General features: G+C 38.8%; 26 protein-coding genes across 37 annotated transcripts; 13 read left to right on the top strand and 13 right to left on the bottom strand.

Annotated features, from left to right (window-relative positions):
* Nucleotides 1–16,828: 16,828 nt before the first annotated feature.
* On the bottom strand, nt 16,829–22,852 carry RB195_013204 (uncharacterized protein; the record flags this gene model as incomplete). Of its 3 annotated transcripts, XM_064202907.1 has the most annotated exons (8): nt 16,829–16,835; nt 16,900–16,968; nt 19,973–20,013; nt 20,484–20,608; nt 20,676–20,837; nt 22,130–22,201; nt 22,302–22,362; nt 22,847–22,852. In XM_064202907.1, the coding sequence occupies 8 exons, from the start codon at nt 22,850–22,852 to the stop codon at nt 16,829–16,831; spliced, it is 543 nt and encodes a 180-aa protein (XP_064058787.1). The 3 variants fall into 3 exon arrangements, with proteins under 3 accessions (XP_064058787.1, XP_064058788.1, XP_064058789.1); XM_064202908.1 differs by lacking the exons at nt 16,829–16,835; nt 16,900–16,968 and adding an exon at nt 19,229–19,316; XM_064202906.1 differs by lacking the exons at nt 16,829–16,835; nt 16,900–16,968; nt 19,973–20,013; nt 22,847–22,852 and having other exon boundaries at nt 20,433–20,608; nt 22,302–22,395.
* Nucleotides 22,853–27,462: 4,610 nt separating this feature from the next.
* On the bottom strand, nt 27,463–29,074 carry RB195_013203 (uncharacterized protein; the record flags this gene model as incomplete). 2 transcript variants are annotated; one of them, XM_013442568.2, is made up of 3 exons in its annotated part: nt 27,463–27,689; nt 27,766–28,285; nt 28,913–29,074. In XM_013442568.2, the coding sequence occupies 3 exons, from the start codon at nt 29,072–29,074 to the stop codon at nt 27,463–27,465; spliced, it is 909 nt and encodes a 302-aa protein (XP_013298022.1). The 2 variants fall into 2 exon arrangements, with proteins under 2 accessions (XP_013298022.1, XP_064058786.1); XM_064202905.1 differs by lacking the exon at nt 28,913–29,074 and having other exon boundaries at nt 27,766–28,249.
* Nucleotides 29,075–37,178: 8,104 nt separating this feature from the next.
* Nucleotides 37,179–40,019, bottom strand: RB195_013202 (uncharacterized protein; the record flags this gene model as incomplete). Its single annotated transcript, XM_064202904.1, has 1 exon — nt 37,179–40,019. The coding sequence occupies one exon, from the start codon at nt 40,017–40,019 to the stop codon at nt 37,179–37,181; it is 2,841 nt and encodes a 946-aa protein (XP_064058785.1).
* Nucleotides 40,020–67,517: 27,498 nt separating this feature from the next.
* Nucleotides 67,518–72,802, top strand: RB195_013201 (uncharacterized protein; the record flags this gene model as incomplete). Its single annotated transcript, XM_064202903.1, has 3 exons — nt 67,518–67,557; nt 71,960–72,043; nt 72,723–72,802. 3 exons carry the CDS (start codon nt 67,518–67,520, stop codon nt 72,800–72,802), a joined length of 204 nt encoding a protein of 67 aa, XP_064058784.1.
* Nucleotides 72,803–74,238: 1,436 nt separating this feature from the next.
* On the top strand, nt 74,239–76,734 carry RB195_013200 (uncharacterized protein; the record flags this gene model as incomplete). Of its 2 annotated transcripts, none has more annotated exons than XM_064202902.1 (3): nt 74,239–74,260; nt 74,330–74,455; nt 76,670–76,734. In XM_064202902.1, the coding sequence occupies 3 exons, from the start codon at nt 74,239–74,241 to the stop codon at nt 76,732–76,734; spliced, it is 213 nt and encodes a 70-aa protein (XP_064058782.1). The 2 variants fall into 2 exon arrangements, with proteins under 2 accessions (XP_064058782.1, XP_064058783.1); XM_064202901.1 differs by having other exon boundaries at nt 74,324–74,455.
* An 859-nt stretch (nt 76,735–77,593) lies between these two features.
* On the bottom strand, nt 77,594–89,922 carry RB195_013199 (uncharacterized protein; the record flags this gene model as incomplete). The annotated part of the gene is made up of 11 exons (XM_013442567.2): nt 77,594–77,674; nt 77,761–77,881; nt 77,950–78,000; nt 78,263–78,398; nt 78,453–78,531; nt 79,097–79,245; nt 79,568–79,634; nt 79,728–79,885; nt 81,441–81,554; nt 82,495–82,588; nt 89,842–89,922. 11 exons carry the CDS (start codon nt 89,920–89,922, stop codon nt 77,594–77,596), a joined length of 1,131 nt encoding a protein of 376 aa, XP_013298021.2.
* Nucleotides 89,923–101,793: 11,871 nt separating this feature from the next.
* Nucleotides 101,794–102,342, top strand: RB195_013198 (uncharacterized protein; the record flags this gene model as incomplete). Its single annotated transcript, XM_064202900.1, has 1 exon — nt 101,794–102,342. The coding sequence occupies one exon, from the start codon at nt 101,794–101,796 to the stop codon at nt 102,340–102,342; it is 549 nt and encodes a 182-aa protein (XP_064058781.1).
* Nucleotides 102,343–116,947: 14,605 nt separating this feature from the next.
* RB195_013197 (uncharacterized protein) lies at nt 116,948–141,893 on the bottom strand (the record flags this gene model as incomplete). 3 transcript variants are annotated; one of them, XM_064202898.1, is made up of 19 exons in its annotated part: nt 116,948–117,059; nt 118,494–118,575; nt 118,640–118,745; nt 120,016–120,099; nt 120,169–120,259; nt 121,686–121,867; nt 121,924–122,017; nt 123,415–123,509; nt 123,917–124,061; nt 124,141–124,307; nt 124,371–124,464; nt 124,580–124,734; nt 126,250–126,368; nt 135,158–135,251; nt 137,065–137,120; nt 141,396–141,438; nt 141,505–141,594; nt 141,763–141,805; nt 141,853–141,893. In XM_064202898.1, 19 exons carry the CDS (start codon nt 141,891–141,893, stop codon nt 116,948–116,950), a joined length of 1,893 nt encoding a protein of 630 aa, XP_064058778.1. The 3 variants fall into 3 exon arrangements, with proteins under 3 accessions (XP_064058778.1, XP_064058779.1, XP_064058780.1); XM_064202897.1 differs by lacking the exons at nt 135,158–135,251; nt 137,065–137,120; nt 141,396–141,438; ... (1 more) ...; nt 141,763–141,805; nt 141,853–141,893 and adding an exon at nt 127,561–127,621; XM_064202899.1 differs by lacking the exons at nt 135,158–135,251; nt 137,065–137,120; nt 141,396–141,438; ... (1 more) ...; nt 141,763–141,805; nt 141,853–141,893 and having other exon boundaries at nt 126,250–126,363.
* A 1,617-nt stretch (nt 141,894–143,510) lies between these two features.
* On the bottom strand, nt 143,511–144,239 carry RB195_013196 (uncharacterized protein; the record flags this gene model as incomplete). The annotated part of the gene is made up of 1 exon (XM_064202896.1): nt 143,511–144,239. One exon carries the CDS (start codon nt 144,237–144,239, stop codon nt 143,511–143,513), a length of 729 nt encoding a protein of 242 aa, XP_064058777.1.
* Nucleotides 144,240–150,116: 5,877 nt separating this feature from the next.
* On the top strand, nt 150,117–171,962 carry RB195_013194 (uncharacterized protein; the record flags this gene model as incomplete). Its single annotated transcript, XM_064202894.1, has 4 exons — nt 150,117–150,188; nt 152,447–152,558; nt 171,768–171,832; nt 171,891–171,962. 4 exons carry the CDS (start codon nt 150,117–150,119, stop codon nt 171,960–171,962), a joined length of 321 nt encoding a protein of 106 aa, XP_064058775.1.
* On the bottom strand, nt 162,984–163,283 carry RB195_013195 (uncharacterized protein; the record flags this gene model as incomplete). Its single annotated transcript, XM_064202895.1, has 1 exon — nt 162,984–163,283. The coding sequence occupies one exon, from the start codon at nt 163,281–163,283 to the stop codon at nt 162,984–162,986; it is 300 nt and encodes a 99-aa protein (XP_064058776.1).
* Nucleotides 171,963–174,487: 2,525 nt separating the features above from the next.
* On the top strand, nt 174,488–174,856 carry RB195_013193 (uncharacterized protein; the record flags this gene model as incomplete). The annotated part of the gene is made up of 1 exon (XM_064202893.1): nt 174,488–174,856. The coding sequence occupies one exon, from the start codon at nt 174,488–174,490 to the stop codon at nt 174,854–174,856; it is 369 nt and encodes a 122-aa protein (XP_064058774.1).
* Nucleotides 174,857–179,663: 4,807 nt separating this feature from the next.
* On the top strand, nt 179,664–193,047 carry RB195_013192 (uncharacterized protein; the record flags this gene model as incomplete). 2 transcript variants are annotated; one of them, XM_064202891.1, is made up of 10 exons in its annotated part: nt 179,664–179,675; nt 179,817–179,864; nt 181,769–181,819; nt 189,533–189,662; nt 189,739–189,838; nt 189,915–190,041; nt 190,149–190,226; nt 190,288–190,415; nt 191,669–191,833; nt 193,011–193,047. In XM_064202891.1, 10 exons carry the CDS (start codon nt 179,664–179,666, stop codon nt 193,045–193,047), a joined length of 876 nt encoding a protein of 291 aa, XP_064058773.1. The 2 variants fall into 2 exon arrangements, with proteins under 2 accessions (XP_064058773.1, XP_064058772.1); XM_064202892.1 differs by lacking the exon at nt 181,769–181,819.
* Nucleotides 193,048–194,858: 1,811 nt separating this feature from the next.
* RB195_013191 (uncharacterized protein) lies at nt 194,859–195,744 on the top strand (the record flags this gene model as incomplete). The annotated part of the gene is made up of 2 exons (XM_064202890.1): nt 194,859–194,935; nt 195,549–195,744. The coding sequence occupies 2 exons, from the start codon at nt 194,859–194,861 to the stop codon at nt 195,742–195,744; spliced, it is 273 nt and encodes a 90-aa protein (XP_064058771.1).
* A 1,302-nt stretch (nt 195,745–197,046) lies between these two features.
* Nucleotides 197,047–202,128, bottom strand: RB195_013190 (uncharacterized protein; the record flags this gene model as incomplete). The annotated part of the gene is made up of 8 exons (XM_013451958.2): nt 197,047–197,083; nt 197,137–197,304; nt 197,399–197,529; nt 198,356–198,433; nt 198,519–198,645; nt 200,445–200,571; nt 201,851–201,983; nt 202,069–202,128. 8 exons carry the CDS (start codon nt 202,126–202,128, stop codon nt 197,047–197,049), a joined length of 861 nt encoding a protein of 286 aa, XP_013307412.1.
* A 3,004-nt stretch (nt 202,129–205,132) lies between these two features.
* RB195_013189 (uncharacterized protein) lies at nt 205,133–208,180 on the top strand (the record flags this gene model as incomplete). Of its 2 annotated transcripts, XM_064202889.1 has the most annotated exons (7): nt 205,133–205,152; nt 205,817–205,867; nt 206,008–206,064; nt 207,042–207,178; nt 207,670–207,809; nt 207,861–207,977; nt 208,040–208,180. In XM_064202889.1, the coding sequence occupies 7 exons, from the start codon at nt 205,133–205,135 to the stop codon at nt 208,178–208,180; spliced, it is 663 nt and encodes a 220-aa protein (XP_064058769.1). The 2 variants fall into 2 exon arrangements, with proteins under 2 accessions (XP_064058769.1, XP_064058770.1); XM_064202888.1 differs by lacking the exons at nt 205,133–205,152; nt 205,817–205,867; nt 206,008–206,064 and having other exon boundaries at nt 207,049–207,178.
* A 3,181-nt stretch (nt 208,181–211,361) lies between these two features.
* On the top strand, nt 211,362–219,740 carry RB195_013188 (uncharacterized protein; the record flags this gene model as incomplete). Of its 2 annotated transcripts, none has more annotated exons than XM_064202886.1 (12): nt 211,362–211,578; nt 211,852–211,928; nt 212,875–212,956; nt 213,600–213,738; nt 214,398–214,452; nt 214,959–215,051; nt 216,316–216,429; nt 216,499–216,660; nt 217,354–217,511; nt 217,999–218,089; nt 218,718–218,831; nt 219,552–219,740. In XM_064202886.1, the coding sequence occupies 12 exons, from the start codon at nt 211,362–211,364 to the stop codon at nt 219,738–219,740; spliced, it is 1,491 nt and encodes a 496-aa protein (XP_064058767.1). The 2 variants fall into 2 exon arrangements, with proteins under 2 accessions (XP_064058767.1, XP_064058768.1); XM_064202887.1 differs by having other exon boundaries at nt 211,431–211,578.
* A 952-nt stretch (nt 219,741–220,692) lies between these two features.
* Nucleotides 220,693–223,270, bottom strand: RB195_013187 (uncharacterized protein; the record flags this gene model as incomplete). Of its 2 annotated transcripts, XM_064202885.1 has the most annotated exons (6): nt 220,693–220,788; nt 220,866–220,952; nt 221,684–221,788; nt 221,860–221,918; nt 222,001–222,030; nt 223,126–223,270. In XM_064202885.1, 6 exons carry the CDS (start codon nt 223,268–223,270, stop codon nt 220,693–220,695), a joined length of 522 nt encoding a protein of 173 aa, XP_064058765.1. The 2 variants fall into 2 exon arrangements, with proteins under 2 accessions (XP_064058765.1, XP_064058766.1); XM_064202884.1 differs by lacking the exons at nt 222,001–222,030; nt 223,126–223,270 and having other exon boundaries at nt 221,860–221,982.
* A 1,892-nt stretch (nt 223,271–225,162) lies between these two features.
* Nucleotides 225,163–228,249, bottom strand: RB195_013186 (uncharacterized protein; the record flags this gene model as incomplete). Its single annotated transcript, XM_064202883.1, has 9 exons — nt 225,163–225,216; nt 225,270–225,389; nt 225,510–225,701; nt 226,423–226,549; nt 226,616–226,710; nt 226,786–226,861; nt 227,854–227,948; nt 228,015–228,161; nt 228,214–228,249. The coding sequence occupies 9 exons, from the start codon at nt 228,247–228,249 to the stop codon at nt 225,163–225,165; spliced, it is 942 nt and encodes a 313-aa protein (XP_064058764.1).
* A 16,969-nt stretch (nt 228,250–245,218) lies between these two features.
* RB195_013185 (uncharacterized protein) lies at nt 245,219–246,291 on the top strand (the record flags this gene model as incomplete). The annotated part of the gene is made up of 2 exons (XM_064202882.1): nt 245,219–245,397; nt 246,270–246,291. The coding sequence occupies 2 exons, from the start codon at nt 245,219–245,221 to the stop codon at nt 246,289–246,291; spliced, it is 201 nt and encodes a 66-aa protein (XP_064058763.1).
* A 632-nt stretch (nt 246,292–246,923) lies between these two features.
* Nucleotides 246,924–253,649, top strand: RB195_013184 (uncharacterized protein; the record flags this gene model as incomplete). The annotated part of the gene is made up of 19 exons (XM_013448924.2): nt 246,924–246,996; nt 247,869–247,972; nt 248,128–248,295; nt 248,366–248,493; nt 248,560–248,637; nt 248,748–248,837; nt 249,251–249,410; nt 249,515–249,652; nt 250,016–250,120; nt 250,191–250,357; nt 251,030–251,120; nt 251,178–251,278; nt 251,417–251,576; nt 251,664–251,842; nt 251,946–252,092; nt 252,898–253,009; nt 253,112–253,272; nt 253,404–253,478; nt 253,535–253,649. The coding sequence occupies 19 exons, from the start codon at nt 246,924–246,926 to the stop codon at nt 253,647–253,649; spliced, it is 2,352 nt and encodes a 783-aa protein (XP_013304378.2).
* A 2,350-nt stretch (nt 253,650–255,999) lies between these two features.
* On the bottom strand, nt 256,000–256,497 carry RB195_013183 (uncharacterized protein; the record flags this gene model as incomplete). 2 transcript variants are annotated; one of them, XM_064202881.1, is made up of 1 exon in its annotated part: nt 256,000–256,497. In XM_064202881.1, one exon carries the CDS (start codon nt 256,495–256,497, stop codon nt 256,000–256,002), a length of 498 nt encoding a protein of 165 aa, XP_064058761.1. The 2 variants fall into 2 exon arrangements, with proteins under 2 accessions (XP_064058761.1, XP_064058762.1); XM_064202880.1 differs by having other exon boundaries at nt 256,000–256,416.
* A 12-nt stretch (nt 256,498–256,509) lies between these two features.
* On the bottom strand, nt 256,510–257,052 carry RB195_013182 (uncharacterized protein; the record flags this gene model as incomplete). Its single annotated transcript, XM_064202879.1, has 1 exon — nt 256,510–257,052. The coding sequence occupies one exon, from the start codon at nt 257,050–257,052 to the stop codon at nt 256,510–256,512; it is 543 nt and encodes a 180-aa protein (XP_064058760.1).
* A 2,569-nt stretch (nt 257,053–259,621) lies between these two features.
* RB195_013181 (uncharacterized protein) lies at nt 259,622–260,050 on the top strand (the record flags this gene model as incomplete). The annotated part of the gene is made up of 1 exon (XM_064202878.1): nt 259,622–260,050. One exon carries the CDS (start codon nt 259,622–259,624, stop codon nt 260,048–260,050), a length of 429 nt encoding a protein of 142 aa, XP_064058759.1.
* A 2,964-nt stretch (nt 260,051–263,014) lies between these two features.
* RB195_013180 (uncharacterized protein) lies at nt 263,015–273,136 on the top strand (the record flags this gene model as incomplete). Its single annotated transcript, XM_064202877.1, has 28 exons — nt 263,015–263,173; nt 264,232–264,314; nt 264,515–264,657; nt 264,869–264,960; nt 265,071–265,246; nt 265,348–265,499; nt 265,843–265,946; nt 266,070–266,246; nt 266,307–266,390; nt 266,470–266,542; nt 266,633–266,668; nt 266,723–266,844; nt 266,908–266,994; nt 267,083–267,187; nt 267,278–267,333; nt 267,461–267,647; nt 267,700–267,861; nt 267,915–268,019; nt 268,106–268,197; nt 268,342–268,405; nt 268,565–268,618; nt 268,777–268,890; nt 270,446–270,546; nt 270,757–270,904; nt 271,043–271,113; nt 271,203–271,342; nt 272,374–272,450; nt 272,945–273,136. The coding sequence occupies 28 exons, from the start codon at nt 263,015–263,017 to the stop codon at nt 273,134–273,136; spliced, it is 3,156 nt and encodes a 1,051-aa protein (XP_064058758.1).
* A 2,760-nt stretch (nt 273,137–275,896) lies between these two features.
* On the bottom strand, nt 275,897–287,953 carry RB195_013179 (uncharacterized protein; the record flags this gene model as incomplete). Its single annotated transcript, XM_064202876.1, has 19 exons — nt 275,897–276,124; nt 276,202–276,343; nt 276,829–276,948; nt 277,127–277,191; nt 277,938–278,070; nt 278,254–278,440; nt 280,304–280,409; nt 280,704–280,864; nt 280,925–281,075; nt 281,886–282,017; nt 282,643–282,711; nt 283,365–283,454; nt 283,518–283,623; nt 283,693–283,877; nt 285,631–285,714; nt 286,535–286,629; nt 286,733–286,810; nt 286,865–287,008; nt 287,899–287,953. The coding sequence occupies 19 exons, from the start codon at nt 287,951–287,953 to the stop codon at nt 275,897–275,899; spliced, it is 2,331 nt and encodes a 776-aa protein (XP_064058757.1).
* Between the last annotated feature and the right edge of the window lie 405 nt (nt 287,954–288,358).

The following is a 288,358-nucleotide window of genomic DNA, read 5'->3' as shown; positions in this document are numbered from 1 at the left end:
AAACGATTCTGAATTGAAGTGAACGTGGGGGCGCATCCCAAGCGGATTGATTAACGCCAGAAACTTTATCCTTTATCCTTTTATAGATGAAGAAACAACAACTGACTTTGTGGTATCATCAACCCCTATGATCGTAAAGGTGGTATGAAATGTGCTTATGGAGAGGGGGTGATTCCGTCCATTTCTTCCTAATTGTCGTAAAAAACGGCCCGGAAGATACGGCTTCGAGCGTTCCGACGCGCTGTTTTCTACGAGTTCGATTGGAGCGCGCTAGCCTCAAGCACGCGCCGCATCTCCCGGGCGGTTTTTTACGGCAATTAGGAAGAAATGGACGGAATCACCCTCTTCTTCATAATCTACAATCCCGTATAGGAACTCTCCACCTGAAATCCGTACTATCCCAGATTCGTGGGTGGTACGGATTTCAGGTGGAGAGTTCCTGATGCCTTTGAATAAAACTGCCCAATGTAACGTGTTTACAACAGACTGCAAAAAGAACGTTCATAATTTTCTTTTTCACAAACAGACAATATGTAAACACACTATGATATTAATGATGTGGTGCAAATATGCATGAAAGATAAACACGCTCCGCAATTTGCCGAAGTTCCTCGAAAACAGAACAATATTTCTAAATTGTTTTGGTTTTGTTGTCAGCAAGAGCGCGGAGAGTAACTACTTCAAGAAATCTCAGATTCCAAGCAGAAGTCCATCAGGGGATGCAATTCCCATTTTTTCGCTCTTGAACAAGAAAAAATCGCAAGATTCCATCACTTCGCAGTCATGAGAAAATACTACATAGTACGTTATTTTCTTGGGACTATAGAAAACCTAGGGTTTTATCGTCGCACATGCGGTTACTCGCATACATATAGTCGGAACCGGTGCTCTTTACGTTTGGACGGTTGCCGAAGAGATGCTCATCACTTGAGTTGCATCCCATCAGCTATGTAGACCTTTTTAACGTGAGGAGGGTGCGGATCATTGCTATCACAGCTGTGGTTACTCGTGATAGGAAAATTAATGAGAGCTTCACAACGTTCTAAAACTTTGATCGTCATAAAATTATTCGAAAACGTATGAATTTTTTGGTCCAATATGGACCTTTTTACTCAAGCGTGCTATTGTTGATTCCAGACTCTCATATTCTACCACTCTTACAAAATTCTGGAGAGGTTCTCGAGTTACTGCAGCACCGCAAAGGTATTTCTCAAATGAATGATGAGAGGCATAGGTGAAACATAGAGGAGCCGGATCCTCCTAAGGTTGGAGGTGCTCTGGTTCTTGGGATGCGGCTCAGGTGATAAGGATCCCGCTCAAAAGTATTAGATAATTAAATTAATTGCTGAATTAATAAATTATAAAGTCATCTGAAGAAGTAGATGCTCTAAATTGCATCGGAGAAGGAAGAAGATGAAGGAAAATCAGAATCCAGTCTTACTTTTCAAACTGTCAATTTTTCATTAACCATTTCGTTCTGAAGTGAAGAGAATGATTATTGTTTTATGCAAGTCTACCGCAAATATCCTATTTATATCTTCATCGTTAGGAACATGTTGACTTATCTTGATGAATCAAGAAAAAATCCAAAATAGTAAAAAAGCTGAGCCTGTGCGTTGCTTTTGGGAGGGGGACTAAGCTCGGAGGTTACGCAAAAAAAAACAATAGACATTGAATCACTGGAATGAACCACTTTCAACTAGATTTAAATCGCCCTACACATTTTTGGTTTGGAAGATTCAAGTGATTGGAGAAAAATCCATAGTAGTCAAACCCACAGGACCCGATCATAAGTAACTGATGATCATATCTTGCGGGTCTGATCATACTACATACGACACCAGATACCCCATCTAGAAATAGACTGTTCACCTTAAAGGCAGAGAGTATCACGAAATTCACGTGATCTCGAAACTCCCGGGAAGAACGTAGAGTTCAAGTTTTAGATTAGCTCCGCTCATCTTCTCCTAATCGTCCTACAAAAACTGCGTAGAAAACGGCTCTGCTTCACACGAAATCAGTTGCAAGGCGCCACACTTATGCACTCGCCGCGTTCACGGTGAGCGGTTGAAGATCAGTGATGTCTTCTCAGCAGCTTATTCAAGTAAATAGTTGGTGAATAGGCTCCCGAGGGGACCGAAGCGTGTACAAGGGTGCGCGTTCTAATGCACTTCGTAGGAACTGGTTCCCACGCTGTTTTTTTTTAGGACGACTAGGTGAATTAAGTCAGGCCACACTCGTTTTCGTAATCTACAAACCAAGCCCCACGTTTTTCTTAGGGTTTCATCATTACATCAACTGCGTGATACGCTGCTTTTACGTTCATCCAAAATCGACAACACTTGGTCCAACGATTTAAGATTGTCTTAACCATCGCTAGATCACCGATAAGGCAACACTTTTTCGCTAACAGAGCTAGGTCGTACTACAGGGCGCGGGAGCTAAGTGTTTTGAAACTACAGTAAAATCATAAGTTTTTGTTTTAAACGAAATTTATTGACAAAACAGCAGTAAGGTCAAAACCATAGGTGTGATAGGGAGGAGCCGGACCCTCCTCGAAGGAAGAGGTCTACCTCATGGGTTGCAGCGTCCAAAAGTTAATGGGGAGCTTTGCCAACCATTCAAAAGGGAAGGGGTCCCTTTGCCAACCGTCCAGAAGTGAAGGGGGTCCCTTTGCCAACCGTCCAGAAGTGAAGGGGGTCGGAGCACCCGCTCCGACTATCGCATGTATAGTCGAAACGACATGAAGCATGGACAGTTGCGATAGAGGTGGGACCATAGCGAACTGCAGAGATGGGTGGCGGTAGCGAGGATCCTTACACGATCCGAACCGCTACGCTCCGTCGCGCTGCTCCGAGCGCAGCCGCTTGCGCAACTGTCCCTGGTTCATGTCGTTTTGACCCAACTATAAGAACATAGCATTCTAATAATTCATGAACGGAAAATTAAATCCTGCATCTGACATTCTGCTCATAAAGAAAAAAACATTTGTTGTGCAAAATTTAATCATTGGGGATAATCCCTTTCATCCAACTCGTGCTCTTTTGCAATTTTGTGTGGGTGAAAATGTAATTCGATGTGCAAAGTTCGCCCTCTAGAACGACGACGGATTCGAAATTCAGCTGTATGGCGCAGAACAGAGTGGCGTAGGCTTCGTAGTATCTCTTGTGTGATCCTCTCATCTTTCTCGGCAGTAGGAACAGTACATTGAGGGTCAGGGTTTTTTGTTCATATTGACCCCTCTGTCTTAAGATTATTGACCCAACGTAAGATAGTGCCACGCGAGGGAACGAAGTCATTTCGATTAATCTTGATTTTCCGGCGGAATTCACGCCGAAATATCAAACTACCGACTTGCCCCTTCTAAGAACATACGAGAAGACGCGTTACTCCAGCGTCTACGGCGCCATTACAGCAATTAAAAGTGAAATGCAGTTGGACGGAAATGAAGTATAACACGGCCGCATGCTCCTCCTGTTCTAATCCTTAAATAATAGCCATGTCAAAAAAAACGTGATTTCGCACCCTGTACTCCCTCATGAGCGGAAGGTTTCCCACTCCCACGAAGCCTTCAGTATTTAAAAAAAAAACTGTTATAGGCTTCCTCACGCAAACAAGTAATTAGCGGGCATTTTTCTTGTATTGAATAACTTACTGCTACCTATCTTTCAAGTCCTTTAGTATCATTCCAATGCCCACTGGTACATTTGTATCATTTCTTCCTTATACGTTCGCTCTATACATCATCATGCTATATAATAACGCGCTTAGTCCGTGTGTGTGTGTGTGTGTGTGTGTGTGTGTGTGTGTGTGTGTGTGTGTGTGTGTGTGTGTGTGTGTGTGTGTGTGTGTGTGTGTGTGTGTGTGTGTGTGTGTGTGTGTGTGTGTGTGTGTGTGTGTGTGTGTGTGTGTGTGTGTGTGTGTTTGTCTGTGTGTCAGGAAAATACATATATAATCACGTAATGAATGAATAAATAAATAAATAAAATGAGGACAAACATTTGTTGCTTACGGTTAGTGGATAATGAGAGACTTCGAGACGAACATAATGATTAAGAAACGCTTTACTCATTGGAACCACGAGATCACAGACAAAAAAGTGTGACTTACTGGAAAAAAGGAGAAACGGAAATCATAAATAGTGAACCTTAATCTGAGAGAAAATGAAAGATTAGATATCTAAGAGATAAACTTGCAAACGGTGAGCTTAGAAGAGAAGAATTTGCAAACTCTCTTTGTACTTTGTTTATTTAATCCCTGAAGATTTCTTCTCCTTATGAGAAGTCTGGAAATAGGGACATCAAAGCCTTTAAGATTACGAAAAATTCTCCTCAAAAGAAATTCTAGAGAGAGTGTACGACTTATATTGTGCGATTTAAGAGTTCTAGAGAGGGAAGAATATGGCGTTGTTCCGGCAGAAAACCGGCACTGCTGTTCATTTGTTCCGAACAATATTAATATCAATCGATTGGTTCAAGTCCAGAACAACAGAGTAGTGAGTTTTCAGTAAAAAAAAAATGCAGCAGAATGATCTTTGCAGTACTTTTAAAAAGACATAAAAAGTAAGTACAAGACATAAAAAGTAAGCACAAGACAAAAAGTAGTGGAGCGGAGCTTTTCATGCTGTGCTCTATCCAGCAGTAGTTGTTGTTCGTGATGTGGTTTGCTAGTATCACAGCAGAAACCCAAACATTACCTACGGAACCAAAAAACAGAAGAATCTCGTGCAGCGGACTAACCAATTTTCCTGATGAAGCAACTCTTCACAACCACTGAACTAAAAGAACGAAAGTACGTAATGTGAATTTCATCAGTTATACATACAAATGCAGAGAGATTCTTTATCGAGTACCTTTACTTCCAAAAGTTCAGGTGTCGTGTCTTGGAACCTCCTCAACGAGTCCCCACGAGGCAACCACAAATGCATGCTACTAGCGGCGGCACATCACATGAAACCTTACCTAATTTCAATGCACACGGGTTCTGTTTTCACTAGCTTGAACAATTATCGAAGCGCTGACCGAAGGTAGTGCGGCAACTGGCAGAATAAAGGTATGACTCTTCCAATCCACCACCATTAAGAAGTCTGAATATGGCAAAAAGCCGAAACTTCAGGCTAAAAAAAGGGAAAAAGGTTGCGTCTATAGAGTGGGTGCTAGAGAATTAGGGTTTTCTATATCTTATCTGAACAGACCGAGAAGGTGATCCAATACAATACAAACAGAGATAGGTGCAAAGTATATGAAGGAAGTAATGAGTGGGCGGAGCGTTATCTGCCGCACTCGTGGACGATACAAGCGGTTGAGCCATTAAAGGCATCACCCCACGAATGTGAGGTGGTGCAGATTTCAGGTGGAGTATTCTTATAAGGGATAGTAGATTATGGAGAGGAGGGTGATTCCTTCCATTTCTTCCTAATTGCCGCAAAAAAAAAACGGCCCGGAAGATGCGGCGCCACACAAGGCTGGCGCGCTCCAATCGAACTCCTTGTAGAAAATAGTGCGCCAGAACGCCCGAAGCTGTATCTTCCGGGCCGTTTTCAATTAGGAAGAAATGGACGGAATCACCCCCTCTCCATAATCTACTATCCCGTATACGAATACTCTACCTGAAATCCGTACCACCTCAGATTCGGGGAGTGATGCCTTTAAATAACTGTAACAGCGAAGCACATTTTATACCACCTTTACGATCATCGGGGTCGATGATACCGCCCGAGAACCTGCAGTAGAAAACATTTCTAAGCCATTCTAAGAAGTTCAAGTCAAGCAAACGCAAGAGTGTTAACAGACATTGTGAGCACGTGCCGTTTGGAGCACAGCCGCCTACGCAACTGCACTGAGCTTCCGTTCGTTCTGACCCGACCATACACAGTCACTTTCACGTCATCCTCATCGATCGAGTGAGTTGCATCCTTCGACAAGATGGATTCTGACGATCACCTTCTGGTAACCCATGCGCATTCGCACTTCTACTATGTGTGCTGCGCGCACTACGAAAATGCACACTATAGTAGGGTCGAAAAGAAAGAAAGCACGGTGCAATTGCGTACGCGGCTTCTCTCGAGGGGATGCGGTGGAGAGTACCGGTTAGGTGCGTACTGGAACCCTTACTGGCACCACACATCGCTGCAGTTTGCGATTGTCCCACTTCGGTTCCAACTGCTGCATCCACCACGCCGTTTCGAACGTAGACGCAAATGCACTGTGCTTCATGTCGTTTTAATCTGACTGTACCTGACAAGCTTTGTTCGCAAGAAATGTCAAATGAGACCGCAATGTAGGAATGATTTGCTCTTGGAACATATCCTAGATCCCAACGTCGCAAGTTTCTGCTAACAGTGCCTTCAAGGATGTGAGTCCAGTATTTTTTAGTGGTACGACCCGAGAAGAAAAGGACGGTGTTGAAAGAATCCTTTCACAGAGCACTTTATCAATATACATACCGCACATATGTGTTATTGGACAGAGAAGAACACCGTGCTACTATTCAAAAATTATGTGTACAGGGCAATTACATAAATTAGCTGTACTTGTCTTGCTATAAAGGGGAAGCCAGTATCTGATAGATCTCTAGGATCACCTCAACATTGTTGCGGTGATGACTCCTACTCCGTAGACGCTGAGGCACCTTGTTGAGTGATGAAAAGATCTATGTAACTAAGTGTATGCGTAACGAACACCTTACATTTACACATAAGAGAACAAATAAAAGAGAAGAAATAAAAAATAAAAACGAAACGAAGGAACGAAACGGTTAAAAGCGGAAATGGAGTAGCTCCAGCAAAGCTATTCCATCTCCAAGAATATAGAAGAACTTACACGAATTCAATTATTCTCAAACACAAAACAGAACAACATGTAGAGCTGGAATATGAGAGGAAGTTTTTTCATTACATATGGTACCTTTAATGCCATATCTCGTCACACTATAGATTGTGTACGGTGTACGTATCCGTCTTTTTTTTTCGAGACATTAGGACAACGAAATACGAGAATCGTCAAGTGATGGAGAAGTGGTGTGGGCAAGTTTATTCAAATAACGCTTTTTTTTCAAATCTTGACGGGTCACGTAGGCAAGTGTTCGGAAAACTGATGATGATAAACTAAAGAAATAGGGACTTATCGCGAGAAAAATCACGTACTATTGATGATTTTGTAGTTAGTGTGCGAATTACGACTAATTCCAAATGATTTCTTCATAAACAAAAACGAAAACATCAAGTTAAACAGAGAACGGGAAAGAGACCTCCACTGTAAGAGGAACCAAGGCAGTTCTGTTCGGGACTCCGGACACAAATGGGTTTGACGAAATATGAGCTCTAGCGGACCGTATGCTCAGGTCCCGAAGTTGACGAACTTCGAGCATCGCTGAGCTTCTTTCCTTGCTGCCAACGTAAAGAAGTTTGTGTCAGTTCCTGAATGTGCGTAGCATAGGAAATATTTGAAAAATTCCCTATGAAATCAGCTGATTTTTTTCGTGGGCTTTATGAATTCCAATTCGACACCGTTCCTTTGTTGTTTGCAGCCCTGTCCCAGCCCCTTAGGATAATCCTCTATGAAGCATCCATTAATGTTTATAGACGCAGTATGTTCATGACGTGAGTGGTTTTTTTGATTTGGACTTGACCTTTGGGAAAGATTGAGGAACGAAAGTTCAAAACTGTTATATATCAGGGTTTTCTCTAGAGATAGAGGCGCATAGTCTTAGAAAAAAAATACCAAAAACAAATGCCAATAACACTAACATTGCACAAGTACAAAGGAAAGTGCAAAAAAATGCGCACGAGATCAAAAATATAGAAAAAAAATACCAAAAAGAAATGCCAAGATCACCAACAATGCACTAATACAAAGGAAAAAAGCAAAAAAAGACGCGCACGAGATCAAAAATCTATCAAATCTAACTCCTTAATAAGATTCTTAGCTTATCAGAAATAGAAAATATTTGAAGACCTCATCAACAAAACATCTGATCTTCAACGGCCAAAAATCATCGTGACGAATGTTAGAGAGGACAAAATGACACTATAAAGAACAACTAGAAGTAATGAGACGGACATTTCTTGGAGTAGTTTTTCTTGTAGTTTCGTCAACATCCTGAAAGGTTTGTAAACAAACCTCAAGAAATATGACAACTAGAACTATCACTTTAGATAGAAGAAAAGGATCTTACGATCTCTTTGACAAAACTAGAAAAAACTTGCATTCAAACACTGATCGCAATTGCTTCGTAAAAGAGAAGAAAAGGAAGTGCTGGCTCGATTAGCGAAACTTGGAAAAGCGCCCCGAGAAATCTAACCGTGTACAAATTGCGCCAGGAGCTAACCTTACGTCTACGAGTTAAGACCGACCGCAACTTACATCTAAGAAAAAAACTGAGACAAAACAGGCGGTGAAGTCCAAGAACACGGTATTATAGTCGATGGAAATTCGGGTCAGCTGCGAACGACTGCGCTCGAAGTGGCGCGGTGGAGGTAACGGTTGGTATCGAGGCGGGACCAACCCCATCCTCCGTCGAACAGCAGCGACGAGTGGTGCTAACGAGGTCCCGCCTCGATTCCATCCGCTACGCTTCACCGCTCCGCTACGAACCCAGCCGTTTATACAACCGCAACTGCAATGAGCCGTCAGCTGACCCAACTATACAGAGGATGGAAGGTCTTAGAAATAAAAGTTAGAACAGTAATACTCCAGCACAATCCAAAATGTATCCCCGTACCTCAAAAAATCTAACATAGTAGCATGAAAGTCCTTAACAATGAGAGGGTAAAGAGTAGGAACTCAATTTAATAGATAAAATTATCGTCTTAAAACTAATTGTGATCCTCTCCTTTCCACTATTCTTTTTTATGGTGACAAGAACTGTCAATGAGGCACTTTACCAAAGAAACATGACGAATACAAAATTTTGCAAGCCGGCAGCGTCTAACATTTCTTTCCAAAACACATCTAAACCGATGTGTTGCGAGCTGTTTGTTGGATATCGCAAACGGTTCAGTTCGACGAACCAGTAATTTGTTAACTCTGTTGTTTTCTATGCTCTGGATATAATATTAGGTGAAGTAAAAAGTTCCAAACGTTTTTTTTCGCTTTATTTCGACGTGTCAAGTCATAGGGGGCCCATCCTATTCTTGATGAGTTCGGGGAGTTCAAACATATATTATAATTATTTATTGTTACATGTTTAAGACATCAAAAGTGAGGAGGGGAAAGAGGTTTTCTCACCAGCCGGGTGGCATGACCGAGAAAACGAGACTGCTGTCTCGTTGGCAGACTGCCTCTGACAAGACCTGATGCATGTCAGTAGTCAGCGGCTGCATCCCGACATCTCCATTCCTTCAGTAAGCTCGTCCTCGAGCTGTATAAGACACGATGTAGAGAAGTAGTTGTTTCGACGAGTTGTACGAAGGCATTTCGTAAGTAATCGCATTTGACGTAGTAGACATCGGTGAACATGATCTTTAAATGAGTAAATGAGCTGACATGCTCCAGGGAGAGGATCCAGTGAACTTGGGTTAGTTTCGGCTGTCACCGTCCCAGAATAATGGGATAGTTCGTCCTCGAGCTGTAGCAAATACGAAATTAGAGTAGGAGATGTGTGTATGTGAGAAATAGCTTTGTGACGACTCTCAAATGCGGGATGAGGCTGGTGGACGTATTCTGGTACGTTCGTATAGGTTGTCAGAGAGAACAAAAGATGGTAGCGTAGACGTCTGTTGATCGTTATTACATAAGGTGGGTTCAACAAAAAAATACAGCGATAAAACGTGTGATTATATCTTCCTAATAAAATGATTTCTTGAAGGATCAATTCTAATTTTCGGAATTGATGCAATAATATGTGATAAAATTTAACATGCTAACATTTTGACAGTGAAGTAGGCGAAAAAAAAGTTCCGTGTATAACAAAATTTTATGTGATGTTTATAAAATACAAGCGAGTAGGTCATATGTTGAACTATTGCACAGCAAACAGGATTGCGTTCAACATAAGGGCGTAATTTGGAAGGTGTGAGTGCTTTGTTTTTTAAGAAGATTTTTTTTTCTTTTTTTGAAACGCCTGTTCAAAGAAATCATGTAGAAGGTGTGACGCATAGGAGCGGCGGTAAATAGAAGAAAAGTGAAACTTACGGTAGGGAATTTGCAACTACTACTAATGGTAGCTGTTTCTTTTTTTTATTTCTCCTGCTGGGAAGGGTGGGTGCTGAAAGATTTACGTTCAAAGTAGAGACGGTGCGATCGTCGTAAGTTATGTTCTAAATCATCTGATGTTTCCTTTTGGGTATTTGTTGGTGAATGTAGTATTTGTTTAGAGGTGGAAAGATTAGCGGACGAGGAAAAAGAAAGAAAGAAAAGAAAGAAAAGAACGAGGAAAATAGATTTTCAATCTATTAATATGAACAAGTTGTCGTTTCTGTCGACCGATCAGATTGGCGATGGTGACATTAGGACGAGAAATTTGTTCAACTACGAAAGGGCCTTTCCATTGGTGAGTGAATTTGGGACGAATGGCATCGTCACGTAATAGAACAAGATCTCCAATGGAAATGTCCTTAAGGAAAACTTTGTTGTGAAAGTGGTAACCCGATTTGTATTTTGCTGTTTGTTTGGTAATTTGGTCTCCGACTTCGATTATTGTGGTTTGCAGGGCAGTGCTAAATAGGTCTGCAAAGCTATCGGTGGCGTAAGACATGGTGGTTGGCAGTTGGTGGACGATATCACTCCACGTGATTGAATGTCTTCCATATGCAACGAAAAATGGGCTGTATCCTGTAGTGTCGTTTATGTTTGTGTTATAGGCAAAGACGATAGATTGGAGAAAGTCTGACCACAGATCTTTAGCATCTGAACAATATGCGGTGAGAGAATCTGTGATTACTTTTACCATTCTTTCGACTTGCCCATTTGCTTTGTGGTTGTAACTTGTTGTTAATTTGTTAGATATTCCTAAGATCTTGTTAATCTGTGAGAGTACCTCACTTGTATAATTAGAACCACGGTCAGATACAATTTTGTTAGGAATGCCGTGCTTGGCTATGACATCGTTGATTAGTGTTTTCACCACAATATCTGTAGTTTGGTTAGGAATTGGAGTGCAGATTGCTAGTTTGCTAAATGCACAGACTGTTATGGAAATAAATTTGTTTCCATTAATACATTGAGGAAGAGGTCCAATGATATCCGTGTGGATAGGTTCGAAAGGTCGTAAAGGAATTGGGAAGGGTCCTAATTCTTCACGTATAATGTGACCTGAAGGGGTTTTGATTTTCTGGCAGATTGGACAACAACGTACAAATTTGGTTACTGATTTCCACATTTGTGGCCAAAAATATTTTGCTGAGATTGATTTATACGTTTTTCTAATTCCAAAATGGGATCCAATAAATAATAAGTTGATTTTCGTGAAAAGTATGAATGATTTTAGTTTGTAAATTTAGATCAGGAATGATTAGTTGAGGTGTTGTATTGAATGTGTAATATAAACAATCTTTGAAAAGGGAATATTTATCCAATTTGTCCTGAAATTCGTTGGGGGATTCCTCTAAATTTCCTTTGAGAAATTGAATTAAGTCATTATATTTAGAAAGGACTTGGGATTGTTGTATTTTTTCAAGGAAAGGGAACGAATTCAGCTGTACGGAGTTCGTTTGTGTTACTGGATATCAGCTAATAAAATCACATAGAGTGTTGTGTTTTCCTGCACGATAATCAATTTTAATATCGTACGCCTGCATTGTTATTTGGTATTTAGCAAGTCGTCCTACAAGGTCTGATCGATGCATTAAGGATTTTAATGGAACATGATCGGTAACTAGAGTGATTTTCGCGTCAGCTATGTATGGATAAAAGTGCTTGAGAGCGAATACTATAGCTAGTGCTTCAAGTTCAATCACTGCATAGTTTTTCTCATATTTTGTAAGTGGGCGGCTGCAATATGCAATTGGGTGTTCTTTGCAAGTGTCGCGACTAACTTGCAAAAGACAGGCGCCTATACCTATGGTGGATGCGTCGGTATGAATGAGATAAGGGTGTCCTAGTTTAGGTGGTAGTAGAACTGGTGTTTCAACTAAAGCATTTTTTAGGGTAAAAAACGCTTGTTCCTGCTCATCTGTCCGTGAGAAAGAAGCATTTTTGATTAGGAGGTTGTTGAGTGAAGTGGCGATAATGGAAAATCTTGGAATAAAGCGGCGAAAATAGGATGCGGCGCCTTAATATGATTTGACAGACTTATTGTCTGTTGGACGCGGGATATTTACGATGCTTGCAACTTTGTCTGAGTTAGGTCGAGTGCCGTTTTTGCTAATTAGTACGCCAAAGTATTTTACTTCTGATTGGAAAAAGGAACATAGTTGTTCACGCAGTGCTCAAGTGCGGAGATACTATAGGTACCGTATTTTGATTGGCCGGCCATTTGCGAACAAGTCCAGAAGAGGAAGTATAAACTATGTAGAAATGAGAACAAATTAAACAGATAACAATTAATAAACTGCCATCTGGAAGCAATTGAAATGTTATATTATCTATTTTCGCGCATATATTACCTAAACTAACATATAAACTTGGACTTACAGTTGGAAGACATGTAAACAGTTATATATATATATATATATATATATATATATATATATATATATATATATATATATAGTTATATATTATATATATATATATATATATATATATTATATATAGGCGTAAAAGTAACCGGTTATATATACTATATATATATATATATATATATATATCATAAGGCTTAAGAATTTTGAAGAAACATAAATATGAATATAGTGCATATACTAACATATATATCTGGGATTACAGTGCATTCGCAAAACATGTAACCAGTTACATGTTGCAGCACTAGACTTATAAGCTATGGAGGAACAGGAATAGACAAATTATGTAGTAATTTAGCGCGACAAAGAGCGAATAATCTTGCTCAAAATTATTGAACATTAACATTTGTAAAAGGAGCATCTCAATCTAATATTGCTAGCGTTCACGGCAGCAAGTAAAAGTACTAGTAAAAAAAACGCAAGGTTCAGGAACTTGTTCGCATGGACTGTTTTGTATATGTTTTCCTAGGTTATTATTACTTTTCTATATATTTATATAGATATTTTTTTTGTTGACAACATCTGATATTTTAATAATAAAAGGATTAAAGGAAATACTCACGTTTCGTTCGTTGTAGCGTCGCAGAAGGATATAACAGATGAAGGAATGAGTAAGGTAATCTTTTTTTTTTTGGAAATTGTTCCCATTTAAAAGAAGATTTAACATTTTTAGAATCTACCCGGGACATCCATGTCAAGATAATAGGGGGCCCATCCTATTCTTGATGTGTTCGGGGAGTTCAAACATATATTATAATTATTTATTGTTACATGTTTAAGACATCAAAAGTGGGGAGGCGAAAGAGGGGCTCGCACCAGCCGGGTGGCATGGCCGAGAAGACGAGACTGCTGTCTCGTTGGCGGACTGCCTCTGACAACACCTGATGCATGTCAGTAGTCAGCGGCTGCATCCCGACAGACGATGTACTTAGTAGTTAGTTAGGACTATCCTATTTAGATGAGATATGCGCCGTTTTGTTTAATAACTTTTGTCCATTTTGATGGGAACTTCGCGATTCCCGAGAAGTGGATGATTCCCTTTCAATCTCATTAAAAAGCAAAACCTCGTTGGCCCTTAATCCGGGTTTGACGATCGTTTGGATCGGCTCAACGCGAATGGACCACGATCTTTTTCAGTTTTTGTTTTCGTAATGTCACCTTGAAATCCCTGTATAGTATGACCCGAACTGATGTTCACATAATCAGATATGGGTCACCAAAGAGATCAAGCGAAAATGCTCAGAGTTTCATCAAATACCTTGTATATAACTTGCACAGTTTTAAGACGGAAATTTCGGCCAGACCCAGACACGTGAGGTGAGGCAAGTTATATGTGTAGTTTGGAGGCAAGAATATATATATATATATATAGAGCAGCATCAATTAGAACAAAATATATTAAGCAAATAGAAATAGAAATATAAGATTTACAGAATAGGAAAGGTGCTGCATATACAAGTCTGACTGCTACCTGCTAGCGTTGGCCCTGCTTGTATTAGGGGTATTCGTAAGTAATCAATTATTATCAGTGTGGAGTACGTGCTTCAGTCTAATTCAGAGCGTGAATGCATAAAGACGTGTTTTATAATACTGGAACATAGTACTAGAACTCGTGGCCTTGACATTTATTGACATTTGTGACAATTAAATTCAAACGTTTTTATTACATCGTTGTAAAATGGCGAACAATCAACCAACTGAAGAACACTTACGTCATAGCATGTTCTTTCATTTTCGGTCGGGTTTTAAGGTGACGATTGGAACAAAAAAAATTGATGTATATGGAGACATATTGAAAACCAAAAAGTGCCAATACTGGTTTAGAAAAATTTCCAGCGGTGATTTTGACTCGCCTGATAGCGATCGAAATGGACGCTCTGTTGAGCTTAATAATGACGCTTTAAAATCACTGGTGAAAGCTGATCCCAAAGTGAGTAGTCAGGAAATACCAAACCTCTTCAGGCTACTTGGTGAACAGGCCAGCGACATCTTCAAGAAATTGGGAACGTTTAGCCTGGGTATATAGGTTTCGCATCTAATACTCGAGCAAGACAATCCCAGGTCGCACGCAGCAAGATTAACCCGGGAAAAAAAGTAATGCAGCTAGGCTAGGAGGTTTTACCACATCCTCCATATTCTACAGACACAGCACTATCTGATTTTCATCTGTTCCGATCGATGGAACATTCCTTAGAGAATAAAAATTCTAAAAGTGTCGACGAAGTGCGAGCTCACCTAGATTCATATTTTTCTTCAAACGTAACGAAATTTCATGAGCAGTGGTTGAAGCTCTACCAGCAAAGGCATGGCAAAGGGTGCTGGGTAACGACGAAGATTACATAATCGACCAAGAATAAGATTGAATATAAGTTCTTTTTTTTTGTTGCCACTGAAATAGTTGATTACTTTTGGAAACCCCTAACACTAAATGGAATCAGTGATTCAAGTTTACCTTACTTTCAGTTTAGTTTACAGTTGACGAAAGTTACTATAACAGTGCAAAAAGTACCGTTATCCAACACGCTGCCAAAAGCACAACCCAAAAACGTCCGACACCTAGTGGAGGCGTGGAATCTTTAATAAAAACTCTCCGTTTCGTTACGCTTCAGCCATTGTCGATCTAAAGTACTCAGGGTCACTCGGTGTTGATAGACAGTCCGAAAGGACAAGACTCGCAGGCCACGGAACAGTGACGAATGCTTGGATTCTGTACGGGCTGCAGACGAAGAAGGTTTTGTAGAGCTACGTTCAAGAATAACATCTCTCAGCGAAGATGCGAGCAACTGCCTCAGCCAATAATACCAGCCCCTCGATTAAGTCAAGTGAGTCAAGTCTTTCCTCTGTAATATTTGTCATTCTAGATTCTGCCACTTCCACACATAATACATAGTGCAACAGTGGAGTTCTGTCTATATAGTTCTGAGTGATAAATAAGCAGAAGGAAACTGATACATAAGCGCATTTTTTTTTCAGAACAGAATGGGACTTTGTATTATGAAAATTGATATCTCCAATCTTTTTCTTCCAGTTTTTGACCTCACACTAATGGGCAAGGGTGTGTAGACGACAAAAAAAACGATGGCAAACAAGTAACGTTCCCGTGGGATATTCACGAAATCTCGAAAATCATTTTAAGTTGGTACGTGGCTTTTTTAAGCGGGAAAAAGGCTGCAGTCGACTTGAAGTGGCTGTGCATTGCATTAGTGACATCATTTACCCATTGACCTATAGTTGGGTCAAAACGAGATGAAGAACAGTATAATCGCATAATCGCATAAGCGATCAAAAAACGGCGTTGCCCCATACTGTTCGTGCAATTGCACCGTGCTTCATGTCGTTTTGACCCGACTATATGTAATCCCATCTAATTCAAGTGTAAAATTACTACTAGCACCATCCAGAAGAAAATGGTATACTGCTAAAAATTCCCTTGCTGCTAGTGATGTTCACTTCGAAAAAAAAAGAAGCAGTCTATAATGATCCCGTATGAAGAAAATGGGAACGATACCAAAGAAACACGTCGGGTGCTATTTGTAACTTCTCCGAACGCCGTACCGAAGACAATTCATAAAGAATGTTAAGCAGAGAGAACAGAACAAATTACGTTTGCATTATTATTATTTTCTAGTAAGTTAAAAAGACAACCCTATCCCTATCGATCGAGCTAAATACCAAATTCATGGATCATATGACAGTTATAGTACGGTCAAAACAATGTGAAGCACGATGCAGATGCGTAAGCGGTTGTGCCCGAAGTGGTGCGGTCGAGAAAGCGGTTTGGAATTGAGGTACGAAATGGAACAAAAAAAATGGTGCTAGCAAGGGTTGTCCCTCAATCCTAACCATTACGCTCCACTTCGAGCGTAACCGCTTATGCACCGTAAACGCAATTGCACCGAGTTTCATGTAGTTTTGACCCTACCCTATATCAATTTATGCCCGTTAATGAATCGATGAATAAGGTGAATGTCCGCGAACAGATCACTCAGGCTGACTAACGGACGTGCCCATAAACAACTAGAATTTTGACAACTATCAAAAAGAAGGAAAAAACATGAATTTAACTATTTTCTAGGTGGACTGAATGAGTATGGAAGCAACAGTGAAATGAATTGAAAAGAATAGACGTACAGTGTTGAATTGAAGAAATGCAATTCGGTTGGTGATTCGATGCCAATCAATCGATCATTCGCGAACAGTAGGAGTTGGTCACGATCTAAACATATAAAAGATATACCCAAAAGAGAAAAATTGGCAAGAAGGATCTGTGAGAAACAAACCTGAGTGTTGTCATCACGAGCATGTCTTCCTGAAGGATTACTGGACATAACAGCGACCATAAAATGGCACTAAATGTTCGTAAAGAGCAATTAATAAATAAGAAAAGTTCGTATTTATTCAATTTACTGAATACATCGCTCAAGAATGTCACAATTAACTGAAATAGAGAATAGGTAACAAGCTAACTAGATGCGATAGGCGGTCCCGCTGATCCAACCCCTGCAGTTTTGGACGGTTGACAAAGGGATCTTGATCACTCAAGCTGCACTCCTAGAGCTATACCTCCCTCACCTGAGGAGGGTTCGGCTCCTCCCTATCGCATCTATGCTGACAATCAAGAAGAAAGAAGAAAAAATGAAAAAGAAGAAGAAACCCCTTATCCGGTTTCTTCCATTTTCACGGTAGAACATTGGTCCGATGGAAGTTATCTAATTATGTAGGAAATAGTCTTCATCAGTTGAGTCAAATGAGGTTAATCCAAAGAACGTTGCGAATCGAAAAAAGTTAATTGCACTGTCAATAGATCAAATTGCCCGTTCGACTTACTGGTAAAGCGGGGGCATAGTGAATCATTCAATTGTTTCAGATGTATGTAAACAGTTGATAGTCAGCAAAGGAACTTTCTGTACTGAATTATTCGTGACCTATCACTTGTCAGCAGGACTCGTAGTGATCAACAAACCTTAGAAAGAGTTCTAAGAAGCAAGTTCAAGGAAGCATCAGCATGTGTACGTATAGTAGGGTCAAAACGACATGAAGCACGGAGCATTCGCTCAAGGCGCTTCGGTGGAGCGTGGCGGTTAGAAGCGTTATGAAACCCTTGCTGACACCACTCATCGCTGCAGTTTGCGACGGTCCCAACTCGGTTCCAAATGCTGCCTCCATCGCGCCGTTTCGAGCACGTACGCAAATGCACCATACTTCATGTCGTTTTGATCCGATTATATGTTACTGAGGTAGTGACAAGTAGAACGAACGTCATGCGAAGGTTCTAACCGAAACAATTAATTCACTGAAAATTCTCTTCAGTAATCGATTTGCTTATATTGTACAATACACATAATTTTAGATGGTTTACAAAGGCCTCTCTTTTAAAGGAGCTGAAAGGCTGATGATGATCACTTCGCAAACCGTCCAAAAGTTAATGGGGAGCTTTGCCAACCATTCAAAAGTGAAGGGGGTCCCTTCGCCAACCGTCCAGAAGTGCAGAGGCGCTTCGCCAACTGCCCAGAAATGAAGGGGGTTGTAGCACTCGCTCCGACTATCGCATGTATAGTCGAAACAGTTGCGATCGAGGTGGGACCATGGCGAACTGCAGAGATGGGTGGCAGTAGCGAGGATCCTTACACGATCCCAAACGCTACGCTTCATCGCGCTGCTTCGAGCGCAGCCGCTTGCGCAATTGTCCGTGTTTCATGTCGTTTTGACCCAACTATAAGAACATAGCATTCTAATAATTCATGAACGGAAAATTAAATCCTGCATCTGGCATCTGACATTCTGCTCACAAAGAAAAAACATTTGTTGTGCAAAATTTAATCATTGAGGATAATCCCTTTCATCCAACGCAATTTTGTGTAGGTGAAAATGTAATTCGCCGTGCAAAGTTCGCCCTCTAGAACGACCACGGATTCGAAACTCAGCTACATGGCGGCGAACAGAGTGGCGTGGGCTTCGTAGTATCAACTGCGTGATCCTCTCATCTTTTTCTGCAGTAGGAACAGTACATTGAGGGCGAGGGGTTTTTTTCACATTGAACCCTCTGTCTTAAACGCATCACCCCACAAATCTGGGATGGTGCGGGTATTAGGTGGATCATATAAAGATTCGGAGATTATGGAGAAAAGGGTGATTCCGTCTATTAATTTCTAATCGGCCCGAAAAAAAAACGGCCTGGAAGATGCAGCGTGTGCACAAGGCTGGCGCGCTCCAATAGAATTCGTTGTAGAAAATAGCGCTACGGAACGCTTGAAGCCGCATCTTCCGGGCCGTTTTTACGGCAAGTAGGAAGAAATGGACGGAATCACCCTCATCTCCATAATCTACTATCCCGTATAGAATACACCTAAAATCCGTACCACCTCAGATTCGTGGGGTGATGCCTTTAATGCGCTTACTGGTCCAGAAAAAAAAAGACTAAAAAAAGAAAAAAGGGAAAGAAAGCAAACAGCGTTAGCTGCGCTGGATTCCCTAGGAGGCCACTTAATACGCGATAGATCACAAACAATTCCGTTTTAGAACGTTTCCAAACCCATTAATGTAAATAAAATAAGCAGAAGTTTCGAAACCTGCACAGTTGTAGACGAGTTGCGGATTGTCATCGTTCTATTACCCATAATTAGCTGCGTCGTTGGCAACATCGGGGAAAATGTAGTTAGGGTAGGGAGCACTTACTGTCGCCCTGTCGCCCTTATTTCTGGAAGTAAATAACTAAATCAATCGGAGCCCTAAGACCTAAGCATTAGTCTTAGAGGATCTATGGTATGTAAGCTAAGCTGCAGCTACTAAGAGAAAAAAAAAGTAAGATAGAGCGTGCAGAAATAAGGGCGCCAGTGAGTCCCCACCTCCCCCACTTCCCCCAAACAAGGCTGTTCCACACCTTTCTTTGATTATTAGTTGGAAGTGAGTGTGATCACGCTCATATTCGCAGACTTCACCACCTACCTTCATCTATTCTTGGCAAAATCCCATCATCGTCAGTTTCGTTATATGATTTGTATTCATAGGAGCCAATTAGGTAAGTTGGCTGTCAGATAACCGCAGTCAGTCACCGCAGATTACATCCTAGTGACTCATTTGACAGTAATGAAAGATTTTTAAGATCCAAAAATCAATTCAGCCAAAAGAACAAATCTATAACAGCTAAAAAAATAAGGTTTTCATTCATTTCATTTGATAGGTATACTGTCTTGATGTGAGAGATGACAAGATAACTCTGGAATTGTTTAGGTCTGAGCGAGAGTAGAATTGTAATCAAAGGCTGGATTGGAACAACCCAACGAAGAAAACGATTAATACAATCCTTAAACTCTCCACAAAGATAACGATTGATAAAATCCTTACAAATCTTACCTTTTATGGATGAGAATAGAGAAGAGATCACGGACGTCCGCCTATGAATTCGTGTCTGAAGCGAATTGAGGTGGTGGGCTTAGGGCGACCATTCAAGATTGCCGCCATTCGTGGGACAGAGTCGCGAAGCCGCGGTGCGGCTTTGGCCGATCTGTTGTTTCGGTCTATGTGTTCTGCTTGTTAACTTAATTAGAATTAGAATTAAACAGTGTCGACCCTTCGCGGATCCGGATACGAGCGCGCCACCAATGCATCATGTGCCTCAAATCCGAAAATACCAATAATTATATGCTGTTCCTAAGGTTCTTTTTATATCGTCGTGTCAGTCTGTGCAGGAACCACGACGGTATTCTTGAGAAAGCTACAAAAAATGGCAAAAAAAACCCACAGAACAATTATTTATACTCTATACATACGTAATTGCACATTTGTACGTAAAAACACAAAATTACAACCATATTTACGAAACTTTCAGCACTTTCACAAAGGAGTTCTTCAATTTCCTCAGTACCGATGCTTTTCCGAATTTCACTGATCCGCATTCAATCAATAACAACTGCAATTTCTTAGTAATCAATTCGTATTGAAGTGGACAGTCGACTGCTAATGTACGAAGACGATGATCGACCATACATACTGTAAAAGAACGTTGTTAATAACCTTTTAGCAACGTAATGATTCTACCAAAGTGTGCAATTCTTACTGAATAGTTGCAAATTATGTTCGAAATGTAATTTGGCTTCATTCTCAGTGAGATCAATATGGGTTTTGATGTCCAGGATTCGTTGTAAACGCTTCTGGAGGCGAATTATACAATTGAGAGAATCACTATGAAGTCGACTAACCAATCCTATAATTGTCTGACCTGAAATAAATGATTGTTAGATGCTTGCCGTGAAAAATGCAAGTAAAAGGAAAATAACAAAAAAAAAAACAGAAATAGAGAACAGCTCGATAAGTGGAAGAATATGAATATAGTGGAATTTCAACGAAGCAAACATAATCGTTTCTTGCATTTTTTTATCTCAACATATTAAAGAAACAACATGAAAATATATGCTATGCATCAGCAAGCGAGCGGGAAGTCAGTCGACTGCTGACTCTGTCTCGCCAGGTCGCTGGCGGACGGGCGCCTATAGCTGCGATCGCGTGCGTGACGCGTCGTTTGGTGCCTCGTAAGAGAATTCGATCAACAAGGACCTTTCCCATGCTTTTTTGTAGGAGAATTAGGAGAAATTGAGCGTGATCGTACTCATAATCGTCATCTACACCCTAATCTTATCATTTTGCGGTGAGATCCCAACATAATCACTTTCGTGGTATCCTTATTCAAACACGTAACTCGGTGAGGCGAACGAGGAGCTGCTATGCAGATAAAAAAGAAGGAACTCTCATCTTCCAGCGTTTAGAGGAAAATTAACTTTCACTGCTAATAAAGCATCGCTTTGAAAGCATACAATTTCCTCTTCCTTCAATTTTTTTTTGTTTGAGATAAACTTTATCAAAACGAAGTTGTAGAAATGGAGATTCTTCAAGGAAACCTCGACAAACAATAAAGTTCTGGAGTCTATTGCTATAAAATTAGGGCGTTAGTGACTCGTTTAGTCCCAAAAAGCTGTTAGAAGCGTTAACATTTTTGTATCTGTCTATAAAGTGCTCCTTTGTGCTTTACGTAGCCCCTAGCTATGCATGTGCCGACCATTAAGTTAGATATTTATTGATCTAAACAAAGGAAAAACGCTGAGAATGGATAAGAAGTTTCTTTTTTCTGCAAGTATTATAATTTCAGGCCAAAAATATTCCGCCGTTCCGCCACATTCCGCCAAAAATATAATATAAATACATATAAATATTATGTATATATATTCCACCCACTTTCTGGACTACTACAAAATGATTTTTTTGAAGAATGTTGTGTTTTCGATGAAAAGTTAGCAAATCATAAATAAATAAGTACTGCTGGTTTGCGGAGACAACCGCGAAACACTCCTTTTGAGTCCGGAAAAACTGGAATAATAAAAGATGAAAAATTGAGGCGTTCTATGTGCCACATTTAACATCTCTCTGTGAGGTAAAGGAAGTAATAATTAAACATTAAGTAATTAATTAAACAACAGTTAAACACTCTTGGAGACCATGGGAAAGGAGTTCACTTACAGTAGAGTCGTATTTGTCGATCCCTTGTCGATAGTGTGTCAGGGCTGAGTAGTGACGGAGTTCTGGAGCGATCTGAAAAATTTCAAACTTATGCCCTGGACCTCCCTTCAATTATGCTAATTTTAATCGAAAAAAGTGCGATGCGCCAAAAAAAATCAAGTTCACCACTTACCTTCAACATATAACTGAGGAAGAGTATAAGAGCTGGTGGTGCTGAAGAGCATTTCGAGTTTCTGCAAATTACCGTATCTCAGAAAGTCAATCATATATAAAAGGAGCACTGTATTAGGACGATGTGTGAGTTCAGGCTTTTTTGAGTTTAAACTCGCGCAGCACAGGAAAAAAAGAGTTTTACTGTATCTATCAAATTCTTTGGAAGACCACCGCTTTGTCTATGGGACAGTGTTTTTTGTTTTTATGCTAATTTTACTTTTGTCAATTTTGAATCAATATTGTTATTCGGCAATGATGAGCAAGTAAAAATGTTCATTGTGGATAATTTTTTTGAAGAGGACAGATTCCCTATGATCCCATGGTGATCTCCGAGTGTGATCAGTGTAATCGACCTGAGAAGATCAAAAGAAATCAATCGTAAACGATCAAAAAATCACTTCTGGAACAGTAGAAAGCAGGGGAAAAATGTCACTCAAGGAGTGGTGTGGTCCCATTTAGGAACTACCTCCTATAACGGTATAAATCACTTGAGAGTGAACGTACATGCATGGATGTTTGTCAGAATGTGGGCGGGAAGCAGAGCTCGGCAGTTCTTTGCCATGTGGTAGCCTCCTCCAATAACCTCAAGTGATTTGAAAGCGATAACACTAAACTATATCTGTTGAGAAATCATAAAATACACACTGGCGGGCTTGATACCAATTATTTATCACTTGCGGTTACAAAAAGGGTTAACAAAAAGGTAGATAGGAGAAAAGATAAGGGTCCTGAGATTGGATGCCAAAGGGAAAATAATCGTGAAAGGTCAACCGCTGAAGATCACTTATTTTTTCTGGAGGAAAGTATACTCATGCAGATTTTCAGGTTCAGATTCAGATTTGAATCTCCCAAAATCACCCTTTATTAGAAATAAAAGAAGGGAACTAAAATTAAAATAATAAATAAATAACTAGAGATATTTTAATCCTAAGTATTAATAATAATATGAATAAAAATTAGATTTTTTGTTAATTTTTGTAAGTTCAAAAGTCCTTAGAGAAAAAAACTTACGCTTTCAAATGAGAACAGCAAAACCTTGAGACAAACTATGAGAAATGAGCCATATGTTTGAAGGAGGCGGTGACGTTGGGAACAGGTGCAGTCAAGGACTTATTTGAACCCGACTGTCAGCAATGTTGCGAGAAAAACGATCCGAGGGTCGTTGTGCTAATACGACCCTCTTTTTTTAGGAAAAGTTAAGAAAAAAGAAAGATCAATCATTTTCTCAGAATTAGTACAATTGATATATTGATTTTCAGGAAATTCAAGATAGAAGAAAACCTATGGAACAACCTAATAAGAAAGTAAAATAGTAAAGTAGAGTGGTGCTAAACGGCGAGAAAAATTGATCCATTAGTGAAATTAGAGAAAAATGGGGAGCCATCATAAGGAATTCGTTAAGATGAATGAAGCTAAATTCAGAACGAGTGTTAGTAATCGAAAAAAAGAAAAGGCAGAAAAAAGGATGAAAAAAAATGAGCTGTAAGTTTTGTAGTAGGAAAAACCTTGTCTTTTTCTCTCTATTTTTTTAGTAAGTGGTTCTAATGGAAAGGTTTTCCATGGATGTGCGCAAAAGACATAATATGTGGAAAAATTGGAAAGTTCGTCATGAAAATTAACTAAAACATAGCGCCGAATCACTCATTTGCTGCGTGGCCCCACAGGTTCTTTTCCCAGTGATCAAGATTTTTAATCCATATTCACCTGAGTTCTAGATCAAATGAATCGACACCTTAACCGGTCACAACTACTGAATACCTTGGCGATTACATTTTCTCGTCATTTTCTGTTAGTTAATTTTGGAATATTTATCGAGCTGAATGAAAAAATTAAACTATCAAAAATATGAAAGGAAATCTGTGAGATAACCTAATAAGGGAGTGAACGGTACTAAGGCGAAGTAAAAAAAAAAGAAGTGAAATGATGACTTATCCCCGAAAAGGAAAAGATCTGAAAGTGCTGCAGATTCTTAAAGAAACTGGATGCTAAATAGATGGAGGAAGAACAGGAACGTAAAAGAGGAACCGAACTGAAAGATAAATAAAAATCTGAGAATGAATTGATCAAAATAGGGAGACGCGAAGAAAGTTTACAGAAGGCTGCGAAAATAAAAAATAACAATAAAAATCGGAAAGAATAAAAAGGCCAAGGAGAAGTACATAGAAGTTTAGAGCAACGTAAAGGATAGGAGAAAATTTTGAAAAGAAAAAGTCCGAAAAAAATTAAGACATTGAGGAGTAGGAATTCATAAAAGAGAGTATTATAAAGAGATATAGTCAGAAAGAGAGAGAGAGAGAAAGAAAGAGAAAGAGAGAAAATGTGTTTCTGGGAACATTCCTGTAGTGGAAATCACAAAAAAAAAATCGGCTGCACAATTTTATTTTACTGTGAAAATGGGATGAAAATAGAGAGAGAAAGAGAAAGAGAGAAAAAATGTGTTCCTGGGAACATTTCTGTAGTGCATATCACAAAAAATTGGCTGCACAATTTTATTTTACTGTGAAAATGGGATGAAAATAGAAAGAGAGAGAAGCAAGTATGACCACTATATACATACGTACCTCACGTTGAGGTATACACATAAGACATGACGCAATTGCCCGAGCTGGACCACCCGCTGAACTGTGAAGTTTGTCTTATCGTTAATTACCATTGTTGTGATGACATTAGTTGTGCCCCCTTACATCTCAGACGTTAAGGACAACTCGCTGTGCTTTGTGGATTCACTAGACATCCAGTAGTGTAGACGTAGTAATTGTTTCTACATATTTATGTATTTGTTTACTTATTTGTGCACGCCAGGTGCTTTATAGCACTTGGATTGAACAAGTAAGAAAAAAACAAGGCAAAAAAGAGGAAAATCCATCTAAGATTTTAGACAGAAGCTTAGCAACCAACGATGAGAAGGAAATAGTTTGTGTATTAAAGCCCACATTTTTCATATCAGAACTTTCGCATGTAAAAATCTTCAGAAAAAGGATTTTTGGGTATAGAAACACTAAAATTCGTACTACAAGCTAATAAGGTTCAAGATTGGAAAAATTTTAAGTTCACTTCAATTTATAAGTATTATTCTAGAGCAATATGTCCCATAAGCGTGGCAGAAAATGAAAAAAAAATCTTCTTTATAGCGTTAAAAAAACTCCAAACTGTTTGAAAACTATCACATGATCAGGTTGAAACCAGATTATTGTGTTTTTTTAATATTGTAACCATATACTGGGGCGGGTGTAGTGTAGCGGTTAGAGGTTCCGCTTTTTGCACGATTGATCGGAGGTTCGAATCCGCCCTAGTGCTCACCAAGCCTTTCATCACTCCGGAGTCGACAAATTGGTACCAGATGTGTCTGGAAGAATAAAAACACCGGCTAGCCCCTTTCAAGTCATTCTAAAGGCCAGTTACACGTTCGTAAACCTCAAACGATTCTGAATTGAAGTGAACGTGGGGGCGCATTCGAAGCGGATTGACTAACGCCAGACTCGTAACTTTATCCTTTATCCTTTTAAACATATACTTGTACAGTAACAAGTATTAAAGAGTAGATATAATTATTATCGAGCAAGAATTTGCAGTAGTCAAGTAAAATCTCATTTCCGATAACTCGTAGAACTTTAATTATTCCGCAACTGAATCCCGTGAGAGGGGACTGGTGTAGCGCAGTTAGTAAAAGGTTGCGCTGACGCTGTACGGTCGATGGTTCGAAACCGCTCGAGTGGTAACCAAGACCATCATCCAAAAACACTGGCGTAATACAATGGCTAGTTCCCGGAAGCCATTGTTATGGGCTGCACACGAGTTCATAAATCCAGAAAATGTTTCTGAGTTGAAGTCGAACAGGTTGGTGGATCCGAAGCAGATTGATTGACAGCAAGTACTGTATCCTTAGTCCATTTTACTTCCATATACTCGTGTTCAATTCGTCAAAGTGAGTAAAAATTCTTCTCTGCATTTGATAAGAAGACTTAACTTCGCAGACAACAGGATTTCGCATCCTTGGGGTCATCCAGATCCATAGGAGGTCAGAACGGATGAGACACAAAGGAAGAAAACAGGATCATAAACGGAATATGCGTAGTTCACCCCTTTAAAAACTATTCATTATTTATTCGATTTCTTGGTAACTAGTAATATTACTGTCGTGTTTTCAAGGACAAATTCCCCCTCGCTCTCGCCCCCCGAAAAAAAAGCACTTCCTTTTCATGTCAATGAATTCGCGAGCGATTTCAAGCGTTTTTTTTTGTTGCTTCCGGTGAAATTTGAAAAACGATGACCCCATAAAAGTTCCGAGGTAGCTTATGCATGCCAGCGGAAGATTCACTTTTTAGCCATTCCCATAACACTTTCCCCCTCTCTTTAACCTAATTTCGCACGTTGTTCGTGATTTATCCGTGAATAATTCATGCATTTAAACTTGTTCATCGGTTCGGTTCACTCTTTTATCCAATGACACCATTTAGTGAATGTCCGTGTATCGGTCCTTGTGACAGATAACATCCATCAATAGGTGACGACGAGTGTCCGAGACGCCGGCCGCATCTGCGGATCTCGGACATCGAAACTTGCTAAGGGGAATCTTGATGCGCTCGTCAGCTCAGCTCAACTCATCTTACGCCTATATCACAACCCGTGACCTCAGCACAGATGTTCAGAGATTGAGTTAATCTCAAACTTTATTAGTCACTTCTTATGACCACTACAATAAACGCACAGTAACAGTATAAGGATTACTGTGTAGATGAACGGAATAAACGAACATCTCTATATATACAATTTTTCTTTAGAGTATAGAAAAAAACGCTTAAAAAAATACGCTCGCGTTTCTTTTTTTTTCTCGACGGAAACCTTAACAACACATATGCATGTGCATTGATCAATACATAGATCAATATATGAATTTTCTTCGTTTCTGGAACGTACACTATCCAGAATGAACAAGGAAGCTAAGGAAACGAGATTTTATTAAGGACTCAGGTAGATTGATTGCACCGAAATGAGCATTGATGATGAGAATGGAGATGATGAGGATGTAATGGCAGTAGACACCGATGAAGTCGTGACGCCAGCGTCGTGACATCATCTGGCGAGCGACAGCACTTTTATAGAGTAGTAATGGCTGACGATTAACGCCTTGTTCCATCCTCGAAGAACACTCCACCGTCGATTGCACAATATTTGGGACAGATACCCTTCTCGCCAGGAGTTCCAGCTGGTCCAGGTGGTCCAGGAGGTCCTGCTTGGCCGTCGACTCCGGGTGGTCCGTCTGGTCCAGGGGCTCCTTTCGGTCCGGCTGGTCCTGGTGCTCCATCGTTTCCAGGTGCTCCTGGAGGTCCGGGGGGTCCGGCTGGTCCTGAAAATAAGAAGTTAAACTGAAGGAAGGATGAGATCGAAATTTAAGCAATGGAAATATTCTTCTCAATCAGTACCGGGATCTCCAGGTTCTCCGGGCGCTCCGGGTGTGAGAGGTTCGCTCTGTGCAGGTGTTCCAGGATCTCCCTGAGGTCCAGGCTGTCCAGGTTCTCCAGCAGGTCCAGGAGGTCCACGAGGTCCGGGTTGTCCGTTTGGTGCGTCGGTTCCAGGGCGTCCAGGAGTACCAGCCTCTCCTGGGTCTCCAGGTGGTCCGGGGGGTCCTGGAGGTCCGGGAGGACCCTGTGGGCAAGGTTTGCATGGTGGAGGAGTTGTAGGCTCACATGGTGCAGTGGGTGGCTTTCCAGGAACTCCTGGTGTTCCTGGAGCTCCAGGTCGGCCAGGTCTTCCAGGTTTTCCAGGTGCACCAGCCGGTCCGGGTGGTCCGGGTAAGCAGCATCCTTCGCACTGGAGATTTGGAGCAGGGTTAACCTCAGGAGTACCGTAGCCAGACTGACGAGTAGTACGGTTTCGTGGTGCTGCGGGACCAGTGTGAGCTTTCATGAAGTTGACCTCAGCGAAGATGTCTTTGGCGGATCCCTTAAAGCAAATTTCATATTAAGTGAGCAATAATTCACGTAAACTTTTATCGTGGGAGATTGAGAAATACCAAGACATATATTGTAGTGGCGAAGTAAAATACTTCTTAAGTAGTGTTCTGTTTGTTTTTAGCCGACTATTGAGGAAAAATCACATTGAGTTCACAGCAGCTCGCGTTGATAGAGAGGCATTGCCGAGGACTGTCTTTCCCCCGTCCGCTGTTTAACTTCAAGAAAATGGATTTGTAACAATACGACAGCTACTTTTTTGTACTGGATGCATGCAAAATCTCTAAATAAAAGCCTTTCCCAGCTATATCAAAAAAGAACATTATTAAAATGGATTTATCGCATAGATAACTAGTGTTTGTTAGGAGTTAAGGTCCCATTTTAAAGGAGGAATCAGAGCTGTTTCCACTTTTAGAACGAAGTCGAACTGTACACGGAGAAAATAAGACAGTTTAATATAGATATTCACAAGAAATAAATGACCTACAGAAATTAGAACATCCTAAGATTTCCACTAAATTCTTGTTACCAGAAACCTGAGGGAATTTTACCATTAAGACCCAAGAGATATAAAAAAAAATATAAAAGAAATTTTGTGATGATTCGTAAAGGCGCTTACCTTGCAGAAGGAGATTTCATGTTGCATTTGTCGTCGTACATGATTCACGTAATTATACACCATTGGTAGTGTTAGTACTACGGACAGTACGGCGACAATCGAAAACGACACCGCTGCATAGGCGACGAACTTATAGGCCTTAGTACGGCCGTCGGACTCCATCGCAGTAGATGTGAGTGGAGTGAGGTGGCGATGCGATACGATTCTCATCGCAGCCCTTTTGTACTTAGACCGTACGGGGGCCCCGCCCGTAGCCGCCCCCCATGCGCTAACGTCGGAACCGGAGCCGCGACGGCGACAAACGTCGCAGCGAGTAGCTAGTAGCGACTGTAGCAAAATTCAAAACACTGGTGAAATTGCCGCGATTCAACGCTGTTACAGTTCTCCATTGTTAGATATTCAGCTTTAGTGCCCTTATGGACCATTGAGGCCCGACCAGAAACATCTTAAAGATACTCAACGATCCGTTACTGTTCAATTACCCGACGATAGTATTACTTAATGAAAAATAGTAGCCTTAGAATAATAAGTACTGACATCAAATAACCGTTAGTCTACCATCTTGAAGGCATCGTTCGCGGATAATTTCAAGGATGCGATCTCTCCACCAGAAACTCGGGCGAAGTTCAAAAGTGACAATTGACAATTCTCTCACGAATTTAAGATGTAAAGATATCAGTAGCATTAAATCCATAGGTTCACTCAACCTCTACAAAAACTCTTCGAAGTGCTCTCACAAGATGAGGGCTCCTATTACATTGTGTAGGGCAGCTTAACGTCCTCTCAACTGGTTAAAGGTTCCGTTTAAGGGGATTTTCCTAATTTTGCGAGAGTGCATCAATTATTTTTGTCTGACATATTTACCTACAAATATGAGCTATGTTCCGCTCCCTACATAAGCATCTTACAGCGGAAAGATCTCCACCTCAACAATTAAAAATTAAATTTTGAAATTTCCCTGAATACTACCTTAAATGTCTGCTTGCTCATCCGCCTATCGTTGATCAGCATTCAAAATGTTCGAAAATTATATCAGAAACTGATAACTTGAAAGGGTGTGTGTGGGACTCGAAGGTTCTTTTTTCGTTTTTACATTACTGTAAAACTGCACCAAGCTTCCTTTGAAAACGTATCAGACAGTTTACCAGCAGGGTCGGTTTTTTTTTAAAGAATAAGTTCTGACGTTTAATGATTGTCAAAGAAGTGTTCTGCTCCCATACATATATCATAAATATTAAACTATTGAGAAGAATGTTTAAAAAAAAACAACATGATTCTGAATTTAACTCTAAAGCTAATTATAACAGAATTGCAGATAATTTTGATGTGATGTTCTCATCCGAAAATTCTTGAAGTTTTTTGACCACAAATTTCGTTCCAGATTTTAAGTGCAGGTGTCGTATTTAGCACAACCGGTAAGAAATCCGGCTGTGAAGAATTCACGATCGATGGTTCGAAATACTTGTCTAGTACTTGTACCAGCCAGGGCTTCCATCCTTACGGGGTCGATAAAATGGTGCCAGACTTCTGGGAGCCGAAAAATACCCACTTGACACATCAGTTGGCGTCTGCAAGCTGTTGTATAGGCCAACACGCGTTTTCTTTTTTTCTTTTTTCGTCTCGTTCCTCTTGTAAATCACACACATTTTTTATAAAACCATTTTTCATAAAACCTCAATGATTCCCTAAAGCACGTTGGCACATCCCAAGTAGATTGACAGACAGAAGCCTTTATCCTTGCATCGCTTTATTCTCCGTCCCATTCAGCCACTGACTACATCTTTAATTTATGGAGACATTAAAATCGTCTTTTTTGTCTCGTTCCTCTTGTAGATCACACACACACACACATTTTTTAAAACCAAACAACAATAACCGTTGCCAATGAAGTGGTGGCATCAGAATCCTCTCTGGCCAAAGTGAAAATCTCATGTAGCGACGCGACGAAAACGACATCGCATAAATTACTCTTGTCTACTTGTTTTCGTTGATTGTGATACGGCGATAACCTGACCAAGTTCCCGACTGAATGATCGACTAGATTAAGGACTCGACTGCAGAAGGAGAAGTTAGGAACTGGTATCGCGTCTAATCAAGTCACTATGCTGATCGTCGTTGTCAATCTCGTCCCGCTTTCACTTCGACGGTTCTTATCGGTCATCTACGGACTCAGCTGTCTGTCTGTCTCGTGGCTACACCACCAAAATCTAACAGCGGTGCGGTGCTTAAGGTAATGCGCTCTGGTTAGAAATATGTGAATTCGATATGGTTAGAGTAGATTTTCTTGAAAAAAGAAATCTAAAACAGGTAAACTTTGCAAAATTTGAATTGGGGCAGGAAAGTCCAATATTGCCATTTTTTCAAAGTCAAACGCAGCAAGACTGTAAGCACAGTATTCTCCAACCAAATTAACAAAAATATCTCGTCGCTAAACGGGAACAAATCTCCTAAGAAATTTTTTATTTCTCGATAGCTCATGTTCGTTTCTGCAGCTATTTTCTAGTCACTATCCCACTACTCGAGGATCAAAACATTCAAATACACTTTCCAAAATGAAAACATTCCCAGATTAACCCTTATTAGGACAAAATTTATGTAATTTTAATTTAATAAGTTAATTTTAATTTTTTAATTTTATGCTATCATCATAGCAACGGAAAAACAAGAAGGATAAGAATAAAAGCGATGAAACAGAAAAAAACCCGGCAACTTACCCGTTACATCAATCGTAACCCCACATTTTCGTTGTTTTTGGATCATTTTAGTTGAATTGCGATTATCCAATGAGGTCGTAGACGAAGTTTCCAGATCTCATGTTCTTTTTCCATCTCTTTCTAGAAAAAAAACGAAGTATCGAATCTCAGCAATGTCGTCTCATTGTTTCGACAAAACCCATACATCGCATGTCATTGTAAAAAGTGTTGAGAACGATTTTGACAAGTACCTGCAGACTTTTCAGATAATCCAAGACAAAAGTGGGTTTGATGAGAATCAGTTCTTGTGTTTTAAATACTTTTTTTCTTGAACCTGTGTGTGATTTGAATCTTGAGTTCTTTTTGAAGAATTTTTGAGTTTCGCTGGTTAAATTAAGCGAACAATCAAGTCTCCAAAACTATTCAAAAATTGTGCCCACATCAAAGTTCATAGTACATATTTGCAATATTTTCAATAGAAAATTGTGCACATCTCGAAGTTCAGAGTAATTATATTGGTAATAATAGTTTATAGTAACAACTGTCCCGGGGTTAAATGACATTTTCGTACTTCACAAAGAAATTGCCGCCAAAAAAGGTTTTTTTCTTTCTTTTCCTCTCGTATTGCACGTTTTCAAAGTACAATTACAATACGCATTGCGCTATTCCGGAAGTTTACGAGGATTTGGGAAACTATGCTTGTTTTCAGGCCACACATTTGTCAAAGCTAAATTCCTGAAGTATATTTGAAATGAGCAGCTTAAATGGTGTTTTCAAAATTTTATTTCGCCTACACCCAAGAATTCCGACGGTTTGCGACGGATTAATCCGATCGCGACGTATTTTGGGACACAAATTAGTAGCGGCGGTGAACATCTCATCTTTGAGAATGTTAAAAGAAAAAACAGCAACACAACGCTTAGGTAGTAGGATTAAGGTCTCCGATAGGACATACTTATTCTTCTAAGTCATATTTATCTCCAGAGCTCATCCAGAGTTTTCAATTATGGTCGGAAATAAATGGATAGGAATGGTTTCTGGTGTAATCTGGTGCAAGTATTTTCTTTTTGCATAAGGGCACATTAGAACGTCCACCGTCAGAGCAAAAGAGTTAAGAAGTCGATGGTAACACTTCTTAAAAAGCATTTTTGTACGAAATAGTGAAATTGCACAGTAAAGTGTGAAGAAAGTAACTTAATTTTCTGCAGTAAGGCTTTTATAAAACTTCTCTTCCATAGGAACTATGTTTTCTGAACATACTGCGTTCGAGTTCATTTTCGACTTTTTCAAGATTTTACTTTCTACAAAAAATTCTAGGATATCCGTGCTATCGGGCCTTCAGGGAAGTTTTACAAAAATTGCTCTTTTAGCGCTGTGACATCGCATGTCGAATACATGGGAATTCGTCACATGAGCTTCAATTCGATTTCGCCGGTTCGGACTGGGGGATATGTAGGAATTGCATCATATTTAAGCACATTTTTGCCTTTTTTAGTGCAAAAAGAATATTTCCATGTGCTAGCGAAATCATGAGATTCTGGAATAGAAGAAGAGGCATGAAAAACCATATCAATCTCTTAAAATCCTAAATGAAATGATTCATTCTGATGTAGAGTGCATTAGGTCGATCTGATGGTCGTTGCTGGGGGATACCATATTGCCCCAGTATCTCGTCAACTTCGACTTTCGATTTCAAGTTCAGGTGAAATGCGATCGGCCTGGTCGGTCGATCCTAACCGCCCCGCATGCAGTTTATTCTACTTAAATTGTAGCGCGAATGAACTGGTGAAAGTGAACTGGACGAGAAACTGCGTACTGCACACATCAACTACACATTTTCAAAATGCTACGAGAAGGACTTCGATAAGCTGAACGAAGACACGTTCCAGTGAAGTAAAATATAGCTTTCATTGCTCTGAGATAGATTTTTTAGTTTTATTTTAAAACCACAACTAGAACGATAGATTCGTATACCGGTAAAGTAAACGGACGTTAATTGTGAATTAATTGATTGAGAATTGAGTGATTGAGTGCACGGACGTTGATAAAGGAAAAAAAAATGAAAGAAAAAGAAGCGCAACAAATAAAATAACGAAATTCAAAGACATTCTCATAAAATTTTAAAGAATAAAAGAAAAACGAGTCAGAACGAAAACGAAGAACTTTGTGACCGCGTAGAATGATGTTTTTGTATGCGCAAGAACTTTCTAATGATGTTTTTAGTGTATGAAACACTATAAATTCCATTGAAATACCAGAATTAGATATTCGTTGGATAATACAACTTCAAATATTGGAATTTTTGAGTTGTCGACACTGCAAGACCGCAAATTATCCAAACATTCAAATTTTCGAACGAAAGATACCTCAAAAAAAATCTGAGCGCAATCCAGCACTTTTCCGAGATTTTTTTCTTGAATAAAAATACTCAGTAAAAATTCAACACTACATATATGTATATTTTAATGTTATATATAATTATATTAATATTCAATTCAATAAAAATATGGTTATAGTGGCCAAAAATTAATTTCGAAAAGCTAGAGAGAAGATCTGTTAAAGTGTAGACTAGATAATTTAAGAATAGGATAATTCAGGATATTTAGGGATTCAGAATAATTTAGGATAAGATAAGTAAGTTAAAGCTAGAGAAATATGTAGTAGAAGAAGCTAAGTCAAAACAAGAGGGAAGGAGTAGAAGAGCAGTGCCGGCTGTGCCTGCCAAAGTCAAATTAATTCGAAATTCCGAAGAAATTAAAGTATCTACAGAAAACGTTCCACTACAATCCTAAAGTATTCTTTCTGACTTCATTTTTCCACAATTCTTAGAAATTCTTTTCTTCGCTCTTTTCTCTTTCTTGAAAATTTCCCGTTTTCTTCTGGGAAGTTGCTAGGATGTGATAAAGAGAATCACTTCTGTAAGTACAAGAAAGGTGGTTGGATTAAGGTTAGATATGTGGTTGGTGAGTTGAGTCAGTTTACAAGAACATTAATTGCGAGTCTCTTGTTTTCACTGAGGAGGAGAGGCCTTGTTCAGTTCTAATGCTGTGAAGAAAAAAAAGTGAAGAAAGAAGTGAGTCTTGAGATCTAGACATTTATGCAAGTCTCGCAATGTCACCGTTTTTAACATTATTCTCTGAGACCAAACGCGAAAATCGAATTCATTCCAGAGAAAAAAATATCCGCGAAAGGACAATTTGACCGAGACGATAGTGCATGTGGAGAATGTGATCGTCTCTAATGCTACGAAAGGGATTTTCCGGGGATCTGTTGAAGAATTAAGAAACAAACTGATTGACGAAGTGAAAAGAGATTGACAAAGTGACAAAAAAAATGTAGGAAGTGCATGGATGAATGTGTATGGATGCAAATGAGAATGAGTGGAAAAATCTTCAGATGTAGAATAGTTAATGAAGGAAAGCAGGTTAGGATGATTAAACTCCACAAAAAGAGGTTTTTCCTTAAAACTTCCTTCACTTCTACTACAATACGTGCTTTTCAGAAAACTAGGGATTTTCCGGGATTTCTCTGAAATCATTTAAGACTAGTACACGAGTCCTAGTGCCCGAAATGTACGAATTACACATTGGAAAAAAAGCCGTTTCAGACCAAGTAGAGAGAAAATGGGGGTTTGTTTTTCACTTCCAGGATATTTGCTCTACAGATCAGTCTACATACATGTATTTATATTTTCAAGAAGATATTCAAAAAATCATCCTGGGTGAGTAAACTCCTTACATTGCAGAAATACTACCGTTTTGTTAAGCCTTTCATTTGTTCCTTAAAAAAATAAGCGTAAAATTCCTAATGCAGTCAAGTTGCGTTAGATCTCCACCTAAAACCGATCATTGATAGATCAATATAATTTCAAAATAAATGCATACTCACTTAAAAGAACTCATATTTTAAAGGCATCAGCCCACGAATCTGGAGTGTTACGGGTTTCAGGTGGGTTATGCCTATACGGGGTCGTAGATTGCGAAGAGAAGGATGATTCCGTCCATTTCTTCTTAATCGCCGTAAAAAACGGTCCAGAAGATGCGGCTTCGAGCGTTCCGAGGCGCTGTCGTCTACGAAGAGTTGTATTGGAGCGCGCCAGCCCTATGCACGCGCCGCTTCTTCCGGGCCGTTTTTTACGGCAGTTAAGAAGTGATGAACGGAATCACTCTTTTCCCCACAATCTACGACCCCGCATAGGCATAACCCACCTGAAACCCGTACCACCCCAGATTCGTGAGGTGATGCCTTCAAGAAACAAAGATCTTACATTCTCTCCCCTCTGAAGATTGGGAATAAGTAACATTTAACAACGGGACTGTTTTAGAAATGGTTTTTCTCATTACCACAGAAAAATGAATATTACACCGACGGCGCCGCCTCACAGACTGTTAAAAAAAAAAAAAAAAAAAAAAAAAAAAAATTTTTTTCATTATTTTATAAACTTTTTGTTGTTTAAGGAGTGATGGCATAGTATAGTATCGACAGACTTTTTATGCATGAATTTTGATCCGAACCTCCAAGTAGTTGTTCACATACATACTGTAGTGTTGGTTTTTTTTATGAGCTGTACACAAGGTTGTTAAATTACTAATTTATTGGCTAACGTTTCATTAAAGGCATCACCCCACGAATGTGAGGTGGTACAGATTTCAGGTGGACTATTCCTATACGGGATAGTAGATTATGGAAAGGGGTGATTTCGTCCATTTCTTCCAAATTGTCGTAAAAAAACGACCGGGAAGATGTGGTGCAGAAGGCGCTCCAATCGAACTCGTTGTAGAAAATAGCGCGCCGGATCGCTCGAAGCGAATACTCCACCTGAAATCCGTGCCACCTCAGATTCGTGGGGTGATGCCTTTAAATCGCCTTCTTCAGAGCCTGGAATTGGAGATACGATTCGCAATCTAAACGAACAAATCTGTCCACAACTAGAAAGATAAACTATAAGCTTACTTTTTCAACTACTAATGTAGCGAATGCACTAAATACTCACCATTGATTGAAGAAACCTAATGTTGACCGCTGTCTGATCGATTATGAGAGCGAATGATTCGGACGTCTCATTCGGATCAGAAGAGCCATCCGAGGTATGGCGCTAGTTCTCGTATAATCCAGAAACAGCTACCGTTGCTACTCATTCTAAGGTTTTTGGGGGCGCATCCAAAATGCCTCCAGCGATTTTTGAGCCAACGTTTTAGATTCGTGCGGCAAAATTTGAGACCTGATTCCAAATTTGTGTCTATCGTGTTTTTGTGTTCTATGAGCGACCACATGGGTCCCTGACCGATTCTTTCCCTCTACATGCTCTATGATGCGAAAAATATCGGTCTCACCGTTTCAATAAAATTTTCGTTGCCTCGTGAAAGAAATCAGGTAGGTTACATCGGATCTCAAGCAGTCTCCTTCTCTACATACAATCCAAAATGACGAACGAGTTTCATTACCTCATCCCCTTCGCTGGAATTGTTATGAACTTTAGTTCTTGTACGGGCTTACGGAAACAGTCAACAGTTCCAAAAGGGGTAGTGTTCAGAGATCCTATAAGTTAGAGATCGTTCACTTGATCACCTTGATCACCTTGACTCCCGTTGATCTTCGAACTGGTCGAGCGGGCGCCAGTAATTCTTCCATTTGTCCCGATCGCGTGCCAGAGTAGCCCAGTGGTTCCTCCTTTCGCGTGGGACACGAAGAGCATCATATTTTTCTTTCAAGGACTTCGTGAAGAAATCTGACCATCGGGTCGGCGGTCTTCCTGTAGTGCGCTTAATATCGCGGGGAACCCAGTCGCTCACGGCTCTGGTCCAACGGTTGTCATTAAAGCGCATCACGTGTCCGGCCCACCTTATTTTACTTTCCTTGGCAAACGCGGCAGCGTCTCTAATCTTCGATCGCTGACGTAGGAGAGAACTTCGAATCCCGTCCCTCACTTGCGTGAAACGGGATACTCCTAGCATCACTCTCTCAATTGCGCGTTCAATGACGCTCACCGCGTTTTCTTCCTGCTTGCGAAATGCCCAGGTTTCCGAAGCATAGGTCAAAGCAGGAAGTACGGTGGTGTTGAAGAGGTGAGCACGGAGCCGGGTGTTCCTGGTCTTCTTCACTACATCCTCGATGCTCTTGTACGCTCCCCAAGCCGCTCGTCTCCTCCTGCCCAGCTCGGGGGTCAGGTCGTTCATCATGTTCAGTTCCCGACCCAGATAAACGTAGCTGGTGCATTCGGATATGTTCGTTCCGTTGAGCGTGAATGGGGCATCCGAGACCCATCCGTTCCGCATGAACATCGTCTTTTGTAGATTCAGCTGAAGACCGATGCATCCACATGTTTCGTCGAATTCGGTCAGCATTCGTTCCGCTTGGCTGATGCTAGGTGTTACCAGTACGATGTCATCAGCAAAGCGCAAATGGTGTAGCTGCCGACCATCAACCTTCACTCCCATGTCGTCCCATTCCAACTTTCGCATTGCGTTCTCGAGGGTGGCTGTGAATATTTTGGGTGAAATTGTATCACCCTGTCGGACCCCCCTCTTCACGTCAATGACGATGTTCTTGTAGAATGGCGAAATTCCGGTCGTGAAGTTACTGTACAACTCTCGAAGTACCTTTATATATTGAGTAGGGACGCCTTGGTTGTCCAAGGCTTCCACGACCGCTTCCGTCTCAACCGAGTCGAAAGCCTTCTTTAAGTCGATGAAGGTGAGACAGAGCGGCATCTTGTACTCTCGTGATACCTCGATGAGTTTCGAAACAGTGTGAATGTGGTCAATCGTGCTGAATCCTTTTCGAAACCCTGCTTGCTCGCATGGCTGTCCTTCATCCAAGACTTTTTCAATCCTATTAAGGATTACTCTTGTAAAGAGCTTGTAGATGACGGACAGTAGGCAGATTGGGCGATAGTTGCCGATGTCATGTGGATCTCCCTTTTTATACAACAACACGGTCTTGCTGGTCTTCCACTGTTTAGGAACCTTGCATTCCGACAGATAACGTGTAAAGAGCCTCGCCAGGGTGTTGATGAGTACTGGCGGAAGGCTCTTCAGGTGTTCTGGTCTTATTCTGTCGGGACCGGGTGCCGTACGATTTCTTACCGACATGATAGCATGTCGTATTTCGGACGGGAGAACCTCTGGAATGACTTGTCCATCTTCCCTCAGATGGTGAGGAGGCAAGTGGACATGGCTGTCGAAGAGATCAGAGTAGAAGTCGTAGATGATTTTCTCCATCCCCCTTCTCGATGCAATGGCTGTTCCCTTTGGGTTCCGGAGAGCAGTCATCCTCGTCTTGCGACTGGCGAAGTCTCGACGGGCATAGCGGATGCTTTTCCCCGCCTCTGCAGCTTCAGCCAGCACTTCTGCTCTTCTCTCTTTAAGGTCTTCCTTTATCGCCTCTCGGCAAAGCCTTGCGAGCTCGGACGTGAGTTCTTGGTTCCCTGCGGCTCGTGCTGCTCCACGCTGGCGTATCAGCTCAAGAGTTTCAAGAGACAGGCGCCTCTTGGTGGTTTTAAAACTCTCAGCCTTCTTCGCGCAGTCGTGAAGGTGTTCGACAAGCCGGTCATATTCCTCGTCGATGTTGTCCATTGCAGAATCTTCCCAAAAGCCGGCTAGCGTAGCGAAGAGATCCCAGTTGATGGTAGTCCTGGGATTTCTCTCTCTGAACTTGGCGGCTTTCTCTGCTCTCCTTGTGAAGGAAAATCTTCCTCGGAGGAGGCGATGGTCCGATCCCGTATAGAACTTTGGTACAACACCGACGTCCGTCAGGCAGAACCTTTTATTGACGATGATGTGGTCTATTTCATTACGGTACCCTCCACCGGGTGACTCCCACGTCCAGCGTAAAGAAGAGGGCTTCTGAAATTGCGAGTTCCCATGGATGGTCTTAGTCGTCATGATGAACTCGGAGAGCCTCTCTCCCTGGTCATTCCATTGTAGGCCGTGGGTCCCGATGTGAAGTTCCTCCGGCGTTCTTCTTGGGCCAACCTTAGCGTTGAAATCGCCAACTATGACCTTGTAGAAGGCATGATCTTCTTGGTAGAACTTCTCCAGGTCCATATAGAAAGCTTCGACTTCTTCTTCTTCGTAGCTTGATGTTGGAGCGTAAACGACGAAGATAGTCAAAGCTGGTATTGGGCCACATCTTCTCATCCGCAGACGTCCGATTCGGGTCGTAAGTTGTTCAAAAGAGTCGATGTTCTTTGCCATACTCGTGTTGACGAGGACGCCAACTCCACCAACACCTCTACTGTCGCATGTTCCTAAGAACAGTTCTTCTCCAGTTTCATATACGGCGTTGAGAGGGTGACGTCGTCTCGTCTCGGTCAGTCCGATGACGTCGTACTTGATCTTCTTGGCTTGCATCATCAGATCTTCGATGGCCGCTTCCGATGCAAGCGTACGTGCGTTATAAGTACAGATCGCCATCCTAGTCCTTTTCCGTTTTGGTAGCCTACATGACTCCTGCAACCCCGTCCTACCTGGCGCTACCGTACCAGGCTTTCCTCCGGAATCAGGAGACTCTTTTCTATTACTGTGTTTTGCTTAAAATTTTAAAACCCATGGGCAGGTTGCAAGCCTCTAGTCCCATGAGTTTCTGGGAGAACTTTCGTTCTCCCGGTGTGGACATGTGGAGCTTATTTGTTGGAGGCGACTCCAAACCGCCTCCCTTGCACCTCCCAGTCACTTGATTGCAGGCTTTTGGCCGGACCGACGTGGGATACAAGGATGTCATGAGTCAGTCCTGGCTCAGCAGAAACAGGGAGTCCATCCCCTGAATCCACCTGCGTCTCTGGGCAAGCGCAAGGTCGCTTTTGGTCCGCGTTTAGCCCCCTATCCGCCACCCGGGGACGCGCCACGTAGCCTCGCGACTAACCGGCTGTGATCCCTCTAGTGAGGGAGATCCGTTCACTTGCTCATGGTTAACCTTTGTGTACGCGTCTGCGCCAATGTAGCGGTTGAGTTTCTATCCACTTCAAGAGTTCTAGCAGCCAACTGATCACATTATGTATATCCTTCTAAAAGCCAGAGAAAAAATTGAACTAAAGGATGTTTGATTTCTCGCTGAGATTCTGCTGAGAAGTTTCCACTGCGCTCCCAAAACTTGGATATCTTTGAAGGCACCACCCCCACGAATCTGAGGTGGTACGAATTTCAGGTGGAGTATTCGTATACGGGATCGTAGATTTTGAAGAGGTGGGCAATTCCGTTCATTTCTTCCTAATTGTCGTAGAAAATGGCCCGAAAGATACGGCTTCGAGCGTCCGGCGCACAATTTTCTACAAGGAGTTCGATTGGAGCGCTCCAGAACGTTCGAAGCCGTATCATCCGGGCCATTTTCTACGACAATTAGGAAGAAATGAACGGAATCACCCCTCTCCATAATCTAAAATCCCGTATACGAATACTTCACCGGAAATCCGTACCACTCCAGACTCGTGGTGTGATGCCTTTAAACAAATGTAGCATTTCCCCAATGCGATGTGGATTTGAATTTTTATTTTTAATTAAAAAAAAAAAAAAAAATTTTTTTTTTTTTTTAAAATTAAAAAAATAAAATTAAAAAAAAAAAAAATTTTTTTTTTTTTTTTAAGCATCAAAAAAATTATTCACCTTATTTTTTCTTTTTTAAAAAATTTTTTACAAAAATAAAAAAAAAAAAATAAAAAATAAACTTCATCACACACCTAGATGTAAATAGTTCCACTTTGACCTAAACAGATCACAAATTTAAACCCAAGCACTCATAGAGAGATACGAAATGCCAGAAGAGGTAATGACGGTTTGAATTTAAAAAGAAAGAAAAAAAGATTGAGGTTGAGAGAGAAAGAGATTGAGGTTTGAGGAAGAGGTTGAGAAAGCAAGGCGATGCACAGAAGGTCAAAACAGCTGAACAGAGAAAATGAAGGCATAAAATCAACAGTCAGATAATATAACAAACTAACGTGGAAATAAATAACGTGGTGAAAATATCTTGCAGCGTTCCTACAACTGTTAATTGGAAGATGATGATAACGGCTGAGAATACAGTAAACGACGTTAATAATGTTTAGGCAGAAGCGAGCAAATGTGCTTTAAAAAATACAACATTGAACATAAAATAGTCAGGCAAACAAAATGCGAACTATCAGCGAGTTATGTATCATCTTTTTGTCAGGGAGCGACATAAAGAAGCGCTAGCATAAGTTTAAACATGAAGTTTAAACATGAGGGAATACCGCAAAATTCGCAAGAAGCAATATTTCTCTCCAGAACTTCGACCTTGACGCTGAGGTGACACGCTCGACTCACAAGATACCTCACAAGATTCAGTGTAAGCAATAAGAAGTTTCAAGGTTTCTACGCGCTTCTCACTTACAGTCGCAGGCACTCATGTTTAGTCCATTGACCGCGACGCAGCAACTCACGCTCCTGTCGTACTTGCTTGACGTACACTTTAGCCGATCTCTGGGTCCAATTAAATGCAGATCTTTCAAAAATAAGCGATTTCTGATTTGATCGTAACAATGCGTCTCGAAAAAGAGGAGAAAGTGAAGACAATTCTACGTTGACGATTTTTTCTCTTTCCGCAAACCAGTTGAAAATTTTTGAAAAGTTCCTTTTCGCTCAAAATTACAACAGATTTGCGCTACGTTCAAACGCAAACCAGGGCCATCTCCAGGTTTAGTTGCCAAATATTGGAAAGGCACATGTGATCGCTCCAAGGGAGACAGTGACTGCAACTTTTCGATTCCCTATTTTTAAAAATTTGACTTTTTCAAAAACAAACAACATGAATGCATACTTACAGTACGATAAACATATGTTCGCTCTAGATTTTCACCAAAAACACAAAGAAAAATTTTCTAAGGATATTTTTTTTCTAGGGGTATACGATAGAAAACAATCAAAAAAAGTTCTTATGACTGCAACGCTTAATACGGCTTTTTTCTCTCCTTGGTACCATTGAACGGTTTCGGGGTTATTTTCGAAAAGTTCTCCGTTTATAAAACGTTATCGTTAAATTTTCGCTGAAGGAATAGTTCTTTTTTTCTGGAATTAGTTTCAATAAGCACTTATTTTACATTTCTCTTGTGTTATATTAATAATATACATAAAAAAAAGTCCATTTTATGGATCCGTGGGATCCATGAAGAATCAATTCTTGTTTAGGCTTTTCCTAGAGACACTATTTTTCTCCCAAAATTGGTTGTTCACAGATTGTTCTTTTGTATCTAGCTTTTTTATTGAATGCAAAACTGCCGAAATAATTTGATCCCACCGAAAATTTCTAGCATTATCTTCAGCATAGCTGACTGAGGTGGATGCGACTGTTTGGTCTGAAACGGAATTCTCTTCCGCATCGAATTCAATTTGCCGCCAGTCCCCAGTAGGCTGTTTGCGTGGTCGCCAAGGGTGGCCTCTTCAGTTTCTGTTTTTGCAGTTCACTGACCGTCCTATGAAGCACGTCTTTGACTTTTTTACATCTTTCACAGCGCTTACAGTGCGAATTTTATTCTAGATGAAATGTTCCTTCGCTTCTATATTCGGTGGAATAACATGCTTTATAATGGCACTTTATTTAATTAATTTAATTGCGCATTTCATGGTATTTCATGGCGAAAACAACTTCCTGATAGATTCTACTGTTGTGGGTATATAACAAATGCTGAAAATGTCGGTTACGCTTAGCTGGAAAACTTTCCCAATGCTTTTTTTCCCTTTTTTTCAAAGTTATGTTTGGAAACACTCACGTGTAACCCTCAGCATTTGTTGAGGGTTACACGTGAGTGTTTCCAAACATAACTTTGTAAAGAAACAAAACAAACAAGAAACTTTTTTTTTGTAAACAAGAAACGCTCAGCAGTTGCGTCTCAGACGAATCCCTGAACTTTTCTTACCCTTGACTTTTACACAAGGTTTGAGAGAAAAAATACTTCAAAACAAAAAGAAGATAGACTGCGCAATTGTTCTCCAGTCTTCTATCCGAAGAAGCAGACATAAAGTTATAGTAACCAGTTCTAGTAATGTTGTCATTTAAACTCAGCTTTCCATAGATAGCCAGAAAGTTCATTGCTTTGGAATTAACGAAAGGCAGCATCCCACGAATCTGAGGTACGGATTTCAGGTGGAGCATTCGTATTCCATTTCTTGCTAGTTGGCATAAAAAAAACCCGGAAAAAAAAAGAGGGGGGGGGCCCACAATATAAATTTTTTTTTAAAAAAATTTGGGGCCCTATTTTTTTTTATTTTTTAATTATATTTTTTTTTTTTTTTTTTTTTTTTTTTTTTTTTTTTTTTTTTTTTTATTTTTTTTTTTTTTTTTTTTTTTTTTTTTTTTTTTTTTTTTTTATTAATGTTTGTGGGGTGGTGTGGTTGGTGTGGGGGGTTTTGTTTTGGGGGGGGGGGGGGGGGGGGGGGGGGGGGTTTTTTTTTTTTTTTTTTTTTTTTCTAAAAAAAAGGGCCGGGGGGGGGGGGCCGCCCCAGACGGGGGGCGCCCCCCCCCCTTTTTTTTTTTATATTGTTGTTGAAATAAAAAGGGGGTTTTTTTTGTGCGTTTTTTTTGTTTTATTTAAAAAAAAGGGATGGGAAGGCCCCCCCCTCCTTTTTTTTCTCTCCCTTTTTTTATTATTCTCCTTCAAATTTTTTCCCCCCTAGATTCGTGGGGTGATGCCTTTAACAACCACGTGTGCAGCTCATATGAAAATCAATACGACATCATACAATGCCGAGGTCCACTGGAAGTCGAACTTTTGAATGGCCTCTTCAACATTTCCCCCTCGCTTTATGTGTGATCGTGAAGTTAAAAAAAGTCTCTTAAAGAATTAGTACGCTTTAATTGTTAGAGTGCTTATTAAATTTTAAGACTTACTGATTTGCACTGGATCATAGGACTAAAAAAAGGAAGGAAGGGAAGGCTTTTTTGTTCAGCATCGATTGCAATCCAGTATTTTATATTAACATTTTGCTAGTTAAAGGCAGCATACCACGAATCTGAGGTGGTGCAGATTTGAGGTGGAGTATTTCTACACGGATAGTAAATTATGGAAAGGAGGTGATTCCGTCCATTTCATCCTAATTGCTGTAAAAAAACGACTCGGAAGATGCGGCGCGTGCACACGGTTGGCGCGCTCCAATCGAACTTCCTGTAGAACATAGCGCCCGAAACGCTCGAATCTCCCTTCTCTCAATAATCTACGACCATGTATACGAATACTCCACCGGAAATCCGCACCATTCCAGACTCGTGGGATGATACATTTAAACAAGCATTATTAGCTTTTCAGTCTCTGAGTACTTTCGTACCTATAGCCTCGGGTGGTAGAGTCATCGCCAAGTCACAAACTAGTGCCTTCAACCGCCTCATTCTGTGCATTACTTCTACCTTAGAAATAAAACTTTCAAACACTCCCGCTTCAAAAACCAACAATTGCTTTCTGGGCCGTAGACGTTGACCTTTTCATCTTGTTTGGCCTTCATCCATCTGATAAATTGTTATGTTGGGGAAACCAAATTGGTATTCGACTAGAATATACTATGCTATTTGATTTTTTGCTAATGTTCCGTTGGAATAAATAGAGTTTTCTACGTGGGTATCTCTTAAATTTCTTAGATTCCTTAAAAATGGCTACTGAATTGTTCTATTTTTGATTATTTGTTTGCAACTGATTTTGGTTCACTGATAGCCGGTGATGGCGATCTACATATGTGTGTATATTAAATTTTTCCCATCATTTTTCGTAACCGTGGCTTAAACCATGTTGAAGAAAATTGACACGGAAGAATATATGTATATGGTCAAAAATTCGAGTACTGTGTTGCCATTCCAAATTAAAACATCTTTTCGCACTATCTTGGTGCTGCAAAAATCCCTCAAAAATTATTACTGTCGTTTATTTAATGTAACCAGCCCAGTCAAGTCCACCTAAACTGAGATCAAAAATGATTCTATTCAGTGAAATGGCCGCATGAGTGCCAAGATTCAGAGTCTCAAAACCTTGGAGAAGAAAGTAATCCTAGGCACTGCTCTTAGTGAAAAAAAAACACTAGTTGAGTTGTTAGGTTATAGTAAACCCACAATTGTTGAATTTATCTATTTTTCTTCTTCTCATTCCTAGAGTTTCCAGATCAGAAAAACATCCAATTTGCATAGGATAATTTGCAATCATATAATTTATCGAGTTTCATATAATTATAACGATCAAACTAACTTCTCATCGTTTTCATGCAGGCAAGGTTATACCACCATTTGCAAGCGTCGGTGAGGGAATTTACTGAAGGGCACCAGCTTGTTCAATGCAACAATTGGGCGATTCTCTTCGAAACGTTTCTCATGATGGAATAGGTCTGGAGAAGAGTTTTTCAATTGGACCCAATAAAACGAGAACAGATATTCTCATGGATATCTGAATCCTTTAATGTCAGTATCTTGTACTCGTGTACATGAAATGTTGTTTCCTTACTTGTTGTATGCTTTTGATTTAGTTGTTTCATGATGTTGCCTTTTCGTTTTCATTTCAATTTAAATTGTAATGAGCAGTTACGCGCACACCACCCACGCGCGCACCACCCACGTGCGCGCGAGCCACGTGATATCGCGCGGAAAACCCTTATAGAGTCCGTCGATTTTAGCGCAGTGTCACACCTCGTTACGGAGAGCAGAGGTTCGACTGCGAGTGTTTCAACATGCATTCCATCTGAAAGAAAGGGCTAAGGCACTGTTACGGTGCTAGTTCCGATACAGTTCCGATATACAGGCTAGTTCCTACGATGTTCGTTAGTGTTCGCCACGCTAGTACACGCGGGACGGCCACCAAGCGGCCGAAAGTCGAAGAGGTTTCGTCAACAGCTTAAAGGCATCACCCCACGAATCTGAGGTGGTACGGATTTCAGGTGGAGTATTCGTATACTGGATGGGAGACTACGGAGAGGGGGATGATTCCCTCCATTTCTTCCCAATTGCCGTAAAAAACGGCCGGAAGATACGGCTTCAGGCGTTTTGGCGCACTATTTTGTATAGGGAGTTCGATTGGAGCGCGCCAGCCTTGTGCGGCGCCGCATCTTCCGGGCGGTTTTTTGCAGCAATTAGGAAGAAATGGACGGAATCACCCCCCTCTCCATAGTCTCCCATCCCGTATACGAATACTCCACCTAAAATCTGCACCACCTCAGATTCGTGGGGGGATGCCTTAAAACATTGGTTTTACTTGACTACGGTCATTAAGAGAATTGTTAAGTGATTTTTGACCACTCTTCGTGGACAGGATACGTGCGCAATGCTTTTCACCTACCTTAGGGAACAAACGCCGTTTTGCACGCCGTTTTTCAGGACGATTGATGAAATTGAGCACGGGGCATGCGCATACTCGTAATTCCCACCCCAAACTCTATATTTCCCCACAGAGACCACAACATTGGCAATTTCGTGATGCTGGTGCCTTTAATATTCCAATTCGTCTAGCTTATTTCAATACTCAACTCAATTTTCTCACGAGAAGAATTACCCATTTCAATATTGTATTCAATTTTCTCTCGAAAAGCGGGTTCGAGACAAGCATCGTGTCCTTTCCAAGCATATCACATTCTTTCCCAGCATGATACTTTTCCAAGTCCCGACTTTCATAACGTGCATCATATGGGAACTGCTCCAAATTCTTCCCGAACTTAAGATTATGTTTTGTTTTTCGGATTAGAAAAATCACAAGAATGTTTTGATCGTCTAAGTGCTTGAAATATTCAAATTTTAATTTAACCTATCGCTTTGTCATAATTTATGTCTTCCAATATTAGCAACAGTGAACTCTTTTGACGATTTTTGTTCCTATCTACCATACCATTCGAGAAAAAGCATGAACTCTCATTTCTTTCCTTTTTTCTAGCAGACAAAACAAACGCCAGTCAGTGTCACTCAGTTTCTTACTGAGGGACAAAACAGAAGCCAGACAATTTCACATATCTATGTTTTCTTGTTATGCCAAAGAGGTTTTAAGTGAAACTTTGAACAATTTCACACATCGTCCCACAAAACAAAGCGTTGACTATTTTTTTCTAATTTTGTTTTCTAAATGAACATTAACATTTGAGCGTTGAATCTAACCAACCAATCCACAAGACCAGCATGGAAATCAGTGGAACAAGAAAAAAATATTGCCTCTGATAAGTCCTTCCTTTGGATACTAGGAGCTACGACTATTTCATTGTCGTATTTCCGTGAGCATAAGCAAATCCCTCGCTTGAGTGACGTTTAGGATATTGAACCCGAATAGTTCTCTTGCTGAGTGCTTACGAGGTTGTTGGGCGCTAAGCAACAGCTCGGATCTCAGTAATCTCTCGGGAGAGATTGACTCCGACTTCAATTCAATGGCGAACAAGAGCCGTCTTTTCGAAATGTCTATTTCACGATGGTCCCTATTCCATCGCTAAACTATTTATCCGCTTTTTTAGAAATAACGTGAGGCGGGCTAGTAGCTGATTTTAATAACGGATACGATGGACAATCAGTCCGTTAATGTTCCTAGAATTAAGGATTTCGGACTAAAAATATTTCTCCTCCAATAAAAAAATCATTAAAGGGCACAGATTTTCTTCGCGAGTCCCCTATCGGCAATAGCGACGTATGAGGCAATGTGACAATGAAGTCGTAAAGGTTTCCGACAAATGGCTGTTTAATAGGCTGACATGAATAATCGCCGTTAGACCTGCACCAGTCACAAGAAAATCGTACAAAAAGGCCGCGGCTAAGAAATCGAACAACTACTGAGATAGAGCAAATTGATTTTTCCAGAAAAAAAATTTCCCAACTCCAGTTACATACTGAGCAGTGACGGTGACGCCAAATAATTTACTTATATTGTACGAATTTGCTCAAATTTTAAATTTAGTAAAATTTACTCATTTAATTAATAATAATAATAATAATAATAATAATAATAGTATTATAGTTCGTTTAATTTTCCAAATTTAGTAAAAATGAGTGTTGTTTGCCTCTCTTGTTTAAATTTGACAACGGATACGAAATATGGTTGAGGAATGCGGAGCTGTCATTCACGAGGATCAAGATTGTGCGCAAAGAAGCATGTTGTCCCATAAAATAAAAAAAAGAACACCATAAAATTTTGCTTCTTTCAGTCGTTTTCAGAAAAAAAAATGAGAATTTCACAATTATGCCTTAAGAAAAAACCTTATACTCGAAGCATTTCGAAGTTAAACTTCCTCATTCCCCCTTAGTCTCATTATTTCCAAATTAAGTTTCAGGGTTCGTTTTTAATGGAAAATAGTATTAGGTTACTGGCTGCGTGTCTGAAGTTGAGTTTGAGTCAAAAATTTTAGCAGCGGCTTGGAACTGTAGATTGTTATTGCCAGATTTTTTTAATCAAAAAACATTTATATCAAAAAACTCAAAATTCATTCAGCTCCTGCTCCTGAAAACCTTCCACTCCTGACTTTGCGATACTTTTTCCAAGTTTTAGCGAGCATGATTGTAATTTCTCCGCAGCCATCCATTTCTCAATGTCATATGATGCATCTACAATGAAGTTTTTGCAAAAGCAAAACTCTTGGAAGCGAAAACAAAAGGGAGTTGTGCTCGTTGTTGGAATAAGACGCTCAACATGCTCATCCTATTCGTCCTGTTACTATTTCTATGGATACTTCAGGATGATTTATCGGCGCTGACTACTCTCGATGGAGTGATAACGTCCAAATCATAGTAGCTATTCGTAGAAGCTCCGAGAAGTGCTCGTTTGAAGAAGCGATAAACTGCCACCATCCACAGCCCACCAGGGATCTCATCTTTCAAATGTGCCGCTCCCAGAAGGCTTTTAAGCGGCCGCCTAGTGCGTATTTTTTCGCTCTTTCCTGTTGTAAAATGAGCGTATAATATTTTAAAGAGCACATTTAATGTCTGGTGTGTGTAACCAGGCATTAAATAATAAATTAATTTAAATTAAGCTAAGTGTTGTATGACGGATGTAGATAATAAGTAATCCGACACATTCATTGCTTACAATGAACTGTTTCAGAAGATATTTCTTCCCACTTCAAATTGCTTTAGGACTTCCTCTTTCTCTCTGACTTTTTAACCTTTTTTTATAAGAATTTTACTTGGCTAACCGGCTATGACTACACGATCGATGGATCGAAACCAAGCCCTCCATCCCTCCGCGGTAGATAAAATGGTGCCTGACTTGTCTAAATGGATAAAAACACTGACATGAAACAAAAACTCCAACAATTCCAAAGCGTAGTTAAAACGGGTCGGTGCATCCCATGCGGATTAGAATGACCGAGGCTTTATCCCTTATTTTATCCTTCAACTCGAGTCTGGTTGGTGGACTGAGATGTCATCGAGAAGTAACACAATTTTTTTCCACTCATCGAAAAAATAGACCCAGGACACCACAGGCGTAGTTAGTCCAATTTATCCTGTGTTCATGAAACCTGTCAGACTCCCAACGTAAAAACAGCGTTTTATATCACTCTTTTTTTAGATTCCACCGCTCATTTCCCTATCAGGTATTCAATTACCGTCACTCATTTAAAATATCCGTTCGCTTATCTTCTTAACGTATCACTCAACACTTCAAGTGCAATAATTCAACGTGAAGACCTAATTTGGCGTAGGCCGCATACATATTCATGAACTTCAAGCGACACCGAATTGAAGTGCAGCGCACTGGCGCATTCTAAAGAAGTCGATAAACTTTATTTTCCTTACTCTTCTTATCTTAGAAGTCCATAAGTTTAAAGGCATCATCCCACGAATCTGAGGTGGTGCAGATTTCAGGTGGAATGTTCGTATACGGGATCGTAGATTATGAAGAGGGGGGTGATTCCGTCCATTTCTTCCTAATTGCCGTAAAAAACGGCCCGGAAGATGCGGCGCCGCACAAGGCTGGCGCTCTCCAGTCGAACTCCTTGTAGAAAATAGTGCGCCAGAACGCCCGAAGCCGTATCTTCCGGGCCGTTTTTTACGGCAATTAGGAAGCAATGGATGGAATCACCCCCCTCTCCATAATCTACTATCCCGTATACGAATACTCCACCTGGAATCCGTACCACCTCAGATTCGTGGAGCGATGCCTTTAAAATATAAAAATACTCAACATTTCCCATATTGAAATTGCAACCATTTCTGTCATATACGTCATAATATTCCTGCTATCACACAGCATAATATCACCAATTTCAGCCATTTTGTGTACTTTTTTCTGCGAACTACTTTTATTAAAACTGAATTTAAAATTACCTTCAAAAGTTGTACCATTTAGTTATGACCGGATACCGTGTGTATGGGTTTCGTACTTCATAAAAACTCATACACGCGGAATCGGGTACTCATAGTTAGTTTGACAAGCTTATCATTATTATTATTATTATTACCATTTATTATTATTAACATTGTTATTATTAGATATCCTTGTTAGCACTGTTACTACTATTCTAAATTTTCTTCTTTTCATATATGATTTCTTCTTTTGCATTTCCACTCCACTCTGTATGAGGGTTGTACTTTCCGCATTCCTTTCATGAAAAATTCCTTTGACCTCATATTTTTAACAATTTCATTTTATTATTATTTTCTGATGTCAGCATGATGAGTATTAAATTTCCAATAAAATTTAATTTTATTACAAATTTTATTCTCATCACGCTGATATTAGAAAATGATCCATTCGAGGACGAATAATACGTGTGACATACGTGATACTCAAAAGTCGGGAAGAGAACAAGTTGAGACTCAGCGGAGTACATAGGCGCCTATGAGAATCTGGTATAAACTCATAACACTATGTGTTTACATACTCATTTCCTCATTGTTTAATATTTTGTTTTCGCTGACTTCACCGTCATTCCTGTCTGTCATCTGCAACAGCAATTGTTTTTTATTCCTACGACGTTTGTTGTTAATAACATATTCTCTAGGTGTTTACTCCAAGTTATTAAATTAACGGCGCATGAGACTCTGTCTTCTGCATGTATCATATGCACACTACGTATTCCTGAGCACACTCTTTTTGCTTCCTGTAAGTGAGAATAAATGAAGAAAGCCTCAGGCAATTCTCGAAGAATCCGCTCTCTCCCTTTTTTATAGGGTTACAAACGATCTTACTCTGAACTTCATAATTCTACTTACTTATCGCTACGACTGCTGTTTTTTAATTACACTTTTTCTTTTGAATTTTAATACGCCGTGAGAATCATAAACGATAAACGATGAAGTGCACGTCGTCGATCTATCCCCATGAGAATACTCCTACGCGTTCAACCTCAACTCAGACTTCTAACTCGTCTGAGGTTTGTGAACTGAAGGCATCCGGCCTTATAATAATTTCCTGGGGTTAGCAGATATGTCAAATCAGAGTTTTTATTCTCGCAGATAAATTTGGTGCTAATTTATCGACCCCGCGGGAGTGAAAGGCTTGGTTGGCACTAGCGCAATTTCGAAACATCGATCGTGAAGTTGAAGCCAAAACTCCTACCGACTGTGCTACACCCTCCAATCCACACTAACTAGCATTAATAAAAATGAAACATACAATTAAATAAAATCATAACCTCCTGAATAACCTTACGCAGTCATCATATATAGATGTAATCATAGAAAAAAACTCTTAGAATAGTAGTGATAATAACACCAACAATAATACCAAAAGTAATAAAAATAGATAAAAATAATGGATAATAATAATAATACTAAATAATGATAACATCAACAACAATACCTAGTAATAATACCAATAAAATAAAAAAACAATGAATGATAATAATAGTGATAATAATAGATAATAATAATGGTAATAATGAATAATAATAATAGCGATAGTAACAACAATAATAACAGTAATAACAATAATAATAATAGTAATAATAATAATAATAATAATAATAATAATAATAATAATAATAATAATAATAATAATAATAATAATAATAATAATAATAATAATAATAATAAACTTTCAGAACAGAACGGTACACTTGTATTTAAGCACTGTGTGCCGAATTCTGCGAAAAGTTGGCTCGTTCCCATGACCATACCTTGTAAGATCAAAAGATACAAAGCAGCAATGCTGTAAGTAAAAGTCAAAAGCAAGGACTACCCGGAAGCGAATTTGCCTGGAATTCGCTTTTGTGAAGGGGAGCGCAAGCGAGACGAAATTATCTGAACTAATTTCATGGACTCGTGAATAGGTGTTTATTCCGCTGAACATAGGAGTAGGACTGCTGAGATTACTTCACCACTGTCATGATTTTTTCTTAGCTTCTTCCATAGAGCGACAACTGGTTGATAAATGCTTCGTTACTACATATTTTTTGGACGATTTTTATATTTGTTCGGGAAAATTTTTGCATCCACACTTTTCTTTAATGTCTGTTCTTCTCTTCTCATTGCGATCATCCCAACAGGTTTTTGACAGAGTGCCTACCTAATTCCCTATTCATTCACATCTGTTCATATGTTCATTCATATGCATGTATGTTGGCTAAAGAAAAAAATTGACATAGATGTGAAATGTAATCCTGCCGTTAGTTGCGCTAAACGAAACTTCTATATGTCAATACCGAAAGGAACATAAGAATGTGTAATTCAATACTTCAATAAATGAAGCCAATATATGTATCTACTTGACTTTTATAATTGACAGAAAAGAAAAACTAGTCAAAAAACGATACACGTAAGGGCAGCATACCACGAATGTGACGTGGTGAGGGAATTCACGGGAAAAGCTATAGATGGAGTATTAGATTGCAGGATCAGGGGTGCTTCCGCTCGCTTCTCCCTAATTGTTCTTCAAAAACGGCGTGAGAATTGCTTTAGTCCCTACGAAGAACGTTAGAACGCTATGTATACGTTCTGGGCAGTCGGAGAGAACTCACTGGCTTTCGACCGCTGCGCAGCTGGATGCGATGCGTATGCAAGTGTGGAGCGTTGCAACTGAAATCGTCGTGAAAAATAGAGTTTTTCACGCCGTTTTTTTCCACTACAATTAGGGAGAGACGAGCGGAACCACCTCTGATCCCGAAACAGTCGGAACCCGTATAGAGATTCCCCATCGGAAATCCATACCAGGTCAGATTCGTGGCGATGCCTTTAAGCTATTTATTCCAAAATCTACACAGGTTCCGAGGAGTTAGGTGCGGTTTTCAACAGTGATTTCCAGATTTTAGCCTTCTCTGCACTTCGTTGCCGAAGAGGGGCAGGATGACTTATTTTTCTTTCCTTACTACCACACTACACCTTCCTTCCTACCTATTCCCTAGAGAACACGATCACCTTTGAAAGCAACTTTAGCAGAGACCTTCAATAATGGGTTCTACCACTTGCTGGTAAAGTTTAAGAGATACTGGATGATTACAAAAGTTCGTGCCGGATCCAAAAATAAACTTCAGGATGTGAAATTTTGAAAAATATGGTTTTATTAATCACGAATAGTCTCCATCGTTTTTTTTTACAATGCTCATCCCCTCAACAATCTTCCTTAATTGTGATCCTTGATTTTTCTTCCACTAGGGATTCACAACATCGTCATCAATGTCAGAAAATCGCCCAGAGCGGATTCGGTTTTTCAAAGAGAAATCTCCATTTTGAAATCTGTCAAACCAAAATTTAATTGTCCGGAGAGTAGGAGCACGATCCAGGCAAACGTTCGAAATGTGTTTTTTACTCGTGCAGTCCCAACGCCTCTCCGAAATTTGCATAGCATTACATGCCGCAAATGCAATTTTTCGTTTTCCATTTGGAAAAAAATCCCCTAATGGACAATTCCACCCATTTGAACGATACTTGGCTATAATGTGATGAATTCCATTATGACCTTTCTAGTGAATGCAATGGGTAAAAAGAAAAATCTGAGTTTAACCACGCAATACATTTTGGCATCATCTGCGAAAATCGGGCACGAATTTATACCATCATCCAATAATTCCATGAATGGTAGCGAAAACAAAAAACACGACCTCAAATCAAAAAGTTAGGACGTCAAAAGCACTCTCTAGCTCCAATCCTCTAGTTTGCTCAACAAGACAGCTTATAGAAGTGATAAAATGGAAACAAATTATGTGTTTTATACATACAGGCGTAATGAGGTGCGTCGTTGGTCCATCTGAGACCTCATAGTGCTTCTGAAGCATTTCACTTCTGCACTATTAGGTGAAATTCTGCATTGACTGACTATCGAACGTGGGCTGCTATACAGCTGTAATTTATTCTAGAAGGACACAGAGAGTGGAAATTCTCAGTCACCTCCTCATTATATGGATTGTTAAGATATATAATAGAAGGCATTCTAACCCGCAATCCACTATTGTGTGAAAGATTGTTCACAGCTTCTAACTAAACAGTACTGGTCGCTCCTATTCAAAGCGTATCACGAAATCGGCGTGGTACGCAAACCTCAAGGAAAACGTAGAGTTCGGATTGTAGATAACGGAAACGAGCGTGGGTGCGCTCATCTTCCTTCAAAGGCATCACCTACGAATCTGAGGTGATACGGATTTCAGGTGGAGTATTCGTATACGGGACAGTAGATTATGGAGAGAAGGGTGATTCCGTCCATTTCTTCCTAACTGCCGTAAAAAACGGCCCTGAAGATACGACTCCGAGCGTTCCGGCGAGCTATTTTCTACAAGGAGTTCGATTGGAGCGTGCCAGCCTTGTGCATGCGCCGCATCCACGAGCGAGTGGTCGAGGATTAATGAGATCACTTTGTCGGTCACTTTCGTGATAAGCTGACTTTTATCTACTTCCAGCTTTTAATTCTTACTATACTCGTTTTTGCTGCACATATCAAATAAATCATAAGAGTGGATTTTAATTCGGAATGGTCACCCGATCCTATACGGAAGCACAGTCAGTAAAAATATTCCCGCGCTTGAAAATCCCATAGCTAATTCAGCTAATCGTTTACATCGACAGTTTGGCTGCGATTTTTCTCTTCTTTCGTTTTTTTTTCGTGGTGGGAGGTGCAACAATTCACGGTCAGCGAACTCTTTCGCCCCAATTCACGCTCTAAACTTCTTGAAGCGCATGACAAGCGCAGCTGTCATTTTGCATGCTCTCTCATTTTTCATGCATTATTTTCTATTTTGGGGGAAAGGAGTGGAGTGAGACGTGAGCGCTTCTTTCAATGCATAAAGTAATAAAAGCCGTTGACAAATCTGAAATCTGACAGACAATAGCTCACCCTACACGCAGTTGCGTTCTCAATTTTACTGATACTTCATTTTCTACGTTTGAGAAAATGGAGCATGAACTTCACAAAGTGGTGCATTTTCAACACTACTTGGTCTTTTTTTTTTTGGAATTCGTATGTAATCCTGGAGATAAAGTCACTGAAACAGATCGATGCAGTGTATGGAGAAAGAAAAATGTTCGAAAATATCTCCCTTCATTTGTCTTTCCCACCCTAAAATGGTTATATTGATTCCGAGATGGATTATACATCGATCGATAAGTAGCGCGTGCACTGAGAAAGAATTCATTTTCTTCCGGTGTTCTTAAAAACTAAATCTTAAAGGATCAACAACAAATTGATAAATAACACGCTCTCATTTCTTATTCCCCTTTTTGTTCCTAACAATTCTACCATCGCTCAATAAGTTTTCGAAAGTCTCATGGTGGTTATTTTTTTTCTGTTTTTTGTCACATCTCATGATTTTTCGTCCCGCTTTTTCCGTCCTTTCAAAAACTTTTCATGACTTTTTCACAAACACCACATATATTTGAAGGAGCATTAGCTTCCTAATCACCTTGGGTTAAATGCAAACGCAGAAAGTGTCGAAAATGCTCCGTCTTCCTCACTTTTAATGACTTACCATATTAATGACCTAGAACAAGAACCAAAATAAAAAAAAATATTTAACACCTACGCATTGCTTTTTAGTCCTAAGTATTTTATCAAGGTTCAAGAAAAAAGATCGCGACTAATTTCTGAATTCAATAGCAAATTGTAGGATTTTGCTCAAGCATTTTTCGAACTTTTTACTTCTCTGTGCCCATTAAACCCAACAACACTAGTGACTTTTTTCTGGTGACTAAGTAACCACAATTTTAAATAATTTTGAGCACAATCCAATGAGAATAAAGTACAAATTATGTTTATAAAGTCAAATCTTACATTTAATGCCTCATTATTCAAGAAGAACATCTAATTCTTAGCTTTCAATCCTTTAATACGATATATTGACGCCCAGCAGGAAACGTTCCTGCTTAAATATCACTAAATTACATTAAGGACGTAGGTGATGTGAATATTATTATGTTTTATTATGTTTTTATTATTCCAGTGATATTTATGTTAAGAGAAGTCTAAGATGTCATACGTTTTGCCTGTTTTTAAAAGTAATCCACATCATCCACACATGACGGTGACATCATTGACACCAAAGAAGCATCCATGAACGTTCAGAAAAGCCGTAACGTTGATCTTCTCAAATGAATCTATTCGAAAGCAAATGCTCTTTTGCTTTTAGCACCTCCTTCGAGAGCCCACTAATAAATTCTGCTCTTTTTTTATTTGCTTCTCTCACTACATTACCCTTAATGAGCATCCTTGTCAGCCTTACAAATGACGTTACCAATCTTTTGCGAGGAAAAAAAAGAAGAAAAGCGAGTAAAATCAGATCCTCTTCAAATTGTGCTTCGTTTGCGATTTACACGAGTCATATATCATTAATGTTAGCGGTCCAAATCTAAGAGTATTAATCTTGTCAAATAAATCTCGTTTATCGTTTTGTGAATAAGAAATGAACTGAAAGTTTCTGGAAAAGCCCATAGTCAACTACTACCTACATCTATATTTTATTATCCTTTCTAATTAGATTGACTTGATTGAATCATGACTTGCCTAATGCAATGACTCAATTATTTCCATTTCTTCCTTCATCTTAGGTCCCAAGCACCACAAAGAATTTCTTTCTACTTGAATATTTATATTTCATATAGTCCTCGGTATCTCAACCTAGGTGTGGACACGGTCTTTGTTGCTTCCCCTCATACTCATATTCACTCCTAAGTTACAAATTCTGGAAAAATTCCGCTTTTACTGCAATCTGATGGTAGATTTAAAACTACATATAGGGTTATAGTTTGTTACTTTGTAAATTTAATTGGTCCAAAGTTTGCAAATTATGAAACAGAAATCATTTGACGAATTCAAATACAATGAAGATAAGAAAATAAACTAGATTTGCGTCATTTTTGAGATCTATTTAAAATAGGTACTTAAAACTGCTTATGACAATAGGTTGAGGCGCTCTTTCCTTCTTTAGCATTACAACAGCAAAAAATATCCGGTCTTTTCTTTTCTCAAACAGCTTATTACCATGAATTAACTATAAAATTATTACCATATTACCATAAATAATTTGTATTGGCTCCAACCGAGCTGCAACATTTCTTCGACATCACTTTTTTATCCACCTGCCATTTCTGCCGCGGCAGCTAGTCCCATAGCACTAATAACGCCAGCTTCCGCAATCCGGCGGGCAAAAATCGAGAAATATACTTAAAATGAAAAAGTGTACTTCCCGCTTCGTATGTGGCTTCTACTTCTATTACTTTGAAAAAAAGTAGCAGAATGTCACTCAAAACCAACCGTAGTAGTCCAAGTTCCAGGTTCTTTAAAACTTCGAGTGACGGGGGAGGGGAAGAGAGAGGTGGTTGGAACCAAGTTTTCGCTTCATCTTAACGCAATTGGGATGGATGCACCGCAGTCGATAAGAGCTGCGCTGCGCTGTGCCCGCAAGGCCGAAGCGCATCTCATATCGAAAAAAAAAAACCGAAAAATCCGTCCAAAATCAAGAATTTAAAAATTAAGATCAAATTATTTTTTCAGAAAAAAAAAACTATATGGATAAGAAGTAATCTGACGCATTTATTGCTCTCATCAAAGTTTTCAAGAACTTTTTCTGAAAACTTCCCCTCTCTCTCTGGCTTTTTTAATTTGTTCACTACAACTTTAGTTGACAAACCAGCTGTGACTGCATGATCAAAGGATTTAGACCGTCCTAATCCCAACCAAGCCTCTCATCCCTCCGGGGCGTTGATAAATTGGTACCAGACTTGGACTGGGAGAATAAAAACACTGACTTGATGATCGGTTGTCCCTCGCAAGTCATTCTGCGGACCAACACTCGTTCCAAAAACCTCAACGATTACGAATTGCAGTGGAACGTGTTGGCGTGGATTGATATGTCAATATTTTAAGGGACTTTATCCTTTATCCTTTACATACACAATTTGTTTCATCCACAGTTTTCAGTTCTGGTAAAGCCTAATTTTTTCATTCCTTGCATCCTATAGAAAGTTAATGTCTTGATCGATATTCTGGATAGTAATGTCTGTACGTGTATTACAATACGTTCCCTAAATGTCTCCATTTCAGACTTCTCTACTAGCGGATAAACAACGATCACTATGCCAACTGCGGTGAGTGATCCTACAATTTTGACCTTGCGCCTGAAATTTCATAGAAGATACTTTTTTTCGTAAATGTTCCGTGAGGAATTCTTTGACATAATTGCTTCTAAAGAGTCACGTAATGGATTGTGTCAAAGAAAAAAGAAAAACTTCAATGCAAGTGAGCGATGTCGTTCGGAGAAGGAAGTAAACAGCAAATTGATGCATTTCAGAAGAAAAAAAAAGTCCTCAGAATCAAAAAGTTCTTAGAATTTTCTCATGTCGTCACACATATGTACTTGAAGAAATTATACCGTTTCCTTGAATGTTTTTAATTGAACCTGAAATGAACTAAGGTGGTGAACCACAGTGCAATGTCAAGTATCTTTGATCTACATATACAGCGAAAACTGAGGTTATACTGTGTTAATACTCGAAAATGCAGCAGCTGTTACCAAATGCATTCGACAATTCGCTGTTACTTCATGAAATAGGGGAACTGACTAATGAATTTTGTGCAGAAACGAGTCCAACAGTGACATTTATCGAGAGAAGAGCTTAATTTCCTAGTGCATTCGAAAAAATCCGTCAACTTCGAAGGAGCAAAGAAAAAAGCGAAGAGAGAACCCTTGCGAAGGGAAATTTCGCCGAATTTAGTCCAAATTTTTTAATTTAATCTGATTTATTTATTTAATAAATTTAGTCCTATTTTTTCTAAATTTTTTTTGCCCTCACACTTATAGCAGATCGCAATTTTTCTCGCAAAAAGTAGGTGCTGTGCATTTCACAAAAAAAAAAGGATTTTTTGTACAATTTAAGATTTTCGAGGAAAAAACTTCAAAAACAACTAACTACAAAGTTGTAATTCTGATTATTATTAAATTAAATTATTAATTATCAATTAATTATTAACTATTAAATTAATTTTGTACTTTTGTCATTTCTCTTCGGATTACACATATCCGAGTATATCTTAAGTAAAACTTATAGAAAATGGTTACATCATCGTGTACGTTTTCTCCTTCTTTTCCAGAAATATTTCCGCATTTTCTTCCAGAAAACCAGCCATGTAATGCGGATTTCTGTGTACATTCGTTAACTGGATGACAAAGATACGCTGTTAACTTATTATTTAATTTAAGATCCTAATTAAGACAGTATAGATATGGAATTTCCATCTACTACAATATTGGCAGTGGCATCCGAAGAACTTAGAATCCAAAGTAGAATTTTCTTGGATAGATGTGAACGTGAGCCTAAGAAAAAGTAATAATGTACGGTGTTTTTGCATGTTTGTTCCGCCTTCCTTCCTAACTGCTGCGATATCCTCTTCGTTCTAACGCACTTATCGTACCGTAGATATTACGGGCGTTGACTTCGACGCGTCAAATTCCCACTCATAAATCATGCAGGTATTTCTCCTTTCAATCTCCATGTCCTCTCTTCAAGAAACCTCGGCATTTGATAGTGTATTTATGTTTTCTTGTTATGCCAACGAGGTTTAGGTTTAGGTTTCTTCTTTCCTTTTCACTTTGAGTGTACGTGAACGAGACTTAAATCATTTAGGGATATAGTCGAGGCTGTTCCTTACGATCATATGCGCCATATGAGCCATACATTTAAATTTCTATTTCAATACATCAATTAATCAAGCGATCATCATTTTTGTAGAATTTTGCGTGTATTTACTTAAATCTATCTCTTCAAGTCGAAGAAATCATCGGATCAAACTAAAATACAGAGCAGTAGTTGTGTGTACAGGTCGATTTGATGATTTCTTCCAACTTGAAAAGAGAGATTTGGGCAAGTTCAAGCAAAAGTCTATAAAAATGATGACTGCTCGATTGATTGATCGATTGGCTTATTGATTGAGTGGAATGAGTATTGCTCAGGTGGTGCATTTATTCGTAGTTCTGTAGTTTGTATGTACGTCCGGCGTGAATTCTCATATGTCCACACACAGCCTGTATCCTGAAACTTGAGTGAACTAGTGGAAGCGTTTTGCCGAGGAGGACAAAAAGTGAAAGAGCAGTTAAACATTAAACTTGGCTAACATGACATGTTAATGCGTAACATAACCCTAACAAGGCCCTAACTTTTCTCTTTAGTGCAGTTGTTATGTGCATTTAAAAATTTATTGTACTACGGATAGAAAACCAATTAATGTGTATCCGTAAAAGTAATCATCCTCACAGAGTCGGTAACATCAAGTTCTTGATTGATTTCTACTCGGGACCATCTCAGAGCAGACAACATAGCTCTCCAATATGGACAGCTTTACAATGCTCTTTCGCTTGAGTGCTGTCGTAAAGGAGCTAAAAACTACGCTTCAGTTTTTAAAATTAGGAATATAGCGTTTTTTCATTATATAGAATAATAATATAAATACAATATAAAAAGGAATATAAAACTAAATAAAGTAAGTATCTAAGTGAGTAATTTTTCATAAATTTTGCCAACTGACGCAGAACTTTTCGGATTACAATCAACATTTTTGGGTTTGTTCTGCGATTTGATCGAACATATGTTCTGTCTTATTGAAAACTTTGTCATCATCAAGACACGATAGTGTCCTCGAATTTCCCTGGAGGATTCTTATTTTTTTTTATTTACGACATCCCTTCTAATAGTCTGATAGAAGTATAGTATAAGATAGAAGCCCAATTGACATACACGATCAGAAAACATTTATCTGGGAAAAATTGGCCTCTATTGTTCCCAAAGAAATTGTTTGGGGGCGAACAGAGACAAATTTTCTCAAAGAAATATTTTCTTATTTTCTAAACTTTCTTGTTCTTTACGTGACCTTCATCGATTCGTTAACACAGAGGTTCATAATTTTTTTAATACATCAAAATTTCTTACAATACCCTAATCTTCAGACTTCTCTCAACGAAAATTCTTCCCAGTTTTCAAGTTTTTTTAAAGTTTTTAAGTTTATGAAGATGATACGATCGATATTTTGGGAACCGTAAATATATATTCAAAATCCACTTTCGTTAAATTTTTCCCACCGCAACAGACTGATTGCTTGTGTCTGCGTCGAAGAGCACTTATCTTTAAAAGAAATGCACAACATAATGTTGTTAGGAGAAGCTTCAAAATCAGTTTACTGAGGGAAACATAACTACAGTTTTTATTAAAGTTTTTTCTCGAAATTTGATAAAGAGCAAAGCATCGAAATTTCGGACGTAATTCAAGAATTCAAAAATTCAAGGACAAGAACTTTTTGGATAATTTGTTGAAAATCTGCCTTAGTCCACTCTCAAGAGATAAATCCGAGCTTTCAAAAAAAAAAAAAAAAAAACTAGCAGGGTATTGATAATGTCACGTTGTTAAGATGTTTTCCATTATCTACTCTTTTATTGTTTGTTATTTTCTAGCTGAATAATCTACAAGTAATGTGTTAATCCAAGGAAATGAGTACATACGTCATTTCTGCCATCGGCGATGACATGCCTATAACTAGGCAACCGCTACCGGATACAAATCTGCTGCATTTTCTCATTTCTTATTTTGCGAGCAGAGTGCAGATCTTCGCTTTTCAAGTTGGCTAGTCAGCCTGTATTTCTGGATATTTTCATAGAGAACTAATTCCAAAGCAACTTAAGTACATTTAAATTCTATCGCAATGTTGCACTCTATTCTACTCAAACCCCATTTCTTCTACGTTTGCCGCCCTAAGGAAATTGAAATTGGATAACCGTTTTCAGAGGAGGAGGAGGAGGAAATTAGAATTTTGAGAGGGTTATGTCGAAAAAAAATTCTCCATTACGTTCTCCTCTTCCATCAGGAATGGTGTTCTTCTTCCGCGTTCGCACTAATTAAAAGCAGTGAAGGAATGTGATTCTATTTTGCGACGTTTCCTTGTACGTTCGTTAAAAAATTTCCCTTTTTAGTCGAAACAAAAAAAAAACTTGTACCTGGTGAATTGTGAATTTCAACTCCACGATAAATTTTGTCTGGACTTCGCCTCCGTACAGCATTTCGCTTGTTTTCACATTGAATCAGCACTTGCGATGGGAAAAAAAACCCCTTTTCACTTCTGTAGATTTTCTAGGATATATGGTCTCCTCTTTTATGTCCAGATTTTCTTTTCTAAATCAATTATACAATAAGAGTAAACGTCAATTCAATATTCTAAAAGAACTGTACTTTTGAAATATGGTTTGAATGTCCTTGACAGGTTCTCAGTGTTTGAAGCATCCTTGAGCATTCGTAGCAAAAGTACATTTTTTTGCACATATAAAAACTTATTCTCATCTCATCTTGTTGTCGTCTTTGATTATTCGAAAAAAATTTTAAAAATAAAAAGTTAAAAAAATTCTCCTCGTTTCCGTCTGTACGCAATGTCATGACTTTTCGTGATATGGCGAACAAAAAGAAACGAAGAGAAATTCTTTCGCTCTCGCAAAAATCAGAATTTCTGTATCACCCTTCAAGGTCCACAAACCTTCCTCATCCTCTCCAAATTGATTACTTGTAACTATGCTGCAAATTTGGTACTGTAGAAGGGGTGAATTTTTTTTTCGTATTTGACTCTCTCCAGAGACTAAATTTGTGGAATAATTAGTTAGTAAGCTATTTGATTTGTTTCAGATATCTTTCATGCTATTTTTCTAAGAAAATATAACATCCAAAGATTAAATTAAAAATTCCTTGATTTATTTTCTTTTTTCTTTTTCTTTGGAGCCGTCTCTAATATAAGTCTTTGAAAACAAAAACATGAGAGGTGCACCGGCTTCATACAATATTATACGCAGTAGGTATATTCTTAATCGTTGAGCTCATGTGTAATTTGTGATGGATTTATTATTTAATTCCGAAAACTTCCGGCTCCTAATGTTTATCTAGTGCTTCGATCTCTCGCACAACAACAAAAATGTTGGAGATATGCGTTTTTATTTCCGAATAACAAAACCGTCTGCTCATCATCAACGTTCCTTAAACCAATTGCGATTAATAGAAGCTAGTTCTGTAACTTATCTTACATCTCTGTTAAATTAATGAAAATTAATTAATGTTGATGAAAATTGTTGTTAATGAAAATTTAGGCTACAGTTGATTCAGTGGAATGTCACGAATTATTTATTATTGCAATTATGAATATTATTAAAGACAATTTAAGACATTTAAGATTTAAGACATCCAACTGAATAAACGAAATTTTACCAACGACACACGTGAGGTTAGTCGCAGGAATAGCTTCTATAATTATTTCATACTAAATAATATAAGTATTATTATTGATAACAAAGCTATTTTGTTTCGGAGTCTCATTGTGAAGGAAATATTACAATTATCTGTGCATCGTTTCATTTTATTATTTCCTGAGATCTCACGATGCAGAGAAAATCACCACAAGTTTTCACTGTCACAGTTTTCACAGAATCTAGAGACTCCAAAACGTAGACTTTTCGGTTTTCCAGACGTAGTTCTGTCGGTCTGGCATACCTTTCTATAAAAACCAGTAGCAAATAATGTAGGCAAAGATTCTAAGGATTTCTATAAAACATGACCATAACCATAACCCTTCAATTCCTAAATAGACAAGAGGAGGAGCGATAGAAAGACATAAGGGAGTTCTAAGCACAGCAATAGTAGGTCCGAGCAGGAAAAAACCCAGGAGGACGAACTGATTCTAACATTCTCTATAACTGTGTTCGTTAATTTGAACCAGTGCTCAAACTGCGCTGGAGTTTTTTGTTCCAAGTTTTAGAGGCAAGTTTACTTATATTACCGTATATGATGAATAATTATGCACTGCTAAGCATAGCTAATTAGTTTTGTCAGTAGAATAGTTCTTGTTTCAGTATTGCTTGGCTTCTTCAGCGAACGTGAAGCTTCATATTTTTGCATATGTACGTCCGATTGATTGGCATGTTAGTGTGTTTTCTCTTTGGTTTTGCCTCCTAGCTCTTCTTCCTCTTTTCCTTGATCGCAGCGATAAGGACTACGCAAATGTGAAAAAGATATCAGTAGGTGCAGTTACGCAGCGCCCTCTTTTAAAGGCATCACTCCACGAATCTGAGGTGGTACGGATTTCAGGTGGAGTATTTGTACACGGGATAGTAGATTATGGAGAGGGGGATGATTCCGTCCATTTCTTCCTAATTTCCGTAAAAAAAAAACGGCCCGCAAGATACGGCTTCGGACGTTCTGGCGCACTATTTTCTACAAGGAGTTCGTCCGGAGCGCGCCGAATCTTCCGGGCCGTTTTTTACGAGTATTAGGAAGAAATGGACGGAATCACCCTTCTCTCCATAATCTACTATCCCGTATACGAATACTCCACCTGAAATCCGTACCACCTAAGATTCCTGGGGTGATGCTTTTAAGCATGTGTAAAGAATCGGATGCTATCCATAACCTTCAAATCTTTGTAAACATTATTCGCCACAACTTTCTAAATGCTTCTTCTAGTTCATGTAGGTAGGAGACTACCAGAGAGATTCGCTTCTTGATTTTTTTTTCGGTAAGATTTATAGATCTGGTTCCTGGGCACTTTGTAATATTGCAGAGAACTGTAGTTACAATTATTTAGAAAGCTCTTCTGAGAACTCTTTAGAAATTTCTGTCGAATTCTCTGAAGAGCTCAGACTTCCCGAAGCACTTTTTCGTGCAATGAGTTCTGAGTCAATGGACCAAACACTTATTTAATAGTGCACCTAGCTTTTAAGGAAGTTTACCACGAAACTGACGCTTGAGGTCTCCACGGGCAAATATATATATATATATATATATATATATATATATATATAATGTGGTGAAGATTATAAGTGCGAACGTGACCCCGCTCAGTTCCCAATAATCCTGAGAAAAAGTGTGGGAAAGGCTTCTGCTTCTACCAGGTACGTTAGAAGGTGTCGCCCTCGTACGGGGTCCGATTCCCTCGGCAGTTCCTATTCATTGGTTTTATTTGAATAGGTTGCTGAAGAGACCTCACTGGTTGTGCGACCGCTCTCCTGTGGATGCGGCGCGTGCGCAATGATAGTGGGGTTTCAGGTATCTCATGGGAACTGACGCCGATTCTTACACCATTTTAAGGACGAGTAGAAGGAATCGAGCGCAGCCACGCTTATCCTCGTAATATATGGCCCGAACTCGTATTTGTCCGACTCAACATCGTCAGTTTCGTGAAACGCTGCCTTTTAACCATATTTGTTCAGCACTCTAAATAAACCTTCGAGTAGTCTATGCACAGGACCTGCAGTTCCGAAGATCATATCCTTTTTTGATCTCCTTCGATGCGGTTCTATCTTATTGTATCCCTACAAAAGATTCAAAGTCTCATCTCTGCACTAGATTATTGTTGACGTGCAGAAACGATATAACATAATTTAGAAGTTCCGCAGTAGGTGTCGCAGGTCTGAAGGTACTCCCTACATCTTTTTCTGTTCCATTTAATGGCACCATGTAACAGCGGATGAGTTTCATTACGTCTACCGCCACCAAGGCGGTACATCATTACGTGTCTTCAACGTGCCAAAGTGTCTCCAAAACGGTTCAGTGCAATATCTGGTCATGTGTGCAACCCCACTTTTTTCTTCAACGCAATCTGCCCCAATGCTAAGTACAAACAGCCAATGTTCTGGAATATTCGAAGGAGCGTGTTCACTAGTACGATCCCACACCATCATCAGGAGAACTTTAAATTTGTGTGGTCGAATCAGTCAGTCCATTGCTTAAGTTTGTTGAAGCACAAAATTGACGTAGTACGGAAACCGCAGGAAGAAGAACGTAGAGCTTGGGCCGTAGATTACGGGAACGTGCGTGACTTTGCTCATCTTCCCCTAATCGTTGTTTAAAAAAATGGTGTAGAAGACGCCGTCCTTTCCTACAAAATCAGTTGCAACGAGGCACCCTTGTGCACGCCCCGCGTCCACAAGCGAGCGGTTGAAGATTAATGAGGTCTCGTCACCAACCTGTTCAAGTAAAGCCAATGAATAGGCTGCTAAAGAGACCGAAGCGTGCACGTTTTTTTCGTTTTCGTTTTGTTCTAAGAATCGTTTTAACTTCCTTTGTAAGTTGTGATGATTTCGTGATACGCTGCCTTTGAAAGGCCACTTACGACCAAAGTTGTACACTACAAATCGCACAGGCTGCTGATATATTCCCAATCGCATTAGCGAACGAAGAACGTGATTAAGTGATGTCCACAACGCACGGACCAAGGAAATACGAGGGGTGGTAGTGTAGAGTGCTATTCATCTCGTACACTTGCCTCCACATTAAGAAAAATTTTTCGAAGCACATAGCATCTACAGCAAGTAGTAAGCCTTTATGGACATGCGAACGAAACAGAGTGATCCAGTGACGCTGTGAGGTGATTCTCACCGCACTTGACTGTGACGAACGTCTTACGTCAGTACCTCTATCCTGGGTAGCAGCTTTTACCGGCTTCCATCAGCAACCGGTTCAGATTTGTGCATTTACATCATTCCTAAATTAAGCTAACAGAACGTGAAGGAACCTCAAAACACCACACCGCAAAGTACACGATTCATTAAGTAAATCTCGTATTTTTAGGTGTGTACGTACAAGCCATGCACCCCGCAGAGTTGTGGCTGAAGGCTGAAGTTATTGGTTAGTTAGTTATATTGCAAGAAGGTGACGAGGGAGCATAGAATCTTTGGTGATAACTCTCCGTTCCGTTACGCTGAACTGCCAGACTTCATCGATCTGAGGGTACTCGGATCACTCAATGGGTGATATGCAGTTCACGAGAGATACTACATAGGTCTCGCAGACTATCGAATAGTGAAGAATTGATGGATTTTGTCCAAGCCCCTGGAGCGGTGGATCGGGAACGCTGGGCAGAGTTCTGTTCAAGGATAACACGCTTAGGCAAAAAAGGCGGGCAAGCGCGTCAGAAGATAATACCAGTTCGCCGATGAAGTCAAGTCATTGAATAAAATGGGATTACAACGGACAAGTGTACTTTACAGCTAACTTCAGACGTAAATAACTAACCACTACTTCACTCTTAACAGCGTCTGCAGCCTAATGTGGGTGACAAGAGACGGCGCTGAGATCCACTGTTTCTTTTTTCTTGGCTCTACGTGCCGTCCAAAATTGCACGTGCAATTATACGAATACGTTTTATATCGATGCATGTGGTAACATCAAGCCAATTAGCATTTTCTCCATTTACTTCTTATCAAAAATCCTGCCATGATGAGAAGACTTGGCGATCTTACGCACATACGCCCACGCTAAAGTGTTTTTCCTGTGCTTTTGCTTTCTGTGCGGAATTATTCTCCATCTAATGATTTCAGCGCTCAGATTTCAAAAATGATGAACTGTTAACTTAAGTGTAACTGTTGAATGGAAAATTGGGGTCTTGTCCTTATTCAGAAAAAAATCAAATCAAAATTTCGCAGCTTCAATGGTGTTTGTAGAACACGAGAATCATGTTGCTCTGGAAATTTCCTTAACAAATTGCGAGATTCCATCTCACATTTCAACTCATCGGAAATAAACCTCGGCCGGATATGCATTTACTTATGTTCGAAGCTAATATAACTCGCTTTAACAGGAAATTACTGAAGTTCCTTGGTCGTAGGAAACTGAGCCAGGGATTTTTTTTATTCAAACTTTGAAGATTGCGTTGTTTTAAAAAAGAAAAAAAAACTAGTGTTTTGCTTTTCAATTTGCCCTTATTATAATCATACAACAGCACAAGTAATCCCTGGCTTGATAAAGCTAAGAAAAGCCGCATGAAAGGCTTGTGAAGAAAATAACCTCTCATTCAGATGAATGAGTACCAATTCCGAAGTATTAAATATTAGTTAGCCATCAACTTTCGTGTTAGTACTATTGAATTGTTTCCTTTGCCGTGAAACATAGTCGAACCACTCATTCAAACACGTTCACTAGTTCATGAAAAACTATGTTTCACACAGTATAACTCCACACCTCTCCCTTTCCTCAATATCATGATGTATAATAACGCGCTTGGACTGTGTGTGTGTGTGACGGTGGCGTCGAATTGCTGCGCTGGCGCCAGAAAGCTATAAAATGCGTGGGAGAGGAGGAGAGGGGGGAGGGCGAGAGGTCTCATGGCAGATTGGTGCTTCGGCATCAGAGAGCTATAAATGGTGTGGTACGAGTCCCACAGCTTTTGATTGGGGTGCCGGCGCCGCAAAGCGGTAAACTGGGTGGGCTGGGTCCAGTTGCCTGCAATTAGTGTGCCGTTGTGCAGTAGTATCGCACAATTAATTCATTTGTATTTGGCAATGAGTAAATGAGACGTTCTGAATGGTTTCATAGCCACAGCCACTGCACGAGTTCCGTTTCACCTCTATGACTCCTCCGCGCGTCTATTTACCTGCAGCTGGTAACGTATCGTTTTTCAAAAAGTGGGAACACAGTTGCAAAGTGCTGTATAAAGGCATCACCCCAAGAATCTGAGGTGGTACAGATTTCAGGTGGAGTATTCGTATACGGCATAGTAGATTATGGAGAGGGAGGTGATTCCATCCATTTCTTCCTAATTGCAGTAAAAAACGGCCCGGAAGATGCAGCGCGTGCACAAGACTGGCGCGCTCCAGTCGATCTCGTTGTAGAACATAGCTCGCCGGAACGCTCGCCGAAGCCGTATCTTCCGGGCCGTTTTTTTACGGCAATTAGGAAGAATTAGACGGAATCACCCCTCTCTCCATAGTCTACGATCCCGTATACGAATACTCCACCTGAAATCCGTATCACCTCAGATTCGTAGGGTGATGCCTTTAAATAGTAGCCAACAGTTCACGTAGTCTGAGGTAGAACCTTGTCCTCAGTACGAGGATGAGAGGATGAGGTCATTTCATGCTAGCACATCATTCTGTAATAAGTGTTCGGGAAAACAGGAGAAAACCCCATACTCCGAGTAAACCTGTTGTTGGAGTGGTTGAACTAAAGTTTGAATATTCTCAAAATGTAGAACTGACGCATTTAGAAAGAAAACTATGGAATTTTTCGTCCTCATTTACAATAAAAAAAGAGGAAGAAAGCGTTGTTAGAAAAACCACAGTTCTAATTTTACAGAAAATCCCACTACAATTAATCTATATTGAAGACGAGCGTAGTGAACAACACAAAAAGTCTAAAATCTTGCTTTAGCCGGAAGTTTCAATCATTCGTCTATGTTGTAATTATGAGAATCCCTTATTATCTCCATTACATCGCTGTGAATTAATGGGTTTAATTTTACTGCGACTACATACTTCCCCGTTTCCTGTCATAAAAAAAAAGGACGAGAAGAGTGTTACATAGCATATCTCGGGACGAAAAGCATCCCAAAGCACTCTCCCGAGTATGGTTACGCTCTCAATTAGGTCATATCCATAAATCTTCCCTTTTATGCAAAAATCGTCCAACTCCTTGTAGAGACTTTTCATTAAAAATTCCCCTATTTGTGGAAAATTTGGTGTATAGACTAATTATGAAAATTATCGAAACGGATTGATTTCTCCAGCGAGTACGAATTGCTTTAACATCTAACCAGTATTTAAAGACATCTCCGATGGAGCACCGCACTAATTCGTTGCAGCTCATTGTAATAACAATCTCTCATGTTGCTCATTGTGCACAGATATTAAGAAAAAAAATAGGTTGTTTACCAGTCAGTTTAATGCAGCTGTTCTCAGCAAAAACAATTCCATTTAGACCAAATGAAATGACCAAACCAAATGAATCACTGAAAATCACGTTTGCTGATTCGCAGTGAAAATTTAGTTTTTAATTTACTCAAGTATTTTCATTACATTAAAAGGATAAAGGATTAAATGTCTGACGTTAGTGAATCCGCTTGGGATGCACCAACCCGTTCATTTCTATTCAGAATCGTTTGAGGTTTACGAACGTTTAACTAGCCCATACAATGCCCCAATGACTTCCATTGACAGCCGATGTTTCAAGTCAGTGTTTTTATCCTCCCAGACAAGTATGGTATCAATTTACCGACCTCTGAAAGATGGAAAGCTTGGTTGGCACTATTGCGGTATCGAACCTCTGATCGATTACGCTCCAGCCACCGCAGACTCTCTTGCCGACTGCGCTACACTCACCCCATCATTACATTAGTTTTTTAGTACTAGTATTTTATTTATTTAGGTACTTTTAATCTACAATTATATTAATTTAAAAATCTAGTTTTTCTTTGCATTGAAAGAAGTCTGAATGCAAAAACTTCGGAAATATTTACTGTTGGATATTCTACTAGTCTACTGCATTGTTTTCAACGCTCTAAATAATTAGTTCTTTTTTCTTCACTTCCATTCTTGCATAACTTCGTTCCTTCCTTAAAGGATCGACTTTGCCTCAGATAAATCTAGCTAAAATGTCGACTTCGTTTTCTTTTCCCACCGACACATTCATCAGCTTATTTATTAATTCATGTTGTCATTGATTTATTCGCTCGTTTGAAGGGATGGAGGAATGGGTAAATGGAAATTTATTCGCCCACTCCTGTGTCCTACTACACTCTTCTTTTTTCAGCAATTACTCAGTCAATCACAAGTACAAAAGTGCAGCAAATCATTTCCTCATTCATTCGTTTATTTCTTCATTTATTCAATTATGTGAAAGTGCACTGACTCATTAATTCACTTTGACAATAGAAACAGTCGTTTGTAAGTGTCTAGGTTTTGTATACTGGCCGTTTGAAACGTTCACAACGTTCGGCTGACAAGAAATGACCTAACAGCTCCAAAAAACCTCTCTTATTTCTTTTGCGTCCTTATCTCTTTATCGTTATACTAATTACCCAGCTAAAGGATGCTCGAATAAATACGCTCCTTTCGAAGCTTCGATATTTTTCAATAAAACATTTCTTGCAACGATGCAACTGTCTAAAAGTAGATTATATTGGGGACCTCTCCTAATGACACCACGAAAATTTCTTTTTTCGCGCGCTCCTATACGGAATCTTCACGCACGAAATACATTTGCGTTCACATTCAATTTGTTAATTCTTCCTCGAATATTCCGTGTTTTCTTTCAGAACTAAATGAGTCACGCTGCGTTTCTGGTGAGCGTCACAGAGCGAAAAAATCGGACGTACATGGATTTCCACAATATGACAGCAGTAAGTTTGCATTCCATGTTTAATTATCCTCTCAAACTCTAGCATCTATTCTGAGCAAAACATAATTTAAAGAAAAAGAAAGAAAGAGAAAAGAAGTAGCAGTAGGAGGATGCACTTGGAAACGTCCTTAGAATTCTTATATGAATTATTGCAGGCAGAAGTCATGAATAATTCCATAACATTCTCCTATTCCCAGCTGGCTACCCTTTTTGCAGTTCGCACCAACAAACAAAGGATTTTCTTTTTCTTTTGATGATAATTTCCTTCTATCCTATGCAACACCTTACTTTTTATTTTATTTCTTTTTTAAAGTGCCCCCTGACAATCTCTCCACTGTCGTTTATTTTCTAATTTGAGTTCGAAGGAAACAAAGCAATACGAGGTTTTGTACACGATTCCGACCGGACGCCCCAACCTAGGAGAAGCGCATCCAATGACATGCTCAAAAGCATGGAAAATAAAAAAAGCACACCAGCCTTATCGATACTTTTAATCAAACTCTTCTATCACACGCTTTGACCATCGCTCAAACCTCTGGGGCAGCCGCTCTACTGCTCAAACTACGTGGGGAAAGCAATAACGGCTCCGAATACGAAGATCTTGCAGCCTATAGTCCTCATTTTAAAACTGCTCAAAATGGAAAAATTTCCCTTATTTATATAATATAAGTTCATTTCAGAAACTCTACTTAACCTGGATTTCAAAACTGAGCTCTTACTGCAAGGTGGTCCGAAAAGAATGTCAAAGACCGAACATTAGGTGACAGGGGCGTTCGTTAAGTATGGCGCCAGAAAACAAAAAAAAAGAAAGGAAAGAAAACAGAACACAATCTAGTGACCGTTAAGTTCACTATAAGCGCGAATGCAGCAAAAAGAACCTAGTCATGTCAAATAATGAAAAAAAGCTTACTATGCAGTAGGCTTAGCATTGGGACGTCGCAGCAGGTCCGAAACTGGGAGGTGAAGCAAAAGCCTTCGCATTTGTTTGCACTCGGAAATGCTGCAAGTATGTACGCCATTTTCGTTAGGGGTATACCTATGAGTAAGTAAAGGAATAAGTTATGGTAGCTTACGTGAAATATGCTGGGATCCTCATCCTCGTAACCGTTATTACAGTTCAACAGTGTTCAGCAGAGTTCAGGTGTTGGTGTCTGCATCCTAAAAAAGCGTAACTAAGAAGAAAAACAACATCTTGTTAACTTTCGATGCCAATCATAACTAGACGTATTTTTTACGGAACATAAGAAATGATAACAGGTGCACTAGAACCTGATATTTCATTTCCTTAGTTTTTTTTTTCTCTCCCTCCCCGAAACAATTACCTTCTGTAAAAAGTGCTTTAAAGAAGTAAATGTGAATTGTGAAAGCTAAAACTAGGCTAGCTATTCCTTCTTAAAACAAAAAAGAACCACACCATACCATCCAAATGAAGTGATTTCGGGAAAAAGAAAAACAGTAATAAACTCAAAAGAAATGAGGCATTAAATACACACAGACAAGAGTCGACTTCATAATACTAAAAACAAGGTGTTCAGATAGAATTAGCTCAAAGAAAAAGGGAAGTGTTGCCAAAAAAACTTACAAATCCACAACCACGACATAGCGGCATATAAAGGATAAAAGGATAAAGAATATTCTCGTTATAGGCGCATATAGCGAGAATAAACCCGGACCACTTGACAATTATGATTACAAGATAGATGTTTTCTTCTAAAGTACGGGGTTCCCTGGGTTATTCAATGTTGTTAACTCGACGATTCAATGACTTCCTGTGAAGGTTCACACAAACGCTGACTACGAATAGGTCAACTATTTTGCACAAAAACTTTCTTAAACACATAAGGAGAGAAGAACTTACTGTCAAAGCCTGGCAGTGAGTCCTTCTCTCCTCTGTCTGGCACAATTTTATCAGTCAAAGTTTATCAGACGTTTATCAATTTTATTATGAAGAATTCTAAACAAGTTAATCGCTTACAATTTGTAATCTATGACTACGTATTATGGCAATTAGTGAATAATGAGTACTTGTTGCGAGTTCTCTTCTTCTCGAAGTTCAATACGTTCGATCAGCATCTATACATATATTAATTTTCTCTCTTGTTCCATTTGTGGTCCTCACCTCTTCATTTCCTGGGTGTCGTCTTCCTATCTTCCGTTCGGAGAGAGAGGGGAAATCAGAAAAAGATACACATAGAAATGGTAGCTACGTCTAGAAAAGGTTCTTTTTCCACACAAAAATACAGTACATATCACGAATACACTATAGTTCTTAAACTTTCAGCTGCAGGACACGGAAGCACAGCTGTCGCTCTTCAATGTCATCGCGGCATCTATTGTTGCCTTATTGTTAAGTGCAGTGATTATTATACTGGTTGTCGCTTATATACGGGCCAAATCAAGAGGGAATACGAAGGTGAGCCAATCATACGAAAGAAAACAGAAATTTCATTTGCACCTGCACTGAGTACAGGGTGCAAATCCTTCCAGCAATTAATCTGTTTTACGTGGCATCGAGAAATGATTCTTGGCGTTTCCCCTACTTCAAAATGTACATAGAAATAAGAAGTGAAGGAGAAATGCAATTTATCATTCGATAGAGAGTTTCTCGCCCTACGAGAAAATTGTGTCGTAATTTTCTCGGACTGTATTGATTCTTGTTTTTTTAGACCACTGAGGTGGAGTCTCCTGTCCTTTTCTAACTTTTCTAGGTCAATCTGCACATCTACTCCTTTCATTTGTTCAAAATAATGTCGTTCGTGAGACTTGTGTTGTGCATCGAGGGCATCATTAGACTTCAAAACCTTCAAAATCCTAGAAAAGGACAGAAGGAAAAAAGATACAGTAAGAAAAAACATTATGACAGCAACGTAAAGGATCCAAAAACATCGAGTGATGGGTGAAAGACATTGGAAACGATAGGAGAAGTAACAACGGAGAGTATAGTACTCAGAATGTTGTGGTAATAGCACTAGCTTGTAGTTCAGAAAAAGAAAACAATGGATTCCCCCCAAACCATGACAATTGGTTGATTGGAGTGTGAACCGTCATCGAGGTAAAAATCCTCATTTTCGAAGCGAGAAGGTAAACATCGAGCTGTGTTTTTAAAGGCATCACTCCACGAATCTGAGGTGGTACGGATTTCAGGTGGAGTATTCGTACACGGTATAGTAGATTATGGGGAGGAGAGTGATCCCGTCCATTTCTTCCTAATTGCCGTAAAAAAACGGACAGGAAGATACGGCTTTGGGCGTTCTGGCGCACCTTTTTCTACAAGGTGTTCGACTGGAGCGCGCCAGCCTTGTGCGGCGCCGCATCTTCCGGGACGTTTTTTACGGCAATTAGGAAGAGATGGACGGAATCACCCTCCTCTCCATAATCTACTATCCCTTATAAGAATACTCCACCTGAAATCTGCACCACCTCAGATTCGTGGGGTGATGCCTTTAAGCATCACTCTTTCTCTTGCACCGAATCCAAGCTTTAGCGACTTTGTCATCTCGACTAAGTGCAAGAGCAAATGGTGTCGGAAATGCCCCTTTTTTCCATTTGACACTCCAATACATTTTAGAGATCTGAGAAAGCAATAATCAGTAAAACTGAAAGAAAACTGCAGTATTACCTTCTTATTCAGCGAGAAACCGTCTATTAAACCCGATATAACAATTTCCTAATACCTTCTATTTTTGAGTATACTTCCAGATCTAAGGAAATCAAACGGCCACGAATTATCCCTCAAACCAATAATTAGGTTCTAATTACAAAGAAGAACGAGAACGAAACCGTTTTGCCTCTGTTCTACTCTTTTCGCTTTTAAAAAAAATAAGAATAATGAACGGAGGACTCCGTTACAAAAAAGGCTGTCAGCAAGGTTTTCACCTACTACTTTTTAATTAAGATACGAAAGTTAAGTTTGTAATCTCGAAAAAAAGAAGATCAATACTATAAGTTCTTTTACGTGAAAAAATTAGAATAAGTTATAATAGTAGGAGATAAAATCTTCCTTTCGAAAAAGAAAAATCATTCGACTTCCTTATTTGAGTAATGGTTTTATGTGAATCGGCCTCCTAAGGAACTGAAGCCATAAAATAACATCTAAAAAAGACGTAATGGTCTGGAGTTGTTCTTAGGACACATATTCTTTCTGATTATAATAATCGTTTAATCTCAGCTGTTTGTCTATGGCAAACAAACTGTTAGACAAAAACTCAATCCTCGTATTTTTTTCTGATAGTCACCTAAGCTAATAATAATAAGCGCGGATTTCTCAGAAAAGGCTCCTCTCAAAAGAACATAGTGATCTATCAATTTTAATCGGGCAACTTCTGCGGCAACTAGACATGCTTGTTTGTAAAGAACCCATAGTCTGGGTAAAAACGACCTGAAGTTTTGGCCAAGCGGCTGCGCACTGAAGCGAGCGGTTGCGATCCAGGTGGGACCACGCTAGCTTCACTCGGATCGCAGCGATGTGTGCTTCCAGCAAAGTTCCTCCCCTTGATCCCAAATCCGTTACGCTCAACCGTGCTGCTTCAAAGGTAACCGCTCACGCAGCTGCACCGAACTTTGGGCCGTTTTGACCCGACTGTATATCGTAGAGGACTTCACCTTCGAAAGATAATCCATGTTTTAGAATTCCGTCACATCCAGCTCTACTGTGGAATCGTATCTGGAATCGATAGCGATCAACAACAATAACAACGATAATACTAACAATAGTAACCAATTTATGAACGTTTTGTATGCATGTACAAATAATAGTCGGTATCGTTACAATTCCATAGCTGCTGTCTAAAACCCAAACAATCTAATAACTTCACTATTAGCTAAATTTAAGGCTGTTAATGTTGTGTTCTGATCTCATGTATAATCGGTGTCGGAAGCCTTCAACTAGATGAACACCCGACATACCTGCTACAAGGCACGTTGCTTCTCCGCTTGACACACATTCCCTTTCAATTCTTACTTCAAATGGAAGAAAATAATAGCGACAACTTGGTTGAAGATATCCGGCGTTAAATTTTATTATTTCAAACAACTGTTCCTCATGTCTCACCAACACTGATTCACGCATTAGTTTTGAGACAACAGCCTAGGCGTCCATGATGTCAATAAGTTTTATTGTGATTTCTATACGGGTATTCATTTACTGGTTCTGTGTAAAGACAACTATGGAATAAATTTTCACCAGGATGTTAGCGTTAGCATCACAGCAGGTAACGAGCTTCTCATCTTACAGTATTCTCTAGCCAACCAGAGTACAATCCAACTGTAGTTTTGGCTCAGGGTGTGGTTCAGAATAGTTGACAGATTATAAGGAAAACCTCTGTTCGGATCTATTCGAGCGAAATCGAATATATACTGTACGCAGAACTCGCCAATTACAACCAATCACAGGCGGTCGAAGGTTAAAAGTCACGCAAAATAAAACTTTGGCATTCCGTTACCTGACAGCGTGGGACGACAATCCACATCAAAAAATATTTATTACAAATTTATTACCATTAATATCGAATTATTAGATCGATACATATACTTCGCACAGAAGAAAGAATCTTTATTCTACCAGTGAAAATCGATAAATGGTGATGTGTTGATAAAGCTGATCCGGTCGCAGTGATATCGGTGGGAAATGGCTCTGAAAAGAAAAAAAAATAGAATCCTTGCTTATTCAGCAACCTGCCCATTTCTCTGCGTATCCCTCCCTCCAACAAATATCTGCACCTGATTACAAGCGTCTTCAAATCCTCGACAACCAACAACAAACGCTGAGTTTTGTCTATATGTCTTTCCCTGCTTACCCACACATGTGTCTAGTTCCGAACCGGTGTCGAATCGTAAGCAGCTACAAGAATATGTAATTAAATTGTGGTAGAAATGTTTAACTTAACATTATCATCAGTATCTACTCACCTTAAAGTTGACGTCACATTGAGATCTATACCGGATTTATTCGAGAATATCCTGAATCCAGTTTATAAAACTTCAATCTAAGGCTGATAACTAAACAAATATAAAGAAATAATAGGTAATAAAAATATCCCCGACTTCCACTTTCTCTCCTTACTCCCGACTATCTCCAAAAATTTCCATATTTGAGCTGTTTTAATGCCAACTTAATCAAATACACACAAAAACGAGATAGAAAAGCAGCAGCGAGGCACAAATGTGACAGATGTGCATTCAGTTGGTACGATTTTTCACAAAAACATTCAACACTCCATACCTCATCATATGCCTGAATTTCTTCGCAGATTTTGTTTGCACTGGGTCGAAGCAATAAATGTGGTTAAATTTGTCCAAAAAGCCCTGACATATTGGTTGTGGATCACGTGAAGTCGATGGCAAATCGATTATCTCGCCTATACTAAGTAAATCTGAACTGCTAGATCAAGCCAGCACAAATAAGTATTGACCTGTTACTGTACCATCCTGTTCCGTCTCCAAGTATGAGGTGGCAGTGACCTGTAGCTCGTGATTATCCAGCGTGCAACCCTGAAAATCACCGGTTGGTTCAGTCTCAAGAAAATAAACAAACCAATTTTTGTTGTGTGCATGTTTGTCCATAAGCGATGGAAGTATAAAAAAATTGTCTGATCCAAATGCTCATGTTAGATCTCTCTTCGTAAAATTGCTCAATAGCTGCTTCAAATGTTGAGTAAAAACAATATTTCAAATCTCGGACAAACAGATAAGTAAATATGTGAATGGACAAAGAAGAAAGTAATCAGTCCTCTCAAAAATAAACTGAAAAATCCTCTTTAAATTGCGACAAAGTGGTTTGGAATGTTCATATGAGTTCTAATTCCGTATTTGTATCAATCTCAACAAAGTATATCCTGAGTGTTCAAATTTAGATGTGATTTTCTTCATCAGCTATTCAAAGATTACTTTTTTCACTTTGCCCTTTGAAAATAAAGGACAGAACAAAAAAATACAAAAAAAGAAGTATTCAAAATAAAAAGGTTCTGTTACTATCACGACAATACTATCGCTCATGACAGACGGTCATGACAGACGAACAGAATGAAGAAAAAATAGAATAACGTTACTGTGTTACCTCTCCATCCAAATTCAGGTAAAAATTGCTGGATAGATTCATTAATGTCGACTTGTCCGTATTCGCAGAAAACTGGACAAGAATCTCGTTGTGATTGGTTAGTACATAGGAGACTTGAATATTCACATTGCCCGGATATCCTTCTTCACCTTAAATATATACTGAATGGAGCGCACAGGAATACGGCCTGATTCATAGACAAGAAACAATAAATGCCTCAAACTCATGCACACACATTTTATTAAGGAAATCTGGGGATTGGGGGAAAAGGGAGTGTCGTCACGCGAGACCCAAACGTCTCCACTCATTATACACGAAGAATGCCCAGGATCAAGGATAGAAGAACATGAAATCCGTCTCCACTCAATTAGATAACATGAGTTGCGATTTCTGTGTATGTGTTCTTTCCATAAATCTCACCATCCAATAGTAAGCATAAAAAGAAGCAAAAATTAAGTGAAACTCTCTCACCATCGTGTGATCTAACGGTAAACACGACTCCATTCCCTTCTTCCAGTAAAGTGTAGTTCCAAACTTTCTGAATAAAAAATCAATTTTACAGAATTTCAAAATACTGTTTTTTTTTTGTTTTTCTTTTCACTAACACTTAAGTTAACCTAGATAAGTTTACCTTGCTCAGTGGACTCTTCACACCACCATTACGGTGATGTGGGTAATCGTTCTGCGCCAAGAAATACTCTCGACTGTCAATAGCGTAACGTGCACTGCGGATTCTTCCGGCCACTCTCCCTAACGTAGATCCAATGAATAGCGGATCGGCTTCATAGGCTGAACAATAGATATTTGGGAATTTTAGAAACATTTAGGCAGTAGTTGTAGATCAGAGTTATGAAAAAGATTAGGTTAAATGAGATTAAGAACCCGAGAGAGGCGTTTTCACTTACAAAAATATGGGGTATAATGTAGCTGGGGCTCGGGGGCACTCTGACGCAACAGGATCGAACAATACTGATACTGTAATGGCGCGCGGAACCAGTTCTGGTCGCTAACGTTTCAACTGCGCAATGGCCGCCGCCAGCTTCCTGACCTTCCGTGATTTCACTCTCACTGCTACTTGGCCGGAGCTTGCATCGAAATCCATGGAGGAATTTGACGAATGCCTCGCAGAACATGAATTTCTGTGGAAGGAGCTATCATGAACCACTGTGGAAATCCTCAGAAAGTCACGAAGCAGGCGAACACGAACACCCTATATAAAGGCTAACCCTACGGCCCTCTTCAGGGCCACCAACTTGCGAGTACAAATCGAAAATGTGTGAATAAAAGTTGTTGCATGTATGTTTGCTGATCTTGGATTGGTGTAGAGGCCATTTTCGGTCCTTTTTTTTTCTTTGGAGAAACTACATGATACGACTTGGCCATTCACTCCTGGTAAGCCTGTATGGAAGGATAGAAATAGAAATAGGTTATGAACTTAAAGTAGTAGCAGTTGAAGCTCTGTCTTCCTTTTTTCTTAGCAACTTTAACTTATATGTCGTTGATCCTCTAAGAATGGTGCTCAGATTTCACAGACCCGAGTGCCTCATCTATTCACTTCCAGTGATGACCTGTCAATTAATGAACTATCGCTTTCTCAAATGCTTCTCAAATGTGGAAGCCATTAGCCATTTGAGAACAGTTTTTGTGCTTTATGGACGTTTTTGCGTCATTGCGCCTTCGCTGTTACAGTACCAGTACTGTTCGATCCTGGCGCGTCAGAGTCCAACCAAATTTTATCCCGAATATGATACATCCGAAAAAAGAAACATGTTTGATCACTTTTTTCAAATGTACTCAGCATAATGATGTGGCAAACACCTTGAACTTGAAATATTACCATATCTTCATCCGGAGTAGATTAGATTATTAGACACTAAGCCGCACAGTACTAAAGCAAGCGCAGCATTCTATACTAGTAAAATATGTTTATTTCAAAGACGGATGTACCCTGCGCTTTGTAAGTTATAGAAAAAATCAAGACTTTATCCACAGAAAGTTTGAGTGATCTCTTAGCAAGGACGCAGGTTAAAAGCTTGACCTACGGATTATTTTTCCAAATTATTTTTGAGGTGACAATACAAATATTTATTTATTTTTGAGGTGACAAAATACAAATGCAAAATGTGGGCATAAGGTTGAAGTTATGGTCATTTACGGGTGTTATGTTACTAACTGCATAGAGATCCCTTGTTTAAAGACCATGAAGTGATAAATGAATTAAATTGAAAACGAAAACAAACCGATGAAGTGTAATTTAAATAATACAAGCAGAAAAGAAGTGAGAACACAACTAGTGTTGTGTTGTTATAGAAAACGGTAAAAAGAAGTTTCCAGATGATTTCACCTTTCACACAATCGAATCCTAGTGCAACATCCGTCATCACACCTTCTCTGTCGGGAACGACGATGGATCGAACAGTTGCGCCGAGGTTTAACAGTTCCAAGCGCATTCCGTTACCTGAATTTTAAGTCAAAATTGAAGCTTATTTCCACCAAACTGTGTTCGTTAATTAGCGCATCCTTGAATAATTAATAAGTAATTAGGCATATCTCTTATAACCTTTCTATAATGCCCTCTGGCACATAATGATACAAAAACAGTCTCTTCTACATATTTATTCATAGTATTATGTCCATTTATTATGAACGATTACGAGGGACACATCATATGAAGTGTACTGTAAAAATATTTCTATTTTTTACAAAACACTCCATATGATATGTCGCTCGCTGTTTTTTTTTCAGGTTCTTAAAAACATTTGCTTAAAAAATAGAGTAAAAAAAGTCCTCATCCAAATCCTAATTCCAAATTCAACTTTTTTTTTTTTGGGATTTCAGTTGGTACATTAGGCGTTTCGCTATTTCATCCTTTTTGTTAAAATTGTGAAAACTTTGAAATGAATAAGTAATACTTCCGTCAACAGAGCAGAGACTCACCAGGATTACAATACGATCAATGTATAGGCACATTCTCCTAGAAAGGATCTAGTGCAGCAAAAAAAAAAACAGCTGAAAACTCCACTTGTTACCCATCAGGGAAAAAAGTCGCTGTTTTAAGGTTTAGTACTGACGTGTTTGAAGCAAGGAATGATAAGTCACCTACTTCTCATTCATAAATATCATTTAAATGCAACTGAAAGCAAAAATTTGACGAACGAAACCGAAAATCTAAATACAATCCTTCATTTCAAATCCATTTTAAGATAAGTTTAATGTGAAAAAAAATGGAAACTTGAATACTTCCTGGCAAGAATTACTTTTTACTTACAATCAGTAGAAAAATCAAAGTGTCGAAATATATGGGAACCAATTTCTTACAATAGAAACATGTAATTAAATTTAACTTATTTGAAGTGACTCTAACTTCTGAACTAAGAGAAATAGCTGTGCTAACTAACCATTCGTGATTCGTATTAGAACTATTCGCCGTTCATCGCGTGTCTCTCCAAACGATTCTATAGTGACTGACCTCATCCCCGTAAGGTCACAAATCTGAAACGTCAAAACATTATGTAATATCAGAAATAAGGAAAAAGAAGGAAAAGGCTGGCGCAAATCCAAAGTTTTACAACATAATCGGAAGTAAAAGCAATTTCCTGGAACCTTTTCCGCAGGTTTATTTGTGGTTCAGATCATCACTACCTATTTTACATAGTAACCAGTAACCAGTAAGAGATCTTTCAAACCTGCCAATTGAGCAAAAATTTGCCGGAGTCGGATAAATACAGCATTTGCAGGAAAATAAATGGGCAAAAATTAAGTTACAGCGCAGAAAGTGTAACTATACTCGTTTCGAGCGTCTTATAGACCTTGCCAAGCAATGTTCGAGTAGAATTCCTTTTTTTTTGCCTTACAGTGTAGTGTCAGTGTACATTGTAGAGTAGGCCAGAGGACCCTGTCATACACAGTATAGTCCGTGCCGAATGTGTTCAACCGTGTGGCCGTGACGCACATCGCAGTCACGAAGTTGAACATTTTCGGCGTCGACTGTACAGTATACACACCATACAGTATAGCCAACTATATATAGTCTGGTCAAAACGACATGATTCCCAGTGCAGTTGCGTAGACGGTTGCGTTCGAAGCGGCGCAGCGGCGAGAGCGATTGGAATCGAGTTGGGACCAACGTGGATTGAAGCGAGGAACGGTGCCTGCAAAGGTTTCGCCTAAATTCCAACCGCTACGCTTCGCCGCGTCGCTTCGAGCGCAACCGCTTACGCAAGTGCACTCTGGTTCATGTCGTTTTGACTTTACTGCAAAACGACTGAAGGTCGGTGGAAATGCGTAAGTGTCTTCGCTAAAAGATGCGCGATGGGGTCCTAAGCGCAGCCCGCATTGTCCGATTGGAACTAGTGAGGTCCCTGAAATGATCGCAACCTATCGCTCAACTCCAGGAGGCAGTCGTTAGTAGCCGCAGGCTAGTAAGTGCCTACCAAAGTAGGTGTCGGAACACTAGAGCCGGCATATCTTAGGCTATCTGTGATCATTAAGCCACGCCCAGCAATAGATGTGATAGTCGGAGCCGGTGCTCTGCCCCCCTTCGCCTCTGAACGGTTGGGGAAGGAACCACCTTCACTTTCAAACGGTTGGCGAAAGGACCCCATTCACTTGAGCTGCACCCCATCAGCTAAATCCCCTTCACCTGAGGAGGGTCTGGCTTCTCCCTATCGCACCTATGCGCCCAGCTATCATCATGTCACTGAAGTCGTGCGCTGTCCCTGTATTGCAATTACGTAATAGAGTTGGCTTCTAGGAAGATTCAAAAGAACAAGAAAGGAACAACGTAGCAACGTAGAAAGTGGAAAAGCATAAAATGAAAATGGAGCAAAAACGTAGAAAATTTCTTTAAGAACAGAACAACACCAGAAAACATAAAGCTGAAAACGTTACAAAATGTTGAGCTTTGTGATGGTTATTATACTTAGCAATTGTAGTAGTCGGGAATTAATGATACTTTTATTAAAGACATCACCGTATTGAATTGCGGCTCCGAAATATGATAAAATCTGACATTTTCTAATGTTAACCTAGATTACGTTTATTTCAAACCACCATTTACACGCTATCTTTTTTGTCGCTTTTCTCGCATTTCGTCATACCATAATTATTTTATCTACCATTTGAAAGTCTGCTCCTCTATAAACGGCTTCTGTAATCATATAATTCTGTATCTTAATAATGAGACTGAACTCTTTCATCACAGTTCCAAAGATGTGTGTTTTTTCAGAAGATCAAAAAACATGTCGCCTGTATCTGCATACGACAGAACATCCAACATTCATCAGTGTTTCAAAAACTCCTTGCTTTCGTGATGAATTCCCCAGAGAACTAGTTTCCAAAAATATCTTCTTTTTTATTCAAAAAACTGATACTTCCTCGCCTTGTTTGTAGGAACTTCTTTGACGGAATCTAAAGTACTCTGGCGAACCCTTCAGTCAGGCGCGGAATTTTTGAACCAACTTTGCACTACGGTACATTTGAAAGCATTTTCATCGCCTCACACTTTGATTAAATTTTGGACTGGATCTGTGTGCGCACTGTGGGGAGACTTGAAGTCATCAGGCAACAACTTTTCGAATTCTCGGCTTTTCCTATTTTCCTTTAAAACATACAATTATTTTCTCTTTCTGGTATTTCGTATGTAATCTTTCTATATATCTTTAATAGGTAAACGAACGATGCTCGTTACAGAGACATGAGGAAGGGAGGGACTCTGACGGACGGAGCACGAGACAGACGCAGCGCAATGGTCTGCGAAGCTGATAACTGCTCAGGAGCGCAATTAACGATCGCAACTGCCAGTCATTTCCCCTAAAGATAAGCTGCGAGCGCGGGAGCTGTGTGTACCTAACGATACCCACCCATCAACCTCATTGTACTAGGCATTAGGACGTTTTTACCTGGATGCATTTATACAACACTCAGAATTTTTCCCACAGGAATTGTGACTGTACCTAGAGAGAAAACAACAACGGGCAAAACTTGTTATCCAATAACGACCAAGAACTTAAATGAATTATAAATCACGCCGCAACATTTTAATTAATGATTTACATAAATAGTCAATAACAAATGGCCAAACGCGATCTCTGTTCAATACTCCGAATCCGTCTTCTAGCAAGTGGAAATGTTCTCTTTCCATAAAAAGTGACATGCATCTGCATAGAGCCCATATGATGACATAAGAACAAAGATCCTTACAAAACATGGATCCTACTTCTGCATGGATCAATAGCTGCAAAGCAGCAATTTTTTAAAGAGTGGTGAATGTGATAATATTCCGGGTGTGATAACGGGTTACAGTGAACTATCAGTAGAAAACATACAGAAACGACAAAACGACATGAAGTACGTACGCAATTGCGTACGCGGCCTCTCTCGAGGCGCTTCGGTGGAGCGCAGCGTGATGAAACGCTTCCTGGCACCACCCATCGCTGCAATTTTCGACGGTCCCACCTCGGTTCCAACCGCTGTCTCCACCACGCCGTTCCGAGCGCGTACGCAAATGCTCCGCAACTACACTCATGATTCATGTCGTTTTGACCCGGCTATACTTACGAATGGTTTTTTTTTTTACTGTTCTGCTCTAAAATTAAGTACCGCCAAGATGTTGCTAGTAAGGAAATAAATCAATAAATGAAGACGATAGGAAAGTCTAGAAGAAGGGAGATGTAGTAAAGTTAACTGGTAATTGTAAATATGACGAAAAATAGCAACAAAGTTATTGTGCTGAGACGCTTCAGAAACAGAACAGTAATAATAATAGTAAGTAGTAATAATAGTAGGGTCAAAACGACATGAAGCACAGTGCAGTTGCCTAAGCGGCCGCGCTCGAAGCGGGGTGAGGGAGCGGTTTCAATCCCGGTAGGACCCTTGCTAGCGCCATCAATCGCGCCGCTTCGAGCGCTGCCGGTTACGCAATTGCACCGTGCTTCATGTCGTTTTGACCCGATTATACATTGATAAGCAGGAGAACTTGAAAAGTCGCTAAAAGCAGTCAAAAACTACGTCCATAAAAACCTCGAACACCTAAGCGAAATGTGAGGAGGTTCCCGTGGGACTTGACGAACATTCTAGAAGAATAGCGATGCAAATAGTATTCAATGTCATTTCGAAAGAACTCGACAATGACTGCAAAAACAAATAGTGCGTCTCTAGCGCAAAGTGTAGAACAAAACGAAATCAGCGCCCCGACAAAACTGACGCGAAGCCTACGCAACGAATTTATAGGGTACTTCGAAATGACAATGATTAACGTAGTCCAGAAAATAATAGAATGATCCCGTGCTCATTATCAAGATAATAGAGAACTTATCGATGCTTTCCTCCTTCAATCAAGAACCACTTCTATTAGGTCCCATAAATACATATCTTCGGGCATCAATGACGGTCCTAGACGGAAAAGAATGATGGGGTAGTTATTAAGCTGGGAATGAGATTGTGAATCGAAGCAAAAGATCGCTCGAGCGCAAGTAAGGGATTCCTAACAAATGGTTCCTAAAAAGTGTTAATTTAGAGGAAAAATGAAGTAGGTATTCAAAGGAAATACAAAGCTGACCAACAAAAAACCTAATATTCTTTGCATACAATCTTATTTTCATAAAACATCCCTAAATGATGAGCAATAACCCATAGGGGTGCGCTAAATAGCGTGTGGAGGGGAAGGGTGAGGAGGCATCGGGCGGGATCCAATGTTGATGTCGATGAGAGGGTAAATTCAATTCTAGACCATGAATATAACGCTAATACTGTAAAATTCAAAAAAAAAGAAGATGAACACAGTTCTCGCAAAACGAATGCTTAGGTTAGCCACGAGCAGTTCTAATTAATTTCGATTTTTTTCTTCTTTTCGAAAATCATCTATGGATTTAATTTATATGTTGAATAGATGCCATATTAGTTTGTGCCGTGTAGAATAATATCAGAAGTGTAGTCGCGTCAAAACGACATAAAGCGCGGCGTAGTTGCGTAAGCGGTTGCGCTCGAAGGAATCGAGGTGGGACCATCGCAAACTGCAGCAATGAACGGTCATAGCAAGGGTCCTCGCTCGCTCCTAACCGCTACGCTAAACCGCACCGCTTAGAGCGCAACCGCTTACGCAATTGCACCGTGTTTCGTGTCGTTTTGAGTATACTATAGACCTTTAAGGTTCGGAAAAAAAATTGAAAGTCAAAAATATCGGACTAACTTCCTCCAGCTACCTTTGCACCATCACATAAACTATGTACATATCAGCAGAAACAGGTCTTTACATTACTACCACCACCAAGTGGCGTTTTCTAGTAATGCTGGGTGTAATGGCATAGTAGAAGGGCTTCTAATGAAATGCGTAATGTTTTTTTTTTACAAATCAGAATTTACGTGATACAATGAAAAATTAATTTCGCTATTAACACGTAAATAAATAAATAAATAAATAAATAAATAAAATGAAGTAAATATCTGCATCAGAAACAAAACTCGGGCACCACACAAAGATCGGTAGTCACATAGATAACCAAAGTGCGAGATATGCACTACTGATATGAGATTGATCACTATCGATCCGATCAGTGTTACTTTCACCTTAGGCGGGCATCTCTTAGAGTTATATTTTAAAAAAACTGCGTTTTCCAGTCACAAAAGAATTTCCCTACCTTAGAGGTATCACATTCTACTAGGTCTATACTTATTTCTAATAATTGAATCTAAAGCGACAAAGAACAAACACAAATTTGATCTACAAAGAAAATCTTAAAACCGAGTTTTTTTTTTCGAGCTATGCGCTCCTGGAAAAAATTTCTCGTAGAATTTTCGCCATTTCATAGCGTATAACAGTGATTCTGAATATTAGGTGAATTTGACTCAGAATGAAAAAAAAAATCCATAGAGGAAATACCGTATACGCATGACATTCAGCGAATATATCTTAGGTAATCACAGTAAACAGTATGTGTTGTGCTTTAGTCAAAAAAAAAGTTCTCTTTTCTATGTCATTCCAGAAAAAAAGTAAATGAAACTGTAACTAGAATAAAATTTGGGGAAAAATTTAGTTTGGTAGGAGGGGAAGGGGGGGGGGGGACACTTAGTCGCGCTCTTATTTCTGGAAGTCCTATTTTTCTTTTTCCTCTTAGTAACTTTACCTTACATGACGTAGACCCTTTAAGACTAATGCTTAGGCCTTAGGGTCATCCTAACGTCAAAACGAAGCCTTAGGACCTTAACTTCCAGAAATAAGAGTGAAACCGAGTCGCCCACCGCCCATAATTACATTTTACCCAAAATTCGTATGTTGTCACATTTCAGGGAAAAAAAGAAAATAAGGAAAAGATGCCACCATGAATATTTTTATTCTCAGATCGTCATGTCCTATGGTCCCGATGCTTTGTGGTCAACAAAGAAACGTGGCGAATAGATCGTAGGTGCCGCCGATATTGGTGGAACGACGCAACTGTGAACAGCAATACTTAATTAACGTCCCTCTATTGTTTTGGCTCTCAAGGAAATTCTCGTATTTCCCGCCTCCCGAATGAGAGAGCACCGGGTCGAAGTCGCTGAAGAATTTTCGGATTCCCGTAAATATTGTAGTGATGTGAAACGAAAGAAAAAAAGGAGAGAAGACAATGATAACTGTTCATCGAAATTTGAAAATGTCTTTTAGCCTCAATACTGACAAAAATCCTTCCATATCAGAGAACTCAAAATGAGCAGCCGTTACAGTGTAGAAAATGGATGAAGAACTAGCTATAGAAGGCTGTTCATGCATTCAAGCATGCATACTTGATTAACATATGACAAAGTAGCAGCTGTGACTATGAAACGTCGAGATAAAACGACGTTAAAGGCAGCATACCAAGAATCTGGGGTGATACGGATTTCAGGTGGAGTATCCGTACACGGGGTCGTAGATTATGGAGACCGGGGTGGATCCGCTCATCTCTCCCTGCATCACTGCAAGCAGCCGGCCCCTGAATACTGTTTTGTACGATGCCTTCTATTGCAGCGCGCCACCTTTGCACGCGTAGCGTCCCTTACTGCCTATCGGGGCAGTAAGGGACGTGATTTTCGACGAATCACAGGGCGGAGGCAGCGCAAGGGGTGGAGCGTTGCAATAGATGGCGTCGTACAAAACAGCATTCTGGGAGGACTGTTTGCAGTGATTCAGGGAGAGATTAGCGGAATCACCCCGGTCTCCATAATCTACGACCACCTGAAATCCGCACCACTTCAGATTCGTGGTATGCTGCCTTTAAAGTGGCAACAATAGCTATGGTCGGGTCAAAACCATGCGCAGAATGGCGCAGTTTTCTTAAAGGCATCACTCCACGAATCTGAGGTGGCACGGATTTCAGGTGGAGTATTCGTATACAGAATGGGAGACTACGGAGAGGGGGGTGATTCCGTCCATTTCCTCCTAATTGCCGTAAAAAACGGCCCGGAAGATACGGCTTCATTCGTTTTGGCGCGCCATTTTGTACAAGAGGTTCGATTGGAGCGCGCCAGCCTTGTGCGGCGCCGCATCTTCCGGGCCGTTTTTTACGGCAGTTAGGAAGAAATGGACGGAATCACCCCCCTCTTTATAGTCTCCCATTCCGTACACGAATACTCCACCTGAGATCTGCACCACCTCAGATTCGTGGAGTGATGCCTTTAAGCGGCTGCAATCGACCGCAACGCCGCGGTGGACCCGGCGGTTGCAATCGTGATGGGACCACCATTAGCTCCGCCAGTACTGCAACCATGAGTAGAACTAGCAAAGGTCCCACCTTTCTTATAGCCGCTATCTGCATCCAACGCATTGCACCAGGCTTCAGACAGTTTTGACCCGACTCTGGTGAACGATCCATAAGTGAAGAGGACGGTTTGATCAGGAAAAAAGTCGATGAATGAGTGCGTGATCACAGGAACGAATCAATGGAGTTTGGGAAAAGATAGAAAAGAAGAATTTATAGTATAATTTCGAGAAAGTGAGCACTGGGTCCTGTAAACGATCCTGAATCTTCGCTATATTTGTAGCGTATATTAATTGCATATGAGCAGATGTTGGTACCGTATGGGTGGATCCTAGAGCCACGAAAATACGAGCGAACAATTATTATAGTTTTCTGGCAATTTTGCGCGATTTTTCTTGTTATCATTGTAGTTTTTGCAGTTCTAATAAAAATTTAAAACGTTTAATTTTCGCACCTTCGTGTGAATCACGCCGCGAAAATCAAACATCATCCTCTGCAGGCCATTCAATGGGTTGGGACTATGCGCGATTTATCTGACGAAGTGCCAGTTTACATCACTCTCAAAGGGTAAGTCAAGTAAAAGTCAAAGTTTCAAAATCCAAATTTTCTTCCAAAAGGTAAGTTGCTATCTAAAAAGTGAAAAATCCACGAAGCGCATCCTAATTGGATCAAATTCTGATTCTTTGCTGGGATTTTTATGCATCTCTGCAACATTCTTCGCCCTCCTCCGTGCCCCTGTAGTGGCGAGGCTCAAAAAAAAGGGTTAAATATGAAACGATTGCAAATAAAAAGGTCGTGAAAGTAATTCAAACCTAATCTGTTTTTTTTTCCTAAAGAAGAGATTCGTTTGGAGAGGCTTTCCAGTACGGCGATTGACGTGTCGGATGTCAACTGGCAGGAAATTTGATACGCCGCCGCCGCCCATCGGCCGAGGAGCACATCCACGCCGGCTAAGGAATTTGAATGCTGCATGACGTTGAGTTATACTGACAGTTAATGGACGGAATTAGCATTTAGCATTGGCGCACGTTCATCACTTTAGTACTAGTTTAATACTGCTTAAGTATGGAACCTCAGAAGCCCAGAAAGAAAGCGGTCAGCAGAAAGGCTGTACGACGATTTAATCCTGAGAAGTAAGGAAAAAGTTTCTTCTCAATAAAAGTGACAATTTGTAAGATGCTCAAGTGAGAAGTATATTTATTATTTATTGATTTATATAAGTTATAATAATTTTATGAATCTTTTCAAGCGTAGGCAGCGTATCACGAAATTGACGTGGTACGTAGACCACAGGAAAAAAAGTAGATTTCGGGTTGTAGGCAAGAAAATCGAAGCCACGTTCATTTCTGTAGATTACGAACGTGAAAAAATGAACGTGGCTTCGATTTTTTTGCCCTATTCGTCGTTTAAAAACGGTGTGGAACACGACGCTCTTTCCTACGAAATCAGTCGCAACCCGCCACTCTTGCGCTGCGTTCACGAGCGAGCGGACGAAGATGGCGGAGATCTATCATCACCCTGCTCGAGTAAAGCCAACGAATAGGCTGTTGAGGGGACCGAAGCGTGCACAAGTATGGGTGTTATAACGTATCTCGTAGGAACTAAAGCACGCGATTCCCACGCGCTTGTTTAGGTCAACTAGGAGGAATTAAGCCTAGACACATTCGTATCCGTAATCTACAAACCAAACCCTATGTTCTCCCCGAGATTTCCGTACCGTGTCAGTTTCGTGATACATTCCCTTTAAGGAAGCGTTGTAACGTTGGAGAAAAGCTTGAGAGTGGCTGAAGAAAGGGAAAGCAAAGATTGTTCTGCGTAATAGATACAGATGGGTCGCCTACTTAGTGTTAATTGCCTCACGGCACCTCACGTAATGCTAGTTAAACGATTAAATGGAGTACAAATTCGCTAGAGTCGATGATTCGGAAACGTTTTGAGAATATTTCGAAAACACATTAATTTTAATATAATAATAGAAAAGAACCGTTAACGAACCCTCATATTTTTATTTATACTAGTTCATTATTACTTTCGTATTAGGGCGGGTTTAGCGCAGTCAGTAAGAGGTCCACTGTGCTCGCACGGTCGATCCCAGCGGATTGATACTTTGTCAAGAAACTTTATCTTTATTTTTCTTTAATCTTTATATTCACTATTATTCAGTTACTTTTGTTTACTTTTCATTTATTCAAAGCTTTTTGCTTTTGAACAACATTAACAACACTTGCGGAGAAATCTGCAAAAATTCGCGAAAAATAACTATCAACATAGAAACGAGAGACTTTCGCCTACAAAAAATAACCAACTAAAAATAACGAAAATAACCAAAAAAATAACAAAAAAAAGTAACTAAAAAAATAAAAACAAAAAAAAAGCTAAACCAGGTTTCGTTAGTAAATTGGAAAGCGATGGCAAATTTTTGCGCTTGTGGAAAATATTTGGTATGGATTTTGGACTTCAAAAAGTATGGATATCGGATTTTGAGCAATTAAGAACTTCTTTCAAGTATTCTTATTCGCATCAGTGTTCAAATAAATATAAATAAACATGTGTCAATAGTTCTATAGAAACATAATACCAAATTATAGTCCAAGTTTATAAATTACAGTTTCAATTATAGTTTATGGTTAATTGTTATAATTTTAAGTTAAAATTATATCATAAAGATAAAGTAAAAAGGTAAAATTTGAAAGATGTTTTTTTTACTCTTCCTAGACGATTCACTCTAACCCCTTTAGTGCTTATCCCGTACATATCCGTCATAGAGTGCACCTTTTATTTATTTTTTAATTAGTTATTTTTATTTTATTTTATTTTATTATTTTTTAATTTTTTTAATTTTATTTTTACACCAATTAAGAGGCACTAAGATCAGCATTAAGACCCTTAACGCTCTTCGTGGGAAAAAGAGGCCAAAGGAATAGGAAGAAATGCAGGAGGTCCCTAACGCCATTACAGGAAACTCAATCAAGTCAAACGCAAATCAAGGCAAATTTTTGGAAAACTCATTCTAGTCGACTGACAAATGGATTGAGTTCAAATTTGTTAATTCGAAAGGAAAATTCAATGACAACGAAGATACAGATGGAAAATAAAAGGTGTCGAGAAGAAAAAATGCAGTTGTAAGTTAAAGGAAGAAATCCTTGAAACAACGAGAATATAAATGGAAAATAAAAGGTATTGGCAGAGAAAAAAAAACGCAGGTAGTCTGTTGATGACTAGGCGAGTATCGTGCAACTAACCTTACTAACAAAGTAACAGTCAATTTTCACACCTAATGGAATTTAGCACCCGAGATTTCCGCTGACCCAGTTGACAAAATGCGAAGATGTCATCAACAATGCCTCAGATTGCGATTATTATATTCCACTTAATGTTTTCTTTGGAAAACACCTAATTTGCACCAAAATTGTATAAATAAGTAAATAAATTGTTTGAATTTCTTAGAAAAAAGTATTTTTTCTATTTTTGTCTTTTTTGAAGTCTTTTTCTAAAAATATTTTTTTTGTTTCTTTGCTAAGATGCTAAAAAAAACCTCTACATCACCATCAAAAATTATTTCTGCAGCATTTTCTTCGCTTTAGAAGCTCAGTTCTGCTTCAGACAAAGACATTTACAGGATCTGTTGCCTTGGATTCATTCATAAGCACTAAGTATTTCTAATACAAGTGACGTTCAACTTCCAAAGTAAGTACTTCTGATGAAGATTTTCTAGATAATACGAGAAATATTGAAGGGAATTTTAGAACTACCTTACCATCAGAAAAAATAAAAGGGATTTCTTCTTTTTTGAGCTCCAAATATTTTTAAAAGTTATATATGGCAGATTACAAGAGGATTTTTACAATATTTAAGATTTTCAACAACTTTCGACACGAATTCCAATGGCCACTATGGCTGAATATATAAAAGATGGTCTTAAAGAACAACAAGAAATAACATCAAAATAATAATCAAATGCTAATGATTTGAAAAATAACCCATTCCTGTATTGCAAAAAAAAAGGACAGAAAATGATGATGAAATGAAGATGGAGCGTATGAAGTTCAAAGATAAAACCACGCCACCGAAAAGTGCGCTACGCTTTACGTAATGATATTTTCCGCGGGCGAATCAATTTTTTCCTGCATTGCTTAGGATAATTGTAATGAGGGATGGAAATTGATTAACTTCCACAGAAAATCAGCGATACTTAATTCATCTACGCTTAGTTGTTGTCCTCACTGAGCGATTACGTTTTCTAAAATGTTTACTTGGTTTTTTATATTTGTTTTCGGGAACGAGATGATTTCCGAGCAATGAGACTTTGATCAAAAAACAACTATAAAAGTCCACCATCCGAAAATAGGAGCTTTAAAAATAAATTCGGGTGTAGCGAATTCAGAATACCTGCGAAATATGAGATTACTTGAAAATAGCTTTTAAAAAAATTAATTATGAATGATTTCCCAAATACTTTTGCTTCAGAAACAGTGAAGGAAGTATGCTGTCTCCAAAAAAGAAAAATAAACAACAACAAAAATAGGAAAAAAAAGAAAAGATGGTCCATGTTCTTATCTCAGGAGAAAAACCCACGACGAATTTTTTTTTGAAAACCTTATCCTATGCTTTCGTTCATCTTTGCTACACCAGGACCCATAAGAATTTGGAATTTTGCTTTAATTTTCTGGATTTTTTATTTGAGGCGAAAGAATGAAGGAAGGACAAATAAATTAAAATAAACAACGATAATAAATAGGCGAATAAATAATAAAGGTTGTAAACAACGAGAATAAATAGGCGAATAAATAATAAAAGTTGTAATAAAATAGTAGATATATAATAATAATAATAATATAATATAGTACATAACAATACAGATCTATCATATAATTCGCGAACTTTCCGAAATTGTAGAATTTGAAAATTTAGAATTTTACTGTTTTAAGGGGAATTTAGAAATTTAAAAAATCGGAATTTTTTAAGTTAATTTTTTCGTACGCAAACAGTAAATCCCAGATTCGTAGGAACGGAATGAATCTCGAACTGCTGTGCTCCCATTTCTCACATGTTAACGATGTGGACGAGCTCTTGCGGACGCTAACAACAATGCGATGATCGCAGTGTTCGTGATTAATACTTGAGAACCCCCGTTCCTATTCCCAGAAAAAAAAAACCAAAGCTCCCAGAGGGGTGGAATTTCGATCTTCTTTGGATCTTGGCAAAACGTTTGCAGATTCTCAATGATATATGTGAAAAAGGAATAAAAATTGTTGACATTCTTCATTACGGCTTTCGTCCTACGATCAGGCGAACGTTTCAGCGTTGTCGCCTTCGCCTGAGCGTAGGACCTCGAAGCATTTGCTTATTTATTTATCCACTTATCTATTTATTTACTTATTTATCAACTTACTTATTATGTATTATCTATTATTTACTTACTCAATTATTTATTTACTTGCCTATTTATTTATTTATTTATTATTCATTATCTATTAATTAATTCTCGTTTATTTAATCACTTATTTACTTGCTTATCTATTTACTTATTGTTCATCATTTACTATCTATTTGTTTATTTATTTAAAAACATCCATAGCTGTGCCATAAAAGAAAAGTAAGAAAGAACAGAGATTAGGAGAATTTTGCTCACGTTCTACAGTAGGATCGCTAATTCTTTGAATGAACGTGAGCAAAATTCTCCTAAGCTTTTAAAAGAGACGAGCATTTGCGTCTTTTTCTCCATAACTCGCCTCAATTGCGATCATTATTATGAGATCTATACATCAATAGATTCGTGAGCGTGAGCACTACCGTATGACTGACTGTAGTTAGAGTTTTTAAGACCTATCAAGGAAACATTTTTTGAAAAATATCACTTGCGGTACAGATTAAAAGGCTAAGTCCGAGATAATTACGCCCCAAGTACACACGATTTTTGACGTGAACATATTTTTCGAAAAGTGAAATGAAAGTTACATATTCGTAATCTACATAATATTGCGAACATTTTGATATCTCTCACAGCTATAACTCCATGACTCTGAAGATTTTGTAAATTTGACTAAAGTGACATGTTTCAACTTCAGGAATTACCAGCCCACATTACCAGCTTAAAAATTATTTTCTTACAAAATCAGCAAGAAAACTATTTGTTGTGGGATGCTGTATACAGTAAAGTTCGCCTTTGTTTTTTTTTTTACTTTTTACTTCTTTTTCTTTTTACTTTTTCTTCTTTTTACTTCGTGAGATGAATTGACAGGTGAATTGACATTCATCGGCTAAAGGAGGAGAGAAATCCCTACGTACGTTAGATCGTTTCCTTTAGTACAAAATGCTATGGTAAAACAACGGCCACCAGTGTTTGAGTAAGCGATTTAACCCGGAGCGAACGAATCTGTCAGCGGAGTTCGATGGGACCTCAAGCGGGAGGAGTCCACCAACGAACCTGAACGTCTAACCATCGTTAGGAAAGAATAAAGACCAATTATAGGGATAAACTTTTTAAAAGGGCAGTTTAAAATAACAGAATTCCAGCTACGTAGATAGTGATATGAAGGAATAAACAAAAAAGAAGGAGAACCCCAATCTAAAAAGAAAAAATTTGCGATGTTTCTCATTCTAGTTTCCTAACTGAAACGAGGATCCATCCATACAAATACTGATGGCGTAGTGCAGTCGGTAAGAGATTCCGCGGTGGCTGGGACATGATCGATCGGAGGTTCGAGTCCGCCCTAGTGCTCACCAAGCCTTTCGCTCCTCCGGGGTCGATAAATTGGTACCAGACTTGTCTGTGGGGATAAAAACACTGACTTGACACATCGGCTAGCCCCGCAAGTCATTGTATAGGCCAGTTACACGTTCGTGAACCTCGAACGATTCTGAATTGAAGTGAACGCGGGGCGCATCCCAAGCGGATTGATTAACGCCAGAAACTTTATCCTTTTATCCTCTATCGTGATATAATTCCTTTTCAGTACGGAAATATAATTATAAAATAGAAAATATACATATCTAATTCTGAAACTAGAAATTTAGGATGCGACCCGCATATGACTCCGTAGATCAAAACCCGGAAAAGTTTTACCACGGAGTTAGCTCGTTGGTGACGGCTGTACACTCTCCTTTTATATTTATTTCTGGATCTTTAGCATTTATCCGAAACGCCTCCAAACTTCTGCGAGAGACCTTTTCGCGTTCGTGGCAGAGAGTTTCTGCTCCTACGTTCCAGGAATGCGGAACAGTCTCATGGGTTCAACGAAGCGTTCCTATAAGTTATCCAAGAATAAAGTTTGAGATTTAAAATGATGGAAAAGGATTGGAAACAATGGGAATGAATGGCAGAACAAGACTAGTTTGTTACATTCCAAGCTAAACTTAATTGCTCTGCAGTGGAAATTCAATTATGTTATTTTCGGTGACCTGCTGACGTGAGAAGGCGTTCACATTGTTGCAACAATGACAATTATAGGACTCGACGTAAGCAGTGAAGGTAAACGAATTTTAAGGCCTTATTTAGTATCTTTGCAAACATTTAAGCTAAAATCTAATAATTTTACAGCCGGTTAGGTGCTACAGAAATAAGTTAGCAAGAAGATCTGTGAATCGCGAATCCGCGGCTACAAAATCTGTGTCGGACAATGGATGGACTTGAAGAGAATCGTCAAGATCCACAATTGAATATTGCGATGCAGTGAATGGAATTTTTCGTTCGGCTTTCGTCATCGAATTCGTTTAAATGCTAAATAGAAATGTGAAAAAAAGAGGAATTCGAGAGAAGCGGTGATGAATTCGTGAAGGAGAGAGAAATGTTTCGATACGATTGAAAATTGAGTGAGTAAGTACGAGTGAGAATGAATATCTATTAAGTTGATGCATGAATCTCTCCTTTTCCTTCCTCTCTCTGTTTGATCGTCTCGTTTTTGCCGTGCGCGCTTGTTAATGTTCCGTCGTTGCGTATGCGTAACGTGTGCAAATCTCATTTTTCACCAAACTACAACTGGCACTCATCTACTTTACATTTGGAGGCTACAATGCTGCAGAACTACCTCCGTGGCAAGCTGTACCTGAACAGAAACTGCCTGCTTCACGATTCCGGCTTGAAGGCATCACTCCACGAATCTGAAGTGGTACGGATTTCAGGTGGGGTATTCGTATACGGGATGGGTGACTATGGAGAGGGGGGTGATTCCGTCCATTTTTTCCTATTTGCCGTAAAAAACGGCCCGGAAGATACGGCTTGAGGCGTTTTAGCACACTATTTTCTACAAGGAGTTCGACTGGAGCGCGCCAGCTTTGTGCGGCGCCGCATCTTCCGGGCCGTTTTTTACGGCAATTAGGAAGAAATGGACGGAATCACCCATCTCTCCATAATCTACGATCACGTATACGAATACTCCACCTGAAATCTGCACCACCTCAGATTCGTGGGGTGATGCCTTTAAATACAAACGCAGGATACCATGAATCTGACGTTGTATGGAATTCTCATGGAAAGGTTCTATACAGAGTCGTAGATTGCGGAAAACCACATGGTTGCGCTCATCTTTCCGTGATCGTCGTTAGAAACGGCATGGGAATCGCTTTAGCTCCTACGAATTTGGATTAGTGTTTGTTTTCATTCTTTACTTTTTTCAAATCATCTAAAAGATGACAGTTTCATGTCTAATCGCTCTTTCAATGAAGCAGTCAGTCGCTCGTCTTCATTATTCTCTAAGTTAAGCGTTCTAACGAATGGATACTGCTGTGTAGGGTCACTAATCAGTGATCATGATTCAGATCACGAATAATAGAAAAAATAGATGGACCTATGTCGAGGTCCCAAGACACGAGAACCTTTCAAGACGGGAGATTACGAAGATGCCCCGAGGTAGGGTTAGCCGATCAGGTCCCACCGCGGAGGCGAACCTGTACTTCACCACCACGGAAATTGCGGCCACATTCGGCTGTACTGAATCGACGATTGTACGTAGGCTGCCGGAGATCGGCAGGCTCAGGAAGCGGCTTCAAACTATTTGCAAAAGAGTCGTGGCGGGGAGCTTATAACCTTATACTTTTACGATTCTTTTCTCTAATAAAATTTTCATTATAGAACAAAATAATATTATCCATGGAGCCCATGGAGCGGTTGTAGAGTCGGTAAAAGGTCTGCTGTGGCTGCACGGTGAATGCTTCGCCGGACCGCTTCAATCCCAACCAAACCTTTCATCCCTCCAGGGTCGATAAATTGGTGTAAGACTTGTCTGTGAGGATAAAAGAACACTGACTTGATCATCAGCTGGGTCCCGCAAGTCGACACGTGTCCCAAAACCTCAACGATTACGAATTGCAGTAAAACGTGTTGGTGCACCGGAAGTAGACTAATGCGCCAGTGACTTTATCCTTAATCCCTTTAATATTATCCATAGTAAGAGACGTCCAAATAATCACACCGCGAACTGAATTCTATTGAATTCATAGCATTTGTTCTCAACTTGTTCGATAGTGATCTACCAAATTTTTCAGGGACAAAAAAAAAATCAACAGAGAATGCGAAAATCATCAACTAATGAATAAACAGAGTAAACATTACAGCAAAGACGATGTTATTGGCTGCTCGGAGGAAAATCACCTGAGCTCGCCCCAAATTCTTCGACGCATTTCCGAACAGCGGTCGGCCATTAAGAAGCACTTAGTTTCATCGCGCCATTTAATTCTCAAAATGAAAGTTGCACTCCGTGAATTATTGATCGCATGCTCATGACTTTAAGAAGGTGAAAGAGTAATCTTCGTTGCTGGACTTAAGAAAAAGGAAATATTAAATTTACAAGCAAGAAAATTGTCCTAATTAGAAGTTCGTGTGTTTTTAATCTCTAAAGATCGCCAAATATACTACGCCTGTTGGATTTGAACTACAGGAAACTTAAAATACCCATTTAACAAAATTTGCCGCAAAAGTTTCTACATATGTACACAGCTAGTTGCTGATCGCTTTTATCGATTACACAAAAGAAAATAACTAATCATCTTCAAAATTTAAAAAAAAAACTATAAAATCAAGTAATTCAGGCTCTGGTGAGCATGGATTTTTCAAATAAAAGTTCGCTGGTAATTCCTGGACCAACAGCGGTTAAAAAAACGTTGATTAAAAAAAGTTGAAGTGCATAGATATGTAGATAGATGACCAATACTACAGTAGAACCAATTTTAGTTGCTGGCAGCTGACGAATGCTTGGCTATCTACTCGATCTCATATAAAATGCAGCTTTGTTATACTCCTTTCATTCAGAAAAGATAAAAGGACCATTAAAAAAAGACGAAAGAATAACATGTGGGAAATTTTTTTATGCAATGATAAATCCAATGATTCACCTCTCTTTCATAAACTAAAGCGTTAGTTACTGTAGTCTATGCGAAATTTGATTTTTTTTTTCAAATTCGACTGAGAGAAGAAAGGAGAGAAACTGTGAAATTTATTGGAGCACGGAGTGGATTTCATGCTTACAAATGATTATCAAACTTTTGCGAAACTAGAATACGCTAGCGCGACTCAAGTAATAAATTGATTCCGAATAATAATAATAATGTTAATAATAATAATAATAATAATAATAATAATAATAATAATAATAATAATAATAATAATAATAATAAAATGGCTCGAAAAGAGGTGGATTTATGAACTGAATCATTTGGTCTAAACGAGATCTCTACGATTATTCTGGAACACTAAAGTTTTGGCCTAGATGGCCGTCATCTAGTATTCTGTGAAAAATAGTCACGCACTGGAACAACTGCCGAAAACATCATAAATATTTGTTATGAATGAGCTGACTCTGCTCAACTACCTACTATTTCAAACATCTAGAAGTTCCAGAATAGCTGGTGGTCTAGCAGTTCGGGATTGAATGCAACGTATAACGAAAGTGTTGTAGATGGAAAACCAGGTGTGGAACATATAGGGTTCAGGGTATAGAACTTCAATATGAGCGCGGCCCTGTTCAATGCTCTCTAATTGTCCTAAAAATTCACTCGATTCCCTCGCTCCTTTTTCCTTGAAACTACCATGTCAACTGAAATCTTTGTACTCTCAGAGGCTACATCTTTTTGAAGAGTTAGATGACCCCCTACGTAGTTCACTGTACAAGAAAGTATGTTCTGACATTGACTTCCATATGAGGAGATACCTTGCTTATCGGGGACGACGTTTATCGCGCAGAGAATCCATGAAGCCTTTCTATTTATACTTAAGGCATAGAATGAAGGCTAATGCAAGGCTTCCGAGTCTCGTGGGTCAGACAGGAGCCACCTATGTTACAGATGCTGATAAAGCTAAAGCTCTAGCTATGCATTTTGCAAATGTCTTTTCTTCAAACTGCAGCGATACCATTCCAGAAATTGTTGGCATAGCTCCTGTCCAACAGCAGTGCAGTAACTTGTTTTTCCACCCTACTGATATTTACAAACACCTAAAATCTCTTAAGCCGTCGGTTAGTGAAACGTATGATGGAATCCCACCTATTGTATATAAGGAGTGTGCAGCTACTTTATCTCCTCCTCTAGCTCACATCTTTAACATCTCATTATCATTAGGTGAAGTCCTACAAGTCTGGAAAAACGCCATTGTCACAGCCATTCCAAAGTCTCCAGGCACAAATTTACTGAACAATTACCGTCCTATTAGCTTACTACCAACGCCGGTGAAAGTAATGGAAAAAATAATCAGGGATAAACTATTATCTTGGCTAAAAAAGTTTCATCTAATTCCCAGTGAACAACATGGGTTTATTGCAGGCGCTTCGACATGTACTAACCTAATTGATAGTGTTTTTGACTGGTCTCTAGCTCTGAACCAAGGTAAATCGATAGATGTAGTATACATTGACCTGTCAAATACATACATAAATACATACATACATTGACCCCTTCGATAAAGTATGCCACTCGAAACTAATTGCTAAACTCCATTACTTCGGAATACGGGGCCATATTTTGGATTGGATGATCTCTTATCTTAACATGAGAAGTATGACAGTCAAAGTTGGTCATAGATACTCAGCCAAATTCCCTTGCACGAGTGGAGTTCCACAAGGTGGAGTCCTGTCCCCTCTCTTATTTCTTATCTACACAGTCGACCTACTAAGTGTGCTCAGAACTTCTCCGCTCGTGAAAGTCCAAGTGTACGCTGATGACATTAAGATTTACGGCATCTATGATGATGAGAACTACCATGAAGTACGTACTGCACTTCGAACGTCACTAGCTAGGATGTCTGACTGGGCTTCTAAATGGGATTTGCACATTAACTATGACAAGTCCCTGGTTATGCATTTAGGTAAAGGGGATGTGGCTGAGTATAGTATGAATGGAGTAACTCTTAACACATGTAAATCTGTAAGAGACTTAGGAATTTTTGTCGATGATAACCTCAACTTCTCTGAACACATTGATCATGTTGTACGAAAAGCATACTCCTCCCTTTTTCGCCTTTTTCGGATTGCCCACACCAGTAATCCAACTATTCTCACTCGCTTATACAAATCTTCTTCTCATCTTGAATATGATATTGAGCCCTAAAGAAGACAAAAGCAAACTTACCGTATGTTGTTCAAAAGATGTCAGCAAATCAACGGTGACTACTACAACGATCGTCTTAGAAATTATAGATCAGCTTGAAGAACAGACGTATATACTTCGACTTGATCTTTTGTTTTCGAGTCCTCAGAAACGAAACCAAGTTAACGCCCAGCAAATATTGGTACTTTAGACCTTTTAGTGAAAGAACTGGTGGTTTCAACTTACATTACGCAAAAATTCAGCATAATAACTTTTCGCTTATGTTCAACAATTTCTTCTATAGAACTGCAAGATGGTTGGAGCTCTTACCTCGTGATGTTCTCAAAGCCGGACACAGTAGAATATTCAAGATGAGTTTGAAGAAAATTGACATACGCCGGTGTTTGAATACTGACGTCTAACAGCATGCTTCTCTTATTCTAACAACTTTCAGATGTCTGGTGCCATTTGCTCAGTATACGAACCGCTCATAGATTCCCACCATTAGTAGTTCTTAGTTGTTTACTATATCCCTCTTTTTATTGCCCTCCTTCTCATAAATCTATTCTTTTTTCAGCTAACTGCATGCAAGTCCTCGCATCCTTCTGACGCATGAAGCCTAACTCGCTCAGTGAAGCTCATTCACTAACAAGGATACTAATATCTTATGATTTGATCACTTTTTTTAAATGTTCCGTCATGTCGCCTCTTCTCTATACTATCTCTAAATAACCTCATCTTATCGACTTCGAACTATCGACTATCGACCACGAAAAGGACTGCGTCAGGCCCCACAAACAATGAGTTTACCGTCTTTTTCTTATCTATCCTGACATAGACAAATGTGTTTTTTTTGGTGCACTATCTGTGTATGCGAATAAATAAACAAACAAATAAATAAGTAAATAAATAAATAAAAAACGGCATGGGAATCGTTTTAGTCCCTACGAGGCAAGCTAGAACGTCCAACCGTTGCACACGTTCCAGTTCCCTCAGCAGCTTATCCTCTAGTTATACTTGGAGAGGTTGCCAAGAAAACTCCATTGATTCTTGACCGCTCGCTCGTGAACGCGACGTGTGCACAAGTGCAGGGCGTTCTCAGGAATCTCGTAGGAACGAATGCAGTTTCCCACGGACGGTTTTCAAAGTGCCAGGGGAGAGTTGAGTGGGGCCACGGTGATAATCGTAGTCTACATCTCAAACTCTATATCTTTTCATACTTTTCCCGATAACGTCAGTTTCGAGATGAGGTAGCTTCAATTCATATCCCATACATTAAATAATAATTTTCTAAGTGTTTAAATTTCTCCACGTCTTACCAACAAAACAATATTGTTGCGAAATTTCTTACAATCATTATTATTGGAAAAAAACACTCGCTATTCTAGGAGTAAGTAATGGAAGAGAGCTGAAATTGCTTTGTTGTTCATAAGCCCACAGGGAATCATTTCGGACCAAAGTCCTCACCTACATATTTTCCCATAATCTTGAAGGTGTTGGTATCTCTCCAAGAGTACATGAGGTTAGTGTCCACGAATGTAGCCACAAATGGGAGTGCGATCACACTTAATTCTCTATAATCACCCAGAAAAAAAGCCATGGAAAAAGGTTTTGTCGCACCGGTTTTTATCCTACGAGACACCTAACAACGTGCCACGTCCGCGATGACAAGGAAACGTGCCGCACTCGCCAACGGGCGGAAAATCAACGAGCTGCTGACGCTGTCTCTTCCGCTCGCTAGCCAATGCAGCGCGTATGCCAGCTCTCGATGACGTAGCATGTTATCAGGTGTGTCGTAGGAGAGTCTGATGCGACACCATCGTTTCCTACGCCATTTCTCTGGATAATTAGGGGGAATTCAGCGTGATTGCGCTAACACTCGTGAACTACACCCGTAAGCTTAACTTTTGCTCAAGAAATACTTACAACTTCATTTCCATGAAATACTGCTTTTGATTTTCCCATTTAACCATTTTTGATTATTGATTTTTAATTTTACCCAAAGATAACTTCCATAACTTTCATGTTCCAAATGAAAACTGGCTGAAGTCCTACGCCTGAAAAAAAGAAAAAAAAAGAAACGAAGAACGAACGCCTTTGTGATTATCCAACAAAAAACCACTGCAAATTCTTTCTACGTGATTTCACAGAGAATTCCACAAGACACTGAACTGGGCTGCAAAGACGATGTAAAAGTGCATTTAATGAAATATTTATACTACAAATAGGCTAACGAGAAAATTATCCAGGTTCTCATATTCCGATGTTTTTGCAGATTTGCAAAACTGAATGATCTCAAGCAATGATATCTTCTCCTTTTTCGTCGCGTTTGTCTGGATCAGTGGCTGGTCCGCTTTGCTGTATGGATAGCGCTATTTCACTCGGTCGTGTGCATGATCAGGGTGGATGCCAGCTGGCTTAATATTACTGTGAATCGTATCAAGCCAGTACTGCTTTGTCCGTTTCCTTGGCACTTCTGGGTCGTAAGGGTACTTCTGGGTCCACGTTGATCTTACGGAGAGTGTAGTTATCACACCGTAGGACGTAGCAGAAACGAGTTCAGAAACGAGTTTCGTGGATTTTCTCGGTTACGGGAGCAGCTTCCAGTAGTAGGGTCAGGATCAGGGTCAGGTCGGAAATAATAGGATCAGACAGACAAAGAAGCTAGGTATAGTGGCGTACAGCTCGGGGCAGTTGTGTAAGCGCCCCTCGCTCGCTTGAGCGGAGCTGGCGAAGGTCCCACCGCGGTCGCCGCCGCTTGCCCCATCGTACCGCTTCGAGCGCTACCGCTTATGCAATTGCCCCGAACTTCATATCGTTTTCACCCGACTATGTCTTGGTTGCGGATGTGGTCAAGGTCGCAAGTCGTCTATCGCAGCATCTTCATTTCCGTCACTTCAAGTGGGAAGGACTTAACGTAGGAAATTTCTCGGAGTGCTTTAAGAATAATATCTTGTCTTTCCGAACCAGTGGAAAAAATCGCTGCATGGGCAGTTAAATCATGTCTCAACAATGCTACAGAATAACGTAGCCATAGAATATGAAGCGTTCAAATAGGATAAGGAGAAAATGATCGGCCAGAAGAAGAGGTAAACGAATGAGTGAAGTAAAGGTGCACAGAACGATTATATCTACGTAGCGATATCAAATACATCGGTACGTCTTAACGTATCGCTCTCAATCAATACTACGTAAATAGATATTATCCAATAATATTAACTATACAGGGGCGGATGTAGTGTAGCGGTTAGAGTTCCGCTTCATGCACGATCGATCGGAGGTTCGAATCCGCCCTAGTGCTCACCAAGCCTTTCATCCTTCCGGGGTCGATAAATTGGTACCAGATGTATCTGGAAGGATAAAAACACTGACTTGACACATCGGCTAGCCACCGTAAGTCATTGCATAGGCCAGTTACACGTTCGTGAGCCTCAAACGATTCTGAATTGAAGTGAACGTGGGGGCGCATCCCAAGCGGATTGAATAACGCCAGGAACTTTATCCTTATCCTTTATTAACTACACGGGACTTTAAAAAAATGAAGTAAACATGGTGAGGATACCACCCGGTAGATGGATTAAAAGGAAATCCTACAAAGCCACAGGATGCGTTCGAGAGAGACAAGATCTAGATAGGCTGATGTGTTCGCAGCATAGAGCGACCATCTAACTGGATTTGACTCAAGGATCTTAAATTCGACGGCGTCACTTAACGAAATCGCGGTCGTCAACGAATATCCCATGTGAGCAGGATGAGGAGAAAACCGAATTGGAACGATGATGACCTCCACAATAAGTGAATAGAGATTATCAAGTATTCAAGTAAAGCAGAAAATTTTTATCCTATAAATCCTAGTGCTAGTCCAAAGTCCTTACGTGCGAAAGACATTGTAATTTCTTTGTTTGTTTTCTTTTGAAGGAAACCAAAAAAAAGAATGATTGTTTTCAAAGGCACCGTCGATGCTTAAATTTAATGAATTCAGAAGCAAACAACACTTTTCAGACGTTGAAAAAAAGCGAACTCAATCGAATATTCCAGTACTTCTTTTAAATCCACGAAAACAAGTAGAAAAGAAACCGGTGAGGAGCAAACTTTTGCGAAAGTGGAGAACGAAAACGACATTAATAATAAGTACCGCTATCTGGAAGCTATCATGATCGCTTTCTGGAAGAATCATGAAAGCGGAATGAAGTCGTAATGGCGGCGCCGAGAGAGGTCGTAGAGTTCTGCGCCGCCGGCAAAACACGGAAGTTAGCGCGAAAAGTTGGCGAGAAAAAAAAATCTGGTTCCAGTAAATATATTAGAAAATCTGCTTATGGCAAGGCTTGTTACCCTAAGTGCAACTCTTATTTTTCTTCAAGTATTTAGTAAGAAAATCTCGTTTTCTTTCCTTCAATAGTATTCCATGGACAACTATCAGAGGTGGACTACGAAAATAACGAAACAAATTTAAGTAATAGGTCCGTAAATAGAATAAATATAGATAAGGAATTAGTAAATAAATATAAAAAATAAATAAGGAATTCTAAAGTGCGCATGTCCGACTGTCCTTGAATCTTGGCATGTTGAATATGTAGCTTTTTATTCTTGTGCTTTAAAAAACTATGAAAATAACTAAAAACGGAAAATTATAAATGTAAAAAAAATTCTAAATAATATATGTATAAATTGTGTATATATAAAATATATATAAATTGTAAATATATATAGGTAATATGAATATTATAATAAATAGACATAATATAATAAATATAAATAAATAAATATAAGAAAAATATAAGAAGCAAGAACAATAATAATAATAAATAAGGTATAACATAATTATGGATGATAGAAGGCGAAAACAACTAGATTAGCCTTAAAAAATGGAAAAAGGAAGATTGGAGAAAGAATAAGCTCGAATAATCTAGCCATAGACGTTATATTAAGAAAAAGCATGCAAGGCTCTTCATATTTCGAAAAAAAAAAACTTTCCGTTTTTTCTTCTCTTCTTCTGCACTCTTTAATATTATAATAAATAGACATAATATAATAAATATAGATAAGAAGCAATAACAATAATTAAATTAAATTGGAGGCAAGAACAATGATTTAAAACTGGCATCTTTGCAAAAGAGCGAATAGAATTCTAGAATCTTCTAGAACCGGAGAGAAATGTTGGTCGGCTAGCAACGAGAATGAAAATCCAACCGGAAAGAAAAAAAGAAGTACAAGTTTCATTGAAGCGGATAAAATTCACGGAATTCAGGAATTCAAAGTAAGCGCAGCATAGCAGAAGATGTGAAGCAATTTGTTAGACCAGCAGTGCTTAGCCGCTGGCGGCTGCCGCTGCCGATGCCGCCGCCGCCGCCAGCAGCGGCAGCGGCATCGCTGGCTGCCTAATGAGGCATATTCTTACCACCCGTCTTTTCGTTCGTCTCATGAGATTTCGTATATCAACAACGAGTTGACAGGTTGTCGAAAACATTGACTGAACGAGTACATTTTGACGAGAGAGAGGGAGAGGGGCGAACTTTTTCCAAAGAGCATGCCAACCCGAGGGGAAATATCCGACGGTTTTTTTTTTCGTCGAGTTCATCGCGTCACTGAAGAGTACAAGCGGCAGTAGTTCCTTCTATCTTATCTTTTGAAAAGCTCGAAAAAACCCAGCCGCGAATAAATTGGTCATTTTCTAGAAGTGTCATCTCCATAGGATATACTGGCCAGTGCATAGCGTTCTGGGTTAGTGGAAAAGACCTCAGGAAAACAGGCCCATTGACCTACCGTACCGAAAGAAAACGACCCGTCCACCCGCCATGAGAAAAACTGCGCCAATTTGCAAAAAAATAAAATAAAACCCAGAATTTTTTGTTTTGTTTTTTTTTTGTTTTGACACTGAGAAAATATGATCTCCTTCTTTTCGACGCACCATTGGTGTAATTGGATGAATAAATAAATAAAGAAATAAGAAAATACCAAAAAGACTCCACTCATACTCTCCGAGAAATGCATGGATTCGTAGAATTCCTCCATAGTATCAGGTTTGAGACAACCTGTTGCGGACCAGACAAAAACTAGAGGCAACGTCTAATATCGAGTCGAAAAAGCCACTATAACGAACGTTTCGTCGCAAATTCGACGCTAAGCACCCATTTATTCCAGAAAATTGCCGCAAATCGTTGACAATATAAAAACTTCCAGACATTAATCATGACAGCTTTTTTTTTCATTGCTTTCAATGAGAGGAAATTTTATTCTCGTAATAGAATCATTTATAGAAAAAGCGGAGTTTTTTCTGCAGCCTACAAACATTTAGTAGAACTCCAAAATCAAATTTTTCAAAAACGATTCAGAGTGCCTGGGAAGCTGGATGAGACATGCTTCCAACAAAAAAAAAGTACTCTGGCGCACGAATGATCTCAAAAAAAGAAAAGAAAAGAGAAAAGAAAACCAACTTACTGCTCATAATATTAACAATACTGAGATCAAGATGAGATTATAGCAAGCAGGGGAGAAACAGAAGACTGGGATAAAATTCTAAATATGAGTCGACTAGTGTTTTTGAAGAATTATTTTGACTAGGTTCTATGGATGCTGATCGTTCCGACAGATTATTTCGTACTAAACGGATTAGTGATCGAAAATTATCACCATCATGGGACAAAATAAATAATAATAATAAATAATAATAGATAGATAATAATAAATAATAGTAATAATAAAATAATTTAATCTAGAGTAACCTTTTAGAAGCCAGTTTATCATTTCATTTTTCTTTTAGTTTAGATTTCTAATTAACTAGAATAAGGATCTGCCTTCACAAATAGGTGCGATGTAGTCCAATCGGTAAGAGGGTCCGTTGTGGCTGCAACATGATCGATATGGGGTTCGAATCCGCCGTTGTACCAACTAAGCCCTACATCCCTTCAGGATCGATAAATTGGCATCAGACTTGCGAAAGTTCGATTTTCCTTGAATCTTGGCATAGAGATTGCAACTTGTCGATATTTAGGTTTTTTTGGTCTTTGTTTCCGGTTGTAATATCCTAGGGGATGATGACTTGTTCTGGATGAGGGATTTGAGAGGATATATTGCAAATGTTCTTACTTTCCAGGCTCTGACGAAGGCGATAACGCCGTAACGTTAGCCGTAATAAAGTTTGTTAACAATCTTGGCTGTTGCTAAATTGGTACCAGACTTGTCTGGGAGGATAAAAACGCTCACTTGACACCTTGGCTAGCCACCGCAAGTCATTGCATAGGCTTGTTAACTTACTTACTGTTACGTTAAGGGCGGTAGTACGCCGGAACGCTCGAAGCCGTATCTTCCGGGCCGTCTTCCACGGGAATTAGGAAGAAATGGACGGAATCACCCCTCTCTCCTCAATCTGCGATCCCGTATACGAATACTCCACCGGAAATCCGTACCACCTCAGATCGTGGATGAAACCTTTAACCTCGAATGATTCTGGATTGAAGTCGAAATCGTTGCTGGGTCTCAAGCGGATTGATTGACGCCAAACACTTCATCCACTCTTATTCTTTATTCATACAAAAAGAAATGCCTTGTAGATTTTATGGATAGAGGGTGAAGAAAAAAATACTGGGTCTTACCCTATAAAACTGTTATTTTACTAAAATGTCAAAAAAGGTTAGAAAGGTATGAGAATTCGTACAGCGGAAACGCGTTGCGAAGATATAAAGGGGGATAATTGCGTAAGAATCGTAAAAATGAAGCAACGTTCGGAAAAAGTTGTCGAATCAAGGGAATTTGCGCATTGTGCTGAAGCAACGAAGCAAATGATAGGAGAAAATTCTAAATGTGATGTGCATCTCTTTTCAGAGAATGTGAAGCCGAGTTAGGAATCTTCTCAAAGGATATTTCTTTAAGTAGAGCGACGAAGGGTGGGGAAAAAAGATAAAAAAGAACTCTAGCGAACAAAGTAGGAAGAGAATGAAATTACTTACTAGCCTCCGCTGAATCTTTTCAACAACGGATGAAAATCCGGGAAAAAAATGATGCATATGAAATGATATTCTAATCAACTACATCAGATGGTGGGTGGTCTTATGCAGTGTTGTCCGATGAATAATGTCTTGTAATATGATGCGGGTGGAGTTGGTGACTAATCCATGGATTTCACGGGAAGTTATGTCCGCGACGGAAACATGATGTCCGAAAGCTCATTTAATCCCGGTTATCGTGAAGAAACTTACATGCTCCATGGAAGGAAGCTGTACAAAGACAAATAGACGGGGATGAAGTTTGAAGGATAGATGTTTTAAAGACACCACCCCACGAATCTGGGATGATACGGATTTCAGGTGGAGTATTCGTATACGGGATCGTAGATTATGGAGAGATGGGTGATTCCGTCTATTTCTTCCTAATTGCCGTAAAAAAAACGGCCCAGAACATGCGGCCCGTGCACAAGGCTGGCGCGCTCCAATCGAACTCGTTATGGAAAATAGCGCGCCAGAACACTCGAAGCCGTATCTTCCGGGCCATTTTTTTACGGCAATTAGGAAGAAATGCACGGAATCATCCTTCCTCTCCATAATCTACGACCCCGTATACGAATACTCCACCGGAAATCCGTACCACCTCAGATTCGTGGAGTGATGCCTTTAAGGATTCTCACTGTAACTGTCCTCAAATGAGTTATGAGCATTGAATTTGCTAAGTTTACGTCTAAAAAGTATGAATCTAACTTCGAACTCTCATTCCGTAAGGTATTCCCATCTCTGAGAATTTAGTTCGATCCTTAGCGAGCAGAAGGAAGAAAATTCGCAGTGAAGAGTGGAGACATAAGTGGTCTCCGAAGAAAAAAACTCATGAATTGTTGAAATAATCCTAAGAGCCAGCTACAGATTCGAGTGCTGCTAGATAACCTTAAGGTGTTGGTCTCACTTAAATTTTATTTCTATTTTCTCGTTTCCGTATTTTTCTCTCCAGAAAATAAATGAGAAATACTTGCTCATAGAGCAGAAAACTGATAGAAAAGGCGACGACGACGAAATCATCGAGAAAAAAAGAAGCAAACGAAAAACGATAAAAAAACGAAACGATAAAAGAAGAGAAAGTGTTGGATGAAGGAATGATTTGGAGGAAAATTGAGAATATGAAATAAAATGAGGATTGACAAATAGTTCATCAATAGAAAAGTAAGCAAGAAACTGGCCAGTGCTTTTGTGAACAGAGAGAAAATGCAAAGATCTACAAAAAGCATGGATAAATGTCCGGAACGCAGCGGTACGGACAAGGAAACCCGACGGAACAACGCAGTTGGCTCAGTAGCTGACCGGATGAAGGTGTAGATCTATTGATCGCCTCTCCAATACGTAGGTCAGTTGGTCAAGAGGTCTACTCGGACATTCGGGCTGTCCCGGGGCCGAAAAAAAAAACAATCTTCTCGCAACAAATCTTCCATTTTCCCTATCTGCACCAAACTCTGCACCAAAGCCTGCACCAAATCCTCCATTTCCCTTAGACAGTCATCTAGCCCAATAGGATCCAATTATGCCTGTATCTTGTCAGTTTCCATGATTTTTTACGGATAAAATAAGTTAAGCCGACAATTGAGAGTGATCTGAACTCAAAATGAAAGAAGAAACACATATTTGATCTACGTGATCTGACCCAGTCGCGTCAATTGGATATTTGTGGACTTAACTGCTTTTTCTCAGAGCTAGACTTAGTTTTCTAAAATTTCCTGATCGAAATTACAAATTTATTTCTGGAAAAAGTAAATTCAAAAGTAATCGAAGCAAAATCAGTATTATTATTAGTAAGTAAAGTATTATATCCATGTAATGTACTGAAGATGAGGTTAAGATCAAAATTTCTCATGGATTTTAATTTTCAGCACATTTTTAAGATTTCAAGAGCATAACAAGAACTCTGTTGCGGTGCTGGGGAAAAGAACAGAAAATAACGTTCAGGCAATATTCCGAGCAATTTGCTGAACATCTATGCTGTACAAGCTGTAGCCTTCCGAAAATCCCCTGAGGCATATAGAAACCACTGGTTTATGATAAAGCGCGTTTGTTAAAAGAACATCCATACCGCCATTTTATGCTTGCGTTTAGCGGCCGTTTCTTTTTATTTTATGATGTTCAATTTGTGCTGAAATGCTATAAATGAAGTCACTACACATATGGCACATCGAATTCGTGGATATAGAGCTAGGAGAAAAATTAGCTTAGTATCTAGATAATTTATTTTTTTTTATTTCAAAAAATACACTGTATAATAAGTAATTCACCGGGGCGGGTGGTAGCGCTGCTGACTAGAGGTCCACAGTATGGTCGCCCCAGACATCCTAAGCGGAAATCGCATCCCAAGTGGATTGATACTCGACTGACTTTTACTCTGCTTTATTTAGTTACTTTACTCATCAGATTTACTCATCAGTTTTGCAAAAAATCCTCTCTTCCCAACTCTTTCGATGGTTCCACATTTGAATCGACCGTCGCAATCGACAAACAAACGACAGTCGACAGACAGTTGAAAAAAAGTTGAGTACAGAATATACAAGTAGGAATAAATTTCGTCGTGTGTAAGGTGGAAAAAGATCAATATTTGATCTACACACGATCGAAGTATTCCCATCAGTTCGAGTTTTACGGTAATCGTGTATTGCGTAACCGAAAAAAAATTTAAAGAAACGAAAAGCTGTTGAGAAGCGAAATTGAATGTTTTGGGCTCATTTTTCTTAAAATAACTCTCATAATTTCTTAAAATTCCCTTAAAATCTTTTAATCAGCAGAGGTCTCCGTAGAGCTCGGCTCATTGACCAGCTAAATAAATGCGATGACTCAAAACAAGAATATGAGATGAAGAAATGCAAGAATGAATGGGACTGGGAAAAAAAAATCAAAAGAGGATCGAAGATTTTAAGAAAATTCCATCCTAGATGTACTGCCGGCTCAGTTCGAGCATTCAAATTCACCTCAGGTGGTGCATTCGAATATGAACGAGCATACAGCGAATGGATGAAATAGTACGAGGAACTCGTGTCAAGAAGGAATTCGAAGCGAAACGGAGGATTTCATCCTCTACGAGAGGATTAATAATAGACATAAAGCCGTGACAACTTCTTTCCTCAACGAATACTACTCGAATACTATTTGGTTGCACTATGGATGCAATGGGACTTCGTTGTGGGACCTGCCGTTTCGTTGGAGGTGAATATTTCCGCGCCATCAAGATGTGTACTAGTGCTCGAACTAAAAGAATATGTTACTTCTTTTTTTGCATTGTATTTATCTTCCTGCAGGATGCATCCGTCATCCGCAGACAAGTTTTTCTACTGGATAGCAGTTCAACCAATCCAGACCCATTTATCCATCTCAGCGCGTTTTTATCCAGTTGGATGAACGATATTGGAAGCGCACACGAGAAAATACTTAGTCTAGCCGTAAAATTCGAAAAACAAAAACACATTACATACAAGACAATGCTATTTAAAGTGATTAATCCATTAAAAAAATTCTAAATGGAAAAGAATGATGATGTGGATTGAAAAACCGATGATGATAGCCCTCATACGAATGGCAACAGTAATCATTCCAGAAATGTGGAAATAATCGATTCACATGCTAGGAGTGTTCCAGATGGGCAACGAATGACTCAACGGTGATGTGGTCGACGGTTCAGTCGAATCAATTATGTGGTTGACGGTCGCTGTAGGAAAAAAGAGGAGTGCACCATAGCCATTAGGTCCTACGAAAATAATAATAAAAATAATGTTATAAAAATGAATTGCTTCAAATTTTATTTGTTATTTTTTTATTTTTTTATTTTATCAATAATAAATATTTTTATTTATTTTTTAACCAATTTTTATTAATAATAAGTATTAATTTTTTAAATTTATTTTTAGGTCTTTTCCAGAAAGATTTTTATTATATTACATATCATAAAAAATACGGAAAAGATTTTAGCAAGTACTGTACAGTAAGCCAAACCAAGAATGTTATTAACATAATAAAATAATAAAAATAAATAAATAAAATAATCCAATGAAAATGCAGTAAATAACAAAATAATGATAAATTATTAGCAATAAATGGTATAATAAATAACAACATAACGATAAATTATACATGAGAGCTATCCAGAATCCCTGGGAATCTTGCAACGCAATCACAAAAAAGTTTAGAACGAACTTTTTTAGTGAGTATTTAGTCGTATTAAATTAATATTGATTAAATAAATGAATAATATATTAGATTAGAAAGAATAAGTCGAACATCAGTAATAATAATACATATAGTAATATAATATATATAATAATATATATAGTATTATATAGTAATATAATATCAATATTAGCAATTACTGTACAATAATGCAAACCAAAAATGTTATTGATATAATAAAATAATGAATAAAAAAATAATAAAATATTAAAAAGATAAATGAATAAAATAATGTAATTAAAAATAACTAAGAAATAAATAGTAAAATAATGGTAATTTATCAGCATTAAAGGATATAATAATTAATAAAATAATGATAAATCGTACCTAAGAGCTGTCCAGTAACTCATGGAATTTTGCTATGCAATCGAAAAAAGTTCACTAAAGTGGACAAGGTGCTTTACTAGTAGCATTTACTAGTGTTTCGGGAAATTTCGAAACTCTTAGCAGGTTGTTTTCCGGCTCGAAACGCCTTATGCACTTCCGTGCTCAGCCCGAAACACCCCGCCCTCACCCCGCCATCCAGAAAAGGAACTTGAAGAGAGGTTGTCTTCATATCTGCCTTAAGCAGTCAGCAGGAAAAACGTGAAGAAATTCAATTTTAGTGAATTTTTCCCCGGCTATTGATTGCTGAAAGCAGTGCGTTCATGCAAAATATGGGAAATCCCTCAGGGATTTTTGGGGTTTTTCCTCTCCCTTTCCTTCTCTTTGCTTCCCGCAACGATTTTTTTCTTTTTCAAGTCATAGTTGTCTATTAATAATCGTTTTCTTCAAGCAAATAAACAATGACCGAATAAACTAAATAACCGCGTTGACCTATAACTGTTTCTGGTAAGATTTCATCTTAAAAATTGCACAGGACCACATTTCGATCTTATTCATACTGACTTTTTTGAGATAGAAAAACAAATTTAAAAAAAGTTCAAGCAGATTTAAAGTTAAGTTAATTTGAGATTAAGTTTAACTTAAAGTTAAGCTTAGACAATTTTAATTAAAAACAAATTTAAACAAAGTTTAAATAAATTAGATCGCCTCAAAAACTGAGCTCAACTGCATTTTTATTAAAGATGAATTTTCTTTCGTTTTTTTTTTCCTTGATTTTTTTTTCAGACTACATTCATCGGTCGTACTAATACTAGCAGGGTAGATCCTTCACATATGATCCTCTTTTTTCATTCTCCTCCTTTTTCTCATATTATCCACGTTTTCGAGAGGATGATCAACACAAAATAATCAACTTTTTGAACGTTTGATTAAGACACATTGGGATTTTCATAAATCCCATAATTTATTTATTTTTTCTCGTTCATTATTTATGAACATCGGTCTCTGGATGAGTAATAGCGCGCGTGTTCGCAATGCATGATCTTCTATGCAAAATACCGTTGGCGATCACAAGCAACCATTTACAATCGGGGAAATTTCTGGATAGAATTGTCTTAATGAAAATTTTCCTCCACCCATAAATAAACTTGAATTAGCTAAATTCTATAACAATTATAAACGAAAAGATTTAACGACTCCAGAGGGATGAAAGACTTGGTTGACACTAGGGCGGTTTCGAACCATCGACTGGATGGACCTCTAACTGATTGAGCCACATAGTCCGTATTCCACAACTATAGTCGGGTAAAATGAACTCGTTGCAATTGCGTAAGTGGTTCTGGTCGAAGTGACATATAAAGGATAAAAGATAAAGTTTCTGGCGTTAATCAATCCGCTTGGGATCCGCCCCCACGTTCACTTCAATTCAGAATCGTTTGAGGTTTACGAAAGTGTAACTGACGCACAAAATGACTTGCGGGGGCTAGCCGATAGGTCAAGTCAGTGTTTTTATCCTCCCAGACAAGTCTGGTACCAATTTATCGACCTCGGAAGGATGTAGGGTTTAGTTCCCACTAGCGCGGACCCGAACCATCGACCATAACGGCCACAGCGGACCTCTGACCGACTGCACTACACCCACCCTATCAATTATAATCTATTCAGAATTTTGCGTATACCACCGTTTTACCTTCACTGATGGATTTTAATTTTTAATTTTTTAAATTTTTTTTTAAATTTTTAAATTTGAGCTTCTCATCGAAGCAATACTTGGGATTTCCCATCTTCGGCAAAGAAACGTTGCTTTCGACAAAATCAAAGAACTTAATGAAAAATTTATTATAATACCTCCTAATAACTGCATAAGTCAACCTCTTAACTATAATTTTAAGTTCTTTTTTTAAAGTTCCATATAAGATTCTATAATTTATTGTTGATTCTCAAAATTTTTACACATATTCTTTACATATTCTTTTTTGTTTACTTGTACATATGTGTGTATACTTTGGCAGAACCTTGATAAAATATGTCTTCTAAAGGTAAGCAGAAAATCAAAGATCTTAGCAAATATTGTACAGTAATGGAATCCCGTAAATGATTACGGTAATAAGAAAAGACATTCACAGTTGTCTCAGAGTGTTATCGTTCAAATCTCTGTGGTCCTCCTTTTCTTTCACGGGAAGCTGCCGCCGAAACGATGCACGGAGGTTTCGTTTTGATCGACGGATAGATCTAAAATAATCCTTCTCATTTCCTCAAAAAAAAAAGAAAAGAAAAAAAAAACAGAACAGAACATAGTCATAAGTTGGTTAGGTTACATAAGTCGAGATAAAAAAGAGGGATTTTGTCAGACCAGGGGTCGGGAAAAAAGGTACGGAGGTCTCTAAGGGATCCTGCCACGAAATTGAAGAGGATAGAAAATAGCATTCAATCCAGAAATAGGTAGGGTTAAGGATGTGATTCACGATCGAATTGAGTGCGATTACGCTCCATTCGTCCAGAAAATCCGGAGAAAAACTGTCTAGGAAAACTACCATGTCGTATTGCCCTACAAGGCACCAAATAACGCTCCACCTCTGCCAGAGCCAACACACTTGCCACCTTCACTAGCGAGCGGGAGAAGCAGCGAAACAGCCACTCATTGATTGTCCGCACGCTTGCAGACGCGAAGCGTATATCTGTTAACGTAGACGTGACACGTCATTAGGTGCCTCGTTGGGAGATCCGGTGAGAGAGTGCAAAAAGATCGTTTCCTATGCATTTTTTCTGGATAATTAGGAGGAATTGAGTGAAATCACACTTATACTCTCCAACTGTACTCTTGACGCCACCTATTGGTGGACAGATTCTGATACTGTAAATTTTCTGGTGTCTTAAAGGAATAAATCCAGAACCGAAAAGGATTGATTTAAGCAGCATCGGCACCGCATTCCATACATGCACAACTTACCTGGAATTTCTCTCAAACGTATTATATTCGGCTGTGCTTTCCTCAGTGACGGTAACCGCATCAATGACAGATCTCGAGATTAAAAATTATTTTGAAAAATGTTCGTAGGGACTTTGTTGTTGTGACGATAGCTCTTTTGAGTTTTCAAGATATTTGGATTTTGCTTCTTACATAAATCCTTTAATGATTAACCAGGAAAAGATGGTGTTATCCTATGGAATGAAGGTTTATAGCAAATTTTACAAATAGAGGCATTAAATTTGTTTTTGCGCCCAAAAGTCAGCTCAGAATAATTTCTACTATCTAATCTTGTTTCCTCGTATTATTTCTTTTTTATTTCTTGGTATTTTTCTTAATTTTTTATTTATTTTTTTAATATTTCCGTTTTTCGTCTGTAGAAAACAGTATGACGTTTCGGTGAACGTGAATAAAATTTTTATAACAGAATTTTATAACAGTCTCTTTGGAAAAAAAACACGCAGAATCTCATTATTATAGCAAAAAAAGACTCTATTTTAATTCTAAAAAATTCTAGAAGAAATCCAGTCTTTAGAGATTGAAGAAAATTTTCGGGGAGTCGCAACTTTTAATGACTCTATAACTAAGATACCGATCCTAGCGGGATTGATTTGATTTGATAATTTGATCTAATTTTTAATTTTGTCTTTTCGTTTAATTGGGGCTAATTTTTGCCTCAAATCCCTATAAAAACTCACTTTCTTGCATAAATGGCTTGTCGCATAATACCGGTACGATTCGCTTCCAGTTGAGCTTCCTGAGCGCATTGTTCGAAATACTCTGGAGCAAGCACATGTGAACGTATCGTATCGTGGATCTACAGTGATCAACGTTAAGGGAATACCTCGCAGTTTATGCACGTCAGGCATAATATGCTCTTGTAGTTCGGTCATTTGTGCTCCGGTCATTTTAAGCGCCATTTCCAGATGTTCGAGTGCTTTTTCGGCAGCCTGATGATAGAATTCAATGGTAAAATAATATAACCACTAAGGAAAATTTTCCTGGACAAGTGCGTGCGAGTCAGATTGATATTTGCATTAAAAAAATAAACAGTTTATAATAAATACGGCTGATATTGGGGAAGTTGCAGGAAATACGAAGTCCAAACGTCACCAAGTCCTTCAGATAGGACTGAACTTCAAATGGGATAGGACTCCTTCAGATGCTAAACGCTTCTGGTAAATTTGATAAAAAAAAAAGAAGGTGAGGTTTTTCTGGGTCTTTGTTGGATTTTAGCGTTTCTACTAGCGACGTTGTTGAAAAAAAAAGAAAACAAAGTTTTTATTTTCTTATTGGTCATTCTTATTTTTACTTTTTTTGTACTTCGCTTGTACTTGTAATTTTTTGTAATATTTTTATTATTTATTCTTTTGGAATCAAATAGAATGGAATTGTAGGTGAAGCCTGAAAAATGTCCAAAAATTCTGCGTTTTTCGTAGCTGATTCAGAACTTTTAAAATAATTAGTGGTCCTATTATGATTTTTCAGGGAAACATCCATCATGTGCCAGATGTTCGCCCGACCTGAGGGCAGCATTACAAGAAACTGAGGGTGTGAGGATCGTTTCACGGATAGATAGGATTTGGAGTATATTCACAAGTAAATGTGAAGTATGAGTTCTATAATTTCTTCCTAATTATCTGGAAAAAAAATAGCATCGAAAACGGCATTCTCGGCGGATCCACCTACGAAACACTTAATAACGCTTCGTGTCTATGACCGCTTTCTGGTAAATGCCTGCGAGAACAGTCAGACAATAGATGAGTACGTTATTTGGGGTTTGTATCCGAAAAAAAACAACAACATGGGAAACGGAATTGTCGCCGGATCCACCCACAAAACAGCTAATAGCACTCATCTATTGTTTACCTGTTCTCCTTGATACTTACCAGTAAGCAGATACTAGACGAGAAGCGTTGCTAGGTGTCTCGTAGGGTGATCCGGTGCAACAAGGCTAATTTTCATGCGATTTTCCAAGAATTGATAGGGATTAATTGGGTGTAATCGCCCTCTTAATATTACATTCCTATCCGTATCTATCCATGGACCAATCCCAATACCTTCAATTTCATGGTGTGCTGCTGTTGAAATCTTTTTTTAACCGATATAACTGATTTAAAAAGTTGTTCACTGAAGTTTGTACAACAAATCTTTAAACTATGGTTGCCATTCGAGTTGTAAGTAAGCAATAGTATCCGAATATAATTCTGGATACTGTACCTGTAACTGTTTCTCCGCTCCAATCCTTGCCATCACTTGTTCACGGAGTTCACTTTCGGTAAGCTCCTTTTGCTCATTTATTTCCTAGGAATATTCTCGAAAATCTGTCATGTAAGGAGACATAAAACGAGGATACAATTTCGAAAAAAAAACCTTCAAATTCTGTAAAAGTTCCTTTGTTTGGGTAGTGTAATACTGTCGCTCCTTCTCAAGATCATGTGTTTTGTTCTCGTTCATCCGTAAACTGAAACGAAATGTGCCGTTCCCTCGTCCGAAGGGTAAAAATAAGCTGTGTTTTGCAAAGTTTCAGTCAAAAATAATAGATAATAATAAGAACAATAATAATAGTAAAAATAATAAAATTTTTCTCTGATAATAAATTGGATTCCGGTTTTAGTAAAGTTTGTAAAATGTTTTTTTGTTCGTAAGATTCTCTGTCTCAGAAAATTTTTTCCATTTTTTATATGAAATTATATTAATTATAATATTATGTTATATATTAAAATATTAAATTATTATATTATATTATACTATAAAATTATAAAAAAATATAAAATCCATTTTTTATCTTTCTTTTCCGGTGCACCATTAGTGTATGTGAATAAATAAATGAATAAATGATGGTGTAATAATATAATATATATGTCCGAATTATTATTTTTTCTGTGCTGCTGTTATTTGTGGTATTTGTTTGTTGTATACTCCATTCGTAAACACATTGATTGTCATGTAAAGAATAAATAAATAAATAACACATACCGTACTACTACCGTACTAAAGAATAAAAACCTAGAAGGGTACGAATAAGATGGATGCAGAGCACGGTGCTAATGAATCCACATGACGATGTGAATACGCGCTTGACTTGTAAAGGAAAATTTCGAAGAAATGGCAAATTTTTCACCACGGATAAAAAATTTAACAAGACTAAAAATTTTAGTTTAATATTTTTATTTAGCACTTTAAATTTATTTTAAGGTTTTTTAATCTAATATTTCAACTTTAAATTTAAATTTAATTAAAATATAGGATAGGGGATTAAAAGATCAATAGCTGTCTTGGCTACAGCTCAAACAAATCAATAAAAAGCTACGTATTCAACGTGCCAAGATTCAAGGACAATCGAACAAGGGGCCACGAGTTTGACGTGGATCAATCCTTCCCAGGATGTCCCGGGACGCGTTTGACATCAATTCAGAATCGTTTGAGGCTCATGAACGGGCTTACAATGACTTGCGTGGGCGGACCTATGTGTTAACTCAGCGTTTTTATTCTCCCAGAGAAGTCTGATGCTATTTATCAACCACCAGGAGCAAAAAGCGTCTGGTTGGCCCTGGAAAGGTCCCAAATATTTGATCGTTCGGTCAAAGGCGAACCAATTACCGACCACGCTATATACACCGTCCGCAAGGGCGCAAGGCAAGGATATGGTTACAAATTTAAGGAAATTTATCAAAAAGCAGTGTTCTTTGTATTCGCTCCAGGATCAACCTAGGCTGCAGCGTTAAAACACAGAGCAAGGCAGAGGACATAATAATATTGTATCATTCGTCCCAGATTATCCACAAATGAAGTCTGAGCCAGAGTTTTGAGTGAAAAAATTTTGAAAAGCGGATAAAGGACACTTTTAATCTCCGGCAACTCAGAAAATTAATTATTGTTGAACTTACAGAACTTCGATCTTCTCCTTCTCCACCACGATACAATTCGTTTTCGTTTCAATCTCTGCAAGTCGATTTTTCAGTTGACAAGTTGCCGTCGACAAATTCTGATTTTCCAGAAGAAATTGTTCTCGTTCTCGAAGAATGTTGTGCAGCTGTTCTTCAATCTTTTCCTTTTCGATGTTCAAAGACTAAAAAAGAATAAAATTTTCCGAATGAAGAACTCATTTCAACAAAAATTCCTCACCTCCATATTTGATTGAAGATGTTCTGTTTTTGAGTTCAGGGAAATTTTCTCTTGTTCTAACGTCATTTTTGTCTCGTTGGTTACTTTAAGCTCACTAAAAAAAAGTAGCAATTTTTCAAAGAAATCAATCAGATAATCTTCAGTAAATTGATAGAAGAGGGTCTTTGAAAGATCCACTTATTTGAAGAAAATAATTCATTTTCTTAAGCAAGGACCGAATAGTTGAAAATGACCGAGAGGAGATTTTGTCCAAGCCCGTTTAGCGCACGCACCGATAATGTAATGTAATGCGAATGTAAAATGTAACGCTTATAACGTCAGAAGGAGACCAGTTCTCGCTGATTTCAAAAAGTTTTACATATCACTCAAATTTCTCATTTAAGCCTGGAAAGTATAATTTTTGAAAAAGTATCAGTTAAACGCAGCGTATCAAGAAATTGACGAAATGTAAAAGTCTTTTTTTTTCGTTTTCTTTTTTCGTAAGTTCGAAAAAATAAGAGATTGGGGTGAGAACTACGAAAAAGAGCACCAAAATCCCGCTTAATCCCCTTAATCGTCCTAAAAAATTGCGTGGGAAGTAGCGGTAGTTCCTACTGTATGTCAGACCGCATCCCATTGTACACGCTCCAAGTCTCTTGAACAATCTATTAACTGGTTTTACTTAAATAAGTTGCTGAAGAGACCCTTATTGATTTTCGACCATTCGCTCGCAGGCGCAGCGCGTGCGCGAGGGTGGAGCACTTTCACGTCCCTCGTAGGAGAGAACCCAATTTTCCACAACTTTTTTTTAAGAAGCATAAGGGAGAATTGAACCAGGCCATGTTCATATCCGAAATCTACGCCCAAAACTCTATGCTTTTAATCAAGGTTTCTACACTACGTGAATTTCGTGATACAGTTAACAAAAACAAAATGAAAAAAAAAACAAAACAACACTTTACAAACAAAATGTATCACTTTTCGCTATACATTTCGTGATACATCTTTAAGGGCATCGGATCACCGAAAACCTGAGCGTGGTGTTTGGCTACTTCCTTTCATCTTACGTACCGTAAATTCTTTGAGATATCTCGTCAAGGCATGTTTCATGGTCAAATAGACGGTACTAAATCGATGCGAAACGCGGGACCTTCGTTCTAGCTTAGCAGTAGTTCGGGGATAGGTCTGCAGGAAAAGATAACTTTGACCTTTCTGGTCTTCAGTCCCCATGTAGTGAGCAGAGCTCACTACATTCTCTGGAGGAGAAAGTATTAGGATTTCCCTTTAAATGAGGAAGCTATAACATTCCTTACTGTAACAAAAATAGACAATTTTTGAGAGAAGGTGACAAAAAAGTCTCGTAAAGGTACAACAGTCCCCTAAACGCATCGCATTCTGCCCTTTTACAGTAAAATTGAACAATTTTCAAGAAAATGAAGATGAAAAGGATTCATTCAGTGAAAACCGGGAAATTCGCAAGGAAAAACGGTACTGAAACGGTTGAAAACCTACTTTTTCACGTTCTGGAGGTCATCCTTGAGTTTTTTCGTTGTCCTTATCAATTTCTCTCGTTCGCTTTCAAGTTCAGCCTTTACTCGAGCCAGCTCCTGACAAAAAAAAAGCAACACATACCTTTAAGGGCATCGGCGGAGGCAGAAACACTGTCTAAGGTATCGGTGACAATTCAATTATTTGTAAATCTATTAAAATGTTTGAAAATGAATTGATGAAACTTCGTGAATGTTTCAGGAATTTAATTTGCTCGGGTTTCTCGAAATTTGTCTTTTTTTTGTTTATTTTCTTTTAGAACAAAAAAAAATTAGATCAACAGAACGGAATTAAGGACCAAATGGGTCTAGAAAAGTGTAGAAAACCAGGTATCGGATAGTGCTATTGCTGTAAATAGTTGCTGGAAGTAGCAGCAATCCAATGCGAAGCTCAAAATGAAAAAATAAATAAAAAATTTTCTCAAAAAATAATACAATACACTATAATTGCAATGAAAAAATCTTACGGCAGCTCTATCGTGTTCTTCTTTCCGTGCTTTCGCCTCTTGCTCTAATCTTTCTTCATATGTTTTCTTCTCTTCGCATAACATCACACCACGACTTTCCAGTTCACGAATCATTGTCTCGCCGACTAGTGTATTTTTGAAGGAGCTGAAAATCCGCCGCCCACGTTACTCTACTAAATATATCAAATATTTCGGAAAAGAAACCGAAAAAAAGGAAGTTTTACATTTTTGTGGCGCTTCGCAGCGCTTTTAGCCACTCATCCTGAGTTTTAAAATCAGGCGCCGCTACAATAATCGCTGAGGGGAATTGTGGATGGGCGATGAGAAGGCAATGCTTCTTCCCGATATCACCACCACAAACTATTGAGCAGCCGATTAGTGGAATTATACCCTGAAATAATCAATATTCATCCCATCAATCGATACGTAGGGAATCTGTACTGTGCCGACCTACCTTAGGATGCAAATCGATCCGTTTGGATTTCTCAAACGTTTTCTTGAATCTCGTAGAGTAATAGATCAGGAAACATTCTTTCAGGACAAAAAATCTGAATAGAACTTCGATAGAATTTCAACTTTTTGAGCAAGAACAAAAACTTCTGAAGCTTCTGAAGCAAGAACAAGAACGACGATTTTGCATTACTGAAAAATTCAAAAACTCACCTTTTTGACCATTTAGCTGGTCTATTCTTCTTTTTATACTTTTTCAAAAGTGTTCCATAACATTGTACGCCTAGGATGGGACCTAGTTCTTCGTTGGTTGGTTCCTCGGGTGTCATATCATAATGATTGTCTTTCTTTTTGCCAAGATTTGAAAACTGCAATGGGAATCGAAAATGGTTCAAATTTATTTTGCGAAAACTGGTCCCCACTCTCTCTCAAAATAGCAACTCATTCTATCAAAATTCCAAATTTCTCTCACTTTTACGATTTAACTCTCTTCTTTTCCTCTCTTTTCCTTTTCCTTCCTCCTTCTCTTTCTGTTTCCTTCCTCTCGATATTTGAAGACTCGTTCGTCTCATAGCAAAACCAAAACTTTTAAGTTATGTTGAAAATCAGCTGGGGATCAGTTAACGCATTAATATGAATGATGTGAAAAAGTATAAATAGATTAGTCCCATCTAGCAAATGAATAATACTAGCCAAAGACAAGTTTTCGCAGTGCGTAGTTTACCTGATTTTCAATTATTACATTCAGTATACCATGAATAGGCGTTAAATCAAACACTAGCGAATAATATTCAGTTTTCGCCTCTTACTCCACTTAAGATTTGACAATTTTATTTCTGCAACAGCATTGCAAAAATCATTATTTTGAATGAATAAATGTATCTCATCGTTTCAATCCTTTTTTTTTTGAAAAATTGTCGCATTTCTCCTAAAAACAAGTGTTCCCATATGTTGCAAACTCCTGGAAAATTCCATAAATTCTCAATTAATTCGGACGAAATGGGAATTTACTATGATGCAACGCTTAATGGCAGCATACCACGAATCTGTGGTGGTCTGGATTTCAGGTGGAGTATCCGTATACGGGGTCGTAGATTATGGAGACTCCGTAAAAATGGCCCGGAAGATACGGCTTCAGGCGTTTTGGCGCACTATTTTCTACAGGGAGTACGACTGGAGCGTGCCAGCCTTGCGCACGCGCTACATCTTCCGGGAAGTTTTTTTGGCAATCAGGAAGAAATGGACGGAATCAGCCTTCTCTCCATAATCAACGATCCCGTATACGAATACTCCACCTGAAACCCGAAACGTACCATCTCAGATTCGTGGAGTGATGCCTTTAACCGTACACTTCGGAACTCCATTGCTCATGGCATGAAAAAAAATTTAAATTCAAACAACGTCAAAAACAAACAGGAATTTTCCAGGAATCGTTGGATTGAAAACTTGAAAAAAAGCTTCTTTGGTCGCAGCTCCACTACTTGAAGCAGATTTGCTTGGATAAGAAGAGGATTTATCATAATCACCGAAGTGTCAGACAAAGTTGTGGAATTCCCCATATTCCTAGAAATAATATACATGTAATGAATAATTTACAATATATATGATATGATATGATTTCTACATTATTAGAAGCACTGCTAAAAAAAAGAACAAATTCTGTGAGATTTTTTTCAAAATTTCATTTTTTAGAAATATACATAGATATCAATTTCAATTCAAGCACTCGCTCAAATATTTAGCATAAATTTTTCCTGTAATTCCTCAGCGATTAGACAACCAGGAAAATTTCTTTAGTCTCTCCTTATTAAGTGATCAATAAATAATTTTTTCCATAGTTTTTTTCTTATTTTTCGTGTCATAAAACAATGGTTCGGTATTACCTGAAAGGATAAACTCCTCAAGATTCCTTTCTTTTCCTTTGGTTCTTTCGGTAAGGCCACCGTTGGCGCGGGTCCTTTCTTATGCACTTTGGAGGGTGGCGTTTTTTCCGTCATTTTTCCTAAAATAACAATTTAAAATGAATTTGACCACCAAATTCAAATCAACATGTAAACGCGAGCTTAAAAAATCAGAAAATTAATTGAACTCGCACAAAATTTTCCTATACACAATTAGGTTTTCTAAATTTAAGTGACATACTAGAATCAGGCACTTGTTGCGGTCAAAACAACTTATGCGCCGATTCCTGATCGGTTTCAAAGCACTTCAGCTCCTATCTATGTATTGAGAAAAAAAAAGAAAAAAAAAAGAAAAATTCCAGATGCGTTTGAATTTCTCTCTAATTGGTTATGGATTTCCCTGTGGTATGTACTTTTTTCCATAACTTGATCCTCCATAGAATTTTTCCTTGGGTTTATTTCGTTCTTATGTGAATTGCCAGAGAGGAACAAAAAAAAAACTCGATAATCGATTTGATTTGTTGTAGACAAACAAGTTCATATGTACGTGAGTGAGTGATCGCTTTTCCTCAAACCCTCGCGGAGAGTTACACTCGGTCTGATTAGCCCTCATGTAATAAAAAATACTACTTTGAGTGATGAGAGAAATATAAGGGAGGGATCTCCCACATCATATTACTTTATTGAACATCCCATTATTATGTTCAGAGATAGAATGGAAAGGATGGAAGAAAAATGCCATGATCAGGTCAAAAACCACATGCATGCACTAAATTTACATAAAAATTAATTGCAAGCAAACCCTGCCAAAAACTAACGCGCACACATTTCACAGTTAAAGGCATCACTCCACGAATCTGAGGTGGACGGATTTTAGGTGGAATATTCTGTATATGGGATAGTAGATTATGGAGAGGGGGTGATTCCGTCCATTTCTTCCTAATTGCCGTAAAAAAACGGCCCGGAAGATGCGGCGCGTGCACACGGTTGGCGCGCCCCAATCGAACTCGTAGAGAATAGCGCGCCAGAACACCCGAAGCCGTACCTTCCGGGCCGTTTTTTACGGCAGTTGGGAAGAAATGGACGGGATCACCCCCTCTCGTCACAACGCAACCTAATGAGGTGGCTATGAATGAGTGAGTGGTATCGTGAGAAAGAAGGATAAAGGTGAAGATACAGGAAGGTTCAATAAAATGATGTGAGGTAATTTTTTATCTCCATTTGGTCCAAGGCTTATCTCCATTCACTTGCTCTTAGCTTTTCCAGCCTTCTTCGATGAAGAGCCTGATCCACCGGCTTCGTGTACTCGTGCTGCCATCTCCTTCTCATATCGCTTCTTCTCGTTATCGGGCATCTTCACCTACGTTGACTTATCAGACACTCTGACCCATTCGACACTCAGCAATCCTTGAAATGTCAACGATGATAATTCGAAGCTTGGCCAGCTTTCGTTCAACCACAGCCTATAGGCCAATAGGGCAAAATTTGGAGTGTTTCTATCCTCCCCATCCGCTCTCTCTTCATTTTTGGCGATTTCACCTTTTTTGGAGCAGACGATCCAGCAGTCTTCTTTAAACGACCCCGGTGAACGCATGCTCCATCTGCATCTGCTCTTAATGGACATTGTTTCCTCTCTTAAAGCCATTTTTAACAAAGTTCACCCTTTAATTTAAAAAAGTGAATGAATCGCCTTTCAACACCGCAACTGGGTCTGTATGAGGTCATTGGAACTACAATTATGAAAATATATACATTTGTCTTCACCTGCATTACATTTTTTGCTTTTATTCAATGAAAATGTCATTCCAGTCAAACATAAACGTTCTCTGGATTAGAATTTCGTAAAGAAGCAAGGAAAAATCAAAATTGTCAAATTACAAAACTATTAAGGTTCAGGTTGAGGTTTGAGGTCCAGGTTGAGTCGAAAGTTCTCGGACAAAATGACAATATTTTTATTTATTTTGCAATTTTCAAACAATAACTGTAAATCATTTGAAGTATGCCCCATTGGCATCGATAGACTTATTTTTTTATTGTTTGGGAACAAAAAAAAATAAAATTCAAATATTTCTTCGCGTTTTTTGTTTGCCGCTCAGATACATCCAAGTCCACAAATCTCCTTAACGTAACAAGGATTTATCGCTCGTGATACTTTCTATAATTGAAATTGATAGTTTCTGTTTTTTTTAAAGTTAGTTTATAGTTTTATTTTTGATAATTCTCATAATTGCAGTTAATGATTGATAATAATGATATAATTTCCATCTTTTTGAAATACTCAAAGCAATGGGTGCAAATAACCCCCACCAACCACTTTGGCGTGCAATATTTGTTGTTATGGAAAATACACACCAATAATAATGGAAAAAAATAAAATCATATCTTTTCTATTCCTACTCTCTCAAGCATTCTAACCCTAACTTTCAGTCCAAAGAAAAAGAAAAAAAAAAGAAAAAAAAATATTTACATCTTAAAAACGTGCTGCGGACAGCTGTGAAAAGAGTTTTTCTCCTTTCTTCCAGGATTTAGTAGTTTTCAAAGAAACGTACGAAAAGAAAGAAACGTACGGGGTTTAAATTCTCCTCCAAATATATCAAATTTATACAATTGAAATAACTACTAAATAATAATAATAATAATAATAATAATAATAATAATAATAATAATAATAATAATAATAATACGGTATAGATAGAAGAAAACGTCCAAATCGCAATATTTTTATGAGAAACAGAAATTTAAAGAAAATTTATGTATTCTCATCTTTGCAAAACGCAAAAATCTCTGTTCATTATTTTAAGGAGATTCGGGGAGATCCTACGCAAATCCACTGTTCAAATGGACCTCAGTGGAATTTCGGCAAAAATTCGCTTACGGTGATCATATTCAGAAAAGGGAAAAGGGAAAAGAGGGGAGGAAAAAGAGAATTAAAGAAGATAAATGTTAATGTTGAGCTTGGACTCCTGAAATCAATCCGAAACCTATCACGAGACAATGTTTATCACGAAACAGACAACTCCCTTGGTTTCAAATTTGAACTCTAAAAGAATCGAGAAAAATTTTAAAAATGGATAAGAGAAATAGAAAGTAGGAAAATCTACAGATTTATGTGTAATGAAAAATTGTGCATAATTGTGATGTAAACCCGATGTAATTTTAATGTGAATCCTGGGTAAAAATTTCGTTAAAAAAAAGCATTCACACGAAGACCATGGGACTTAAATGAAACATTTTGCGAAATAAAAATCGAACTTTGGGAAAATTTCAGTTGAGATTTGATTGTTGTTGTTGGGAAAATTCACAACTCATTAATCTGAAAATTATGTGCTGCTTTAAAAATTCAGAAGGAAAAAGAACAATTTAATGAAGGAACGAGTGGAAATATAAATAGATTTTCGCCACAATCAGCAAAGTGTGACAAATGCATCAAAGGTCGTATAATACACGAAAATCCTCGGATTGTCGAATCCGTGGCGGCGCGTCATCGTTGGCGAACGGGCTGATCCCAGTAGATGACCTAATAGGAGCTATATTTACGCCGAATTGCGTGCCCGCCGTTGAGAGGGAGTGTCGAAGTGAGAGAGAAAATTTCGGAATCGTACGTGGTCCCCCCGGATTGCACTCGGATATCGTATATTGAATACGAAAGTGAAACACAAGGGCTGAACACACGACAAAGGGTTCATTTATATCCGAGTCTCCAAAAAATATTTAATTTTCATATTAAAATAGTCAACATTTTTGTTTATGAACAAGGAAACCTAATAAGATCGACAATTTTTTAGAAATTTAGAATTCTTTCACAATGTTTTTTTGTTTGTTTCGGTAAAAAAAGAGTCATAAATCGAGAGATGCATAAGAATAAGTATTAAGAAGAGATGAACTTGGTGACATAGCATCCATTTTTTGCTAGAAGTACTTCCAATACCCATAAAAACCCCAAAAGCAGTGTGGAAAAAAGAAAAAATTTCTAAAATTCGCTCAAAATGTCTCACTAGGAATTCTTCAAGTTATTATGCAAAAGTGTCTTGTATGTAAGTTGAGTTACTTAATTTGACACACTATCTTTCTACTTTTACTACTAACTACTTTTTAGCAGCAAATTATTTACTTTCGGTTCGCTAAACAGAACGTTTAGGAACCAGACTACCTATTCCTACTTTCTATAGATATGCACTCCTATTGAGTATAGCGCAGTCGGATAGGTCCACTGTGACTGCACTGTCGATGTTTTGAAATCGACCTAGTTCAAACCAAGCTTTTCATCCCTCCGTGGTCGATAAATTGGTACGAGACTTGTCTTGGAGGATAAAAACACTGATCTGACACATCGGCTAGCCCCCGCAAGTCATAGTATAGACCAGTTGCACGTTCGTAAACCTCAAACGATTCTGAATTGAAGTAAAAAAGGTAGGGACAACACTACAGGGTTAGATCAACTTTTAACGATAGTGCTTTTTATCATTTATTTTTTTCCTCCAATTTATCTTTTGTGCGCTCCTCCGTGCAGACAAACAACCGCTTAAAAAATCCTCCCCCCACTCTCCTCCATTAGTTTTTTTTTGTAAAAAAAAAACATCTCAACCCGCTCAATTTGTTGCCGAAGTATTAAAGAACATTACTTTGGTTAAAATACGAATTCTTCTCCGGCAACAAAGACAAAAACCGTAAAAAAGGTCTCAATCCGGTCAAAAAGATCTGTATCAGTCTAGATTACTCATAGAATACTGCCCTCTGCTTCCACTTCCTCTCAAATAATCCCTAATAAATTTAAAGAGAGGATCTGTGAAGAATTGAACATGTGGAAGAACTTCTCTGTTCTTAATACGAAACTGAAAATTTAACAAAATTCCTGAAAAAAATTAAATTAAATAATCCCTGAAGGCTCGTAATAAACAGCTTCTGAACGGTGCAGTCCAATCGCTTTACAATGTGCTAAGTAACTCTCTTCATGATGTTGGCTTCCATTAGTTTCTAAATCCTTGCGAAGAGAACCATTCAGTTCTTTCTCTGGATTTTTATACATGGCTCAAATTGGCTAGAAGTAGCCAGAGGAGCAATTACACAGTGCGTAAGTCACAGTCCATTGCTACTGTCATTCTGTCCTGATTTTTCTAGGATTTCGCTGTGATAATGTGGAAGAAAACCTCTCCCTAAACAACAGATCGCTTTGTTCGAGTTATGCTAAAAATAGAAAAAAAATCAATTTCATGATTGGTTTTTGGAATTTATCACTTGTTACTCCACTGTAACATTTCTTAGTGCAATTATTTTATAGTTTTCCTGTATATGTAATCAGCACTGATAATTTGAGGAAAACTAGAACATAAACAAAAACAATAAATACAAAATTTAAACAAGAAAAAAGAAAGCAATTAATGGAAAATAATCTCTAGAACATCGTGCAGCTTCATTCATTGTTGAAAACATAATTTTCTCTTATTGAGGATTTCTTTTGTTATACTTTACTTATAGTTCTTATAGTTTATTTTGCCAACAATCAGAACGCATTTCTAAAAGAAAATCCCAAAAATTGTTTCTCCATTTTTATTCCAAAACCGAAAATTAAGAAAAATTGAAAAAAGTGGAATTCTAACCGTAAACATGTGCAAACAAAACAACGCGTACGCAAAATTGGAAGGGAGTTTGTGGGAAAAAAGAAAATTTCTTACAGCGATAAATACTATAAACGGGAATGGAATTTCGGGATTTTCTCTACGGAAACGTATTCTAGCTGGAATTTGTAACATGTATTCAACTGCAATAAATTACTTTAAGCATTCTTTATCGAGAAAAACGGAGAAAATCAGAAAAAAATGCAACAGAAATTTATTAGGTTCAAATTTTATTCTAGAAATGAGGTTTCATGTAAATTTAATCCACTTCCAGGTAGAATTCTTTGTAAATTCCCTGTTTATGGTTATCATTCCTTTGAAATCTTCAATAATTTAGTTATAAAAATCACTTATAAAAATCAAAAAATCACTTATAAAAATTAAATGTGTGAGGTAACTGTATAAATATAATGGAAAATAAATTGAAGGGGAGGTCCGTTGAAGAACTGAACACATGGCAAAACTTTTCTGTTTCTAATACATAACTGAAAATTTACCAAAATCAGGGGCAAGAAGAAAAAACTTCTGGGATTTAACTTGAATTATTTTTGTTCCCTCAACAGTAGGGGTTACGAGGCTAATTCAAAGAATTTTCTGCGCGGTTTTAGAGAGTTGTTCTAAAGTTTCAGAAAAGATATCAATGAGTTCCAGACGATTTTCCATAGAGCAGAACAGGGCACATAGCCGAGTTAGAAAATATGAGTCAATCCCTCTCTCTTTCTCTCTCTCTCTCTCTGGAAGTTAAGAAATGTTCCCATCGCTAATGGAGCAAGAGAATACTGTAGTGTTTCAAATCGTGTTAGAACTCATAATTCCAAATGATGTTAAGACCCCTCGACGATCCTATCCTTGGAACAAAAGCAGAACCCGTCCACGAAAATGGAAACCGTGAAATGGAACACCTCGTGTGTCCGTCCGTCCGTTCGCCCCCGTCCGCCCACGGTCGCTGTCTCTCTCTCTCCATCTTCCCCCGCCCGTATTTGAGAACGCAACCGCTCGCTTGTCATCTCTCTCTATTCCCAGCCGCCTGTCACTTCAGCGTCAATAAATCGTGATTTCCAGACGATTCCAAATCGCATAGTACATGAATTTCTCGAACGAGAGATTTCTATAAAAATTAGATCCCTCACGACTCATTGCTGGAGGAAATGTAGCCGCAGTAAACTGCTTTGATCCCATAAATTACCCAATTAATTGGTTCATTAATTACCCATTAATTATTTTCTTTAGTAAACTTGGCCCAAGTATTAATATTATTATGGATGAAAAAGAGAAGATAATAGAAATTATGAAAAAAAAACAAATAGAAAATAGTAAATAAAATTATAAACTACATACTATAACTATATAATATACTATATATAAATTTGCTATATACTATATAAAAACGCTACTAAATAAAAACTTACAAAAATTTACTTCAAAAATAGGTGTAACGGATGAAAACGATCCAGTGCTTGGAGTTAATCAATCCGCTTGGGACCCTCCAACGCGTTCACTTCAATTCAGAATCGTTGGAGGTTTACGAACGTGTGTTTAACCTGTACAATGACTTGCGAGGGTAAGCGTATGGATCAACTCAGTGTTTTTATCCTCTGAGACAATTCTGGCACCAATTTATTGAAAACACGGAAAGGCGGAAGGGCTTGGTTGGCTTGGGGGCGGTTTCGAACCATCCATCGATCGTGTGGTCGCGGGGGAACCTCTTACCAACTGCGCTAAATCCGCTGGCGAAAAAAAAATATGCGAATATGCAAATAACTAAGGAAGTGAGTAAGCAGGAGATACGGTAGCTCCTCGATTAGCAGGAGAAACCCGGAGGCTGTGAATATCAGCCATATGTAAGGATTCGCAGTTTGATGGCGGTGATTTCACGTGGATCCATAGGAAAGTGCAACGACATGGGTAGATAAAATAACTATCATAAATAATCGCAGGCACTAAGAACAGGAGCTAAGGTAAGCAGGAAGGATAAGATTTAAAATGACATTGTGTCAAGGTTACGTAGGGCCGGCCGGCAACGACGCAATGACCAGGATTTCGGCGGCGTCATCTAAAGAACAAAACGTGAATAGGAGGGCATCGAATAAAATGACGCGATGATAAGTTTTACATTACTCGTAATTTTACGACGCGATTCGGATTTGCGCACATTTACATCCCCTATTATTCGTCACATTTCTTTTTATTGAAATCGGAACAAATTATTTTGGGAATAAAAAATCATTTTATCCGAAGAGCATTGAATTTCTACGGACGGTGGTATCCATAAAGCAGTTCCTTCTAAACAAAAATCAGGAAATATTAATTTATTGATCAGGAGAGAAGTTCCCACAAAAAAAAAAGATTCTCCTAAAACTACCCTTCACTGTTCAATTCAGTGCTATGAATGGAAAATTTCAGGAAAATTTTGTGCAATTCAATAAATTGTACAAAATGTACTACGGACAGATGAATTTAATTAATTAAATGAAACAAAATACACTACGGAAAAATCTAAATACACGATTTGAATGAAAATAGATAAAATAGGTAATAGAATAAATAAAAATAGATAAATAGAAAAATAAATAGGATAAAAATCTGGATGTATTCGATAAATTAGATAAAATATCAAATAAATAAATAATTATAAGCGATTAAGCGGTGATTCTCCACGCCCCCTTCTCTAGGATTTTTAAAGTAATAAAATCGGGTCATTTCATTTAAAAAACACATCTATTATTTTCTATTTCCATTAATTCTAAGAAAAATAAAGCAATTTTCTTGTCATTGTGTCTCTCATTCATTTCCTTTCTGTCCACCGCCATCTTTCTATCCAACATTCAAAATGCATTTAATATCTCTTGAAAAATTCCTTTAACTTAAGTTTACTAAAATTTAAATTCACTTCAAGACTTTAATTTATGCCTTTGAAAAAATCGTATTACTTTTGAAATAACTCGATATTTACCTCTGAAACAAACAAAAGGACTTTATAGACGTTTTTTAATGTAATTTGCAGATTTCTATCCATCGATTTGCTATCATTTTGAACTTCAAAACCGCTTGGAGTTTCGGAGAATCCTTAAACAGATAAATGCTTTGAAAACGTAGACCTCGTATGTGATTGCTTCGCTTCGCATTAATATCTTCTGCCCATTATTTTCAACCAGTCATTTTTTTACTGACTATACCTAATTTTTCACTAATTTTTAAACTTTTCATACTGACCTCAAGATGACCGGATGATTTCAGATTTATGATCATTGACTTTGATGTGGTATGCAACATACCTCTCAAACACATTACAGATATATTCACGTGTCGGAGACGATGAGATCCAAGGTCGCGTCCATTGAAAATCGCAAGAAATTGATGTAGATACTTCTGAAATCAATCCTTTTTTTCATAAATAAGACAATTTCCGCAGTTTTCCACAATCAATTCTCAATTTTTTTTCCCAGAAATATCGCCGCACACAAGATTTTCGCCCTATAAAGGATAAATTTCCTGTCGTTAATCAATCCGCTTGTGATCCGCCATTAACCACAATAATGTTTCTTAACACTTCGTCAACAAACTGAACAGGTTGAGATGTTTTTCTTTTACAAAACAAAACTAATGGAGGGGATTGGGAGGAGGAATTTTTTAAGCGGCTGTTTGACTACTTTGATGAGCGCATAAAGGATAAATTGGAGGAAGAAATAAAAGATAAAATGCACGATGTTGATCTACCCTTTTAGGGATTCGCCCCCGCGTAATAATAATAATAATAATAATAATAATAATAATAATAATAATAATAATAATAATAATAATAATAATAACAATAATAATAACAATAGTATAGTAGTAGTAGTAATAATAATAATATAAAGGATAAAGAATAAACTGGCGCTAACCAATCCGCTTGGGATGCGCCCCCACGTTCACTTCAATTCAGAATCGTTTGGGGTTTACGAACGCGTAACTGGTCTATACAATGACTTGCGGTGGCTAGCCGATGTGTCAAGTCAGTGTTTTTATCCTCCCAGACAAGTCTGGTACCAATTTATCGACCCCGGAGGGATGAAAGGCTTGGTGAGCACTAGGGCGGATTCGAACCTGCGATCGATCGTGCCGCGAGCGGAACCTCTAGCCGTTACACTACACTCGACCTTGCTACCTATACTGATTGTATTAACGTCATCGCACAACTACTGGACTCGTATGAAGTCAGGAACGGACCGATTTGGATAAGAACATCTTTATTCGACGAATCAATTCACATTTTAAGCCAGGATACAGTAGGCAGGGTAATTATTTGATAGAAAGCGGAAGAAAAAACACTTGTCAACATTTTTCTCCTCTTCTTTTCAACGAAGTAATACTCTGCTCATTGTGACTAAGGAAAGACCAGGAATTCTCCTTGCATAAGATTTTTTCCGAAAAAAAAGAGACTGGTTTTTAATCAGCATTTAATGCGTAGTGTAGAATATTCAACGTATTTCACTTAGAATTTGATAAAAAGCTCATATACCTTAAAATATTCCCACGATTTTGAATAATAATCAAATTGTTATGAAAACAAACAAATTCCTTATCAAATAAATAAAAAAAAGCAGATATTTTATAAGAATCACAAAAAGGGAAAAACGAAAGGAAATGAAAGAGAAAAAATAAAGAAAAATAAAGCATAAAATTAAACCAAGATACTGTATGTATGTAAAAGAAGAAAAGAACCTTCGTACTGTCAATAAGTTCTAAGAGATTTCGGGAACATCCTCATCCGACAACTAAATACACAGATGGATCCACGGGAAGATACGATTCTGGTTCTAGAGCTCCAAGGATCGGAATACGTGTAAAGTAGGCAATCTTAGGGTCTTCTGGTTCTAGAGAACTAGATATTCTTAGGATTTAGTTCCGGTTTTCCGGAGACACGTAAAGTTTCGAAGTGAGTGCTTCTTGGTTCGATTTTCTCCGATCAAAAAAAGAACCTCACTATTAGAGGCAAAAATCCAGAAAGTTTCCATTTGCGGCAAATATTGACTGGTATTGATCGGTTGGGAATGGTTGATTGATCATTCCTAACCAATCAATACCAGTCAATCAACGGTGTAGAGATTGATTTCCTAGTTCGTGTTTGTTTATTTGTTGGTTTTATAACCTAAGGGGACGTATTTCTTGATTACATTCACTATGCTTTAAAACAACAAACGTAGCACTTTCGCACACCAATCAATAAATCGATAGACCGCTTTGTGTCAGGGTTTTCTAATTAGAATATTTTTCGGTTTCGTGACGAGACCTTCATGTCGAACTATAGTAGCTGCTCCTGCAATAGCAACGATACTTGTAAGCACTACCAAAACTTGCGGACTCACACAGAGTGATCGATAAAATCAATAAATGAGAATCATCGACAGGATCTTTGCTGATGCGTTCATTTTCAGCGCAATTACAGTATTTCCGAAAATTTCTTTAATATCACCTCATGCTGTAAAGCTCCTAATAAACAATTAAAAACATTTCTTAAGAGCAATTTAGTGGGAAAAATCAAATTTTTCAGTTATTATCAGGGAAATTTCGAAGGACCCATAGAGGCAATACATTGCCTTACAGCAATTAGTCGACATCTTGGACACCAACGTGAAAGACCTGGAATTTACACTTAATTACTTTAGGTTAAGTTACTTTAGAGAAATCTATTGAAAGTCGATTATTTTCATATCCCCATACAAACTACATATACCGTACTCCTAAGCAATATACTGCAGGTGCTTCTAATCCGTCGCCAGAACGAAGACCGACATCGTAGAGCTGCTGAGCGATTATCTACAGTATACATAAGCTGGTTACTGTAGCTGGGCGAACGACGATGATTTTTCAAAGTTTTCCAGCTATAAATTTATTTCGAACACTTCAATCTGGATGACTAAAACAGTTTGTGGCGAAATGTCGATCCTGTAAAACAAAGGATATTGCAATCTGAGTGAGCACGATTCGTTAAATAATTTCTTGATTTGCAATGAAAGATTTTCTCTGTGAAAGATTTTGAAAATTTTACAAAAATTTAAATTTCTCACTTACTTTCACTCTAATCAAATAAAAAAAATTAACGAGTAATAGCACACAGCCATGGAAATATCCTCTAAAACACTTCCACAAATGTATGCATGTACATAATTTCAGGACACAATCTTATAAAATAAAGCATTATTATAAAGTAACAAAAAAACCATATTATAGATTCAAAAAGCCAAGAACAATTAGGTCTACAAAAAATTGTACGGATCATCAAGAAAACAATTTCTAGGATTTATTTTATGTTTGCATTTGATTTCAGATGAAATAATAATAAATCATTAGGAAAACAAAGTTGTAATAGTTCTTAAGAACGGGAAACTTTTACAGAATCTGTCAAAAAAAACCAAATTTCCGGATATTTGATTCCGAAGGTGCTAAAAAATCCACAGAGCTACATATGTGTCCCATGTAGAATTTCGTTTGTATGCGAAAGAAAAATTTAAATCATTTGACATGAAATATCCAGAATGTGCTCAAAATAATACATATCTAATGGGTATGGTTGCCGGCAAAATAAAATGTCACTCCATCCATTTTCAAGTCCATTCTCAGGTCAAATGTATAATTTTATAAAGTGTAAGTAGAAAACTGCATCATTTCAAAAAAAAAACAATTCAACCCACAAGTTATTTCTTAGCTGTAAAAAAGTTCTTTCTGTCAGTACATACAGATACATAGTTAAGGAGATTTACAAAAAGCTTACTTAACAGAAAGAACTTTTCTTTAGAGTGAATTTCTGGAAACTATAGAAAAACTATAGAAATAACTATAGAAACTATAGTTCTATATGCTATAGACGGTTTCCGAGGCGTACACCAACAAACTACTGTACTTCATCGCAGAAAAGGGTTTTCTTTTTTTTGAGAGAGAGAGAAAGACCTTTTTTGAGTAAACCAGTAGAAACGAAATTGCTTTAGACAGCTCATAAAATAAAATTAAACCGCACAGATGCAAATGTATTTGACCTGAGAGTACACAACGAGAATTATTTTTACTTCTAGAAATTACTGTAGATTTGTATTTTGAGCAGAGGAAATTCCTGGTTGAAATACAATACTTGTTGGAACTTCTAGTAAAATCTATAAATCCACGTGGTGTCTAAAATCGTGAATATTTTTTGTTTGGAGTTCTTGCGTGGTGTACTTAGAACGATATTGAGGTTTAGGAAGGAGACTTCAAAAAGAAAAAAAAACTCCATCCATTTTCAAGTCCATTCTCAGGTCAAATGTATAATTTTATAAAGTGTAAGTGGAAAACTGCATCATCTAAAAAAAACAATTCAACCCACAAATTATTTCACCGCCACAAAAAAAGTTCTTTCTGTCGATACATACATACGGATACATAGTCAAAGAGAGTTACAAAAAGCTTATTTTACAGAAAGAACATTTCTTCAGAGTGAATTTAAGGAAACTGCTAAAGAAAATCCACAAGATACATATCAACATTATTTTATCACTTTTTTTTGATAGAAGAAACTTTTCATAGTGATCTAATGCGAAGGAAATTACTTTAAACAATTTCTAGTCCGTAAATTTACATAAATACAAATCTACGTGACCTGAGAGTACACACCACTACATCGTAAATATATAAGGGAATTATTTTTATTCCCAGGGATTACTGTAAAATTTTGTACTTAGAGAAAAAGGAACGTCTAGTTGGGCAAAGTATGTACAGTATGTACTTGCTGGATTTTCCAGTAAAATCCCAAAATCCACGTGGTGTCTAAAAATCGTGGATTTCTTCAGCTAGAGGAAGCACTATTTGGATTTTTTGCGCTGTACACTTAGAACAATGTTGAGGCTTGGAAAGGGAAGAGGAGAAGTTTGTTGGGATTTGCATAAAATCAGAAAGAAACATCAGAAAACCTCGAAACACTCTCAGGCTTTTGAAGAAGACACTTTGAAAAAGACTTCTACATGGAACACATAGCTCTCTGGATTTTTTAGCCTCTTCGAGATTAAATATCCGGAAATTTGGGATTATTTTTTGACAGATTCCGTAAAAGTTTTTCGTTCTTAAGAACTATTACAACGTTGTTTTCTTAATGATTTTTGGTCATCTGAAATCAAATGCAAACATAAAATAAATCCCAGAAATTGTTGAAGTTGTCCAAATTTTAGGCAAATAATAAAGTTTCATCGAAACCGCGTTGGAACAACAAGAAAAAAAAAACACACACACAGAGGAAGTATTTCTGGTTTTCCTTACAACTCTTAGTTTATTTTCTATTTCGCTCATTTTCAAAGCAACCAATTATAGAAAATTATTCTTAAAAGAACGTTAAAGGTATAAAAATAATTTTAAAAAAGCTCAAATGATTAGCGCCTAAATTTATCAGTGCTTTAGATTAGATTAGATTTAAATTTAGAAATTTTTAGCAAAATGTAAAATTTGTCTCAATGTATCGACCTTATTTCTGAGGAAAAAAGGTAATGTTTATGTGAAGGTTAGCGAATCACAAGAAATATGAGATGACTGTATGGGGCAAAGAGACGGTGTACTGTAATACAGTATCGCAGCCCGGAGAGCACCACAGTTGGATGTCGCGAAGGTGACAATGAATAGAGACGGAATGTCCTATGGTACCATGCTGCTCTTCATCTGTGCCGACAAACGCACACACGGAGGGACACCAATCCCAATGGCATCATCGGACCCTTTCATACCATTATGAGGAAAAATTAGCACATTTTATGCAAATTGGCTGAGTTCCCTTACTCAGCAGCGAGACGATTTATGGTAACAAATCCTAGAAATCCATCATTTCTCATTTATTTGTCGAATTTTCACATATTCCTGAACTTTACTGATTTCCATTCCATTTTCCACAACAGAAAAAAAATCTAACACTTTGTAGCGGAGATTAGGATATGCCATTAGGCCAGCAATACATCCATCCCCGGATGAATCATACAAAATCGCCCATTTTCGGATGTTGTGAGAATCATCCGGAGGTGATCGATCGATGCCATAAAATTCGGAGAATATTGCGTAGGATATGAATAGGAGGAGTTGTCACCAGAAACGAAGTTCATTCGGTTCCTTGATCGAATCGAAATCGATCGATTGTTGTTAAAAATTAAAATAAATAAATACATATAAGTATAAAATAAAAATAAATAAATAAAAACAAATATATAATATATATATTAAATATAAATAAAATCCTGGCGATTCAAACAGGAACAGAAATAATACCATTGGAAAAAATTGAACCGATGTTTTGTTGAGAAAAAATATTTCTCACTAGGTACAAAATATAAATATCAAGCAGTTTTCATGGCTAGGAAAAATCTAAACGTTATTTGACAAAAAGTACAATCTTGCTTGCAGGAAAGGCGAAATCCCGTATGAAAATAACTCAAAAATTCGGAGAGAATATTTCTTCCTTTCCAGGGGAATTCGACTGTTTCACATGTTTGGTTACAGTAATAAGAGAATACGTTCGGTGTTCACCTAAGAATAGCCGGGAAATAACCTTCTTCCGGATTTCACGTGCCTAAAAATTCCACGTGATCATCACTCGTTGAAGGATGTGACAGTATCAGAAGTTCTTAGAGCTGACGTTTCCGACTGCGACACTATAGACGGACACACGATACGGTCGACGGACGTGGGCGTGTCCAGCCGACAGCAGCAGTAAGCATGGATTTCGCTTAACAGGTTTCCCCGTTATTAATTCCGTTTCATATTTTGAAAAAAAATCTGGATGAAAAAAGAAATCAATTCGATACAATAAAAAAATGACGCAAAATTCGTCACGAAAGAAAGATTCGGTTTTTGTTTCAGCAGATTAGACTAAGTGCTTTCAGGAGCTGATCACCAGCTTAGAGCTCAGCTCGTCGTACATTTTTATCCATCCGGAACTCAATAAAAACTAATCAGTAATATGTGCAGATAAACCACTGCTTACCCATTAGGATAACGATACGTTCCCGAAAAAGCCGAATACATTCAACGAGGATTTGGAGAAACAGCTAAAAACCCAATTTTTATGCATTTCCATCGAAGGAAGGTGAAAATTCCAGAACAAAAATTTGCAATTTTCGATTTATTCGAAAATAGCGCAAAGGAAAGTTTAGCAATTTCTCTGTTTCTGTATTGTTTGCACCAGGAAAACCTATTCTTTTCTCTTTTGTTACGACCTACACTTTTTTTTTTGACAAATTCCTTTCTTTTACGTATGGGCAAAGAGCAAAAAATTAATCTAAATGTGCAAGGGCTAATTATCAAAGTCGATTCTACGGGTTACTAGAATTTATATTTTGAAAAGTTCGACATCCAATAAACCTCGGCATAGTTGAATGGAGTGTCGAGTTTGATAAGCGGTACACGAAATAAAAAGTTAAATAAATTTATTGGCTAACATTTCGGCTATATCGCCTTCTTCAGAGCCTGAAAGGGGCGATATTCAATCTACAATTTAAACGATCAACCTCTCCACAACTAAACTGATAAACTCCACGCCTACTTTCAATCACAAATTTAGCGTCTGCACTGAATGCTCACCCTAGATCGGAGACGCCTAGCATGGACCGCTGACTGCTCGATCACGAGGAAGAATAGTTCGAATGTTACATTCGAATCGGAAGAACCATTCGAGATATGATGATAAGCAATTTATATTTTGTTGTTTTTCCAAGGAGGTTTTGTCGAAACTTTATTATTAGGCTGACTTCTCGACAAACTCGTTTTTCTTCAAAGGCTTGAAAATGGTTTCAAGTCTTTCCTGCTATGCATATCTCATCAAACTCCCCCTCTGTCCTTGCTAAGCCTCGATATTGTTTTAGGTACACCAAGGAAGACCTCCAGAAGGAAAACAAACTCACCAGTCTCGACTAGCGTCGCTGGTGAACCACCTCGTTCTCACGGACTGCCACCAAGGGGACTGAGATCTACGCACTGTGCAGTATCCTCAAGTACTGATATCTGGATAACGTTAAGGAACGTATGTAGGACAATCTTATAACTCACAGGGTGTTACGAACGGCATAAAGTCATTGGTGATTGATAAGCACTCATTTTTGTTATTCATGGACGGATTCCAGACGGAAATCCAAAAAGCTTTCAATTCCTTCCTAGCAGATATTTCTTTCTCGTGGGTTAATATCGCACACTTTACTAAACTTAGCGAAAAAAAAATGAAGAGTCAGAGCGAAAGCTCGAGGAGAAAAAAAAAACTAAACGTCACTCCATGTGTAGTTAACAATCACCGAAGAAAACGACATAAGGTCTGTGCATAGACCCAACGAACTTGGCTTGTTTCGAGGCACCGGTTTGGCAAAGGACACCAAGCACAGACCAGCCGGCCGGAATGTTTTTGTGTCCGATTGAGAAATCCACAAAAAAAAACAAAGAAGACCAAAGAGATATGTGGGAGTGATGTTTTTTAATCAATAACGAAGTGTATAAAGGAAGTCTGACATTAATCAATCAGCTCGAGATGCGCCCCACGTTCACTTCTACAATTCAGAATCCACCACCAATGCTGATGGATTCTGAATTGAATTGATGATGGATTTATTCTGGTCTAGAAGATATAAGCAGCATTTGCTCCTCTTTTAGAAAAACCTATATGAATTTATGATGTGGTCGTACCTCAAATAATAATAATAATAATAATAATAATAATAATAATAATAATAATAATAATAATAATAATAATAATAATAATAATAATAATAATAATAATAATAATAATAATAATAATAATAATAATAATAATAATAATAATAATAATAATAATAATAATAATAATAATAATAATAATAATAATAATAATAATAATAATAATAATAATAATAATAATAATAATAATAATAATAATAATAATAATAATAATAATAATAATAATAATAATAATAATAATAATAATAATAATAATAATAATAATAATAATAATAATAATAATAATAATAATAATAATAATAATAATAATAATAATAATAATAATAATAATAATAATAATAATAATAATAATAATAATAATAATAATAATAATAATAATAATAATAATAATAATAATAATAATAATAATAATAATAATAATAATAATAATAATAATAATAATAATAATAATAATAATAATAATAATAATAATAATAATAATAATAATAATAATAATAATAATAATAATAATAATAATAATAATAATAATAATAATAATAATAATAACAATAATAATAATAACAATAATAATATAAAGGATAAAGAATAAAGTAACCAATACGCTTGGGATGCGCCACCACGTTCACTTCCATTCAGAATCGTTTGAGGTTTACGAACGTGTAACTGGCCCATACTATGACTTGCGGTGGCCAGCCGATGTGTCAGGTCAGTGTATCCACCCTCACAGACGAGTCTGGTACCAATTTATTGACCCCGGAGGGATGAAAGGCTTGATGAGCACTAGAGCGGACCCGAACTTCCGATGGATCGTGCAGGCACAGTGGAACCTCTTGCCCACTGGGCTACACCCTGCCAACGTTCGAAAATCTTAAGATTTACCAGTGTACATGTCTGTGTAGAGTCAACCGACTGTGCGCCTTTTTTTTATTTTTCAAATTTAGATGAGATCTTATAGCTTCGATTCGCATATAAATATATGAGAGAGAAACTGACTAGAGAGATACTGACTTGGTTGAAGTTGGTTATTTAGAACCAACATCAATAACCCTGAATTCTAATTGGCCAGATAGGATGAGATGGCGTATTTTCAACGTGGTATGACCGTTAGCGTTTTATTTACCCCGATTCTCCGCAGATAAATATGAGGAGTTTAAGAAAACATCTCCAGTAACTTCTTCATGTGATCCAAAACAAAGCCTTATGATACTTGGGACTCCCAAAATGGTCAAATTAAGTCTGTATAGTTAAGCAGCATCAACTTCCGTCCAACCGTCATATTTCATGAAAGTATGATTAAAATACGGTATCAAACGCTTTTTATGCCCTTATTCCGTATTTTTTCCTTCGGCTAAGTTGGGTATTGGACCTACAATATTTTAGATTATTTTATTTTTTATTTTCTTATAACTTTATTTTATTTTTCACTATATTTCTAACAACGAGATCCGAGACCGAACGAATAGCTATGGTAAAAAAAGTAAGAAAAAAACGAAAAGAACACGAAGCAGTTTTATAGTTCAAAACGGTGTAGTGTAGCGGTTAGAGATTCCGCTTCCTGCACGATCGATCAGAGGTTCGAATCCGCCCTAGTGCTCACCAAGCCTTTCATCCCTCCGGGGTCGATAAATTGGTGCCAGACTTCTCTGGGAGGATAAAAACACTGACTTGACACATCGGCTAGCCCCCGCAAGTCATTGTATAGGCCAGTTACACGTTCATGAACCCCGAACGATTCTGAATTGAAGTGAACGTGGTAGCGCAGGTCCCAAGCGGATTGATTAACGCTAGAAACTTTATCCTTTATCCTTGATCGTTATTATTATCATTGGAGATTTTTTGGCGAGGAATCACGTTGGTGTTAGGGATGAATTGCGCTTTCCCTGAAAATTGGAAATCAAAAACTGATAATTGATAGCAGACATACATAGAGAATCCCGTTAACCATTAACCGACGAGTGAGGGAAAACAAGTGAGGGAATAAGTTTGCTAAAATTTGTTCTACTCATTGTATAGAATAAAATTTGACTGTGTGGTTTTTTTTTTTGAAAATTGAATTATTCTCAGTACAGTGAATATAAATAGCACTTCTATTTCATAGTTGTTAAAATTATTTCATATTTTATCACTCTTCTCCACTTAACTCCTCCTGCTTTTAAGATAAGATCCGGTTAAAATGTACGTATGCTTAAGTCAGTTTATTTATGTTTTTATTTGATTTGCTCTCAAGAACTGCTCAAAACAGTTGTCGGAAAGTGTCGACGGATATCATATGTATGTATTTTTTCCAAAATAAATATGGATGTTTACCGTTGTTTCTGCGCGATTCGATGAGAAGCGAAGAGCGGATTTATGTACAGCAGTGGATAAAGAGTGAAGGATCTCATGTCATATTTATTTCCCTCTCATCATTTTCCTTCTTTTCTCTTTTCATTTTTTTTCGGATGATGTCAGATATTAATGAATTCCTTAGCTTACCGTACATTTGTTAATTCGTTTAAAATACCCTCTCTCTGCTAATTTTCTAGCTATTATTTCGAAAGATTTTATTGTATGTCTCATATTTTTAAGTATTAGGTTTTTTATTAGGGTTTGCTGAGTCTTTCACCAATTTTTTAAATGAAATAAAATTTAAACATTCAAATTAAAATTTAAGCTAAATTAAACTTGTAGATTTAAACTAAAATTTAAATGAATTTTCTTATAACTTTATTCAAAAGCGATTAAGATCCAACAATATGTAGAACCACGACAGCTATCACTTTTACACAGCCAGCCTGTAAATCACTGATGCCATTCTCCGAGAATTCAGGAAGCTGCAACGCGAAGTGGTTGTCGAGCACTGTTTTCAGATCGTCATACAACACCGCTACTAACTTCGGTCCGTAAAAAAATCTGTCGCCGACAGATTGATCAGTGATTAGATCAATCCGTCGCAAAACCGTCGGATTTCTTAGGAGCGGGAAAAATAAATTTTAAAAATAACATTTAAAAACAAATGAACTGCTGATAGCTTCGTATATAGTTCAAGAATTTACTTTTGACGATTGTATGGCCTAAAAACAGAGGAAATTTTCCCCAACTTTCGTTAATTCTCCCTCACACCTCCGCAATCCTCCGAGATTTTCCACACTTAGGAATGTGGTGCCTTTTTATTGACCTTCAATGAAGCATTTCGTCAATTCCCGGAAAGAATTGAAATATCGAACCCACATACGATGAGGGAGATACCAAAATGCTCTAAATAACCCTCGCCCCTGATTACGAATAAACGATGAACATTTCGTTTAATTTTGGGAAATTAGCGCAAATCCTATGAACACCTTTCCTTTCCACGGAACTGTGCCCGCTGGATATGTCAATGGTAGGATTGCGGAGGTGTGAAAGTAATTAACGAAGAAAGTCGGGGAACTCTGCTTGTTTTTAAGTCATACATTTATCAAACCTGAATTTTCGAAGTATATTTGAAATCAGTAGTTCATTTGCTTTCGAATGGTATTTTCAAAGTTTAATTTTCCTAACTCCCAGGAATTACGAAAGGTTTGCGACGGATTTTAGGACAGAAATTAGTAGCGGTATGTGTAAGAACCAGAGCATACAAGAAAGAAAAATAGGATAATTCGACAAAAGAGAATTTAGAGTACGGAGAAATAGGTGACATGGCGATAGTACGTAAACTACAATATTATGCATGAACATTGAGAAATCGGCGGTGAGTGACGGTGCGGTACCGTCGCTTGTTCGCAACTTGCCTTAAAATAGAAATTTTGGACAATTTTTATGTCTACAAATCGACTTTCAATAAACCTCGGCATGTTGATGTTTCAATAATAGTTTTCTTTAATTGAGCCAGACACGAGGTTGTTACAATCCCTTATTCGTGGCAATATCGCCTTCTTCAGAGCCTGAAGAAGGGAAATCGACCGTGATTAATTACGCGTAATATGCGGGAACTCGCGACCTATTCAAAGGCATCGGCCCACGAATCTGAGGTGGTGTGGATTTCAGGTGGATTATTCGTATACGGGATCGTGGATTATGGAGATGTGGGTGATTCCATCCATTTCTTCCTAATAGCCGTAAAAAACGGCCCGGAAGATACGGCGCATGCACTAGGCTGGCGCGCCCCAGTCGAACTCGTTGTAGAAAATAGCTCCCCGGGACGCTCAAAGCCGTATCTTCCGAGCCGTTTTTTACGGTAATTAGGAAGAAATGGACGGGATCATGCTTCTCTCCATAATCTACGATCCCTTATACGAACACTCCACCTGAAATCCGTACCACCTCAGATTCATGGGGTGATGCCTTTAAAGGTGATATTTGATTGCGCTAGTTACCTCACAACTGGTATCTGGCAGTGGCAGGATAGCGAGCTGATCCTAAGGTACGAAGTTCTCTTCTACTCTTAGCTAAAAGGCTCAACAGTGAACTTAGGATTTTCCTTGACGGGTGGATAGGGCGTTTGAGTGGATTCGATTCGAATTCACGTTCGATCTAACCTTTTCATACTCCGAAAAAGACGATAATGCCGAAAAAAAAGAAAACATTTTATGCATCGTTGGATTCCTCTCTCTGAGATCTATCCAAAACTGGCATATCGTTGAGAAAGGAGGAAAATGGCGTCAAATATGTGCCAAAAAGCAAAAATTGGAACCTAACATAGCCTAAGATTATAGTTAAAAGGAGTTTTCAGAGACTCAAACTTTTACATTTTGTCAGAACATTATGACATTCTTGGGGTGAAGCTCACGAAAGTGTTGGTTTGTTATTTTTTGAACTCATGCGATTTTGTTTGTTTTGTAAAATTGCGGTTCGTCCTTACTTTGAACCATTGTAGCAAGGACAGAAGTTATCAAAGTAGCCAAAAAGTTGCTACTAAGAGCCTAAATATGTCTGGATTTTGTGAGATTTTTATTGTATGAGCACAAACGAATTGTGTTGGTATACTAGAACAGCGCGAAGTTTGAAAATCCTACTTCCGTCCTCTTCCTTTCGTATCTTCTCTACTTTGCATCTTAAGAGCAGCGTTTAAATTGAAAGACCTCAAGCAGAGCTCCTAAAACACTTAATTTACTTGAGTTTTTAAAACTTGTTTTACTTTGAATAGGTTTCCCCACCTTCTTATAGCACTTTCTTTTCATAACTTTCCTTAATAGGGAGGAATCTGAAACTTTGTCTTAGATTTTATGCAAACGTTTCAATACTACGCTTCTTAATTCACAGAAAATTCAGTTCACCATAGCATTCCGAGTTGAAATATATCATTTCCAAAACTATTCGAGATTATTTTTTCCTATCAGAGTCCGCCGCCCAGCTTATTTCGCACCTCAGTCAGGGCTGGCGTGTGCGCCATCGGCAGTCACAAACCAACAATTTCGTGTGCTTTACCCCAAGAATTCCATGATGTTCTGACCAAATGTGAAAGTTTGAGCCTCTGAACACCTTTTCAACTATAACCTCAAGTTGTGTTAGGTTCCAATTATTGCTTTTTGGCGCATATTTGGCGACATTTGGCCACTTTCTCAACGATATGGCAGTTTTGGATAGATCTCAGAGAGAGGAATCCAACGATGCATAAATTGTCTTTAAATTTCTATTTTAGGACTAGTTGCGAGCAAGCGATGGCGGCTGACGGTGCCGCACCGTCACTCACCGTCACTCACTTTTCAATGTTCATGCATTATATTGCAATGGTTAGTTTTTGGTCACTTAACAGCTGGATTAAGAACGTTTTAATTACTTGGTCATAATTTTCCCCTAGCGGTTACATGAAATTAATTTAGTGGAATTTTCCAGATTCCAGCAATAGTAGAAAGAACCAAAAGAATCTGGTCGAATCCAATGAATTTATAGCTCTCAATGCTAATAATTTACCATTATTTATTTATTTATTTGTTTATTTATTTATTCACACAAACATATGGTGCACCAAAAGAAAAAAAGAAAACAAAACACATTCGTTTGAGTGAGAACATTAGGAAAAAATCGGCAACTTCATCATCTTATCTTCATTATCTTAAGAACACAATTACTATTATATTATTAAATATTAAAAAAAATATATTAAATATTAAAATTAATAATAATTGTATTAAATATATAATTACTATATATCTTATAATTTTCCATCGATGATCAAAATATCCTGTAGAAATATTAGAAAAATTAAAGACTATTTCTTGGGGAAACTGTACACGTCTTAACTATATACATATTTCAGACTTTTGCGATTAAACGTTACGTGCTCTAGGATTAGTCATGATTTTAAAAGGAGTATCCATAAATAATGCAAATTTTCAAAATAGGAACGAATAATTCCATAAGGCTAACATTTATTAGCCAAAATCACTAATAAAACTAAAAAAAAACCGTGTTGAAAATTATTGTCACTAATAGAATCCAGTTCAGCCATAGTTCTTTTCAAGGAACCGCCATAGCTCTTCTCATGGATTCCAGCGGTGTGCGACAAATTAATCGGCGTCGGCGACGGATTTTGGGAAGACAGAAGTTAGTAGCGGTGTTGTAGTCGTCGAACTTACTTCCATGCAGGTGATGATGGATGATGGCGGGCGGAATAAACCGTACGCAAGTTCCGCCGGCGAATACGCCAGGGTGGACTATCAGGTACGAACCGAACTTTTTTGCCAGCTAGCGAGATGAAGCGGAACGGACGGAACGCTGCAGATCACCTCGCATGCTTTGTAAACTGACGAAAGAACCGCGATCACGCTTATCCTTTGAGTCTATGAAAAACTTTCGAGAATATTCTACATGGTTCGTGCATTCAAGAGACTTTGCTTTTACTTCTTTTTTCGTTTACACGGAAGAGAGAAAAGTACAGAACGGAAAGGAAAGTAGTAAGAAGAAGAAGAAGAAGAAGTAAGAAGTAGTAACAAGTTTAAGGCTGAAAGGAAAGAATTCGTTTCTGGAAAATTCTGGATTCTCTGAGTTTTTCCTCGGTGCAAGACTTTCCGAACAGAATTCCTAATATCTTCTGTCGCACAGATCGTTCAGCCGGGAACAATTCCCTCAACGAACGTTTTCTGGTGTTGTTAGGAAGATCCTGACTCATAGTCGACGATAAATCAACGTCAACGAAATGTGCGTTTTCCGAAAGTTCTAAGGATTTAAAATCGATTAAAACTCGATCAGGTCCACTTCAGGAATACATATCCAGTAACAATGTCAAATAGAGAAACCAGTTTGCAAAGGAAAATTTCATTTGGAAATTTTCACACTCACCTTTTCATATCGTACTTTTCATGTTCATGTTAATTGTTGCATGTTGTTTTGTTACGGTTCCGGTGGCAAGCGATGGTTCCTGTTGTTCTGCATTTTGTAACACTTTCGGGAACGATTCAGTTAAACACTTCGCATTTGCACTCGGCAATATTTTATTTTTGCTCCCTCTCTCTCATTAGTTCTCGTTGATGGTTGACGTCTTTATTCCCGTCAACAAGCGGCATCCTCAAAAAATTCTTCAATCATCTGTGGAGACCCAATCACTTATCATGTCATATTCTTTCCAAGTTGTAAAATTCATTTCAAAATATTGCTCGGGCTGATTTCCCTGTAATTCTCCTTAATTTCATTCTTCTATCGCTAAAAATTCTAATATTTCATCAATAATATCTCTCTAAATAAGGATGCAGGTAGCGCAGTCGGTAAGAAGTTCGGCTGTGACTGCACGATCGATCGATGCCGCTGCAGTTCTTTAGTTTCGTTAGTTCGTTCTTTGGTTTTAAAACCTTCCCAGTCCTGTTCAGGTCTTTCCTTTCACTGGGGATGATAAATTTGTACCGGAGTCGTCCAGAAGTATGGAAACACTGACTTGAGCACCAGTAAATCATTGCAAGAACGCCACAGCCGCGTTCATAAACTCCAGAGAATTTTGAATCGACGTTGAACACACCTCATTTCTTATTATTCCAATTTTTTTTCATATTATTCAATTATTCTACACATTCCCATTATATATTTCTGCAGTGTTAGTAACATAATAAGTATTTTAAAAATTCCTCCAGATTTTTTTTTCTGGCTTCTTACAAGTTTTTTTTTTGCTAAATGATTATGTGCCCAGAAAAGATCACGCTAGTGTCAATGACACAAGAAATACCTAAATCTTCCCAATATTCTCTTGATTCCTTAGTAAAGTACGGGGAATGTAGAGATTAAGTCAGCGAATCCAGAAACTAGCTTAGAACTCTGAAAATAAAATTGTGCTGTAAAAAAATGTGGAAGAAAATTAAATCTTGCAACAGAACGCGAAACTAAGAGAGCTTATTATTGAAGTATTAAAAAAATATGGAGCAGCGTATACGAGTCTATGTGCTACCTTCTTGCTTCGTTCTTTCTTATACTAAACGAAATCACGAATTTAGGTGCACGTTCAGGGCACGTACGAGCTATTTAACTTGCACAGTTATAAGGCGAAAATTGCTCAGATACTGTAAAAAAAGGTGTAGTTGTCTAACACACGGTTTTTTCTCACACGGTGGAGGTAGGGATCTTACGTGTGCAGCCATCAAAAGGCATCTCGTGTAAATAGCTCGTTATAGAATACTTTTAAAATTATTTTAAAGTTTAAAATATTATAAATTAAGTGTTGCACGCTCTTGAAAGTTAGTAAGTGTCGCACTCTCTTTTGAAAGTTCCATAGCCGAACCCAAAAAAACCCAAAAAGGTCGAATTTCTCAAGGAAGCAGGGGATCTTTGACAACGACTCTCCGTTTCGTCACGCTGAACCCCCGGCCGTTGTCGAACTGAGGGACCTGTGGGTACTCGGGTCACTCAAAGCCCGTAGGCAGTTCATGCAAGACGCAAAGTCTCGCAGGCCACGGAACGGGCGACGAATGGGTGGATTCTGCGCGAGGTCTTTGTAGCTGTGGATCGAGAAGGTAGTGGGCAGAGCTGCGTTGTGGGGCGCGATACCCTGTGGCGAAGAGATGTGGGCAACAGCGTCAAGCAAATACGCCAGTCCGATGACTGAGTCATGTAAGTGCTTAAAACATACACCAAACGCATATATGTATACCACAATTATATTAATTTCTACTTTTGTTTAGTTTTCTCTGTTTATTTTGTTTTATTATTATTTTATTTTATATCTTATTAATTAACTATTTAATATTTTTAACTTTTTATTCGTCTAACTTATTTTTCAAATCTAAATTAAATTTGATTTTATTTTTTTATTTATGTACTAGAAAAGCATTGAGCATGGAAAACGCGTAAACAAAGCATACACAGAAGTCCTATCGCTTGCACGATAGAGTGTAGTTTTTGTGATTAAATTTACCAAAAAAATCACTTTAAAATTACCTGGATAAATCCGCTTCCTATGGAAAGACACATGTTTATTTGTCACCCTCCTCTCTTTTGCTTGACAATAGATTTGAAATGAGTTTTCTTTAAATTTTAAACAAAAAAAAAAAAGATTTCAAGCAAAAACAACTTTAAAACAACTTTATTATTTTATACCTACTTTTTATTTATTCTATTTATTTTTCAAATCTAATTTGAATTTGACTTTATTTCCTATTTATGTACTGGGAAAGTACTGAGCATGCAAATCTTCCCAAATGACGAATAGATACAAGTCGCATTAGGATTAAATTTACTAAAAATTACCTTAAAATCCTAGAGTAAGATAACTTTGCTCTCATTTCAGTGGAACCGATGCTTATACGTACCTACCGATGCTTATTTTTTATCTCGGGCTTTTTTTCTGCTTGAGAATGGTTTTCTAACGAGTTTTTTTCCTAAATTTTTAACAAAAAACATTTCAAAACAAAAACAACTTGGATTAAACAATTTTGGAATCATCATTAAGGTTTAATTAATTAAAGAACAAGTCAATCAGACGTATCTATGGAGGATTTCAGGGCACTAAAAGCATTCAAGGTCCACATTTCAAGCTAAACACTTGCTTTTTTTGGAATGTTCAACAGATATCCATAAAGCGATTCCCATTTGCTATAGAAAAAATTCTTCTTCTTCTTCTTCTTGTACACTGTATTTTCTTTATTCTACCAATTTTAAACCGCTTAAAAATACAAAATCTCCTTTAAGCGGCCTGAATCACTGCAACAGAACGAATCTTGTTAGCATACATGCAGTGATAACAAAAGGGTCCACCACCACTTCTTCATTTTTTTCTGAATGAGTAAAAAACGCGGCAACCATTCCCTCAAATCCGAAAAAATTTTTTTTTTCAAATTATATATATATATATATGTATATGTATACATGTATTTTCTTATTTACTTATTTTCTCTATAGATTATATATAAAGTATAGTAGTTTATAATGACATAATAGTAGCATGCACAAAATAAATATATAAAATTATTTACTATTATTTGTACTTATTATTACATTTATTTACATTTATTTAATAAAAAAGGATAAAGTCACTGGCGTATCAATCCACATAGGATGCGCCAACGCGTTTTACTGGAATTCGTAATCGTTGAGGTTTTTGGAACGGCTTATACAGTGACTTGCAGAGGGCCAGCCGATGATCAAGTCAGTGCTTTTATCCTCCCAGACAAGTCTGGTGCCAATTTATCGACCCCGCAGGGATGAAAGGCTTGGTGAGCGCTAGGGCGGATTCGAACCCTCGAGCGTGTGGCTACAACGGACCTCTAACCGACTGCGCCACAACCGCCCCTTTATTTATTTAATATACATATATGTATATATATAAGTATGGAATGAAATCCCGATTATATTTTTTTGTTTGAATTAGCTGGAAGTTGATTCTGATTTTCTCCTGAACGCTCTAGAGCGCTCAAATCAGCTTATTATCAATATAAATATACATAATTTATTTACTATAACTTATACTTGTTGCTATAGTTATCTATATTATTATTATTATTATTATTATTATATTTATCCATATTTAGTTTATGTATATAAGTGCGGAAGAAAATCCCAATGTTTTTTTTTGAATTTGCTAGGAACAACTTCTAATTTTCTCTTGAACGCTCTCGTGCGCCCAAATCTCCTTAATATTTCCGGATGTTTCTCGAGGAGAGGAAACAAAATTTATGTCCACACATACGTTCACTACGTTATCAGACATTATCCCAGCGAATTTTCCAAAATATCCGACTGAACCGATTTCTGTTATTTTAAATTTGTTGAACTTTTTGAATAGCACCATCTATATACGCGTTATTACTTCCTGGAAAAAAAATCGATCAATCGATGACAATATTTCTATGACGGCTTATGACTTCAGCTCCAAATCCATGCCATATACTAATTCCAAACAAAGAGTACTGTAGAATAGTTAGTCAGAATATTGTTTTCACTCCATTCACTTACATTTTATTGTTATTTGTTTACTGTTTACTGTTTACTGTTTATGCTTGTTAGATTATAGGAGCAAATGAGTCAGGCGAAAAAGTTGCACAGAGAATCGATAAGGTTTGCCGGAAATATCCGGGGGTAAAATATCCGGAAATATTTCGGAAAGCGCGAATTTTTTCCAGCGCAAATTACAATTGTTATCCTCTCAGGACACTCGATTGCTGGATTTTAAGAAGAAAAAAAAAGTCCTCCCCAAAATTAGCCTCTATTTTCCCCCAGCCGTGGTTACCCGTTCAAGGATAGCAAAAGTTGGTGAGCCCCTACCGTTTGAGGTCCCACACAAGGTCCCTGAAGTGCTCGCTCGTAGGATTATTGGGTTAAATTGCTCACCCAAACCATGGCAACCGTCGTTCTTCCATAGCATTTTGGATTTAGGAAAATGTGTGTTCTTATGGGAATTTTTCACATCCAACAACAAAAAAAGGACCCACCAATCCACAGCACAAACCTGTAGAAAAACGGCCACCTAGCATCATAAAGTCTAGGATGAATCCTAGTGAGCTTTATTTTTTCTTGCTCTTATTTATGGCTCCCTCGATGGGTGTTCTTCGAAAAAAAAACAATCTGAGGTTCTGTGCTTCTGCGCAGTTGTTACTTTCCTATTAATAGGGTAATTGTCGCGATTTGCGACAATAAACCTAATAATCTGAGAGTAACAACTAAACAGGAAAGTAGTAAGAGAAGGGAAAAGGAAAAGAACTTCCACTTATTCCTTTATTTACTCCCCTGTCCAATAATTCTCCGGAAAATAGACGTTCCATCCTTTCTGCACATTAGACTTAGACGGAAAAAATTCAAAAGAACAATTGTTCTCTTGTCCTTCCTTTTATTTTTCCTTTTTTGTTCGTATTTTCTCTTCTACTTTCTTCTTAATCTTTTTCTTAATATCTTCAACTTTTCTTGAAATAGAGAATAGGTTCTCATGTTAGATAACTATGATAAAAGTAAAATAATAAATTATTTTTTGCAAAGAAAACCTTTCTCCACAAAAAGCGATTGACGAAGAAAAAAGCATTGGTTTGAGTTTAAGGAAAAAAATTTCAGGATCAAAAAATGACGTTCAGGAATAATTTTGAGTTTTGTGTTGGTGAAAAAGTAGCAACGCCAAAATTCATGAAGCAAAACTGACCTGATTGCTCCGACTTTAATGCTGCAGAATCTTTGTTTGGATTCCAAAATTGAATACTTTTAGGAAAAAAAAAACAGATTTTTCGCTCGAACATCCGTTCCATCAGCTGGTATCGCTCCTGAAATTAATTTTGATAGCATAAAGAGCTTAAAAAATACTATAAAAATAATTTCTCACCTCCATAACATCATTTTCAAATTTTCAAATTGCTCATGTTGAGTAGAGACACTAGGTGCTAGCTATGTACTCCATTCTTGGGTCGGCAGTTGAGGCTACGTTTTTCTCAAAAATACTTATTCGTCCCATTTTTGCTGAAAAAAAACTTCATGAATCACATTTGCAGCATATATCACACAAATGTCTACGTTGGGACCTTATCAGGAATAGATGGTGTAGGAGTTTAGTTGACGAATATGACTGTGATAATGCTCACTTTGTGATAAAACCAGGAAAAAAAAGCATGTGAAAATCATTCTTTGAACCAATGTCTCCAACGATGCATCTTATTACAAGGTGGTAGAACGGTGGCTACAGGCAGAGCATGATCTGCCTGTAGCCACCGTTCCACCACCTTTTAATAGCTTATTTGAATTGTACAAGGTGGACTGCGGAAGTTGAAGGAGTTGCGTTATGTCGTGTAATAAGTTGCATCGTAAGGAGGACCGGTGCAACCAGGACTTTTTCCCACGCTTTATTTCTGAGCTACTATGCGAAATTGAGCGTCATCATCGTCAAGGTCGTAGAAGTGGATTACACCTTTATTCTTCCTTATTCCTGAAGAGATCCCAACACCTTCCATTTCGTGAATCGGGTGCCTTTAGGAACTAACTTCTCAAGAAAAGTGTGCGAATGAAACATCGACTTCAATTCAGAATCGTTTAAAGTTTATGAACCTTAACCTTAGTGGAGCGTTACAGTGACTTCCTAGGACAATTTATCATCCTGATCAGACAAATCCGGCACTAATTTATCGACCTAGCAGGGAAGAAAGACTTTGCTGGCTCAAGGTGGTTTCGAACCGCCAATCGTGCAGTCGCAGCCGAAATTCTTGCCGGCTGCGCTACACTCACCCCGGCCACTTTCCGTTATACGATGAAGATTTCTTGTTGGGAGCACATAAGGTTCTTTTCCACCATCTTACAAAATTTATCTTAGAGACAAACGCCTTTTTGTGTTTTAAAACTGGCTTTCCAGGCAGGTTATAACAATACAACCGCTCATTTCTCTAAATTTACTGTTATTGGATGCAATAAATTTCCCATTCACCATCTTTTCTGCAGAAACCTAAAATCCAAAGACTAAATTTATATTTAGGTCAGTTTAGTGTTTTGTTCTCTTTCCAAGTAATCTTTAGTTTATTTTTAATAGAGCTCATTTGCAATCAATATTTTAACTAATCAAAATTGGTGATATTAATCGTGAATGAATGGAAATACCACCAACCTTGTATCGTTGTTGCGTGTGAAGCGCAGTCGGTAAGAGGTTCCACTATGACGACGCGGGTCCGTAGATCGAAACCGTTCTAGAGCCAACTAAACCCTTAATCTCTCTGAAGCCGATAGATTGGTACCAAACCTGTTCTGAAAGTACAAAAAAAACTTTGAACTGATAAATTTTTTTTTAGTTCCCGGAAATCATTATGAGGGCTCGATAAGCGTGGTAAACGAATCGAACGATTCTGAATCGAATTCGGAAAGTGATGACCCATTCTGGGCGGGCGGATTGATTAACACCAAACAGTTTATCCTTTATCCTATCGCTAATAAGGTCGTTAGAAAGTTGTTAAGAAGATATTAAGGTTATTAAGAAGGTTATTAAGAAAATTTGTCGTATGAAAGACAGAAAATTTATTTCAGGATAGATAGTGAAAGTAAGAGAAACAACCTTTAAAACGCTTAAATTAAAAAAAAAAACTTTTTTTCTCTTGATTTTTAAATTTTTAATTTTTTTTTAACTTTTAAAAGTTTTAAACTTTTTTAAATTTTTGAGCACTTTAAACTTAAAATAAAAGTGAAAATTTCTCAAAATTAACTATGGGATCATTGGTAAAAGGTTAAATTCTACCGGAATCAAGAGATAAGGAATGAAGGGTAAAATGTTAGGAGGCACTCAGTGGCGCCCTTATTTCTGGAAGTAAATAACCAAGTCGGTTGGGACCCTAAGCATTAGTTTTAGAGGACCTGTGACATATAAGCTAATGTTACTAAGAGAAAAAAAACTAAGAGAGAGCGTTTAGAAATAAGAATCGCATTGAGTCCACCCCCACCTCCTCCTCCCGTCCCAGCCGAAATAAGCTGATTTATAGCTGGCTCTTCTGGACGTAGTGCAAATAGAGCGATGAATTAGATCAGGATCAAGGGCTGGGCGCATTTGTGACTCATTATGTACTGAAATAAAAGAAAATTATTTTTAAAACCAAGTGAAAAGCGGTTTAAGGTTAGACGAAAAAGATTCCAATCGATCAAAGGCCAAGACACTACTGAGCGTGCCCACAGGATTCATCGATCTTAATGATCTGGTGCATTTGACCTACCTTCTCTGCTCTACATAGACTCTTTCTCATTACTTCCACTCAAAGGTAGCGCACCACGAACCTGACGATGTTGGGATTATTCGGGATTCCACGGAAATCAAGGATTAAGAGTGTAGATTACGAGCATGAACGTGATCATTCTCGATTCTCTTTACTCATTCTGAAAACTGCGTGGGAAACGTCTCCATCGCACCGAATCCTTCTACGAGACACCTAACAACGTGTGACAAACGCGTGCTGCATACTCGTTGCATGTTATTAGGTGCATCGTAGGAGGATCCGGTGCGGCAGGGTTGTCCTCTGGATAGTTAGGGAAGAACTAAGCGTGATTGCGCCCAAATGTTTGACCTAGGGCTCTAACGGTGTTTTTTCAAGGAGAGATCCCAACATTATCATAGATACAAATTTTTTAGTATTTTCTTTGCTTTTAAAGGATTTCGTCTAAAAACCGCCCTTTATTCGAATGTAATTCAAATGCAGTAACTTTTTCTCCAAAAAAAAGAACTTCTCAACTCTTCAACTCCTGGACACATTTTTCCTGAAAACCACGAAAGCGTTTCATCACGAGAAATACATAGGAAATGTGAAAAATTTTGTTTTCTTAGAAATGATTCATTAATTCATCAGTTATGTTTCTTTTGAAAAAGTTAGATTTGAATGCAAATTTCCGAGTTGATCAGAATCTATAGAAAAAATACTCCAGTGGATGAAAAAAAGTGTTCTGTGTCAGGATCGGATGCATTGTGATATCACCAACACCTCCTCTTCTGTTGTTACGATTAGCTCCTTCCCCGTGCTATATTCTTCCTGGTAAAAAGAACATATTTTTTGGATTCTTCAGCACTTTTCTCTTCAGCATCTTTAATGGAATAAAATGGAAAATGTTCACAAAAAGCGGAACAGCGATTGAATCCGTATGGAAAAAAGAAGTTAGCTGAGCTTACGTTTGGCACTCCCGCACAGATTAGTACTGTCACAATAGTATATATAGTTCACATATATATTTAGCAATAAAGACTATTTGGAACTATCTTGAGATATCTTTAGCTCCTCCACTTTTGACTCTATCCTGAGCTTTTGAGCTTTAAAACGATTCGAGATAAGTAGGTAAAATATTAGCTTTTTTCGAGAAAAAATGCACTTTACAGAAGAAAGAGAATCCATTTGCACTGTTTTATATTAATAAATAATAATAGTAATAATAATAATAATATAAATAATAAATAACATAAACGCCTTTATCCATGAGATACGGATCTAATCATCTGATCATTAACGATTGATGAAATCAATGAAAGCTCCCAATTTTACATTTTTATTGTGTTACATTTTTCACTGTTTTTTTAATATTTATTCTATGTTTTACATTCTTAATGCCTTTCATTTCTCACAGTTTTCCATGGCAAACCAAGCAGTCTACCAGAAAATTCTTTGGAAAAAAATCGTTAAAAAGATTAAAAATTATCGCCTATAGTTTGCGGGGCGCAATTATTCAGAGAAATTGTTCTTATTCAGCGCTTGCTCGTCTCTCAAGTCTATTTACGGCGATCTAACAGCTCTAGAGCTACGTAGCCGAAAAAAGACGAAGCTAACATCCACTAATATTGTGAATAGTTTTGCTCCTGAGCCTAGAGGCGACGAGTCTCGTTGTTTTGTCGAAAATTACCCATAGAGATCCTGTTGTTGACGACTGGGCGGATTGTTTTCTGGGCCCCTAAGTGGAGAAAAATTCCACTTATTTTTGGTTGCTTTTCTCTCTCATATACATATATGTAGATGAGAACCCAATAGCAGTGATCTTTCCTAACTCCTTCAGCTCCTAACCTAGCAGATTTTGGCTTTCCGGGAAAATCATACGTATTTAGATGTGCGGTCGTTTTGAATTCACTGACACTTGGGCTTTTTTGAAAGCCGCAAATAATTATTTTCACCAAAAATTTCCAAAATTCGGACGCCAGCGCTGCTCGAGAAAGAAATATCATTAACGTAAGAAAAAATCTAGCAAAGAGAAAAGGGATTTTTCTAGAAATTTGAGCAGTTCATCACATTCCTATGCAAGCACTTCAAACGCGATTATCTTTTAAAAATTGTGAGTTTGAGAGTTTTTTGTTTAATACACAGAATAAATAAATATATGAGTAAACACTACAGTATTGCAACGATTCGAGATGATGTAGTACCTCTGTACGTTTACATACGTAGATACTGTATCACCTTTAATTAATGTTTTTTGAAATTATTGCAAATTTATTCAAGTCGCTAAGACCCGCGATTTGTATTCGATTCTAGCTTAAAAATACATTTTGTCATAACATTTTCAGAAAAATAACAAATTAACAAATAAAATATATTTCGGTTAAAAATAAGTAAAATTTTCATTTACACCAAAATTTGTATGGAAACAATTTTTTATCAAGTCCCGTATGATTAGCTGTTTTTTTTTCGCTAAGAAATGTCATCGGGACCATCAGAACTGAAAAAATTATTACCTAAGATTATCGAACCTTCTTTCTGATATATCTTTTTGGTATAAATAAATGTCTAATTGTCCAAATATATAAATAAATAATAGATATATAAATTTCAAATATAAATATATATGTCAGTATGTACTCTATAGGCTTCGCAGTAGGAAAGTTCAAAAAATGACAAAATAGTATATTATTAGCATAAAATCAATTCTTTAGTTTATAAAAAAAACTCTCCCCATCGTAATTGTAGTGGTTACGAGCACTTACTCGAAACCCGTTCATGATCCCCTCGAAATTTGCAATTTTTCCGAGTGTTTCTGCTAAATTGTATGGATTTCCAAAGACATCAAGAATTACTAGGAGTTACATCTATGTACTACATCATCATTTATCCTTAATCCTTGATATCTAAAAAATCAAAGAGAAGGAAAATTGAGGAATTGGAGGGCGGATGTAGGGTAGCGGTTAGAGGTTCCGCTTCCTGCACGATCAATCGGAGGTTCGAATCCGCCCTAGTGCTCACCAAGCCTTTCATTCTTCCGGGGTCGATAAATTGGTACCAGACTTGTCTGGGAGGATAAAAACACTGACTTTAACACATCAGCTAGCCCCTACAAGTCATTGTATAGGTCTGTTACACGCTCGTGAACCTCGAACGCTTCTGAATTGAAGTGAAAGCGGGTGGCGGGTCCCGAGCGGATTGATTGACGACAGACACTTTATCCTTTACCCTTTATATCAGTGAAGTCAATGCTCGCAAATTTAGGTCATCTGCTAATATTTGGAATCAATAGGAAGTGTTCTGATTAAAATAAGTAATCGATTTAAGTTTCTAAAACGTTAACCACGGTAACTGAAAGCAGCGTAGCACAAATTTAACAATGTTTAGACTTCTCTACACGATTATATAAGGCTAGAGGTGTAATTCATGCTATGAGCGCGATTACACTTAATTCCTCCTGATTATCCAGAAAAATCGCGTGGGAACGGCAATGTCGCGCCATTTCCCCCTACGAGGCACCTAGCAACGCGTCACTCCTTCAAGAGCAAGCGGACGCGTCGCGTAGGCCAGCGTGCAATAGAGACAGCATCGGCAGTCCATAGATTGTCCTTTTCTGGCAGAGCACCTGATAACGTATAACGTCTGCTTGTCCTCGCGGACAGGTTCCGTTATCAGGTGCTTCGTAGGGGAATCCGGTGCAGCAAGACCTCTTCCCACGCCGCTCTTCTCGATAAATGGGGAATTTACCGTGATCGTGCTTGTGATCATGGACCACACCCCTACCATTGCATAAAACTGGGTCCGTTGTCTAAATTATTTATGGTTATGAGTTTATAAACCGCTTCAATTATGGCTTTGTTTTCAAAAACAGTTACCCGTATCATTTAAAAGAGAGAGAGAGCGGTTTCACTTTATGAGTATCATTTTAGAGAGTTGTTTGCTTGACGATAGTATCGTCAATGTGGGCATTAAATTTCATTGCGAATTTTATTTCCAAGAGTTCTTAGTTGTTCGTAGAAACTATCCATTCTAGGCCATCCACATGCTTCATTCCTCTTTTGCTTTAAACAGCCACTTTTCGATTGTCGATGGCCGCAACTTCGATATATTTCATCTATCGTCTATCCCATATCCTCAAATAATTAAATAAATAAACAAATATTGAGAAGTTGGTAGAAGGAAAACAAATGTGTAAGCAGTTATCAAGGAAGAAATAATCGTAACCATAACCATTTCGCCGTGAAAAACCACAAAAGAATCATATGAATCATATTTTGATATTACGCATGAGTTGTCATTTTCATGCACTTTTTTCTATTGATATTCGTCATTCCGTCTGCAGAAACGGGCGTTCTAATAATAACGATTTTTCATTCAATGCAACCAATTTTTTTGCAGAAATATCTCAAAACTTTTTTCTTGACTTATTTGATTTGGCGGATAGGCGTTTTGGCCTAAGCTTATCCGCATCTTGGCCAATATGGGTCGTCCTTGAACATATTTGAGCCCTTCTTGTTCGATCTTCCGCTAGAGCCAGAGCTAGAGCCCGCACAGAATCTGTCCATCCGTCGCTATTCCACAATACAGCGTTACGTCTAGATTGATCTGCTTGTCCACGCCGTTTCCTCAGATCTTCCTTCACCGCCTTCTTCCAGAACTTTTTTTCACGACCAGGGGGCCTTTTCCAGTAAGGATCTGGAAACATACTCAGGACAACTTGAACAAGACGATCAGACGGACTTCCCGTGACCAAAGAAGCGAAGACGCTTTACCGTGCCTACTTCAGATGGCCGGGCAAGGTGTTTTCTATTGTAATCTGTAGCTACGCCATATCCACTTCCGTGTAAAGTTCTTCGTTATGGCAAACCATCGGCCAAAAGCAGCGTAACATTCATTTAAACAGCTTTCTCTCCATGCAGTCAAGCTTTCCCATCACCATCGACAGCGCTGCCCAAGTTTTCGACCCGTACATCATGATAGGGCGAATTGCGGATAGGTAGACTCGCAGTTTTATTTCGTAGACGGTGGGAGTCCAGTACAGGCACTCGGTCAAGGAGTTGAATGCCAAATTGGCGCATCTTTGCTAAGTATCTCTCTCGATTCCCTGATTCCCACTGAGGATCTCGACAACTGCTTGCATTCGTCAGAGGAGAGTAGCAGTGCGCAGACTGCAGCTAATTTTAATTCAAGGTTAACAACATGTTTCAAATTCAAGCTGCTAGAGCCAAATATTATCGCATCGTCGACGTGTTCGACTAAGGTACGTGCAAATAGTTCAAAAACCACAGCAACGGAGCACTGTTCAACTATTCCTTCGCATGATATCACTCCCGCAGAAGTCCCTCGCCCTACTCAATTTCCACTTTGAAGGTAAAGTACATCCGACAAGTGTTTGTACCGCAACTGCTGTTCTTCGGTTAATGTCCTCGACTGGGGAAAACAAATTTCTTGGAATACCATCTGTCCGAGGCGCGTTGAAAAAATAAGCTCTATGAGGAGAGTCGAAAGTGATATCGAAGTGCAAGTCGAGTGCATGGGCTTCAACAACCGCTGCCACATTTTGATCACGTCCTCGAGTGCTCATTGTCAAGAGGGTGAACAAAATCGACCGGATTGTTCATTGTGGGTGGTTTCTTCGCCAATGTGTGAAAAGCCGATCCAAAATGATCCTAACATTGCATTTTAACCTCGTAAATTACACGCAAGGCGTGATATTCCACGGTGATTCCTGAGTTCCGTGACAGATAGCTTCTTGTGGAGAAGAATTATGACAGTGTGCCTCCACGAGTCGGGTATCCTTTTGTCAGTCTACATTCAAGATATGATTTCGTCATGTCAAGAAACCCAGAAGGAGGAAGAGATTCCAGCATTTTTGCGCTAATTCCATCGTCTCCGCCAGACCTTTCATTCTTTACAACCTGAAAGCAGACCAGATGAAGCCGGTCGGTAATTCCGCGCTGACTGCCGTATACATCAGTAGTTGAACGTGCTTGAGTTCAGGGACTGATAACGGGTGTTGGTTCACCAAGGTACTGAAATATTTCCTCCAGATGGGTAGGGTTACCTTCCCGTCAGCGAATCCTTTGGCATTGTTGAGGATAAGCGTAAGAATTTCATACATACCCAATAACTCACACGAGAACTGCACAAAAATTGCTCACTTTGATTACGTTGTACATTTCAAATACGAATTAGAATGCAAAATCAATAATAGTAAAACGTGTTTCAAAATAAGGAATTCCGGAATAAGTCGACATGCACTGAATTTCGTTGATCTCTGCCTATCACGGCGTCTCTGATTTGCTGTTTGTTTCTGTTTCTGTTGTCTTTGCTCCTTTATGGTATTTTGGTATGAGAATTATGTAAAAAAAAGCGTTTCTAGAGGTTTTAGAAACCTCATCGATTACGAATTCCAAAACCTCACCGATTACGAATTCCAGTAAAACGCGTTGGCGCATCCTTAGTGGATTTATACGCCAGTGACTTTATCCTTTTTTATCCTTTTTAAAACTTCTAGGTACGCAGAAGGGTCAACATACAGACTTTATAGGAAGATTGAACGAGAAACATTGGAAATTATGTATCCTTCGTAACAAAAATTTGATCTCAAGCAAAAAAAAAAACGTTCTCTTCCTCTAATTTTTTTTCATAAGGAAAAATACGAATGATAATAGAACATGAAAGTGTGAGACTACGCTGTTAGAAAATTTTTAATCAGTGAGATAAATTTCTATATCAATTTAAGGTTAAAATAGACCATGTAGATGCATTTGGAAATGCATCAAATTAGATTTTAAAACCACAATCATACTGTAGGTAGGTCTCACCGTATACGAAACACTTAAATACACATGAGAACACACAAACACGCGAATTCTCTCTTTTTTTCCTCTTCTCTCTTTTTCTTTATGTCTTTTTTTCTGCTGTTTTATAGAGTGGTTACATAAAATGCTCCTGGACGCAATTCCATGGCTTAACTACTGCGTTATTACTGCAGTAGAGTCGTATCGTAATTTCAAAACGTCTCCTAGCGGAAAAAATTCGTGGATATTTCCCGTTTCTGCCGTTCTCAACGAATTCCATGTTTCACATGTCTTATTCTCGTACAATTAAAATCAATTTTAATTAAAACTTTTTAGTAGTGAGTATTTCTTGTTCAATTCTTCTTGATAACGATAACAAAAAGAAAATCACAGATTTATTATTTTAACAACTTGATCAACTTAATTTCTCATTGAAATCGATTTTTTGGGATTTCTGTGTGTGCGTTTTTTTTTAATTTTTGATTGTTTACCTGTTTTTTTTTGTTCCTCGGCATACACTGAAAAATTCATTTCGAAATCAAAAGTGGATGGAGCAAACGTTAGAAATTCTTTTGGAATGGCGCAGATTGTGGTTAATCGGTTAAAGCATCAAAGTTCACCGCTCTACGAATTCCAGTTTCTAGCTATTGTAAGATGAGAAATTCCTCGAAAATGCTACCTAATTATCTCATCCATCTTTTTATTCGCTTTTGTTTTTTTATTCTCACTGTAAACTCCATAATTCTCGAAACATTAAACACATTTTTATTGCTTTTGTAAGCGTTCGTACAAAAAGTTCCAGTTCCCACACTTGTTATTATTATTATTCTACTCGGTATATTAAATTTAGTTAATATTTTCTTGGTAGTAATATCAGAGAAAGCTCCGCCCACATTGTGGATTAGATGGAAACGAGTGCTGTTTGTAATTAAGTTGTAATTAATTATTGATAATTCTAGTGTATGTACTATATAAAATAAGTTCTTATGATCTAAATCGAGTTCTAATGTGGTCAACGGTCACATGGTCCGCCCTCAGTATTCCCACGTGGTCAATTTTTGATTTTATTAACAAGTACAGACCTCGAGAGCTTATATAAGGCATATTTTTCCCAGATTTTACTCCTTGTCGTGGTTTTCTGATCGGTCAGCACTGTTTTACAGTAATTTTCCTCATTTTCTCCTTTTTCTTTTCACAAAACTCGAGATTTTATAATCAACCAACAAAAAAAATACCATTATAACCACTTTTCTTCCCAGATTTTACTCCTTGCCGTGGTTTTCTAGTCCATCAAGATTGTTTTACAATAATTTTCCTCAGTTTAGTTTTTTTTTCTTTTTACAAAACTTGAGAGTTTTTAAACAATCACAAAAAAATACCATTAAAACCTCTTTTTCCCCAGATTTTACTCCATGCCGTGGTATTCGGATGCGTCGAAGCATTTCTACAAAACTTTTTCTCAGTTTCTTTTTTTCTTCTTACACAAAACTCGATATATAAATATAAATCGATATAACTCGATATATAAATAATTTTTTATGAATCACTTTTTCCCAGATTTCACTCCTTCGCGCACTTTTCCAGTGCGTCAAAACTCTTCCACAATAATTTTCCTCAGCAGTAGTTTTTTTTTCTTCTCAGAGTTTCGAGAGTCACAAAACGAAATCACTTTTTTCTCGACAATATACACTCTCCAAATGGAGGCGCATCGCTTTCATTCGAACAACATCGAATCGAACGAAGTTCACCTTGAAAATCAACATAAGCAAACAAATTTCTCGGTGTGCCGTAACCTCACCGCACAGCTGAACGACCTCCGTCGTCGTCGTCGTCGTGTCGTGTCGTTGTTCGTGTTCACGCCTCATATGACGGGATGTTTAGTCTGTTCTTCTCGGAAAAGGAGGTTTAGAGGTTTCTCCCTGAGGTTTTTTTTTCTTAAGAACCGAGAGAAGAAAACTTGATTGATATCCTCCATTTCCAGCACTCTTTTTTTCTTCAACTTCTTGTTTTTTTCTCACATGTGACATTTTAAATTTCACTCAACCACATGTGAGGGAGTCCAATTATCCCTTCTCACCTCTTTTCCGCACGGTATTTTTGTCCAAATAATCCTTTTTATCCTTTTTTACAGCATTTAATCCCCATATTTCGTCTAACTCCAATATTTTCCCACCATTTCTCGTAGATCCCTTATTTTCACACCATCCTGGTTCATCCATTTCATGAATCTATTCCGGAAAATATCAAGGTCTATTCGAAACTGGTTCTCCTATTCAAAAACCATCTAAACCTAAGCGTACTAGATTGTTTTATGTTCCCCGTGTTTTTCTTTCTTCTTACTTTCTGTACATTTTTTGCTGATTAGCATGTCGAGGATTTTTTCAAAAAAAAGACAAATCCGTGTTTCTCGGTGCTGGTTTGAACGGAAATTCGAAAAAAAAGGGTGAATTCTGGCAACGATTTCGAAAATTTTTAAATTTAGTGCTGCACTTCATGAGTTGTTCACTGAGCATAACAATTTATGGTAACATGCAGCCGTCAAATTGCACCAAAAACTCTTTTTTGTACTTCTCAAATCCACGGTTAAGTAAATTTTCTTGGAAATCCAGCGATAATCTCCCTATGATCGATATATTGCATTCAGCCATAGGCTCAGAGATGATCCTGCTTATATTTTATGATTGTTACTTTTTCGAACGCAAAAAAAAATCATGGAAGAAAGAATGCTGAGACAGGTTGTGGGCAAGTACTAGTAACATTTGTTCTTATTTGAAAATAAGGAGCAATTTATTATTTGATTGATTTTTTTCTTCGAATTAAGTATTTTCTTTAGGTGATTAACTAAAGTTGAAAAAAACTAACTAACTAAAGTTGACCTATCTTCAACCTGCGAAAATCCATCGTGAGAAAATAGATAAATTGATAAAATACAGTATAATAATGTAGTTAATTATGTGGATGAATAATAAACAATAAGGTAATTTTAGTTGTTGGTAAGTAAGTATATTAAATTATACATATGCAGATATAGTTAACAAATGAAAAATAATAAAAGTTCGAAAAAATTGTGCAGAAATGAATTTAGAAAAGTTTGACAATTGGAATCTTCACAAACGTTCCCTTACAGTTTCCATCACGGAAAATTTTTTCCTACAGTTTCCATCACGGAAATTGTATTTTTTAACGGAAAGTCATTTCAAAGTATAAGTTGTATTATCAAAAAAAAATATCCCATAACTTTTTAAATGGAAAATTTCGACATTTCCTATTCCTCCATTCATTTTTCCTGTTCTCATTCCTATTCATCAATGACACGACACGGTGACAAATTTCTATTCGATCATACATCTTTCGCTGCGTTGCTGGACAATTCTTTTTAATTAAGTGGTATCTTGTTCAGGTGTTATTGTTCGCCGACGGAAAGGAAAGAAAAAGAAAAACTGGACCTTTCGTTGTTTTTTAGCGTTTCACAGCAACACAAATCCCCTACCACTTCACTCCCTGATCGATAATATAGGAAATTCATCGATAATCGTTGTGGAACAGTAGATAATTAGTGTACTTCATGGAAATTCTCGAACAAGTTCTGAATTGATTTACTTTTGTTTATTTTATTTATATCATAATCTATTTATTTTAATTATATGTATATTTTATATCATATTTATACATAAACTATGTTTTATATTAAATTCATTTGTTTTTTCTATACATTATATTTATTTTGTTTTATTTATATTGTATTCAAGAATTAGATTCTATCAATTAATTAATTTTGGGTTGTATTTATACATTACAATTATTCTATTTATTTTCGAGTACGATAGAAGAGCGTTGTTTTTCTTCTGAACTTGTGCGGTGACCGAGGGTAGGGGGGGAGACTAAATCCCAATCCCACAAAACCCCTTCCTCATCTATTTTTTAAAGTGAATCTGTTGACAAAAAACTCGACAAAAGCCTATATTTTTGTATTTTAGGAATAGAATCTCACCCTATTTTTTTCTTAATTTGGATCCATGGTATGTTGACACCATCAAGATACCATGAAATATTGCAGAAATCCATGAAAATACCCTCCTCAAAATCCTGAAGGATTTATTTTCATCATTACAGCGCTCGCACTTTCATCCTTATGTTATTATCCATCCTCCCAACATAGAATAAGAAAATTTTTTAGATTAGGGTAGGTTTGGAGCGGCTGCCGTGAGCTGCGGACGCTGTTTCTTCTGCACGCTGGCGGACGCGGCGCGTCTTGCAGACATGACGACGTCATTAGGTGCCTCGTAGAGAGTCCCGCAAGGCGGCAAAGTCATTTCTCACGCAATTTCCCTGGATAATTGGGATGATTTGAGTGCGATCGTGCTTATATTCGTGTACTATATTTCCTAAAACCCTATATATCCTTAAGGAGATCACAAAAAACCCCAATTTTGTGTTATCCTCCCTTTAAGTGAAATCGAACGACTGCTGAGAACAGCAAAACCCGTTCGGCACAGCTTTCCCAGCTCAATTTGATTCTCAATTTGAGGGATCTATGACCAAAGACCACGCCTACCTCTGCTACCTCTAACTATGTAGCTTAAGAAGAGTTAGAATATCACTTTATTTCTTGGATTCAGCTTTCCTACTTCTACTGAAAATTCTTTGAACGTGGGAAATTTCTGTGCAGAGTATCAGAAATGAAATGAAAGAAAATTTCCCGAGATTTCCCGAATTTTCTCAATGCTACTCAACCTTTCTCATTCACGATTTCCTGCAAACATTCGGTTGTTTTCTTTACTTCCATAAAACTTGGGAAGAATAGACCTTGAAATGATCTCGTTTCGTTGTAGGAAACGTGTAATTTGCGTTCGAGTACTTTCTCGTTTACTTTTCATCGCATTATCGTTGAGAAAGAAAATTACCAACTGGTTACTTTATTGTATTTAGCAGAGTACATATGATTTATGTTTGGTTTTTTTTCCCTTCAGCATCGTTTGTTACTACCACAGCAATGAAAGAAATATAATGAGAGAAAACGAAAGAAATCCTCTAGTAATGTGAATGGAATTTGTTTTGACTCATTGAGTTACGCTGTAGTTGTTCAGACCTCAACAAAAGTTCTTGCGTCTAGTTTATGAAATAGAAATAATTTATATACAACCTATGTGTTCTCACTTTTTTCAATTTGTAAAAAAATCCTCGAAGTTTTTCCCCTTTAAATGCACTCTAACTATCGATGAGAAGATTTAGCGGATTAATCCAGAAAATTCGCATAGTAGGAGGTGACGTGGTGCGGTTCTTTAACCAGAAATTCATTACATTTTTGTATAAAATAGTAATAATACAGTAATGGTATTAGTACAGTGTAGTAATACTTCATGTATTTCTTTTTTTTTACGTATTTTACTAGAAAACCAAACTATTTTTTCGAATTTTTATGGTAGAGTCGTGAAAAACTAGCGGCACCGAGAGAAATATCATAAAATAAGACTGAGTCCACAATTTTGATGAAGCATCCTGTGCTCACGGGGAAGTCGCAAAGCAACTCTAACTTCGTGTAACTAAAAAATAAAAATAAAATAAATAGAAATAGGCAATAAAAATAAAATAAGAGTACTTGGACGTTATTAATTTTGTTTTTCTGGATCACCATACTGTTGAGGAGTTTAGTTAAGCCGCTTCCAAAGGAGAACGCGGGGAACCACGTGGAGCTCATCGGTTAGCTTGCTCCAGCGGAACAACCGCAAGATGTATATGGATTTTAATTTACTGTTCATTTATTTACTTTTATTTTGTTAAACTTTTTTTATCGTATTTAGTTGATATTTATCAATTAATTAGCCCAATTATTAGCAAATTATTATTACTAGAGTATATGAATTTCAATTTAATGTTCGCCATTTATTTTTTGTCTTATTATCATTTTTATCAGATTTAGTCGAAAATTATTGATCAGTTAATTAGTATATTTATTAGCAAATTATTATTAAAATCAAAGTTTTCGAAAAATTTCACTTGAACGTTACTAGAAAAAAGAAATTTGTCCTTTAAACTTGTGTCGAAATAGTTTATTACTAGTATTTCTAGTAACTACAGCTATTAAAATGCTAAAAAAACACAAGAATAAATTATAATTTATAATAAAATAGAATAAACAACTAATAAGGTAAAATAAAACTAAAATAAATACAAATAAAACAATAGAACGAACAAATAAATACACTCAAATATCAGGTACTATTCCAATATAGACTTTGGCAAATTTTTTATTCACTAACTATCACTGTGAACTGATTCGCTGTTATTTTTTAAGCAGAATTTCTCGTCACTCTCATTTTAGAGAATTTTCGCATACAATTTCTCTTTTTTCTCAAACTTTTCCACATTAAAAACAGTGTTTTCAGGTCGAGATATGTCAACTGTGGTGCCGATTGGCGATATGGTGAAAAATGTCGACGATTTCCACGAAGTAAGACTAAAATCGTCTCAAAAACAACCTTATATCCAAGTTGTAGGTTTTTATGTAGAAAATTCGTTCCTCGGTTCTTCCTGCTGATGTGCTTTTTGCCTCTACGCTGTCCGCAAATTTCCCTAAGTGAAAGTTGACATTGGCCGGATTTTCGCGTAATTACAGAGAGTTTAAGCAGGTTCTACCCCTACCCTGCTGATTTTTTCTCTACTTGGAAAACAAGAAATGTTATTAAAGGCGTATTAGTGGGTTAGTAATCTGGGATTGTTGGATCTGGTTTCGTAGTTCGCGTTTCTCTTTCTTTTTCTGATGATTATCTCCCAAATTCCCTCAAAATATGTAGTCTACTTAAAAACCTTCTGGAAAATTCCCTAGGATTTGAAAAGTTTTAAATAATAGGGGATCCCTCAGAGGCGGCAGGTCACGAAACTCACGTAGTTGAGAAACCAGGTGGGAAAATATAGGGTTTTGAGTGTAGATTAGTAGTAGGAGTGTGGATCCGATGCTGAATTTTTCCGAATACGCTGCTAAGGAGACCTCAGTGATCTTCGACCGCTCGCTCATTCGTTCGATGCAGCGAGTGCACAACGGTGATACATACTTCGTGGGAACAAACGACGTTTCCCACGCCGTTTTTTTCTTCTGCTAAGAAGATTAGAAGAAACTAAACAGCGACACGATCACACCCGTAATCTACACCCCGAACTCTATATTTTCCCACGGCTTTTCCCGACTATGTCGATTTCATGATACGCGCTACCTTTTAGAGATGCGGTTTTTTATTGGAAGAACATCTATAGATACGTGAACTGGTAAAGTTAATTGAATTTTGATAGAGAGCTTTATTTTAATCTGGAAAATTTATTTTCTCTTAATCTGGAAAATACGAGAGATATTGAAGATAGAGAGCATTGAAAATCTACCATGAAAGATGAAAAAAGAATTGTAGAAAACAAAGGAGATTTTATATTTTATTGTATTTTAAGTTCAAAAAAACTTTTGTTTATCTTAATCTGGAAAACACGTGAGAAATTGAACAAATGATCATTTCTAGGATGATCCTATACAGAATTTTGCGACAATGAATTCCTTTTATGTTAAACAGTATCCATCGCACTTTTTGGGTTTTCGTTTTGCTTGTTGCATACAAAAATCAAATCTGTCGATCGAATTTTCCTACAACACACCTGATGACGTGCTCACGTGTGCGAAAATGGCATTCTGACCATAATGTCTGGCAAGCGGAAGAAACAAACGTGAACAGCCGTTGATTACCCGCTAGTGGATGAAAATAAACGCGTGCAGTGTTGTGTTTAGCTGCACATGCATACGTGAGACGTTGTTAGGTGCCTCGTAGGAGGATTCGGTTCAACAATGCGGTTTCTAACGCGGTTTTCCAGGAAAGTTAGGAAAAATTGGGCGCGCTTGCCTCATGCACCTCTGCATTGAGCTATTTGCCCCTATTTTTTTCATGGAAAGATCCTAACGTCGTCAATTTTGTGATATGCTGCATTTAAATAATCGCTTGAGAAAATAATTGATTAAGAGAAAGCAAAAGTACGTAAATTTGTTAAAACAGTCCTGCAGGCCAAAAACGTTGTAATGCGGGAATTTTTTGTTTTGAATAAATGAATTCATCATGGAATTTGATACGTTTGACTTAATTTGACTCTTATTAGGCTTAGAAGAACTATTAAAGAAAGGAAAAACCGCCTGAAAGCGCATATCTAATGGTTATCAAGGATTTGTACAAATTTTCTTGTATGGAACGAGATATTTATGCCGCTCTGAAGAGAAAAAAAAAGAAATTCGACCCCCAGAGACACTTTTTCCCGACCCGTATTTATAACAGAAAGCTCAATGCTTTGCTTCCTGATATATGTGTGCTTAGTGAACCGCGATATACTGCGACGTGTTTCCGATTTTTTCCCCTTCACCGGATAATTCGTGCAATAGGCCGTAAAATCACGAGTTCCGTTGGTAGGTGGTGGTGGTGGTCGGTGGAGCGATGATGGCAGCGGCGGTGGTGGTGGTGACGGCGGCAAGAGTTCGTCAACGACAATTATCCGTCGATCGAGCAAGCGTTTAGCCACACTACCATTTGTTGGCAGACTTCAACACTTCATTTTTTTTCTTTCCATGAAAACTATTTCACATCATCATCGAAGATTTTTCGATGTTACACGCGAATTATTATTCTTAAAAATTGCTTTTTACTCTAATTCTAACTCTAGTAATAATTCTCAGAAAAAAATCTCTACTTGGGTCACGTGAAAATAATAACTAACTTGTATTATTTTTTTTACTATCCATTATCTATCCTATTATTTTTCCTTTCTAATTTTCTATATTTCCTGTTTTGCTATACACTGCACTATATATACATTATTATTATTATTATTATTATTATTATTATTATTATTATTATTATTATTATTATTATTATTATTATTATTATTATTATTATTATTGGCTTACTTTCACTTAATCGGCGGGCTGACGTCATCGCCTGACGGGATTCCTCGCGTTTTCGCTAAGGTGTGGAGTCCTTGAACATAGCTCTGCCTAACCTTCTGGAGAGCTCTTCCGGAATCAATCCATTCGTCGCCGTTCCATATTCTGCGGAAACCTAAATCTCGCCTGAACTGCCTATTCATGCCGTCAGGTCCTCTTTCACCATCTCAGTCCAGAACTTCCGTTTTCGGCCAGGTGGCTTCTTCCAGCTTGAACCCGGCAAACTCCTCTGAGCTCGTTGAACAAGGCGATCTGCCGGTCTCATTAATATATGACCAAAGAAGCGAAGACGATTTACTGCAGCCACTCTCGATGGCGGTGCAAGATGGTGATATCTTCCACATGTCGTCCGTCGGTATACCACATCAATTTCCGCGTAAAGATCTTCATTGTGGCATACCCTCGGGCAAAAGTGGCCAAGAAGACGTCTACGCGGCTTTCATTCCACGTAGTCAAGCTTTTCCACCACCATCGACGGCGCTGCGCAAGTCTCTGACGGATACATCATGAAATTATGGAGAGGTAGACTTGAAGTTTGATTTCGTTAGCGAGGGGGGTCGACCACAAGCACTTGGTCGATGATTTAAATGCCCAATTAGCTTTAGCGCATCTTTGCTGAATATCTCTCTCTCGTAGCTTTATAATTTTATTACTTACTTATTATAACTTATTTATTACTATAACTTTATAATCCAATAGATTTTAATAATAATTTTTAGTTTTAGTATTAGTAGGAGTATTTTCAGTTTTATTCCTATGCACGTGTGAATTTCTTCTTTAATTTTAAGAAAAGAGAAATTTGACACACACACATGTGTTGTCAAATCTTTTGCAGTATTTTTGAATGGAAATTATTACAAACTTATTACAATTACAATTTATTACAAACAATTTATTACAATTTATTACAAACTTCACATAGCTAACTTCTTTTCTTTTATTTTCTTCCCCTTTTTTTTTGTCTTTCCAAAGCTTTGACAGCATTTAAAAATGAAAAAGAATCGTAAAGCTGCAAATATGAGGTTCAGAAAAAAAAAGAGACACATTAACACTCCGAACATGGAAAAATAAAAAATAAAAATTTTAAACATTAAGAATTTTTTCTCAAAAATAACATAAGGAATCTTGATTTGAGAATAAAGGGATAGGAAATAAAAATACTGAATATTAAGAATTTTCAAAAAAAAAAGATAAATAAATAAAATATACAAACAAACAAATGAAGATAAATAAAAAATATATAAATAGAAAAGATAAAAAGTATAGAGTATTAAGAATTTTCGAAAAAAAAGGAAGTACTTTTTGAAGAGTACAAAACTTTAACTACTCGCTAGTTTTACTTTTTTCGTTGCCAACCTTTTTCCTTTGCATCCGACTGACTGATGTACGGTTTCATTTCCCTCCCGACCTCACCACTCATCGCGTGGCATGATTGTGAAGGACACATTTCACCCAACGCTCCCGCGCAGAAAACGTGAAAATTGCGGTGACGCATATTATTGGAACGATTATGTGGATTATGTGGACTCGTTGTTACGTCGTCGTCATCGGCACAATTATGACATCCAGAAATATTACGCTAACTAAAAATAATCGCATTCATATAAGAAATATTTACATCATAAGATGGAAAAATTCATGGAAAGATGGAAAAATTAAAAGTTGCAGACTTTCTCTATTCTTCTTACACAAGTAAATCATAAGGTTTTCCAAGATTTTCTAGGATCCAGGATAGAGGATGTTTAATAGTTTCTAATTTTCTGGGAAACTATTGGTTTCACGAAAAAATGCATGGAGTTCTCGTGAAAAACCAAATTTCAACGTCAGCTTTTAGGTTTTTGGAAAAACATATGTATTGATTTTTTGTGGAAAAAATTCTCATAAAAAATCAAATTCGCGTGTTCCCATCCGTATAAAATTCCGCATTATGTGCTTTACGTTCTGAGGCGTTTCAACGAGCTGAGTAACTGTTTTCTTCCAGAAAAATATGATGTACATTACTGTAGCACAGTTTCGGACGAGTTTCCCATGCAAATAATCCACTATCTCTAGAATTCTTACGAAAAAAATTTTTCTACTACTTTAGATCCCCTTTAGAATTTTGGATCCGCTCTATTTTTCTCGATTTTTTACAACCATAATGACTAGCGTAGCCTCTGAGGACGTTCAGGAACGGAAAATTGTAAAAAAACTTGGAAAATAAAAACTGAAATTTATTCATTGGAAATGAACAGAGAATCTCAAAATGGCCCAATGTCCTCCCATCGAATCGTCACCTCCAAGACTTTATGGACGAAATGAACGTCATTTCCTCATTCCTCAAAATTTCACCTCTTTATATTCCTCTTTTTTGTGGCTATAAATGCTGCACTTACGTCATATTTGCTTTCGGCATCTGAATTGCTATTCATAACTACCGACTAAATGTGCTAAACGTTTCAAGCTCTCAAAAAATCCACAAAATTGGGACCTCGATGGGACATAAAACTCTCCGAAGAATATCAATTTTTACGCCGCATTTTTTTACGCATTTTTTTTAGCTTTTTAGGCGAAACCGTTCAAGTAATTGAGGTGTGGTGTAAAATCTCCACGACTATGAGAATTCACAAGGCCGAACTTGGTACTTTAGGATAAAGTTAGATTTTGTCAAGGATAATTATATTAGCCTCAGGGTAAAGTTATTTTTAGAAAAAAACCTCGTAACTTCTAAACTTCTTCTTCTTCGTTCATTTTTCATTGCACATAGTTCTGGGAAAATCCTCGATTTTCCACGAATCAGTTTTCCAGTATTTTTTTTTCGTTGGGAGTTGCTAAGAAAAAATTACCATGCAAAAAAGTTATCAGAACCATGTCATCCTGAAAAAAAAAATCTTTCGTTATCAGTGGCATTAATGTTACTTTTTCAAATAAAATTGATGGTGATCGGTAATTCTGTTCGCAGTCACCATCGTCAACCACACTGTCTTTTTTAACTTTTAAATTTTTAATTTTTAATTAAAAAAAATTTCACTACACATATTCCTAGAAAAATTCTCGATTTTCCACGAATCAGTTTTCCAGTATTTTTTTTTTCGTTGGAAGTTGCTAAGAAAAAATTACCATGCAAAAAAGTTATCAGGACCATGTCATCCTGGAAAAAAATTTTATGCTTTTGTTATCGGTGGCATTAATGTCACTTTTTCAAATAAAATTGATGGTGATCGGTAATTCTGTTCGCAGTCACCATCGTCAACCACGCTCCTTTGCTGAATTCCGATCATCACTTAACGGTCGCGTGGAATTCATCCATGGACGAGATACGTTGGCTTTGAATTCAATTTTTCTTAACGTTTATGTTTCGCTCGCGTTCTTATGCTTCCTGCAAATTTGTGATCCGCTGAATTGGAATTTCTCTGACCCCGAGGAATACCGCTATAGTTTTCATTTATTATTTATGCGATTTTTTTAGTCGCAGTGGCAAAAATGGCGATGAATTATTTTACTAAGGCGTTTCAGCGGATACTGTAGGTCGCTGTTCACCGATTCTATCTGTTTTTTCCTTAATCATTACGGAAATTGTCCACTGTTCGCTGATGCTTCGAAAATTTTGAGAAAAAATTTCCATCACATAGTATAATGCATTGTTTTGTAGCTTTATGATTTATAAATATTCTCTATATTTTTCTTCCATAAAAATAGTAACCAACTGATTATAAAAGTGTTGCATTATGTATCTTTTTTTTCGTCCTTTATTTCTTTTTTCTGTAATGTCTACAGATCGTATTCGTAGGGTATACAATACATCCCTAATATTTTCCTTGAGAGACAGCGAAAATCCGTTAATGAGATATTTTCTGGGAAGTGCAAATGTACGAGAATTCTATAAAAAACCACTAAGGCAGTAGAAAAGAACACAGTTTAAACTTTTATTCCTAAAACCCTTCCTTCTTTCCTTCCTGTTTTGGCCGATAAAAAATATCTTTTGATAGTATATTATTTTTAATAACATGACCACCGTTTTGGTATTACAAGTTATATTAATTACATTAATTAATTCACTACAGAAACATAAAATCAAATTTAAGATGGTTCAGTTTACGTGAATTTTCCCTCGGTTTCTCAGCTTTATAGTGATCTACATTTCTCTCAATTAAAAAGATTGAAGGACAAAAGTTCCCCAGCGAGTTCCCGAAAAAAAAAACTGTTTTTTTTTAGGGGAAATTCGGTAGAGAATAAAGCAAGTGCTGAAAATGAAGTTTACGTTGTATGTACATATGCGTTAGTGCAATTGATCCGATATCTCCTTCCGAAAAAAACTACTGTTTGAAAAATCAAACATAGTATTGAGTTTTTCGATTGTGCAAACATTTATGCAAATAATAGACGTTAATTTTGAAAATTATGGATAAAATGGACATTTTTGATCAATCCCTAAAAACAAAGAATATTTATGAACGACAAGAAGAAATCCCAAGAGTCCATAGAATAACTTGAAACGGTTAGTAGATGTGTAAACTCAATGTTATTATATTTGCATTCACCACGAAGGGATGATGGGCTTGGTTGGCACTGAGGTAGTTTCGAACCATCGACCACCCCGTCAAAGTCGAGCCACTTACTGACTTCACTAGAAAGCACCTAGTAGAATTTCCTGAATTACCTTTACATTTAGAAAAAAAGTTGATTTTCTTGACAGGTCATTGTGGGAATTCTTCTCGAGGCATTCTCCAGCTTCCAGGGAAGAAATCCCACAAAATATCTTTACAGGACCTCAACGGAGTGAAACAACTTCTCAGGCAGCTTCTCTTTAAGCTTAAACAACAAAATGACGACTCCTTCTCCCACTTTTATTTCTAATAAGGGCTGTTTTTGTTGGATTCCCTCTCTGAGGTAAAAATTTAGGATAAATTTAATAGCGCATCAATCCATTCGGGATACGCCAACGCGTTCCACTGCAATTCGTAATCGTTGAGGTTTTGAGAAGCGCGTTGGGCTATATAATGACTTGCGGGGGCTAGCCGATGAGTCAAGTCAGAGGCTTTTTATCCTTCCAGACGAATCTGGTGCCGATTTATCAACTCCAAATAATAGATGTTAAATTTAAAAATGGAGGGCAAATTCTAAAAACAGGGAGGGGTGAAAGGTTTTGCTGGCACAAGATTCGTCTGGATTTGGCGATTTCGAACCATTGACCCTGCGGCCACAGCAAACCTTTTATCGACTGCGCTACACCCGCGTTTAGATTGAAGTTAAGACGTTAAAAAAACCTGAAAACAAAACAAAACACTAAAAACAATAACATTTCAAGCTCGAGCATGGTTTAGTTCAAGTCGGAAAGATGAGTGACGCGGTGGGTTACTTACTTTCCATCAACACTTTATCAATTCCCCTTTAGTTCCCATAGAACTACTAAGCACAGAATTAAACTACAGTATTTATTTCGTACCAGAATTGCTTTAGCGAATTAGTGGGCGTCACATTTTTGTTTCAGCCTCCAGAAGAGAAGCAACCAGAAAAAGAGGAGAAACAGCCTGAAAAGGTGAATTAGTTCCTAAGTTAATTCAAAGTAATTGAGGGAAAATAGTCCTGCTGTTAGTGAAAGCGAAATTCAGTAAACACTTTCTCTCTGTATAAAATTAGCAGAGTTAGTAATTAGAATTAGTGAAAATTAAGAAATAAATGAAGGAACTCTCATTTTTTTTGATATTTTCACTACCTTTATAGTAAAACTCATGAAACAATACAACATTTGTGGATGGTAGATGAAAGATAAATTTTTGCGCATCAACGATTTGCTCCATTTGAATCAACAAAATAAATATATAAACCTAAATGGAAAAGTAGAACGAAAAAATAGAACTTCATAGATGAAAAGAATCGTCCGTTACTCCTCTTCTCGTGAATTTTATAATTTTCTACTTGCAAATGAACACATAACGAAAACAAACATTGATCCCTCAACGAAAAAAGAGTAGGTCCAGAAATGGTCAAGCGATTCATTTTTCCCGGATAAAAAAAGCGTCAAACATTCACCGTACCACTGTTTGCTCTTGTCATTTTGTCTTATCCGCCATCTTTTTCTGGACTGTCCTTTTCCCGATGTGAGAGAAATTTCCGCAACTATATATAGCTAGTATGTTTAGCTAATATTTTCGTAGGGGGAATCGATTTCCATATTTTCTAAAATCCATCGAATCTTCATCTTCTCATTTTCCGCTTTCATCGACTTGCCTTAGATTTCAAACTGATACTCTTTGAAATCTCCTGAATCTTTCACTGAATCCAGAAATTATGCAAAAATTAGAGGATTTTGCTAACTTTTTTGTATTATCACAAGGAAAAAGAAATTGAAAGAAAAGAAAAAATCGTTGTAGAATTACGAAAAATAATTTTTTCATCAGTAAGAGGTCAAGAAAAAAAAACCTTAGTTGTCCGCCTAACATTCCTCAACCGCTCGTTCTTGTCTCAAATAAGAAAAGGAGAAATTTTTCTCAGCATATCTGATAAGCTTAGCCGATCATGTATTTACATGGTTGGGCAGTTAAATTTGTGATCTCAAGCGATTTTTTTCTGAAAATTTTGAGATGTGGTGGAAGTGGATGGTTATCTTCATGTCTTAAACATTTGTGGATGGTAGAACAACTTTTTTTTCGCTGCTACAGTGTATTTAACATATGCTCGAAGTTGAGTACCCGTATAGCGCAAATTTCTCGCCCAACGCCTTTCGCCTTTCCATCTTTCACCTCCTCCTACTGTTATAATTCAAAAAATACATTAAGATTTGGATTAATTATTTCTCAATCAGAAAAAAAGGAATGAAATAGCTTTCCCTGCTGAAACAGGAACACGAGGCGGTAGATCAAGATGCGGGCGCGAAATTCGCGTAGTGGAAGTATAAACGTAACGTTGACCATTCGTTAAATACGCTATAACATTGAAACTAAATTCCCACTTAAAAAGATAATAGTATATTAGCAGTATACTAGAGTATTATCAGTACTAATTGGCATCATCATAGTATTGTGAATATATTAAAGAGAACACCACCTACTTCCTCCATCATACAAAATCCCCCGTGATAGAAAATTCACAGAAAACTGAGATTTCATTGCCCCACCCCGTACGTGATGCAACAAAAAGTGTTCAGCCCATATATGCGCGCAGCTCAGGATTTGTTTATACGGAAGTTTTAGTTGAGCTGTTTGTTTGAAAAAAAACAAACATTTCTATTTTTTTCCAATCAACCAAAGAGAAATAGAATCGTTTTGTTTGGCAAGTTATGGTCAAAAGGTCATATAAGTCTCGTATATATCGTTATTCAACTAAAAATTTGATCAACAATTGTTGCCATCCCCTTTTATGTAAACATTTACACTATCCCATTAGTACAATAGCACATTATTGCATCAATGGGAATCAGATCGATTAAAATAACCCTCACAGACAATGCCAAATCATGACACATCGTCATCCCATGATTCCAGTGACGACGTGGTGAGTTGACTCCTATGAATTGTTCACCATTTCACTTTTCAAGTTTCACCACCAACAACGCGTTGCTTTCGCGTTGAAATTACAGTCAGCCGTGAATCAGAATTTCTAAAATTCATTCCATGTTTTGCACTTCTTTGAACGTTACCATAAGTTCTAAATTTTCTATTATTCTTAATTTTTTTTATAAAACAACAAAGATTCATATCAGACGATTCATATATCGATTTACTCTTATCAATAATGTAATCAAGATAATACTGAATAGTAAAATAGAATTTAGGCTCAAAAATAGTGAGCTCTGTTCCATCTTGTTTTTTTTTTTGTTTCATGGCACACTGTAGGTGTTTCAAGTAAATAAATAAATAGTCTTTGTCCATCGATTTGATAAATTGTTGATTTTTTCCCGGAGGCTGAGTTTGTTGTGAAGTGCTGAAGACAGTGGAAAAGAACTTATGGAAGAACCTATTATGTTAAACCTAAAAACTAATTAAAGTTAAACCTATATAGTCGCTTGATGTTTTTACAAACATGCGACTTTTTTGACGTAATCAGCGGACATGTGTTACGGCGTAACGCAGATATCCGTTTCTTCGCCGGGGTATGTCGTTCTCGAACATATCCGATCTCATCCTGTCCGATCTTCAGCTAAAGTTCGCATAGAATATACGTATCATAAGCAGCGGAATTTTACGTCTCGACTGAACTGCCTGTCAACGCCAAGTGTACGCGAATCCTCTTTCACCACCTCCGTCCAGGACTTTCTCCTACGACCAAGAGAATTTCACAATTAGGATCTGGAAGCATCCTCAGGACAACTTGAACAAGACAATCAGTCTCCTCATAACTAGAGCAAAGTAACGAAGACGATTTTCAGTGACTATTTGAAAAGGCCGAGCAAGATGTTGGCGTTTTCAACGTGTCATTCCCCTGTACATCATATCCAATTCGGCATAAAGTTCTTCGTTATGGCACACCATCGGCCAAAAGTAGCCTAACAGTCGTGTCAACAGCTTTCTTTCCATGCAGTCAAGCTTTTCCACGACCGTCGGTGGCGCTACCCAAGTCTCAAATCCGTACATCATGATAGGGAGAATTTCGGGTAGGTAGACTTGTAGTTTGACTTTGTTGGCGATGGAGGTCGACGTCAGGCACTTTGTCAATGAATTGAATGGCGAATTAGCTTAAGCGCATCTTTGCTGAATATCTCTCTCGTAGCTGCCATTACTTTTTAGCATGCAGCACGAATAACTCCTTCACGACTTCGATAGGTTGTCCGTCCACCTTGATTCCCGTTAAAGGTCAGAGCGGAGTCGCAGTCGTACGTTGCGACTTCGGGCTGTGACTTGCTAATTTCGATACGGGGTTAACAACATGTGGCAACTTCGCGCTGCTAGAAGCGAATATTACTACATCGTCGACGCACTTGAAATCCACCAAAGGTCGTGCGTAAAGGATAAAAAGTTTCTGGCGTTAATCAATCCGCTTGGGATGCGCCCCCACGTTCACTTCAATTGGGAATCGTTTGAGGTTTACGAACGTGTATCAGGCCTATACAATGACTCGCGGTGGCTAGCCGATGTGTCAAGTCAGTGCTTTTATCCTCCCAGGCAGGTCTGGTACCAATTTATCGACTCCCGGAGGGATGTTTTCTTTTTGGAATTTTCTTGGAACTCCATCGCCGCGAAGCGCATTCACGATATCCTCCTTTGCTCCTCGAGTTCTGGGACCGCACCATAAAGCTGAGAAGAAATGGGCAGTGGTAGGAGCCGAATCCGACGTCGCAGAGAGCAGCAGATTTCCGGACATCTGGCAAGAGAATGTTCTTTGTCAGGACGTAATCGAGCTGCAACTTAGGGTTCGGCATCATTCTCTTTTGCTGCCCTTCTGACGCTAGTGGGCTTGTCCCTTGCCATGTAGGCGGATGACGTCGATGATTCTTCTTAAACGTGAACGCAATGATGAGGTGCAATGGTGCAATGATGATGCTCGTCCTCTAGCAGTCGTTATCAGACGATTTTAGTATTCCGATATTTGTTCCGCGAGATACAACCATTTTCCAAGTGCATCGGATTGTTGTTCATGTCTCATCCACTTTCGCATCAATTCCCACAATAACCGCCTGCAGGCTTGGTATCTTAGATATCAACGCGTCCATTTCATCGTCATAAAACGCGTCCATTTCATCGACATAAAACGCGTCCTTTTTCTGGTCCTCTGCGGTCTCCATAGGTGCGTGAGCACTTACGATCAAGAGTTTGAGTCCTCTTCGATTCTGCAATCGAAGAGAGGCGCATTTGACAACGTTGATCCAAACTCCTCCACCAGGTTTTTATAATTGTTCCCAACACCTATTGTGCAGCCTCCCACCTTCCTTTCATCGGCATCGGCTCAATAGATGGTTTGATTGTCGATACTGATGTGAGGGCGATCCCTGATCCGTGTTTCCTGCAATGCAGCGAATAGTGCATGCAGATGTCGCAGAGGTCTGGATAGAGCAGCTTGTTGGAGTTCACTTGAAAACCACCGGCAAATCAGTGTTACTAGACGGACGTTTGTTGCCAAAGGTTCCATGTTTCCCTCAGGCATTCGACCGTTCAGAGTATGGGCTTTAGCATGGTGCTGGACGACAGCATCTTTTGCAATGTATGGGAAGCTTTTGTCATATAACAGTGCAGGTTATATAGCTCGTTCGTATACTCAAGTGCCTGATTGCGTTTCGTAGCGCAAGTAGGACGAGGCCATTGTCGATTCCCCCTAGTCATTTAGGAACAGTGTTTGTTCCTATGGGGTACGTTAGAACGCGTCACTTTTGCACACACGCCGCATCCACAAGCGAGCGGTCTAAAATCAGTGAGGTCTCTTGAGCAGTCTATTCAAGTAAAACCAATGAATAGGCTGCCGGGAAAATTTGGGTGTGTAAAAGAGTGGCTCGTTATACCGTAGCTAGTAGGAATAAGGTCCTCAGCCGTTCAGCCAGTATCTCTGACGGATTCCTCCGTTCTGGGTTGAGTTGATCACTTAAACCCTGGTAATCGTTTATCTACTGTGGCGTTCTGAGTTCGAAAAAAGGATCTTGCGTGAGGACTTCTCACCTTTTGTAGCAGGAGAATGACCTACCAACTCACCATACCTTATGCTGTGAAGGGCCAACCTTGCTGTCTAAAACATAAGCGAAATCCTAGTGTGCTCTGTTCCATTTTGTTTTGTTTCATGGCGCACATGTAGGTGTTTTCAAATAAATAATGCCGTTTCCTACTTCATTTTTTAGGACGACTAGAGAAATTGAGGATCGTAATCTATCCTAAGAACTCTCTATTGCCCACGAGAGATCCACACATCAAAAATTTCATGATAAACAACAATGCCTTTAACAACAGAAAAAATTGAAAAGAGCGTAAGAGAAAAAAGAAGAATTATATGCGCTGAACTGACGAAGTTACGAGGTGAGAGAGTCCAAGTTCACATTCGCATCATGGTTACTACTGTCGCTACGAAACAGTATGCTGAAGAACCTTTATCGATGACTTTATTTAAAATGTTTGTTGAGAGGACCAAATTCTAAAAAGCACAAAAATAATTCATTATTCTCGTATGTGACGCATTTAAGAACTCGTATAAATGCTCGAATTGGTCATAGTTGCAGAGATTAACAGATCGTTTGAGAAGTGAACGCAAAACAGTTTCTCTTAAAGGCATCACTCCACGAATCTGAGGTGCTGCGGATTTCAGGTGGAGTATTCGTATATGGGATAGTAGATTATAGAGAGGGAGTGATTCCGTCCATTTCTGGCTAATTGGCGTAAAAAAACGGCCCGGAAGATGCGGCGCGTGCATAGTGCTGGCGCGCTCGGTGTAGAAAGTAGCACGCCGGAACGCTCGAAGCCGTATCTTCCGGGTCGTTTTCTACGGCAATTAGGAAGAAATGGACGGAATCTTCCTCCTCTCCATAATCTGCTATCCCGTATACGAATACTCCACCGGAAATCTGTACCACTCCAGATTCGTGAGGTGATGCCTTTGAACTAGGGTGTTTCTGACTTTTTTGTCTTTTCTTCGCCACTCTTGTTTCTCCACGACTTTCCGGACAATTCCATCAGTTCCACTTAGGACCCGATTCTAGCCATCAACAGATTGTATGATGATCCACTAGCCTATTTTTGTTCTTCTGTTTTGTTTATATAGCACATACATAGCTGGGTCATTAAGAATAAGGGCGATGCAACTATTCGATACCTTCGGCTGTTACTGTACTTCAGGGTTAGTGCTGTAGGAGGAAGAGAAAGAGAATTCTCACGGGATCTTGTTATAAGACTTCTATTAAACACATGGAATAAATTAAATTAAATTAACACCATTAAAAAGCCACAAATGCGTCAGAGCAGAATTTTATGCTCAGAATACCCCTTTTTTAAAGGGTTTTTTTCTTGAAAAATTACAGTAATTGCTTAAATGGATTTAAATTTGTTTAAGGTGACATCCTACAAACCCTTTATAAGTGTAACATAATAAGAATATCCATCGTTATCGCCATTTAATGATATGCTAGCAGCGCCTTCTTTTACATTCAAATGAATTCGTCGTTCATCGTATAAAACTATGTTGATTATCATTCTAAGCCTTCTTCTGATCATCGATTGTCCTCCTTTTCTTCTTCTGAGCATTTTGCCAGGAAAAAAAAACAAGTCTTCCTGACGAAACATTATCTAAAAAATACTTGCAGTTTCATAATATATTCTGAAAGCCGTTGGAAATTCCACAAACTTGAAGCAGAATTACTATCACCACAAATTTCATCACACGCGGTCTTTTCTCCTCCACTAGCACTTCCTTACCAACTTCCTACTGTATCTTTTCTCTGCATCCTCTAAACAATCCTCTTAAAACCTCACACTGTCTTTTCATTAACTCCTTTCTCCGAATTCTTCAAGAGATTCAGAATGCCTTAGAAGTTTCTAAAACTGTTTGAGAAAAAGATACTCGGAACTATGCGGAATTTAAAGGCAGCATGGCGCAAAATTGACGACTTCGGCATCTCTCTACGAATAGATGGGGTTAACGGGCGGAAAAACATGGTCGTAAACTCCAGAAACTCCGAAACACTGGACTCCAGAACAAGGCACCTGTAGACGTCACACGTTTGGTACAGGCATACGCACCGCATCTGCGAGCGACAATTAACAGGCTGCTAACGCTTGTGCTCGTAGACGCTGGCGTACGCGGAGCGTGTGCGTGCTCTCGCAAACGTGACAAGTTATTCGGAACATCGTAAGGAGATAAAGCTTCTTCCCACGTCTTTTTTCTAGGTAATTTGGAGAAATGAACCGTATGGTAGCGTTCACAGTTGCGAATGCTATCAGATGAATCCAGAATTTAACCCACTCAACTTCTATCTCTCCGTGGAGTAATCACAACACCGTCAATTTCGTGATATGCTGCCCATAAGGCATCACCCCACAAATCTGGGGTGCTACAGATTTCAGCTGGAGAGTTCCTATACGGGATCTTAGGTTATGGAGAGAAGGGTGATTCCATTTTTTCCTAATTGCCGAAAAAAAAACGGCCCGGAGGATCCAATCGAACTCATTGTGGAAAATAGCGCCCCGGAACGCTCGAAGCCGCATCTTCCGGGTCGTTTTTTACGAGAATTAGAAAGAAATGGACGGAATCACTCTTCTCTCCATAATCTACGACTCGGTATAGGCATAACCCACTTGAAATCCGGACCACCTCAGATTCGTGGAGTGATGCCTCTAAGGCATACTCCAAGTCTACCCAACTGTTCACACTAGGACCACCATAACCAGATCACGTACACGATTAAACGTTTAAGTAAGCGGCACCTAGGTAATCGTCAAAGACTCGTAGGAGTGCTGATGCTCGCTTTAGAAGGATGTGTATTTTCTTCCAATATACGACAAATATACGATGTTAAAATCGTTATACCAGTAAGTCTTCTTGTACTATTTCTGGATTAGTTTCTGGAAAGTATTCAGACCAGAAACATATGTGATCGGGAAATAATATTAATAATAATGAAATAAAATAAAATAATAATATAAATAATAAAAATAATATTATAATAATAATGAAAGTATATAGATAATTAAGTACGACAATATTATAATAAATAAATAATAATAGTGCAATGCCATAATAATGAGTGCTTGTGACCAAAGTTCCCATCTTGTTAGCGATCTACAATTATATTTACATAATTGTATTTTCAATAATAATTCAAATACGGTCGGCAATTAATATATGTACAATCTCGATCGGTACGAAGGCGACTAAGTGCAAATCGTGCTGATATATCTTTTATTTAGTAATTTCAAACTATAGGAAACGTCATCTTAAAAATTTATCGCCGAAAGCTAATGCCGAATTATATGCTCTTAGAAATTTTAAAATTTGCAATCTAATTTTTATGACTGTTTTAAAATTTTTTCTTTTCCAATGTTTACTTCTCTTTATTTCGTGCGAAATTTGAAAGTTGAAGTCGTATACTTTGTTTTAAAAAAAAAGATAGAATTTAAATTTACCACCTATTTCCTATTGTATCCTTACTATTTACATTGTGAATGCATATAAATTGTGCAAACAATTTTTTGCAAATTTTTAGGCGTATCCCATTTGTCAATTGTGAAATTTTAAAGTAGCATAATACGAAATTGGGTGTGTTTGGATCTTCGATCCACGAATTGCTGGGGTTAGGGATCTAGTTGACGGATACGACAATTATCCAGAAAAAACAACATGGAAAAAGGCCTCATATGGATATAATATGACATGACGGATTAGTGCAAGCGCTGCGATAGATGTACTATTTTAATTCGATCGAAAAAACGCAATTATTTTTCTGTTTTAAATTTTGAAAAGAAAAGAATAAAAAAATAATTTTCAGTTTGGTCCGGTGATTCACGAAAAATTGAATGATTTTCTTCAAAACACACATTTTCTCCCTCACACACATTATCTCTACCCTACATTCAGTACATTTTACGGCCTTCCAGCTCCACATAGGCACTTCTGCTCATCTGAATTACAAAATAGTGACGGTCCCCGAGAAAGAACAGGGAAAGAAGCATTCAGGAAATAATGTTCAGTTCTAGACGAAGGAATTGGATAATTATATTAATAAAACAACTTGAATAAATATAAAATAAGTAATAATATAAGAAAAAACAACTCGAATAAATATAAAGCAATCAATAATATAAAATAAAAGTAATAATACAGTACAGCGTGACATAATATATATTACTGTGTATGAAAATTCAAGAAACAGCAGATATAATAAAAAAAAACTATTTCCACATGAATAGATAAGTGCTTCACGAAGAAAAAAAATAATCGCGATACCTTTTTTTGGTACTTTTTGGATCACCAATCCGCAATGGTGATCCACTACTAAAAAAAAATTAATGGGGTGAAAGCTACAAAAGAAATTTCTAAAACTCATTAGAATACTGTTTTTTCATCTTTAGAACTGAAAGCTACAAGAGAGATATTTGAGATTTTTTCAAATAATTTTTCTGTCTTTTTTCCCCGTTTTCTTCCATTTCCTTCATAATGCAAGTAGTAATGCCTATGCAGCTCATCTGTAGGATTTTTCTGATGAATTTAGAAAAAGGTACATTTCTCTCTTCATCAAAATTTACTCACCTGTCCATTGATTGTATTGAATTATTAGAGTAATATTGCTGAATATTTCAGGCCACTTCACCTACTCCTCATACACAACAAGGCGCTCCTACCATGTCCTCAGATGCACAACAACCGACGTACAGTATCATCTCGAAATGTGCTGCTGAATTTGTTGCGTTAATGGTATTCGTATTTGTTGGTGAGTGGTTCCTCAGAAAATCTAATCCGCATATGCAAAATTTCGCCTGAGATCGATTATTTTCCCCTTTTTTCAGGATCTGTACAAGGATTGACCACATATGACGGAGTTCTACATGCAGCACTTTGTCATGGGATTGCAATTTTTGTATTGGTGGCTGTTTTTGCAAATGTGAGGTAGGTTTTCTTTTTTTTCCCACTTTCTCGACATACCGTATACAAGACGAAGATCATAGCCGTTTCTCATTCTTAGCGGAGGTCACGTGAATCCAGCTGTCACAATTGGAATTGCTGCTGCGGGAAAAATCTCACCGATTGAAGCTGTGTTCTATATAATTGCACAACTTGCCGGTGGAGTTTTAGGCGCATTCATAGTTAGGGTGAGAATTTATGGATTATATTAAGAACAACCATGGATTTTAGTAATGAAGTTACTAGGAAATTTTTACCTCCAAATTTCCTCTGTTAATCTTTAATTTCTTGGCAGAGTATCCTCAGCTATGATAACTACGTGATCATCCAAGGAGGAGCGACGCTATGTGCCAACGGTGTTCAATGGTATCAGGTAAATAAATAAATGTCGGAGGAAATGATGGGAAAAATATTAATGTTGGGAATTTTTCCAGGCATTACTTGCGGAAATTTTCGCCACATTTCTTCTCGTTCAAACTGTTCTAGTAACTGCTGTTGATGGTGCTTCAAATCTGGCCCCATTGGCTATTGGTTTCACGGTCCTCATGGATATTCTTGCCGTGTAAGAGATAGATTTTTGCTTATCCAGATCACCGTAGTTATTAATTTACACTTGACCGCATGTTCTAATCCGATAAAATGTGAGATATACAAAAGAAACTTGAATTAATAATAAATGAATAAATTCAGAGGAATCATGTATGATTTTAGGAGCTGTGTAGCGCAGTCGCTAGGAGGTTCCGCTGTGGCTGCGAGAATGTTCGAATGCTGGAAGTTCGAGTTCGCCCTAGTGCCAACCAAGCCTTTCATCCGTTCGGGGTCGATAAATTAGGACCAGACTTGTCTGGGAGAATAAAAGTTCTGTCTTGAGACATAGTCTAGCCCCCCAAAAGATATTCTAAGGCTCCACGCGCTTTCATAAACCTCAAACGAAGTCGGAGTTGAACTCTCTCCCCATCGCGGAGGCACATCCCCACAAGGATTGATTGAGGATCAACGCCGTGCACTTTATCCTTTATCCTTTGATATATGTTTTTAAAATCTTCTTTGTCGTCCTCTCTTCTACGCTCCAGTAACTCCGAAAAGAGTCGTCACTACAATGGATCAGCGTCTTATTCGGCGATTCAAAAACTATCAATCAAATCGAGTAAAAAGTAAGGATAAAGTGCCGATGTGTTAAATCAGCGTTGTCGACCTCCAAGACAAGTCTGGTGAGAAACTCATCGACCTCGGTGGGAAGAAAAAATTCGAACTCGTGGGTGATTTCCACCCATCAACCCTAAATTTCGGAAACTCATCTATGCGTACCACAACATCAGTTTAAAGGCATCACTCCACGAATCTGAGGTGCTGCGGATTTCAGGTGGAGTATTCGTATACAGGATCGTAGATTATGGAGAGAAGGGTGATGCCGTCCATTTCTCCTTAATTGCCGTAAAAAACGGACCGGAAGTTACGGCTTCGAGCGTTCCGGCGCGCTACTTTCTACAACGGGTTCGACTGGAACGCGCCAGCCTTGGGCACGCGCTGCATCTTCTGGACCGTTTTTTACGGCAATTAGGAAGAAATGGACGGAATCACTCCCCCCTCCCCTCTCCATAATCTACTGTCCCGTAAACGAATACTCCATCTGAAATCCGTGCCATCTCAGATTTGTGGGGTGATGCTTTAAATCCTTAAACAACGGTTCATGAGCAGCATTGATCCTAGATGCTGCGTGTGGAACATTTGAAAGAAAAAAAAAACTATGAGAATCCTTTATGAGTGAATACCTTTATGAGTAAAAAAAATCACCTCATTAATAACATCTTTTAGGGGTGGCATTTCCGGAGCATCTATGAATCCTGGACGATCATTTGGCCCGAACATTGTCGCATCAATTTTTATGAGCGATCAATTAGCCGACCGTTTCTGGTCAATGCACTGGGTCTACTATGTTGGACCAGCGGTAGGAGCTCTCGTTGCCGTGGCTTTATACAGGTAAGAGCAACTTTTATATACATTCAATTTAGCAAACAAACAGGTCCAGCCTTTTTTTCAATCGGCTACACTCTCTGACAGTAATTTATCTTCAGCGTTAATTATTCTTTACTAAGAAAAAAAAAACATTTTATTCTTCCCATAATTCTGCAGTTTTCATCGCTTTGGAGCGTTTCCCTTTTATTTATCTTCACTTTTGTCATTTTTTGGCAAATGCTTAAATACTGCCAGAGATTTGTGGAGTTTTCCTCACCTCTTCGACGGAAATCTTCCGGACCCCACAAGTCTCTCAGGTTTCAACGACACATCTACTCATCTCTTTTAGGAGAAACAATTCTGAAAAATTTGTAGAAAAGAAAAAAGAAAAATTTGTAGAAAATCTCTATTTAGCGACCAATTGAGACATATAGAACACAAAATGAAACTAGCGAATTTTTCTTGTTTTCCTCTCTATACGATCCTCGAAAAAAATGGCCTTGCAGAAATATTTGTTTGTTAGAAACATAGGTCTGCAATTGCGTTCTGCATGCCTTTGCTTGAAATATTTCACAACTTTGTACAGTATAGGACAAAACATAAACCCTCCATGTACGGCATTTTTTTGTGAAAATGCGAAGGGACTTAAAAATGAGCCGATAGGAAGAGCTCTCGTGATTGGACTGCCACCACTCCCATGAAGACATTTTGGAATGATTTAAGGGCAGCATACTACGAAATTGGCAATGATAAGATTCATTCACGCGAAAAGATAACGTTATGGGCACAGATCACGACATCGGCGGCATCACGCTCAATTTTCCCTACGCCCTCCCAAAAAGGGCGTGGGAAGCGGCATTGGGGATCGAATCTTCCTACGAGGCACCTAACAACGTGGCGCTCATCTATACCGTCGCATCTACGCGCAGCAACTGCCAGCGAGAGGAACAAGCAGTGTCAGCAGTCTAGTGACTATTCTCGGTGCTGACGGCAGACGCGTACACTCGCGCTTGCAGAGGCAAAACGTCGCTAGGTGCCTCGTAAGAAAATTCGATCCACAAGGTCGTTTCCAACGGTGTTTTCCGGACAAATGGGGGGGGGGACATTCTCAACTCTACTTAATTTTCCACTCTGAATAGGTCATGAAGAAATGCAAATGAACAATATCCGATTCCAAAAAAAAATAACAGACTCATTTCAGGGTGTTCTTCGCACGTGAACATCGACTGCTTAAATGAAGAGATGAACATTTATTTCCCATCAATCTACACTATGTACAGTTTGTGGCAACACCGACTATTATATTACTTGTAGTGCTTTTCTTCCTGAAAAAAGAATGCTTTTATTGGTGGAATATTTATGTGTTCATTTTTCATCATTATGATTACATACTGTACAGCAATGAAGCGCTTCTTCTTCATGATATATGTGCAATTATTGTCTCGTTTCTGACCTGGTCCTACTAATTTTATAATTTTATCGATCCTAATTAGATAAACAATGGCCCGTGTCGATGTCTCTTATTGCAGTTCTTCCAGTGTTCATATATCACTTACTTCGGTCACAGCTAATAAAGACTGCATTTATTGTGTTGTTCTGTTCACTCAAAACATTTCCTTTACTTAGTAGTTAAACATATTTTAAATTTTAATATGCTCTTCTAACCTCCCTCAATCGTCTCTTCCTCTCTCTATTACTTTATAGTAAAGTCTTTCGTATTTCTTCTTTGAGAAGTTGCGAAAATAAAGTCGCCTTTGCACTAAACACTAAAAATAATCGAGTTTTCAGTGTGGGAAAAACTCTTCCAAAAAAAGAGCAACTGAAGAGTATCATCACGTTCACATAGATACGATCACGTCAGGAGAGCTTAGGTTTCAAAAAAAAAAAACGAAAAGAAAGGAAATGGAGACGAGAATGTGTAGCCTAGCGAATAACTCTGCTGGTATTTCCGAAACCAGTCCGAAAGTTCCGACTTCAGACTTCTTGTAGTGCTCGCTTCGCTCGCCTTCACTGATCAATAAAAACTAAAAGTAGTCACACTTTCTGCAGAGGTAGAAATCTTACAACGCTTTCAACGTCCTTTTTTCCATGAAATTGGGCCCTAATTAAAGCTTCGTAGTTTTCTTCATAAATGCGTCAGTTCTGTTTCTGAAAAATATTAAAATTAGTTGATTAATAGTTGATTTAAAAATACACTTCGATATCGCCACAATTTGAATACACGAAATGACGTAAACATCATCATCGTACTTTGAACGATAAAGTTCTACGTCAGATCACGTCCACTGTTAGCTACCATTCAAGCAACCGCCCTGTCTAGACTTCTGCGATATTTCTCCGTGCCATTTGCTGCACTGCAGGAAACACGCATGAGAGATCGGCTCGTCATTAACATCGAAAATTACACCATACACTGCGGCCATGCTGATGAGAACAAAGTAGGTGGAGCCGTGAGGGACGAACAAATTGGTGGAGGAATTTGGCTCAACATCGTCTAGATGCGCCTTAGTGCGATTGCGGGATCGCAGAAAACGTAAAGTCAGGATCGTATTTGCCTACGCGCCTACGAAAACTCCTGAGGACAACAGTAGGGACGCCTTCCACGACGAAATCAAGGCGTTCATGTCTAAAATACCCAGTCAGCAGTTGGTCATTGTCGGAATCGACGCAAGTGCGAAGATAGGACAACAGCAATCCGATGTGCTAGGAAAATGGTATTAACCAGCGTAGCGAACGTCGAACAACGGTGAAAGTCTGGCTGGTCTATGTGAACAAACGGGCTTCATCATCGTTTCCACGTTTAAGAGTAATCATCGACGCCATCAGGGTCCAACCTTTTTATGCCTGAAGAGCAGCGCATGCGGAGTATGGTGACTCTCAAACTTTAGCTCGACTACGTCTTGACAAGGAACATCCCTCAGTCGGATATCCGAAAATCCAGAGCTGTTTGGGACGTTACTTCCGACTGTGACCACCGTCCAGTTCTTCTCAGCCTTAAGATACGGTTTCACAAGAGAAACCAGGGAGTACCTTCTCAACGAAAATCGGCATGGCAGGTCTGAAAGACGAAGAATGCAGAACGAATTTCCGCCAACATGTGTCTATTGGAGTCGATGGGCCAGGAAAGTTCGTTCGCTTGCTTGATGGCATGAATCAGTGAAGAACTGCAGCAGTTCGAACACCAGCCGGATGTACAGTATCCTTTGAATTGGAAAGTGGAGTAATACAGTTGGCAGTGGGATGACCCTTCCTGTTTAACTTCGCTATCGATGACATCATGCGAAGAGCAGGCTCACTGTCCTACCGACATCGTCTCAGCACGATCAGGGCGCCCCCTTGGCTGATCTCAGGTGCGCCGACGATGTTGTTATATTTGCGGAAAGCAGTACGAAACTTCAACATGTTGTCAACCTTGTATTACAATTGGCTGCAGCCTATGGATTACGTCTATGACCTGATAAATGCAAGCACATGTGGAACTTTTCGAAACATCGAGCGGGAAGAAGAGTGGACAGACAACCAAGAAAACCAACCAACTCGTCGATGAGTTCTGTTACTTGGGCTGCTGAAGAACCGCGGCGGCTACGAGAAAATATCCAGCAAAGATGGGCTAAGGCCACTTCTGCATTTAACACCTTAACTAAATGCCTGTGGTCGACAGCACCGTCTACGGTGATAGAGAGGCTTGATTGCAGGAAAAGAAGCTACGCAGACACCTGCTTGGCTACTTTTGGCCTAGGGTATGCTACAAGGAAGAGCTTTACGCGGAAGTCGATGTAGTGTACCGTCGAATGACACGTGGAAGATATCAACATTTTGCAAAGCCATCGAAAGTGGCTAAAGAAAATCGTCTACGCTTCTTTGGTAATATAATAGGGAGACCAGCAGATCGCCTTGTTCAACGAGTTTTGAGGAGTCTCTCCGATTCAAGCTAGAAGTGGCCACCTGGCCTAAAGCGGAATTTTTGGACTGAGGTGCTGAAAGAGGACCTGAGGACACTCGGCGTGGATAGGCAGTTCAGGCGAGACGTAAGGTTTCGCAGGATATGGAATAGCGACGAATGGATTGATTCCGGGCAGGCTCTCGCAGATGATTGAGAAGGTTAGGCAGAGCTGTGCTCAAGGAATTCACACCTCGGCGAAGATGCAGGTAATCGCGTCAGGTCGTGACGTCAGCCCATCGATTAAGTCAGGTGAGTCGCTATAGCACCACGACGCATCAATCCGGCATCGTGGGAATCGTCCCACCACATTTTAGCGCTTTCTATTTAGCTCCAGCACACCAGTTTGACACCGTGGAACCCGTTCCACTGCTTTCTTGAATTTCGTGACATACGTATACACACGTGGTAGAATAAACCGCTATTGTACGAGTATTTTCAAGTTTCAACGCGCCACCCTCGCAAGTGCACAGTCGCTTCCGCTACCGAGCAGCCAATGATCAGTGCAGCCTTCACCTCGGTCCAAGTAAAAGCAACGATTAGGTGGTTAATATAGTCTAGGCGTTAACAGAGGTGGCGTTATAATGTGCTTTGTAGGGAAAAAAACTACGAAAATTTTTTTCACATTTTTTTGAGATTTTCAGGACGAATAGGGAGAACCGAGGGTGTTCACGCTCATGGTTGTAAGTCGTAATTTACATAATTACCCTACTTTTTCCTCTGGAAAGATCTCGATTTTGTGGTGTGCTACCTTGGATATTTCAAGTTCTTCCTCTTTTATTTTCTAGGGAAAAAATGACTACAACAAAACTATGTAAGTGGCTTTTTTTTTGCTCAGTTCTGAAGTGTGCTTTATTCTAAGCAAGAGAAGTGCTTAAACGATTCTTTCTTTCTTTTCTTTTGTAAACCGTTAAGTAGGCCCTACGAAACAATAGCCATCATAAGAAAAATAGCTTCATTCGAATTGAGAAAAATATCTTGAATTCTCATTTAAAAATGGATTAAAAATTTCAAGTTTAATTTTGAAAAAACGGAATCCGTTCGCATTTCACACTGAATCAATGAGATGATGTAGGCTTTCTGCGAAAGGTAAATTTTGCTGAAAAAAGCCTAAAATTTTTCAACACATTTTAACCGAAAGCACTCTATTCGTAATTCATTCGTATTCCATAAACAATCATCCTAAAGAACACTTTTAATAAAAATTACTTCATGGTACAGATTAGAAATCTCTCAATTATAAAATAACGTCAAGATACAGATTAAAAATAAGTCCAAGAATTATTATTCAAAATATTTATCGAAGTATTCGGTCCTCTCTCGCTTCGAAGAGTCTGAAAAATTGAAAATTGTTTTCCGTTCCAACATCTCTACCGTATTCCCTTACTTGTAGATCAGAACAGCTACAGAAGCCCCCATAAAAGGCCCTGCCCAGTAGATATAATGATAACTCCAGAAATGTAGTGGAATTGAGTTCGAGTCGAGGAATATTTGTCCGACAATATTAGGACCAAGTGATCGTGCAGGATTCATCGACGCTCCAGTTATTGATCCTCTGAAGAAAATCAATGGTACTTTGTTAGGATTAGAAAAGATTAAATTACGATTTAATTGAGTTAGAAATAAATTCAAAAATTTCATGGACTCACGTTGACAATATGTCAATGGTAAGCGTTAGGCCAATAGCCAATGGTGCTAGAATATTTGTGTTAGTGTCGACGGCGGTAAGCAGAATGGTATGGCATAAGAAGTACGTAACAACTGCTTCACTCATCATTCCCTGTAAAACTCAATACAGTAGTGTGTTTTGCTTTCAATACAGGACCCTCACGTGTATTCGCTTTATGGTAGTGGCATAACGCGATTTTTTTTTCTGATTTTTTCCATCAAATTAAGCGGTTTCACGCATACTTGACCTGTTCCGCAAAAAAAAAAGCGTGGATGTACAGTACCCAGTTCAAAAACTGACCCGTTAGGTAGAATGGAACCTTTGAGGAGGTTATCCGGGAGAAGAAAAATAGAGATTTCACCTTATGTTTTATTGCTGAGCCCCGTTACCGGATGAGAGATCCTGGATCATCTGTTGCTGTAAGACTGAAGGGAAGCCCAGATACCGGATTAGAGGATCCGATCCTGGATCAACTGTCTCGACCGGCTGAATTTAAAGGGGAGTCATGCGGTAGCCTTGTTCTGTAGCTGTGAACCAAAGCAATAGAACATAAGGCGACATCTCTATTTTTCTCCTCCCAGATAACCTCCTCAAAGGTCCCATTTTAGCCTACCAGGTTGGACCATAAACTGTAACTCCAACCATGTCTACAAAGAAGATACATATACGCTAAATCAACGTCGCTGTAAAAATTAAAATAAAGTTGGTGAGCGTCATAGCTAAAGGAAAAGTTGTACCGCACCAGACTTTGGAAGAACACTTCGTCTGATTTTTTTCTTTCGCGTCTATCAACTATAAAAACAAATCTGGGACCTTACATTCGCTGACATAGGATGGTTGAAAAACTAACTGACTTTGTTCCTTTGATGAGGAATAAAAATCGGATCAAAATGATTTTCGGCACTTCACGGATCAAGAGCACAAGGCGACTACTTACCTCCCACCATTTATTATCAGGATTCAATAGAGTAGCGCCAGCAAAGGATGTGTCCAACTGTTTCTGTGTCATGATTAACTGAAAATTCGCAGTTTTTGGTAGTAAGGAATTCGAGCGGTTGAAAATGACTATTCTACGCTTCTAACGCGAATAATGCACTCACAACAGAATAAAGCGATCCACAAAAACCTCCTAGTAGTTGCGCAAACCAATAGAATGGTACATGATAGAGTGGCATTTTTCCTGAAGCAGCTACGGCCCATGTCACTGCTGGATTGAAGTGACCTCCACTAAAATTGCACAGGTTCAACTGTATACTTCTTTAAAATTCAAATTTATTAATTCCTTAATGGGCAGGTGTGGCGCAGTCGCTAAGAGGTTCAGCTATGATGGCACCCTCGATCGATGGTTCGAAACCGCCCTAGTGCCAAGTCGTTCATCCAGCCGAGGTCGATAAACTGGTGTCAGACTCTTCTGGGATGATAAAAACACTGATTTGACCCAACGGCTCCCCGCATCTCCTGACAGTCATTGTAAGGCTGCATACACGTTCGTAAACCTCAAACGATTCTGAAATGAAGGTGAACGCGTGGGCGTTCCCCTAAAGCGATTGATCAACGGTGCGTTGCGCTTCATCCCTTATCCGCTTTATCGCCTTTATTCTTCCAATAATTAGGTTTAGGGTAACTAGGCTTAGCTTTCAGTAATTAGGCCTGCTGAGGGAACCCAACCATATGCGAGGGTGGCGCGTTCTTACGTACCTCGTACGAACAAACCCCGTTCCCACGCCGTTCTTCAGGACGATTATGGGGATTGAAGCGGGCCCACATTCGTACTCGTAATCTTCATCTCCAACTCTGTAGTACCTCCTCGGGGATCGAAACGTCGTCAGTTTAGGGATACGCGACTTTTAAAGAAGGATAAGAGAAGCTAGTAGGTAGAAAGAAAAAAATCAATATTTTGAATTATTTTTCCTTCAAAGTAATTGGCAATAAAAAGAAATATCTACAATGTTGAAATGTTGTTTTAAGCACTTACGTTGTTTTACGTGAGTGCCTAAAAAATTAAGGCATTTTAATAACCATAAAATTGACATTAAAACACAGTATATAATATGTGAAATACGAGTATTCAACACATAAAGGATAAAGTATAAAGTGTCTGGCGTTAATCAATCCGCTTGGGATGCGCCACCACGTTCACTTCAATTCAGGATCGTTTGAGGTTTATGGACGTGTAACTGTGGCCCATACAATAACTTGCGGGGCTAGCCGAGGTGTCAAGTCAGTGTTTTTATCCTCCCAGACAAGTCTGATACCAATTTATCCGGACCCCGGAGGGATAAAAACCTTGTTGATCCCCAATACGGATTCGAACCTCCGATCGATCGTGCAGACAGCCAAATCTCTTACCGACTGCGCTACACCTCATTCAATACATACATGCCATATACACATTAAAATTTTTTTAAATATAATAATAATTTCTATGCTTGTTATAACATTTACATATTGTATTTTATATATCCAATAAGTACACTGTTAACTTTTGTTAACCTCGCAAAAACCATACATCTTATGATTTAAGGAATAAATAAATAAATAAATAATACGAAGACTAAGCGCCAATTTTTCCCTTCCCTTTCCTCATTTCCTTTCCTTCTTTCCTATCTGCATAAAATACGCAAAATTAGGTGCCCTAGTAATGTATGAGCAGAGTCTCTCGTATTACTTTCCATTCACTATCTGCACTATCAGTGTTTATGGTTGGACACGAGCAATTTAACAGGCATTGAGTGCATTGTTTACCACTACACGTGTTCGATGGGCAATCAAACACTTCCAGCTGGGACCATCAAATTCGAATATTATAATAATATTTGAACAGACGTTTACGTGTAGTTTAACTAGATATCCAGGAGCAGAAATTTATCGCTTATCCTTCTTTTGAAACCTACACCAGCGGACAATGAAAAATTGGAATGATGTGATGGAAAATTTCGGAAAAATCCAGTTCTCATTGAATAAATCCTAGGATTATATCTCAATTTTTTCAATGATTTACTACTTAATACTCGTATAGAAATTACCTTATGTGTCCGAGAGCAGCAACGAGTAGAAATATAGTGAAACCATGTGCAAATGCAGCATGAACGATATTGTCGGCGACAATACTCTGATTCGATGGCGCCACAACCACAACGGCCTGCATAGTTCCTGAAATAAGCGTCAATATGTTTTTTGTTGTTTATTTATTAATATTTGTTCAATTTCAGTGAAAAAAATCACGTGCTCACAGTCACTAAATCATAGTTTTTCCCCTTCTTTAATCAGAAATATGGAATCAAAAGTGATTTCAATCTTTTTCTTTTTACCCAACGGTACTGTTGCCAACTTTTTACTAGAATTAAACAGCTGAAATCACCATCAGGTATGTTTATGTATGTTCCCAGGTGATGAGCCTCCAATTTTCCAACTTCTCCCTGATTACCACGATTTTCCGATTTTTGCACACTTTTCATACTGAATTTGCCCAGAAAAACCCGCACAATTTTGTATTTTAGCTATGAGTTAATTTTTTTTTAAAAAGACGATTTTCGGCTTCTTTGCTATAAATCATCAATTCACTCTGGAAAAATCCGAAGAATTTTGAGTTCTCAGAAACGGAAGATTTTCTTGTTCAGATCAAACCATTCCCAGTACATTATATTTTCTATCATATTTTCCAAGTCGGTTCATGAATGTGAAGTGGATGAGTATTTAAAACATCGCCAATTAGTGGCTTGTGTCATATTTGGACAAACTTCTTCGGAATACGGCAAACTTTGACATCAAGCACATTTAGAGTTAGGAATGTTCTGTACTATTCCAATCCTAAAACACTCGAATATTCCGAACAATTCCTCACAAAGAATGAACAAAAAATCTGAAAATGGACTAATTTTACTTCTTTTTTTCTCGAATATTTGGTAACAACGGAGATTTGATGATCGCGCAATGTCTGCTGACCCCTACATTTCTGCGTTACGCTTGGTTTCAATTCATTCTATGTTCGAAAAAAAGAAAAATTTTACGATATCAGTTCGCAAGAGAAAAAACATTACTCATTAACTAAATTTCCTGGCTTTCACACACGATTAGTGGATTTACTGGAGAAGAAACGGATCCTTCTACATGAACTCATGAGTACACTGAACAAAGCTTACGGTTTGTCGCCGTCCATTGATTTCATCTACGGTAGACGGTGCACCTCTTTGCAAAATTAATTTGACTCAACAAATTCATTCCTCAATAGTCAACGCTGAACCGAAACATAGTAGAGACGCGACCCACAAGAATTCTCCATCACTCATAAAACATTGTTGCAATCGTTGTAGCACTGATAAGACATTTTATGTTCACTTTTAGCAACTTTTCCCAGAGATCCCTAAGGGTTCTTCAAAAAAATGAAAAAAAACCATATTAACTTGCCCAAAGTGAAAGAGAAACTGCTCACCAACAAAAACAAATGTGAAATCTCCCAAAAATTCTGCAATCATTTTTGTGATTATCGAATAATTCTTCGCTCTATCGGGAATAGGTCCAGATCCAACGCTGATCGCATCCTCCACGTTCCAATTGGTGAAACGCTGAATAATCATTCATAATCATTCGTTTCGATGAATCATCTACATTTTGTGATTCATGTGATGATAGCGATAAAAGTGACATTACCTTCAATCCTTTGGTTAGATCATAGCTTTGAAATGTCGGCGATGAACGTGAATTACTCATCCTGAAATGTTGTCGATTCGATTAGGATTATTGTTGCAAAAGCAGAACAAGAAACATGAAAGCATGAAGCTTGAATTGAAAGAAAAAGAAAGGAAAAAGAAAGAAAATGAGAAGAAAAAAAGGATATGAGTTTTTTTTTGTTCGTTTGTAATTGCTGCAAAAACTAGCAGAAATAAAAAGATTAACAGGAATCATAGGATCTTATCAGTAAAAAATTGAAATTGTTATAAAGAATTATAAAAGCGTTCCAGATTCGGGGAATAAGGAGACATGAGAAGATTCTAGACTTTCTGGAGGAGGAGAACGATATACATACATATGTACATATTTGACGTGTTATCCACCACAAAAAGGATTGTGCCAGGCTCTGGTGACAATAAGTTTGCCGACTTTTTCTTAAATATTCTGATTTAGACAAATGTGTTCTGTTTTTTTTTGGTACACCATTCCTGTATGTGAATAAATAAATAAATAAATAGAAGAGTTCTGTAAACATCTCTCTTGTAACAACCTCATTTTCTCTATAATTAGAAGATAAGAGACAGATAGAACTTTCGTTACGTGATTTCGTTACTTAAATTTCCAAAAGATGCAAAAAATTTGACGAGAAATATTGAAAAATGCAAGAAATAAAAAACCAACGTCTGAAACAGCTCCAGACACCTTCGAAAAACATTTCGAATCGTTTTCGAATCAATTGTCATAATCGTAAATCAGCGAAATGTTTCAATATGGGAATTTTTGGTTCGAAAAATTCGTCAGAAAAAGTCAATCAAGTCAATAATCAAAAATTTCGTCTTCCACTACTTAATGAAGAAGAAATTTATTCTTTTTTTTATCCGGAACTTTTCGACGTCAGAATTCGTTGACAAACCTGTGTGGCACAGTAGTTCTTTTCTAGGCGAAGATTTTTTTATCACTCAAGGTACTTATTTGAAAATTCATGCAAGCAGAAAGCAGTATTTTTAGCATCGAGTAATCTATCCGAAATAAAGAATAATAGATTATGTAGCTGAAGAAAAGTTGCAGCATAGGTGGTAGTAATTCTCAAAAAAAAAAAAAGAAATAATCTCAGAATATTTCAACAAATGATTTTTTTTAAAGAACAGACAAATAAATTCTATGAAATTGATTTATTTCCTTACTATAGCTCACTTGATATAGATTCTCAAATCAGTAGATTGGAACGAAAATCGAAGTGTTATTAATATCAGCGTCAGAAAATTCTGGAATTATTTATGTAGCCTTCAGAGGCTCGAGAACATTCGAATGAGAGACAGTTCATAAAATGTAATCGTTAAGATATTAGGATATTTTTATCCAGACTGAAATCCATGTGAAATGTACTGGTGAATGTTGGCTGACAACAGCAAAGCACTCATAAACCAGTCCTATAGGGAATGAATAGCTATAAACTCGAGCTGATAAGGAGTTGCGTATGAACTAATGACATTCCTAATCGAGTGATCAAAATGTTTACGAGGGAATTTTAGCATCGCCAGGAATGTGTGAAATGTTTGGTGGAAACTTAGACAAGCCTAAATGTAACGATCTACCTTAGGTCCATCAAAATTCTTTGAAAAATAACAAAATGAATAATGTTACCGTTTAAATTCCTAAGATTGAAACGTACATATCACAGATACGATAAAACAATCACTATTTCTCACACCCTTGTGTACCGTATGAAAAACAACGTTATCTAATGGTTTTCTAATCTCAAAGTATTGTCCATTCGTACTAAACTTATGGATGACTCATCCATCTGTTGAGTACCTTCATGCCAACCAGGGAAAAAAACAGTTCTACTTTGGGTGACATACTCACATACCTTATGAGGAACGTGCAGCTTCAGTCAGAGTAGCAATTTCTGGATTATCTCATCTGTGGCTCAAAGTATTCCCTGAGTAGAAAAATGAAGCATTCGAATAGATTCTTCACCTCGAACGGCTTCCTGCAAAAAATTTTACGAAAGCCTTCTACAAAGCGCCTGATATTACGAAAAAAAGCTAAAAATCGTGTTCTTTTGTGGGAAACTCCAAGCTTCGCAACCAAATCTTCAATCAATTAGTTATTCCATATGCTTTTAAGCTGTGGATGTGGCGAAGTCGGTTAAAGGTCCGCTGTAGCCACGCGGTCGATGGTTCGAAATCGCCTCGGTGCCAACTAAGCTTCCCTTTCCCCTTTCCGGGTAGATAACTTTGTATCAGACCTCCTTTCTGGGCGGATAAAAACACTGACTTACTCATCGCCTGGCTCCCGTAAATCATTGTATAGGCCAACAGGCATTCCAAAACCTCAACGATTACGAATTACAGTAAGCCGCGTTTGTTGGTCTCAAATGGATTACGCCAGCAATTTTATCCTTTCTCGTTTTTTTATATTTTTAAGGCGCTGTACACACACAGCAAACAAAATGTGAGTTTATTTAATGGATTTTGAGGAAAGATCCAAACAACGTCTAATATGCTACTAAAAGCAGTACCCAGTTAACGTAGTCTACTCAGAATTACTCCAAGATCGAGAATTTCCTAACATTCCTTTCATCCAGTAAAGTGGATGAAGGATAGAAAGTTTCTGGTATTGATCAATCCGCTTGGGATCAGACGTCAGCCCATTCCTTCACTTCATATGAGAATCATTAGAGGTTTATGAATGTTTTGTGCACGATTTTTCTGAGCAGAACCAAGATGGTTATCGATCCCTGTTCTGGCTAGCGTTCCGGCGTCATCGTCTTTTTCAGAGCCTAAAAAATCGAGGACACACCTGTAATCTGGCCACACAAACGCCTCGTCATCCCACAAAATATGACTTAGTAAAACAGATTACTCAGACACACCCTCGGGGAAACATACCACGATAGCTCTTACCTTGATGGCCATAAAATAGTGATATTATCGGACCACTGGTTTCTAGAGTTGCGCCGCTAATAGTAACTAATAACGATTCCTCCTGTATCTGACCCTGTGAACACCTTCTGGCCTATAAAAAATGACATGAGGGAATGGCGAGTACGGCGAGAGGGTAGGGAAGGAGGGGTTGGGCGAGATGGTGAGTACCACGACATAGCCGTCAAATCTCAGGTTCAAAACTCAGTTGTTCTCAAATAAACGAAATTTGGCATATTGTACTGCTTTGAGTATAACGCAGTGTTTATTTAGTAATAACCACAATATTAAAAAATAAACAAATGAATAAAGTGTCCAGCGTTAATAAATCCGCTTGGGATGCGCCCCACGTTCACTTCAATTCAGAATCGTTTGAAGTTTACGAACGTGTATCTGACTTGCGGTGGCTAGCCGATGTGTCAAGTCAGTGTTTTTATCCTCCCAGACAAGTCTGGTACCAATTTATCGATCCCGAAAGGATGAAAGGCCTGGTGAGCCCTAGGGCGGATTCGAACCTCCAATCGATCGTGCAGGAAGCGGAACCTCGCTACACCCGCCCCTAGTAACTGTTCAGAAACAGAAAATTTAATGTTGCATTTGATTCAGAGTTAATTTTGTGGAATTAATGAATATGAATAACATTGTTGACACAGAAACTCACATAATCACGCAAGATAAGACCTTATCGTGCATCTTTCAATTATTTTTATTTAGTGTCCGACAAAAGTTGTTGACCGAATCACATTCGGGTTTTTACTTCTTTCCAGACTTTGCTACTGAGATAACGATGCAGATTGCAGAAAAATCACATTCCCACAGCAGAAGTACAAGCAAACATCGAAAATCAACAGGTAAGTCTCTGATCCTACGATGACTAAAATTAGAAAAGAGAGAAAATTGATCTATAACAGTACTCATTTATAAATGTGTTTATTTTATATTTTCACTATTATTTTCTGTTTTATTTACTCATTTACAAATGTTTTTCTAGAGATGCAAACATGCGGTTAAGAGGGAACCCGAAGAGTAACGTATGGTATCGTCCACAGTAACGCTTTACAATGTCAGGCTTTCAAACCCAAACTGTGTCCTGGAACTTCTGAGGTGAGCGGAAAGGGGTCTGTAAGTTAGCAATGAAAATACGTGAAAAAGTAAACAAATAAATGATAAATGAGTAAAAGAAAGGATAAATGCTTGCAAAAAAAAATCGAAAAATGAAGAATACTCCAATATTTATGGAATTCATTAAAGTTGCGTTAACGATAGATAAAAGATAGTGTCTCGGATGACGTTAGTCGCTTTCATTTTCCTACTAACGGCCATACTAACTGGTAAGTTCAACAAAGTAGCAACCTACTGGGGAACCACGTGTTCGACCTCGAGACGTCTGAGCACCTTGGGTCACTATGAAGACATCACCCCACGAATCTAGAGTGGTGTGGATTTCAGGTGTACAGCTCCTATACGGATTCGTACATTATGGAGAGAAGGGTGATTCCGTCCATTTCTTCCTAATTACCGTAAGAAAACGGCCCGGAAGATGCGGCGCGTGCACAAAGTGGCGCGCTCCAATCGAACTCATCGTAGAAAATAGCGCGCCGGAACGCTCTAAATCGTATCTTCCGAGCTGTTCTTTACGGCAATTAGGAAGAAATAGACGGAATCACAATTTTCTCCATAATCTACGACTCTGTATAGGTATAACCCACCTAAAACTCGCACCACCTCAGATCCGTGAGGTGATGCCTTTAAGCAGACATTATGGGCGCCATCTCGAACATTGAGCTGGTCCGGAACAATATTATAAGCGCAAGAACTCATTTCAAACTAAAAAAAGTTAACTGACGTTAGCTTTAGACTATTGTTTTCTCGAAAAATCCAAAATTGTTAGACTGGACACGCTCATTTTTCTAGGTCAACTCAAAATTCCAGTAAAGGTTCGGGAAGAAACTCAAACCAATTTGATCACGGATGCACTGGACTTTTTTCAGGAAGATTATTTAGAAACTTATGGGTATTTTTTAGACTTACGATGAGAGGCATGCTAGGCACTTTGGATTTCTCGTTGTCTACATCTCTATGCATTTCGCAGTTACTATTCTCCGTTCTCCGATCAGTAGTGTCCGCAGTCGATTTAACTGCTGTTGGTACAAATTCATTTGGTGAGTACTAGCCAAGACATAACCGTAAAACATCAGGTTCAGAACTCAGCTGATGTCAAATTGAAGAATTTCGGGCCACTGTACTGCTTCGAGTATAATCCAATGTTTAGTAGTAAACATTTAAAAAATAAATAAATAAATAAAGTGTCTGGCGTTAATCAAACCGCTTGGGATGCGCCACCACGTTCACTTCAATCCAGAATCATTCGAGGTTAACGAACGTAACTGGGCTACGCAGTGACTTGCGGAGGCTAGCCAATGTGTCAAGTCAGTGTTTTTATCCTCCCAGACAAGTCTGGTACGAATTTAGCGACCCCGGAAGGATGAAAGGCTTCTTGAGCACTAGGGCGGGTTCGAACCCCAGATCGATTCTGCCACGAGCGGAACCTCTTACCGAATGCGCTACACCCGCCCAAGAATATAATAATCATCTTTAATTAGTTTAATAATTAAGTATTTGTTCCAAATCACAAATCATTACATCATTACAGAAGAATTTATGTGCTCTTTTTGGTTTCTTGCGTTGTGTGGATGTCTTACAAGGCGACGTTATATCATAGTATTCACCACTATGGCAATGTTCTATTCATTTGTACTCGCTTTTAAATGGGCTACAGCCACCCACTATAGCGTGAGTAAATTGAATGATTGACTAAAAAGCAACAATCATCCATTTTTACAGTATTTCAATGGTACACAACTTTCGTGCACAAGAGAACAACGTCATAACGATCCTTCATGGTGTAAGAACGCAGATCTTATTCTTGTCCTCAGCAGCATCGTGGCTGTTCTTATCACGGTACGAATTCACCTGTCACTGTCAGAGTTTTTGTTATTTCGGAAGGGAAAAAAATCTTTTAGATGACTGCCGCAGTTTTGTCAGCGCTACGACTGTGGTCTGAAGAGGAAGAGCTGGCAAACCCGAATGCACCGTCATGTAATCATGAAGTCAATTCTAACAAGCAATCAATGATCAGCGCCTTCCGCAATGCATTAGATTAACCGTACAACAGTTTACTAGACTGACAATATTATGTAAAGGAATATAGTGTGAATAAAATCTCAATAAAAGAATAACATTTCTGGAACATTAATCAATCCGCTCGGGATGCGCCCCCACGTTCACTTGAATTCAGAATCGTTTGAGGTTTACGAACGCGTAACTGGCCTATACAATGACTTGCGGTGCCTGGGCGATGAGTCAAGTCAATGTTTTTATCCTCCCAGACAAGTCTGGTACCAATTTATCGAACCCGGAGTGATGAAAGGCTTGGTGAGCACTGGGGCGAATTCGAACCTCCGATCGATCGTGCAGGAAGCGGAACCTCTAACCGCTACACTTGACCAGCCCATAAAATCTCAATAAAAGAGGGAAATTTTAAAAAAATTAGCTATTATAAATTATTGTAGCGTAGCTATACACAATTTTCACTACTATTTTTTATACTATACATACATTTCAAACTTTCTATTATTCTACTTTCTATTCTATTATTTCAATTAACAGACTTATGTTTTCACACCGTATTTGAGTCCTTTTGAAGCACGCTTTATCTTTTCACATTGACTTTTGTGTTATAGGAATAGTGTTATAGCAGGAGAAGCAGCCTCAACTGGCAACTGGTAGGAAGCGTTTTGAATCGTAGAATAGATTACCCAAGGGGACTATTCACCTTCTGTAAAAGGATAGGTTTGACTTCCCACTACGAACTACCGTCAGTACTACGATCTCCGCTACTAACAAATCAGACAAAAGCTCTGATTCAATTTTTACAATGGTTTTTTTTTCTTGTGCAACTTAGGCATTGAATAAATGAACAAGATAGGGCAAAAACAATTTACGGTGAATTCCATTAAAAAAACTTAAGGTGAGTTCCATTAAATTTTCTCGTTAGTTACAATTTAGAATGCCGTTACTATTAACTTCTTAAACAAAGAAAATAACTTGGAAAGTAGCTGTAACTTTATGTTTTAGCTAATCTAGGAGATTTTTCCCAGAGTTGCATACTGTTGCCTTCTCCAAACACGTCTTTTTCAACTTTTTTTCTCAAAAATGCTTCAGTTATGTATTTTACAGAGCATGAAGCAGCATGCGATAAAATGAGAAAATATTAATATGATTAGCAAATAATTAATACTAATCATAAATAGTAGTTAATACTAATATGAAGGGCGGATGTGATGTAGCGGTTAAAGGTTCCTCTTCCTGCACGATTGATCGGAGGCTAGGAGTCCGTTCTAGTGCTCACCAAGTCTTTCATCCCTCCGGGGCCGATAAATTGGTACCAGACCTGTCTGGGAGGATAAAAAAACACTGACGTGACACATTGGGTAGCCCCCGCAAGTCACTGTATAGGCCAGTTACACGTTCGTAAACCTCAAACGATCCTGAATTGAAGAGAACGTGGTGGCGCATCCCAAGCGGATTGATTAAAAAAAACTCCCGAAACTCCCGAAACTTTATCCTTATTCTTTGATATTAATATAATATAATTTTAACTTAAATTGCTAGTATGTATGAAATGATTTGTTAAAGTTGCTCTCCGGATAAAGCAATCTTCATTAGCACTAAAGCAAATCCTTCAGCATTCGATGGATGCCTTTTGGCTGCACTGGACTAGTTCTATTCTATTCTAAACATTATAAATGTTGCTACTTAAAAAACTACTTAGTTACAGTTGCCGTAAATTTACCAAGTGAACAACATCCACTTGACGTCCTTCACTAGACTGAGACACAGTTGGAAAGATTGCTTGTTTTTACGCTACGCACTGCCGTTCACTCACTGATCTTGACTGTAAATTGTTCTGACACAGTGCGATGACAAGTAAAACAAGGTTACGAACATTCCGGATCGAAACTTAGTACATACTCCATTCACTTTATCAGTTGAATTCATTGATTTAATCCATTGATTTTGATTTTTTTATATGAATGAAATTAGTTGCGCTTTGACTTCTTGGGGTTCGCAGTCCTTCAATCAATCCTTCTTCGTAGCCATTTCTTCCTGTTTTCGGTACTTCCCCCAACATTACTGGATAGCTAGACGTCGAGATAAATCGATAGCTCTATTCGATTTTTTTTTTCTTTGAGTTCATTCGTTCTCTCTGCTTCTTTCGTCCAAATATCCATTCAAACATTCGAATAGTCAAATAAGCACCGTTTTATTCGTTCAAAACTTCATTAAATTATCTAATATATTGATCACATATTGTAAATGTAACAGCGAAAGCGAACAGAAGTTGAGCAACTTTTTCCCTTCTGAAGTTTTTCCACCGACTTTTCATTTTCTTTCGGGTAAATCTAGTAAATAGAGACCAAAACTATGTAATCAATTATATATCACGCTGCTTCACGCAAGTATTTAATTATTGCAACTTAATCTTGCAAATAACGATAATAATAATAATGCAAGCATGCAAAAATTGAAACTAACTATATTTAACTATATTTCAGCTACTTCTATTTTTAAATATATTTTAGCGACTTCATAATCCGAAACGTTAGATGTTGTTTAATAAAGACGATCAATAACAATCTTGGCTACAGCTCAAGAAAATCAATTAAAAAGTCCATAATCCATTTCATTTCCAGTTCCTGCTTCGATTTTCGACAGAAAAGAAAAAAGAGTTCCAAGCGAATTTTTCTCTGAGATTCTAAAAAATCCAATTATGAAACTTCCAATTGCCCAAAAAAATCCAATTACTTTTCTAGTTTTCCAAAAGAAAAATCTTTTTTAACAGTGAGTTCGTGTAATTATTTTTGATTTCATTTATTTCAAATGTTTGTCTTATTCCACATTCTTACGACTTCTTTCCAACTTCTCCTAATCACTCCGCTGAAAGAATTGGACATCGAGCTCTTATCACACCACCACCATGCAATTCGTGAGAAGATGAGACTCAAGGACCGCTCACTTCCGATGCTGCTTGATTCCTGTTTCCTGCTTGACTCCTACCAATTTTATAGAATCCATTATGGCTGCAGTGCGAGAAAAATCCATCTGCCGGCCCTGAATCGTAGATATCCCATCCGCAAAATATTTTTCCCAATACATTTTGTAATATTCGGACATATTTGCATGCATCTTTGAGCTATTCTATATTTTTGTAGCTACTTACTTCAGTTGGTGCCTAAATGTGTTGCAAACCAATGAGTTACAATCTCCTTACAGTTTCAGGAGATGTTTATGTCATTACTGTTACTACTACCCATACCTGTAGCGTTTTCCGGCAATTTCTTATTGGTCACTATGGATCAAGGACGTTCACATGCTACCTCATTCGCTCCATTTATGCACCGATTACAAAAAGATAATCATACTGTATCGCTATACTTCAACACCTATAAACCGGAAATCGACTTTGGCATGAAAAATGAGCTAATCGATTTGTCCGAAGGTCGGTAGAGTTTTCCTTATCTACTATTTTTTCAATTGTTCTTTTTTTGTGCAGACGCAAGTACTTGTGTGACAGCAACGATGTGAATCAACCCGATTAAATACCTCAATAACAAATTATGTATTTTTTTTGAGAAAAAAATTATGGGTTAATTATAGCGCACAACAACAACAAAAAATAGATAACTATCTCCTCTGAAAAATAAGTCTCAGTCTAGAAATAGAAATTCTTCTCTGAAAAAAGTCTCAGTCTAGAAATAGAAATTATTTTCAGTGGCTAGCAGTCCATTCGAACGTGGTAGCGCGTTCTTTGCTGTCATCTGGAGAATTGAGTATTCGTACGTGTATCAGGTGGCTTTCTCTCTATAAAATTTCCTATTCAATGAAAAGAAAAGTGCTTAAGTACTACACTTACTAGTAATTACTGTTTAGTACCAAAAAATTCAAAGAAAAGAAATGTGCTTAAATATTTCCAAATAATAACGCTGCGAAAAAAAAAGTACAAAGATGATGAACACTAAACATGAATGTTTTTCTGTGAGAATTAACCATCTGACTGAATAAACATCTAATTATAATCTAACTGGATTTCTCGATTTAACTGGATAATTCCATACACATGCCTTACTACAATAGTTCGAAGGCACCGTTCCAAGAAATTGACGATGTTGATTTTTCCATGAGTAGACAGGAGTAAGAGTGTAGTTCACAAATATGGCGGTGATCAAGCTCAAGTCCCACTAGTGATCCGGAGAAATATGAGTGAAACAGACTTCGTTGCACCAGCCCTCTCCAGTGCAGCTTATCAGGAGTAGAAGAACTATGGTAATCCACAACGCGTTACAAAATCCAAATATAATTCTGGAAACCTTCTGCTGCTTATTTCAGCCACTTTATTTGGATTACGAATGTTGAACGATGGCAGAATCGCTTGCATTCTATCGCGTAACAAATTGTATCGTAGGGAGCACAGGTGCAAGCAAGACTGTTTCTCACGATTTTTTCTCAGGACTTCTATAATAGAAGAAATTGAGCGTTATCACGCTCATAGTCATGAACTACTCACTTCTACTTATTTGTGGAAAGACCCCAACACGGTCAACTTTGTGCTTTGAAAGCAACAGTCTGTTAATATGCAAGAATCCACGAAAAAAAAACTGGAATAAAAACTACATTCTCTCAAATGTGATGAAAGAAAAAGTGATAATAACGAAAATAGATAATATAAATAATAAATATTATGTATGCTGAGCAGTAGAGAGAAATAATCTTAGCTCTCAAATTTTTCTGCTTTCAGCTAGCTCCGTTCTTCTCACAATCTCGGTCGTGTAAAGTTGTGTTGGAAAAACGACGACGTGAATTTGATCGGCTAGCAAGAGGTGTGGTCATAAAGCTTCTCCAGCAAATTTTAGGAAATATAGTGGGTCAGAGTGCAGATTCAGTCCATCTACTGATCGATAACTGATCGATCCGTTCAAAGAGCTCTGCTTTCTTTGCTGAAATGCAACATACCATGAATCTGACGTAGTGGAGGAAACTGCTGGAAGAGCTAGAGATGGGGTTGTAGATTGGTTTTTCTTTTTCACGGCGAGCAGGATCAGGAGTGGTCCTCGCTCACCTCTCCCTGTTTGCCGTGGAGAAAAAAACGACGTTGAAGGCGCATTCTTTTACGACGATTTCAGCTACATCTAGTTACAACGCGCCACCCTTGCGCACGCGCCGCATCTAGGTGCGAGCGGTCGAAAGCCAGTGAGCTCTCCTCGACTGTCCATTAAAAAAAAGTGAAACCAATAAATAAATTGCTGATGAGGCCAGAACGTATACATAGAAAGGCGTTCTAACTTCCCTTATAGGATCTGATGCGGTTCCCGCGCCGTTTTTTAGGAGGTTAGGGGGAGGTGAGCGGAACCTCCCCTGATACCGCAATCACACCCACATCTCTAGGTTTCTCCCGCGGATTACCTCACCACGTCAGATTCGTCGTGGTATGCTGGGTTTAAAATATAATTGAAGTCGTTTCAGGAAACTGGGATCTCATCTTTGCTGATTCATTATTTGCTGTATGCGGCTATGGCATAGCACATTTGAACCGCCGTCATCATGTGATGATCCATTCTAGTGATCCAGAAAGTGCACAAGCTACGGCTAAGGCTTTCCACAGGTTTTTTTTCCTTTTTTAGTCCTCACAAGCGCTTCTTTCTGGACACGTTCAATGCATCTGCACGGTCATTATCAATATTTTTCGCGTGCGGCAAATTTTTGACGCAATCACATGAAACAACATGAAAAGCGTATGTTTAAAGACAGCAACGACGGAATTTATGACAATGGGACTTCTTCACAAAAAAAAAGATGTTAGGCGTGTGGATTATGAGCATAAGCGTGTTGTGTTCACGTGCAATTCGCCCTAACCGTCCTGAAAACAGCGTGGGATACGGTCTTCTTGTACAATACTTCCTACGAGGCACCTCATAACGAACGACACGTTCGCACACGCGCCACGTCCCCAGTATATGGTGCGTTATACGGTGCCCGTTGGAAAAGTCGTACAGGAAGGTTTTTCCACGTCAGCCCCTGGGGCCTGAGGTTTTTTAGTGGAAATTTAGTGTGAGCACGCTCATACCCGTAATCCTCATTCCTAACTCTATCTTTTCCAGTAGAAATCCGAAAATCGTCAATTTTATGTTTATTTTGTTTGTTATTTATATTTATTTCTTATACTATGCTCCCTCTAAGTACTCTCAACTTTGCTGAAGTGTGATGAGCACAAGATCATGTGAACTAGTATCCTTAATCTATTCTCTAAATCAAAAATTATAGGAACTATGGTATATTGCCTCCAAACTTCATGTCGTACACGTATGAATGGCAAAATGTATGTTTTTTATCCACTTTTCAAGAAATTTCAAGAAAAAACTTTCGAGTCGGGTAGAAACTAACGCAGGAAGTCCAAATTGGTCTCCGTTAAAGGCATCACCCCACGAATCTGAGGTGGTAATCTGAGGAGGTTTCAGGTGGAGTATTCGTACACGGGAGAGTAGATTATGGAGAGGTGGATGATTCCGTCCATTTCTTCCTAATTGCCGTTAGAAGCGATCCGGAAGATGCGGCACGTCCATAAGGCTGGCGCGCTCCGATCGAACCCAGTGTAGAAAGTAGCGCGCCGGAACTCTCCAAGTCGTACCTTCCGGGCCGTTATTTACGGCAATTAGGAAGAAATGGACGGAATCACCCTTCTATCCATAATCTACGATCCCGCATACGAATACTCCACCTGAAATCCGTACCACCTCAGATTCGTGGGGTGATGCCTGTAATCTCCATAAAAACGCGATGTCATAAATGTTAGGATTCTTCCCAAATATCATTTCCATTTTTCAGCCATCATTCTTCCTCGATCGATTGCGATCTACGACAGATTGGTTTGGCTCGATAGTAGTGACAAATATTCTATCCGATCAATTTATGAGACAAGTGAGCACGTGGTTGAACTTTAATCTTTGATCTTTGGAGTTTCTTTCCATTTAGCTCCAAAATTTTCGTTGCATCAAGTTTTCCACGTCGCAAGATCTCCTTATATCCTAGCTACCTTCACTCATTATCCGTTGAAATTCAACCTGCCTTTTTTGTGAACTCACTACCTAATGGGACCTATGGCTCAACTTTTTCTCAGAGTCAGGGGGAGGGAAAAGTGGGGACCTCTAAGGCTGTCTGCAGAGTCCCATCAGCGCCAGTAAGGTACGCGCGCGTCTGTCCAAGAATCGTCGAAGCGGCGCAAAAGGCGAGTAAAGCAACCTTTGACGGGAATCTTTAGATATTGGAGTATGAATAGCAGCAAGGTCGCTCTATTCGTAACGCACTGTCTCATCGTCCTTATCCATAGGCAGCTGCAAATTTGTCTCTTTACAATTGCTCCAACGCCGCTCCCCCTTCCCCCACCTATAGTCGGGTCCAAGCGACATGGGGCATGGTGCAGTTCCGTAAGCGGCTGCGCTCGAAGCGGCGCGGTGGAGCGTGGCGGTTAGGATTGAGTTGGAACCATCGCGGATTACAGCGAGGAATGATGCAATCGCGATGGTTCCGAAGGTGGCAAAAGTTATGGCAAAAGTCCCACCTAGATTGTTACCCTGCGCTCCGGAGCGCCGCTTCGAGCGCAACCGCTTACGCAACTGCACCGTGCTTCATGTCGTTTTGACTCGACTATACTCGGATGCGTGTGCGTGCTTTAACGGCGTTACGGCCACATACTGACGGCAGGTTACGGTACTGCTTGCAAATATCACAAGAAGCAAGTACAAAGTGGGAAATCTAATGATACTCGACCTTCAGCTTCCTCTTTTCGAGTCGCACTGCACTAGATTTGCATAGAGGCAGAGCAGACTGAATCCTAACTTTAAAGGTGACAAAAAAAATCTGGCAAGTGCTACTCCACTTGCGTTCTATCGAAAATTAAAAAAAAAACTACTCTACCACGCAACTCTAAGAACGAAGATTGGAAAGAGAGTATTGATCGCTTATACTTCCAGGAAAGTCACCGTACGTAAACTCGTACGTTACGAAAGAAAGTGAACATCTTCAAGTATGAAAAAGACAAAATTCTAATAATCATCAAACTTTTTCTTCCTATTCATCCCGTTAAATGTCAAATAGACGAAGAAACATTACCAGAATTATCTACAAAGTGTTCCAATCTATTTTTTGCGTTACACCCACGCAAAGTTATCTACTGCCCTTTCAGGCGTTATCGCCAGTAGTGCAAGGCTTCTCCTTCTCGGAATTTTGCCGAACGAGCACCTTTACTTTTACTGACATGCCGGAGCTACTGTATCCACCAGCACCACGAACAAATGACGTAAGCAGAAGTTCGTTAATAACGCTTTTAGAAGCAGAAATTCGAGTTGTAAATTTTAGCATGTTGTAGTACTATTCGTATGGATCCTACTGCAAGGAGGCTGGGACTCTGCCGAAAGAGTTTGATGAATTCGTGTCAGATCCTGTGTCTAAAGGTACAATAGTCGTGGCGTTTGGGACCTTAGTCCCTTGGTACACCGCTCCGGCAGGAACACTGCAAGCGTTTGTCGATGTGAGCACTTTTTTATTTGAAAATTAATAATATAGAAGGATCAAAACGACAGAAGCACGACGCAATTGCGTACGCGGCTTCTCTCGAGGCGCTTCGGTGGAGCGTAGCAGCTACGAGCGTGTTGAACCTCTTGCTGGCACCATCCATCGCTGCAATTTGCGACGGTCCCAACTCGGTCCCAACTGCCGCCTCCACCGCGCCGTTTCGAGCGCGTACGTAAATGCACTGCAACTATACTCCTGATTCATGCCGTTTTGACACGACTATATATGAAGTCGGTCTCAAATGTGTCCGCGTAGATAAGCGCCACACGTTTTCGAGGTTGACGAGACCTCTTTCGTGGTAATTCAGATGTGAAGAGCATGGATGTATAGTCAGGTCTTAATTTCCCGAAGCTCTGTGGAGTTGCGTAAGCGGCTGCGCTCGAGGCGTTGCGGTGACACGAGCGGTTGGAACCGAAGCGGGACCATTACTAGGTGCACACGGACTGCAGCGGTGTGTCCCGCTAATGACCTCCGCAGTCTCCAACCGTCGCTTCCGAGCTTAGGTCGCTTACGCGACTGCACCGAGCGTCAGGTCGCTCGAAGCGTTTTGGCTCGACTGCAGCAAAGATGTGCGCGACGGCAAACGCGTCGCACTCATCCGGACGATCAAATTCAGCGTCGATTACAGAATGTTAAATTTACTATTCAGACCATTAATAATCTAACCGATTATCGCGTTATTTGGTCATATAACGGTGATACCGTAGAAGTTGGAAATCATGTAATGCTTTCCAAATGGATTCCACAAAATGATTTGCTGCTCCACAACAAAACGGTGCTCTTCATCAGTCATGGAGGGCTAAAGAGGTACATTAGAGATACCTTAAAGGCACCATACCACGAATCTGGGGTGATACGGATTTCAGGTGGAGTATCCATATACGGGGTCGTAGATTATGGAGATCGGGGGTGGTTCCGCTCATCTCTCCCTGAATCACTGCAAACAGCTGCCTTCAGAATGCTGTTTTGTACGACGTCTTCTATTGCATCGCGCCACCCTTGCACGCGTAGCGTCCCTTACTGCCTATCGGGGCAGTCCGAATTGATTTTCGACGAATCGCAGGGCGGAGGCAGCGCAACGGGTGGAGCGTTGCAATAGATGGCGTCGTACAAAACAGCATTCTGGAGGCGGCTGTTTGCAGTGATTCAGGAAGAGATGAGCGGAACCACCCCGGTCTCCATAATCTACGAACCCGTATACGGATACTCCACTTGAAATCTACACCACCCCAGATTCTTGGTATGCTGCCTTTAAAACACCTTTGTGAAAGAAAATCTGCCTTGTTTGTTTCAGCGTGAAAGAGGCAGCATGTAGCGGAACACCATCGTTGTTCATGCCAATGTTCGCAGAACAGATGCGGAACGCATGGTTGGCGAAAACAAAAGTAATCACGAATTTTATCTCATTCGCCTAAAAAAAAGTAATTGCATCTATTTTTGTCTTAAAGAAGTCGATTCTTTACCATAAACAGGGTTCATACTGAACCGTATACCGTAGTCCGCTTCGCTCAATTGCCAGGTAACCTCACGATTGTGGTCTCAAAGTTACTATCTACATATTTCGACAGAAAATATCCTAAGAACAACTTCACATCCTTATCAATCTGGAAACTCTTACTATTCACCATTGTTCTACCAAACGTATCCGTGGTCCACGGAACACATCAGCTCAGCTGTCAAAATTTGTTACCGCTTAAACATTTTCTGAACTGCTTCAGTGTCAAAAGAATGGATTAGGACGTCAAAGTGTTCTTCGACAATATTAACCGTCAAAGGCAAGGATTTTTTCTGAGGGCGGAATAATTAAGACCTTTGAGGGATTACAAAAGATCGTCGTATATCTTATAGCGAACAATATATTATTCAGCAAAATCTGCGCTCCTCCTCCACTTATCCATGAAATCCTTATCCTTTTTGTTGGAGCAGATAGCAGCAGGATAGATGCAATTACATTTTTTGCCAACGCAATAGTTCCCCATGTTTCTAAGAATTTTCTAAGAATCACTCATTCAGGGATATGCAGAAATACTCAACAAATTTCTGTTAACACGTGAGTATATGGAAAAGAAAGTTCGAGAAGTGTTGAATGACTCGAAGTATAGGATCAAAGGAAGAGCACTGAAAACGGTCAGTTCAATTTTGGACTTATAGCCGAAGAAAAATAAAGGTGAAAATAAATAAATAATAAATTAAACAGAAAATATCACCTATAGTACAGGAGTGAAAATCCGCGCTCTAATACAGATGGCTCGAAAAAATCATTACGATACTAATATCGTTAGGATTGGTTGTTGATAGGGAAATGTAGAGCTCCGACAGGACGACCTCAGGGCGTCCGTCGAAGAAATCGTCAGGAACTCGAATTGATGTGGTAAACAAGGTTGCATAATCGTACTTCTGTTCAGCCAAAGATCTATAGTCGGGTTAAAACGACGTGAAGCACGGCGCAGTTGCGTAGGCGGTTGCGTTCGATGTTGCGCGCTGGAGACGGCGGTTAGGATCGGGGTGGGACCATCGCGAACTTCAGCAATGAACGGGTAGCAGACGTGCTCACTCGACCCTAACCGCTACGCTCAACCGTGCCGCTTCGAGCGCAACCGCCTACGCATCTGCACCGTGCTTCGTTTTGACTTCACTATATATTGCCTAGATAGGGTTGAAATTTGTAAACGTTGACAAACTCACCTCCCTTCTCTTCGAACTATGGATTCGAAACTCCGTCAATCCGTAAAATACATTGATCTAATTGTTGGTTTTTGTATATCTTTATTAAAACTCTGTTGTATTTTATATATTTTTATTACGACTCGTTGCTTCTATTCATACTTCCATTAATTCCTTTTCCAGAAGATGCTCGACCGTCCTCTGAGCTCTCTCGATCACGCCACTTTCATAGCAAATCGGTTGCTCAAATATGGAGGGAAATTCCCGGAATTTTTCTATCCACGTTCTTTGCATCTAGGTTATTTGACCATACTAAATTTCGATATTTTGTTAGTACCAATTCTTCTAACGCTATTGGCAATTAGCCACTAACGCCCCAAGTAATGCGATGAATTTGTAACAGAATGATACATAAAAAACAAAATAATACATTAGTTAATTAGTTAATACATAGATTTTATTACGGATATTTTAGGAGAGATAATCATTATTGAACAAAAAACTGCGTAATAAATCAAATAAAGAAAAGACTGTAGAATAAAAATAAGAATAATTTCGTGAGAAGAAACCAATCGGATACAATTGATACTTGTACTTACTATCAATTATTGCTTACACACAACTGAAATTGTTTATTTGATCTATATGAAAGAAACGACAATTTTTGCTCGTCTTGTGATTTTCTTGATATCTACGGATATGTACGAATATAATTTGGTACTACTACAAAAGATATAGACGTGTGAAGTGTAGTCGGCAAGAGGTTCGTCTATGAGTGCAGCGTCGATCTCGATGGTTCATAACCGCCCTGATGCCAACCAGCCTCCCATTCGGGCTCTATAATTTGGTGCCAGACGCTCTGGAAGAATAAAAACACTGACTTGACGCATCGGCTGAACTTCGAAAGTCATTGTAAATTCCAACACACATTCATATTCACATAAACCTCAACGATTGCGAATTCCACTCAAACATGGTGGCGTATGCAAAGCCGTTTTATTCTTTTGTCCTTTCGTAGAAGAGGTACTCTTCGAATTTGTATTTCATTTACATATATCGAACGTTGTATCGAAAGTTGACCACAACTGAGGATTCTGGACCTCGTAGCCAATGCACAGCGTTGACACCTCACCTAAATGTTTGTAACCTCTTCCCAAATATTGCATTCAGAAACGATCTGCAATTGTTGCTTGAAGTCGAACGGATTTATTGCTTCACGTGTGAGCACCGTATCCAATTAGTTAAAGCTGTATCAAATAACTAAGTAACAATGGTAACAGAAGGAAAAAGTATGTACATTTCGAGCACAAAAAAAAAGTGAAGTCTACAGGTTTTCAATGTCATGATCTGCAATCAGTGCCTTCTTTTTGTACTTCTTCTCCACGATCTTCTCGCCTCCTTTTGTTATGAGGAAGAGAAACTATAAAAAAAATATCCGTGGGAAAATCTTTTCAAGGAAGAGTTTTCATTCAAATAGAAACAATGAAAGTGACTTACCGTAACCAAAATCAGCACAAACGCGGTGACACCGACGACAATAAGTGCTGTGACCGGCCAGTCGTGTGTTTTTTCTTTAATGATGCGCTAAATACATATGATATAGGAATTTCTTGACTTTTCTGCAATCGGATCATTCAATTTTCTTTTAACTTCAAGACACCTGACAACCAAAACACCATCTAGGAATATTTGAACATAGAAACTTTGGTTATGAGAACGTTGCGGAATAGGCAAGCAAGTGAAGAGTTTGTAGTTTCGAAAAATTAACGAAATAACAAAAGTAAGTACTTGATTCCCTATTCTGAGTCATTGTCTGTTTATTTGTTTTCATTCCTATACTTATTTTACTATTTATTTTTTTTTAGTTAATTTAATGTGTGAGAGCGTATAGGGACTCCAAATGTTGGGGAATAAACAAAAAGAAATATGAGAAGGAAAAGAGAAACAAAGAAGAAAATCCATCAAGACTGAAGACAGAAATGCATGTATCAATCATCACGTTTTCGACTCTCTCTCTCTCTCTCTCTTATTTTTCTTTTTTCTTATTTATTACAAGATTGAAGGCGCAATATCTGGAAATGTCAATAGTGAGTTGAGTGAGTTGAACTCCGTTTATTCAATCAATCAATCAAACACAAATTTAGTAACGTTTTAGGATATAGTTTCATAGAATTCTATTATGTGTAATATGAGAGAAAAAAAAACTAGTGAAATTTGAACAAACAAACGAACTGATAAAGTAAAAAATAGAAGATGAAGTGACAGAAGAAAAAGAAAACGTTCAAAAAAAGTAAGGAGAATAAGAAGATGCTCACCAGCATTCTATTCACATTTTCGATAGTATCCTTGTTAAAATTGTTGCTTATTGAAGAGATCGTTTGTTGACCATGTTCTTTAATTTGAGTCACAGCTCCATCAATCTAAAGCGAAATTAAATAATAGACGTGTATTCGATTTGTAACGAATTTTATTGTGAACTTAATAGTGATACCTTATAGGATAGTACATTGATCTGACCGGAAAGCGTTTCGATTTGAAACACAACCCGATCTATAGATGCGTTTATTGACGATGTCGTCGCCTCGACCCCATAGAAATTAGCGGGTGGCGCCATAGAGACGAGGTCCCCTACCTAGACGAATCCCGATGTGGAAGCCAGTTTCTGAAAAACAGCAAGTATTCCTAGATGTAAGAAGGATTCAAGCAGTTTCCTGCAATTTTTGTTTGGAATTCAATTCAATGCACTAATACTATTGTTTCATGTGTCAAAGTCAAAGTCAAATGTATTTGCTCAAGAACAGAAGGAGGACTACATCTAGTTCTTGTGATCAAAAACTCTTCTGCGCAAAATTACACAAAACCTCAAAAATGAATTATTCATTTGTCAATCATATTCATCAATCATTCATATTTATCATTCATATGATACTTAACGTCTGGGATTGTTTCTCCAGTAAAAAAGTGATAAAATTAAACAAGGAGTTTTATAACACTGCACAGTACTGGCCGAATCCATTCATTCAGCTATCTAAAGTTAACCAAAAAAAATCATCTTTAATTCCGTTCATTTTTGATCGAGCTACTGCCTTTCTTTTTTTTCTAATTTCAATTTGTCATCTTGAATCTTTCTGCATTTGCACAATGTCAGAAACACTGAGATAAAGAACTTTCATAAAAATTGCGTCAATGTAATTGTGATCGTAACAACACGGGTCACTGACTCACTACTCACTGCTCCGTAACTGCACCATAATCCTCTTAAACAAATATCGGTAGATACATTTTAAAAAAAAAACTCTACGCTCAGTGTGTAGTGTTTCGATAAACAAACAATAGATAAGAAAAGTAAACACTACAAAAAAGAAATTGAAGAAAATAACAAATAGAAAAATAAATCAAGGTGTTGCATAAGGTTCAAACGAAGTCAAAACTCCCTACTGTGTACAAGAGTAAAGAGAAGTAAAGAGAAGAGTAATGAACGAAAAATGAAAAGTGATAAAATATATATATATTTTTTTGTACAGCATTTGCCGATGGAATGTTTGATAAACAAACAATAGATAAGAAGAATAAACATCAAAATAAGAGATTGAAGAGAACAGCAACGAACAGAAAAGTAAATCAAACTGTTGCATAGTACCAAACTGTGTTCAAACGAACTCCATACAATATACTGTAAAGAGTAATGAACAACAGTAACAGCAACAGTAAAAGTAACAGTAACATGGTATAGAAGAGGAAATAACTAATAACTCACGTGGATGTGTGTACGGATAAAGGTATCGGTGAGCCGGACGGACGAATGTTGTCGTTGGCGATCGATCAACGAGCTGCACCCATGCTATCGCTGACTGTTTCGGCAAACAATCCTTCGTGTCTCTCACGATAACTGGCTGAGTCATACGCTGCTATTTTATATTCACATCCGCTCCGCCTCCGAGCCTATAGTTACGTGGTCGCGATACACCCGCCTGCACTTGTAATTTTGTGTCCGCAATCACGGAAACAACGAAGCATGCGGGTGTAGCCCAGATGTAACCCAGCTATTCATGTTTGCGAATCAGAATCACTGAGGAAGTAAGCTGCATATCTGAGTAAAATGTAGTTGGGAAGGAGGACTCAGTGGCGCCCTTATTTCTGGAAGTAAATAACCAAATCAATCGGACCCCTAAGACCTAAGCATTAGTCTTAGAGGATCTATGACATGTAAGCTAAAGTTACTAAGAGAAGAAAGTAAGTTAGAGATAAGGGAAATAAGGGCGTAAGTGGCCCTCTCCAAACTACATTTCAGCCGCCTATTACTTGAAAATCAAGCATACAATAGAATATGTGAAAAGCAACTGGACCTGAAGCTTAATCTATTAGGACATGTGCATGGATTCGATGCATTTCTTTCCCTTTTCCTCACCTAAGCAGTTATAGCCGAGTGAAAACGACATGAAAAGCGACTACGCTCGAAACAGCGCAGCGACTGCGATCGAGTCGAGACTCTAAGCTCATTTCTACACTTCGACTGTGTAGCAAGCACAGTCCCACAGCGATCGCAACCGCTATCCCCACTGCACCACTTCGACCGCAGCCACCAATGCAAGTGCGCAAGTGCAAGTGGTTTCGAGTCGTTTTGACCGATATGCTTTCGGTTGAACACTGAGAAATGACTGCAAGTTCCGTAGCCTGCCTAGTCAGTTCAGTGTATAGTCGAGTAAAAACGACATGAATCACGAGTGTACATAGTTGCGGTGCACTTGCCTACGCGCTCGAAACGGCGCTGTGGATGCAGCAGTTGGAACCGAGTTGAGACCTCGCAAACTGTAGCGATGGGTGGTGTCAGCAAAGGTTTCACCGCTCTCCCAGCTGCTACGCTCCACCGAGGCGCTTCGAGAGAAGCCGCGTAGGCAGTTGCGTACGTGGCTTCATGTTGTTTTGACCCTACTATAGCTGATGTATGAACTATAATTGCGCCAAAACGACATGAAACACGGCCAGTTGTGTAAGCGGCGCGGTAGAGCGAAGCGAAGTGGTTGGGATCGTGTAAGGATCCTCGCTACCACCACCCATCTCTGCAGTTCTCCATGGTCCCACCTCGGTTCCAACCGCTATCTCCACCGCACCGCTTCGAGCGCAGCCGCTTACGCAACTGTCCGTGTCGTCTTTATCATTGATCTGGACGTTATACGTCCTCTATAAGACCTTGTAGGTCCTGTAGCGCGTAGTCATTGCTTCGTTGACTGAAATTGTAAATTAATCTTATTACTTAAAATTTAAAATATATACTCAGAAACGTAGAGATAAAACGACATTGAGAAGCGTGACGAGCAAAAATTCCCACCGGCTAACTTCACGTATATTTTCGTTGGAATTTCTTGATCGTCCGCGACACGTTAAAAGTTTAAGGATAGGTTGGAGAACAGAAAATAGTCATAAATTTTATCATGTACGCGCCCATCCTCGCCGCAATTATTCTTACCTTTTAACCAAAGATCGCACATGTTGATAAGGCTGAACGGTGGCGAACGTTATCGGTTCAGTTTTTCGCGTTTGTAACTTGTATATGATTACTTACAGTCAAAATTTTAGGATCTTTTTTGTGTAAATTATTGTTCATTTTTATTTGTTCTTTATTGTTATTTTTATTATTCTTTATTTTCATTTTTGTTCTGTGAATTCAGTCCTTCAAATAAATGTGAATATGTTTGACATTTCCCTTGAAGCCATAGAATAAAATACAATTATGTTCCTCTCGTAAACGTTTATTATCCCTCTTAATAGTTTAACCGTTGGAGAAATGTTCTAATTATGCCGTTGCCGTTTTCTTCAAAATTGGTTTGTGAAGCGTAAACGTGCAATTCTGGAAAATTCCACTATTATTCGATAGAGTTGAACCCATCAACGAGAAACAACCAATTCTTTGTTGACAAGCATTACTGCCGCTGTGTTATCGAATTGTCCACAATAATTGGGCGCAGAAAATATCGTGACAAGATGTCGATCGGCAAAAAATTCGTAACCATCCTGTACAACCTGAATATTAAAAAAAAAACAACTTCATGGGAGTCAAAAAACTACTACTTGGGAAAATTCATTACTTAAAACTTTAAAGATTTCGTGTTCTCAAGAAACTGTGCACAAAAAAAGTTCCACCTGATGAGCTCTGACCACCAGGTCAAGACCGTGTAATTTACAGAAACTCTTCAATGCATCTGCACCAAATATACGAGCGGCACCACGTGGAGATTCCTCGAAACCAGAGATGTTCGGATCAGGATCTGCCCATGTTAAGTCGGCAATAACCCCGATATCTGGTATGTCGCATGGCCGCTCAATTTTTTCAAGCTAAAATAACATGATGAGCAATCCGAGAAGCCTGTTGTGGGTGGTTAGGGAATAAAGGATAAAGGATAAAGGATAAAGTGTCTGGCGTTAATCAATCCGCTTGTGATCCGCCCCCACGTTCACTTCAATTCAGAATCGTTAGAGGTTCACGAATGTGTAACTGGCCTATACAATGACTTGCGGGGGCTAGCGATGTGTCAAGTCAGTGCTTTTATCCCAGACAGGTCTGGTACCAATTTATCGACCCCCGGAGGGATGAAAGGCTTGGTGAGCATTAGGGCAGATTCGAACCTCCGATCGATTGTGCAGGAAGCGGAACATCGAACCGCTACACTACACCTGCCCTTGGTTAGGGAATATTGGAAGTTTTTACACGGTGATCGAACACAGCAGATTGTGATTTTCTCCTTTTTCTCAGTCTGTACCTTCAGTAAAGAAAAATCGCAACCCATAAAATCTATGCGTCGACGATTTAATCGAGTCAAAATGACCTGGTGATTGGTGTAATTACGTAAGCGGCTGCGCTCGGAGCGGTGCGGTGAAGCGTAGCGGTTTGGATCGTGGCGGGACCACGGCTACTCTCGCTCTCTCTGCAGCGATGAATAGTGCTAGCGATAGCAGTCGCTTCTGCAACTGCGCCAAGCTTCAGATCCTTCCGATTCTACTATAATTCCTTCACATCCATCCACGTCCAAACTCACACGATTGGAATCGGCCCCACCTGTTTGAAATCCATCAATTCTTCACTAATACCACCATGCATACAAAGAATACGTTTTTCAACACGTGCACAAAATGGCATTGTGTAAAATGCGTATTGAAAACATTCGTATAACGTTGCTGAATATCTGAACACAACAAGTTGATTCGGGCGAATTATTGATTAATTGATCATTTCTAAATGATTTTCTCACCGCTTTTTTATCTCCATATAAAAACCATATTGCATATTTACCGGACGAGATTCGTGATTACCACGTAGCAGAACAATATCATCAGGATGTAGTACCTGTTATTCAGCTAGGATTTTAAAGTATACCATTGTCCTGATCCTTTTCTCTCTTTTTTTTTAATATCAACTAACTTTATATGCGAAAAGCAGTACTATAACCTCAAGTGAGTATGGTCCTCGATCGACGTAGTCTCCAAGAAACAGATACCTGAATGAGTAGAAATTTTTGCATTTCGGTGAGAAATACTGGAAAGCAAACAAAAACATCGAAAAATCAAAGATCAAAAGATTAAGAAAGATCAAAAAGACCAAAAATCGAGGGATCAAGAAATGATGGCTGATTACATCTTGCATAAGATCATCTCAAAAGTTTTTTTTTTGTTTTTCTCTCAGTAATGCCCAAAAAGAGGCGACAGTTGCGTCAAATAAACAGCAGCATCGTCAGTTACAGTACACAGTTGTACGCAAAGATGTTATGTACTATGACATGGAGGCGTGTATGGCGCAGTCGATAACCGGCCCGTTTTAGCCGCACGGTCGATGGTTCGAAACCGCCCTGGGGCCAACCAAGCCATTCATCAATTCCAGGTAGATAAATCGCTAACAGACTTGTCTGGGAGGATAAAAACATGGACCTAATCATCGGTTCTCCCCCCTCCCCAAGTCATCGTATAGGAAAACACGCGTTCCAAATATGACCTCATATATACGTCATATTCTGAACTATTTGGTGATAAATACACGCCATGGCGATAGCGACTACTATTTGGATAGTTATTGATTGTGGGCGGGTTGGTCACAGCGACTGTGACATGTCCTCCAAATAGTCAACAGCTATTATCAAAACAACTTGAAGTTTGGTGCGGTTGTGCATGAGGTTGCACTCAAAGCGGTGCGGTGAAGCGAGCGGTAGGAATGGTGACGAGATCATTGCTAGCTTCACTCGAACTGCAGCGAGACTGCTGGCGGTGAGGGTCCCGCCTCGACTCTAACCGCTACGCTCCATTCGCTCCGCTTCGAGCGCAGGTGCCTACGCAACTGCACCGAGCTTCATGTCGTTTTGATGAAATGTATGGCTATGAGAAATAATGTCGCTAATGTCGCGTCCTTGCCGTTCTCGTCAATGATCGCTAAGTATGGCCGCTGGTGCTGCTAAAGTATAGCTGTCTCTCAGTTTATCGTCAAACGAAATCCTCTTACTTTTTAGTTGGTGGAAATCCATTGAGATGAAAAAGTGCTAAGAGATCCTCGTACTGTCCGTGAATGTCACCACAAATTTGTACTGGCGAAGTGACCTACAGTGAACCGTACACTTCTGGATAGCATCTTATTCGACGATCCATAATTCTTATGCCATCCACCTCAATCATTGTCTTCTGACTCCAAAACGTCTCCCTGGCACGGTAACACAACTCGATGAGTTCAGCTTCGGTGAACAACGATTGACATAGCGCTGGTTTCCAATCTTTTGTTAGTCGATCAATAATCGATTGAAGCCATCGACGAATCTGCAACACTTCTTTTCAGTGTCGTAGGAGAACTTCAACGGAATGCCTCTACCTTCTCTTTGCGTTCGGTTCGCTTCTTATCGGCCATCTTGGAATATGAGTACGCAGCACAAACTGGCACGCAGGAACAAAGTTACAAAATGGTACTCACCCTATTTACCGGCACAAGTGAAAACGATGTGATAACGATAGTGACGTAGTTGTTATAAATGGTGAATAAACAAAACAATATACGGTAGAATTAGTTCTTTTTTCCACATTAAAAACGTCTTTGTAGTGAACTCCCTAATCGATTATAAATAAAGATAACAAATGTCCATTACCGAATAAAAATCCTTGTGCCGGATTCATACACAGGACTAATTATTGCTAATTCTATTCTTTTCGCTTGGATATCTGTATTTAATTGTATTTACCCTTGCCACATCCTTTTGGATGAATAAATAAATAAACAAATTGATAAATAAACAATTATCAATTTGTTTATTTATTTATTCATCCAAAATAAACAATAAATAACAATAAACTCGTTCATTGAAAAATCCTAAACACTGACTGGAAGCAAACTATATCCCATTTCTGATATCTTTTTTTTCTGAATTTTTTAAATGAATTTCTGATTTTTTTTTGAACTGTATGATGTTTAATGGAATCTTTGATAATTTTGGATACGGATACTTTATTTCTAAGGAAACTTTGCTCCCCTACTCGAAGATCTTTAAAAACTAGCGAGCAATTTTCGGGGAATCCCCGCCGGTGTGACTTCATCGATTCATGTTACGTCAGAAACGGTGTAACGCAAAGTGATCGGCGATTAGATCGCATTCCGCTGCAGTTTGAAAGTGAATGACGAGGCGATCCATCGATAGATGATGGATGTTGAGAGTTGAGACGAACGACAGCTTAGAATAGACAACTATTAGGTTGAGTCGAAAGTTCTCGGACAAATTGACAATATTTTTATTTATTTTGCAATTTTCAAACGATAAAGTGAGTTGAGATGCTGTAAAGGTACCAGCGCTTCATAAAGGAAGGGGCTTCAAAGGTGGCAGATCAAAAAACTCGATTTATATTACTTTTGAATTAAGCGCGCGCGCTTTTCAAAGAACGACCACAAAGGAATTTGGTGGAATGCACACCACATCAATAGGAAAAAATCGATGGAGCACTCCAACAATCGTCTACAGTGAATTGATTTTATAGTAGATCAACGGACAAAAGTGTTACTGTAAGGAATTAAATTGATCCTGCTTGTCTCGGCGACATTACACCTACACACATAGATCTTTTTACTTTTTTCTCTTTGCTCCGTGTAAACTTCCTTCAGACGTTTATCGATATCCGCAGGTTCCTGGCCAGATAGATGGAGAAAGATTATGAGGTTGCGGAGATGGAGTGATGACGGCTTGAAATTACGTGGCATGGTGGCAGGAAAGGAACTAGCTCTGTGTAATTGTTAACCTACGCTTTGAGGAGAATTTTATATTCTATCAAGCGGTAGCTAACAGATCCATTTTTGTCAGCTCTTTGCTGAGTGATGATCTCTAGAAGTCATCACTATCATATTGTCCGAGAACTTTCGACTCAACCTAATACATATCTCCGTAATGTTTTCCACAAGGTAAGCAATATTTCCTTTTAAATCTCTATTTATTAGAGGAAACAGAGTAAGGATGAGTAAGAAACTCATAGTTTATGTGGTTTGGGTGTACGAATGTTTGTAGATGTAATGTGATCTGTACCTTAAAGGCATCACCCCACGAATCTGAAAATCTGAATCTGAAAATCTAAATCTGAAAACCCACGGATCTGAATGTACGAATTTCAGGTGGAGTATTCGTATACGAGATCGTAGATTAAGGAGAGGTGGGTAATTCCGTTCATTTCTTCCTAATTGCCGTAAAAAACGGCCCGGAAGACACGGCTTCGAGCGTTCCGGCGCGCCATTTTCTACAATGAGTTCGATTAGAGCGCGCTAGCCGCGTGCACGCGCCGCATCTTCCGGGCCGTTTTTTACGCCAATTAGCAACAAATGACGGAATCACCCACCTCTCCATAATCTACTATCTCGTATACGAATACTCCACCTGAAATCCGAACCACCTCAGATTCGTGGGGTGATGCCTACTTTCATCGCACTCTGCACCTTGGATGTACGGATGTCCGTAGATATAGCGTGAAGTATGCGTTAAAGGCACGGATCACGAATTTACACGTTCCGATCCTTTCAGCAGCCTATTCACTGTTTTCTTTTGAATAGGCTGGTGAGAAAACATCATTGACCTTCGACCGCTCGCAATTGGATGCGGCGCGTGCGCAAGAGTGGCGCGTTGCAGCTTCCACTCCCTTTTTTTACGACGATTGTGGAGTGATCTGCGGCAACACGCTGGGTTCCTTAATCTACTGCCCGAAATCTCCGTTTTCGTTGGGGGTTCCGCACAACGTCAAAATGCTGCTGCCCTTAAGCCGAAGCAGCAGCAATGTGTGAGATTGCATGAAGTTTTTTTTTCAATTTCCTTCCTTTTTAACATAGAAAATTAAAATTTTTAGTCATTCGGTAACATTGGTAGTAAATTACGAAAGAGCGTATTTCGGCTGATTCACATCTGTGTAAATTAAACGAGGAAATGAACAAGCACCCGTACTGCCATAAAAATATCGGGGACCTCTAGCAACTTGGATTAATTACAGTCGCTGGTTTTTTTTTCTTTTAGTTTGTTTCAATGTACTTTGTTGAATGAATGAGAAGATCTAGTTTTAAAGACTCTTCCTTTCGTTACTTTGATGTTTATTTTTTATATTTTTTAAAAATATTTTAGGTGATATTTAGAGCTTATGGAATTTTCGCTAGTTCATTAAACTACTTACCATTCAACATACAATAATTGAGATAAAATGGATAAAGTGAATAAAGTGTCTGACGTTAATCGATCTGCCTGGGATGCGCCCCCACGTTCACTTCAATTCAGAATCGTTAGAGGTTTACGAATGTGTAACTGGCCTATACAATGACCTGCAAGGGCTAGCCGATGATAAAGTCAGTGTTTTTATCTTCCCAGACAAGTCTGGTGAAAATTTATCGACCCCGAGGGATGAAGGACCTAGTTGGCGCTAAGGCGGAATCGAACCTCCGATCGACCGCGCTACACGGCCCCAATAAATGAGATAATCTAAATTATTGATCGTTCACTGGTAAGCTAACTCATTTTAGTTAATCACCACTGCAAATAGTGGACTCATCACACTGGTAGAGTTTCCTAGTCTAAACATTTTCAGTCACTGAAGTTCGTAAGTAAATGTACTCGCTAAAAACGAGATCGCCTCCTTAAGTTAGTGGATTTCCAAACTTTATAGTCTACATTTAAATAGGAATTTTTTAGTGATGATTCCTTTAAAATTCGTAGTTTGCCCCGTTCGGCACTATTTGAAGCACACTCGCTGGACCGTAAAAAATATCATTTTGTTAGGAAAAATTTCCATGTTTTTTTTAGAAGAGCGAGGATGCTTAGCATTTCCTCTGCGAGTATTTCTCTTACCATTAGAGATCCACGTGTGTAGGTGCAATGTTGCCGAGACAAGCAGGATCAATTTAATTCCTTACACTAACACTTTTGTCCGTTGATCTACTATAAAATCACATTTTCTTCACTGTAGACGATTGTTGGAGTGCTCCATCGATTTTTTCCTATTGATGTGGTGTGCATTCCACCAAATTCCTTTGTGGTCGTTCTTTGAAAAGCTCGCGCGTTTAATTCAAAAGTAATGTAAATCGAGTTTTTTGATCTATCACCTTCGAGGCCCCTTCCTTTATGAGGCGCTTGTGCCTTTCTCAGCATCTCAACTCACTCACAATCCATACTTTTTACATCCCAGTTTTTCCCCCGCGTTCGAGGGGGAAACAGCTACGTTTGAATCGGTAATCTCATGCACTTTAGAGGACGGCTTGACAGTTCTCATGTCATTAATCTCACCACCCGTCCATTCAATTCACGTTTTTTTCACAGAGTCATCTGTCGTCTGTCGGCTTCTGGTTCGCCTACGCCACCACCACCCGTCGCCGCCGTCACTGCCGCTGCATACATTCGGTACGCACGATAAAGTGGCGTGATCGCACCACGGAACACTAGCCTACGCATCTCTCTGCGATCTCACGAACATTCTTCTCAACATTTTGACTTTTGCACTTTTTTCTTCGTCGTAGCTAACACTTATTTGTCATAGTTATGAACGTTTCCTGAATTTTTTTTTGTTAGATTATTCATTATTGGGGTTGGTGTAGCGCAGTCGCTAAGAGGTTCCGCCGTCTGCACAATCGATCAGAGGTCCGAATCCTCCCTTGTGCTCACCAAGCCTTTCATCCCTCCGGGGTCGATAAATTGGTACCAGACTTGTCTGGGTTGATTCTTCGTCCCAAGCGTATTGATTAATACGAGACACTTTATCCTTTATCCTCTAAATTCCGAATTAAATTAACCCATAACGCCAGACACTTTATCCTTTATCCTCTATTATTAAATTTTCCTATTAAGTGCCTCTCTTCGTTGAACCCGTTGAACGATCTACCACCGAATAGTGTGGCGGTAACTTTTTTCTCCCCTCTGCTCGATTTTTTTTTCCTTGGAAAGATCCAGTGAAAGTCACTTGACGATTTTAACGCGATTTTTTCTTGAAGCGTATTTTTTCAATGATAAACAAAGGTACAGATATCATTATAGCACTTTTTTTCAAATTATTGTTATCAGTTTTGTTTTTCGGCGTTCATTTGCTATCAGTACTCGTTCTACTTTTCTACAATTCTTCTAAAATTCAGAAATATTTCTTGATGGGAATAGGTAAACTAACTTTTTTCAATTCGACCTCTCAGAGTTTTGACATCCAGTCGACATTGTGCCGTCACGTAGCTTATCGATTAGCGACATAGTGGTAGAACTGACAGCTAGTTTTAGATTGTTTACAACTTACAGTTACTGTTACAATTTTAAAATTAGCCTTTAACATCAAGTTACCCTTCTCAGAGCTCAAAAAAAAAACCACAAGCTGAGACTTCGAGTCATCTCTTGATCCTGAAGACTTGTAACGGCTGGGATAACTGCTAAATGTTGTGTTTCGAACAGGAAAATAAATAAAGTAAATAAAGCAAATAAATAAAATAAAATAATAAAGAAACAAAGATTTTTCATTCAGTCTCTATCAATTTGTCGGATTTGCAAATGTAGTGTCCAACGGTTGCTTAGGATTAGAGGTGTAGAAAAAAAAAGTTTATCAACTTGTATATTTTAATAATATATCTGAATATGTGACTTTTATTTATGTTAATTAATTGATTTTTTTAAAATTTCCTATGCTCATTCAACACACACTGAGCCTATCCTAAGCCTATTAAGCGCTAAATAATTTAGGATTTGTATGATAATGTTAATTAATGGTTTGTACACTCAACTGGTTTCATCTTAATTAAGAACTGCTGTACGAGGAGTGAGGGAGGGGGAGGGGAGTTATAATTGGAGTCGGAGTGAGTTAATCAAAATTGCGTTGCAAAGAGCAAACATAGGCATCCACAGAAATTCGGCACTTAAAGGCATCACCCCACAACGTAATACAGGATCGTAGATTATGGAGAGGGGAGTGATTCCGTCCATTTCTTCCTAATTAAAAAACAGTCCGGAAGATACGGCTTGGAGCGCTCCGGTGCGCTATTTTCTACGAGTTCGATTGGAGCGCGCCAGCCTTGTGCACGCGCGGCATCTTTTGGGCCGTTTTTTACGCCAATTAGGAAGAAATGGACGAAATCACCCCCTTCTCCATAATCTACTATCCCGTATAAGAATACTCCACCTGAAATCCGTACCACCTCAGATTCGTAGGGTGATGCCTTTAATGGATCGGATTCAAATCGGTAAAGGGGCTGAGTGAATGACGGTTACTAACCTCCACTTCGACCTCTTTGACAGCTTTTTGCCTCCTTGTCATCTCAAACGGGATGACTGTGTATTTTGTTCCCCGTTCACTAATTAATCCTAGAAAATTCTCTCCTATACTAGGTAAATAGAAGTGTTTTCTTGAGCACTAGCTTATTTTTATCCAGCATTCATTTTTCCCCTTACCTTAACTCCCCTCTTTCGCTTGTCCTCCCACTTCCTCGTGCGCTCTACACAATGGTGCACCGGTTCCAGCGATGCCGAATGATGGATTTCTGTTGTTCATCCAATGTCCTTTTTTTTCTGCTGTCAAGTGTTCTTTGTGGAAACACGTGATTCCATATCATTATTGTTATTGTCTCAGGATGATAGAAAATGAGTTTTAAACTGGTTCTGTTTCTTTCGTTTCTTAAAGAAGTGTTCTATGTAGTATGAAAATGGATTTTTTTCTTCTTTTTCATATATTAACAAAACTTTAGTTTTTTTTAATGCGAAACAGTTGCTAATCAGAAACCGTGCACTCTCGAAATACGTGATCCATCCGAGTGTGATTTTTTCAGCACTTTGCTGGCTGATCTGATTGATCTGCTTGACCTACTGATTTTTCCATTTGTTTCGCTTTCGAAACGATATCCGAGAGTTGTACAGTGCCAGTGAAATCATTCCCAATTATGAATAAATGCTCGAAGCTTCTGTTGACCAGCGGCAAACACACTGTAAGCCTCTGGTCAAACAAATCAGAATGGGTGATGGGTTTGTCATCCCTAAACTCGGGCTGTATCCATATAGAACAGGATCCATAATCGCTGTAAAACATACGTACAGATAAGTGTGTTTTGCTTACTACAGTTTTATGTCTCTTGCAGTTTTATGTACATAATCCTGAAATACGAACTGTTTTCCTTTTTTCCTTCAGAAAGCTTACCTTTTTGTGATAGAGAGAAATTGTAACTACAGAGAGAGAGAGAAAAAAAAAGAGGATTCATGCGATTTGAACGAGGGAAGTTTTTATGTAAGGGAATGTTTTCCATTTTTTCCTGGAATTCTTGAGTTTCTTTTTTTTTTCTCGGAACTACAGAGTTGACAGAAAGTCAAGTGTTACGCTCTCTATTGTCAAATTATTTAGCGTAATAGCAAATCCAAGTGGAAATAAGAAAAAAATTATCTCTCAATGTTTTTTTTCTAATTCGACTCACTTGTTAGCGTTCATAGATCAGTGCGAGTGGTCATCTTATCACTACGAACTCCGCTGACCACGTATCGTACGATTTCACCTTCCACATAACGGCAACTGATAACTGATCAGCTTTCAAATTGAATTTAATGATAACACGGCTGAGTTACTGTAGAGGAATTCCTACAGTAAGAAATCATCGCAAGGAATTCCGATGAAAATTCCCCTCATCAATTCAATCAGACATCAAATTTACGGAGATATTTTTATACGAAGGTATTTGTATAAGAAACATCTGTTTACGCTTTGAGGTGGCATGTAGTGCGAAATGAGCCCCATGCGACTTTGAACTCTTGATCTTTTGGTCTTTGATGGTTCTATCGCGGCTGACGACGGCTGCGATCATCCGATGTCGCGTGTTTTGAATCGTGGCCAATTTGATGGATGTTTTGAACCACGCCGCTCTCGATTACCGCGTACTTTAAGATGTTTTTATAATGACTCACATGGCTATTTATCCAAATTTCACGAAACAACAAATATTTGCACAAATCCCGGAAACAATCGACATCAACACTGAATAATAATGTCTCGATATCCTCGAAGTTATACTTATTCACATTTATATTTATATTCATTTATTTATCTTTTTTCACATTTATACTTATTCACATTTATTTAATTATAATTCACATTTTATAAAATGAATACTTTACACACTTTATCCACTTTATTCTCAGGATTCAATGTTGTTTTCTAGGATCACATGTCAAACAGAGGTATCCGCCCATCCGAATTTCCCATGTAGTAGGTTTTTCAGGAATTATATATAAAAACTGCGATAATTTTCTCTCGTTCATTTCCTTACTTTGAGCTGAGGAAGCAAGTAGTTGGTAAGAACTTCATACACAGTCATGAATTTTTTTTTTTAATTCTTTATTAAATTATTTATTAATGGGGCTTGTGTAGCGCAGTTGGTAAGAGCTTTCGCTGCCTCCACAATTGATCGCTGGTTCGAAACCACCGTAGCCCCAACCAAGCCATTAATTCCTCGGACATCCATAAACTAGTATCAGGCTTGTGTGGGAGGATAAAAATACTGACTTAAAGGCATCACCCCACGAATCTGAGGTGGTGCGGATTTCAGGTGGAGTATTCGTATACGGGATGGTAGATTACGGAGAGGAGGGTGATTCCGTCCATTTCTTCCTAACTGCCGTAAAAAACGACCCGGACGATACGGCTTCGAGCGATCCGGCGCGCTATTTTCTACAACGAATTCGATTAGAGCGCGCCAGCCTTGTGCACATACTCCACCTGAAATCCGTACCACCTCAGATTCGTGGGGTGATGCCTTTAACGCTTCAGCTAGCTAGCCCAAAAGTCATTGTAAGGCTGGGCACATGGGTTGATAAACCTCAAACGATTCTGAGTTGAAGTCGGACGCATAGGCGCATCCTCATATTCGTGGTTTGTTCAAGGCGGTCCTTTATCCGTTATCCTTCTTATACACTTCTATGAGAGATCCCATTCCACTCATTTTTTTCTTTCTTAATTCATTTTTCTTTTCCAATATCTCCTTAATTTTTTCTTCATTCCTTAACTTATGAATCACACAGCCGCAACCACAAAAAGTATATTTTTGTTATGCAAAAATATGACAAATTTCTTAGTAAAGCTGAATAAGTCGGCCATGTTTATGCTCTGCTGTCCCAATCCATGTTAATGTCAACTCCATCGCAAAGAAATCCAGCAGGTCCATTCACGCTCTATGCTTTTTGACCTTAGAACTCAATGACGTTCGTGGATTCGTGCATAGTCAACGCATGGAAACGAGGCCCTAACGCATCCTAAAACTCTATTAGAGACGGCGGTTCTAGTTCGTTAGATGGACTTTCTCTATTTCATTATGGATAGTCATTTCATTTAATCGAAGCGATCCTCGTCAAGGACTAGCAGTTCGTGGAAGTAAAATCACGCGAAATGAAAAATTCTTCGAAATTTTCCTTACTGCAGCAATTTATTTCCCTTTAACTTGTTGTGCTTCTCATTAAAGAAATCATTTGGAAAAAAAAGAAATTGATTATGTTCTAATTTCCTCACAAAAAGATATGGTTAGGAAAGTAGATCACAAGTGTTCGTAATTCTCCTGAAAAACGGCATTATGCACTTTCGATCTTCGCGCTCGTCGTCACGATGTTCTTCCGACGGGCGGTCCCGACGACCACGTGACGACTCATATCACCACCACGCGGTGACGGAATCTCTCCCCACGTGGTGAGTATAACAACGTGTCGGCAGCGATGGCCCCATCAGTCGTCCACGAGTTCCGCGTTCATGAGTGCAGTGAGTTGAATTTTCCTTCTAATAAGCATGACAAGTGAGGTGCTGTGTTGGAGGTTTAGACTCTTCGGTTTAGACGTTGGCTACCATAAAATTTCTCGTAAGAATTGCATCCATTGCGGAGGTGAAAGTTGAGATCTCCGATCCCAAATCCCAAGGATTTGCATCGCGGATCAGTTTCCACATCATCGCCATCGAAAGCTATAAACTCAAAGAAATCTTTATCCGCGAGTGATTAGCCAAGATCACAGCTCAGTTAATCATTCTGGATTCTCCTTTTCTCCGTCAGTTTTCGCTTCAGCTCAAAGAATAGTTCATGATTATGACTATCCAGAATCTTATCTCATTTCCACGATGCTTGTTAGAGAACACTAGAGCGCTCTCATGGATAAATAGAATTACCAACTTTCTACCTTTCTCTCTGAAGTAGAAAGTACGAGCAACAAAAAAGCTAAATATGAGGAAAAAAAAACAATCAAAATGTCACTAGAGAGGAATTTCGAGTCCTCCTTTCTCTTCTATTCAGCTCCCCTCATACCCTGTTTGAACGCTTTTGTTGTTACAAACGCTGCTTTAGTAGCTTAGCTGATAAAATCGATCTGTTCAGGATTAAAACAGGTATTTATAGCATCTCCAACATATTCATTAGGACATAAACAAAGCAGGCTTAGGAGCATCGTTCATACATCCGTAATGAGGAAAATCTTTCTCCACTCTCCAACACAGAGATTTTAAGTGTTTTTTTTTTCAGAACAGACCTTGCGAATAACATTTAGCAAATGTTCAGGATTTCATTTCACAGCTTTTATTCCCTTAAACAACACCTGTTCGCTTTGTTCGTTCAGAATAACATACTTTCAAATTGATGATGACGTTACTCGGAAAAAAACTACCCGTTTCCTAACCTCTCGGAGTTCGAGGAGTGTTTGCTTGAGTTCACTTTGAAAAGTGAAAACACCTACTTCCGCTCCTTTTTTTGGCAGCAGATGTAGCTGTCAAGGCTGATCTGATTTCGGATTTGGCCGTTCTTTGATAGGTGCAGGCGCGTCAGGCGCTAAGGTGCACTCAAAGCAGTAACGTGCATTCCAAGAAACTTGTGAGTTGCGGCGCCGATTCACCACTGCCGATGTTTATCCAAATGTCAGACTTGCTGCTGTCTACATGCTGGAAAACCGGCTCGATTGACATGGAGCAAATTCGTCTGATGGCCTATAAAAAGAATCGTATGGACCATCGCGCACGCAGAAATTAGAGGCTTCACCCCACCTACGAATCGTGAGGTGGAAATGCAGATTGGTCGAAGCCCCCCCTTTGGAGTATTCGTACCAGTGTCCACATACGATATGGGAGACTACTAAAATAAAAAAGGAGAGTAGAAGAAAAAGTAAAAAAAAAACCCAATTTTTTGGGGGTGAGGGATTACGTCCATTTCTTGCTAATTGCCGTAAAAAACGGCCCGGAAGATGCGGCGCCGCACAAGACTGGCGCGCTCCAATCGAACCTCTTGTACAAAATGGTGCGCCAAAACGAATGAAGCCGTATCTTCCGGGCCGTTTTTTACGGCAATTAGGAAGAAATGGACGGAATCACCCCCTCTCCGTAGTCTCCCATCCCGTATACGAATACTCCACCTGAAATCTGCACCATCTCAGATTCGTGGGGTGATGCCTTTAATGTGCAAACGATAATCCCTCCCCACTTTATCACTTCATCAGTATCTGGACATTGTTAATGGGGAAAGTAGATACGTGTGAGCAGCTGGTTCTCACACAAAGTTCTTTAGCTGGTTTACTACTTTAGCTACTTTACGTATCACCGTTTTGTGGATTTCCCGCCACAAAGACTTCTGTTACACAATTTCAAGCCGGCATATCACGAAATTGATGCTATTCTGATCTCTTCACGAATATAAAAGGTTACGAGTGTAGTTTACCCATATGAGCTTCGTTGCACTGGTGTCCCCAACGATGCAACTTATTACAGTAAATAGAACCATGAAAAACCGTAGCGCGATTGCGATTTTTCAGGTTGGGAGCTTTTGCTGTTTATTTGAGTCATATTAGTTGGATTGCAAACGTTGCGTGACAACGGTATTGCTTGTGTCGCGTAACAAGTTGCATCGTAGCGAGCACTGCTGCGGTCGCAGCACTTTCTCACGCTTTCTTCTGGATTACTAGTCGGGATTGAGCGTAGTTATGATTCATAGTCGTAAATTACACCTTTAGTTCCTATTCCTGGAGACATCCCAAACAGCTTCAATCCCGTGAAGTCCTCCCTCAAATCCCAGCGATTCTTGTGAGCATTTATAGTGGTCTGGAAGAGATACGCATATGCATTTGGAAGTACTTAGACCAGTCCTGGTTATCACGTATCCAGAACTTACAGAAAGAACCTTAGTCCCTAATTCTCCTTAGTACCCCAATTCCGTGCCTGATTTCCCCAGAACACTCTCGAGCGTTGTAAGTAACACTTGCTTTACAACGATGTGCGTCCGCGTAGTAAAGCCGTGCAGAAAAAAAAAGTGTTCCCGACGGACAATGGTCACCGCCAATCCGCTCTCCGTGCTAATACCTCAAATTATGTGTGTTGTGATCCGGCGAAAGGACCAGTTGATGAGTCATCTCGTCCATATCCGTGAAATCTACAAACGTAATGTAAAATACGTAATTCCGGCTCACATCAGCTAGCGATACGAAATGATTTTTGTTCAGGATAATGTGGAAGCCTTTTATATCACAGGTTTTTTTCTCATATGTATATCGAATGACTGAAATGAACGTTTTTTCCCCATAAGTCTTCTCTAATTCTTCTGTTTCGAAGAAATGAGCAAAATTAAGCAAATATTAGAAAAATTACAAAATGACACAAATATTTATGAGATCATTAGTTGCCCATTTATGTGACCATGAAATGATCCAAGATCCCTATTCGCAATGCTAACGTCCAGAATTTTCTTCCAGACCCCGTATCTGATGTCTATCCTCGGGAGGATAAGTACGATGGAAATGAACTCATCGGTGACTCCTTTCTCCACTCCTATTATCCAATGTTATTTGGTTGGCTTGCTGACGCAAACTTGGTGCATCGGCACTTCGTGGCGGGACCTAGGGGTTTGATAGTGCAGAAACATTTCGTGTGCTAGATCGTGCGGAAACGTACTTCCGTCGTGTGATTCGATTGTCCGCAGTCAGATTTTTATTTGGCAGCAATGCATCCAGCGCATCCGAGGTACGGTATCTCTGCTAGAGCATGTTTGTCCAATGTGAAGAATTTTAGTGGTCATGGGGTCGGTAGTTATTTGATTCTTACCATATTTAGAGTACACGTTAGCATTCGAGTCCTCAACTTCGGCTTCCTAAACTTTCCAGTAAATCCGGGAATCCAAACAGAGATGTATCTCAAAATTTGTTGAAGAACTCGAATTCTCGAATAATTGTACTTTTCAGCATTTGGAACTAGGGGAGTACACGATCAATCGAGTTTTTCAGCGCTATGTATGAACTATTCAAATTTGTGGAGCTAAAATCTCGATTAATCCGAACAGATGTAAATAAGTGCATTTGTGACACTGTTTACAAAAAGCGTATGCGTTATTTTCTGGTCAGATGAAGCGAACATTCAAAAACAATGTATCGTCCCGACATAAACCGAGCTGGGCAGATTCATAAGCATCTGCTTCGAATTAATAACGATGCAAGTAAGAAATCCATCACAGAATTCCTTAATTCCTCAAAAAAAAAAAGAGAATAAATGTGGTGGAATCACAGTCATTTCTCGTTAGGAAACAGATAGGCTTTCCCTACCGTCCTCGAAATGCATCAGAATGGTCACAGTGGTAGTTGTAAGGGACCGGTCCGATGTTTTTTTTCAATTTATTTCAAATTTTCGAGAGGTTCGGCAATAGTTCTGAGGTTAGTTCACACGATTAGAACAAAATGGCATCTATCCAGTATAGAAATTAAATCAGTGAACGATTTTCGGCAAAAAAAAAAACAACGAAAAACACCGTAACTGCTTCTTTTGGTTAACCTATGCATTTATTTTGCAAAGACTGCGTTCAAGTCTAAATTTCAAAACTTATAGGTGTTATAGTTGGGTGAAAATGAACTGACACTAGGAACAACTGCGTAAGCGCCTGCGCTCGAATCCGCGCGGTGGAGCTAGCGGTTGAGATTCGGGTGGGACCAATGCGAATTGTTGCAGCGCGCTAAGTGGAGTTAGGAAAGGTTTCCGGTCGACCCTAACCGCTACGCTCTACCGCACCGCGTCGAGCGGAGCCACATAACTACACCAAGCTTCAATTCGTTTTGACCTGACCATACATCCATGTTTTTCACATCTGAAATTACCCCAAAGGAGGCCCCGTCGACCTCAATACCGTCTTTAATCACGTCTCTTTCTTTTTGTTGGACTAAAACATCCCCATTCCTTGGTCTTAAAGAGATCTGAACCAGTGCTTTGCGCATTTAATGATGATTTATTGTTTCTTTTTCCTTTTCGATCTCTTCCGACATTGAAAACATCATCTTTTTCTTTTTCTTATTCACCGAAGTCCTCAGCGTACTGCCTATGGAATGGTATGCTTCGTACTGCGGTCATGAGGAAGCTGGGCCGTGAGGTCTTACGAAGGCTCCTGCACCCTTGCTACTTCATCAAGGACACGTGGAGGTGAAGCCCATAGGATTAGGCTGACTTCTTGACAGGATCATCCAACTACAGTAACCATAGTACTCATTCCGACCAAGATCAGATAAATCATAAACGAAGCGTCCTAACGTCCAGCAATTAGCACTGGCGACAGCCATGTTTATCGTCGAAATCACGCGCGCGCGCGCACCGAAATGACCCGGCCCAAGTTCGCGTTAATCGATCGCCTGGTGGCGCATTTCGAGTGCACTCATCCTGGACACCAAGGCTACGACGAGGTGGAACTCGTTCCTCACCCGCGATCCCATCTTGTCGATGAAACCGTCTCCAATGTCGCCTATTTGCTTCTTTTTCCCGGATTGAAGTGTTCCCGGTCATCGTCCTTAAAGAGATCTGAACCAGTGTTTTAATTTAATTTTAATTAATGATGATTTATTGTTTCTGATTTCTTTTGAATTTCTTCCGACATCGAAAAGATCATCCTTTTTAAGTGTGGTTTCTTTTTCTGTTTCACTGCACTGTTTCTGTCAGTTGGGTGGATAGGAAGCATTCATCTTAATTCGGACTGTTTTCACAGCGGTGTCCCGAAGAGTTCCTATAACTGGATAATTTTTTTAGGGGAGGAGGGGTTCACTAGTAGTATTTTTATTATTGACTGAATTTGCGAACGATTTTGAGTAGGGATCAATGCTCGTCGCCCTCATTCGAAAACATAATGAACTAATCAATATGATGGTGATAGAAAACAATTGCCACGAATATAATTGGAAATATGGATTGGTCACCGCTGAAGACTTACGTATGAACGGCATGTAATATAATTCTCTTTCTTTTTCGGAAGAATTCGTATTATGATCGTTTCCGCTGATAACTGAATCACAATCTGTAACTTCTTGTGTGCGTCTCCCCTTTTGTCTCTTTTAATAAGAAATGTCGGCGTTTGTGTAAATGAAGGCCTGGTTTAATGAGTAATTTGATACTCTGAGATTGTTGCTCGTAGAATTCTGCGAAGGATTTTTTTGTGTGTTATCTGCCAGTTTCTGTTTCTGCAGTTCTACACCCACCATCTTTTTATTTGGGATTTTTTTTTGCCTTAGGGAAGAAAATCTGTTGAACAAAACCGTAAGCACTGATAGAGTAGTGAGAGTTTTATCACGCTGCCGGCGCAAGCGTTGTTGATAAATGTTGCCGTATCACGTCGAGCAGTAGAAAATAGATGAACGATAGCGATCGGCAGCAAAAAGTGTTCTAATTGCAATGGTGCGGCCACCCTACGCTGTTTACACATAAAGCTGTTGTTCGGTACAAGTTTACATATTCTTGCCTTATCGATTCATTTCTATAACGGTTTCATGCTCGAAGCTACCTGAAACTTTCCGGAAAATCACTTCGAATAACAAAAGTAGTACGCATTCGTTCAAGTTTTGTAGCATTATTTCGAAATATCCAGAAATGCAGTACCTAACCCGATACATATCCATTTAGCACTCTCATTTACTCATTATTCATAGCGATCTGAACAGTTGATTAGAGAAATTACTTTATTTCAATGTTCGTTGTCCAGTTCCTTCATCAATTTTCATTTATCCAACCTAAATAATACATTATATTTTTTAGAATACGAATGTAATTAATGTAACAATAGGTCTCTGACATAATCCACCTACAATCCTTACGATTGTTCTTCACCTGCAACGTCACTGTGCTCGGAACAGCTGTCAGTGTTTTTCTTTCATTCTGTTATTTCTTTTCACTGCCCATCACTGCCTGCCTTTGTCATACAGCACGAAATTAAACTTTTGCACGAGCAGATGAGACCCACTCACTATGTCAGCAAAAATTTTGCAGGTGTCAGCGAATTTTTTACTGTAACCATGAGTTTCATCGTACTCAAGAAATTCTACTGTGGGATTATTTTCTTTGCGTTCTTTCAAAATGAACATCTTCAATAATATTTTCGTCTCTTATCGGGTCGAATCTTCGATTTTTATCGTTGCTTTCGCCAAAAGTTTGCTAGGACCCAAACTATGAGGAATCGCTTGCGGCTTTCATCTTTTAGTGAGTTAGGATCGTGTTGGTATTGCTGCTCTCCATTTGTACCAGTTTTTCTGTGGTGCATTATCACCTACTTCACGTTTATCAGTGAATTCTCAGAGTCCAAGCGTTGACGTGAGTTGTATAGCTGTATCCACCTAACGGGCCTCACTAGCGTGTTTTCAGTTGTGTCCCCATGGCCTGCAGCTGACGTTCGATGTGTGGTAGACTGCAAAATAAGTCTGCTCCCGATGATTTGCTAGCTCTTGTCATCCTAATTTTGTTTTTCGAAGGAAAAAAAAAGAGAGAGAAGAGCGAGAAGATGGCTACAAATCCAGTTCATATTTTAGGAATAACGGTTCCACTTTTTTATTGCAGTTTTTTTTCCAAATTTTACTTTGTGAGCATAGATGTAAATACGTAGTTCTTTGCATTATGATTTGGTTCTCAAAATGATCTATTTGATGCTCTCTTTTTTTTCTTTATGGAGCGTGCCAGACGTTGAAAAGTGCACTTCTTTGTCATACCGAAAATCAAACTTCTCTCTCAGTAAGTTTCCACCTTTCTTTTGTATTCATATGCGCATGCTTCTGAAAATCGATTTGTTCAAGAAATCAAAAAACGACCAAATTCTGTCACTTTTGTTGTTGAGGAGGTGTGTTTGATCAACGGCAGCTCGAGATTTCCGCATATCATTCTGCTCAAAAACAAAGTGTCATTATTTTCTAAACCTATAGAGTTGCCACCAATTTGGAGCACATGACATTGGGAGATTGGTTATAAAGCGACTGATATTCTTGTGATGAATAAAATACAACCAGAATTTTATGATGGATCAGTGATTTTTTTTTCGTCATTGATTTCTTTTTGTTTTGAATAGTTGGTTTCGTAATATTCTGTTCAAAAAAATTGAGTCATCGTCGTCCCCATATTGCTCCTGAATGCGTTGGCCCAGTTTTTATCTGGGGACGTGCCGTTCAGAGTTTGCTCGTGCAGGCAATCGCATGTTCGGGAAACATCGCTGCAATCGAACAAAGTCCATCGAACTGGCGGCGCCTGGCATCCATTGTCTCCGCCTTACATTCACAGTTGCAGGAGCAACGGTCACCGTAGACAAACTGTAAGAACTTCCTTCTTGTTGTAATGACGTTTTATTGTCTATTTTCCCTGATAGAACTGTTTTCTTCTTGAGAACAATTATAATTCTCGAAAGATAATGATCTCCGTCAATGCTTAGAGGGAAAGCAAAGCATTAATTTGAAGACATAGATGTAGTTTCGAGACCTACAGCAAAGATTTTTCGCTTTCTTTTTCGAGTCATGGATCTTATGTTCAAAATGGCTCCAGCGTTTGTGGAAAGACCTGTAGACCGTTGCGTCAGTGTTTGCGTTGTTTGTTGAACCGTCAAAAATCTGCGCTCTGATACCGTTCTGCATACCGATAATTTTCCTTAACTTTAGATCTCGTAAGTTTCGTAAGTTTCATATTCGACACCTGTCTTCCGAAATATGATCATAGTGACTCATTGATGATTGATAAGATACGATCATTCTCTTTTATTCTTTGGTCCTGCTAAAAGTATCCTTTATGACCAGTTTGATCTCATGATCATAGTTCATGATAAGATGTTTTTCTATGACTCCCAGTCAACTTGCTATGAAGTTGTGGACGATGTTTAGTTTTAGAAATGATGACACTTTGTCACAAATGTTGTAATTTCCTATATAATACATTGAAAGAACGAAATTTTTCTAGTATAATTTAACATCTGCTTTTCTCCTTTCTCGGGTTCTTGCCTTTATAAAAAGTTTCGCTCCATATGGCAATCTTTCTTTCCTTCAACCCATCTCCATCAAAATCCAATATTCTATTACACATACTCACTATTAAACTTAGTTCCCAACGTATCATCAGGTTTTCTTGTGGATATGTGCGAATTTTTGTTGTTTTTTTTTTGGAGATTGACGTGTTGCCGACGTCTCTTTGTTGCAGTGCTGTACCTACAGACTGGTAGCTCATATTATCCAGACGATCATCTTACTTGTTTTTCTCGCAATCATTACACCTAGGGATCTGTTTTAGAGGTTGCAATTGATTACCACCAATTCATGATAATTGCGAATTATATTGATGTTTATTTCGCACAATCACGTATGATCAGGTATTATTGGAGACATGGATTTCTTTTCTTTCTATCTTTCACTAACTCGTAGATTATGAGGAGGAATTTGCTTCAAGTAACTTTAACTACTGTTGTCGAACGACTTTGGTTTATGCTTCCCTCAGTTTCACCTTTTTCAATTTTTTTTTGATCATCCGTGCATTCAATCTCAGTTTTGTCATGCTTGTTTAACTACCATTCATATATTAGTGATCGCTGATGTTGACATGTGCGAAACTCCACGATATGCGCGCTGTTTTCGCGGACATGTTCATTTAAGGCGTCGATTTTATGGCCGGCAGCGAAGCCACGCCTTTATCGAAACGCGTCCACAACATGAAAGTCCGTCTTGTTGCTTTCAGATAGTGCCACTTACGACTGGTCATCTTATTGAAGGTTCACAATTACCTTTACTCGACTACCCGAGCACTATATTCACCGTCAATGTACTAGATGTTGCAAAGTACTAAATACTACTTGTAAACATGGACTATGCATACCGTGTCCTGAAGAATATGAAGTATTTTTATAACACCATCAATCCTGCAACGCTTTCAGGTAAGAGACCAGTTCGTTTCCATTAGCAGTTTTTCTCTTAGCTTTAGTTTTTCGTTCTTTCTTCCTTTCTTTACGTTGGTGGTTTAAATGCTGCTTTGCATCAACTTTAAAGCTTTAAATATACAAATTAAGACGATTCGTTGGTTCCGTTTTCATCGGGAATCAGTTGATCCTGGTGAAACTGTTGAAGTTATTGTTGCGTGCCTGCAGAATATTCTGCGCCGCATCCCTTCACGTCACTATGCTTGAGAGGAATATGAAATGATGGGGAATTTGTATCAGAGTGTTTACAGTCAACTTTTGCACCATTCCTGTTCTTCTATGCAGACAGGACTGGAATTTATTCATCATTGTATGCATTACTCATTAGCATTTAATAGTTATGATGCTGGACATAGCATTCGCTGACCGCTGCTTTCTCCAAGTATGTAATTTTGCCATAATCTCTGTTAGGATGATCCCTTCGTTAGAGGATAGAAGAGAAGTGACAACCTGGAACTCAATTACGGATCGTTTTGAGTTGAGTATAGGCATGCTCAAGTAGAAGACAAGTGTTCTTGTTCATTAATAACATTCCAACTTTATCATAGCAGTTATTGCAGAAATTTCTAAGGATCCTAGTTCTTTTATGTTCCTGTAGAATATTAGATTGCTGATTTTTGCTTTTGCAGACCCAGACTTTTGCACTTTCAAAGTACAAGGTTGCGAAATTAGTTCCTGTTTTCTTTTTCACGATTTCATTTCCGTTTACAATAAATTTCAATTTGCTGGTAATATCTAGTTTTTGCTCCACTGCGGTACTTTATGAGGAGAGCTATCGGTGATGGGAACTGATGCTTATATCGGATGTGGATTAGTTTGTCTCATTCCAGGAGCTATCGATGTAATTGTGGTGGAACAACCGGACGGCGAATACAAATCTACACCATTTCACGTTCGATTTGGGAAATATGGTGTTTTTAGCCATAGCGATAAGGTATCCGGTTTGTGCTAGTTCTTTTTTTACCGCTATGCTGCTAATGCCACTAAGTGTGGTCAGGGCTTTAATCCGCCCACGTAAAATGTGTACTTAATACGAACGGGTGCATTTTCTTTTCTGTTTGACGTTTAATTTGTCGCTCAATTTTCTAGTATGTCGATATCCAAATCAATGGCGAAGAAATTGACTTGAAAATGAAGCTGGGTGAAAGTGGCGTTGCATTTTTCGTTGAAGAAACAGATGGCCAACAGATTCCATCCTACATGCTTACGTCTCCTTTACCTGAACCGGGAGTTACCCAGTTACAAACCACAGACCAGGTATAGAGCTAATTCTGCCGATCTTCCGTTTCCTTTTTCTTATTCTTCTCACAACAACACTCTTTCCAAGGTTTTAACGGAAAGTGCGAAAATTCTGGAAGAAAATAAAGCCGGCACAGAGGAAGACCGAAAACAGAGTTCGGGAAAGGAGCCGGTCGGCCTCGATACGTCTAGGAGCATCCAGGAGGGGAAACAGGAGTAAGTGGGAAAGTTTATTGAATTATTTTCAAAAATCTTCGAAGTTATTGCGAAAATAAATTTCAGACAATCACTGCAAGAAGTGCAAAAGAGAAAAAGGAACATGCCTTTCAACTCTTCTGTATTTAGCATAAGAAAAAACAGGTAGGTCTCTTTGTAGTTTATTTTTTTTTATTTTCGGTTTGTTCGTTCATTGGGGAAATACTCAAAAGTTTCTTTTTTTTAACTTCTCATTGAAGAGCTTACTACTCCAGGTCTCTACCAGACCTGCAATCTATAGCAGCTCACTCAAGTGGATATCATTCAGATGTGGAAGGAAAACCACCGAGCTCAACGCCAAGGAAGTGAGATTTCATTTGTATTATAATTCCTACGTGTTATTATTATTGTTATTAATATGAAGTATTTTTGTAACACCATCAATCGTTTTTCTATGATGGAGCTCTAACTTACAACTTCGGTCGCTATCGCTCGTTTTTTCAAGGAACATGTGACAACACAAAGTTTCAAAGTTTTTAATTCTCAGTCGCACTTCTTGTACTTCTGATGCTAATGTCGCAAGTATTTGTCTGAGAAAGAACAATCTTTCGTCACAAGAGCGATACTTATACAATATCTTCACGTTTGCTTCTCGCACAAAAGATATTCATGAAGAATCTTTCATCCCTTGATAAGATTTCTCTATGTTTCTCATTCCTACAATAGTAGTAGTCTTGTTCCTAGTTCTTATTCTTTGTTTCATTTATCTGTGTTCCAGACTACCGACCAAACTCCTTCGACATTCGAAATCCCAGGCTTTTGATAAAAGCTTGAAACGTGATCGATCCGTGGAATCTGTAGCAACATCTAGCAAAGTTCCGAGCCAGAGGAGAAAAAAGAGTCGAATTGCTTTCCAGCCGATCAGTATTAAAGTAGAGGTATTTTTTGCATGTCTTGCTTAAAATCATCTGTTGTGGATATATTAACGTTTAATTTGAGTGATTTAAACGTAGCAGACGATATCGATTTGCTTCCTTTGTAGAATGACTCTGATTCGGGGGAATCCTCAGTCTCCTCAAGTCCTAGCCGATCGCTTCTCGATCCCCATGATGTGGATCGAATCGCTGATGGAGCGCTTTCAGATTCAGAAGTTGATCGTCACAGAAACACACCTGAGCCGGTAATGTCATCGTATTTGAAATTGTTCCTTCCCATAGATCTGAATACTTAGGGTTATTCTTGTGCTTGCGTGTATGCTGCAGAACATTGGTTGCATTTAGGTCGTTCGGAATTTTCGGGGTGACAATACTCATACTATAGAAAGAAAAGCGAGCTTGATTCTCGCCAACATTTCCCCTTTTTTTGCTGTTTCCAAGAATTCTTTATTCCGATGATTCTCTTTCTATGTTAGTGTTGCATTAAATTTAGTAGGAGGAAATAAGGTTAAGGGTTATTTACGTAGATAGCTCCTGTCTCGGTTATCACAGCGCCGAATCCCATCGGTACTAGACAGGTTGGATAAATTTGAATATTTGTATTTCAGCACGCAAGCGACGTCACCGACTGGAAATGGGGTCAGTTACCCGAAACAAGGGAAAATAAATTGAAGCAAGAGCAATCGAAAGCTGCTGACACCTTAAAACCTAAGGTAGTTTCTATATTCCTGCCGTTAGCTTGTATGGTGAATTTAGAACTGTCTAGAAAAAACTTCTTTGTAGGGTGAAACATCAGGATGGACGTGGTTCCCGTGGGGTCATCGCTCCTCTCCTGCCCCAGCGGCTCAACCCGCAGAAGAAGGCATATCCTTGGATGAGCTGTTCAGTCCTACAGCAACATCAGACCCTTCGAAGTTGGAGAAATATCTTGGCAAAGCAAGCAGTACAGCGTAAGTGACATTAACCTTTCTAATCATGTATAGGACCTCTGCTACTTTCTTTGTTTCTCGTTCTCCTTTTTTTTGCAATACTTTTCAACTCCTGTTGATAAGCGCAGAGTTGGTACAGCAAGAGGTGAATATGCTTAGTTTTTTACATTCGATCCTGTCAAGTTTTCGTCGGAAAATTTTATTGGCAGAGGTGGGGTATTGAGAGAAGTGTCAGTATGGTTTGACAATTTTACGTCGTTTTTCATTTTGAGTCAGGATGAAGTTTTGTCCTTTGAATTCGAGTTCCTGTAGATTTTGGGATCTCTGGGTCACAATAAATAGCCAACTTGCTTTCCCACTGGAAATAATTTGTGTTGATATCACTTTGTCGCATATTCGTGATATAAGGACCCATCAGTCCAAGATGCCCGAGTGAACCTGTGTGTTGTGTTGTGGTGTGTGGTCTGTGAGGATGTGTGTGTATGTGTGTGTGTGTGTTTGTGTGTGTGTGTTAGGTTAGCACATGAATTATAAGAATTACATAAATTATATGAAAAATGAGGCAGGATAAAGCTTATGTTGTTTAACGATAGCTGTAAGCGCAAATTCACGGAATCCGTATCATAAAGCATAATTTTTGCAGCACAAAATTCAATGGAAACTCTATGGAAATCGATAGATTTCAATTTTTAGGGTTAGCATCGATAGCGGACATGCGTCACGTGGAACATCACAACCGTCTAGCCCTACAACTCGCTCTGAAGACGCAAACTTTGCAGATAAGGTTAATATTTTCTGCCATCTTCACGTGTTTTCTTCTTGGCTAGTGTTTCTTCCTTAGACTCCAACCCAGGAAGCAGCGCCCACCATTGGAAACCAAGAGATTCAGCGAACTCGCAATGCTAGCGATCAGAGAAGCGCTGTTAGCAGTGATGATATATTGTGAGTACCTATGACACTGTTGTATTTTTGTAATGTGGAGGCTTGCAAATTTTGTTAGATCTCGTATCATTAAGCTCATTTCAATAGGAATGGGGTTCTACGTGATAATGATTTTTCTAGATTAATTTTCATTTGTAGCCCGTTGAGCGAGGACGAGCTGGACGACGTAAAACCTACTCCAGCTGACTCGCGTCCTTCATACATGCTCTCTCTTCGGCTATCATCCGAGAAGTTGAGGAGTCTTGGCTTGGTCTATGGAGCCAATGAATGCCGATTTAGTATCACAACGAAATTTCAGGTTTAGTTTGTAATTGTTGTTTTTAGGTTTTTGAATTTTTTTCTCTCCTTGCACCGCGTGTGGGCTACTACAGCTTTTTCGTTTTAGGGAACCTCGTGGTGCAGCTGCAATATTTACTTGTACAAATGGTACGAAAGAATTGTGATCTCCGACATTGATGGCACAATTACCAAGAGCGATGTGTTGGGCCACGTGATTCCGGCCATTGGTGGAACATGGGCCCATGCTGGAGTAGCCGAGTTGTATACAAGAATTAAAAATAATGGGTATGTTTCACTTAGTTTGTTTTCTTTTTTGTTGAATAACAAACTATTGTTCTTTGCTCACATTCTCACTGACAGGAATAATTCATTTCAATTTACGTTTCAGATACAAAATGGTATATCTTTCATCAAGAGCTATAGGTCAAAGTCACACCACCAAACAGTATTTGAGGAGCATTGCCCAAGATTCAAAACAACTCCCTGATGGACCAGTATTGTTGTCACCAACAAGTGTCTTGATTGCTTTTAGGAGGTATGTCCTTTTTGTTTTGCTTCTAAGAAACGTTGCCATGGTAAAAGAGTCGTAGTGATAGAATAAAGGGTATATATTAATAGCAGGGATGTCTACTGCTTAACTTTCATTTTGACTTTGAAATCTTTTTTTAAATGAGGCCATAAGCTAGGATACCCTTTGTTTTCATTATATTTGATTAGGACAACTGCGAAAAATAATATTTACGATTTACGAGAGATTATGATGGGAATTTCCTATATACACATACACCGAAAACATCTTTACAATTTTTGCTGATGAAACATATGGTGACAGAGCATTCGATGGCTTCGATGTTAGTGGAACCACCTGGGAAAACTTGGGATCCTTCTTGTGGGACAATTCTGCAGTACGTAGATTAGGTGTGGGGAACACATATAAGATTGTATGTCATATAGTATACGTTAATCGCAGTTTATGTTTCCCCTTTCTGATTCCTTTGTTTTATACTATATTACAGCAAAAAATGATGTGAATGGAACTGCTTATTGCTTTACATACGAAGTGATACATAAGTGACATATCTTGTGAGCTTTGAATTATGCGATTAAAGTTAGCTGGTGAAAAAAAGAGTAGTAACTACTTTTTTTTCAAATCCTAAAACCTAAGTAGTAAGAGTGACTAAGTAGTAAGAACTTGGAACTTAGAGTAGTAACTGCTTTTGGAATGATCCTTTCTGTTGAGTGAGATGCTCATATAACTTCTATAAAACTTCCTCAACGTTTTGTCATCGGTTCAGCTCTTGCTCATCCTATTATAGGGATCTTTAATAGGAGATATTTAGGGAAGTTATTGAACGTCGACCTGAGGAGTTCAAGATAGCTGCGTTGACCGATTTGAAAAAGCTGTTCCCTGTCAAGCAACCCTTCTTCGCAGGTTTTGGAAATCGAGAAACGGTCAGTTGGTACATCTTCGAGCTTGAATTCAGTTGTATTACTTTGCGTTTTCTATGAGTTTTTTTTTTATCAATTAGATGCTAAATGAACTTTATGTTTCAGGATGTCACGTCCTATCGTGCCGTTGGTATCATGCCGGCAAGGATCCTCATCATTGATCCGTCTGGTCGTGTGCGAAGATCCGATTCTGTAGGCTACGTGAGTAGTTATTCGTCGATGGCTACGGAAACCGTGGATTACCTATTTCCACCATTAATGAGAAGGTTAGTTACGTGATGTTATATTAGAGTGGTGCCCGTGTTCCAACGTTTTAATCTCGAAATTAATTTTAGTTCTATTAGAGTCAAAGGTGAATTAAGTTTTCTGCTGACAGTATTTCACAGTATTTGTTCAGCGCTAAAAGTGAATCTCTTAACGACGTGTCAGTGGAACCTCTTCAGCCAACATGGACCAATCCGCTCGAACATAGGTAATAATAATTGAATTTTACTGTGAAGCATATGATCATTCCTCTATTTCCTCTAGCTCGTTTACTCACTGGAAGCCAGAAACCAATCAGCAAACTCTCACCGACGCCGATCTCGAAACTTATGAAACAAATCGTAAGAAGACGCTCAATGAAAAGGCGAAAAAGAAGTAGTGTATATGATGAAGCGATTTGACAAATACGGTTACGGTACTTCTTGGTGTAGACCTAGCTCGATTTATCCAAATCTGACCCACCACGCTCATATCTCACTTTTAGTGCACAAACGTTTGTTTTTTGAAGGTCTGTTTCCCGATTTCTTCTCAGAGTACTGGTGTTTCTCCATTGTTATGGGTTCAAATTTTTATTGTTCCACTTGCGTTCCTCATCATCTGCGCACTCACTTCAGTAGCTCGTTTTACCATATTGCTATGAGTATGTTGCCTCGTTATACTTGTGCAATTGCACCTGCTTCACTCGTCAATTATGCCTCCAATGGTCTTTCGACTTTACGACACCGCAGGTCTTTGACAGTCACTTTTGCTTGTTCCCCAGAGACGGCCACATAATAAGGTTTATTCTGCATTGTTCATTAGGTTTAGTTGTCAGGTTTTGAGGATGTCGCAAAATCGCGTAACGGTTTCGCATATTTTGTCAAAAAAAAAATGTCATCGCTCCTAAATGATTAGTCACACATTCATATTGTTTTGCGTGACGTAGAATGACACTAAAGCAATTCAATTAGTTGAAGTGGCAAGTCGTGCATCGTCTTGACGATGTAATGCGACAACCGTGTGATCAGACAGTGCTGACCTGTTGTGCGAGTGCTCCAGTAACACTTTTGTGTTCGTGTAGGTGCGCAGCGCTGAAACTCACCTTCCTCAGATCAATGACGTGAACGATATCTGTTCTGTGAAATTCTGTGAAAGCGATGTTATCTTGTTTTATCGTTGCTTCAAATTTTAAACATAACATTCCCCAATAAATAGCTATTAATGTTTGTTAGTTGTCAGGTTTTATTGACTATATTTTGAAAAAAAAAGAAATATTTTGTTTTAAGCTGTATTCATACAGCATTTATCTCCTGTTTATGCGTGGTTCAACGTCGTCTTGGGTCCTCTTTGTATTCATCCCTTCATTTCCATATTGTATAGAATTGTTCAGAATGATTTGATTCGTCACATCTGATTCTCTTCTTTAGCGTACGGATGGTGTAGCGTAGTATTTACTCGTCGTCCCGTTATCTGCTTACTGTATCGGTTTAAAGTGCTGTAATCCTGTGGTAGTCACATAATGTTTGTCAGTTATAATTTGCTGTATGGCCAGCGTTCTAGAGTTTTACAATAACTAATAAAAATTTTGTAGTTTGAGTTACAAACATAAAAGATAAAAAGTGGGCGGCGTTGATCGATCCCTTTGCGGATCCACGTGCGCATTCGTCTTCAATGCAGAGTCGTTTGAGGCTTGTGAACGTGTGTTTTGCGTGTGTAACCTGCAGCCTTACAGAGTCATGGGGGGAGAGCGTTGTTTTGCTCTCTCGGATAGGTTAAGTGCCAATTTATCGATCCCTTGGCTTGGTTGGGACAGAGACGGTTTTCAATGCAGAGTCGAACCATTGATCGATTCAGCAGTGCAGCCGAACCTCTTGCTGTTGCTGCTGCTTCATAGCCGCCCAGATACGACCATGTTTGCAGAATTTCTTACTTTCGCCAGATCAGTCCGTTTCGACGTGGCTTCAGTTAGTTACAAACCAGCAGTGAACACACAAAATCAAGAGCAAAGAAGTGAAGATGGCTCAGTATTCGTCTTCTTAAAGGTATATGGTATTTCAGGTGGAGTATTCGTATGCGGCGTCCTAGATTATGGAGGGGGGATGGCTCCGCTCATCTCTCCCTGCATCAAAGCTCATACCCTACAAGATCATATTTGAACTGTACAGGAGTGCTAAATATAATATATGGATAACAAACAAGGAAGGCGATTGCATGAGTTGTTTATCTGATTTCCTGTATGCAATGCGGTGATGAATACATAGGAGAAACTGCTAGACTATTATGTGTACGACTTAAAAGAACACCTGAGCGACAAAATGAAATCACACGACTCCGCGGTGTTAGGTGGTCATATGGTGCGGCATTACAACGGAGAAGCTGAGACCATGTGGACCTAATATGCGCGCAATACTCTGTTCAAGTGCTCTGGAAGCGTTTTGGATCCACTCCAAAAATCCAAAAATGAATCGCAGAGAAGAGTGCTTCTGTAATACGCGGGAACCTGCCCTCTATTTAAGGGTGGTTTTTGATTGCGCCAGTCACCTCACAACGGGTATCCAGCAGCAGCAAGAAACTCCTCCGATCCTTAATTACGATCTATACTTCGACTTGTAGCTACGAGATCCAACTGTTCACCTAGCATTTTTTTTTTTGGACGGATGAGTCGTTTTATCGGATAAATCACGTTCGATATCAGCCTTTTATGCTCTGAAAAAGGCGAAGTCGCCGAAACGTTAACCAAGAACAGAGGGTTACAACAACCTCGTGTCTGACTCCATTGATTTACTTGACTTCATCGGCGCAACGATGTCATCGCCTGACACGATTACTTGCATCTTTGCCGAGGTGTGCCGTACTTGAATATAGCTCTGCCCTACTTTATCGATTTTCTGCAGGAGTTTGCACAGATCAATCCATTCGTCGCCACTGGAAACCTTACATCTCAGCCTATCCATGCCGAGTGTCCTCAGGTCCTCTTTCACCACCTCAGTCCAAAACTTCACCTTTCGACCAGGTAGCCTCTTCCAGTTTAAATCCGACAAACTCCTAAGAACTCGTTGAGCAAGGCGATCTGCTGGTCTCCTTAACATATGACCAAAGAAGTGAATACGATTTCTTGTAGCTACTCTCGATGGCGGTGCAAGATATTGATGTCTTCCGTTTGCCATCCGCCGGTACACCACATCGATTACCGCGTAAAGCTCTTCATCATGGCATACCCTAGGTGAAAACCTCTTTCCCTTTGCCATCAAGCCTCTCTATTATCGGAACGGTGCTGTCCAAGTCTTCGATCCGTACATCATTATGGGCCGAAATGCGCAGCTTGACGTCGTTGGTGATGGGGTCGACCACAGACATTTCGTTGAGGAGTTATATGCGGAAATGGCCTTAGCGCCTCTATAATGAATATCTTTCTCGTAGCTGCCGTTGTTCTTCAGCACACAACCAAGGTAACAGAACTCATCGACGAGTTCGTTGTCCATCCTGGTTCGCGTTCGAGGTCTAGAAGAGATCCACATCTGCTTGCATTTATCAGGGCGTAGACGTAGTCCATAGGCTACAGCCAGCTTCGATACAAAGCTGACAACACGTTGAAGTTTCGTAGGGCTTTCAACGAATATAACAACCTTGTCGGCGTACTCGAAATCAGTCAAGGAGCACTCTGATGGTGCTAAGATGACGGCAGCAGGAAACTGACTAACTGTTCTTCGCATAATGTCTTCGATAACTGAAAGTTGAACAGGAAGGGTACTGCAATTGCCCCTTGTCTTACTCCACTTGCCACCCGAAACTTTGTTGTACATCCTGCTGGTGGTCAAACTACAGCAGTTGTTCGCTGATTCAAGTTATCAATCAAGGGAACGAACTCTCCTGGTGCTCCATCAGCGTGGAGCACGTTGAGAAGATGGCCTGAGAAGAGAAGAGTCGAAAGCGCCTTCAAGTCCAGAAAGGCTAACTGTATTGGCTTCGAATACCGCTGCCAGGTTTCGATCACTCTCCAGACGAAGAACACCTGGTCAATCGTAGATCGCCCAAGACGAACGCCAGTTTACACGTCGCACGTTGTTTCATCGCGATGTTTGATGAGTCGATCCAGGATAATCCGCTCCAAAACTTTGGACATAAAACGTCATTAAAGAAGACAAATATCGAATCGTCATTATACCGAGGTTTATTGAAAGACATACATGACATGAAGATGAGCGAATACTACTACTACTACTACGAGAGGTGTAGACTGAGCGAAGATGGATTCGACGTTATGTTAGTGTGTATGTGTCAGTGTGCATATCTGGCAGCCCGCTGCTACTGTTAGCACTACAAACTGGTACAAAACGGTAAGTGGCATGTTTAACTCAATTACCAAAGATTTACAAGCTCAGCTGTGCTTCCAAAGTTAGTGGAAAGGCTACAACATAGTCAAAATGATATAGGCATGCTCGGTGTGCAAAGGTGAAACATTGAAGTGGCCTGGGTGGCTCAAAGGCATCATCCCACGAATCTGGGATAGTACGGGTTTCAGGCGGATAATGCCAATGCGGGGTCGTAGATTGTGGATAAGAGGGTGATTCCGTTCATCTCCCCCTGTAGTTGTGTAAACGGAGGACTCCGGAACTGTTTCTTACGAAGGCTACTGTTGCAATAGATCGGGAGGAGATGAATGGAATCACTTTCTCCCCCACAATCTACAACATAGGCAGTACCCGGCCGAAACCCGTACCACTCCAGATTCGTGAGGTGATGCTTTTAACGATCCCAGGAGATACGGACACACCATCCTCCAGATGTAGTTGAGAGTTCATCTATCACCGCAAATAAGTATAGGAGGACGACGTATCTTGAAGGTCATCTCCCCTTGTAGCAGTGTAAACGTGGTCCAAGATTCGAAAAACCCGGGAACAAGCGCACGACTTGCAAGAAATCAACTTAACTTCAACGCACCTTTCTTAGCTTTCCTTCAAGGCCAAACATATGCCGCCCCCAAAGGAGGCCTGAGAAGTCAGACGAAACAAGGCAGCTTGTTGCGTCTGATTTGCCTGCACGGAAATGATTTTCTGGAATTGGATGCCGTGTGGGCCCATCAAGTGGTGTGGACGACTCGCTGTCTGATTAAGCACAAGAGAGATTGCTGTTTCCCAGTCGTTCAAAGAAAAAAGTGGAACACTGCTAAAGGTGATTACCGACTTCCTTCCTCTTTTCGTGATGCATGGAACTGAACAGAGTATCGATTTTAACCTCATTATTGCATCTAAGCTGGAGATTTTCCACATAGTTTTCATGGAATGCGACAAAAATCTAACTATGAGGACTTACTCAAGAGTGCTGATTGTGAATCTCGTTCGTTGTTGAACAATGTCTTGAGGCATATTTGTGTCTAATTGTGTGTGTTATCCTCCCAGACAAGTCCGGTATCAATTTGTCGACCTTGAGGAGATGAAAGATTCAGTTGACTCCAGTGGTGTTTCAAACCAATCGACCGATCGTTCCGTCGTAGCTAATCTTCCTGGTGCGTTTCTGATATATTGGTACTACAAGGGCTGCCACTTGCGCAACGCTAGACCCGACTCTTAGAGTCATTCCACCTGACTATACCAAACGAAAGCTCGGCGAACTTCTCACGCATTAGCTAGGAACAGAAATCATTTACGAAGAGTTGTTGCCCAGACATAGTCGCTTCAAAACGACCTGAAACTTTGTGCAGTTGCGTAAATCGTTACTCTCGATGTGGTGCGTTAGAGTTAGCGGTTAAAGGCAGCATACTACGAATATGACGTAGTGAGGGAATCCGCGGGAAACGCTAAAGATGGAGTAAATTGCGGGCTGATTCCTTAATTGTGGTGAAAACGGCTAAGGAACTGGTATAGTTCCTAGGAGGTATGTTAGAACGCTCCCATATGTACACGATCCGGCCCCCTCAGCAGCCTATTCATTGGTTTCCCTTGAATGGGCCGCTGGGAAGACATCACTGATCTTCGACCGCTTGCACTCTGATGCGGCGCGTTCACAAAGGTCGCTTGTTGCTACTAAAATCGTTGTGAAAAAAGCGGCGTCTTCCACGCAGTTTTCACGATGATTGGGGAGAGATGAGCGGAACTACCCCGAATCCAGCAATCTACAACCGATTCTGGTTCTCGCTGAAACTAATGAGTAAGCTGCTGATGAGACCGGAACATGTGCTTATAAGAGCGTCCTAACGTATTTCGTAAGGAATGAAGCGGTTCCCAAGTCGTTTTTACGACGATTAGGGAAGCACGCCGCAATTTACGACCCATCTCTAGCTTTTCACGCGAATTCCCTCATCGCTTCAAATTCGTGGTACGCTGCCTTTAAGATCGAGCAGGCACCATTGCTAGCTTCACTGGGACTGCAGCGATGAGTGGTGCCAACAACGATCCCTGCTCGATCCTAATCGCTACGCTTCACCGTCGGGTTCGAGCGTTGCCGCCCGTAAAACAGCATCGAACTTCGGCTCAGCTTGACCCGATTGTACAACGAGCTCTTACGGTACCCGTACGAGTTCTGTTAGCGTTCGTGAAACGCGCACGGCAAACGCACTTCCAACTGATGATTATCGAACATCATTGGCACGTGACTATCAACCATGAGCCACATGACAATCATCATTCGGAAGTGCGCCGGTGTTCTAACGGCACTAGTGGTTACGGACCGCCTCACAGTTTCGAATTCCCCGCCTTAATGCCACGTTACTGTAATGAGATATTGTTTGTGTACCTACTGCTTGTTTCCTTTCAAATACAGTCAAATGATATGGAATACCAGCAACAACTACATACTAACTAGTTTATCTTCATAATCTTTCAAGAAAATCTTTAGAGTGAGTTTCGATTTCATTGGATTTGGATGTCGTTCCCGATTATTTTTCCTGTTTTTGTTTCAGTATGGGCCTTACTTGACTGGCTTGTTAACTTTCGTTGATTTACTCCTCGGTCTAGTTTTTGTGCTTTGAATTCGGGGAAATTGTTCCCTTGCGAATAATAACAACCTCCAAGAAATATTGTCTCGCGAAAGGATTATTGCTCTAACATGTGTCCAATCAATATCAATAAGCAGTTCGAAATAAACGGGTGGTTATTTTAAGCTCATATGAGAATTCACTACATATTTTAGTTTATCGCCTTCAGACTAACAATCATTAGTTGTTAAATCTTTAGCGTCTGATGACAACCGTTTATTCGGAAAGTTTGTACTGGGCAGTTGACGAAACTTTAAATATTTCTTCTCTCTAGTACTCGGACTGCAGAGGCATAGGTAAAAACTATTGCAAGTTTTCTGTTTCCAAGAGAACGAGCTATAGCAATAATTGGAGAAAATGTATTTGGTGGGAAGACTCATTGGCGCTCTTGTTTCTGGAAGTAAATAACTAAATCACTCGGAGCCTTAAGAACTAAGCATGACATGCAAGCTAAAGTTATTAAGAGACAAAAGTAAAAGAAGTAAGCGATCATGCTAGGTCTTAGGGCCCCCAGTGATTTAGTTATTTACTTCCAGGAATAAGGGCGCCACTGAGTGACGCTCCCCAACTACATTTTACCCCAATAATTCTCCTATGGTTTTTCTTTCTTTTTTTGTTGGGAATATTTGAGAATTAGTAATGAATGACTAGGTGTCGGCTGCAAAGTGATGATGACTCAAAAACTTCAACGGCTGCACCAGCAGAGATAAAGACTAAAAGTGCAGTTCGTGTGTGCGTACGGTTTCGTCATCGCTATAGCCGTCACTGTTTGTCCTTGAAGCGTACGGAGGCGGAGGTGATTTCCGAAACTCCTGGCACGAACGACGCGTAAACTGTGCGCGGATGTTCAGAATATTTCATCTGATGTTGTCTCTACGTAGAAGGAGTTCATTTCCTCTTGTACAAAAGTGTTCGGAATTAATAGCGATCAAGAGAACGTCTGCTCGTCTATAAAGTAGAGCAAGCATCACCTAAATCAAATAAAAATGTTCCTCACTGTGTCACTGTAGAAATGTTATGAGATTGAATGAGCTATGTTTGCTAAACAAGTTCAATAATAATTATCAATAATAATAATAATCAATAACAATAATAATTTCGGATCCACTTGCTCTTCTGTGCTATTACCTTAAATATACTTTTATATATAGCCGTTATGTATATTTATTTCGATCATATTTTTGTCATTTACTTCCAGTACACTGTTCTGAAAATGAAATTTCTGGGAATCTTTGTAATTCCTTTTTCTAATTCTTGTCGTTTCGCAAATTCCTATTTGAGAGCCTGTTCTGAAATGTCACGAGAAGCTGTTCAACTCGCACTTTTACCACTAAGATCGATCCTTCGATGGTCGACTCAGTAACACATATGTTTTTTTTTTCTTCTTTTTCTTTCAACGAACCTTAGTCTATACTAATACATTATTTTGTATCTTTTTTCCTCTCTAAGTTCTCGTTCTATGTTGTAGAACATTCTTGTCGTTCCACATCGCGTATCGTTGAACGCTGCGGTACACGTCACTCATTGCTATGGATCCCCCTGCAACTTTTTGTTTGTGCTGAGGTTTATGTGCAGTATTCAATTACAATTCCTCTTATTAGTCCGTATATTCTCACACTTATTCCCCGACTAAATCTAAAAGACTTTCTTTTTTCATTCCTTCAGTGCATTTTATTTGTGCTACTTATTTCCGAGGAAATTGGGGCTTAAAGCGGGATATCGTGTAAACGAGTAACCAGCTTTAGTAGCAGTAGAACTGATATACGTCATGTGCTTGTAAGTCGCATCGAGTAAGTTTTTATTTGAAGACTGTAGAGATAACGGCTCATTTATTTTTTCGAAAAGTGTAAATTTTATTTTATGTGCTCTGCCAGAGTAGTGATCTGTGCCCGTATCCAAAATCATTTATTCATTTGGATAAATACGCTCTGGGAGCTTGCCTTGAGGTTGTGTTATCCAACAAAAATTTATCCGAGAATAAATGCATCGTGCAGCGTATTCAATCGCTGGAAATGTTTATCACATGAACGGCTAGGTGCCGCAACGAAGTATTATTGCAAAGAGTTTGCGTTAGGGAACCAACTAACTAATATTGAACACCACAATTGAAAGAAGGCACCTATGGCTTCATTTCCATGGGGTTTATCCTCTCAAAGAAAAACATGTTGGATACGGGCTTTGACTTATGGCGCAATTGCGGAAGTGAATACGTCCGAATTAGCGCGATGGAATCTCCGTCATGTCTGCATCCCAATTGGAACTAGTAAAGGTCCCACAGCGAGCGCAGTCGCCTAGACCCTACCATCCAATCTGTTTGTATAAACGGAAGGAATACTTGGTGGCTACCGCAATATTTCACAACCACATTATTTTTTAAAGATTTTAAAGACCTATTTCAGTATTTCTTTTCTGTGGAACCACTTCTTTCTCAATTTTTTTAACGGCAGTAGCGAAGAATTACAAAGTATTGGGATTAGGGAACGTTTCGTATTGTACTTCTCGTCGCTGCCATTTCGTTCCATCTGCACATTTTGCGCCGTTTTACGATTCTGTTTTGTATGTGAACAGATCGAATCCGTTTCTTGTGTACTTGTGTTTCCCGCCTTGATATTTTATATTATGCTATATATTCCTTTTATATTACTTTTTATGCTTATTTCATGTTTTTGATCATTGCCTGAATTTTCAGTGCGAGACAACTAATAAAAATTGTTGTTTAACTTTAACTCCGTTGGATCATTAGACTTGATGCACTTCTTTTTCTGAGGATGTATCGATTTTAAGCATGTGCTATGGCTGAAACAGCCCAACAGCTGGAGAATTTGGCAACTGTTATTGCCATCGGTACACCAACAACGATGGCGGAGACCGGTTTATCGCAAAGTCTTCCAACCAGATCTAATGTGCCGGAAAACTCCAATAATGGCCGAAAACCAAGAGAGCATAGGGAGGTAAGAGTATGTAGATTACCGCAGCACTAAATATGGATTTTGTTACTTTACTTTCACGTTACAGTCGTTCTGAGTATTCCTAATGTCACATTTTCGAATTTTCGATATATTTTAAGTAAAGAATTCATTGTAGTTTCAAGCGATTGTGACAGGATTTAGTTTAATTTTAAATTAGTTTTCTCCTAATCTCGATAAAAACGTCTTCAGCTCGGCTAAACTCGATAAAAACATTTTACGCTCGTCTAAGGTTCGTTTAATGGTACATATAGTTTCACTTCAGCTCATTATGATGTAATTGGTAGTCGTTGGTTTCTATCTCCTTCAATCCTTGAAGAACTACTTCTTTATGTACTTTTTTGAATAGTTCTCCAGTTGCTTTTGCAGAGAGTTTTTCAGTAAATTTTCGTCAGGAATGGAAAAAGGGAAGTTTAGAATCGGCCGATTAACTGTGCTCGTGTTTTGCGTCTGACAAAATATTAGGTTGTTTTGCCCGCGTTTCAATGAAGAGATAAGGTCATGAAAAGTGTGGTTAAACAGAAAGTAGTAGAGTCGGCGTTGGATATGTTGGTTGCGACACTCTAGATAGTTTTGTAGAGCATTCTTTTGCATGTTTTGCGTACATCGGGAGAAGTGGAGTCAGTGCTGTAAGGCTGCTGTCTTTCCTCAAAAGAATACTGGATTTGTTTTCTAAGATAATTCTAAGCTAACGAAAGGACGCAATATTGCACATAGTTAGTTTTTGCAATTGTCTGGTGAATTGTAGGCTGTATTCCATTCTGTAGTTAGGAAAAATGAGTGGTTCTTTTTGTACCTAATCAAACATTTTGAATTCATTTGTCAATGAGAATCAAGTGTTTTATTTACAACTTTTCAAACCAAGAAAGATCTTATCAACTGTCATCGTTACCATTCACTATCGTGTTGCAGCAGTTTTTGTAAATTAAAACCTGTTTTTCCGGATTTTGCTCTTTCTGTCCAATGATCATTTTCAAGTGTAGCCTAACTTATTTGCATTCCGCTGCACTTTACGTTTAACAAAAATTGATTTCTTTTCACAGAGTGAAACATCCGTGCAATCGTTACCTCCTCCAGCCATACCTCACAATTATCAGCGTCCTCCGCTTAATCGCGGACAGAGTCAGTAAGTAGTTCATCACTTGATTGAAATTAATCTAATGTGTTTGGTTTTCTGAAAATGCTAGGTTTGTTATATAACGGTTTGCTACCTGTTTCTATTGAAATTTTTATTCATTCTCATAGCGGCACTAACTTTGGTTCTCTTGTTTATTTTATGTTGAATTGGTTTTTCTCCGTTGATAATCTAACTTCTTTCTTTTGTAGGATTCAAACGGCTCTCAACGGTTCAGCAAATTTTGTTGGGTGGAACGATACGGATGGGGATATCCGACGAAATTGGGGATCAAAGCGCTTACGATTCTTGGCGAAGAAGTATAACCTCAACCAGCATCGAGCACTTTCAGAAGGTGTTTAGCATTTCATATTTTTTGTCTAAAATTTATCGCGAATTTTATCAAAATTATGTTTTTGTACTTATGTTTATATTTTATTCCTCATTTACTTACGAGTTTAAATTCGGCCTACTAATATTTGGAAAATGCATAAGCACATTCTACTGTGTGGGGTGGTTTTTCTTTGATTTCCCGAACTACTAACCATTGATACAATATAATTCAGCCCGATCAATCGATCCAGGTTTATACAATGATGTAGTGGACCATCCTGGGTTCCCTCCTCACGACATAAATCAATCCCATGCTCAATCAGAGGTAAATACGGATTCGGTGCATAATATTTACTGGTACTTGCTCTGTTAATCATTTATCGCACGTGAATTGTGAGTTTCTGAAAAATCAACGTTTTCTATGGTTCCTTGCAGAATTTTTACTACCCTCCCCACCCCGGAGTAGGCACAACTAATTCTGACGCCAATACTCCTGGTTCTATAGCAAGAAGCATCAGCCAAGCTAGTGAATCGTACACCCGCCCAAGAAATGAACGTCGGGAGTCTGTGGCACGCGTAGCATATGGATCGGCTGCTAATGTCGCAAAACGGTAAGGAAAAATGTTGTGAAAGAGTGCTCGTTCAATGGTGCATTGCTCTAAAATTCATGATTTTTGATTGCTTGTATCTTTTGCTATTGAAAGAATTTCAGAGGTCTGGCTAGTACGCCTCGTCTACACCGCGTAAGGTTGTCGTCACGGCAATCTTTTGACATGGATTTCTCTGATTTTGAGCGTGCTGGGTCACCTTCATCAGTAGAAAGTGGTCAGACGCCGGAAACTCCAGCTTTTGGGGTTGCACGTGGTTAGTTTTCTTGTTTTTTTTTTTGAAAAAAACAAACGAGAGTATCCACTTTAAATTTCAAATAAATGTTTAGTGCTTATATTTTTAATGCACTTTTCCTTACTATTTGAGCTTGGAGTTTTTCTCTAAAGTTGCCCTTAAACGCCTTTGAACTTTCTTCTCTTTTATTTACACTTTTCCTAATAATTCATTCTTTCACAGGGTTGTTTGAAAAAAGCAGCAGCATTTTGAAGTGTGTGTCTAGAAACAAAATTTTCACCGCTAAGTCTAAATTTCACCATTTTATCGTAAATCCTAAAAATATTACTACCTTGTTTGATTAGTTGAGAATATTAATTTTCAGATGTATCTAACAGTGCCCGGTTAGCTGGAGAGGATCTTACTCGCAGAACTGGGTCTCCGATCGCCGAAGAGTCCTCTACTGACTTATCATTCTTCGAACAGGACGTCAGTTTTCTAGTCTACATTCTTACTATCTTCAGAAAGTGTTTTGTCTTTTTTGTCGTCCTCAGTTTGCTGTTAATTATAACAGAAGGAAAGGTAAATTTAAAACATCTTTTTTCATTGCAGTCGACCGTTGGTGTAAAGCAAAAATCAGTGCCAAGAGTTAGTCCGTCTCATATAGAAGATTTCGAAATGCTTGATATTGGGCAGCCATATCCACATATAACTGGTTCTGAGAAAGAGTCTTCTAGTACTTCTGATGGCGATAAACTTCCACAGACCACGACTGTGAAGCCAAAATTAGTGAGTGTTTGTGTAATTTTGCGGGCGTCTCTTTGAATAGTTTTCAAATATAGAATTTAGTTATCACAAGAACGTATAGATGAAGATGATCTCTTCTTTGCATTTTCTACGGATGACGACCAATTGCGGAGTAGATCAACAAAGGTGGGTGGCTTTAATTTTGTTTTATTTTGTGTTGTATCATCCTGAAAAGGTGAAGAAGTTGATTGTTCTGGTCATTTAGGGTGAAGGAGAGGGTAGACCAGTGGCCACCGTAATGTCGCTACCAAAGTTGCCGTCGTTATTTATGGACACAGGTTGTTTGAGCTTATGAGAGAAGATTATGAGAATTTTTATTGGCTTATCAAAGTTTTTTCAACTTATTCAATCAAATCGTACTCCTTCAGGTTCCCGTATATATCGAGGTGGAATTTCAGCGATGGGTGGGTTTACCTTGTTTCTGTGGATTAAACATGTGTATCTCGTTCCCGTTGTAGATATTGGTGATGGTCGTCTCCACATTCCCATTGGGAAAGTCGCTCTTGGACCGGTTCCCGAAGAAGATCGTCCTGAGGTAAATCAACCGGATCGTCCGCTGCTAGAAGCAGTAAAACCATTTGTGAGAGTTTATATAGTAGTTTTAGTGCGATCACATTTCAAGTTTGAGATACACAGATTTCAGACACGAACTATACCCCGATATCCATTGCTGAAGCAAGCATCAGTTGTTGAAATGACGAAAAAAGGTGTCGTTGAGGGAGTTCTGTTGGTTAGTGGTTATTTTTTGTTCTGTGTGTCACCTATACCATTTATTTTACTGCACAGTGAAGATTGATTGTGTTCACTTCAATTTCTAGAATCTCGGTCATCAGAGTGGGAAATTATTCATACCACGATATCGACGATACAGAGGTATCGGTGCGCTAAGCACATTTTATGACGGGAGTCTTCATACGGAGAAGGTAACACGGTTACGACATTTCTATTTCTGTCTGCTATCTCTACGTCTCGGTGTACCACTTTTTTGAAATATGAAGTGTTTTTTTTTACAGATTGATGCTCTTAATCCAGAGCTGAGAGACGTAATTGAAAAGGGATCGGATGAGAGGTGAACTTTTCTCTTTTTTAAAACCTTCCTGATGTTTGTATTAGTTTCTGTTCTTTCTCCTTATTCTTCTCACTTCCTGTTTTTTTTTTTCAGTTCCACTTCTTTAGAGTTGAAAATGATATTTCAGGCCGTTATTCACATGGTGGGTGACGTCAGTTCAAGTGCTGATTTGTATCGTATCGTTGTTATCCTACGGTCTTGGACCAGCAGGATGGGAACGCGTGGAGATGAAAGAGGAAGTTATTGATGTTTCTCTTGCATTGCGCCAAGTCAGCTACTTTGAGCCTGTGAATCTGTGGATTGGACCGAGATTTGTAAGAATACATATAATTGATTCATTACATCATATTCTCCGATTTTTTGCAGGCTGATCTGATACGGCTCGGAGCCAAATATTCGCCCTGCATGCGGCGAGAGCCTGGTCTGTGGAAATTGATTAATGAAGAGAGGGTCAAAGAGAATGCTACGGGATGCTGTGTGTTTAATGATCGAACAGGGTGCTATCAGACAGGACAGTCAAGTTGTCCAGTGAGTTTCTCTTGAAAGGGACTTTTTTTCGCTAAATCATGCTTTACTTGCAGCGTACCTTAGCTACTTGGCATAAATGGTCATATCCCAAACAGCCTACCCTGAAAAAGTCGATGTCCGAATCATCGTTGCAAAACTTGGAGAAGAATTCCACTAGAGTTAGTGTTTACGATCCCAAGGCTTTGGCGGAATTAGACTAGTCACTGTTTTGTTTGTAACATGCTTTCACATTTGCTTTTTTTAGTTGACTGTGTCTCGTAGGAGAGGATCATTGACATCGGCGATTAGCAGCCATTCTTGGAGAACAGCAGGAGCGGTGTGCGGTCAAGACCCTGAGTGAGTTGCTCTCCTAATGTACTTTTTTTGTTACATTGTTTTTTTTTCTTCCTTACACCCAATTGTCATGTTATCACATTAATTGAATTTCTATTATAGTAAGGAAAAATATTCAATTTCTCATTGTGATAAGGAAATGTTCAGTTTTTGCATCCGTCCCTCATCTGTTAGACCGTACGAGTGGCCTGATGACCTGACACGATGGCCGGTGAGCCCCGATTTTTATTAGCATCAACATTACCGCTGTGAATAAGACAGTCATAAAACCTTTTTGAAACCATGCTATTGACAAATGTGATAGCCTTTGAATGATCTTTCTAATGAATATTTCTTTTCTTAACTATTTTGAAAGTAGTGTCTTTTGTAGATTTGCGAACAACATCGTCAGGGTGGCTTTTTGCCTCCACATATGACATGCCAGGTATTTAATTTTCGTATTTGGTAATAATTAATAGTATTTAATATTTTACATTTATGATTTCAAGTATTTAATATTTTACATTTATGATTTCATATAATTCAAGCTAGGAATACCTATGTCATGATTCTAATTATATTATATATTATATCTGATTCCAGGTAACTGGCCGTCCTTGCTGTATACAAATGCAAGGACAATGTCGCATTGCCACACGCGAGTATTGCACTTTTGTGAAGGGACATTTCCATGAAAATGCCACTTTGTGTAGTCAGGTATTGAGGACTTTCGCAGTGTTTACCTTGTACCATTCTTTTACTGCGTTCCGAACTCCTCTTTGATAGGTACAAGCAGCATATCGTGAAATCGACGACGTTGGGATCTCTCCATAAATAGATAGGGGAAGGGGTGTAGTTTATGACTTTGTGCATGATCGTGCTCAATCCCACTTTATAATACACAAAAAAAAATGTGTGCGATATAGCCTTGGTTGCACCGGTCCCCATTGCGATGGAACTTGTTACTCGATAAAACGCGAGCAATTTCGGCGTTGTTCTACGTTCGCAATCCAGTTAATATAACTCAAATAAGCAGCAGAAGCTTCATAACTGGCACAATCGCAGCCGCACTAAGGGTTACAATCGTTTTGCTACCGCAATAAGCTGCATTGTTGAGGGGCATGATTGAAGCCAAAGCTGTTTCATACACTACGTTTTGGATTACTAATGAGAATAGAGCTCACTCATATTCTCTAGCGATGCCCACACATATATTCGTGAACTACACCCGTACTTCTCCCTATCTATTCGTCTATGAGATCCTTCGTCGTCGATTTCGTGGCATTCTGCTTATTGCTTTCTGTTCCTTTTTTCTCTTGTATACAGCAATGATGACGTATATGAAGATCTTGATTGATAGGAAAATGATTCTGGTTTTTACATTTTATGACTTTTTTTTCAAAAATATGTATTAAGTAGCATTGTAGGATATAATTTCTCTGTGCCTTTTTGTCCCATTTTATATAGGTTGATTTGGATTTGGAAGCAGTTTTCGTCAAAGGCATCACTCCACGAATCTGGGGTGGTACGGATTTCAGGTGGGTTATGCATATACGGGGTCGTACACTGTGGGGAAGAGAGTGATTCCGTCCATTTCTTCCTAATCGCCGTAAAAAGCGGCCCGAAAGATGCGGAGCGTGCACAAGGCGCGCTCCAATAGAACTCGTTGTAGAAAATAGCGCCACTGAACGCTCGAAGCCACATCCTTCGGGCCGCTTTTTACGGCAATTAGAAAGAAAAGGACGGAATCACCCTCTTCCCCACCATCTACGATACCGTATAGGCATAACCCACCTGAAACCCGTACCACCCGGGATTCGTGAGGTGATACCTTTAAAGAATTGATGGTAGAATGGCTTCTACTGCAGATCCTGCAGGAAAAGGGTAGTGCTGTTTCAAAAACTTCTACAGAGTGGAGAAATGTAGTGAGATTACGCTCTTAATTGCAAAAGCTCTTCTCTGCTTTGCGAAACTGTTAACACCAGTACGTCATCAACAGTTCTTAAGAGAAATACCTTCCTGTTTCTTTCGTCCTTGTACAGTTTCCGCAGTATTCTAAAAGAACGTCTTTTTGATATAAGCGTAAATGTCAACAATAAAAAAACCAGCGTTGTTTTTCTACAACTCAATATTTATGCAATAGTGTTGTTAGTTCTTCGTTCTGTACATTAACTCCGTTGCTTCTGCTACTCATAGATACTAGATCTCACTGGCACTGAAACTCAGCAGTTGCTGGAATTCAGAAGCTGGTAATTTTAATATATTTATTAAGGTGAACTGCTTCTCTGATATATGTGGCATGCTACCATTCTTGTGGCGTGATCGGCCGGATCAGTTCTATCGCATGTTCTTTTCTTTGTTTTTGCACGCTGGGTTAGTTTTGTGGTTGTTCTCTCAGTTTCGTAGCTGTTCAAAGGAACTGTCTCTTCATCCCTTGCAATATTCCGCATTTGGATAGTTCTCTACAATCAAGTGAACTTATTTCGTTGTTGTTTTCTTTTTGCTTCTGCTTTTTAACTTTCGCTTTCTGGTTTTCTCCCGTACTTACAGAAGCAGTCCTTTTATTAGTAATCACATTTTTAGTATTATCCATCTTGCCTTTACGGTATGGGTCCAAATGTGGCTCATGCTTGATCTGGAGATGTTGATTGGTTGGAAACGTATGGCTATGTTGTACATAGGATCTGGTGTCGGAGGGAATTTTGCTAGCGCAATTTTCGTCCCATACAGCGTAATTATCGATTTTTTTTGTATGAGAGATAGATCTACTCTTGGCTCTTGTAGTGAATTTTTTTAAGAAAAAAAAAGACATTATGATGAGTATCTTTCTCTTTTTTTACTTAACTATAAGTTACTTTATAATTTTCAGCCAGAAGTTGGTCCATCAGGAAGCCATCTTGGAATAATGGCAGCACTTGTCATCGACCTATACCATCACAGGTAATGTGCACAATTGTTTTAAGTGATTTTTTTTTACATATGATTACAATGGAAGTTATGATTTTGCTGGTTATTATTTCCAATTTCAGAAGCATCATCGTTAGACCACGAAGGGAGTTATTAAAGCATATGTGTACCGTTCTTGTTCTGTTTCTAACCGGCCTTCTACCATGGGTCGACAATTGGGCTCATCTGTTTGGATTTATCTTCGGACTATTGATCACTATAGGTGAGGATTCAATATAAATTTGTTCCCAGTATCCGGAAAAGTTGAAAGAAAAGTTAGAGTTTCCGGAAAGAACAGAAATGCCGACAGCGTTAAAGGCGGACTTGCGACGTGGTTCTCTGCAAACCTTAGATATGAATGTTTCTGACAATTCCAGCAATTTCTTGTTATTTTGTGACAAACCTCAAATTTGCTTCCGTTGCATCGTCGATAACATAGGTTCTCACCACCACTTCAGCTACTAATGGAATTTGCAGCTTCTCCGTTTCGGAGTGGCTGCCGTCCCGTATTTGACGGCGACAAAAAGACCACTGATGTCTGAAAATAGAAGAATAGTGGTTTCTTTTGCTCCTTTACAGCGAAAGTTGTCAAGAATATTCAGAAATTCGTTTCTGAAGAAGTTACCACAGAAAAAAGTGTAGGCTGCTTTAAAGGCAACACCCCACGAATCTGGGGTGGTAGGGGTTTCTGGCGGGTTATGCATATACGAGGTCGTAGATTGTGGGGAAGAAGGTGATTCCATTCATCTCTCCTGGTCTCAGTGTAAGCGGACGACTCTGGAACTGTTTCTTACGACGGTTTCTGTTGCAATGCGCAAAGTTTTCCCCCTGCCTCCGCCTACGATTCGTCCGAATGGATTTTCGACGAATCGCAGGCGAGAGGGTGCAAGGGTAGCGCGCTGCAATAGAGGACGTAAGAAACGGCGTTCCGGGGTCGTCCGTTTACACTGATACAGGAAGAGATGAACGGAATCACCCTTTTCCCCACAATCTACGATCCAGTAGGGGCATTACCCGCCTGATACCCGTACCACTCTAGATTCGTGGGATGATGCCTTTGAGATCTCATCAAGTGCCACTCTCTTTATTTTGGAATTGATTTCTGTTGTACTCATGCGACTTTTGTCTTCGACCTTCGAAGCAGAAGTTTTGATTTCGTATTTATTTTTTCCCAAAAAGGTTATGGCCAGCATGGGTTGCTGATGAATTCTTCTTTTCTGATTTTCAAAAAGGAAAAGAAAGACGTTGTTGCAGTTACCTTCCCGTATTTGGACTTTGAATCGCACGAGAAACCAAGACATGGGTGTCGTACTTCATTATCCAGAAGAAACGTGAGTTTCACCCCTCAACGTTGTGGCCATTTAAAAACATCACCCCACTAATCTGGGGTTGTACGGATCTCCGGTGGGGTATTCGTATACGGGATCGTAGATTATTGAGAGAAGAGTGATTCCGCTCTTTTCTTCCTAATTGCCGTAGAAAACGGCCCGGAAAATACGGCTTCGAGCGTTCCAGCGCAATATTTTCCACAAATAGTTTAATTGGAAAGCGCCAGCCTTTTGCACGCGTCGCATCTTCCGGGCAGTTTTTTTACGGCAATTAGGAAGAAATGGGCGGAATCACCCCCTCTCCATAATCTGCTATCCTGTATACAAATACTCCACCTGAAATCCGCACCTCAGATTCGTGGGGTGATGCCTTTAAACAATTTCCTTAACACAATCTAGTATATTTTCTATCAACCCCACCAGAATATGTTAGCTTCCGTTAGATTTCCTCCTTAAAGGGTTCGTTTTGAAGCTAACAGCAACCTGGTTGTTTTCAGCTTGCCATAGTTATGTCGCTGGTGATGTGTGTGTTTCTGTACATTCTGCTAGGTTATGCCTATTTCAACAGCATAGAAGTCAACTGTCCATGGTGTCGATACTTTAATTGCATCAATATTGAATTTATCACTGGATCTAATCATTTCTGTGACAATACAGGACAGAAGCTTTCTCAGTGGTTGCCGATTTGATGATTAGCGCCACCAAAAGAATATGCGTGGCATCATATGTCAGATGCCCACGCATATTCCCATGTCTTTAATAATGTTAACTTCACATGAAATCTCTTTATAAGCTTTTAATTACAGTGTTAAATGTTTCTAATTGCTTTAAAGTGCTGTTAGTTAAAATTGTCGACCTGACATTGTTTCATACCCTAACTCTGTCAGACCGTTTTTTCTTTGTCTCCTTGTTGACGTTATTTGTTAGTATAGCAATTATCTCTTTGTAGCCTTGTTGATAATCTTTCATATGAGAGAGGAATTGCTTAGAAATAGAAGCAGAAGGACTTTTTGTTTTTTGTTATTTTTCCGCAAGTTGACGTGCCTTAACCGCCCAACTCCTCTGAAGAATTTGGTAGAGCTTCCGAATGTTTTGCAATCATTCGCATTCTTTCTTTTTTACCCTGCCGCGGAAAGTTGGAACAGTAAATTAAGATTATTTGCAAAAATATCAGATTATCTTGTTCTATCACACATATGCATCTAATCTAAGCGACCGTAGTCACCTAGAAAATCATCAAGTTGTACATATAGTTCAATTTGGTAGCTATATTCGACAAATATTAGATTCATAAGATTAATTACCACTTGTCAATAGTGCCTTAATCGTTTGTGATTGCCTTTAGTACTTTTATTAATAACTTCATTAATCTCGTCGTTGTGTCAAATATTATCGAATGTGTGTTTTGTTATTTCATTGCAATCGAGCATTGCTCAGTGAAAATTTTGGTCGCTTTCATCCACAATAGTGTTACAACTATTATATATATTGTTTGTCCTTGCATTATTTACGGTGATCGTCAAATGTGATTTCTTTAAGATTTTATTTCGCTGGTTTTCAACATTTAATGCTTTGCTACAGTTCAGACCTCTCAAGAATTTCATTTCCTTACTTCAGCTTTTTTGTTGTTTTTGTAAGCAATTTATGAATATTTACATTATTTCTGGTGGTTGGTCCTTTTCAGTACACATTTTTCACTGTTTTGCTATTCTGTAAAAGAAAACTTGGAGAAGATGGTGATAACTCACTGTGAAAGGAACTTAGTAGAGAATCTACTGGCGATGCTCATAGGCAGACAATCACGTTGTTGACCTAGTGCGGAACTCACAGCCTAAGTGTAGAGTCTCGCCAGGAGATTGCGGAACTCAGCGCGAAAGCTCACCATTCTCTAATCGTCGTAAAAAAAATGCGTTAGAACCGTTTTGGTTCCTACGAGATACGATAGGAAGCGCTTCTATGTGCACGTTTCGGTACCCTGAGCACCCTATTCACTGCTTCCACTTAAAAGCATCACCCCACGAATCTGAGTTGGTATGGATTTCAAGTGGAGTATTTGTATACGGGATCGTAGATTACGGAGAGAAGGACGATTCCGTCCATTTCTTCCTGATTGCCGTAAAAAAAACGGCCCGGAAGGTGCGGCGCGTGCACAAGGCTCGCGCGCTCCAATCGACCTCCTTGTAGACAATAGCGCGCCGGAACGCCCGAAGCCGTGTCTTCCGAGCCGTTTTTTACGGCAATTAGGAAGAAATGGACGGAATCACCCTTCTCTCCATAGTCTACGACTCCGCATACAAATACTCTACCTGAAATCCGTATCACCTCAGATTCGTGGGGTGATGCCTTTAACTAGGCTGGTGAGAAGACGTCAATGCTCTGCAGTGATTTTCGGGCGCTAGCCGATGTGTCAGGTGTTTTTTTTTACCCTCTCAGACAAGACTGGTACCAATTTATCGACCCCGGGGAATGAAGGGCTTATAGTTGGGTCAAAACGACATGAAGCACGGTGCAGTTGCGTAAGCGGTTGCGCTCGAAGCGGTGCTGTGGAGAAAGAGGTTGGAATCGAGGTGGGACCATCGCGGAGCAGTGAACGGTGGTAGTAGGGGTTCTCACTCGATTCTAATCGCTGCGATCCATCGCACCGCCTTGAGCTAAATCGCTTGCGCAACTGCACCGTGCTTCATGTCATTTTGACTCTACTATAGTTGAACTGGGACGTTTTCGAACTATCGATCATGTAGTATCAGCTGAGTCTTTTATCCATTGTGCTGCACGCTGTGGTATGTCGTCCACACTATGAAGCTCGCCGGAAATCGATAACAAACAGAGTATGCATTCGGTTTTCAATTAATCTCTACTGTAGAATAAAAGGATATGATTAATCAGAAAATTAGAATAGAAACTTTATCAACGATTATGTATGAGTACAATAAATATGTAAAATACATAATGCAATGATCTCACTGTACACCTATCACAATAAGAGCCATAAGTAAGTAATTCAACAACATGGAGGCCATAGTGGGTCGTTGCTAACTGCGATACAGATTTGTCCATTTCATTCGATAGTTAAATGACTGCGTATAAGAGTATGAAAGACTTGTCCGCTTGAGGTAGAAGAGAAAAAAAAATTTTCTTTTCGTACACAAATAAGAGACAGAAGTCGTTGAAAGTCGTCTAAATTTACAATTGAGCATGTTGGACAACTGTCAAATAAAAAAAAACTGTAACTTGTGGTTGCTGCTCCATTGCTGTTGATACGGGGGGAATCATTTCAGATTCATTAGGGTAGGAATGCGAAAAAACGAGATATATAGTGAGTTCTAAGGTTGGTGCCTCTTCTGAGATACGTATTCATAATTATGACGTTTCCATAAATAAACAAACATGCTATTGTGTACGTAAAATGTTGCGGAGGCGTAGTGTGGTAGCCTGCAATCGAGACAGAACTATCCAGAAAACCAATTTTGTTGCGGGATTTGTTGTTGTTGTTGTTGCGGCATTTGTTGTTGTTGTTGTTGCGGCATTTGTTGTTGTTGTTGAGACATTTGTTGTTGCAGCGGCAATTGTTGTTGTTGTTGTTGTTGTTGTTGATACTGTAGATTAGGCATTACATCAGGAGTATATCCAGTTCGAGATATGCCAATATCTTGTGGACGTGGCATACCGGCAACACCCTTTAATAAATTAAAATTTATACGGTAGTATAAAAAATAAGTGACTGAAAATGGAATCACGCCCAATAGTGACAAACCTGCATATTTATTTCTGCTTGCGGGACGTACCCAGCAGGTGGATTCATTCCGTTCGAGTCTGGATACGGTGGTCTGTTGTTAGCGTATCCATTAGTCATACCAAAACCATTGCCGTTTGTGTAGGGAACACTGTTCAGATCGCTGAAAAGGTAAGTTTCTATTGAATATTTTTAATTTAGTTAAAAATTGTAACTAGTAATCCAATTAATTTTTTTTCGGCGTCCAAGGATTTACCACTGCTATTCACTCCCACTTACACCCTTTAAAATCAGCATACCACAAATCTGGTGTGGTACGGATTTCAGGTGGAGTATCCTTATATGATTATGGAGTGGGGGTGATTCCGTCCATTTCTTCCTAATTGCCGTGAAAAGCGGCCCGGAAGATACGGCTTCGGGCGTTCCTGCTCGCTATTTTTTTACAAGAAGTTCGATTGGAGCGCGCCAGCCTTGTGCACGCGCCGCATCTTCCAGGCCGTTTTTTTTACGACAATTAGGAAGAAATGGACGGAATCACCCCGCTCTCCATAATCTATATCTATCCCCGTATACGAATACTCCACCTGAAATCCGCACCACCTCAGATTCGCGGTATGCTGCTTTTAAGGGAACAAGAAAAGTTCTCACCGTTGATCTGGCGCTTGCTGAGTGTTAGGGTACTGTTGGCTACCGTATACTTGACGAACAGGATGTGGCGCATATCCTGACATGTTTGGAAGCTCTTGAGGTGCAGGGTTCCTGTCTTGCCTTGAACATAGAAGTATTATGGATGGTTTGAAATAGTAAATTGGTAGGACTTGAATGATTTGCAGTAGTGATCCATCCTAGTAGTCAGTTTGATTTATTTCTGCATTACGGTTCATTCGTATTTCTGAGGTTGCAATAGCTCTACGTTCAAAAAAAAAAAACTGAAAGTTTAACTCACCTCTCTCCATTTTGAGGGTACTGATTCATGTTTGGATAAGGACTCTGTGAAGGGTCGCCGTAGGTCTGAACATTGCAATTAAATAGGGACGAGGCGAAATAAAATTGGGAACATGAAGGCAGCATGCCATAAAATTGAAAATATCAAGACCTCTACACGGAAAGATAGGATTATAAGTGTGAATCACGAGTATGTGAGCTGTGATTACGCTCAATTCTGCCTGGTAATCCACAAAAGAAGGTGTGAGAAACGGATTTGTGAATCGGATTTTCGTACGAGGCACCTTATAACGCGACACCTTTGCGTACGAACCGCATGTGCGAGCGAGCGGACGGAATTCAATAACATTGTCTCAGCAACCAATTCATGTAAAACCAGTGAATAGGCTGACGAGAGAATCACGGGGAGGAGGGAGGTGGCACGCAAAGGTGGCGCGTTATAAGGTGTCTCGTCGTGAAATTCGATCGTTACTTTCTCATGCCGTTTTTCAAGACAATTATGGAGAATTGAGCACAATCGCATCCATTGTCGAGCCGTATATCTCTACCACTATCTTTTGGTGGAATAGCGCTTCGCCAGTTTTGTAGTATGTTGCTTTCAAATTCAAAAGTTTGGAAAATTCCTGTATTCTCGGAAGAAAAAGCACTGCCTTGTATGATTTTGGGATTATTGATCAAATTCTCAACAACTATTACTTCCAATGAGTTTGTAAATGATTAACTTTGCTGAATTTGTTCAATTTCTACCTCATTCATTCATAACCAACCTAGCACCCAGCCAATAAATTTAAATTCACTCTAAAATACCGTACTCCTTGGTTGTTCGGATTCGTGTTATATGCGTTGCTTCCGCTATGTCCATTCACTCCGTTTAAATTCATCACTCCATTCACAGCGGTCGGAGCAAATCCACCTGGGCTTCGAGGATTCGGATTCTGATTGGTCCTGAATAGGTTCGAAAATTTTATTGGAATTTCATCTTACAGATGAATGAGGATCAAATCAATGTTTCATTTCTCTTTCTTGGATCCTGGGATTTTTTCAGAGTATTTCTTGTGATTCGTTATCGTCATGTATTTCTACATAATTAATAATAAATTGATTAAGTGATAGATTGATTTTACTCACTGCATCATAGATCCGCTGTAACCGTTGCCATTTCCATTCCCATTCTGATAATTTGGTTGTGAATGAGAATTTTGACCAAAAACACCAGCATGAAGACCTTGAGCAGCGTCACCAACGGTGTTCATAACGCTATTAGCGGCAGCATTCAGATGACCGGCAACGTTGCCGCTGACGTTTTGAATCCCTTCTGAACAGAAATCTTACGTAAAATTTTGATCTTTTGTTTTTTTGATCACAGGCACAATCGTTATTGATTTTTGCAACCGGCAACATTTCGAGAATCTTATGAAGATCTTCTATGTGATCTTATGATCTTTCGAGAATCACAGTACATTTTGATACTGTTATTCTTTATATATCTTTAGTTGGATCAATATCTCCGTGTTTAGGACGAAATTTCACTATTCGATCAATAACGTTTAAAATATGGTTATAAATGAGCATGTGGAAGATTTGACACCGAGCTATCTTTGATCTACAGCGATCGAAATGGTCATCGATATCGATCCTTCATGCAGTACAATGTTTCTCACGTTCGAAAAGTTCCGCTACCACCACCATCTGCAATTTCTCCACCTAACCTGTTCCTTCTTTTGGAAATTGGGGATAACTTTCAAAATTTTCAGTTTCCAGTCTGAATCTGAATCTTTCTAAGATTTCCAAGCTACACTCAGCATTCTTTGGACTTCTTTTTTTAAAATTATTACTGCATCTTTCATTACTTCTTATACCTGACTTTTGTTGACCCAAACTGATTAACGAGAGGTTCTTATAATGCTTATCTTCCAATTGTTCCAATCCAATTGAATCTTGTTATAGTCGGGTCAAAACGACTTGGAGCAAGGTGCAGTTACCTGAGCGGTTGCATACGACGCGGTGGAGCAAGCAGACGCGATCTAGATGGGACCCTCACTAGCTTCATTTCCAGCCCAAGTGGTGTTAGCAATGGTCCCGGCTCGACTGCAGTGCCCCGCTCGCTCCACCGCGCCGCTTCGACCGCAGCCGCTTACGCAACTGCACCAGGCTTCAGGTCGTTTGGACCCGACTATAGCATGTGAGATAATAAGCTTCGCTTTAATTGCTTGAACTATGGAAGACATGATGGAGATAACAAAAACCTTTCGGTTATAGCTTTTGGGACCTAATTAGAACCCCCGTAGTCCGCATTCGGAATAGACGGATGACTGGCAGAACTTGAACTACAGCCAAATTCATAGTTTAGAATGACAGCTGCTATGATTTCGGACTATTAACGAAGAAAGAAAAAAGAGCCAGAATGTGAACGGAAACCAGGTAAGAGAGATTGATTAGAGAGCAGTATAAAGTGCTCTAGGAAAGAAGAACCACATAAATTTCTTTGGCAATATGTACTCGAGAGATTTTATAAACAAAGCCGCAGTATCTCTTCCTGTTACATTGATTCATGTTCTTTTGCATCGTACACCCAATCGCTGATGAGGTCCTGTTTAGATTGATATCAATATTGAGCAATATTGATTGATATTAATAATGAGCTAGAAATCCTGACGTTAGCACAAGTAAATGCTAATTTCCAGCGACAAATTTATGTCAAGCTCCAAGCAGTGGAACGTTTTTCAGCAGATGAAGCATAGTCGGGCCAAAACGACATGAAGCACGGACAGTTGCGTAAGCGGATGCGCGCTCGAAGCGGTACAGTGGAGACAGCGGCTGGAATCGGAGAGGAACCATGGCGGACTGCAGTGATGGATGGCGGTAGCGAAGATCCTTATAATATTTCAACCGCTACGCTCTACCGCGCCGCTACGAGCGCACGCCGCTTACGCAGCTGTCCGTGCTTCATGTCGTTTTGACCCAACTATATTCGTTTCGGTGCTATCTGACTCGCACTTTGATCCAAAATCTAGTAAAACCGCTCAAATTTTCGCTCCTTAGAATTCTAACCATCAATTCATTCCTAGAGATTCTCCTTATTAATAGGTTCCCTTCCATCTTTTTCTTAGTTACTTTTTCCACACCGATTGAGTAACAGTCACCGCATTATACGTTGGTATATCACTTGCTCACTCACGTGGTAACTGCTGAAGTTGAATCCACTTCGAATCGGCACCGCTGCTACCAAAAGCCGTTGTAAGATGATTGCGATTACGGTAGTACGTTTCAAAGTCGCGTTGGTTCTGCAACGATACGCAACGTTTCTGGTGCTGTTATTACAAACTATAGTCGGGTCAATACGACATGAAGCACGGACATTTGCGCAAGCGGCTGCGCTCGAAGCGGTGCGGTGGAGCGTAGCGGTTGGGATCGCGTAAGGACCCTCACTGCCGCCACTCACCTCTGCAGTTCGCCATGGTCCCACCTCGATTCCAACCGCTGTTTCGACCGCACCGCTTCCGAGCGCGGTCACTTACGTAACGGTCCGTGCTTCATGTCGTTTTGACCCAACTATATTTAGCGAGAAAAGAGTGTACCTGTTCAATAGTATTGGCTTGAGCATAGGTGCGCCATTCTGGGACGAATAAGTAGAAGCAGATACGTTTCACAATGTTAAGCTGCTCCTCCCCGCGCAAAGCATCTCTTTCAATACCGTACTCGGGCAAGCAAAAGTCGTAACAGTCCGAACATTTCCGATCTGCAAGGGTTAGTTGATGAAATACTGTAAGTTATCCAGTTCGTACAATGAACCACGTACTCTTCTGATTAGTGCCTGCGTACTCCAATTGGATCCATCTAGCTCCTTCACATTCTGGGATTGGTGGATTGAACATCTGTTGGCCATTCATAAATACAGGAGAAGGCAGATACTGCCAGCTCTCACCCCAACCCTGGGTCTGCGAGGTGCGCTGAAAATAGTTGGAAGTTTTCTGTGCAATGATGGTAATCAGGTACAGTACACGACACCTCTTAACATTTTTTCTAATTTCATTTTTTCCGGGAACTATCCCTAATTATCTGGTTTTCTTTGATGCTCAATTTTGATTGACAGTCCAGAAGTACAGTATCTAGATAAAACACTCGAGACCTGAATAGAAAACGTCTAGTTTGCGACGAGGACCAAATCTGGTTGAATATTAAATGAAATTGGATTTTTTTTTTCGTAGGTAAAAGATCATCTTATTGACGTGAAAAGGTGGGGCGAGGCAAAAATCTTTGATATTTCTATTTTCAATTAGTACATCCTCATTTTTTCTTTCCACAAAGGTCAGAGTTGCTGCTCCTCTCGTATTTCAGCAGCTGATGAATGCTGCAAATTATTTTCGCTTTTATAGTCGGGTCAAAATGAAATGAAGCACGGTCCATTTACGTACACGCTCGAAACGGCACGGTGGAAGCAGCAATTGGAATCGAGTTGGGACCGTCGCAAATTGCAGCGATGGGTAGTGCCACAAAGGGTCCCAGTACGCTCCTAACCGCTACACTCCACCGCATCGCCTCGAGAGAAGCCGCGTGCGCAATTGCACCGTGTTTCATGTCGTTTTGACCCTACTATACACAGAAAAGCTCCAGATATCTGATCAAGTTATAATACACGGAAGCTTGTTATTTTTTGTGAGTAGACTTTTTTAAAATGAATCCGTAGTGCTCTTATCCCGCTTTTCTGTCTAGACAGTCACCAATTTAAGGCGATCCCTTGTACGTAAACGTCGGCTTACATGCGACGCGACTCCAATGGCACGTCGCATCGCATCCGCGTCGCGCAACATCGATCGATCGAGCGGCATCACGAAGCAGGCGAGACTTTTCCCATTGCCCTTCAATGTTTCGTCGATCACTGCGACGCGGTTCTAAAAAAAATCGAATATTTGATCTGTACGAAATATATTGTACTGCACATTTCTGAGAATTGTTGGTTTATTAGCGTGGATGTCGGTTGCTTAGCAAACGCTTTGTGAAACGCCTGGAAAATATACGTTTATACTCCGTGTATTCGAATCCGTTTTAAGTTTAAAATTAAAGTTAAAGTTTCTAGCGTTAATCAATCCGCTTGGGATGCGCCCCCACGTTCACTTCAATTCAGAATCGTTTGAGGTACACGAACGTGTATCTGGCCTTTAGAATGACTTGCGGAGGTTAGCCGATGTGTCAAGTCAGTGTTTTTATCCTCCCAGAGAAGTCTGGTACCAATTTATCGACCCCGGAGGGATGAAAGACTTGGTGAGCACTAGGGCGGATTCGAACCTCCGATCAATCGTGCAGGAAGCGGAACCTCTGACCGCTACACTACACCCGCCCCGTTTTAAGTTTACAGTCCAGAATTCTGCCGCAGTTACATTAATCTGATACGGTCCTAGCAGTATTTTTGAGATCTTTTCAACATGCAGATTATATTAGTACAAGTTGGCGATAAACTTCTTAGCTTTATAATTTTGCAAACGATTTTAGTCGTTTCGACAAAAAAAAAACTCTTACCGTCTTGAAATCATAGTAGCTGATGAAATTCCCTTTGAATGGCATAGCACCTTGCATTTCTAGTCGAACCTAAACACAGCTTTAAAATCAACAAAATCACGTTCAGAGCAGAAGAAAAAACATTGCTGGAGTAAAAATACAAAGGATGGGTATGAAATCCATCAGTACGATTGAAGAATGGAAATCAACGGGATTCTTTCTACAGCCTATTCATCGGTTTTACTTGAAAAGGTTGATGATTGAACCTGGATGGTTTTCGTCCGCCCGTCCGCAGAAGCGAAGCGTATATGGTGGTGACGCGTTGCAAGGTGCTTCGTAGGAAGATTCGATCGATTGAGTCATTTTCTTAGGACAATTAGGTTGCCCACAGACTTCAGAGCAGCGCGGACGCGCGGCTCGGCGGCCCTGCTGTTTGGTGGTTATTGACTATCCACAACAGTACGTTCAGTAACCACCAAAACCGCAGAGCAGCCAAACCGTGCGTCCGCGTGGCTCTGAACTCTGTGAGCAGCCTTAGGGGAGTTTACCGTAATCGCGGTCATACGGCGATCTACACTCCAACCCCATCTTTTCATGGAGAGATTCCAAGACTGGTGGTAAATTTTGTGGTATACTGCCTTCAATGAAGAGTTGCTGGCTTCGGCAACTGCAGAATAAGTGGAGGCATGGCGACAACTGTATGGAAGTCAATTCGTCCCTGGTATTTGGGTCGGTGTGCTCACCTGTTCATCGTCAGCTTTCATACTTATACGCACTGGATTGTTCTGACCACCACGATACATCTCCGGTGCTAACCATGAGATTTGAGCGCTCTGACAAATGACAAAAAATTTGAGAAATTAGTAGTCATATGTAACAAATGCTTTGTAACACACCTTTGGTGCTTTGAGAACCTGCGAAAGTACGATGGCAGTAATTACACCAGAAATTAGAAGAAGAGTAAAAAAGAGTATACAAAGTGCACAACACGATCGCTTCCCACTATAATTAAACTTTAGTCTTCAACTCGTAAATTACCCGCTGATCTTGTATTAAATCAAGAAAACACACCGTTCCTTCCACTCTTGCAGTCGATTACGTTTCTTCGATGGTAGTGGACCGGCAGTCGGTCGCGCTACATCCGCTGGCGACGACATGATCACCGAAGGCGCTCTGGATTGTACCACTGACGAAGGTGGTAGTGTACCAGCTGGACCCGGTGCAGCTTTCAGTGGTAGAGCATGATTGCTGTTCATCTGAAAATGTGGGTCCACTAGTGATCAATAAAATCCTAACTCATCAAGCACTCATTGTTAGATCGGCGGGTACTGATCCAATAGATAATAATGTGTACAGTACATATTTCATTAATCTTACGTCGCTTACTATTCGGGCACAAAAATTCTGCAAAATTATGCCGCTAGCGCATGGAGCTCTTATTCCCGCTATCGGGTTTCTAAGTGATTTCAAGTGATTTGATGGTCTTTTTTCACCTAAAATCAGTCCTTTATTCACATTCGAACTGTTTTGAAAGTCAGAAATGTTAAAAGTTTAGAAGAGAAACTTTTGAAGTTTTTTAAAGTTTTAAAAATTTTTAAAGTTTTAGAAGAGAAAAAGAGAGAAGAAAATTAAATGTTTAAAGGAGAGAGAAGTTAAGAAGAATGAATGAAAATTATGAACACTTGGTGGATTTCCTCCATTTCTACGAAGAAAGTGCAAGTCCTTTCGGTATATATTTTTTTAAAATTTCTGGTTGGCTTCTAGGAAAATTAAATAAGGAGCAGCTGGAATAGTACCAGAACAAGCATGGCTGAAAATCGTGACTTTCACTTCTTATTTATTTATCTTTATTTCTACCATTTATTTTCACTTTATTCCATATTTTCCGTATCCTCACTGAACGATGCTGTCCACAAAATAAGGGAAATAGTTTATCGTAGAACTGCTGCTACAAACGGGCGTATTTCTTTTCTTGAATCCTCTTGAATTTTTTCCCGAAAAGGGCCAAGGAAAACATCCCGACAATCATTCTGTACGTCATAGATTCGTACGTCTGCGTATCTGTCGCTATCGTTCGCTTACTACACGAAATCCTTTTGTTTTCGCTGCGGCTGCTGCTGCGGATGGTAGGAGCTGCGCAAGATTTCCCTGTTACCGCCAAGACCTCTGCAAATAAACACCACAAGACGACAAGACGTTCGTTCGTTGGTCAAACGTACATACATAATTTGTGTTTACATACGTGAGATCACTCCAGAGCGGTCACTGTTACCTACAGCTAACTGTCGCTTTTTTCTCGAATAAATCGATAATCAGCGATCAGATATCATTGGGTTTCGGTCGTTCTTTAGAATATATCTTCATAAGGCTATTTTTTGACCAGCACTGACTTCAGTGGGGATTATCTGTTCAGCTAAAACCAGTCTTCAGTCTTATTGCTCGTTTCAATGAGAGGGGACGTCAAAGTAAAATCCATTTAGAAAAAACAAGGATAAAGTTTAAAATTTAAGAAGTATCGATTGTATCATTGTTTCCTAGACGTTTCATTTTTAGACAAAAATGTGGATGTGGTACAGGCGGAATTATTTACAATAGCCACAAGTATGTATGTATGTTGCTTTCACAGTATCCACTACCAGGAACGTTTTATTGATTTTTTGTGTATGCTAGTATTTTTTATACATGCATACATACTTTTTTAAACCTAACTACTCTTTATGTGCTCCAATGATAAGATGTGGCATCATTGAAAATATTGAAGAGAGAAAAAAAACCCGCATCATTTGCTTCACAGGGTGTGCTGACCTCATTTGAGCAAATTTATGCTTGAGAAAACTTCATAGCTATGGAGTTTGACTGGATTTTTTTTTCCGGACATCCTATTCAAGCAATTATTTCCTGTTCCGAATTGAGTTCAAATTGCTCAACAGAGCAACAGTGCCAGTATTATTGCTCAGACTTCTGCCAGTCTCTCATCTGAGCGATGTTCGCTTATCGATTGACACTTACCAGGTGAAATTGGTAATTCTCCGAAACGTATGCCAGCTGAGAAGGGGCCCTCGAGCAGGGCGCCTGCTGTGCTGCATCCACCATCTGAAAGTGGCACTAATGTCATCATATCGTATTAAATACTAATAATGAGATTCTAGAAGGAGCTTGTACTGCCGTTTTAAGGAGATTTTATGGATTTGGTTGAGGTACTACAAAGAAGCGGGGAATTCAGAACTTTTCTGTGCTAAATAAAATCCAGAAATGACAGAAAAATCGACAAAATAAAGATACATCGGGAGCTATTTACTGCTTCGAAACGAGTTTAAAGCGAGGGAAATTTAAAAAAAAAAGAATGAAGTTTTGCCAAAGGATGGTAGTAAACAGGTAAGCTAAAAATATGCAGATGAATAATTTTTTGGAAGGAAAAAATAAGATGAAAATAATATTCTATAATTTGGTTTATTTGTTACCCTTTGCTTAGACAATGTTTGGAGGAATGCAAAGAAAAAGAAGCAAGATAAAAAAATAAGTGGTGGTGAAACAGTATTCTTGAGGAAAATTTCGTGTCATATAACCGAGTGGAGAACGTCTGTAGACAAAATTCGGTAGAAACAAACAAATAAACAAATGAATAAACAAGAACAAGTGAAATATCAAGCAGTTCAATGTGATGTATAAGCATCCTCTCTATCTCTAGCATTTAGTAATCTGCAGAGGAAAAAAAGGTTGACTGAATTTAAACATCATAGTGGATTCCATTAGTGAAGATTTGAGATAAGAGAAGAAAAAACAAGAAAAAAGTCTTTTTTTAGACAATATTTGGATAGAAAACTTATTTTCTTGCCATCTTCAACTTCATTTTGGCTCATTTATAAAGCTTTCGTAGTCATAATGAAAGCACTTTCTCCAACAAATCACTGACCTTCTTCACTTTCGGATAACAGTTCACCTTATGCCTGTTTAGGTTCTCATCGGATTCGACGAGGTTCACCCAACTGCCGCGTCGTTTGCTGAGTCCTTTAACAACGTGAGTGTTCCCAAAGAATGTTGAGAGTGTAAATGAATTATTATAATATTCATTATAATATATTCATCCCTATTTATGTATTATAATATTCACCTGATGAGCCTGAATAATCACTCCATGTGTCTGTCTCGGTTACCGTACCACTAGCGCTGCGATACGCAGGAGGCGGGCCTAGAAGTTGACAATATTGCAGATAGTTTTCCATAAATGTGCAGAATACCTTACATTTGCTAAGATCTACAATTCTGGGCGGTCTATTAGGGACCATATATTTTGGGGATTCCATGAGAAGGGGAGCGCCGTCGCATCGAGCTGCAACGGGTGCAAGGGTATGGGCAGCAGCAGCAGCAGCTCGGATGATGAGGTCAGCTGGATAGCCAGCCGGCTTTGTGCTGGGGTTGGTGTCGATAAACAAATGCTCCAGGAATTATGCAAGCCCTATCGATCGGACAGGTAAACGAGAACCCTCACATATCTAATTAACGCGCATGGAATGAGCATTTCATAAACGGATGTCATAGCCGATGGGGGCTGGGTATGTCCCGCAAGAGAACTCGTGGTCCTACGATTTCCTGACACAATCATGAGATACGGTGTTGAGGAAGTCTACCGTATTCCTCCATTAGACGATTGGTTATTGTTCATGGAAAGGACGGGTCAAAAGTGTGTTTATCCAGTCCAAAATTTCATGAAATCGGTCATTTACTGCTCGGTAACTCCTCTTAAATAAGGGTTATTTTTTAAAGTAAACTGAATTCAAGATAGGCATGGGTAAGAGAATCTTCATGCGACAGCGGAATTCTTTCTGTCGTTAATTGATAAGTAAATGTGTAACTCTTCTGGAAATATACTATGATTCTCAGTAGCTTATGTGCTGTGCTTATGTTATGGGCTTAAGTGCTTATGCTTATGGGGTATGCTTTTGGAAGAAAAAAACTGGTCAATTAAATCATCCAACGAAGAAATTGGGAGGGAAACCTGGCTTTTCTTTCCATACTTTTCAGACCGTAATCCTCTCCGGACTAACATCAACCTTATATAATTTTAGGATAGGCGAGTCCAGTCTAACCAAAAAGAAGAATCGTGTGAACATTCTGTTGGTATTTACCTCCCTCCTTTTTTGTTTTTTTTTTAAAGAGAAACCTGTACTTTTGTCCATTTGGAAATGATAAGAGAAATGCAACAGAGAAAAATAGATTGTTTATCGGCATACTGAAAATAATCGTTCGTTAAGGGACGGAAAATACAAAGTAACGTACCGTGAATTTTAGGTTCCTGATCGAATGACAAAAAGTCAGATGGCACACGTGCCATCTGGTCTCCTGTTCACTGCAATAAAATCGATACTAAGTACTATAAAATGGTGATCCATAAACGTTCACACCACGTTGGGATCCGAACAATGCGCAAAGGAAATCAAAAATTATATGCCAAAGAAAGTACTGAAGCAATAAGAGCAAATACAATGAGCTTTGAAGAAAAAAGGATCATCCACCAGATATTTTTTCTGAAAAGGAGAGATTTCACCCCATTTTTTCTTCCAACTCTACGACGTTCGTGTGAATTTTAGTATGGAGCTGTATGAATGGAGAAGCTGAGCAGGAATTTGTTCTATAAAATAAAATCAATAGGTCAAAAAAATCGGAGCGTTTGTAGAAGAATCGTGCACTTGTAAAATCGCCGTTCAAGAGGTTACGCGTGTCAATTGAGTCATAGAGG

The sequence above is a fragment of the Necator americanus genome, chromosome V (assembly GCF_031761385.1).
Source record: "Necator americanus strain Aroian chromosome V, whole genome shotgun sequence".
NCBI lineage: Eukaryota > Metazoa > Nematoda > Chromadorea > Rhabditida > Ancylostomatidae > Necator > Necator americanus.
This window is presented reverse-complemented; position numbering and strand designations above follow the sequence as displayed.